This window comes from Carcharodon carcharias, chromosome 2 (assembly GCF_017639515.1).
Source record: "Carcharodon carcharias isolate sCarCar2 chromosome 2, sCarCar2.pri, whole genome shotgun sequence".
Classification (NCBI taxonomy): Eukaryota; Metazoa; Chordata; class Chondrichthyes; order Lamniformes; family Lamnidae; genus Carcharodon; species Carcharodon carcharias.
The window spans coordinates 128,695,694-128,956,378 of record NC_054468.1 but is presented as its reverse complement, the minus strand read 5'-3'; the positions used below and the strand labels follow the sequence as shown (position 1 = coordinate 128,956,378).

The 260,685-nt window shown below is 42.2% G+C and overlaps 2 protein-coding genes across 2 annotated transcripts; both read left to right on the top strand.

Moving 5' to 3' along the window:
• Positions 1–36,101: 36,101 nt before the first annotated feature.
• Positions 36,102–243,145, top strand: LOC121291608 (pleckstrin homology domain-containing family G member 1). The gene is made up of 18 exons (XM_041213052.1): positions 36,102–36,170; positions 101,043–101,117; positions 173,795–174,345; positions 203,975–204,075; positions 207,505–207,574; positions 210,376–210,422; positions 211,569–211,719; positions 212,800–212,931; positions 214,468–214,650; positions 215,761–215,856; positions 216,834–216,920; positions 218,270–218,303; positions 220,525–220,623; positions 227,245–227,280; positions 228,652–228,668; positions 229,900–230,127; positions 234,173–235,796; positions 238,801–243,145. The coding sequence occupies exons 2-18, from the start codon at positions 101,069–101,071 to the stop codon at positions 239,832–239,834; spliced, it is 4,539 nt and encodes a 1,512-aa protein (XP_041068986.1). The 5' UTR covers positions 36,102–36,170; positions 101,043–101,068; the 3' UTR covers positions 239,835–243,145.
• An 11,845-nt stretch (positions 243,146–254,990) lies between these two features.
• Positions 254,991–258,414, top strand: LOC121275425. Its single transcript, XM_041183011.1, has 5 exons — positions 254,991–255,006; positions 256,058–256,441; positions 256,603–256,769; positions 257,045–257,273; positions 258,311–258,414. Exons 2-5 carry the CDS (start codon positions 256,219–256,221, stop codon positions 258,346–258,348), a joined length of 657 nt encoding a protein of 218 aa, XP_041038945.1. The 5' UTR covers positions 254,991–255,006; positions 256,058–256,218; the 3' UTR covers positions 258,349–258,414.
• Positions 258,415–260,685: the final 2,271 nt, after the last annotated feature.

Here is a 260,685-nt window from a genome sequence, read left to right as displayed (position 1 = left end):
TTTGTGAAGGAGTCCAAAATTAGGTCCCATAAATAGTAAGGTAGTTATGAATAAATTCAATCAAAAATTTAGCAGAGGGTGGTTAGATTGTCGAACGCACTATCCGATTGTGTAGTTGCAGCGAATAACATAGATGCTTTTAAGGAGAAGCTGTGCAAGTACATAAGGGAGAATGAAATAGAAGGATATGCTGATAGGGTTAGATAAAGTAGAGTGGGAAGAGGCTTGTGTGAAGCCTTAGCAACGACATAGGCTAGCAGGGCAGAATGACATGTTTCTGCACTATAATCAAGATCAAGAAATTCCCCCAAGTCCCAATGTTCTAATTTCTGAGAAAAAGGATAATATACCTGACGTTCCAGTGAAACTAATGAATCAAGGACTCATGGAGTTGGGGGTAATTTATTACCTTGGATTGAGGATTGGCTAGCGGACAGCAAACAGTTGGAATAAACAAGACATTTCGGGTTGATGGGCTGTAATTATCAGGCTATTGCAAGGACCAGTCCTTGGGCCTTAGCTATTTACAATTTATATTAATGACTTTGATGAGAAATGAATGTAATTTGTTCAAGTTTGATGCCAGTACAAAGTTAGGTGGGAAAATAAGTGATGAGGAACACACTAAGAGGTCGCAGGGGATATAGACAAGTTAAATAAGTGGGCAAGAATATGGTAGTTGGAATACAATGTGCCAAAGTTGTGAAGTTATCCATTTTGGTAGAGGGATTGTGATGTAAATCTTAGTACAATAACGCCTAAAGCACTGAGTGGGAAAAAAATAGTGCAGAAGCTTTATTCCAGTAGGTTGCAAGTGAAGCTCGCAGAAACAAAATGCCAATAATGGATTAAAATGGTCACAGTAAGGCAATCATGACTGGTGATTCAGCTTTTTCTTCTGTAGACAAGGACTAATTTTATATTCTTTCCTTTACACCCTGTATCTTGGGTGAAATGGGTGAGGAGGAAGAGGTTTGGTGTTGGAGGAAAAACCAGTGGGGATCCCCATTAATACTGCCCAACACTCCCCATGGATGCCCTGTGCTTACTGACACAACTCCCTGGGAACTGTTATATTTTGAAATTTGTGTTTGCGTGCTCCTTCTGTCGTCACCTGCATTGGCTGCGCAGAAGTCTGCGCATGCATGGAGTAATGCTGGCAGGCTGGGCGCTGAAGAGTGACGTCACTAGATTTCAGTGCATGTGCAGTCCGTCATCTTGCGTTGGCAGAAGACGGTGGTTGAATATGGTCGAGATCAGTTGATAGAATTTTGGGGGAAATTTAGAAATATGGGCATAGTGCAGGAAGATGGAGTTGAGTAGAAGATCAGCTGTGATCTTGTTGAATAGTGAAGTAGACTCAAAGGGCCAACTGGTCTGCTCCAGCTCCTATTTCTCATGTTTGTATGGAACTCACTAAAGTTAAAGAAAGAAAACAGTTTTTTAAAAAAAAAATGTAGTGACAAACCCCCCAGAGTTTTTAAGGACATAGATGTGGAAATAGCAGATTTTTTATTATTCACTCATGGGATGAGTGTGGCATGGGTGAGGTGGCATTTATTGTACATCTCTAACTGCCCTTGAGAAGGTGGTATTGAACCCCCTTCTCGAACTGCTGCAGTGCGTATGTGTACACCCACAGTGCTGTTAGGGAGTTCCAGGATTTTTGACCTAGGGACAGTGAAGGAGCGAGAATATGGTTCCAAGTTAGGATGGTGTGTGACATGGAGGTGAACTTGCAGGTGCCAACCCCATGTGTCTGCTGCACTTGTTCTTTTAGGTAGTAGAAGTCGCAGGTTTGAAAGGTGCTGTCGAAAGGAGCTTTGGTGACTTGCTACAGAGCATCTCTATCCATAATCTTTCAAAGTAGACACAATTCAGAAATTGGCACTTCAGATTGGAAACTAGCAAATGTAACTCCATTATTTAAGAAAGGTGAGAGGGAAACTAAAAAACTGCTTGTCTAACATCTGTTGTGGGGAATTATTAGAATTGATAATTAAGGACAGACTGACTCACATTTTTCTTAAATATTCAACTGATTAGAGAAAGCCAGCATGGATTTGTAAAGAGTATGTAATGTCTAATTAACTTAGTTACATCCCCAAAAAATTAAATTAAAGTAGTTGGGGATCTCTATGGATGAATTTATGCAGTCTTCCAGAAGACATTTAATAAGGTTTCACCTAAAAAGTTGTTAGCTTGCATTCAAGCTCATAGCATCAAAGGCAAATGATTGACCTGTTCAGGAGATTGGTTTAGTAGCAGAATACAGAGTAGGGGTATTCAAATAGAAATAAAGCTATTGGTGGTGTCCCCACAAGGGGCCATATATTTAATGTTGCCGATAACAAAGGTTGATGGCATAGTAGCGTAGACAGGAGCATAAAATTGCCAAGAGGCATAGACTGAGTTGGCGAAACAGTGGAAGAAGGAATTCAATACAGGTAAGTGAGGTCATCCATTTTATCTAAAAAAAAAATAGATCAACGCATTTTTTAAATGGTGTAAACTAGGAATAGTGGAGGTACAAAGAAATTTAAGCATCTACATACATTGCGAAGAAGTAGTGGTTAGATAAACCAATCAAAGATGCTAATGGAATCTTAGCCTTTATATCTAAAGGGCTAGAATTTGTGAAGGGAAATACATTTCGTACAGCTATACAAAGCCCATGTCAGAAGGTTAGATCAACCTTGAGTACTCTGCAAAGTTCTGGGCAGCACACCTTGGAAAGGATATATTAGCCTTAGAAGGAATGTCACGCAGCTTTACCAGAATGTGGCTAGAACTCCAAGGGTTAAATTATGAAGAGAGGTTACATGAACTAGGATTGTATCCCTTGGAATATAGAAGGAAAAGGGGTGATTTGATGTAAGTTTTTAGGATTTTGAAAGGAATTGTTAGGGAGAAACATTTTCTGCTCTTGGGCACTATAGGCTACGGGGACATATCCTTAAAGGCAGAACCAGGCCATTCAGGAGAGAATGGCTCTTCTTAAAGAGTAGTAGCAGTGGATGCTATATAAATTAAAAATTTTAACCCTGAGATCAGTAGATTTTTGTGGACAAGTGTGTTAAGAGTTATGTAGCCAAGGTGGTTAGATGGAGTTAAGATAAAGATCGGCTTTGAATCAGCATTGAATGGTGGAACAGGCTCGAGGGGGTCAATAGCCTACTTCTGTTCCTACCTCTAAAGAGAGATCCCTCTGTCTCCATGCTCTAGTATCCAAAAATATTGCAAATGGGAAAGAGAGTACATCAAAGAGCAGTGACACATGGAAATCTCTCCCACATATGCTATGCAATAATTACTAGAATATTGTTTAATAGGGGAATTTCATCAATGTGTATGGTATACAGCAAATACTAGAGTTTTGAGATCTAAGGAAATCTCTTCCACAAACGTCAACTGCTCGGGTATCAATAGCAACGGTTGTTACCATGGATTGCTTGTTCTTGATTAGTAAAGAAAATGAAGAAATTGACTATAGAAAACACCAAATTTCTATAAATAATCATTTGTTTTGGTTGTATATATCCAGTATTAAAAATACTCTCCTGATCCACTTTTTGGATGCTTAAGGAATGTTTATATGACAAAAATTGCATAAATCATGAACTTCTAAAACTTTTTGAGTTCAATTTAATTCAAGCATATTTATGTTCATTCAAGACCAAGACTACAAGAGGCCAGAAGGGGTGTTTCCATGGCTCAATTCAGTGTCCTGGAACCTGTCTGAAGTGTTGACAGGATCTCCCCAAGTAGTGATATCCTAATGATGGTGGTCTCATTTGAGTCAAAGTTGTGGGATTCAGATTTTCTGGAGACTTGAGCATATAATCCAGGCAATCTCAGTGCAGTACTGAGGGAGTGTTGCATTGCCATAGATGCTGTCTTTCAGGTGAGATATTAAACTGAAGGGCCTCAGGTGGACATAAAAGATCCCTTTGGAACTTTTTTCAAAGAAAAGCTGGGGAGCTCTCCTTCAACAAACACCACAGAAACAGTCTGGTAATTTACCTCATTGCTGTTTGTGGAACTTTGCACGCAAATTGGCTGCTACATTTTCGGACAACAGTACTTGAATTTTCTTGTCACTTCAAAGGATGAATGTTCAGCAAGAGAAAAGAAATGTTTTACAGTCTGGGTTGGATGTCATGATGCCGTCTCATGTGACGTTAGGCCAAGTCTCAATTTATATAACCAATTTGCAAATACTGCAGTCAGTGTTGAAGGAATGGGTTGAGGCATTGGCTTTGCCCGCGCATGCTTGTCCTGAAGGCACTCCTGACAACACTAATCACACTTTAAAAATATATTTCATAAAGCACTTTGGAAGTCATGAAAGGTGCAATATAAATGAGTTCTTTTATTAACTAGCAGCAGCACCCTTTGGCAAGTTACTGTAATGTTAATGCTAAAAGTTGCTTTGAAATTGCTTCAAAATTGTTGCAGTCACTATATAACTTGAATTAGTTCATGATAAAAATGATATTTTGTCTTCAAGTGGAGAATTAGATGCCACGTTCTCTTGGGAAAAGGTGTGGATAATTTAATAATTATTCGAGTGCTCAGTATGTTTTACCCTATTCCTCCCCTAGGTGGCAGTGTAGGCTTTGTGGACTGCTTCTTGATTTGCTCGTTTCTTTTCAGTGGCTACACTAAATGAGATCCATGACTGAGTCTCAGAGCCCCTTTTGGGATGCCCCTCTGTGTCCATGTTCTGGATTATTTGTTCTTAGGATGTGGGTATCGTTGGCAAGGCATTTATTGCCTTTCTATAGTTGTCTTTGGAGCTTGGAGCTCACTTTCCCCCTTACAGTTTGTTGGCTTTCTGTTATGGAAAGCCCCGTGGATCTTGGAACCTTCCCTGGAAAGGAGCAGCAGAAATCCCTCCATGGCTGCCTACTGCAGATGAAAATAAACATAAGATAAACATAAGAACAAAAGAAATAGGAGCTGGACTAAAATCCACATTTCCTTTCCTTGCCTGTTCCAGTTCTCTTCCAGAATTTCTCGGCCCCACCCCACTCCCTTCTCCTTTCATGTCAGCCTAGATTATGAGCTCAGGTTTCTGGGATCCTAAACAAAAGGATTAACATTGCAATCAGATGGTCACAGAATATGAATCTTGGTGCAATAATAGGCGCACAGCTGCAATAGACCATCTGCTCAGATCAGTGAGTAGAAAACAACAGGCTGTGCACAGTAATCTGTAAGGGTTGAACCTCCCTTTTTATTTTATTCGTTCATGGGATGCGGGCCATCCCTAATTGTCCTTGAGAAGGTGGTGGTGAGCTGCCTTCTTGAACTGCTGCAGTCCAGGTGGTGTAGTTGTTAGGGAGGGAATTTCAGGATTTTGACCCAGCAACTGTGAAGGAATTGCAAAATATTTCCAAGTCAGGATGGTGTGGTTTGGAGGGGAACTTCCAGGTGGTAGTGTTCCCATGTGTCGGCTGACCTTGTCCTTCTAGATGGTAGCTGTCATGGGTTTGGAAAGTGTTGGCTAAGGAGCCTTGGTGAATTCCTGCAGTGCATCTTGTAGATGGTGCACACTGCTGCCACTGTGCATCAGTGGTGGAGGGAGTGAATGGTTGTGCCAATCAAGCAGGATGCTTTGTCCTGGATGATGTCAAGCTTCTTGACTGTTGCACTCACCCAGGCAAGTGGAGAGTATTCCTTCATGCTCCTGACTTGTGCCTTGTAGATGGTGGACAGGCTTTGGGGAGTCAGAGGTGATACTTGCAGGGTCCCTAGCCCCTGACTTGCTCTTGTAGCCACAGTATTTATGTAGCTTGTCCAGTTCAGTTTCTGGCCATTGGTAACCACAGCATGTTGGTAGTGGGGGATTCAGTTACGGTAATGCCATTGAATGTCAACAGGCGATAGTTCAATTCTCTCTCATTGGAGATGGTCATTGCCTGGCACTTGTGTAGCGTGAATGTTACTTGCCACTTGTCAGCCCAAGCCTGTATATTGTCCAGGTCTTGCTGCATTTGGATATGGACTGCTTCAGTATCCAAGGAGTCACGAGTGTTGTTGAACATTGTGCAATCATCAGCGAACATCCTCACTTCTGACCTTGTGATAGAAGGAAGGTCATTGATGAAGCAGCTGAAAATGGTTGGGTCTTGTCCCTTGATGTAATTGTATGCTCTCCTTCATTCACCAATTTATCTTGAATGAGTCTGTGCACAAACACAGGAAAAGGAGGCGGTCATTCAGCACTCAAGGCCATTCTATGAGATCGTGGCAGAACTACTTCTAATTGCCTGTATTTGGTTCCATTTCCCTTAATATTCTTACGAACAAAACTATCAGCCCGTCATGAAAGCTCCAACTGACTGCCACAGTATCCAAAACATTTTGGGGGAGCGAATTGGAATTTTAGGCTCTACTTTTAGATTGTGCCCCTTTATTCTGAATCTTCACCCCCTGCCCCGCCCCCAACTAGAAGAAATAGTTTATCTGCTTTATGGAATCCTTTTATCATTTTGGTAACCTTGATCAAATCAGCCCTTAATGTCCTACACTTCAGGAAATACAAGTCAAGTTAACAAAACTGCTCCCTCAGCATCCTCTCTGCTGCCAATTTGCGGGAGAATTTTTCCATGCCCCAACAGGCCTACTTTATAGGAGATTTGACTCCATCCAAAAGAGGCTTATTTCTGCTTCAAGCACTTGCAATTGGCTGTACACCTGGACCAAGTTTGATCACCTTGGGGGTTGGTGGGGGAATCAGCTGGATCATCTGATCCTGATCAGTGACAGTTGACAAGTGCATGTGCATCAGGTGACATCAGGCCAGACAGTGTTGCCCCTATGGTTAACTAGTTGGACAACCATCACTGCCTAAGCTCATAGGTGAAAATTGAGAGAGCTATTGCTGTTGACTAAATACTTCTCAAGTAAAGTCTGCAGCTTCCAGGAGGTAAAATGCAGGAAATCAGACATGTACCACATTCAGCCTCCATGAAACACCAACTGTTAGGATATAGCTAGAACTCAAATTGAACAAATTGGTCAGAACATTCCCTCATCCACAGAGCAACAAGACAACAGAGATTGGAATCAAAAAGAGACTTTTCTAATTCCCTACTACTATCCCGCCCACCATGAACCCTGGCAGTGAAAGCCAATAATTAGATGCCTTGAATTAAGATTTCTAGTGGAACACAAATAATAACATTTCTATTTGTAAAACAGATTAACAATTCTTGGCAAATGCAACAGCAAGATCCCCCAAACTGAAGTGAGTTGAGTTGATCTACTTACAGTGAATCTTGAATCAATTCCACTAAGACAATTTTTATTTGCACATACAATCCCATTCAAATTGAGCAAGTTGTTGGGTATTAATGAATCTGGAGATGTTATTTTGATTGGCTTGGACTGTGAGCTGTGGTTTATATTTTCCCCACTCATATTTGTTTTAATTATATATTAGGTGTCAGCTGTGGCTCAGTGGGTAGCAATCTTGCTTCTGAGTCAGAAGGTTGTGGGTTGAAGTTCCACTTGAAGAAACATGATCATAATGCAGGCTGGCAGTTTCAGTACAGTACTGAGGGAATGTGGCACTGTTGGAGATGCTGTCTTTCAGATGAGCTTTAAGATGGGTGTAAGCGATCCCATGATTTTGAAGAATAGCAGGTGAGTTGTCCCGGGTGTCCTAGTCAATATTTATCCCTCAATCAACATCATCAGATCAGATTTTTTGGTGGTCATTTCATTACTGTTCGTGGGGCATCCTGTGCAAATTGTGTACAAATTGGCTGCTGCAATTCTGCATTAGAACAGTGCATACATTTCAGAAGTATTTTCTGTGAAGTGCTTTGGGACGTCCTGAGGTTGTGAAAGGCACTATATAAATGCAAGTCTTAAAGATTTGTGTGCCATTTTGCTGGAATGACCATTGCCACCTCACTCAGGAGCTGCTTCTGTTTCTGATCTTCAAAAGTCTCTCCAGCATTTGACTTGCATTTTAATGATCAGAGGCAAGCTTGAATCTCAATTAAGAAAAACACATAACTGGTATTAGCCATTTGGAGGCCCAGTAGTCAGTAGTGTATGTATATCAAGACGTGGCATGAGGATGGACCAAGTGAGGTGTGCTTTCTGGGTGGGAATATATGATGACTGCTGTGTGAATAACTGTATAATTGTATGTATGTGGTTATGTGTAACAGTGTGTATTAACCTCTTCACCTCAATGAAAGGCCTACCAGCTTCCTCTTTAACAGACATGACTGCTCTTGCAATCTTTCAGCTTCAAAAGGCATATAAAGTGTTTTTTTTGGTTACTGCAAACAGATAATAAATTGCTTTTCATTTAGTCTCTGGATAAATAGCTCCTAATAATAAAACACACTGGAATGTCCTGTTCAAACTTGTTAGAATCAAATTTGCTAAGAAAAAAAATTAACAACACTAAAATACTTTCCAAGGAAAAATTATCCACCAAAACCCTGAAATGTGCGGGTATGTATATTGGTGACTGGCAGTGTGAGGATATGTGGTTCGGTGATTATGTATTTTGCAGTGTTAGGGTGTGTGATTCTGTTTGGCAGTTTGAAGATCTGCCTACTAGTCTAGGGTAATGTGCAGGGTTGCAACATGGTATGCGTCATTTGTTTAACTGTATTGATACATAAACAGCTTTAATTAATTGTAGAGCCACTGTGTTGTGATGGGTTTATTCCATTCTTTCACAATGAAAATGTGCCATGTTTTTCTGACATTGAATGAATTAGTCCTACAACTTGATAGTACCTGGAGTTAGAGTGCTTTCCATTCGCATTGACCATGGGATTGTTGTGGTGTGCCCAGATGGTTGGATGAGTACTGTTTATGATGACCTATACACACTATTCCCTTCATAAACTACCCATACATTGTCACTCCAGTACTTGCTTGCTAGAAGAAAGATGATGAATATGTTGTCAAGTCCATTTAAAACCTCTTGATCATATTGCATAACGGACCAAATGATTTGGCATAGGATGCTGGACAGTGTCTTGGAAGGATCCAGTGGCATCAAAATTTTAATGTGGCTTTCACACCAAAAGGAGAGCTTGTCCCAATTAGCAGAGATTGTCTGTGGGTCAGCCTTGAGTAGGTGACTTAGCTCCTTGACAGCTTCCTTTGTGAAACAGACAAGTCTCCTCTGACACAGCCTAATAAGACTATTTGCCATGACTTAGTGGTAGCACTCTTACACTGAGTTATGCAGGCCAGGGGTTCAGGTCCTTCTCCAGAGGCTTGCGCACATAATCTAGGCTGGCACTCCAGTGCAGTACTGTTGGAGATGTTGGCTTTCATTAACCAAGGCCTCATCTGCCCACTCTTGGTGGATGTGAAAGATCCCATGGCACTGTTTCAACCAGGAGAAGGTGATATTTCACCACTCTCGTCCCCAATATTTGTCCTTACACCTGAAACAGATTATCTGGTCATTGCAGTTTATAGGAGCTTGACATACACAAATTGACTGCTGCATTTCCAATCTTACAACTGTAACTATGCTTCAAAAATACTTCTTTGGCTGTAAGCTCTTTGGAACGCCACAAAAAGTTCCACATAAATGCAAGCTCTTCTGTCTTTTATCTGGGCCAGTAAATGTGCATCTTGGGGCAGCCTTTGTCTGAGATGTGGTTGCACCTCCCTGTCTCATGCTTTCATAATTCAATAAAATCTAAGGTAACCAGCAGTAAAGAAGTCATGCATCAATCAAAATACAGCTGAGGAAACATTAACACCACAGAGAAATCTAACATGCCATTAAGAAATGCCAAGGCAGCCAAATAGCCATGTGCCTGTTTCATAAGGCATGGCGGGGAGTGAGCGGTAGGGGAAGATTAGACTAAAGACCAATCAGACTGCGATCAGCTGGCAGAGCATGCTCGAGGGGCTGGATGGCCTACTCTTGCTGCTTGTTTGTATGATCACGTGAGATCTGAAGGTGTAATGGGGTCATACTGGATGGCAGTGCAGTCTTGAAAAACATTCTAATGATTTTGCACCTTCCAATTTGAAGTGTTGCCCCTCCGACATATCAATCTGCATTGCCTGATTCTAAGTTTCCCACTGTTGTCCAGTCGGGATCAGGACTGGGAGCCAACACTTAGTCCAAACTTTCACCCTCCTTTATTATCCAATCTGCAGTTAAATAATCCAGTTATAATCAGTAAACTTTGTGCACCTCTAAGTATTACCAGATGGATTCAACCGTTCTACTACGGCTTAGTTGTAGCACTCTTGCCCCTAAATCTAGAAAGTTGTGGGTTTAAGTCCTGCTTCTGAGACTTGAATATAAAATTTTAGCTGATTTTCACAGTGGAGTCCTGGAGAGGTGATATCTTTTGGATGAAATGTTAAACTGAGGCCCTGCCTACCCTCTCAGGTAGGTGTAAAAATTCCCATGGCACTATTTTGAGGAAGTGCAGAGAATTTGTCCCTGGTCTCCTGGCCAAAAACTAACCTTCAATGAACACTTAAGACAGATTCTCATGAAAGGTTGTGGACCTGAAATGTTAATTCTATTTCTGTCTTTACACTGATGCAACCAACCTGCTGAGTGTTTCCAGCATTTTCTGTTTGTTTTTGTTTCAAACTTCCAGCATCTGCAGAATTTTGCTTTTGTACATTGATTTGTCACATTGCTCTTTGTGGGATCTTGCTATGTGCAAAATGGCTGTTTTCCCTATATTGCAACAGCGACTATGCTTCAAAACAATACTTCATTGGCTGTAAAGCACTTTGTGATGTCCCAAGGTTGCTGTATGAATGCAGATGTTTCTTTGTTTTTAAATGCTTGAATTTGTTTTCCATTTTCTCTCTTTTTTGAGTTCGCTCTTTTGACTGCAATTCCATGCTTCTTTATAGATGAGGAAGTTAGGATGTGTACTGTTTATCCTGCCAAGCTGTTTATCTTGCTGCATTCCTTTAGTGTACCAGTGTAGTCTTTCCTGCTATGTGACTCTATCTGCTCTCTTTGTATGAGTCAGATGGGAAACGTGAGTGGTGTCTTGTGATAACATATGGTGAGGAAAAGGAAGTAGCTGAGCATCTTACTATGACGGTCATTATGCTAAATACATCCATGGGGTCTGAATGGTTTGCCACTTCCCTTGATCCCTCTTACTTAACATGGAGCTCCCCATAAGTGTTTCTATCTTCATAATTTTTTTTGTCTGAGCCAATTCAGCTACTGTCATGTTCACTCAGGATGATTGATTAGGGGAGGTGTTTTTTTTGTTTTTTCTCGGTCATCGCTCTTCATTGTTACTCGCTCTCCAGACACAATTGCCGTGAATGGGAGGGAACTGAGACTTGCCCCTCACTTTGTGTTTGACTGAGGCAGCCATTCTCTGTGACATAAATCAGGGTTGGAATACGGAGCAGGAGTTTGGGAGGGGTAAAGGAAAGGAAGCATCTGGCTTTCAATCAGCACTAAATTGAGAAAAGCAAGCCATGCGTGAACTGAGAAAAGAATAGGCAATTGTTCTGGGATAGATGGATATTTGAAAGCTACAGCAGCCTTAAGCAAGGAACCTTTCACAAAACGAGCACCCTCGAGATAATATCAGTAAACTCGCTTCTGTGCTGTAAGCAAGGTTTCTTCTAATTCTCATATCCCAAGCTATCACAAATATCAATTGTTTCACTCTTGTTGATTCTTGTGGCTGAAGGCCGGGGCTGAGAACCTTTGTTCTGTATTGTTGGTTAAAGTTTTCTCCCTCTAGTAGATCAATAGTTCAAACACTGGAGTTGTTTCCAGATTTTCCCATTAGATTGGCAAAGCATAGCCCAGTCTAACCTGAAGAATCTTGATAAAGTAGGTGGGGAGAAGCTGTTTCTACTGGTAAGCGGGTTGGAAACCAGAGAACACAGAATTAAGATAATTGGTAAAAGAACCAGAAGGGAGGTGAGTTTTTTTTATGCAGCAAGTTATTATGGCCTGGAATGCACTGCCTGAAAGGGTGGTAGAAGCAGATTCAGGAGTACCTTTAAAAATGGAATGAGATAAATTTTTGAAAAGGAAAAATGTAATGCGATGGAAACGAACTGAGGGGGTGGGGCCAATAGCAACAGTTACAGGGGTGATCAGCTTGATACTGTAAAAAGTGCATTTTGTTAAAAAGGAAAGAAAATGTTAACGTCTGAACTGTCATAAAAGGATGGTGTTCAACAATGCATCACAAATTGGCATAAATAAACAAGATCATATAGCTGCATGGAGTACTATGAGAGCCATTGTCCCTTGTACCTGAACCGACTCAGCTGAACCTGAACCTTCAACCGGTGCTGGGTGCACATTAAAGATCGAGCGATGACCATTCTTGGTAGCCTCTGCTGCTCTTGTCCTGGTTTCCCCTGTTGCAGAGGAAGTTGAGCATCAAATTCAGGAGATGCCATTGGGGCAGTGGAGAAAATGCACATTTTGGTCCTCCCTGATAATCCTGGTAATTGAGCTGCTGTCTTAGGTCCTCCCTCACCCCCATTATTAACTATATTGGTCTCCTTTAGAAGCATTGAAGAAACGTAGGAAGATTTATGGCACAGGAGGAGGCCATTCAGCCCATCATGCCCATGCCAGCCTAAAAGGAGCAATCCATTTTCATCCCACTTTCCAGCTCTTGGTCCATAGCTCTGTAGGTTACAGCACCTCAAGTGCATATCCAAGTGTTTTTTAATGCGATGAGGGCTTCTTCCTACACCATCTTTTCATCCAGTAGTTCCAGAACCTCTCCATCCTCTGGATGAAAAAAACCACTCTTCAATTTCCCTCTAATCCTTGTACTAATTACTATAGCCCCTGGTTATTGACTTCCCTCCTAATGAAAATAGGTCTTTCCTATTCACTCTATCTAGGTCCCTCATAATTTTATACACCAACTAAATTCCCCTTGGCTTTTTTCGTTCCAAACGAAACAATCCAACCTATACGATCTTTCCCCATTCCTGGCAACACCCTCGTAAATCTCCTCTGTACCCTCCCTGTAGTGCAATCACATAGTTCCTGTAATGCAGAACTGTCCGCAGTACCTTAGCTGCAGACCAAGCAATCAGTGTTTTATACAGCTCTAACATAACTCCCTGCTCTATACTCCAGGCCTTAGCCAATAAAGGAAAGTATTGTGCATGCCTCCTTGATCACTTTATCTACCTGCCTTGCTACTTTTGGGGATCTATGGACATATGCTACAAGGTCTGTCTATTCCTCTATACTTCTCAGCATCCTACCATTTATTGTGTATTTCCTTGTTTGTCCTCCCCAAATGCATTACCTCACATTTCTCTGGATTGAATTCCATTTGTCACTTTGCTGTCCACCTGACCAGTCCGTTGATATCTTCCCACGTCTACAGTTTTCTTCCTCACTATCAACCATATGGTCAACTTTCATGTCATCTGCAAACTTCTTAATCATGTAAGTCTAATTCATGGATATATAACCACAAACAGCAAAGGCCCAGTCCAGAGCCCTATAGAACCCCACTAGAAACACCTTCGAATCACAAGAACACCATAACCCTTTGCTCCGTGCCACTGAAGCAATTTTGGATCTAACCTGCTGCTTTCTCTTGGATTCTATGAGCTTTTATGAGCTCTGATCTGTCTGCCAAATGCTTTGCTAAAATCCATGTAGACCACATGGATGAGCAACCCTCATCAAGCTTCCTGTTATCTCCCCAAAAACTTCAATTAAGTTAGTCAGACACTGCCTTCCCTTTACAAATCCATACTGACTGTCCTTGATTAATCAGTGCCTCTCCAAATAACAATTTATAGGGTGTCTCAGAAATTTTTCCAATAATTTTCCCATCTTCGAGCTTAGGCTGACTGGCCTGTAATTATTCAGTTTACCCGTCCTCCCTTTTCAAACAATGTTACGATGATGATAAATTTCTAGCCCTTTGGGAACATACTTGTGGCCAGAGAAGATTAGAAAATGATGGTCAGAGCCTCCAATATTTCTTCCCTTGCTTCCCTTAACATGCTGGAATACATTTCATCAAGGCCTGGTGATTTATCCACTGTCAAGGGTGCTAAACTCCTTTAATATTCCCTCCCTCTCTTTATCCCATCCAATATTAGCGGTAATGTCTGCTTCCTCCCTCTGTTGTGAAAACAGAGGCAAAGTATTCATTAAGAACCATGCCCATGTCTTCCACCTCAATATGCAAGTTACCTTTTCGATCTCTCATTTGCCTGACTCTTTCCATAATTATCCTGTTGTTCTTTATGTATTTACCAAACAATTTGGGTTTTCCTTAATTTTACTTGCCAATATTTTTTTCATGCTCTTTTTGCTTTTCTCATTTCCTTTTAAATCACACCCCTGCACTTTTCACACTTACCTATACTTTCTGCTGTATTGAGCTCTTGACATTTGAAATACATTTTTTTTGCCTTATCCCCTTCTCTATTCTCCTTGACATCCAGGAGGGGGGTGGGGGGGGGGGGGGCGGGGTGCGGCGGGGTCTAGATTTGTGAGACCCACTCTTTTTTGTGGGAATGTATTAGTTCTGAACCTTGTCTATATCCCCATTGAATGCCTCCTACTGCTCTGACACTACCTTCAAGTAGTGGTTCCCAGTCCACTTCTGCCAAATCATTCGGCTCAGTAAAATTGGCCTCTCCCAGAATTAAAACTTTTACTATTGGCCTGTCTTTATCTCTTTTAATAACTGCTCTGAATATAACTGAATTATGATTGTTTCCACCAAAATGTTAACCTGCTGACATTCCTTCCACCTGCCCAGATTCATTCCCTAAAACTCAGTCCAGAAAACTGCCCTTTCTTTCAATGGGTTTGCCACGTATGGTTAAAAAAAGCTTTTGGATGTATTTTAATAACTCTGTACTCTGTGCATTTTACACTGAATTCATCATAGTTAATATTCAAGTTGTTGAAATCTCCTGTGATTACTGCCCTTGTGTTTCTACACTTCTCAGCAATTTGCCCACATGTTTGCTCTTCTGTCTCCCTCTGGCTGTTTGGGGTCTATAATATGTTCCCAGCAGAATGATTTCCCTTTTTTCCCTTAGTCAAGCTCGTATGGCTTCAATTGATGCTTCTTCATATCATCCCTCCTCTCAGCTATGACTGTTTCTTTAACCAATTTTGTGATGGCCCCTTTTCTTTTTTGATTATCTCCCACTCAATCCTGTCTGAAACCATGTAGGTCGTAATGTTAAGCTGCCATTCTTGTCCTTCACATGTTAGTATTAGCTGCCTTGGTTCATTTGGTTTCATTCTTACTTCTGAGTCAGGAAATTGTGGGTTCAAGCCTCACTCCAGGACTTGAGCTTATGATTGAGGTTGACATTCCAGTGCAGAACTGAGGGAATGCTGCACTGTTAGAGATGTTGTCCTTTGGACTGGATGCAGCACCAAGGCCCCACCTATCTGTTGAGCTGAAGGTTAAAGATCTCATGACACAGATGAAGGGCAGTAAATTCTGGTGTCCGGGCCAACATTCCTGGGGATTCTGGATGTCAATTGAAATTTACAAGATTGAGAGGGATAGATTTTGTTAAGTGATAGTATCAAATGAAATGGAGCAAAAGTAGGTAAATGGGGCTAAGTTAAGATCCTGGTAAGCCAGGATCTAATAAGATTTGGGAACAGGATCAAACCTATTATTTGCTTAAGGAGGAGACAGTGGCATAGCGGTAATGTTACTGGACTAGTAATCTCGAGACCCAGGCTAATGCTCTGGGGACATGGATTTAAATCCCACCACGGCAGTTTGTGGAATTTGAATTCAGTTAATAAATCTGGAATACTTTTTTAAAAAGCTAGTATCAGTAATGGTGACCATGAAACGATCATCAATTGTGGTGAAAACCCATCTGGTTCACTAATTCCTTTAAGGAAAGGAAATCTGCCATCCTTGCCTGGCCTACGTGTGAGTCCACGCCCATAGCAATGTGGTTGACTCTGAAATGCCCTCTGAAATGACCTAGCAAGGTCAGACCTAGCAAGCTGTGTCAGCCTCTCTATGTTGATTTGGGAAGGTACCTAAAAAAAAAAAGACTTAAATTTCTATAGCACCATTTGCAACCTCAGGACATCCCAAAGCACTTTAGAGCTGCTGCTGTACTTTTCAAGTGTTGTAATGTATAAAACACAGCAGCCAATTTGCACATATCGAGTTCCAATAGCTTGTAATGTGATAATGATCAGATAATCTGTTTTAATTATGGTGCATTTGCTACCAACGGCGTGCATGCGCAATTGTTTGCTGATGACAGGCCTGGGTTAATAGGCATATTTATAGAGGGCAATTGCAACAGGGTGCATATGCAGTCATCATTGACAGCAGGAGGAGAGAATGTTGTGAATTTTTATCCTGGACCGACAGTTTATTTGGGAACCTCCTTTTAAAGGGGGGTTAGAAGGGAAGGACTTGCAGACCGGAAACTAAAATCTTTCCTTTGTGGGATATTTTACTGCAGTCGTGTTGGTCAGTGTTTCTAAACTCTGTCTCATTATCCCAGTAATGTAAGTAAATTGTAGGTTGTTGAGAGTGTTAGACTATATTGCCTTGTCCTGTGCAGACCAGTGCGCATGTACAGATGGATATCGGCAGCCACCTTGCATGGCCATATTGCATTGCCAGGGGACAGTGTTTAATTATGTTAATTCATGGATAAGTATTGGCCAGAACACTGGGAAGAGCTTCCCTGCTGTTCTTTGGAATAGATTGTTCAGGTCTGCCTGTGAGGGTAAGTAAACCCTCAGTGTAACATCTCATCCAAAAGAAAACAAAGCAGCGATCCCTCAATACTGCCTATCTAGATTATGTGCCTAGGCCTCTAGAGTAGGGCTTGAAACTATCGCCTCAATTCAGAGGTAACAGAACTACCGAATGAGCCATGGCTGACATCATAGTCTCTTGTAAGCGCAGTTTGGGGCTCAGCTTATAATGAAAGAAGCATGTTCTGTACTTGATCTAAGTGACTCCAGAGATCCATCAAAGTACAATGTGCACTATATTAACATCATGGTTAATACTTCTTCTGACCCTTGTGAGGAAATTCTCTCTCATTTATTGCAATGATCAGGTAGTTCTTAGCTTATGGATGCAGGCAATGGTTCAAATTGTTAGATGGGCTAGAATTTTTTTTTGCACATGGAGAAATGGAACACCTGGATTTGGAGAATGGAAAATTCTGACATTGTTTTGGAATGATAGTCTACCCCTTAACAGTTAAAAACACCCATGGAATGATACCTCTTAGCTGCAGTCAAGAGCTGGGAAGTCTGTTACGTGAACGCATTCCGGTACTGCTGCTGCTTTGTAGACCCAGGGGCATTAACAGGATGTAGCTTTTCCAGTTTCCTTAATACTTGTGGCCCTAGCATACATCCTTGAGTACTTTGTCATGGTTGAGTTGACAGCAACCTGGATTCTGGCACCAATAATGAGGCTGAATTTTTGATCAGTAATATTGATGGGCAATTGTACTAAAATAACTTTCATGCTTCTGCTGGTCTTTGACTGAGGCTCACGTGCAGTGTTACACAACATTGTGCGTGCCAGTTGGCAAGTAAGTGATGTTCCCACAAAGCAACATCCTTAAATCAATGCACCTGCGATCATTTGTGTACATAAGTGTTCTGTTGATTATTATAGTCTCTCCTTCAGGCAACGTATGCTCCTACCTTACCTTAATTCAGGGGAATGCACTTCTTCTTTATTTGTGATCCCAGGTGTTAAGAACAACACCATGGAACCTCTCTACATTCTATGAGCTGTTAGGGTCTGAAATACACTCGCTGAAATTGTGCTGGAAGCAAATTCAATTGTAACTTCCAAAGGGTATTGGATATATACTTGAAAAGGAAACATTTGTAGGGCTATGGCAAAAGATCATTGGAATGGGAGTTTTTTAAGTCATTCATGGATGTAGCAAGATCAGCATTTATTGCCCATCCATAATTGCACTTGAGAAGGGAGCGGTGAGCTACTTTATTAAACCAGTGTGGCCTATGTGGTGTAGGTACACTAACAATGCTGTTAAGTAGGGATTTCCAGGACTTTGACTCAGTGACGATAAATGAATGGTGATGTTTCCAAGTCAAGATGGCGTGTGACCTGTAGTGGAGTTTGCAGGTGGCCATGTTCCCATGCTCCTGCTGCTCTTGTCCTCCTAGGCAGTAGAGGATGTGGGTTTGGAAAGTGCTGTCAAAGAGGTCTTGGTGAGTTGCTGCAATGCACCTTGTAGACAGCATACTGTGCGCCAGTATGTTTAACATGGCGGATGAGGCACCAATGATGATACAAAAGAGTGCCACAGAAACTTCATCATCAATGTCTATGCCACATCCTCTAGATTCAATGGGATGACCATTGAACAAATGCTAGTGTCCTTCTTGAAGCCAGCTCCACAAATCTTCAGGCAAAACTTCTGCAAATTCAACTTTGTTGGACTGAGCCTGGGTGACCAAAAAGCATTTACCCCCACCAGGTACTATTTAATCAACACTCAAATGGCCAACATTCCAGGGAGGACAAAGAAAATGCTTCAAAGACATGCTGAAGTTCTTCTTGAAGCATGGCGACATTGACATTAATGACTTGGGGAAGAGCTTGTTGCTTATTGTTCAAAATGACAACTTGTCCATCAAGCTGCATCACACTTTAAGTCTCATAGTCTTAATGAAGAGGCAGGGCAGCAGTAGAGGAGGAAAGGAAAAGAAGCAAATCCTGCACTCTGGATCCCACTACCATGTGTACATGGTCCTACCCCATGTACCCAAAGATCTGTGGGTCAAGAATTGGCCTGTTCAGCCACATGAAGAAATGTGCAAACCTGGTTAGACATCATCCTCGAATCAAGGGACAGCTGATGACAAGGTGCCAATCAAGCAAATTGCTTTGTCCTGGATGACATCGAGCTTCTTGAGTGTTGTTGAAGCTGTACTCTTTCGGGCAAGTAGTGAGTATTCCATCACGCTCCTAACTTGTGTCTTGTAGATGGTGGACAGGTTTTGGGGAATTGAGAGATTAATTAGTTGCTGCAGAATACTTCAGCCTCTAACTTGCTCTTGTAGCCACAGTATTTGTGTGACTGGTCCAGTTACTTTTCTAGTCAATGGGACCTCCCCAGGATATTGATGATGGGGGATTCAGCAAATACTATTGGATGTCGAGGGGAGGTGTTTAGGAGCTCTCTTGTTGGAGATGGCCATTATCTGTCACTTGTGTGGCATTAATGCTACTTGCCAACCAGCAGCCCAAGCCTTGATGTCCAGGTCTTGCTGTATGCTTGCATGGCCTGCTTCGTTATTTGAGGAGTTGCCAATAGTACTGAACATTGTGCATCATCGATGAGCATCCCTACTTCTGACCTTAAGTTAATTGATGAATTGATGGTTGCCCTAGGACACTGTCCTGAGAAGCACCAGCAGGAATGGCGTGGGGCTGAGATAGAAACATAGAAACTAGGAGCAGGAGTAGGCCATTTGGCCCTTCGAGTCTGCTCCACCATTCATAATGATCATGACTGAACATCCAACTCAATAGTCAGCTCCTGCTTTCTCCCCATACCCTTTGATCCCTTTCGCCCCAAGAGCTATATCTAATTTCTTGAAAACATACAATGTTTTGGTCTCAACTACTTTCTGTGGGAACGAATTCCACGGGCTCACCACTCTCTGGGTAAAGAAATTTCTCCAAATGGTCTCAAACAACCATCTTCCATTTGTGTTAGATATCACCCCAGCCAGTGGAGAGCTTTTTCCTGATTCCCACTGTCTTCAATTTTAAGCGTTCTTTGATGTCACACTGTCATGCTGTCTTGGTGCCAATCACTTTCACCTCACTCGCCTCACCTCCTAGAATTCAACTCTCTTGTCCATGTTTAGACCAAGGCCATGGTGGAACCCAAACTGAGCTCTTGCACACAGGTTATTGGTGGATAAATGCTTCTAGATAGTACCATTGATGAATGCTTCCATCACTTTGCTGCTGATAGAGTGGACTGATATGTAATTGGTTGATTTGGATTTGTCCTACTTTTTGTGAACGGAACATACTGAGAAAGTTTCCACATTACTGCATAGATACCAATGTTGCAACCATACTGAAACAGCTTGGCAAGCCTTCACCAGCTGTGACGTTGTCAGGGTCCATAGCCTTTGCAGTGTCCTATGCGCTGATCCATTTCTTGATATCAGTGGAGTGAATTGAATTGGCTGAAGCCTGGCATCTGTAATAGTGGGGATTTCAGGAGCAGCCAGATGAATCATCCACTCAGCACTTCTGGTGAAGATGGTTGTAGACCCTTCCGATTTGGTTTTTGCATGGGCTGGGTTCCCCACGATTGAGGATGAGGATATTTGTTGAGCCTCCTCTTCTGGTTAGTTGTTTAATTGCCCACTACCATTCACAACTTGATATGATAAGACTGGAGACCATCGATCTGATTCGTTTGTTGTGGAATTACTTACCTCCGGCTAGCGCATGTTGCTTCCGCTGCTTGGCATGCACCTGGTCCGTGTTATAGCTTTACTAGGTTAACACCTCATTTTTTGGTACACATGGTGCTGCTTCTGGCATGCTCTTCTATACTCCTTATTGAGCCAGGGCCGATAAACTGGCTTTACAGTAATGGCAGAGTGATGGATATGCTGGGCCATGAGGTTACAGATTGTCGCGGAATACAATTCTGCTGCTGCTCATGACCCACGGTGCCTCATGGATGCCCCAGTCTTGAATTACTAGAACTATTATGAGTGTAAGATGCGACTTTATCTCCACAGGACTGTGCAATTGTCACTCCTACCTATACTTTCATGGACAGATGTATGTGAAGATTGATTGGTGAGGATGAAATCAAGGAGGTTTTTCACTTGCATTAGTCCTCTCACCACCTGCCACAGGCCCAGCTGGCAGATATGTCCTTCAGGACTCAGCCAGGTCAGCTAGTAGAGGTGCTACCCAGCCCCTCAATGATGTATATTGAAGTCCCCACCAAGGGTGCATTTTGTGCCCTTGCTACCCTCAGTGCTTCTTCCAAGTGATGTTCAAACTGGTTACTGATTCATCAGCTGAGGGATAGCAGTACGTGCTAATCAGCAGGATGTTTCCTTACCCATGTTTGACCTGATACCATGAGACTTCATGGGGTCCAGAGTCAATGTTGAGGATTCCCAGGGCCGCTTCCTCCTAGCTTGTTTTTCTTGGAGCAATGAAGGTTGAGGGGAACCTGATAGAGGTGTATAAGATTATGAGGGGCATAGAGTGGATAGGAAGGCACATTTTACATTAGTGGAGGGATCAATAACCAGGGGGCATAGATTTAAGGTAAGAGGTAGAAGGCTAAGAAGGGAGTTGAGGAGAAATTTTTTCACCCAGAGGATAGTGGGAGTTTGGAACTCATTGCCTGAAAGGGCGGTTGAGTCAGAAACTCTCTTAACATTTAAGAAGTATTTAGATAATCACTCGCGTTGCCATAACCTCCAAGGCTATGGGCCAAGCACTGGAAAATGGGATTAGTGTAGTCAAATCTTTGACTGGCGCAGACACGATGGACCGAATGGCCGCCTCATGTGTTGTAGACATCTGATGGGTCTGTCTGGTGGGATGGTGCTAGTGGTGTTTGGGACACTGGCTGTAAGGTATGACTTGGTGAGGACAACTATACCAGGCTGTTATTTGTTGTCTGTGGAACAGCTGTCCAAATTTTGATGCAAATCTCCAAATGTTATTGAGGAGGATTTTGCAGCAGGGAGTGCTTTTATCGTTAAAAACAAAAAAAAAACTGCTTTTATCGTACTTGGTGCCCAGGTTGATACCAGGTGGTTCATCCAGTTTTATTCGTATTTAACTTTTTCATGGTGGTTTAATACAACTGGGTAGCTGCAAAACCATTACAGAGTGCAATTAAGAGTCAACCGCGTTGCTGTGGGACCGGAATCACATATAGACCAAAAAAGCATTAGTGAAGCAGATCGCTAGCTCTTCCAAAGAGCATGCATAGGCACAATGGGCTGAATGGCCTTCTGCGCGATAAACATTTTTTTTCTTTCCTCTGTCCCAGTTTTGCAATAATAAAGCCAACTGCAGTATGTTTTTCATTCATGGGCTGCGGGTGTTGCTGGCAAAGCTGGCATTTATTGCCTGCCCCTTGAGAAAGAGACTGGTATAACTGGGTGGCTTGCTAGGCCACTTCAGAGGGCAGTTAATGTATCTGACTAGAGTCACATTTAGATCAGACCAGGTAAGGACGACAAGTTTCCTTTGGTATAGTATATTAGTGAGTCATTTGGGTTTTTACAACAATTTGACAGCTTCATTGTCACTTCAACTGATAGCAGCCTTTTATTTCCAGAATTTTTAAAACATGATTGTTTAACTAGGGAATTGTCATTGTTCTGTTGAAGGGTCATGAGGACACGAAACGTCAACTCTTTTCTTCTCCGCCGATGCTGCCAGACCTGCTGAGTTTTTCCAGGTAATTCTGTTTTTGTTTTGGATTTCCAGCATCCGCAGTTTTTTGTTTTTAACTGTCATTGTGTGTTGCCCAAGGAGCTATGGAGATCACCCTGATCATCCCTCTCAATTTTCAGATTAAGAAGAAGCAGGCATGCAACATAGTTATAATTGCATCTGAGGTGATCTAATAAGATCAGCTCTTAAGTCATGAAAACAGGTTAGGGCAAATGTACCTGAATTTGTCATTTTTATCTGGAGCGCTTTTCAAATGGGCCATGGACTTCACTATGTAGTTGGACATGGTGAGTGGGAGAAGATGACAAATGCCCTATTTTACTATATTTCTCAAAAGATCTCATCCAAAAGATGCTGCTTCTGATTGTGCAGCACCCTCTGCTACACTGGGAGTGCCAGCCTAAATTATGCACTTAAGTCTGTAGACTCTGAGGTGAGAATGCTACCACTGAGTCAAGGCTAGCAGTTAAAAGAGAAATAATCTTAATTTGTTCTGTAGGGAGGACATCTGAACTGCAATTTCTATTCGGTTTATTACAGGAGGAATTTATGATTTCCCTTATGGTGTAAATCACACCACTTTAATCCAATGCCAGAGTTTAATTGTTACAGTATGACATTGGTTCTGTTTATAAGGCTAGGCGCTAGTAGTAAATGTGCATGCTTTAAAATCTAAGACAAATATGGGGAGGTGGCAGTGATTGAGAAGTGTAAAGAAATATAAATGTGTTCTTGGTTCAAAGTTTTAAATGTGGAAGAGCATTAATGCCAAATTAATGCCCTGGCACTAATTCGATCCAAAGATCTATATTGGGCACAGGTTGTTGTGATATCCTGATCCAAAGGTTGCTGTGACTCCTTTAAGATTGAGATGAAAACAGCAAAAGAACTTTTAGTCTGGTTATAAGTCTCATTTGCTCTGTCTTCTAGCATTTGCCCTTTAATTTACAAACACGCAATATTTGGACATTTCCAGCTTTGCTGTTAAAGCACTAATGCAATGAAGCTTTCTTATCATTTTGTTGACAGGATACAAGGAGACCAACTCCTAACCAGGAGATTTGTTTTGACTGTATTATCTCAGCACCAACTGCTTCTGGTACAGCAGGAATTCTGTCCAGAGAAGTCTATGACTAGACTGTCTCATTTGTTTAGTTTCACATGCAGGAAAGTGCCTATTGCTTCTATATTTTGATTCTTCTCATTGCTGTATATAAGGAAAGAACTGGGCATTATGTAGCCCTTTTCACAACCTCGGGGCATCCCAAAGCACTTTACAGCCAATGAAGTACTATTATCGAAAATGTTGCAGCCAATTTGTGCACAGCAAGATACCACAAAATGACCACATAATCTGTTTGGGTGTTGTTTGAGGGATAAATATTAGTCAGGACACCAGGGCAAACTTCTCTGCTCTTCTTCGACATCGTGTCAAGAGAAACTTTGCATCTGCTTGAGGCAGACAGGTCCTCGGTTTAATGCCTCATCTGAAAGGTGGCACCTCCGACAATGCAACAAGAACAATTTCATTTTTATAGTGTCTTTAATGTAGTAAAATGTTGCAAAATGCTTCAAGGAGTGCTGGCAAACAAAATTGGACACAAAGCCATGTAAGGAGATATTAGGAAGGTGACCAAAATCTTGCTCAAAGAAGTAGGTTTTAATGAGTCTCTTAAAGCAGGAAAGAGATGGAGAGATTTTGGAAGGGTTTCCCAGAGCTTAGGACATAAGCAACTGAAGACAGAGCCACCAATGGTAGAGTAGTGAAAATTAGGAATGCTCAAGAGGTCAGAATTGGAGGAGTGCAGAAATCTGAGGGATGTTTAGGGATTAGTAAACAAGGATGAGAATTTTAAAGTAAATGTGTTACTGTTTTAGGAGCCAATGTAGGTCAGTAAGCACCACAGGGTGGAAAGACTTGGTGCACGTTAATGAATGAGCAATGTTCTGAGATGCTCCTTCTGTCTGTGGTCTCTAAGAGTGGTACTTGATTAGTAGACAGACTGTAGTCATACACTGGTATCTGTTTAACACTTATTTATTCGTACTACTTCTAAACAGGTTACAGAGTAGGCATGTTGCTCCTGGGTGTGATGTTCTACTCTCTGTCTCTCGGTCTCTCCAGAGAGAGCCCCTAGCCAAGCTGTTGCAGTACAGTTACAACGCTGGCATCTACCCAGCTATATGGAAAATTGCCCAGGTATGCCCTGTACACAAAAAGCAGGAAAAATCCAACCCAGCCAACTATTGCCCCATCAGTCTACTCTCAATCATCAGTGAAGTAATGGAAGGGATCATCAATAGTGCAACCAAGCAGCACTTGTTTAGCAATAACCTCACTGTTGCCCAGTTTGGGTTCCGCTAGGGCCACTCAGCTCCTGACCTCATTACAGCCTTGATTCAAACATGGACAAAAGAGCTGAACTCCCAAGATGAGGTGAGACTGACTGCCCTTGACATCAAGGCAGCAATCGACCAAGTGTGGCATCAAGGAGCCCTGGCAAAACTGGAGTCAATGGGAATCGGGGAGAAAACTATCCACTGGTTGGAATCAAACCTAGCACAAAGGAAGATGGTTGTGGCTGTTGGAAATCAGTCATCTCCGCTCCAGGAGATCACTGCGGGAGTTCCTCAGGGTAGTGTCCTCGGCCCAACCATCTTCAGCTGCTTCGTCAATGACCTTCCTTCCATCATAAGGTCAGAGGTGGGGTTGTTCGCTGATGATTGTGTAATATTCATCACCATTCATGACTCCTCAGATACTGAAGCAGTCCATGATCAAATGCAGCAAGACCTGGACAATATCCAGGTTTGGGCTGACAAGTGACAAGTAACATTCATGCTGCACAAGTGCCAGGCAATGACCACCTCCAACAAGAGAGAATCTAACCATCGCCCCTTGATATTCAGTGGCGTTGCCATTACTGAATCCCCCACTATCAACATCCTAGGGGTTACCATTGACCAGAAACTGAACTGGACTAGCCATATAAATACTGTGGCTACAAGAGCAGGTCAAAGGTTAGGAATCCTGCAATGGGTAACTCACCTCCTGTCTCCCCAAAGCCTGTCCACCATCTACAAGGCACAAGTCGGAAGTGAGATGGAATACTCCCACTTGCCTGGATGAGTGCAGCTTCCATAACACTCAAGAAGCTTGACACCGTACAGGACAAAGCAGTCCGCTTGATTGGCACCACATCCACAAACATTCACTCCCTCCAGCACTGATGCACTGCAGCAGCAGTGTGTGCTATCTACAAGATGCACTGCAGAAGTTCACCAAGGCTCCTTAGTTAGCACCTTAGAAACCTACGACCACTACCATCTAGAAGGACAAGGGCAGCAGATAGATGGGAACGCCACCACCTGGAAGTTCCCCTCCAAGTCCCTGGCCATCCTGACTTAGAAATATATCGCTGTTCCTTCACTGTCACTGGGTCAAAATCCTGGAACTCCCTTCCTAAGAGCACTGTTTTTACCTACACCACATGAACTGCAGCGGTTCAAGAAGGCAGCTCACCACCACCTTCTCAAGGGCAACTAGGGATGGGCAATAAATGCTGGCCCAGCCAGTGAAGCCCACATCTCATGAATGAATTTTTTAAAAGTTTTAATACATGACTGAGACAGTAAGAAGTGGATGTGAGGGTGGCAGCATTGATGCTTTTGTAAGGGTGAGGTGGATTATCTGGTTTAGTGTGCGCCCTGAGTTCCCTAGGTGTGTTGCTGTGTGAGTGATGGGTGTGTGGCGCATTGAGCAGTTTGAGAGGCTGGTGTTATGATGGGTAGGAGATATCATGCGAAGATGCATTTACTGACATTGACTATCCATGTAGATTTCTTGTGGCACTGGAACTTACCTTCCTGGCCAGCTGCCTTCACTGCCTTCTGAGGGCTGTGCTTGAGAACTTCTTGGCAGAATTATGCTGCCTCTCTTCCTGCCCACCTGCACCATTAATGTCTCCAGTGCCACATCCATCACAATAGAGTCCTCTGTCTGCCCTGGTGCTCACCTTGCAATAATTTATATTGCCACAATATTTTTGTGCAGCTTCCTTTTAAGGTAAGGTACAGCTTGCCTTTAAGAAGAGCAAGCTGGCTGTATCACATGGTGTGCTTCAGACCCAGAGATATTGCTACCACTGCCCACTATTGTAGCCTTTGTGTGGAGAGGTCACCAACTCCTCTGCACAGCCACCCCACCCCAAGATGCAACAACACTCTCTGGCAAATACAGGAACTCACCAAATCACCTCCAAGAACATTCCAGAACACTTACTGACACTTTACGGTAGAAAAGTTCCAAAAAATTACCTTCCTTGCAAATTGGGTGTCTTGTCTTTTAAGTAACAAAGTCCATCTTACAGCTTTACGTTTGTTGCTTGTTTTTATTCATTTATGGGTCATGAGTGTCGCTGATTAGGCCAGCATTTATTGCCCATGTGAAGCTGTTGCCTTCAACTGCTGCAGCCCAGGTGTTGTAGGAACACCCACAGTACTGTTAGGAAGGGAGTTCCAGGATTTTTACCCAGCGATAGTGAAGGAACGGCAATGTAGTTCCAAGACAGGATGGTGTGTGATTTGGAGGGGAGCTTGGAGGTGGTGGTGTTCCCATGCATTTGCTGCCCTTGTCCTTCTAGGTGGTAGAGATCGCGGGTTTGGAAGGTGCTGTCAAAGGAGTGAACTAAAAAAAGGCTGCCTGCACATTCATTGACCAAATTTGGAATCCTGGCATCATATTCAGCTGAACTATGTGATGTCAGGATAGCGCCCATTAAAGGTCTTCCAGTGTATACAGAGGATGCACCTGCATGTGCCTGCCTTATCCAGCAAACCAAGCACAGGCCATGCATGAAGCAGACAGGTCGAGAGGCGCATGATCTCTGTGGTGGTGCTATGCAAGGCAATTTTGCCCCCGTTGATTCTAAGAGGAGGAGGAGTCTACTGGTTAGAGAGCTCTCTATACCCTTCCTCTTGCACAACACTGGGACTCAACCCATACGAACATACATGGAGCCTACATTTAAAAAGAAGATGCATCCTAAGCAGCAATATTACTTGAACTAAAATGAGAAAATATGGGAAACACTCAGGTGAGGTTGCATCTGTGGAGAAACAAAGCAGAATTAATGTTTCAGGTTAATCGCCTTTCGTCAAAACTGAAGCATTTTAGAGCTAGGTGTCAAGCAAGTACAGAGCTGGGGAAAAAGTGGGGCAGGAAAATAACAGGAGAGGTCTGCAATAGGGTGAGGGGCAGTAGTGCCTAAATGACAAAAGTGATGGTAGTGCAAGGCAAAACAGGGTAATAATGATATGATTGCAGAAACAAAATATGGATCCAGAGGAAGTGTAAATGGTTACAATAGGATAGCAGGGCAGGAGAGAAGCCTTGGAAAATCTGGCAAAGGATGGAGAAAACTTCACTGCCCCAGGAATGTGGCAAAGATAGATGAACAGATGCTGGAAATGCAGACATCTAACCAGCTGCATACTGACAGGGGATTCCCAAGCACCAGCCCATACCTCCTCCTTTTCTTGCGTGAGGCACTATGCAAGGTCAGCTGGTGGTGTCATCCACAGTTTAACATGACTACAATCCAGCATGTTGAGGGCTCATTAGGCATCCAAGATAGCTGGGTTCAAGATGACTGGCAAAATATGGTGTAAGCCCATGAATGGCAGAACAAAGAAATTTGGGTATCCAGGTGCACAAATCACTAAAAGCTACTGCAGAAGTACAAAAGAAAAGCAAAAAGGCAAATGAAATGTTGGCCTTGTTACAACCACAGCTAATGTTATTGCTGAGCAAGCCAGATTCCAGAGTGAAGTCTGTCTCACTGACTTTTTTTAAAATTGTGAAAACATGGAAGAAAAGCTAATGATCTCAAATGTATAGAACTCCAGTAGTACCTTTAGAATTTCAAAAATTAAAACATCTATTTAAAAAAATCTTAGGCACACGAAATAAAAGTTGCATAGTTAAAATGGTTTTACAGAACAACCCCCAAAAAGCATGCTTGGTCAAAAGTACACAATTAAACCACCTTTTTGGCAACAACCCTTTTATAGATTTTTAACCATAAAAATCCAGTAAATATTACCCAAGTCAATGAATTGTTGTCACTTTAATAAAGGTGCACCTCACAATATCTTAAACACTTCCACTCTGATGTGGAATTCCAAAAGGACATTCAGAAACAAACTGTTTCCAAAAACAAAGACTCTCCTGGCTTAACACAGTGGCTTTTCCAATTCAAAACTTTCACAGCTTCTTAGCAGCACGCAAACAAAAAATTTGGCCTTCAGCAGGCTTCCCCACAGCAACACTGAACAGTTAAACATCCTTTTCCTTAAATATAATTTTCCCCTTTCATCACAGTTTCCATTGTTGCCAAACCTCTTTGAAACTCCAATTCTCCTAATATAAAAATCTTTAATGTTTTCTATTTTGCCTCTAATTTCTGGTCAATAAAATTTAACAATACCTCCTCCTATTTACTCATGGAACACCTGTAAGATGCAAATGTTCCTTGTTACCTCTGAACTCCATTTTGAAATTTAACAGCTGAAAAATCATTTTCAAACTTATCTCAAAATGCAAATTTCATATCCAACCTATTTACTTTTAACTCAAACCCACCATAACCTCTCATTACAAATGCACAAACCTAATACCTTTAAGCTTTCATTTCTTAAACCTCACAGCCAACCTATCTCTAGTAACCTGCCCCGTTTAATTAACCCTGGACACACACACACACCCCACAGCTTTCTACACAGAAAACATAACCACAAAAATATGAAAATTTACATCACTAATTACAGCCTTTATCAAGAGGGGGTTGGATGCAAAGGGAAGGAAGTTATGCTTCAGCTGCATAGATTCCTGGTCAAGCCCCATCTTGCATATTGTGTTCAGTTCTGGGCCTGTATGTTAGGAAGGATATATTGGTTTTGGAAGGGGTGCAGTGAGGGTTCACCAGACTGATACCAGGGCTTAAGAAGTCAGGGTGCATAAACATGGCTTGTATTCCCTTGAATTTAGAAGGTTTAGGGGTGATCTGAATGCAGTGTTTAGGGTATCACTGAGTTGATAGCACACTTACCTCTGAGTTAGAATGTTTCTCGGTTCAAGTACCACTCAAGGACTTGAGCACACAAATTTAGCCTGATGTTCCAGTGCTGCGCTGTTGGCAGTGCTGTCTTTCAGGTGAATGGATAAACTGAAGCCCTGTCTGCTCTGTCAAGTAGATTTAAACAATCACATGGTGCTATCTCAAATTAGAGCAGCGGAATTATCCCTGGTGTCCTGACTATATTTATCCCTAAACAAATACAATTGAAAGCAGATTTTCTGGTCATTATTACTTGGCTGTTTGTGGGAGCTTCTGTGTGCAAATTGACTGCTGTGTTTTCCACATTAAAACAGTTGTTAGACTTCAAAAGTACTTCATTGGCTGTAAAGTGCTTTGTAATGCCATGCAAGGTGCTATGAAAATGCAAATGTTGATTTTTCTTTTTAAAATTATAGATTCCAAAGCGTCGATATAAAAAAATGATCTAGATCTTGATGTGCAGGGGACAATTTCAAAGTTTGCGGACGACACAAAACTTGGGAGAATTGTAAACTGAGGACGCCAGTGTAGAACCTCTAAAGGACATTGAAACATTGGAGTGGGCAGATAGGCAGATGAAGTTCAATGTGGAGAAGTTTGAGGTGATACACTTTGGTGCAAAGAACATGGAGAGACAGTATAACTGTTCTAAAGGGTGTGCAGGAGCAGAGAGACTGGGTATATATGTACATAGATCACTAAAGGTGGCAGGTCAGGTAGAGAGAGCTGTTTCTAAAACATACAGTATTATAGGCTTCATTAATAGTGCCATAGAATACAAGAGCAGGGAGGATATGATGAACTTATATAAGACACTGGTTGGACCTCAGCTGCAGTATTGTGTACAGCTCTGGGCGCCACACTATAGGAAGGATGTGAACACATTGGAGAGAGTGCAGAAGAGGTTTACGAGAATGGTCCCGGGGTGAGACACTTCAGTTATGAGGAAAGATTGGTTAAGTTAGGACTGTTTTCTTTGGAAAGGAGAAGTCTGAGAGGAAACTTGATGTAAGTTTTCACAATCATGAGGGGGCTGGACAGAGTACATAGGGAGAAACTATTCCTGCTCATAAATGGATCGAGAACCAGAGGCACGGTTTTAAAGTGTTTTGCTAAAGAAGCAAATGCAAGGTGAGAAAAAACTTTTCACACAGCGAATAGTTAGGGTTTGGAATGCACGGTCTGGAAGTGTGGTGGAGGCAGATTCAATTGAGGCATTCAAGGGGACATTGTTTCTACTTAAATAACCATTCAATGTGCAGGGTTATGGGGAAAAGGCAGGAGATTGGCACTAAGTTAAAATGCTCAGCGAGACGGTGCAGACACGATGGGCCAAATGGCCTCCTACACCATAACAATTCTGTGATTCTGAGAGACTATTTCCTCTGGCCTGGGATTTCAGAACAAGGAGGCATAACCCTAAAATTATAGCTCAGTCGTACAGGAGTGAAATCAGGAAGAAGGGGAAATCTGGAATATTCTCATTACTAGAAGATTTTGGATGCTGGGAAGACTATTGGAGCTTTGAAGACTGAGATTAGTAGACTTTTGTTGGGTAAGGGTATCAAGTGATATAAAGACATTTCCTGTCCAGAAGACAGGGAGGAAAATATATATCTATGTCACCCTGCCTACTTTATAAAATTATTATTTTTATTTTTAAAAAGGGACAAAAGGCTGACTAGCCATGGCTCATACCAGTGGAATTTCTAACCTTTAGAAACCAGCAAGAACCTTGTTACATTTAGAGGTGCTAAAGCCCCTGTGACTGCAGAAAATCAAATTCCAAAGGAATGCACCAACACCCTTTACATTTCTAAAGCAGAGCTCCGGCCAACAGAGAAGATATGTCTGCAAGGGCAAAAGGGACCCTGACTCCTCTATTAAAACCCCTCAAGATCCCACACCTGGGAAAATACATCCTTTGTCCAACACTCAGGAAAAGTGGTGGGCAGTATGTCACGACCTCCCTCCAAGCTGCTGAAACTTGTAATATCGCCATATGGAATGGAACTCGGGTAGCCTACCGTCTTACAGTTAGCAACAAAAAGAGCTCTGCCCAGGTAAATTGCCTGGCCTTCATCAACGCTGTGTACTACTAGAATACTGGAATTCCTGTATCGGTGCCTTTAAGACTCATTCATCTCTACGTGCCTTCTTCTATCATGGAAGCCCTTACTTCTGGAGCGTCAGGTCACCCTGCAAAAGTTGCAGCCTGCTAACCTCTGAAGGAATACACCATTGGACTTTTTTGATTCTGGATTCTGGACTATAACTATAACTCATTTTTATCGTGGCCTTATCCTGTACCTCTTTCTTTCGCTTATCCCCCTTTCATTGTACGAGTGCAAAAGGAGCAGTCATTGCGCGTGTAAAATAAACCAACCCTCTTATTTTACCTTATCTCGAGTTTGCTCTGGGTTATTAATGGAGGATTGGATCACTCCAAACTGAAGGGTTGGGGAAAACATGCCATCACTTATAAAGGGGAAAATCAGAAATCCAAAGCACCTTCCTGTTTACGGATGGGTAGTGAGAGGCAAAATCAGGGCTGTTTAAAGTAATCCCCCTCTTGTCTGTAACAGACGGGTAAATTAAGATGCAGATCAGTCACAATCAAATCGAATGTTGGAATAGGCACAAGGGGCTGAATGGCCTATTCCTGTTTTTATGTTCCTGATTGTTTATTCCACGCCAGAATTTCTGGCACTACATGGCAAAAAAAAAAAATTGCCTTCACATAGCATTCTTCAGGACCACCATGCCTTAAGGCCAGTGAAGTACTTTTGAAGTATTGTCACTGTTATAGAATCATACAATGGTTACAGCAGGAAAGGAGACCATTTGGTCCGTCATGTCTGTGCTGGCCCTCTGAAGGAGAATTTACCCAGTGTCACACTGCTGCCTTTTTTCCATAGCCCTGCAATTCTTTCCTTTTCACATAGTGATCCAATTCAGTTTTGAAAGCCTCAATTGATCTTGCCTCCACCACACCATCAGGCAGTGCATTCCAGAACCTAACCACTCAATGCATAAAAAAGTTTTTCCTCATGTTGTCACTGCTTTTGTCAATCGCCTCAAATCTGTGCTCTCTGGTTCTCAGTTCTTCCACCAACTGGAACAGTTTCTCTCTATCTACTCTGTCCAGACTCCTCATGATTTTTAATATCTGTCAGATTTCCTCTCAACCTTCTCCAAGGAGAATAGCCCTAACCTCTCCAACCTTTCTAATTAACTGAAGCTCCTCATCCCTAGAACCATTCTTGTGAAACTTTTCTGCACTCTCTCAATTGCCTTCACATCAAGTGTGGTGCCCAGAACTGGATACTCCATTTGAGGCTGAACCAGGATTTTATATGGGTTTAACATAACTTCCTTGCCTTTGTACTCTATGTCCCTATTGATAAAGCCCAGGATGCCTATTACCTTATTAACTGCTCTCTCAACCTGTCCTACCATCTGCAATGATCTATGCACATGTGCACCCAGGTTGCTCTGCTCCTGCACCCTCTTTAGAATTGTACCCTTCATTTTATATTGTCTCTCTGTATTATTACAAAAAAGAATCATTTTACAGTCTGTATTTCATCTGACGCTTGTTCCATCAAACTGAGTATATCCTTTTGAAGTTCTAAGTTGTAATGCAGGAAACATGACAGCCAACTTGCATGCAGCAAGCTCCCACAGACAACAATGTGATAATGACCAGATAATCTGTTTTTGTGATGTTGATTGAGGGATAAAAATTGACCAGGACACCAGGGATAATTCCCCTCTTCTTCTTTGAAATAGTGCCATAGGATCTTTTGCACCCAACTAAGAGGATGGATGGGCCTCGGTTCAATGTATCATCCAAACAATGGCACTTCCGGCAGTGCAGCACTCCTTCAGTACTGCACTGAAATATCAGTCTTGATTTTTGTGCTCAAGTCCCGAAATGGAACTTGAACCCAGACTCTCATGACTTAGAAGTAAGAGAGTCACCAACTGAGCCACTTGTGCAAATAAGTTGTGACTGGATTTCAACATATGTTTCTTTTTGGGTAAGAAACATTTAATGAAGAGGTATTTCTATTACAAGGTAATGTATCGTATCTATCTGTGGGTCACTTTTAAGGTATATTTTCATTCCAGTTCAGTAGTATTTTAACATGCAATGTAAAATTCTATATTTAGTTACTGTGCTGCAAAGACACTATATTAATTTATCCTTCAAAATTGGAGTTATTCTCAGTAAGGTCAGCTAATTAAAAATCTAAATTGGGAACCTTTTCACTGTGGTAATCTATATTTTTTAATGATTAGGTTACTGAATCACTTTTAGCGTTATGTGCCCATAGCTTTTGAAACTGAGCTGATTAAGTGCCACCCCTGAGACAAAAGCTCATGGATTCAAGCTGTACTCCACTTGAGCACTTGACTTGAGAGTTGAACACACAATCTCAGCTAACACTTCAGTACAGTACTGTGTGTGTGTGTGCTGGACTGTCAGAGGCATGAGAAATATCCCAGGGTACTCTTTCAAAGAAGAGCGGCGGAGTTCTCCTGGGTGTTCCAGCCAATATTTATCATTCTGGTAAGTATTCTAATTACTGTTTTTGGGACTTTGCTGTATGTAAATTGACTGCTGCATTTCCTGCTTTACAACATTGACTACACTTCAAAAGTACTTCATCAGCTGTAGCGTGCTTTGGGATGTCATGAGGTCATGAACAGCGCTGTATAAATCCACTTCTTTCTTTAATGCTACCCCTTCCTCCATCCAAACAAGCGTTATCTGAATACCTTTTCAAGAGCACATTGTTCCTTTAAACAGCTCGCTCAGGTTTTGGTACTAGGTTAGTTTGCAGGTGCAATAACCTATGTCTGAAATGAAGTGTTGACAGAATCCACCATTACTGGAGATCTTTTGCTGCTTATTCACACGCCCCCTTCTTGTGGCAGTAGGGGAGTAGTCTGGGGCCTTGCTCAGCTAGCACAAGATGCACAGATGAACTGAAAAGGGATGCATATCTGAATGGAAGCAAAAAATTTGGAACTTTGGTGAATTTGACACAAGACTCCAAGATTTTTTAAATTTCAAATATAACATTTGAGATTAGGGATAATTCTAAAGCTGTTTGGAAAGACTGGGTCTTGTCTGCTGAAGATGGTATAATTTGAAAGCTTTGTGTTAAACATGAAGTAGAATCAGTTTGATGGAAATTCGGAATAGCAAGAGTCAGAAAACAGTGTGGGAGTAGTTTATTGTCCCCCTAACAATAGTTATGCTGTTGGGAAGAACATTAAACAAGAAATCATTGGATCTTGTAACAAAGGAAATGTAATAATTGTAGGGGACTTTAACCTTCATACAGACTGGTGGTAAATAGTGAGGAGGATAGCCTTTGATTCCAGGAGAATATAGACGGGCTGATCAATGGCAAATGGAATTTAATCCGGACAAGTGTGAGGTGATGCACTTGGACAGGACAACAAGGTAGGACCCTGGGAAATACCAATGATCAGAGGGACCTTGGTGTGCATTTCCACCGGTCCCTTAAGGTAGCGGGACAGGTAGATAAGGTGGTTAAGAAGCCATATGGGATACTTGCCTTTATTAGCCGAGGCATAGAATATAAGAGCAGGTTATGCTGGAACTGTATAAAACACTGGTTAGGCCACAGCTGGAGTGTTGAGCGCAGTTCTAGAATCCGCATTATAGGAAGGATGTGATTGCACTGGAGAGAGTGTAGAGGAGATTTACCAGGATGTTGCCTGGGCTGGAGAATTTTAGTTATGAAGGGAGATTGGATGTACTGGGGTTATTTTCCCTGGAGCAGAGGAGATTGAGGGGGAGCATGATTGAGGTGTATAAAATTATGAGGGGCATAGTTAGGGTAGACAGGAAGGAACTTTGCCTCTTGGTGGAGGGATCAATAACCAGGGGGCATAGATTTAAGGTAAAGGGCAGGAGGTTTAGAGGGGATGTGAGGAAGAGTGTGGTGGGAATCTGGAACTCAATGCCTTAAAGGGTGGTAGAGGCAGAAACCCTCATGACATTTAAGCAGTATTTGGATGTGCACTTGCGATGCCAATACAAAGCTATGTGCCTAGTGCTGGAAAATGGGATTAGAATAGGTACTTGTTTGACCGGCGCAGACTCGATGGGGCGAAGGGCCTTTTTCTGTGCTATAGGCCTCCATAACTATGACTCTGACAATAATCAGATTTACTTAACATGGGCAAACAAGCAAAGTCCCACTGAAGTTTTTAAAGAAAAACATTTCTGGATTCTAGAAGATAACTAAGAAAAAGTACCTAGATAGCACCCTGTATCCTTGTCGTTGCTTTCTGAATAATGCTGTGATGTTACTTGTAGCTCAGCTGTGCAGCTGGCTGACAGCCAGAGAGGCTGATTCAATCCCTTTCAGTAAGTGAAGAGTTCTAGCCAGAGGCTGTGCTGTAGTTAGGGAGTGGCGTCAGCAGATTGGAGGATATGCAGGCTGTATCAAAGCTCAGCTCTCTTACCATTCAGAAGCACCTCATTGTTCAACGGCTGTGGGAGCACCGCAAAAGCTGTGGATATACCTTAACGAGCTGGGTAAGTTGCATAACTTTTCCTGGTGGAAGTTTAACCACGATTGTAAAGGTAGAAAGAAAAACTTTGTGTGTGATGTGCTTGTAGGAGAACAGGGAAGTGCAGTTTCAGTCGTAATGGAGAAGTTGTGCAGACGATTCTTTACTATCTAGGGAGCTGGTGCAGAGGCAGTGGGGGAGCTTCACTTGATGTCTGTGCTTCCAAGCAGTGATTATCCTGAGAGAGAGAGTGAGAGAGACATGTTCCATAACAGTGGATATTTTGAATGCATGTCTTTATGTTTGAGATACTATATGTTGACAGCTTTGGCATGAATCACTTTTCTACTCTTGTGAAAGCAGACATAGTCTGACTTCTTACACTGCTATCTGTTTATTCACAAGCTGGTAGAATCAGCTGTAAAGCTTTTAAGTACTGCACTTAACGGTCAGGTTGGGCCACTGATGCAATTGCCCAAAATCAGTAGCAGGTTTCACTTTTTATAGAGATAGTCACCTAGAAACTATAGGATGGGCAACTCCTAAACATTTTTAAAGGGATGTTTGGAGATAAAATACTTCCAGTGACTCATGTGAATTTAAAGATTTGAATCACTTTTCTGACGTCCAGATCTTGCCTGACTATAAAAAAAACCAAAAAACTGCAGATGCTGGAAATCCAAAACAAAAACAGAATTACCTGGAAAAACTCAGCAGGTCTGGCAGCATCGGCAGAGAAGAAAAGAGTTGACGTTTTGAGTCCTCATGACCCTTCAACAGAATGCCTGACTATGTCTAATTAAAAGATTTCATTTGAGTGCCTGATGGGACTAGTTGTCAGCCATGGCACAGTGGTCACACACTCACATCTGAGTCAGTAGATTATGGGTTCAATTCACGCTTCGGAAATTTGAGCACAAAATTTAGACTGACATTTTATTGCCGTGCTCTCAGAGTTGTGACCTTTCAGGTTGAGAAGTTAAACCGAGGCCCCATAAGCTTTCTCCTGATGGACATACAAAAAATCCCATGGGACTATTTGAAAAAAAGGGTGTTCTGGCCAATATTTATCCCTCAATAGCCACCATCAAAATCACATTGTCCAGTCATTATTGGAATGTTATTTGCGGGAACTTGCTGTGTGCAATTTGGCTGCCACAGTTGCCCAAAAGACCTACAATGACTACATTTTAAAAGTGCTTCATTATGGTTGAAAGGACTTTGAAATTTCCTGTGGAGATGAATGATGCTACATAAGTGCAATCTCACAATTTAATAATTAGTGACTTCCACTTTTTAATGTGCCTTGGTCAATTCTACCAAAACATATTTTTGACTTCCCATCAGAGGAAATAATTTCTCTATATCTACCTTATTGAACCATTTAACGTTTTAAACACCCTGATCAGATTACATCTCAAGCTACTGAACTCAAGAGAATAGAAACCAAGTTTATGGCACACTGCCCTCATATTTTAACCCTTTTAAGTTCTAGTATTCAGAAATAATTGAACAGACATTCTCTATATCAGCAAGAATACTATCACCGAACAAAGGCTAGCAATATAACATGATTGCTGTTGCATATCGTTTGCGCAATGGAGGAATCATACTGCAGATTCTACAAATGCTATACTAATTATTTGTCAATGTTAAGACACATGCCAAGTTTTTGATCCTAACCTTGTTTTGAATTTCAATTATAACATTTGAGATTAGGGATAATTCTAAAGCTGTTTGGAAAGACTGGGTCTTGTCTGCTGAAGATGGTATAATTTGAAAGCTTTGTGTTAAACATGAAGTAGAATCAGTATGTTGGAAATTCGGAATAGCAAGAGTCAGAAAACGGTGTGGGAGTAGTTTATTGACCCCCTAACAGTAGTTATGCTGTTGGGAAGAACATTAAACAAGAAATCATTGAATCTTGTAACAAAGGAAATGTAATATTTATGGGGGGCTTTAATCTTCATATAGACTGGTGGTAAATAGTAAGGAGGATAGCCTTAGATTCCAGGAGGATATAGACGGGCTGGTCAGATGGGCTGATCAGTGACAAATGGAATTTAATCCAGTTAAGTATGAGGTGATGCATTTGGGCAGGACAAACAAGGCACGGGAATACACGATGAACGGTAGGACCTTGGGAAATACCAATGATCAGAGGGACCTTGGTGTGCATGTCCACCGGTCCCTTAAGGTAGCGGGACAGGTAGATAAGGTGGTTAAGAAGGCGTTAGGGATACTTGCCTTTATTAGCTGAGGCATAGAATATAAGAGCAGGGAGGGTATGTTGGAACTGTATAAAACACTGGTTAGGCCACAGCTAGAGTATTGTGTGCAGTTCTGGAATCCGCATTATAGGAAGGATGTGATTGCACTGGAGAGAGTGCAGAGGAGATTTACCAGGATGTTGCCTGGGCTGGAGAGTTTTAGTTCTGAAGAGAGATTGGATGTAGTGGGGATTATTTTCCCTGGAGCAGAAGAGATTGAGGGGGAGCATGATTGAGGTGTATAAAGTTATGATGGCATAGAAATGGTAGACAGGAAGGAACTTTGCCTCTTGGTGGAGGGATCAATAACCAGGGGGCATAGATTTAAGGTAAGAGGCAGGAAGTTTAGAGGGGATGTGAGGAAGAATTTTTTTCACCCAGAGTGTGGTGGGAATCTGGAACTCACTGCCTGAAAGGGTGGTAGAGGTACAAACCCTCATAACATTTAAGAAGTGTTTGGATGTGCACTTGTGATGCCAATGCATACAAGGCTATGGGCCTAGTACTGGAAAATGGGATTAGAATAGTTAGGTGCTTGTTTGACCGGTGCAGACTTGATGGGCCAAAGGGCCTTTTTCTGTGCTGTAGACCTCTATGACTATGACCCTATGACTGGGACAATCAAATTGGGAAGAATGGCCTGGAAGATGAGTTTGTAGAATGTTTTTCTGACTGTTTCTTGGAGCAGTACATAGAGGAACCGATGAGGAATAAAACTATCTTAGATCTAGTATATTGTAATGAAGCAGGGTTAATTAGCAATGTCATAGTAAAAGATTAACTAGGAAATAGTGACCATAATATCATTCAATTCCATGTTAAGTTTATAAGTGACATATTCCAAACGCAAACAAAAATCTTAAACTTAAACAAAGCCAATTACATAGGTATTGGGGGGACTGGCTAAGGTTGATTGGGTAAATAGACTAAAAGGTATGGAGGTAAATTTACAGTGGGAAACATTTAAAGAAACCATTCAAAATGTTCAACAAAAATACAGTCCATTAAAGAACAAAAGCTCATCAAGAAGAACCCATCCATGGCTCACTCAGGTAGTTAAGGATAATGTTAGATTAAAGGAAGAGGCTGACAATGTTGCAAAAAAACAGGAGGAAATCTGAGGATTGAGAGTGTTTTAGAAACCAGCAAAGGGTCACCAAAAAGTTGATGAAAAGGGAAAAAAGTAGAATATGAGAATAAACAGAAATATAAAAATAGGTTGTAAGAGCTTTTATAAGTATATAAAAAGGAAGAGTATAGCTAAAGTAAACATTGGTCCCTTAGAAGCAGAGACAGCGAAATTATCATGGGGAATGAGGAAATGACAGAGGCATTGAACAAATATTTTGTGCCAGCCTTCACGGTAGAAGACACAAGTTCCATACCAGAAATAGACGATAACCTAGGGATGAAGCTGAAAGACAACATTACACATTATTCAGTGAAGGTGAATATATTTTCAGATTATAAAGTAACAAAATGTCTTCACCTGTGCAATCACTTGTGATCAAAGTTTCTTGACTTTGTTAAGCCTACCACTTCTTCCAGGTGCAGCCCTGATATCCACAGCAGGGGTGGTGACAGCCTGTGCAATGGTTGGCCCTGTTGCCTTTGATAACTTGGGGGCCCCGGCTTGCTTTGGCTGTTCTCCTGTGGGCCACAGAGGGAGCACTCTGCGGTGACAGAGGATGAGTTTGAGGGGGTCACAGGCAAAGTGGACTCAGAGGGAGAGGACAGCCTCTCAGATTCCTGAGTGGATGACCCAGGGGTGTCCAGCTGCCGCTCTTTCTCCCTTTGGGCGCCCGAGGGCCCTGTCCTGACTCCTTGTGGGGAAGGAGCTCCTGGAGGGACATCGAGCTTCCCATTTCCCTCCTGCATTTGCACTGCAGGAACTCTCCCATGGCTACCGCGATGGCGTGTAGGTCTGCGCACATCTCTGTGTCCTGCTGAACCAGGGTCCCATGGCATCTGCCATCCTTGCCATAGAGACCTCCATATGTGTACATGTGGGTACCACTTCATCAGAGAGCAGGCAGTCGCACTCCCCTGATTCGTGTGCCACTCTGTTGAATGCTTCCAACAGCTCTGCGTGATGTTACCCTGCCTTTTGCTGACTCTCCACAATAAGTTGGAAGGCTGAATTCAGAGGATTGTTATCTGACTTAGACCTCAGGTCAGATGCCTCTTCCCCAGGAGTCCTTTGGGTGCCAGAGAGCTTGGCTAAACCTGCCTCCTCCTGCTGCAAACACGTGTCCGTGCAGTGACCACCAAATTGTGAACCTGAGCCTGCTCTAAATCTAGGTCCCACCGAGGTGTGTGTCTCTGCATTGGTGGAAGGTGTGGGCAAGCGCTGTGATGGGTCTTCCAGGCTGCTTATTTCTAGCTCTCCATTGGAGGGGGTGTCCTCTTGGCTGGAGCTGAGGGACTGGCTGGCTGAGGGTATCGGTCGCTTGGCAGAGCTCCCTGTGAACCAAAGTAGAGATAATTAGTGCATGGCAGCAGAGCCAAAAGCAGAAGAGGGAGAGGATTGTTTGACTCTGGTGGACCTGCAGCTAGAGCTGGGGTAGAGGACATCGCAGCAGACTTCCACTGCATCCAGCAGGCGCCCCAGAGAGGTGTCACTAAATTTGGGGGCTACATTTGCTTTCGGGGCCATCAGCCTGGACTGCCTGGAGCAGTCCTGGTCTGAAGACATGAAGTAGACATGCGCTCTGATGCAATTTAAATATGGCACCCGGAGTAAGGAAGCACAGAGATCACGGCATGGCAGACAAATCCGAGCCTGCCCATAGCGATCCGGCATGTTTCCCATTAATGCATTATTAATGAGGCAGGACGTGCTGGGAATGGGACAATGCAGCTCGACAACCCGCCATTATGGCTGGCGGGTAAAAGGTTTGCTACTGCATGCTGTGCAAATCTGGGATGATTCCGCCCATCATTGTTTCTTCCACAATAAAGAAGTGTTTCTAACCATCAATTCATGCCAAACATGAGATGTGGAAGCACATTTAGCTCTCTGACAAAGCTACCTTAGCAAATAACGATGATGCTCACATGATTAGTGAAACCAATGTGATGTGAAATATTAACAAGTGATATTTCAAATTGAAAAACACCTGTGCCACCTTGTGCTCTCAATTCTTATGACAATGGAGTTGGGCGGGAAAATTTTGACCATGTTGAAGAGCCTCCCTGTTTGTCCAGGAGGCTCTTTTATAGCTCAATCACACCTCCTGTATTGTCAACTGATGGCGGTTTTCACTACTGAAAAGCTTCCCCCATTGCAAGATCGCACGTGTCTCCCGTGCACCCCGGCACTTTAAATTTAATTAGAGTTATGTGGGAACCAGCAAAAGAGTGAGAGAGAGTGGAAGTGGCACCCGCTTCCTGTTTCGCCATCAAGAATGGCGAGCCATGGTTAAAATTCTGCCCTGTAGTTTTTCTACTGAGTAACATACATTGAAATAACAAATATTGAAATAGAACAAACAGCTTTCCTTGTGATGCTTTCTAACCTGGAGATTTGGATTGTGTCTTCTCCAATTCAATCTTCAACAGTCTTGTCCTGATCAGGGTTGCCAACCCTGGTCAGTCATATTCCTGGAGATGTCAGTACTTGAACTCCTGCCACTGGTCATTGCACATGTTCATACTCACAGTGCCCTGCCTTCTCAGGCCAATTGGAAAATGAATAGGCTTTTCGTTACCTAATGAAATGCTTCCTGGACCGTCAATCAAGCAGTTTTTTTTTTTCCCCCATCTGCAATGTTTTTATAACTAATAAACAAATGTGTTCAGAAATTTTTCCTTAAAATGCACAATTATTTTAAGGCCTGTATGGTTTTTCTCCTGGGGTTGCTCACAGCAGTGTCCTGGAGATTAATTTTTTTTTCATGGATAGACTCCAGGGCAAACCTGGTGGGTTGGCAACTCTAGTGCTGATAGAGTCAAGTGCTCTTGATCTCACCTAGGAAAGTCGCAAGGCCATTGCACTCCAGATGAACTTGCCTCTGTTGGAACTGGTTGTTGGTCAGCCCATCAGGCGGATAATCAATGAAGTATTGAAGCCTTTAGTCTTGAAAGTGACACCTGCCTGACCTTGCCCAAACTATCCCATTTGGAGGACAACTCCTCTGAGAGAAAATGGAGAACTACCCTAATTTCAGTTCAAAGGAAGCCTACCTTACTATCCACTCTTATTTATCACATTTCTTAGTTAGCTGGCAAATAACTACTGGGTCACAATCAGCATCAAAGTTTCAACACTGCATCCATGCTCATGAAAGAAAGAACTTGCATTTAGATGCAGCTTTTTGTGCCCTTGAGGCATCCCAGATTTTCAGGGAGAATTCCTCTACATATCTTCAAATAAAGCCATAGGATCTTTCACATCCACCTGAGAGGGCAGACTGGGTCTTGGTTCACTGTTCGGCGCAGCACTCGCTCAGTACTGTACTGGACTATTAGATTATGTGTCCAAGTCTCTTGAGTGGGGCTTGAACACACAGCCTTCTGATTCAGGCAGCGCTGTATCATTTCAATTTTGAAATCTATGGGTTCACAATCTTACAAGGCCTATAACCTGATCTTGAATCCACAATCTTCTGACTCAGAGATGAGTTGGAACCAACTGTGCCAAGATGACACCTGCATTAGTTAATTGGTAACAATAAATTCAATGTGACTGAAATTCCAGTGAAAGGAGGGAGGATGGAAAATGGTAACATTATCTTGTATAGTTAGTGGGAGATTGTTTTTTTTTTGGGGAGTGCAGACAGGAAATGGAGTTAAGAGCACAACCAACTCAGCTGTGATCTTATCGAATGGCAAATCAGGCTGAAAGGGCCGAAGGGCCTACTCCTGTTCCTGACCTATGGTCCTACAATTTGAAGTAGAACACAGAGGCATCAGGTTTCCACCCCATATAACTTATGCTCTTGTCAAATTCTAGTCTTGAAGGGATTGAGTGAGTATTCTTGGCCTACTCCCATTGTTTAGAAGGTGGAGAGGTCAGGGGGAAGTGTGCAGGAAAGGTCCTTATCTACCCCATGAATTTCTGTACTTGTGCTACCATTCAGTCCAGCAGAACTTTCACCAACTGAGAATTGACATGGGTGCCTCATGAAGGTCCTGAAAATAAGCAAGACGAAGGCAGTCTGTACCTGATAAAAACAAAAACTGCAGATGCTGGAAATCCAAAACAAAAACAGAATTACCTGGAAAAACTCAGCAGGTCTGACAGCATTGGCGGAGAAGAAAAGAGTTGATGTTTCGAGTCCTCATGACCCTTCAACAGCATTCTGCTGAGTTTTTCCAGGTAATTCTGCAATCTGTACCTGATTGCCTTTGTTAATAAGGATGTCGGCTCCCTTGGGAGCAGATCATTTACAAAAAAAAAAGCCATTTTAATCCTTGTCCCTTGCCTAACAGAGTGGCTGTGCTTTGCTCTGACAGATGCCAGTGGAATGGGGTAAGTATCCCTGAAGTGTTCTAATGGGAATGGAGCCTGACCCCGCCCCCCCCCCACCCCCCTACTGTGATTTGAGATGGAGCCTGCATCGATTGCCATCAGCGGCACCTGAGAATCTCACTCCGCCGCATGTCTGTTGTCAGACTCAGGAATCTGGAGGTTAAGGACCAGCCAATTTCTATGATCTACAATATTTAATTTTTCTACCTCATGCCAAGTCATATTAACCCATCACCCCTGTGCTCGCTGAGCTACATTGGTTCCCGGTTTAACAATGCCTTGCTGATAAAATCCTCACCCTCATGTTCAAATCCCTCTATCGCCTCACCCCACAATTGTTTTGTTGGTCTCTGCTAATTTTGACTTAGCACTCACTACTATAGTGAGGAGGATAATTATAATTTAGGTACAATGGAATGATGCTGTTGCCATGTTAAGCTTCTGTCTGCTGGTGGAAGAGGACTAGAGTCCTTTAAATAAAGATTTGCCTGCTGTAAGATCCCATGGTTGACATTGAAGAATAGAAACTGAACTTGTGTGATGCATCTAGAAGCACTGACATTTATTTTGATGTTTGACATCTGTTTTCAGAATGGGAAATCAGTCCAGCCAACACAGACACACAGGGGAGCCCATTCGAGAGCTGGCTTCTTTCTTAGTGCATTTTTGACAACCATCCAGATACAGTTTCTCTCTCCCCTCAGCTAATGAAAGTCACTGGGTATAGGGCTGACTGGGTTGAAAGCAGACCTGTGTAATCCAAGTATTACCAAATTCCAAATTTAAAAAAATCCTCAGATTATATCCTAATGTGAAGTAAAAGAATTGACAGGACTTCATGTAACCCAAAGCTGTACGAATTAAGTATGTTGTAGCTAATCACCAGAATCCCCTGTAGGGATCTGAGGCGAGGATCCTGAGCAAGTTCTTACATAGCTGTTTAGGAATTTACAGTTTGAGTCCGCAGACACAGAACAAAATACTCCTGACCTGGGAAACTCTTCGGTGCTGTTCAGACAGATTAAATTCAGAGTTCACCTATCATTTGCGATACCAAAAGAAAAAAATAAATCTTGAAATGTAATTTCTTACTAGAATCATGAAACAAAGAATAGAAAGACTTGCAATTATTTGAAGTACTTCTTGAAGTGTAGAACTTCTGTCGTGTCAGAAATGCAGCAGCCAATTTTCACACAGTAAGCTTCCACAAACACCAATAAGATATATATACTGACCATATAGTCTGTTTGAATGATTTTGGTTGAGAGAGAAATGTTGGCCAAAACACAGGAGATATCCTCTGCTTGTCTTGTACCATGGGATTTTTGTGGGCAGACAGAGCCTTGGTTTATCATCTCACCCAAAACAGGGTGCCTCTGGTAATACAGCACTCCTTTGGCACTTCACTGTAAGTACTAGCTCAGATTTTGTGTTCCAGTTTCTGGAACAGGACTTCAACCCACAACTTTCTGATTCAGAGGCAAGAGTTCGACCTCTTGAGTCATGGCTGGCAATGAAATAGAGTTGATTGTATCCTAATTTTGGGGGCTGACGCAAAGATTTTACTTGGACCAGCATAGAAATGCCTTGGGTGAGTAGCTGAGCTATAATTACATTATTTGTCATGTCTGCCCCCATGGCTGATAAGGCAGATGGAGATGAAAAGTTTCAAAAATGTGGGCAAGGATAAGCAGCCATTTGATTTACTGTGCTGATTGGAAGCTCTGAGATGCTTGTTTATTCTGGCACAGGAACAAGCATCAGGCACTGCTTCCTGGTCTCACAGATGCTATAGGCCTTCCTGGCCTGTTGAAACAGCCATGCAGGAAATCAATTGCAGCTGAATGGGCACGGTTTCCATTTGGAGCATAAAACGGATCCCCTGCTTTGGAACAAAGCTTATTTTGGTCTTCAACCCATTATCTTGCAAGCACACAGTCTTCAGCACACATAACTAATTAGATGCTCATCACTGGATGTCGACTTCCATCTTTTCAAGCAGGGAGAAATTTTACTCTGTTCTGCAATGTCACCAATTTATCTCTTACTTGCCTCTGGTGAGACAGAGTTGTGCTGATCTTAGACACAAATCCAAAATTTATCGATCTGTGGTGCTCATATCCAAGTCGGTGAGTAGCCTGACCCATCCTCTAGGAAGCGACAATCCCTAATCTCCTGGCTACCTGACTTGTGACTGACACCACGAGCTTGTAACACACATTCCCCAGTGCTACTTGGAATGGAGTTTATGTGGCAGCAGTAAGGATCTGGGAAATCAACAACAACAAATTGTATTTGTTTAGTATCTTTAACCTAGTAAAGTACCCCGAAGTGTATGACTGGAACTTAATCAGACAAAATAACTGGTATAAGCCAAGGAAAATACAAGCCTCCAAAAGCTCAGTTTTAAGGAGTATCTTGAAGGAGAGAGAGATGGAAAAGTTTAAGGAGCGAATTACAGAAATTAGATTCTTGACAACTGAAGACACGGCCACCGATGGTGTGTTGAAGGAAGTAGGAGATGCCCAAGAGGCCAGATTTGAAAGAACGCGAAGTTCTTGGAGGATTATAGGTTTCATAGATAAGGAGGGTGAAACTATGGAGGGGTTAATCGGCAGCATACTGTGAACACTTTCATTGATTCTTTTTAAAAATTCTATCATGGGATCTGGGCATTGCTGGCAAAGCCAGCATTTGTTGCCCATTCCTAATTGCCTTGAAAAGGTGGTGGTGAGTTGCCTTCTTGAACTGCTGAAGTCAGTCTGGTGCAGGTACACCCACAGTGCTGCTGGGGAGGGTGTTCCAGGATTTTGATCCCACAACAGGAAAGGGCTGGTGATACAATTCCAAGTCAGAATGGTGTGTGACTAGGAGAGGAACTTGCAGGTGGTAGTATTCTCATGCTTTGCTGCCCTTGTCTTTCTAGCTGGTAGAGATCAAGGGTTTGGAAGGTGCTGTCAAAGGAACCCTGGTGAGTTGATGCAGTGCATCTTCCATATATTACACACTGCTACCATTGTGCATCAGTAGTGGAGAGAGGGACTGTTTAAGTTGGTGGATAGGGTGCCGATCATATGAGTTGCTTTGTCCTAGATAGTGTCAAACTTCTTGAGTTTTGTTGGACCCGCATTCATCCAGTTAAGTGGCGAGTATTCCGTCACACGTCTACCTGACTTGTGCCTTGTAGATGGTGGTGGGCTTTGGGGAATCAGAGGTGAGTTGTTTGCCTAAGAATTCTCAGCCTCTGACCTGCACTTGTAGCCATAGTATTAAATGGCTGGTTGAATTAAGTTTCTGGTCAATGGTAACCCCCAGATTGTTGATATTGGGGGATTCAGTGATGGTAATGCTATTGACTATCAAAGGGAGCTGGTTAGATTCTCTCTTCTTGGAGATGGTCATTGCTTGGCAATTGTGGTGTGAATGTTGACACATATCGGCCCAAGACTGAACATTGTCCAGCTCTTGCTGTATATTGGAACGTACTGCTTCAGTATCTGATGGGCTGTGAATGGTACTGAACATTGTGCAATTCAGTCTCCACTTCTGACCTTATGATGGAAGGAAACTCACTGATGAAGCAGCTGAAGATGGTTGGTCCTAGGACACTACCCTGAGGAGCTCCTGCACCAATGCCCTGGGATTGAGATGATTGACTTCCAGTAATCAGAATCATCTTCCTATACCTAATCAGCAGAGTATTTTCTTCCTAATAGCCATTCACTTCAATCTTGTCAAGGCTCCTTGGTGCCACATTCTGTCAAATGCTACCTTGAAGTCAAGGGCAGTCACTCTCACCCCATCTCTTGAGTTCAGCTCTTTTGTCCATGCTTGGACCAAGGCTTTAATGAGGTCAGGAGCCAAGTGGCCCTAGCAGAACCCAACCTGAGCATCAGTGGGTGAGTTATTGCTGTGTAATTGCTGCTTGATAACATTGTCAATGACACTTTTCATAATTTTGTTTATGACCAAGAGGAGACTGATGGAGTGGTAATTGGCCAGATTGGATTTGTCCTGTATTTTATGGACCATGTACCTGGGCAAATTTCCACATTGTTGGTCAGGTGCCAGTGTTGTAGCTGTACTGGACCAGCTTGGCTAGGGGTGCAGCTTGTACTGGAGCACAAGTCTTCAGTACTATTGCTGGGATGTTGTCAGGGCCCATAGTTTTTGTAGTGCCTCAGACGTTTCTTGATATCATGTGGAGTGAATTTAATTGGCTGAAGACTGGCATCTGTGATGCTGGGGGCCTCAGAAGGAGGCCAAGGTGGATCATCCACTTGGCACTTCTGGCTAAAGATGTTTGTAAATTCTTCAGCCTTGTCTTTTGCACAGATGGGCTTGCCCATCATTGAGGATATTTGTGGAGTCTCCTCCCATTAGTTGTTTAATTGTTCCCCACCATTCGTGACTGGATGTGGCAAGACTGCAGAGCTTTGATGTGATTCATTGGATGCAGGATCACTTAACTCTATCACATGCTGCTTCTGCTGTTTATCCTACAAGTAGTCCTGTGTTGTAACTTCACCTCATTTTTAGGTATGCCTGGTGTTCTCCTGTTATACCCTCCTGCATTCTTCTTTGAACGAGGATTGACCCCCGGCTTAATGGTAATGGTAGAGTGGGGAATATGCTAGGCCATGAGGTTGTAGATTATGCTGCTGTTGATGGCCCATAACGCCTCATGGATTCTCACTTTAAAGTTGCTAGATCTGTTCTGAATCTACCCCATTTGGCAAAGTGGTAGCACTACATAACACGATGGAGGGTACATTCAGTTTGAAGGCAGGACTTCATCTTCACAAGGATCATATGGTATTCACTCCTACTATACTGTCATGGACATTTACAACTCCGACAGGTAAATTGGTGAGGACAAGGTTAGGATTTTTTTTCCCTCTTATTGGTTCCCTCACCACCTGCCACAGGCCCAGTCTGGCAGATATGTCCCACTTGGTCAGTAGTGGTGCTACAAAGCCAGTCTTGGTGATAGACATTGTAGTCCTCCACCTAGAGTTTATTCTGTGCCCTTGCCACCCTCAGTGCTTCCTCCAAGTGGTGATCAACATGGAGCAGTACTGATTCATCAGCTGAGGGTGGTACATGGTCATCAGCAGGAGGTTTCCTTGCATTTGTTTGGGTCCAGAGTCAATGTTGAGGACTCCCAGGGCAACACTCTCCTGACTGTATATTACTGTGCCAATGCTGCCTCTGCTGGTCTGCCCCATTGGTTGGGGCAGGACACACACAGGTGTCCTGGTAGTGGTAGTGTCTGAGACACTGGCTGGAAGGTATGATTCAGTGAGTATGACTATGTAAGACTGTTGCTTGACTAGTTTATAGGACAGCTCTTCCAATTTTGGCTCAAGCCCCAGGCATTAGTAAGGAGAACTTTGCAGTGTCAACAGGGTTGGATTTGCCCTTGTCATTTCCAGTGTTTACAGTAAATTGCTGATAATTTCATGGTACCATTACTGAGACTGCCTTTCAATTCCAGATTTTTAAAAATAATCAATTGAATTTAAATGCCACCAGCTGCCATGGTGGCAGGGCATTAGCCTGGGCCTCTGCATTACTACGCCTTAAGCCTAGTACTACATTACCACAAGCCACCATCTCTCCATGCAGGTTATTTCTGCTAAAATTGAATTCAGTCAGATAACCAATGAGAGATAAATATTGGTCTGGGGGCAGGGCAAATTTCTTCTGCTGTTTTTCAAAATTGTGCCATAACATCTTTTACAAACACCCCAGCAGGGCATTGGATTCAGATCTCTTCTGAAATACAGCACCTAATGACTAGAGTGTTAGCCTAGATTATGTGCTCACATTTTTGGAATGGGGCTTGAACCCATGACCTTCTGATTCAGAGGCAAGACTGATACCACTTAGTTAAAACCAACACATGATGTGACAATAATAGGAATATTGCAAGAAACAATCTCCATGAGCAAATATTCCACCTCTCCATCTCATTGCTGTGACGTTTCAAGGTGCATAATCAGAGGTGTAGAAAAGAATAGGTAATGATCACTGGGGTGGGGAGTGGTTGTGGTTAGTTCAGTTGGCCAGAGTGTGGTGCAGAATAACGGCAAGATCCCGGGTTCAGTCACCACACTGGCTGAAGTAGTTCTTGGGGCCGGCAACCTTGCTTTGCCTCATAGTGATATCATGGCGTAAGCCATGATTAGCAACCCTCAGACAATGAGGACGTTACATGAAGAGAAATAGAGAGAACGATCATCAGACCATAATTGTTGTATGAGAAGCCTATTGTCCAATTAGAAAGGAGGGTGAACTTGGAAGACTTAGGGTGTGTGCAGGCTAACACAGAACGTGCAATATATATAACCTGGACTGATAATCTAGAGAACATGAGTCCAGGGGAGGAGAATCAGGATATTGTGAAGGCAGGAGCATACTCCTGCTGCTTCTGACTCCAAAGCAATATTTTTTTAAAATGGTCTTCTCAAAAATAAGTCAGCTGTTGGTGGTCTTTGGTAGAAATTAATTACAACAAGGTAGACGTCGAGCCCTGGATGGAATTAAACAATAGCTTGCATTTATGTTGCGCCTTTAACATGGAAAAATGTCCCAAGGCTCTTCAGAGGAGTGATGTCAGACAAAAATGGACATGGGGACAAAGGAGATGTTAGAGGGGTGACCAAAAGTTTGATTACTGAGGATTGATAAGCCAAACCAGAAGGTTCTTTAAATAAAAGCCAAATAGAATATTTTTTAGCTTAAGTTCTTAAAGCAGATCTGTTCATAGCTGAAGGTTTCACATTCAAACAGTTTAATGAGCAACAGACATAAAAGCAATAGAGAAAGGTTTTAAAGGAAGAGAGAGAGGCAGAAAGGTCTAGGAAGGAAATTTGAGCGCTTAGGACCTAGGTGGCTGAAAGTCAATGATGGGACAAAGGGAGTCGAGGATATACAAGAGTTGGAATGCAGAGATCTCAGGGAGTTGTAAGGTGGAGCAGATTACATAGATAGAGGCCATGGAGTGATTTAAACACGAGGGTGATAATTTAAAATCTCAACTGCAATTAGATTTGAACCCTGGAGAAGAGCAAATACATTACCAAGTTCTGTCGAAGGGTCATGAGGACTCGAAACGTCAACTCTTTTCTTCTCCGTCGATGCTGCCAGACCTGCTGAGTTTTTCCAGGTAATTCTGTTTTTGCGTTGAGCAAATATATTAAATCTATCACTTTTATGTCTGTTGCTCATTAAACTGTTCGAATGTGAAACCTTCAACTGTGAACAGATCTGCTTTAAGAACTTCAGCTAAAAAACATTCTCTTTGGTTTTTATTTCAAGAGCCTTCTGGTTCAACTTAACTTTTTCCTGAAGTTTCAGTCCCAGCCCAGCTGACAGTGAGTCTATCATTCGGTAGCTTGTAGTGGGATTGTTCACCTATTAACTCGTGCATCATTTCCTCAGCTACATCAGTTAGCAAGCTGCCTACAAATTGGACTTTGTTTCAGTCAGGATGAATTCATCAAGCATTTGCTCGAACTTAATTGTTGCTTTTTATTTTGGAAACTATTGTACTCTCAGTTATTAACTTAGGAAGAACAATACATCCGTGTGAGCTGGGCATTGGAGACATGGTGCATGTCTAAACAATGATGGACAAGTGTAAGCTAAACACACTGTTGTTATCGAAGGCACAACCAAAGGGGGCCTCCTTGGACATTATTAAGTGAATTCTGAAAGGCTACTATGAGGTGCTGATTTCAGATCCTTGGCATTCTGTCAGTTGAGGCATATTCCCCTGCAGATGGTTCAGCTTGAGATTCTACATCTGATACAGGAGTCCTTTGAAAGCCATTAATTTTCAGTGCAATTGCGTTACAATTGGTAAGGTGCGCTGGCCGTGGACTTTGTGGAATGTTCTTGCAGTCTCCTGATTTGGCAGGAGGCTGGTAGAATCCCGTCAGAATTTCAGGGCCAGCGCTGGTTGTTTGTGGTATCGAGCTGCCCTATTCCAGGCAATTGGGATGTTGGTAAAATGACTTACTGATCCCATTCACCCAACCCTGCTTCCATTCCCTTCATTTAGCCTGTCAGCCAGAGCTAGTCAGAAACAAATCACACATCTCACACATGACCTACATTTGCTCTTAGACTGGAATGCCTTGATTTTAAAATTCTCATCCTTGTTTTCAAGTTCCTCCATGGCCTCACAGCTCCTATCTCCTGCCCTGTGACTCTTCAAGATCTCTGATTTTCATCACTCCACCATTGGTAGCTGTCTTGGCCCTAAGCACTTGAATTCCCTCCCTATACCTTTCTATCCTCCTTTAAGACACTTCTTAAAACCACCACTTAGCCACCAGTCCTAATATCTCTGTACATGGCTTGGTGCCCAATTTTGTTTGTCTGTGAAGTCTCTTGGGCCATCTTACTACATTAAAGGTGCTATATAAATGCAGGATGTTGTTTTTAGGTGCAATGGAGAAAGACAAAGGGACTGTGTGAAAAGAACAGGAAAGACAAAGAGTTGGTCCAAGAGAAAGGATTGGCGATCACATGGGGATCAAAGAACAGGGATCATGTCCCATGGCCATCTGGGCAACGGAGCCAAAGTTTGGAAACTATAGAATAGCTTGGTGTTAAAAAAGAACAAGATGAAACACATGGGAATAAAGGGAAATATTTTACTGCACATGGAGATTAGGGAACAATGCCAATAGCAACATTCCACTGACCGTTACCTACAGTGACTGAACCCTCAATATCTTCCAAATTTACTGTACATGTTAGTTAATCCAACAGGTGCAGGAACAAAGTCGTTTTAAAAAATTCAGAATGTTATTCGTCTCTCTGGGAATAAGCGAGGGTGGGGTTGTCAGCTAGGGAGTTTGTGTATTCAAGTTCCATTCTCGCAATTTGAACACAAAATCCACGCTGCAGCTCCAGTGGAGTGCCGCACTGCTGGAGGTGCTGACTTTCGGATGAGATTTAAACTGAGGCTGGGTCTACCCTGTCAGGTAAACATGAAAGATCCCATGGCATTACCGGAGAACAAGGAAGATCTCCTGTCCTCCCAATATTTATCCCACAATCATCATCATGTCAACAAATAATCAGGTTATTATCTCATTCCTGGGAGTTTGCTACTTTTATGAATTGGCTGCTATATTTTCTACATTACAACAGTGATTGCCCTTCAAGAGTACTTCATTGAAAGCACTTTGGGATGACTTGAATTCATGACAGGTGTTATATTAATGGAGATCTTTCTTTTTAACCTGATCACCCATCCAATATGGAATGATGGATTTTCATTTCCATCAATCTGCTCCATCAGTTTCAATGCCCAAAAAAATCAATGTTGTTATGATATGGCAGGTGGTAATTGTTGGCCTGACTAAATCCCAAAGGGAAACTTGGCCAAGCTATCACAACGATTTGCAATTTGTATTTTTATCATGAGAAGGTGTGTACACTGAAGTTAGAAGTAAAGAGTCCATGACCACCTTTAGAGATTTTAAAGATTAAATTAAAACATTTATTAACAAAAGAAAACTTAAACACATAAGATTACAGTTACATAGTTAAATTTGGTCTTGCAACATTTCACAAAAGATTTCTACCTAGCTAGACTTCCAAATAAACAGCCTTTTCCAGGCAACAGTCCAAATAGATTTTTAATCTATAAAACATCTAGTAATATTACCACTAGGCATCCACTGTTATTATAAGGGAGGTATTCCACAGCTTCACCCACCCTCCCTCCTATACTAATGACACTGTCCCTGCAATGTGGCGCAGGGTATATTTATATATTTTTTCTTGGGATTTGCCAAGGCTGCATTTATTACCCATCCCTAGTTGTCCTGTGGGCATTAAGAGTTGATCATATAGTGTTGAACTGGAGTCAGATGTAGGCCGGGCTAGGTAGAAATGGCAGGGCCCATTCATAGTTGGGTTTCTATGGCAGTCATATTATACCAAATGCCAACTCTTTGGGCTCAGAAAATCCTCCCTGAAGGCACCTTCTATGCTTTGTAACTCTTGCTGTAAGTTACCCTTGACCACCTCATGGATATAAAGGGCAAGAAACTGCAGTGCCACTGGTCCTCACTATAATATATGCAAATAAGCTTGCTAAGGACTCAGTGGCTGGATCTTGGTGTGAGGCAATATGCGCGGGAGAAGGGAATTCGGAGGCATCGATTTTGGCTTCTGCCCCCATTTTGTTGCTAGAATTGAAATTATCAATTGCAAACGCCCTGGAATTCCTAGGCCTTCATCTTCACACTCCACCTTCTGGCCAACAGTTTATATTTTCTGTCACAAGCGGTTGATTCACTAACCGAGTAAAATCCCCCCTTACGTGTCTTGGAAGTATGTGAAATACTTGAACATAATGCTGCATGTGTTTTTTCACAGTTGGTTTCCTGTTGGTAAGAGGAACACTACACTCGAGTGTCTTTTGGACAGAGAGTAATCAGTTCTTCTGCCTGTGAGCTGACATTTCCTGAAGCAATGTTTTTTTTTCCTCAGGGATAGAAGCTTGCTGGGGGAACAAAAGATTTTGTCAAGGCTGGCTGGGAAGCTTGTGTTGTTGAATAATTAACAATTGTTGACCAAACAGTTGACAAGCTTGTCATGAGTCAAGGTTGAGAGTCCTTAACTGGTCTAGTTGCTGGGTGTACGTGTAAATTTCCTTCCGATTGGTATCAAGTGCAGCTGGCCTTGTCAAAAGTTGGCTTTTCTTTTAACTCTTTCAGATTTTTTAACAATCAAAGAAAAAACAAAGTTTGTTACTTGGGTGGTGTTCTATGAATAAAGCAGCTCGTGCTCTCCCCTCCAATTTCTTCCTTCCCCTCCTCCCTGCCCTCCTCTGTCAAGGTGCTGAGTCTCGCAGTTCTTGCTGGTTGCCCTCCAACTGATAATTCTTCACCTGTGAATCGAGAAGGGGCTACGCCTATAGAACATTCAGGAGCAAAGACACTTCCTATCATCACTCACAATATAGTAAAATCATACAGCACAGAAGGAGGCCATTTGGACCATCTTGCTTTTGCTGGATCTTTGAAGGAGCATTTCAAATATCTCACTATCCTGGGTCTTTCCCCATAGCCCTGCACGTTTTTCAGATGTCCATCCAACTTTTGGAAGTTACTGTTGAAAAAGCTTCTGCCACCCTTTCAGGTGGAGCATTCCAGATCTCAAAACTCACTGCATAAAAATTAAATCTTCTCATCTTCCCCCTGGCTCTTTTGGCAATTATTTTACATCTGTGTCCTCTGGCTAACAACTCTCCTCCAGCCAGTGGAAACTGTATCTCCCTACTTACTCTATCAAAACCCCTATCCTAGAGATGCCAAGATGGGGATTAAGTTGGCTTACAATGTATAAGGCACAATATTTGTCTTGAAACAAGGCTGACCTCACATCCAACTATCTGCCACATATACCTTTAGTGATCAAATGTAGGAGTGCCCCCATTAAGCAGGTTTGCCCCAGGACCCTCTGCAGAGGGAAAACCAAGAATAACCCAAAGATGGAGACTGACTACAACTGGGACATTCTTCTTTTTTCCAGGCATTATCTTTCAGTCTCAAAGCCTTCTGATCTCCAGCAACAGCCAGAAGGCCCCACCGCTGGCAACCAGCAGTGTAGCTCCAGGTCCTGGCCTCAGTCCCAGTGCTTGGCCCTGTCTGACAGCATGCAGGAGAGCGCAGGGTTAGGGGAAAAGGACAGGCCCAAGCCATGCTCAAAGCCTGCGTCGGGGAGAGCACCTGAGCCCAGGACAATAGGTATACATCACTCTTTTGTCACCTGATCAGGTAAAGGAAAAGGAAAGCTGGCCTTCCACTGTTTACAGGCAATGATTTGGATGTGGGGCTGGAGGAATTGTCCAACTTTATGGATGTACTAAAATTGAAGAGTCAATTAAATAATTCTATGAACCATAAGAAACTATAAGGGGATAAGATTGATAAAATGGTGGAATGGGCCAAAAAGTGGCAGATGGAATTCAGTGTCATAAAGTGTGAGGCGATACATTTCGTTAAAGAAAAAGCAATAATTATTGTTTGAATAGGAGAAGACTGGGTAACATTGAAGAGCAGAGGAATTTGGGTTGAGGCTCACAAGGCATGAATAAGATTGGGACACAGAAATATTGGGTTTATGACAAGAGGGATATAATATAAAAATGTTGATGAAATGTTGAATCCACATAACACCCTAATAAGATGCTGTTCTTACTAAGTACTATGTAGTTTTGGGTTTCACAATATAAGAAGGATGTTGAAGCAAGAGAGAGGGTACAACGTTGATTCACTAGGATGTTTCCAAATATAAGAAAAACTGGAAAATTGGGGCAGTTTTCATTAGAACCAAGGAGATTATGAGGTGATTTGATAGAAGTGCTTGAAATTACAAAGGGATGGGACCCAGTAGATAGAAACTGGTCATTTCCAGTGTTTGCGGGGTCTAGAATGAGGGGGCATCGATCAAAGATTAAATGTAAGAGATTTAACACAGAGGGTAGGAGACATTGTTTTACAGAAGGTTGTGGGGCTATGGCACATTTCCAGACCCAGAGTTAGTGACTGAAGCAAAGATCATGTCAACTTTTAAGAATAGATTATTTAGGTGATTGCAGGAAAGGGGAAAAAAGGTACATGAGAACAGGATGGATGTATGGGATTAAGATATTGCTCCTGCGGGGGATAAACACCAACACCGAATGGCCTGTCTTCATGCTATAATTTTTATGGAATTCTGTGTATCTTTCAATGCACAGTTTACTGCATTCTAGTTGTTTGCCCCAGATCACGTGATCTTGCGAAAGGCACATGAAATAAGTGAACTGTTTCCTGATCAAAAGAGTAAAAGTTCATTACGACATTGCTGTGAGACCTTTAACAGGGATATGGAATTGTAACAGCATGTATAAAGTCATTTGCATAATTAATTTTCACTGCTTTTACTTTCTATGGGTTGACTAACATGTCTAGATAGTGGTTCTTTTGTATACACTTAAAATGTTGGGCCATTTTGCAGTAATATTTATTTTTGTGCTGTTCGTGTAAGTTGTGCAACCACTTCCTACTGTAGAATTACATAGAATCTACATCACAAAAACAGAACATTCAGTCGAACTGGTCAGCGCTGGTGTTTATACTCCACAGGAGTATAAACTTACTCTGGAGGTCCCCAGCATCACAGATGCCAGTCTTCAGCCAATTTGATTCACTCCATGTGATATCAAGAAATGGCTGAAGGCACTGAATACTGCAAAGGCTATGGGCCCTGACAATATTCCAGCAATAGTACTGAAGACTTGCGCTCCAGAACTTGCCCCGCCCCTAGCCCCAGTACAGCTATAACACAGGCATCTACCCGGCTGTGTGAAAATTGCCCAGGTATGTCTTGTACACAAAAAAACAGGACAAATTCACCCCTGCCAATAACCGCCCCATCAGTCTGTTCTCGATCAACACTAAAGTAATGGAAGGGGTCATCAACAGTACTATCAAGCGGCCTAGCAATAACCTGCTCACTGATGCCCAGTTTAGGCTCTGCCAGGGCCACTCAGCTCCTGACTTCAATACAGCCTTGGTTCAAACATGGACAAAAGAGCTGAACTGCTGAGGTGAGGTGAGAGTGACTACCCTTGATATCAAGGCCACATTTGACCAAATGTGGCATCAAGTTGCCCTAGCAAAACCGGTGTCAGTGGGAATCAGGAGGAAAACTCTCTGCTGGTTGGAGTCATACCTAGCACAAAGGAAGATGGTTGTGGTTGTTGGAGGTCAGTCATCTCAGTTCCAGGAAATCACTGCAGGAGTTCCTCAGGGTAGTGTCCTAGGCCTAGCCATCTTGAGTTGCTTCATCAATGATCTTCTGTCATAAGGTCAGAAGTGGGGATGTTCGCTGATGATTGCACAACGTTCAGCACCATTCGTGACTCCTCAGATGCTGAAGCAGTCCATGTCCAGTCCATGCAACAAGACCTGGACAATATCCAGGCTTGGGCTGACAAGTGGCAAGTAACATTTGTGCCACATATAAGTGTCAGGCAATGACCATCTCCAACAAGAAAGAATCCAACCATCGGCCCTTGATGTTCAATGGCATTACCATCACTGAATCTCCCACTATCAACATCCTAGGAGTTACCATTGACCAGAAACTGAACTGGACTAGCCATATAAACACTGTGGCTACAAGACCAGGTCAGAGGCTAGGAATCGTGCAACGAGTAACTCACCTCCTGATTCCCCAAAGCCTGTCCACCATCTACAAGGCATGAGTCAGGAGTGTGATGGAATACTCCCCACTTGCCTGGATGAGTGCACCTCCTGCAACACTCAAGAAGCTGGACACCATCCAGAACAAAGCAGCCCGCTTGATTGGCACCACATCCACAAACATTCACTCCCTCCACCACTGCCGCACAGTAGCAGCAGTGTGTACCATCTAAAAGATGCACTGCAGAAATTCACCAAGGAGCCTGAGACAGCACCTTCCAAACCTATGACCACTACCATATAGAAGGACAAGGACAGCAGAAGGGAACGCCACCAGCTGGTAGTTCCTCTCCAAGTCACTCACCATCTTGACTTGGAAATATATCACCGTTCCTTCACTGTTGCTGGGTCGAAATCCTGGAACTCTCTTCCTAACAGCACTGTGGGTGTACCTACATCACATGGACTGCAGCGGTTCAAGAAGGCAGCTCACCACCATCTTCTCAAAACCAACTAGGGATGAGCAATAAATGCTGGCCCAGCCAGCAAAGCCCACATCCTGTGCATGAATAAGATAAAAAGGAGCCTCCTCCCATATTAATTCTCTTCTCCCTCATATGTCCATCAAACTCCCTCAAATGCCTCAATATCCTGTGCTTCATTCATACCACCTGGCAGTGAAGTCCACATTTGCACCATTCTTAGTGTAATAAAATTCTCCCTAAATCCTCTATTTGGTGGCTAAGTAGAAAGAGTTTTGCCATACTTTTCTACTGAACTACTTCACAATTTTAAAGACTTCTGTCTCTCCTTCTTGTATTCTTTTTGCCAGACAAAACTTTCCTGATATAGTAATTCCTCACTTAACGTTGTAGTTGCATTCCAGAAAAGTGCGACTTTAAATGAAACAACGTTAAGCAAATCAGATTTTCCCATTATAACCAATGTAAAAGCTATAGTTAGGTTTTGTAGGACCTTTCTCATCAGAAAAAGACATTTAAACATTGTACCCAACAAGCAGTGGTAGCTGCTTGAGTTCAGTGTCAGGAAATTTGTTTTAACACCAATTTGCTCCTGTCCTGACGTATAGGATCACATGATCCAATTGGCGCTATTTTGGAGCAGCCTCTCCCACTCCCTGACCCTCCCGGTCACTGCTGACATCCCTTTGAAATACCTTGCTAAACTCCTACATGCATAAATGAAATAACTTATAAAATAAAATGCATATAAAAATATAAAAGAAATGTGCTGACCCTTTCTACTTATCTCTGGCTCACCACCTCTCCCTCTCCTCGACTCTCTATTGCGCTTCCTCTCCAGCTTGCCACTTCTCCCACTCCCTGACCCTCAGGCTCGCTGCCTCTCCAGGTCCCCACCCTCCAGCTTGCTGCCTCTCCCACTCCCTAACCATCCCGGTTGCCACCTATCATGGTCCCTGAACCTCCCTCTCGCCATTTCCCTCTCCCAAACCCCTGCTGTGAGCAAAGACTCACAGGATGAACAGGGAGAGGCAGGAAGAGCAGCTTCAAGTGACAGAGCTGCAGATGGAGAGTTGGTGGAGAGTTGGTGAAAGGGGAGGTCAGCAATGACTGGGAAGGTCAGGGAGCGGGAGAGGCTGCTCCAAAATGGCACCAATTGGGTCACATGATCCTATACGTCACGACTGGAGCAAAACGGTGTTAAAACAAATCTCCTGACGTTAAACTCAAATGTTGCCGCTGCTTGTAGCTACTCCTGTCAGGAGAACTTCTGTCAAGATATGTCACGCCCATCTGTTTTGTGCCACTCCTCTTTCTGCTGCTTTCCACTTTATCTCTGTAACTTTTCAGCTTTGATCGAATGGCCGAAATACTGACATCCTCTTTTCTTTATGACACTTTTTAGATTTCTTTTTTGTTCTTGCAATTTCAAGTACCTCTTTGTTTGTCTTATGGTCTTTATATGGAATTTTTAGCATGTTTTCCTTGGTACAAGCTTGAGTTTTCTTGTTAACACATCCTTCATCTTCACAAAATTACTTCTGACTATCTATATCCTCCTTATAATTGCATCACATCTACCATCTTCTGTTATCATTTGTCCTAAAAAGATAATCTTATCTACTTGGTTCAGTGTGACCATCCATTTCAATCTTCCCTCTTGTTTCTTCTAATGTATTCCCTTTAGCTATCATTGTTTATATCTTTTCGTGTTCATACTGAATACATATTCTAGACTTCTAGATTTTACTTGATCCACGATATTTTGCAGGACCTCTTCTGATTCTGTAAGTAGCACTGTATCATCAGCTTACTTCAAGTTTGTTATGTTCCTGGAATTACATCCAATTCTCTGAATATTTGTTCTGCATACATATTGAATAATTTTGTGCACATCCTTGTTGTACGCTTCACTTGAAACATATCTTATTGCCCCTCTTCCAGCCTGACACTTGCTATTTGGTCCCGAATATAGGCTCTGGATAAATCTCATAACTTTACTGCCAATGTCACGTATCAGCAACATGCCTATTAATTTCTGGTGATAAACACAATAGAATGCTTTTTCAGAGTCTATGAAGCATATTCTTGTTTACTTGTAGATATTTATCGAAGATTGTTCTTAGGTTAAATATTCCCCCTCTTGCCTAATGAGATGACTCATTAAGTATAGTTTTAAAATGATTGCATGCCATTGCTTTAGGATTCTTTGGTAACTTAATGAATAATGAACGTCTCATGTCATTTGGTATGTATCCTTTGGTATATATTTGATCACAAATTTCTGTCATCACTTCTGATTCTGTTTCCCCAAGGGCTTTTAGAAGTTCTGTTGTTACTTCATCTATTCTTATACTGGCCCTATTAACTAACTGATGTTAAAGTGCAACAACTTAAAATGGGGTAACTTAAAACAGGGACTTACTGTAGTTGCATCCTTTCAATTTTGGTAACATCCTTGTAATTCTTTTCTGCTCTTGCCCTCTTGCTCTTTGATTTATTATATATATGTATATATATATATATATATATATATATATACAGAAGTTGACATTTCACCAAGTCTTCAAATACATTGACAGCACAATTATTCCTTCAATCTGCACTGTCTTCCAGCAATAATTGTTCCAGCTCCTCAGTTACCACAGCCACAGCAGCCCTGTGTAGACCCTTCAGGTATCAGCATGATGGAAGGACACACTTGGGGCAGCTTATGTTGTACCAAACAATGCCTTGATCTTCAAGACATTCAAGGACAGTGTACTATACCAGGTTGACCTTTCAACAACTTCTCAATCCAAGTCTCCATGGAGGGATTTTAGCAAAGAGATGTGCTTTCCATGGTTTGACTCCCCTTGCAGGATTCTGCACTTTTCCCTTTTCCACAAATTCACCTCACAATTTGGACCAGGACTGAAAAGAACTGATATAAGTCAACAATTGGGATGGACACCCTCTATATTTCCCAGTGGATATCTTTTGAGATCCATTCTTGAGTCATGCAAAACCACAATAAAAAGCAACGTCAGGACATTCCAAAGCACTTTATGCAAGGAATAGTTTATTTTTGCAATGTAGTTGCTGGTGTAATGCAGGAAATGCCCATTAGTGCATAGCTAGGACCCACAAACAGCAATATGGCAGTGAAAAGATAATCAATTTTCGTGATGCTGGTTGAGGCATAAGTATTGCCCAGGACACCAAGGAGAGTTCCCCTGCTCTTCAAAATAGGGAAACTCTGGGAACCTGGAGGCCAACAGGAAAATAGCAGTCAGCCTCCTTTAGTGACCATTAACAAGCTGAACTGGCTACCAGTCGCATGGAGGCAGGTTGCCCTGCTGCATCCCCCTCCTCTGGGAAAATGGCTTGGGATGGGATGGAGCAGGACATAGCTGCTAGACCGGGTCTTCAACAGCTGGTAAGGGAACCAACAAGAAGGAAAAACCTTCTTTATCTCATCCTCGCCAATCTGCCTGTTGCATGTCCATGACAGTTTTGGTAGGAGTGACCATTGCACAGTAGTTGTGGAGACGAAGTCATATTGATGAGACCCTCCATCGTGTTGTGTGGCACTACCACCGTGCTAAATGGGTTATATTTTGAACAGATCTAGCAACTCGAAACTGGGCATCCATGAGGTACTTTGGGCCATCAGCAGCAGCAGAATTGTACTCAACCCCACAATCTGTAACCTCATAGCCCGGCATATCCCCCCCTCTATCATTACCATCAAGCTGGGGATCAACCCTGGTTCAATGAAGAGTGCAGGAGGCCATGCCAGGAGCAGCACCAGTCATACCTAAAAATGAGGTGTCAGTCCGGTGAAGCAGGATTCCTTGCATGCCAAACGGCAAAAGCAGGATGTGATAGACAGAACTAAGTGATCCCAATGGATCAGATCTAGGCTCTGCAGTCCTGCCACATTCAGCCGTGACTAGTGGTGGACTATTAAACAACTAACTGGAGCAAAGGCTCCACAAATATCCCGATCCTCAACAATAGGGAAGATCAGCACATCAGTGCAAAAGACAAAGCTAAGCAGTTGCAGCCAACTTCAGCCAAAAGTGCTGAGTGGAGGATCCATCTTGGCCTCCTCCAGCGATCCTTAGCAGATGTCAGTCTTCAGCCAATTCAATTCACTCCACATGATATAAAGAAATGGCTGAAGGCATTGGATATTGCAAAGACTATGGACCCTGACAACTTTCTGGCAATAGTACTGAAGACTTGTACTCCAGAACTAGCTGCGCCCCTAGTCAAACTGTTCCAGTACAGCTACAACACTGGCATCTACCTGACAATGTGTAAAATTACCCATTTTATATCTTGTTCACAAAAAGCAGGACAAATCCAACCCAGCCAATTACTGTCCCATCAGACTATTCTCAATCATCAGCAAAGTGATGGAAAGTGTTGTCAACAGTGTTATCAAGCAGCACTTACTCATCAATAACCTGCTCATTGATGCTCAGTCTGGGTTCTGCCAGGGCCACTCAACCCCTAACCTCATTATAGCCTTCGTCCAAACTTGGACAAAAGAGCTAAACTCCCGAAGTGAGGTGAGAGTGACTGCCCTTGACATCAAGGCAGCATTTCTAAGTGTGGCATCAAGGAGCCCTAGTAAAACTGGAGTCAATGGGAATCAGGGGGAAAACTCTCTACTGGCTGGAGTCATACCTAGCACAAAGGAAGATGGTTGTAGTCGTTAGAGGTCAATCATCTCACTCACAGGACAACCAGCTTCAGCTGTTTTATCAATGACCTTCCCTCTATCATAAGGTCAGAAGTGGGAATGTTTGTGGATGATACACAATGTTCAGCACCATTTGCGACTCCTCAGATGCTGAAAGCAGTCCATGTCCATATGCAGCAAGACCTAGACAGCATTTAAGCTTGGGCTGACAAGTGGCAAGTAACATTTGTGCCACACAAGTGCCAGGCAATGACCACCTCCAACAAAAGTGAGTCTAACCATCTCCCCTTGACAGTCAATGGCATTACCATTGTGGAATCCCCCACTTTCAATATCCAGGGGGTTGCCATTGACCAGAAGCTGAATTAGACAAGCCATATAAATACTGTGGCTACAAGAGCAGGTCAGAGCCTAAGAATCCTGCAGGGAGTAACTCATCTCCTGATTCATCTACAAGGCAGAAGTCAGGAGTCAGTGATGGAATACTCTCCACTTGCCTGGATGAGTACAGCTCCAACAACACTCAAGATGCTCGACAACATCCAGGACAAAGCAGCCCGCTTGATTGGCACTTCATCCACCATAATAAACATTCACTACCAACAGTCACAATAGCGTGAACAATCTACAAGATGCATTGCAGCAACTCACCAAGGCTTCTTTGACAGCACCTTCTAAACCTATGAACTCTACCATCTAGAAGGACAAGGGCAGCAGATGCATGGGAACACCATCGCCTGCAAGTTCCCCTCCAAATCACTCACCATCCTGACTTGGAAATATATCACTGTTCCTTCACTGTCGCTGGGTCAAGATCCTGGAACACGCTCCCTAACAAAACTGTGTGTGTACCTACACCACATGGACCGCAGCGGTTCAAGAAGGCAGCATACCACCACCTTCTCAAGGACAATTAGTGATGGGCAACAAATGGTAGTCTAGCCAGTGATGCCCACATCCCATGAATGAATGAAAAAAGGGGGGAACCGGCATGCTGGCCAACAGTGCTTTTTTGAGCGCCCACCAACCTCTATTCCTGGCCATGGATGGGGCTAAAAATTAATTTGTGGATGTGGGTGATTAGTGTTGGTGATAGCCAGGTGCAATGGTGATTTTGCGAGCTTTGCCCCTTCTCTATGTGAACTCTTTCACTAGGGTTGTGCCTACTAGGGTTATGGAAGTAGTGAGCTAGCACTAACAAATACTGACTTGTCATTTGATTTTTAAAAAATTATTTGTTGACATTCTATTACTTATTTAACACTGTAGCTCTTGGTGTTCACTTGGAAAGGGATGAAATACTTCTCAAAAATTCAAAACATTTGGAAGTTTACCCAGATAATTTGCATACTTGTTTGCAATGCATTCCATTAAATTTGACTGCTTTTCGAGTGATTTCCACAGTCTTCTCATCTTTCTTGGACCATGGAATTTTTTATAACTTCTTTCTTTTAAATAGAATTCTTCTTACAAATTTACCTCCCGGCAAGAGTTTCCTGCGCCTATTTACATCTGGCGCCTTGTAACCTTGGCAACACATCTGTACTCCAATCCTGAAGTTATATAAAATGCTTTCAGGTCCAACTGTGTTTGAGCAAAGGTATTTTCTTTTTCCAAACAGGTCCTGTTTTGCAAAAACAAAAAAGGACAAACAAGCTAAAAAAAATGTTGAATGCTAGTGTATGAACTGTCTGTGGTCAGTACAAGTTGACACACAATTTGTGTCGTAACATACAGCAATATCTTGAGATGCAGTTGCTGAGAGTCTATGATAGTGAATAGGTGTTTTGTTCAGAGTAGTACCCTAAAGTTGAAACATTTCACGCAATCTTTAGGTGCTCGTTCGCTCATTACTCAGCCAAGAACAGCAACTGGACTGTTCACAGTCTCATCCAAAGGGGCAGAAATCGACAAGAATTTTTGAGAAAGAGAAAAAAAATATCGGGACATCTGGTTTCCGTCTGCTGCCAAAGAAAGGAAGGAAGGGGGTGGGGAAGGGACAGGAGCTTGTTAAACTACACAAGTTGACTTATTAAAATGTTTAACACAAAAGGAGAAGCGAAGAGACCTTTTCGAAGTTTGTGAGGAGGCTTGTCGGATTGAACGATGCAGTTTAGCAGCAGAGTGATGAGGCACGAGAGTTCGGATGGAAGCTGAGCAAATGGTTCCCAGTTAAACGTCTGGGTCTGCTGGATTTTCTCAGCTAGATTCATACGCGAGACGCCGTCCTGTTACTGGTAGGTGCATTGTTGCAAGGATATGAGTGACAGTATGTTTATGTTTTTAGTTACTTTGGGAGTGCTGAACCGGTCCGACTTGACGACGAGTAAATCTATGGCTCTTGATCTGGCTGAAACACTTCGTTTCCTACTGAGACCGTTGAAACAGTGATGGAAATGCTCTAGTTGCAAAACTGAAACAAACTGCAACATGATGGATTAACAGGCAAATCTTGTTTGGCTTTGTCCCATTAGTGAAGAGAAGGCCATTAAGACAATAGGAAGTGGAATAGGCCATTCAGCCCTTCGAGCCTGTTCTGCCATTCAGTTAGATCATGGCTAAATTGTACCCCAATTCCATTTATCCAACTTAGCTTCATATCCCTTAATATGCTTAACGGCCAGCAAAAATCTATTGATCTCAAAATGTAAGTTTTCAATTGACTGAACCTTTTAGCATTACTGGGGAGTGAGTTCTAGATTTCCACTAACCTTTGTGTGAATATGTGCTTTCTGACATCACCCCAGAATGGCCTCACTCGAACAGGTTATGCTCCCTTATCCTGGATTCCTCCAATAGGGGGAAATAACCTATCAACTCCTATAATCATCTTGAACACCTCAATTACATTACCTCTTAATCCTCTATGCTCAAGAGAATACAGCCTACTCTATGTAACCTGTCCTCATAATTTAACCCTTGTAGCCCCATGTTATTCTGATAAATCTGTACTGGCCTCCTCCAAGGCAAATATCCTTTCTGAGGTGCAGTGCCCTGAACTGAATGGAGCATTCTAAATGGTTTCTAACTAGACCTTTATGCAACTGTAGTGTAACCTCTCCACTTTTTGTGTTCCAGCCCTTTTGGGATAAAGTCTAACATCCCATTAGCCTTTTTTAAATTATTCTGGTGTAGTTTTGATTCTAGTAAACTGATTTTCTAGGTTCTGTCACTTTGTGTGTGGCAATGGCACAAATTAGAATAAATAAAGCTTTCTCTGTATCTCCATCTTAAAATTAGCAAGTGGCTGCTATGGGTGTAAGGTCCAAATGTAAGCTGTGCCTTCCCTATGAGTTGTATCCAGATTGGTGACTCTGAACTGGATTTTAATAGAGGCGTCAGGGATTTTGACTGCAAGCTGGAGAGCAGGTGAGAGCCCTGTATCGCCTCTTTTTGGAAAGGCCCGCCACATCAAGTGACACTCAGGCAACTGACAAGATAGTGGCAGGCCTTCCCTGGGCTCAAAGACCCAGGGGGTGGAAGTCCTGCCAGCCAAAAGCTGCTGACCAATCAGGATCACACTGCTTACCTAGTAAGAGGGAGGGGCTAGAAAAGTTGCCTTAAACATTCTCTCCTTCACTTCCCTGATCAGGAGGCCGCAGCTGGCAAGGAACCTATCAATGCAGTCATAGGTCAATCTCAAAAAGGAAAGTAAAGGTGATACCTTGGCGCCTGGAATGTGTGCGCCTTCATGAATAACATCATTGCTGACAGACCTGAGACAAGAAATGTTCTAGTCGATAGAGAACTATAGGTACAATGTCCAGATTGCTGCCCTCAGCAAGACGCATCTACCTGAGCAGTTTACACGTTCTTTTTAAGTGGCCGTGGAAAAGAAGAATGACATGAGTCAAATGTAGGCTTTGCTGTATGAACAATCTCATCAGTAAGTTGACTTGTCTTCCCAAGGGTGTTAACCCTCGTCAGTTGGTGTTTAAACTCCCCCTGTACTGAAACAGGCAAGCGATACTCATCAGTATGTATATCCCTACTATGACCAACCCTGATGGAGTCAAGGATAAATTCTATAATGACCCCCATTCCTTGATTGCTACTATTGCTAAAGTCAGACAAACTAATTATTCTTGGTGACTTCGACACAAGAGTTGGTGCAGATCACCAGACATGGGAAGGGATGATCGGGGAAAACTGAGTGGCAGTTGTAACTGCAATGCTGTCCTCTTGCTGAAGATGTGTGCTGAGCATGAACTCTTAATCACCAATGCAGTTTTCTGCCTTCCTAATCACAACAAGATGTCTTGGATGCACCCCCCATTCTATGCATTTGCATTTAAACAGCTATGTCATCATCAGGCAGAGGGACTGGAAGAATGTTTGTGTAACAAAAGCCATATGTGGCACTGACTGTTGGACTGACTATCATCTTATTATTTCAAAGTAAAACATCAAGATTCAAGATCTATCCCCTTTTATGCCCTCAGAGCATGAAAGTCCCCGAAGTGCCTCAATGTCTCGAGGCTCAAAAAGACAATCAAAAGACATCGGAGAAACTCTAGAGTCACCAGTGTACAGCAAAAATGGAAACTCACTACATTGAGGATGATGGGGTGACCTTCAGGGATATCGTGGACTCCACTGCTCTAGAGGCCCTTGGACCTATCTCTTGTAAGCATTAAGATTCAATGGTTCGATGAAAAGCAATGAGGTGACCCAGAAACAACTGGAGGAGAAACATCTGCAGGGTTTATATCAATGACAATTCATCATTATCCAAGCTCGATGCCTACTGAATCACCCGCAGGACTGCCAAACGCAAGCTCAGAGAGATGCACGATACTTGGCTGAATCAGAAAGCAAACCAACTTCAGTCATTTCGACTGGAAGATATTCTAGGTTGCTCTGAAATCTGTCTATTAAACTGTGTCATTAAACTATCATCAATTGTCATAAAAACCCATCTAGTTCACTAATGTCCTTTGGAAAAGGACATCTGCTCCCTTGCCTGGTTTGATCTGCGTATGATTCTAGACCCACAGCAATGTGGTCGACTCTTAAATGGCCTCTGAAATGGCCGAGCAAGCCACTCGGCTATATCAAACCACTGCAAACTTGACAAAAAGGAATTATAGCTCCCTCCCTAACAGCACTGGGGGTGTATCTACACCACATGCACTGCAGCGGTTCAGGAAGGCAGCTCACCACCACCATCTCAAGGGTAATTAGGGGATGGGCAATAAAAATGCTGACCTAACCAGCAACAACCACATCCTGTGAAAGAATTTTTAAAAAGTCTACTGTTTCATCACCAATCCTCAATCACCAACAAATCAACACTGCTCCCAAAAAAAGCCCAAATTCTAGAAAAAAGCAAAACACTGCTGATGCTGGAAACCTGAAACAAAAACAGAAAATGCTGGAAAAATTCGGCAGGCCTGACAACATCCATAGAGAGAGAAACAGAGTTGATGTTTCAAGTCCGTATGACTCTTCTTCAGAGCTACAGAGAAGTAGAAATGTGATGAAATTTATACGTTTAAGTATTCACCTGCTCCATCCCCCCTTAAACAGTATAAATTTAATCACATTTCTACTTCCCTGTTGCTCCGAAGAATGGTCATTCAGACTCGAAACATCAACTCTGTTTCTCTCTCTATAGATGCTGCCAGACCAGCTGAGTTTTTCGAGCATTTTCTGTTTTTGTTCCAAATTCTAGAAAGGTGGGCAGAGCACTTTAACCACTTCCTCAGTTGGCTTTCATCCATCAATGAAGAATCAATCAAAAGGCTGCAACAAGTTGCCATCAACTGCTCTTTTAATGGCCCTCCATGCCGATAGAAACAACGAAGGCAACCAAATTCCTGTCTAGAGGCAAAGCTCCCAGCTATCCTAGCTGAGGTCTACAAGACTGGAGGTCAATGCCTGGTAAAGAAGCTAACTGAATTTGTTCAGTCTATGTGGGAGCAAGGAGCCATCCAGCAAAAATACAAAGATGCCTCCATTGTCTACCTGTGCAAGCAGAAAGGAATTTGTCAATCTTGTGACAATCATAGAGGAATCTTACTCCTTTTTATTGCCGGCATAATCTTCACCAGGATGCTTTTGAACTTCTTAGTGCAACAGCTCAACCAGGATCTACTGCCAGAGAGTCAGTGTGGTTTCAGAAAAGATCGAGGAACCACTGAAACAGTGTTTGCAGTTAGATAGCTCCAGGAGCAATGCCAAGATCAGAACATGGACCTCTGCACTATGTTTGTTGACCTGACTGAGGCCTTTGACACAAATAGCTGTGAGGGCCTTTGGAAGGTAATGGAGAAATTTGGCTGTCCTGAGAAATTGATCACAATGGCTTGACAGTTCCATGAAAGCATGCTCACATGCTTTTGGATGATGGTGAGTCTTTTAACCCATTATTAGTCATTAATGGAGTTAAGCAAAGCTATGTGTTAGCACCAACTCTCCTCGGCTTTTTTCTCTGTCATGCTTTCTGATGCCATATATTTTGGTGATCCTGGCATGGAAATCAATTATCAAATAGATGCGAAGCTGCTCAATCTGCGACAACTCCAGGCAACAACCAAGGTCTCCAAAGATACACTTCACAATTTCCTGTTTGCAGCCAACTGTACACTAGCTGCTGGTTCAGAGCTGGACATGCAGTGTATCATGGACCTGTTCTCCAATGCATGTGACAACTTTGTCCTTATGATCAATATGAAAAAAACTGAAGTAATGTATCAGCCTGCTTCAGGAAAGATCTGTCTTGAGGCCAAGGTTTCAGTCCATGACCAGAACCTGTCAGCAGTGGATAAGTTCGCTTATCTTGCCAGCACACTCTCTCGAGCTGTCTATATTGACGATGAGACACATGCAAGAATTGCCAAAGCAAGTGTAGCCTTCAGCAGGCTTCAAACATCAGTCTGGGAACAAAGAGGAGTAAGTTTGACTTTCAAATTGAAAGTCTATAGAGCAATAGTCCTGCCCACTCTACCCTACGGACATGAGACTTGGACTGTGTACCAGTGTCATGCCAAGATGCTCAACCATTTTCACTTGTGCTGCCTTGCTTCTGAAGATCAGATGGCAGGCCAAAATAACAGACACTGAGGTGTTCACCTGTGCTGGCATGCCAAGCATTCACACCATATTGACTCAGGCACAACTGAGTTGAGCTGGTCCTGTAGCTAGAACCTCTGACACTTGTTTACCAAAGCAAATCTTCTATGGAGATCCTGAGTCTGGGGTTCGGTCTCATGGCGGTCAAAGGAAGTGCTACAAAGACACTCTGAAGACTTCACTTAGGAGTTTTGATATTGACTTCAAGTCCTGAAAGAAGCTAGTTGCAGCTGGCGCAACAAACTAAAAAATGGTTTGAAAGCAAGTGCATATTAGAGGGAGAGAGAGAATGCAAGGAGAGGAAATCCCCAGCCACCAACTTGTTCAAACGCAATTTTCTGCAGTATCCTGACCTATTTGTGGCAGAACATTCCAGGTACAGGTCAGCGTTAGCAGTCACCTATGCACCCACCGGAACCTGACCAAATACCAAAGATGATGAATATGGTCTCCTTCACCTCAAAGGACAAACAAGGAAGTATGGTGCCCAGAATTGGACACAACACTCCATCTGAGGTCTAACCAGTGATTTATAAAGGTTTACCATAACTTTGTCAGGCCTCAGTCAGATCAGCCACTCTTATTGAGTGGTGCAGCAGGCTCAAGAATCCAGATAGACTACTCTTTCTCTTAATTCTTATGTTTTACTTTGTTGCTTTTGTAGACCTTGCCTTTTATACAGCATGTGATTGCGCACTAAACCCCTTGTGACTATTTCAAAGATTTCTCCTACAACAGATGTTAAATTTACTGCTCTCTACATATGATCTTGTCCCTGTTCCACATATTGCCTTACAAGTAAAGGATTTGAAAGGTTTATACATTAAAAAATGCTCAAATTGGTTAGTAAAAATATTATGGCTGTAGAAAGAACACTGGAGCGTTATATAATTAAAATGATTGAGCAGAGGAATTGAAGTTACGGGTATTAACTCTCAAAACCAGCTGTCTAAAAACCAGTGTTGTCCAAACGCCAGACATTTTCAGAATGTGCCATGCATCTTTTTTTTATATGTTTAACCCAATTAAAATTAACTTACTTGGACAATTTGGTTTGGCACTGCATGGCACCAGACTTGTTATCCCCATGCTGCTTGCATGCCAGTCTATTCCCAATCTCCAAGCAACCCTTAACCGCACCTGATCCAGATTGGTCCAAAGCACCCGCTGTCCAAACCACCTGCTGTCTAAAGCACCCGACCCAAAACCTGACAAAATCCAAAATCCAGCATAGCCTCGATCCCAAGGCTGCTGGTTTCAAGACAGTGTAACTCTTTCGAGTACAAACACGTTTCCATCTGTTCCTATTCAGATGAAGTTACACTGTTTCATAGTTTGCCATTGTGAGATTTGAACTCTTGATCTTGGGGGTTACAAGCCCAGTACCATAACCACTTGGCTATTTAGGCCAAGCTTCAAGAGAGTGTACCTGTATTTTCAATTTTAATTTATTAATATACATGCTAACAGCAGGTATGAAGGACTTCAGTTATATGGTGAGACTGGAGAAGCTGGGATTGCTTTTCTTAGACCAGAAAAGGATAAGGGGAGATTTGATAGAGGTGTTCAAAATTATGGGATGTTCTATTTGGCAAATAAGAAGAAACTGTTTTAACTGGTTGGAGAATCAGTAACCAGAGACACCAACTTTAGATAAGTGGCAAAAAATTCCAGGGTGGAAATTAGGAGAATTTCTTTTACACATCACATTGTTATGATCTGGAATGCTTTACATGAAAGGGTGGTGAAACCAGATTTAACATGACTTTCAGAAGGAATTGGATGCTTGAATAGGAAAAAAATGCAAGGCTGGGAGGAAAGTGCAGAGCATGGGACTAATTTAATAGCTCTTTCAAAGAACTGACATAGGCCCAACAGGCTGAGTGGCCACCAGCTGTGCTGTATGATTCTATGATTCAAGGAGAATGGTTTGTGAGGAAGTTAAAGTCTTAATAGATAAAACTGATGCAATTATTGAAGATGAATTGACAGTGGTTGAATTAATTTAGTGAATAGTAATATTTTGCTGTCCAAATAGCATACAACAAACATCATAGAATATTTTGAAATTAGTGAGGAGTTAATACTTGGTCAAATAAAAGGACTGAAGATTAATAAATCCCCTGGGTTATACCCAGAGCACTGAAGGAAGCAAGGGAGAAGCACAAATCCATAGAACAGAAATTGCAATTTTTTTTTAAACTGGGGACCATTCTAATCCAGATAACTACAGGCCCTTGCATTAATAATGGAAAAAATGATGGAAACTATAAGTGTTAGGGATGGCCCAATGGTAGCACTCTCACCTCTCAGTTAGAAGGTTGTGAGTTCAAGCCCCACTCTAGAGACTTGAGTACTAAATGTAGTCTTACACTCCAGTGTAGTACTAACGAGGGCTGCACTGTCAGAGCTGGTGCCTTTTGGATGAGTTGCTAAACTGTCTACCCTCTTAACGTGGATGCGAAAGATTCTGTGGCACTATTTCAGAAAGGAATAGGGGAGTACTTCCCAGTGGCCTGTGTCATAACAGCGGATTACAGTCCAAATTACTTATGGACATATTGAACTTTTTGAGGAAGATGTGTTTTTTAAAAAGGGCATACAAGCTGGCTAAGTATATAAAGTAACCACTTTCTGGAAAATTCCTATGTGGATTATATTTGACCGACAAGTCCAGAGAGGCCCTAGAATGTCGCACCTAAAAAAGTATCAAGGCCAACTTGAGACAGAGGCTCTTGAAAGGAAGAAATACAATCCAAAAGACTGAACTTTAATCTCCTGTGGTGGCGGAGACAATGGAGACTGATTACCACATCTCAGCAGAATCCACCTCCTGTTGAATTATACCTCAGAATGTGGAAATGGCCTGAGTTGAAAGAAAGCAGATTCTGGGCGAAAGACATGTTTGTATTTTTCCCTTCCAGGAATACTCAATTGGGTTAAAAAGCCAGCTGAAAACCTGATCTGTGTGTTCCAGTTCTGTTGTGATAATGTGCGCTGTGAAGGTCACAGCAGAAGAACAGTAACTAGGCATCCCTGCAACCTGGAGGCAAAAGTCTCTCTCTCTCTTCTCTGTTGCTGGAGGTAAGTCAGAAGTCAGCAAAGCCACAGTCACAAAGGAAACAGGACAACTCCTTCAGTTAACCTGCAGAACCAAGTGTCTCCAAAACAACTGCTCAACTGCCAAAGTCAGCTCCACTGGAATAAACCGCCTTAACGGCTGCAACAATTTGCCATCTACTCCTTACAGACAAGCCAAAGACTGATTCGTATATCTTTTTAACTTTTATTATTGGACTCAACTTCTCATTTCTGATCTGTATGTATGTGTATTGCGTTTTTATTATTTTTTTCTTGAGTTTTAGTAACTAATAAGCTTATTCTTTCTTTTACTCAAGAAACCTTGGTTAAATTGGCTCCTTCTAAAACATAAATACATGGGAAAAGGGATCCATGAGGGAAGAGATCCCTTTTAAATTAACCTTCTGACCAACCCTGGGAGTTTGAATAAAGAAGGGAAGCCAGCTCATTCCTTCTCATCTGGGAGCATAACAAAATTGGGGTCCCATTTGGGAAGTTAACAATTTGGGGTACCCTCTCCGGGATCATAATAATTTGGGGGATCTTGCCTGAGGACCGGTTGTAACACCTGGTCAATACTTATACCTCAACTAACATCTCTAAATAAAGATTATCTGGTCATTTATCTCATTGCTGTTTGTTGGACCTTGCTGTGTGCAAATTGGCTGTCGTATTTCCTACATTATGACAGTGAATACTTCATTGAATGTGAGGCGTTTTGGGATCTCCTGAGGTGGTGAAAGGTGCTATATAAATGTTTGAGTAAGAGCTCATTGTGCTAGGTAGCATGGATCAGAGAGGACATGTCAGCTTGGCAAAGCTCCTCAATTTATTTAAGAATGTTAGTGGAAAGTGGAAGTCCCTGTTGTAGAGTTCATCTACAGTCTCAGACAAAGTCTCATGTCAAAGACTACTAATTAAACTAAATCCACAGGAATCGAGTCTATAGAGATTGTGGTGAGACACTCATAGTGCACGGGCTAGACCACAAACACAGTGTGAAATCCTGGTTGCCACACTTGCTCGTAGAACAAGAGGAGAAAAAATTAAACTTAATACGAATTTTAGAAAAATAAATCTTTACTGAAAGGGTGATAATCTTCTAATGACAGGAGATTATGTGGCTGCAGGGATGATGGGGAACCTCTGATTCTCCAGCTATTATGGGGATCTTTTCCTTTATGTTTGCAAAGATTTGTCAAAATTACCAGATTATTAGTGTAGGCAAGATGTTTGGGAGCTCATGATGCAGTTTGATGAGTTCAACCTCTTTGAGCTGAATGTGTTTTTTTAATTCATTTCTGGCATGTGGCCATAACCGACAAGAACTGGCATTTATTTCCCTTCCCTGGATGCTCTGAGAAGTGGACAGTGGACAGCTACCTTGAGAAACAGAAATAGCTCGAAAAATTGAGAAGTTTGATACAACTCAGTGACTTTCTGGGACATTCCAGAGGGGAGTGAAGAGTCAACCACACTGGTGGGACTGGAGTCACATAAAAACCAGACTGGCTCAGGATGGTAGATTTCCCTAAAGGACATTAGTGAACCAGTTGGGTTTTTACAACAATCAGACACCTTCATGGTCACTTTTACTGACTGCGCTTAATTCAAACTCTTAACCTGCCATGGTGGGATTTGAACTCACATTCTCTGAATTATTAGTCCAGGCTTCTGGATTACTACTCCGGTAACATAAGCACTGCACTTCTACATCTGGGGAGTTGAGCAACCTTTGATCTTCGCTGAGTTTTCCTTGTGTCGTACATGGACTGCATCAGTTTATTGTTTAAAGTGTAATCTCTTAAGCAGAGAGTAAGGTCACTGCATTGTGGAACGTAAGGGGGGTGGGGGTGGGGTTCAATGCTTCAGTGGAGACCCTTGCACAAAGCAAACAGGGGTCAGAGTTAGGGCTGTCTGTAGTCCCAATTCTTCATCCAACATTTTGATGGAGTGAGGTTTCCTGCCAGGAGCAAAGGGTCAATAAGTTAAATCGTAGGATGATGTGGCACTGAAGGAAGCCTTTCGGGCCATCATGCCTGTACAAACTCTTTAAAAGAGCTATCTAATTAGTTCTAATTAGTTCCAATTCGCTGCCCTTTTCTTAAAGCCCTGAAAACTCTTTCCTTCAAATATATATCCAATCCCCTCTTGAAGGTTACTGTTGAATCTGCTTCCACTGCTCTTTTGGGCAGTGCATTCAGGTTACAATTTGCTGTGTGAAAAATGACTTGCTCTCACCTTGTCTCTGCCAGTTACCTTAAATCTGATTTTGAATACCTCTATTAAATCCTTTCCATAACCTTCTCTGCTCGAAGGAGAACAACGCAGCTTCTCTAGTCTTTTTATATAACAGCAGCCCCTCATCTATGGTATCATTCTGGTAAATCTCCTCTGTGCCCTCTCTAAGGCCTAGACATCCTTCCTAAAGAGTGGTGCCTAGAATTGGACATACACTTGAATTGGTGTGTAACTAGTGTTTTATAAAGGTTTAGCATAATATCCTTACTTTAATACTCTATGCTTCCTTTTATAAAGCCAACAATTCCAAATGCATTTTAAACAGCCTCCTCAACTTATCCTACCACCTTCAAAGATATGTGTAAGTACTGCCCCAGTTCTCGCTGTTCCTGCACCCTCTTTGAGATTGAACCATTTAGTTTATATTGCCTCTCATCATGCTGCCAACAAAAATGCATTGCTACATTTTTTTCTATTCATTGGATGTGGGTGTCACTGGCTAGGCCAGCATTTATTGCCAACCCCTAATTGCCCTTGTTCAGGGGAGATTTAAGAGTCAACCACATTATATCTGGAGATAACCACATTGGGTCTGGACCAGATTTCCTTCTCTTAAGGACATTAGTGAACCAGATGGGTTTTTACAATAATCAACAACGGTTTAATGGTCATCATTTAATTCCAGGTTTTTACTGAATTCAAATTTTACCATCTGTCATGGTAGGATTTGAACCCAGGTCCCCAGAGCTTTACCCTGGGTCTCTGGATTACTAGTCCAGCAACAATACCACTGCGCCTTCACCTCCCCTTAAACATAAATCCTAAATTCTTTTTCTTGTAATATTTCCTGCACTCTTCTCCACCACCCCCCCCCCCCACCCCCACCCACCAACATTTAGAACACCACAGGAATGTTCCAAATCAGACAACATAATTATATCTCAGGGTGGCGGCAAATTGCTCAATGGAGCGAATGTCTGTGGGAAAATTGGTTGCAACCTCCTGAATCTTGCTACTAATTAAAAGGGAAACTTAAAAAAAAATTGAAACTACTGCTCCCCTCCCCTCCCCCATGTATTTTAAATCCAGTTCTACAGTGAGTCCCAAAATAGCATCAATATGAAAACAATTATGGAGTGTTTCTACGTAATTACTGTGGAGTCCGTTTAACTTAGTCACGTACTGTTGGTGCCATTTACATTACCGCACTGTTATTAGAGCCAGACTTGGATTAACAGAATACGGTCAGATATCAACCCACCACCCCCGCACCCCCCCGCCCCCCATTATAAAATAATCTTGGCACAAAGACAAGCAGCCTGTGAGTTTGCCCAATTTATTTGTGAAGGTTTACATGGACGATACCAGAACTGAGAGGCTATAACTGTCAGGAAGGACTGAACAGGCAGGGGCTCTTTTCTTTAGAAAAGAGAGGACTGAGAGGCATCCTGATAGAAGTCAATTACAATAGGGGCTTGACAGAGTAGATGCAGAGAAATGTTTCCACTGAGAGGGAGTCCAAAACTAGAAATAATACAGATAAGATAGTCATCAGTAAAATCAGTGGGGATATCAGGAGAAACTTCTTGATCCAGAAAGTGGTTAAAATGTGGAACTCACTATTACATTAGAGCAGTTGAGGTGAATAGCATAGATGCATTTAAGGGGAAGCTAAATAAACACATGAGGGAGAAAGGAATTTTAATAGTGTAACAATTGGCCATTAACAGTATTCAGGATATATATGCGGCAAGCTGAAAGAATGGCTGTTGGTGCATATGTAATACGTGATCCTGTAAGTAAAAGCTTGTACGTGCATTAGGTCTAGGCTCTAAAACAAAAACAGAATTACCTGGAAAAACTCAGCAGGTCTGGCAGCATCGCGGAGAAGATTCTGTTTTTGTTTTGGATTTCCAGCATCCGCAGTTTTTTTGTTTTTAGGTCTAGGCTCTAGTTCTACCCTTTACTGCCTGGATATCTGAATTGTAACAGGGATGGAAAGATATGCTGCTAGGGCTGGATGAAGAGTGGTGAAAGGAGGCTCCTCTGGAACATAAACACTGTCATGAACCTGTTGGACTGTAAAATTCCATGTCATCCTATGTCAAGTATGTGAACAAAGTGATAGCTTGCATTGACTCCCACTGCCGGAACAAACGTGGCTAGCAGGTAATTCAGGGTACGGGCTTTAATCGGACTAAGGTACACAAACCTGATTTAGTCACAGAGGGTAAAATTCAGCTTCATCGGGAGGGCACGTTTAACAGAATTGGTACCAGGAATGAAGAACTTCAGTTTTGTTGAGAGACCAGAGAAGCTGGGGTTGTTTGTCAGAGCAAAAGTTAAGGGGAAGATTAATGGAAGTTTTCAAATTTATGAGGGGTTTTGATAAGAGTAGATAGGGAGAAACTGTTTCCACTGGCGAGGGCCGGGGGGGGGGGGGGGGGGGGGGGGGGGGGGGGGTTTGCTGGTGGTGGTGGTGGTGGTTGCTGCAGTTACCAGAGGACACAGATTGGGAAGAAGTTGAGGAGAAATGTTTTACACAGCAAGTTTTTATGATCTGGAATTCACTGGCTGAATGGGCAGTGGAAGCAGATTCGACAGTAACTTTCAAATGAGAATTGAATAAATACTTGAAAAGGAAATAATGATGCAGCGTTCTTGGAAAAGACCTGGCTTTTTCATAGAGCCTGTATGGTCATTATTGGTTAAATAGCTTTCTGTGCTATATGATTCTAATAAAATTTATGGATTCGTTTTTTCCGCATTGTTACTATCGTACATTCGCCTATAAGCCCAGGATTCATCAGCCTTTCCTCTGAACTCTAACATGAGTGGTCTCCTATTGTCTTCCTCTGAGCCGCCACCAGTGCTTCATTGTGATACAATACTCAAGTGCACTCCTACAGAATTTGATTATAACTTTCTCTGAGCCTTAATCTATTATTCTAACTGCATAATTCAGAATTACTTTCACTTTTCTTGATTGTTACCCTGCATTGGTTGGGCAAACTGAGTCTTCTGATGTTTCCAGGTTTCTTTCGGCTTCATTCTCAACTATTTCAACACCATTCATGAAAAGCACAAGCTGTTAATTTCTCCTTCTATGTGCAATGAATTACATAAGATTTTATCCACCATTATCCAGCCCATTCTGTATAAGCTGACTGCACTGATTCCCTTCCCCTTTCGAGTTCAGTATCATCTGCGAACTTTATCGTTTCGTATTAAGCATCAGCTGGAAATGGAAATTAGAAACAGCAGTGGACCTAACACTGGGCCTTGGGACATCCCACTGAGTGCTTCCCCTTATGCTGCATAACTTCTGGAATAAGCGTTTATTGCTTTCTGCCTTGCAATCAATTTCTTCATCCATTCCACACATTTACTCTGATTCTCCAGAACACTGATTTTTAACTGATGACTCTCTCATGCGGCACTGTGTCATATGTCCTTTGGAAGTCTAGGTGCTACTCAGTGTAGAGATTTCTAGTCTACTTAGATTGTTGCTTATTCAAAGAAATGCAGAAGTTGAGTAATATTGAATCTTCGTCTCCTGAATCAATTTTCATTGCTGTTTCCTTGTTTATTGGCATCAGCCTTGACTCAATGGCAACAGTCTTGTCTCAGTCTGAAAGTCTGGGTTCAGTCATCACTACGGAGACTTGAGCACATAATTTAGACTGCACTTTATTGCAGTACTGAGGGAGTATTTTTAAAAGATTATATATATAATATGGTAAATTATCCTACATCCACATTTAATTCCTGACTACAAAATCTTACTTTCTGCTGTCATGTTTTAATCGTACTTTTGTCTCAACTTTTCCCATTAAAAATTCCAATTTACAGTGGAAGCTACCTATGTCACGTAGGTAGTCACATAAACCTATGTCACATAAACTTGTCACACTGTAATTACACCATCAATTACACCAGTAATGGTGCTTTAGCTCATAGTTTGCCATCTGCTAACTCAGTCTGTAATGCAAGGAAATACCTTTGTTCCTTCATATTCTACGACTCTACCTTACAAACTGCTGTATGTTTTACTATTTAGCAAATATAAACATAACGCTTTTTGTATAAAATAAAGGCAGATACCAGAAATTACCCAGGGTTCTGCCAATCAAGAGTCACAACTTTGATGGAAGTTCGGTGGAAGAATATGTTGTGTATTTCGAAAGGAAACATTCTATCACCACTGCCTGCTTCATTTTTAAAGGACATCATTGAGGTTCTGCTTTTTCTGGTCTGTGTTCCAACCCACTAAATAGAAAGGGAAGGACAAAGCCTTTGACTTGTTCTGCCACCCATTCGCCTACTTTTGAAACTCAATATAAACCAACACTTGTTCTAATGATCATAATAGAATTCACGCCAGGTGTTCTGTGCCCTAAGGTTATGGAAAATGCTTCTTGTGCTAAAAGTTCGACAAAGCTGTTGAAATATGTAGGTGATACATTAGTTGTGGGCATTAGCGTAATCAGGCAATAGCGATCGTCAGTCTGATTTACATCCCACCCTATTTCCTTTTCCTTGATTTCAAGGAAAGGGTATGTGTAAAATGGGTTGTTGATTTGCTATCACACATTACCCTATTGCCCAAGACCAATCTCAACTCCAGTGTCTTTATTTTTCAGGATACTTTTCCCTCTGAATGACACACAAATCTGACCCCGTTGGACAATGATGATGAGGAGTTTGAATATTGGATTGATTTAGGATCCAATGTAAACTGAGGTTACAGAATGGGCTGAATTATATGGGCACTGGATTCCCTGCTCCCCACATAGCTAAAAAGTCAGGGGGGGAATCCCGCTGAGGGCCTCACAGCCATTTAACGGCCGATTGGAAAGAGACGTGCACTGGATCCAGGATGTGTAAGTGCTTGGGGAACACGGGGTGCCAAGCTGGCAGGCCTCGGTGAGGGGGTAAAGGGGGAATGATAGTCTGGGGTTTGGGAGGCTATGGGGGCAGGGCAACCTGGGAGACATAAAACCTTGGAGGAGGCCTTCCAATTGGGCTGCACACTTGGCTTAAGCCTGTCCCACTGCTGGTTAAATCCTGGCAGCGGTGGGATGAGGCCCTTAGGTGGGCATTAATTGCCTACTAAGGGTCCTTAATTGACCCACTGGTGGGTGGGCCGCCCAGCAGCACCCCTGCAGCTGGGGCAGGAGTGGCCAGGTAGGTGGCGGGAAGGCTGCCAACTGAATTTGACGAGCATGCCAAGATCAAAACTGTTGGCGGGGAGTATTAAATTCAGCCCAATGTTACCATAAAGTGTATGGAGATAGTAACATAGCATTGAATTCTTGTTCCCAGCATGATGGTGATATAATTAAGTTCCAGTTTGAAGAGTAATTATATGTATGAAATTGAATAAAAGGAAAATAAAGAAAATGCTTGCATTAATATTGCACCATTCACCACCTGAATATGTCCCAAAGTGCTTTACAGCCAATAAAATACTTTTTTGAAATGCAGTCATTGTTGTAATGTAGGAAACGTGGCAGTAAGTTCTCACATAGCAAGATCCCACAAACAGAAATGAGAGAATGACCAGATAATCTGTTTTGGTTGAGGGATAAATATTTGTGAAGATACCAGGGAAAACTTTCCAGTCTTCTTCAAAATAATGCCATGGGATCTTTTACACACACCTGAGAAGCACATGGGACCTCGCTTTAACATCTCATCCAAAAGACAGCAACTCCATCAGTGCTCTATTCTCTCAGTACCTCACTGAAGTGGCAGCATGGATTATTTACTCAAATCTCTGGAATGGGATTTAAGCAGCAAATCTTCTGGTTTCGGAGGCAGAAGCGTTACCACTGAGCCACAGATGACACCTTGGCTTGGAGGATAATAGAGGAGCTGACCATGTTGCAAAGGCAGTCTTCATGACAGATATTTACAATGTAATATTTATTTACTTGGGAAAGTGTATAACATTTTTCAGTGTTGGTGATAATTAAAAAGGCACAAGGTCAAACTGAAATGTGAATGGAGTCTGCAGAAAATGACAGACACAACAGCTGATAATGTCAAATGTAGCTCCAGCTTGCAGCCAAACAGCTGTGCATTGAGACATTTCACCAGAGAATGGAATTTTACAATTTAGATATGTGGCTTTGTGCCACAGGAATGTGTCTTGGAATATGTCGCACAGGTCAGCCCACACAGTAAGAATAAAGCAGCAGGAGCTATCTGCCCCAGCAGACATCAGAAAGTTGCTGTGGGCCAGCATCACATGACCAGACATCACATGATCAAAATTGCACATAAGGTCTGGCCAGAGTTGCCAATCTTTTTATCGTTTAATAGTAGGATTCACCGACTGTTTTACAGTTTAACAGGGTGGTATTAGTGTTGCCGTTATTTTCATATCTTCCCTCTCTTCCCTTAGAAGATGGTGGGCAGAATCGTCCCAGATTTGCACTAAGTGTGGTATCGGGCAAGAAAGACATCGCTTTACCCGCCAGCCGCAATGGCGCCTTTTTATGCTGTATCGTCCAAAACCCACCGCATTAATTATGCATTCTCGGGATACACGCCGTTTCCATGGCAGAAAGGCTCTGATTTGTCTGCCATGCTGTTGCCTCGCTGCTTCATCATGCCAGACACCACATTTAAAGTACAAAACAAAAACAGAATTACCTGGAAAAACTCAGCAGGTCTGGCAGCATCGGCGGAGAAGGAAAGAGTTGATGTTTCGAGTCCTCATGACCCTTCGACAGAACTTGAGTTCAAGTCCAAGAAAGAGTTGAAATATAAGCTGGTTTAAGGTGTGTGGGGGGGGGGGCGGAGAGAGAGAGAGAGAGAAGTGGAGGGGAGGGTGTGGTTGTAGGGACAAACAAGCAGTGATAAAAGCAGATCATCAAAAGATGTCAACAACAATAGAACAAAAGAACACATAGGTGTTAAAGTTGGTGATATTATCTAAACGAATGTGCTAATTAAGAATGGATAGTAGGGCACTCAAGGTATAGCTCTAGTGGGGGTGGGGAGAGCATAAAAGATTTTAAGATATTTAAAAATAATGGAAATAGGTGGGAAAAGAAAAATCTATATAATTTATTGGAAAAAAATGGAAGGGGGAAACAGAAAGGGGGTGGGGATGGGGGAGGGAGCTCACGACCTAAAGTTGTTGAATTCAATATTCAGTCCGGAAGGCTGTAAAGTGCCTAGTCGGAAGATGAGGTGTTGTTCCTCCAGTTTGCGTGGGGCTTCACTGGAACAATGCAGCAAACCAAGGACAGACATGTGGGCAAGAGAGCAGGGTGGAGTGTTAAAATGGCAAGCGACAGGGAGGTTTGGGTTATTCTTGCGGATAGACCGCAGGTGTTCTGCAAAGCGGTCGCCCAGTTTACGTTTGGTCTCTCCAATGTAGAGGAGACTACATTGGGAGCAACGAATGCAGTAGACTAAGTTGGGGGAAATGCAAGTGAAATGCTGCTTCACTTGAAAGGAGTGTTTGGGCCCTTGGATGTTGAGGAGAGAGGAAGTGAAGGGGCAGGTGTTGCATCTTTTGCGTGGGCATGGGGTGGTGCCATAGGAGGGGGTTGAGGAGTAGGGGGTGATGGAGGAGTGGACCAGGGTGTCCCGGTGGGAGTGATCCCTACGGAATGCCGATAAGGGGGGTGAAGGGAAGATGTGTTTGGTGGTGGCATCATGCTGGAGTTGGCGGAAATGGCGGAGGATGATCCTTTGAATGCGGAGGCTGGTGGGGTGATAAGTGAGGACAAGGGGGACCCTATCATGTTTCTGGGAGGGAGGAGAAGGCGTAAGGATGCGCGGGAGATGGGCCGGACACAGTTGAGGGCCCTATCAACGACCATCAACATTTAAAGTACAGCCGCACTCAGTGCTCCCAGCCCAGGACTACAGCAAAGAAGACATGGCCCCGAAAGACTGCAGACCTTGAGTGCCTTTGGGTGCGATGGAGGCCCACTGTGATGTCCTCTACCACCACTCTGGCTGCAGGACGGGCAACAACATTACCACTCTGGCTTGGTAGGCAATGGCACTGACCCCCACTGCCATTGCTGCACAGCAGAGTTTGGCCATCCAATGCAGATAGAGGATGAATGATCTCATCCATGCCGCCAGGGTGTGACAAACATTTCATCACTCTAAACACACACTCAAGCCCATCGCACATTCACTGGCATCTCACTCACTGCCTGCTGCCAAGGGACATCACCACCTATTCTCATACACATACCCTCACATGTCCATCTGGCCTCATCTCCTCTGGAGACTGCCTCCTCAGGCATCACCATCTTGAGGCCACTTGCACAGGTCAACATGTGCCCCCACATACACCCTGGGATACCCACCTTCCGCAGTACAGCCCTCATCCTGCAGCCTCCTCCCTTGTTTGAGGTCACCTTTCTGCCTTCCTCGAGCAAGCCCTAGCCGTGCAGCCATTGAAAAGCCACCCACATATGGCTGATCTGTTAGCTAGAGACCTGCCTGTGAGCCCCCCCTAAAAGTGATGTGGTGCTGTCTGTGAAGCCTGGCATTGATGACTGGGAGTGCTGACCGAAGCAACGTACGCAAACCAACCTTGAAGTCCTGATTGAAGTGCAGCCCTTCAAGTGCACACCTTATATATGCTGTTGTGAACCATGGGCGGACGATCCACTAGGGTTGGATAAGTCTGCTGGGCTGGCCTTGTAACAATATGCTGATGTATTACAATGAGATTCCTGATGTCTGGTGGTGGGGAACACGGCCTGCCATTGACAGGCTGAGCGGACGATTGCAAACTGGTTTCACGTAGGCATGGACACTGATTTTTGGCCTTCCTGCCATATTGTCCGCTCACGCCACCAAATACACCCAACGCCAGCAGGCACGGAAAATCCTGGCCGGTGTGTCTTACCAAAAGGATTGAATGATTCATTCATTCATTCACTCATTCTTTCTTTCTCTTTTTCTCTCTCTTCTTTCTGTCTTTCTTTGCCCTTCTTTTCTAATAGTTTTCCTGACAAGGTGGGGAAGGGAGTTCTTGAGTTAATGGAAAAGTGTTTTGTGACTCCATTTGTAAAAGATTTAACCCTGAGGTAAAAAATCCTGGAGTTCATGATGAGTAATAGGGATGACCATATCTCCAGTACAAAGGTGGGTGAAGCTTTATTACCAGTGAGCATAATCTGACCATATTTGATATTCCAAGAATTGAAGAGGTAACAAAACAAAATAGCCAAATTTTATGAGGACCAACTTTACGTTTACAAGAAGACTACAGTAGTTAGGGTAAGCCTGGATGTTTTGAGTATGGCTAAGAGAATGAAGGAAATATAGAGTTTCCTCAAGGAGGTGATTTTGAATGCTACGGAGCAACGTGCAAAATGAAGTACCAAGTTTCAGGGTACTCTTGCCTGATTTAACAGGGCTCCCAAGCAATTAGTAAAGCAGAAAAAAACATTTTAGGCCATGATGAGAAATAACACAGGGTTAAGATGGATTCAGTACCAAAAAAAATGTCAGAAACATAAGAAGACCATGGTTTGGCAAAGAAAAGTAATTGAATTGAATATGGCAAAAGTGAAGGATAACAAAACTTTTTGTAGTTATATTAAGAGAAAAATAAGAACGAGGGAAGGAGTTGAGCCACTGAAAGTGGAATTGGGTGCCAGCATGACAGCTGAAGCTGCAAAGGTTGCAAAAGGGCTAAATAATATTTTTATCTTGGCACTCACCGAGAAGGAGAAAGGTAACTTAATTTACCTGGAGAGGAAACATGAGGCAGTTATAACTCTTTTGGAGTTAAACAATTAAACTAAATTAACAAAATAAGGGATAAAACAAGCACAGCCCCTAAGTCAGGTCAGCTGTAAAACTAAGGACAAAGTTTAAAAGAAACTTACAAATATTAAACCAAAATGTGATTAAAGGGGTCGATAAAACACCCCAGTTCCTGTAGTGCCCACCAGGCACGGAAGGCCTTGAGGGTGCCGGCAAACACCGCGTGCTCCCTCTCCAGGGACACCTGGCCGTGAACGTAGCCGCGGTTGAGGGACAAACAATCGGGCGGGACTCCCCCCTCAATTGCCCGCTGCCTGGACCTGTTAATGGCCAACTTGACCAGGCCCAGGAGCAGGTTCACGAGGAGGTCCTCCTCCTTCCCCACCCCCCCTCCGCACCGGGTGTCTGTAGATCAGGAGCGTGGGACTGAAGTGCAAACAAAACAGTAATAAAAGGTTTCTCAAGTAACTGAAAAGGGAGTGAAGCCTACCACACCCTATATAAGCATGGTCCACGGACTCTACAAGACCACAAAAAGGGCAGGTGTCCTGGGAGTCTGTGAACCTACACATTCTCCGGTTGTAGGGGATTGTTGCGTGCAACACCCTCCACCCAATGGAAAGTGGGAGGAATGAGGCAGTTGTAACTCTCGTAGAGTCAAAACAATTAAACCAAATTAAGAAAATTGGGATAAATTAGGCACAGCCCCTAATTCATGTCAGCTGTAAAACCAAGAACAAAGTTTAAAGGAAGCTTACAAACTTTAAACCAAAATGTGATTAAAGGGGTCGATAAAACACCCCAGTCCCCGCGGTGCCCACCGGGCACGGAAGGCCTCGAGAGTGCCAGCAGACACCACGTGCTCCCTCTCCAAAGACACCCGGCCGCGAACATAGCCGCGGAGGAGGGATATGAGGCAGTTGTAGTGGTACATTGTGACACATTACTACAAGCCTAGTTGCCGAACAGCTGTGTAAACTTTAGATGAACAAATCTGAGGGGCCGGATAAGGATCATCTGATGATTCTTGAGGAAATGAGGGAGGAAATTGCAGGAACTCTGGCCCAAATCTTCCGGAAATCACTGAACATTGGAGAGCTGCCTGGGAACTGGAGAAAAGCAATGCTACTCCTATGTTCAAAAAAGGTAGCAAATTACTCAGGAAACCATAATCCTGTGAATTTGATTTCTATTGTGGGCAAAGTAATGGGAAACCTTTATTAAAGGTAAGAGTATCTGGATAGAAATGAAATTGTAAAAGAGAGTGGATTCATGAAGGGAAGATATTGCCAAGCTAACAAAGGTTTTCTTTGCGGGTGTTACAGAGGAGCTTGATATTGTTAAGGCAGGGGAAGGGCTTTACTTGGATTTATCTATGGTACAGTTCTTTTAGAAAGGCTGGTACTGAAAGTAACAAAAGTGGGAATCAGTGGAAATACTTTTGGATACATAAATGGTTAACTAATAGAACTCGGAGGTTAATAGTACAGGGATTATCAACAGCTTGAGATAATATTATTATTGGAGTCCCACAGAGGTTAGTTTTGGGACCTCTTTTGTTTCATATCTTCATGAATGATCTGGAACTGACATTCACAGTCACAATGGTTAAGTTTGCAGATGGCACAAAGCTAATAGATTCCAAAACTAAACAGGATTAAGCTACAGAGGATTTGAACATACTTGAAAGTTGGGCAGGCAGATGGCAGATGAAATTTAGCGGAGAGAACTATAAAGTACTTCATAGGGAGATTTTTTTAAAATCCAGGAGGAGTTCATTATTTAAATTGAGATAAAATAGCATGCATGGAAAATGAAAGAGAGTTGACAATATATTGAAGCTATCACAACAATGCTTGGTGGCAGGGAGTAAGGCAAATTAGATGTAGCAATGTATTAAAAGGTTAATATTGATCCAAAATAGTGGGGAAATCATGCCCACCAATGCGGTTTTTATCCTTTCCACCAATGCGGTTTTTATCCTTTCCACCAATGCGGTTTTAATCCTTTTCACCAATGGGGTTTTTATCCTGTTTGTCTGGGTCAATTGCTTAGTCAACAGCTCCATTACTATTGTATCATGTGACTACCAGAATGGTTAAATCAAATTTTGTCCACCAACACCTGAGTTTTTAAACATTTTTTCTGCATGTTCAAATCCCTCCATAGCCTCAGTGTTCACTATCTCTGTAATCTCCTCCAATCCTATTACCATTCTCCATTCCTCTAATTTTAGCCCTTTGTGCTTGCTTCTTTGCCAAGATTTTTGGCTATCTGCCACATATATATATATCCTTTTTTGGCTCAATGTCAACCTTTGTCTAACTACACTCCCGTGAAGCATCTTGGGATTTTTCACTACATTAAAGGCATTATATAAATACAAGCCGTGATTATAACTCTTTTGAGCACAAACACATCTCCATCTGTTCCTATTCAGATGAAGTTACATTGTTTACCATTGTGAAATTTGAACTCTTGATACTCTTTTGAGTAAACCTGTTTCCATCTGTTTCAGATGAAGTTACATTGTTTCATAGTTTGCCATTGTGAGATTTGAACTCTTGATACTCTTTTGAGTAAACCTGTTTCCATCTGTTTCAGATGAAGTTACATCGTTTCATAGTTTGCCATTGTGAGAGTTGAACTCTTGATCTTGGGGTTACAAACCCAGTACCATGACCACTTGGCTATTTAGGCCAAGCGAACTCTTGATCTCAGGGTTACAAACCCAGTACCATAACCACTTGGCTATTTAGGCCAAGCCCTAGAAGATGTAACTCTTTCGAGTACAAACCTGTTTCCATCTGTTTTCAATTAAGTTACATTGTTTTATAGTTTGCCATGGTGAGATTTGAACTCTTGATCTTGGGGTTACAAACCCAGTACCATAGCCACTTGGCTATTTAGGCCAAGCAAGCCGTGATTATAGATGGACTTGGCCTTTTACAACTCATAATTCCTATGTGCTGTTTCATGGATTGCCACGATTTCAGTTCCTAGTTTATGAATTGGAACAAAAGATGAGTTTAACTAACTTGAGCAATAGAAGGCCAGTCAGAAGGAGTTGTAACTCTTCTGTAATTGGTAGTGTTGATTTCCTACAGCTGCACATGATTAAAAATAATTATCAGATAATTATTGCCCCTCCCCCACTCCATCTGACACCCAAAAATCAGGGCAAGCAAAATGCCATGGACTCAGACAAATTTGGATTAAAGTAGATTTTGGAAGTTTGAGATTTGTTTTCAGTTGGAGGCAACAGAACAGTCCTGGATTATCCTCAATGAGAACTGTTTGGGAAAGTAAAGAGTTTTCAAGACTTAAGTGTCATTAGGGGTATGTGTGAGGTGATTTATTTTTCTCTCCCTTTCCTTTCCAAATTTGTAATTAGATCGGGTGGGGGGAGAACATGTTTGAAGGTGCTCTTGCAAGTTAATTAGTGCTTGTAATTTTAATGGGCCTTTGATTTCCTAGAGTTGGGTTACTTCAGTGCTGTTACGTGGGTATGGGTGAGTCTTACTTTAATATGCAGAGAAGGCTGGTGTGCTGCATTAGAATGATCTAAATTATGTTTGGGGCTTTAGTTTATATTAATGGATGACCAATCTATTGTTTGGCTCTGTTTATTTCTAAATAATGCAGCTGTATTTTTTTAAATAACTGATCTGTGGTCAGACTGTAAAAGTGATCTGTATTGTGAATGTATAGCTCAAAGCTATTTGATTTGCTTAATTTGGGTACTTGCCCCTCCAGGGGTAAACTTGATCAATTATATTTAGGGATGCAGTAAAGGAACAGTGACTCTCAATTAAATGAAACTGTTTGAAGTTTGCTTGCCATTATACTAGAACTGTTAAAGTGGCACTTAAAATGTTGGAAAACTTTTTTTTTATTCTTGTGCCAACAGATGGTGTTTAATTTGTCCAGCAAGTGAAGCTAGTCCTAACGTAGCCAAATGATCCCAGCAGCAGCCAAAGTAACTAAACAATCTGTTTAAAAATGTGAGACCAGTCAAGCATCCTCTGTAATTCTAGGTGAATGTTATTGAGCCATCAGTAAATGGAAATCCCCTTGAATATCTCCTGTTATATCTCCTGTTGTCAGTGTTCCTGGAAGGAGCTGTTGCTGAGAGAACAGAGTCTTGTTAATATCCAAACTTTCCCAAAAGCAACCTGCCTTTTTTTTTAAACTGTTGAGTATTTCAGAGAAGTTTTTTGCTTTTATTTCAGATCCAGTTATGGTTGCCAACCCTCCAGGATTGTCCTTTTAGTCTCCAGGAATTGAAAGTTAATCTGGAGACTGCTGCAAACAATTCAGGAGAAAAATCACAGTGGCATTTAAAATCATTTTAAACTTTGGATTTTCTTGTTGTAGGAGAAGGAGGTGGGGTTTGCGGTGCAAGATTCATCCAGCTCGGTAACAGTTGAATATTGGTGTGGAAGGTCTGTGCACTGTGAGGATGGCCACCGGTGGAAGTGTTGTGGGAGGTTGGGCATGCAGTTGGAGATAGGTCATGTGATAAAACCTCCTGGAATACATTCATCCAGAGTTAACACTAGATCCAATATGTGCTCGAGTTAAACTTCCATTTTTGTGCATCCTTTGCAGTTCATAAGTGCATGACTTGGCTAAGGTTGATGGCTATGTGTGCTTAGGATGGAGAAATTCCCAACCGTTTGTTTCATTAGGTTTTGTCACAGGGCTTCTGTCAAATTCTGTCCACTTCAAGAAAGTGTATCCTGTCCTGAATTTTTTTCTTTGCTCCCTCTTCATTTCTTTTCCTGTGTGACATTTTCCCTTGTTATATAGTTGGTTGCTAGGGATGTATTATACCTTCTTACCACTTTAAAAATTAAATTGTTCTTGGAGAATGGGTTTTGTTGGCAAGGCTGATATTTATTGCCTGTTCCTAGTTGCACTGAGAAGGTGATGATATTTTGCCTTTGTCCTGTCCAGAGGACAGGAAGGAAAATATATATCTGTCAACCTGGATAGTCTTTTTAAAAGAAAAATTACGAAGGACGAAAACTTTTCCTTGATTAACCATGATTCATACCAGAGGAATTTCTAACCTTCAGAAACCAGCAGGGACCTCGTTTTCTTTAAAGAGGTTCTAATGCCCGTGTGATTGCAGAAAATCTAATTCCAAAAAATGCACCCTTTACATTTCTAAGGGAGAGCTCTGGCCAACTGAGACAATATGTCTTCAAGGATAAAAGGGACCCTGACTCCTCTAAATACTTCCAGATTTTAGACCTGGGAAAGTGCATCCTTTGTCCAACACCTAGGAGAAGTGGGAGGAATATCACATAATCTCCCCAAGCTGCTAGAACCTGAAATATTGCCGTGTGGAACTGAACCCAGGCAGTCTACTACTTTTCTACCTAACAGCTAGCAGCAGAAGGAGCACAATCCAGGTAAATTGCCTGGCTCTCATCTACATTGTGAACTACTGGAATATTGGAACTCCTGTATTAGTTCCCATAAGACTTATTCATTCTTCCATCATGGAAAGTCACATCGCCCTGCAACAGTTTCAGCCTGCTAACCTCTGAAGGAATACACCATTGGACATTTGGTTCTGAACTCTGATCTCACATTAAACCATAATTTATTTTTATCGTGGTCTTGCTCTGTACCCCGTACTTTCCCTTCTCCCTCTTACTGTATGAGAGCAAGAAGGGGCAGACATTGCAAAACCTGTCTCCAGCATTTTTGTGTGTGTAAAACAAATCAGCCCTATTATTTTACCTTATCTCAAGTCTGCTGGGGGTTATTAATAGAGGATTGGATCACTCTAACCTGAAGGGTTGGGGCAAACACGCCATTACTTATAAAGGGGGAAATCAGAACTCAAGGACACCTTTCTGCTTACAACCGAGTAGTGAGAGGAGAAATCAGGGCTGTTTGATACAACTGTCAGACTTGCTACTAAAGGGCAGTCAAGGGTCAACCTTATTGATTTTGGGACTGAAGTCATACACTGGCCAGACTAGGTGAAGGTGAAAGGCTTGTGATAAACCAAAGGCTTCATGATCACTTGCTGTTATTAATTTCCAGGTTCTTTTTTTAAAAATGAATTGAAATTTTGCAAATGTCAAGGTGGGTTTTAAGCTTTTCTGCAATATTGGTCCAGGCCTCGAGCAATCCACTTGACTTTTCTGATCCTAGCCTCCACTCATTAATGCCTCATCCTGACATTGGGCAGAATTTTGCCATCAGTGAGCAGGGGGTGGGGCCCACTCACCGACATATTAATATGACACGGGATGACGTCGGGGAGAACCCCCGACGTCATCCCGCCCCATTTAAATTTTCAGGAAGGCGAGGGCACAGTCAAATCAGCTGTGCACCCGCCAACCTGTCAATGACCAATTGAGGCCATTGACAGGATCGTTAAAACAATTAAAGGACATGCCCGTCCAACCTTAAGGTTGGCGGGCAGGCTAGGAGCCCCGGCGAGCAATAGAACAAAACATGAAACTTCATCCACTGGTGGGATGAGGTTTCATGCAGGGTTTTAAACATTTTAATAAAGTTAGTATGTATGTTATGAACATGTCCCATCTCATGTGACGTTGTCACATGAAGGGGACATGTTAGGGATAGTCGAGTTTTCAGGAAGGATTGCTTCTCTGTAATGTTGACCAGTCTCATTTATTCCCCTTTGTTAAGTCTTCCTCGGTGTGTGTGTTTCAATGCTGCAGGGCACAGATTTAAATAGTTTCCAGATATAGAGCTGATTGTCTGTAATTCTTAAACTTGGAATATTGAAAAGTAAAAGCCTCATTGTGTGTGTGTGTGTGTGTTGGGGGGGAAAGACTTCCTGAAAGAATAACTGCCTGTTATGAAATACTTAATTGTTTTTTGTCATTAATTATACAGATTATGGGGTGATATAATAGTGTCTAATATTATGGAGGGTTGGGACAAGGTACCTGGAAGCAGACTGTCTCCAGCAGAGGGATGAAGAACAAAGTGTCATGGATGCAAGATGTAAAACAGGGGACAGAAGAAACTTCAGTGCAATGTGAGATGCTTGGTGGTTAAGGGAGAAAATGGATCTATATTCAAGATTAAATTGGATAGTTGGATGAAGGAAAATCGGAGCGGCACAGGTAAATGTGTCGAACTATTTGTTCATGGGTGGAAAGCACTGACATAGATTAGTTGGGTCAAGTGTCCTGTATCTCGCACATAACTTCTGTGCATTTGTAGTTTGTTTCAAACTGTAAATGAATGATATAGTTGGTGGATAAGAGATAATAGCCAATGTGCCAGGAGAACTCGCCTTTCTTTTGAATGGATCTCTTGGTTTCACTGAACAGGCAGAAGGGGGCAATTAAGAGCCAATCGTGTTCGTCTGGGGCTGGAGTCACAAAGGCCAGACCCCAGTAAGGACAGCATTTTTGCTTTTAAAAGATATTTGAGTTTTTATACAACATTTGGAGTATCATGGTCTTTCTTACTGATACCAGTTTTTCCTTCATAAAGTGAATTGTTGGAATTTGAATGCCTAGTCTGCAGAATGTTATTTCAAACTCTTGGTTTACTAGACCAGTAGCACAACTAAAGTTATTATAACTCTCTCTTGAATTACCAATAATTTTGGTTGATGCAGAGGATGGGAGGGCATCACTGGCCAAAGACTGACTTGAGACCATGTAGCTGTCTTTTTTAATTTGCTCATGGGATGTGAGTGTTGCTGGCAAGGCTAGTATTTGTTCCCTCTCCATAATTGCCTTATAAGAAGGTGGTGATCCCCACCACTTTGAACTGCTGCGGTCTGTATAACCCAGGTACATCCACAGGGCTGTGAGGTAGGAATTCCAAGATTTTGATTCAGTAGTGATGTATTTCAAATCCGGATGGTATGTCCCTTGGAGTGGAGTCTGTAGGTGGTGGTGGTTTCCCTGGCCTTGTTCTCCTATGTGGTGGTAGAGGTAGCAGGTTTAGAAGGCACCGTTGAAGCCTTGGTAAATTGCTGTTGTCCATCTTGCAGATGGTGAGTTGGTAGTGAATGGGATGCTAATCAAGTGGGCTGCTTTGTTCTGGACCTTCTAGTGTTGTTGGAGCTGTAGTCATCCAGGCAAATGGAGATTATTCTACCACACTCCTGACTTGTGCCTTATGGATGGTGGAAAGTCTTTGGGACTAACAGTTCATTTCTTTAGTCCCACAATACACAACCTCTGATCTGCTCTTGTAGCCAGTATTAATGTGGCTGGTCTATTTACATTTTTGGTTAATTGTGACCCCGCCCCACATGCCCCCCCTCCCCCCCCAAGAAAATGTTGAAGGTGGGGATTTGGTGATAATGCCAAAAATATAAAGGGGGGGGTGGAAATGGTCATTGCTGCTTGTGTGGTGTAAATGTTACTTGCCTCACTTGCTACTTATTAGCCTAAGCCTGAATGTTGTACACGTTTTGCTGAATATGGTCACAGACTGCTTCAGCATATGAGGAGTTGCAAATGATACTGGCCATTGGTGATTACACAATGAATCCCCTTTTCTGACCTTATGTTGGAAAGAAGGCCTTTAAAGCAGCTGAAGATGCTTGGGCCTAGGACACTACCTTGAAGAACTCCTGCAGCAATGCCTTGGGCTGAAATAATTGGCCTCCTACAGCCACAACCATCTTCCTTTTAAGCTATGTGTATGGCTTCAGTCAGTGAAGAGATTTTTCCTGATTCTCAGTGACTTCAGTTATGCTAAGGCTTCTTGATGCCATACTCAATCAAGAGCAGTCACATTTGCCTGGAATTTAGCTCTCTTGTCTGTACGTGAACCAAGACTCTGATGTAGTGAAAAGCATGGGAGGTTATCGCTGGCTGGAATAATTCAATCGGAGAGATGGATGGAACACTGTACTCTAGGGAGAACACTGTCACCAAGCGAGCTGCAGACACCATTACCTGCCCGTCATGGCAGAGCTGTATATTGAACCCACAGTGGAGGAGCTTAGCAAAGCTAATATTCACTTACCATGGTCAAAGCTCCAGATGCTGGTGCTATACCTCATGAACTCAAGCACAGGAAATCAGCACTCCCAGTATTTGCACAAACTTCTGTCTTTGCTGAACAGTATCCCAGGATGTGTGAGATGCAAAGATTGTGAACCTGATCAAGGATGACTGCAGTGATTTGCAACAACTATTGAGGTATCTCGCTGCTGAGCATTGTGAGAAAAGTATTTGTCCTTGTCAGACTGCAGATCTTGCCTGAGCCCACTATCCCAAATCCTAGTGTGGTTTCAGAACTGGAAGATCTACAATTGAGACAATCTTCTTCTCAATCTAGCAGCTGCAAGAGAAACTCCCAAAACAAAGGAGACCACTATATAAATATTTCCTTCATCAGTTATACAAAAAGGCATTTGACCATGTGAGCAGAGATGGTCTATTTGATGCTGGAGAAAATTGGCTGCTTGCCATAGTTGTTCCATGTGATCTCCCATTTCCATGTCAACATGATAGATCAGCTATGGTTGGGCAATGTTGGAATCTTTGGAGATCCTCAGTGGTGTCAAATGAGGTTGTGTTCTGGCATATTTTATTCCTACTTTGCATTTGCTAAATTTTTTTCTTGCTGTCATATGCCCTCCATAAATGTCTTGAAGGCATCTACTTGCATGCCAGAACTGACAAAAGATCTTCAGCCTTGTGCCTTAAGATCAAAGACACCAAGTCCTCAGTTGCTGTACCCTGACGATGCCACACTAACATTCCATACTGACAAATGTCAGCAGCAACTACATATGTCTTGGTCTCTTTTCCCCGCCCCCTCCCCTGGTAGTTTGACCATCAGCATCAGGACGACAATTGCTATGGTCCAGGGAGTTGCCAATTGGACACTTCACATCTAGGTTCACAATTGCCAGCAATCTGTCACTTGATGCTGAAATCAACACACAAGTAGCAAAAACTACAGCCATTGTGTCCAAGCTGAATAAGAGTGTATGGGGAACAACAGCAAACTGAGTCCATCAAGCCTGTGTCCTCAGCATGTGTATCCGACCTGGACAACCATATATGTTAGGCAGGAGAAAAGACTGAACAGTTTCCACTTTTTGCTGTCTCAGGTATGTCCTCGGCGTCTCTTAGCAAAGTCATCAATCGGAGGCCCTGGTGCATGCTAAACCCATCAAGCTTATGCTAAGCCAACAATGTCTGCACTGGCTCAGCCATATTCGTCAGATGGATGACAGTTGTAAAGACCTTCTGAATGGTGAAATAGCCACTGGGTGATGCTTGCAGCTTCCTTGTAGCAAAGGTATGGACACCCAAGAGGTTATGAAGATGGTGGATATTGACACTGACACCTTGGAGATGGTCATTGGCAGCTATGACCTCCTGGAAGCTGACTGTTTGGAAGGGCATTGGAAGAGCTGAGAAGAGGCCCCAGAGAAACCAAAGGCCAGCAACTTGTTCCTCTGACTTCCTCTGCAGCAAATGCGGCAAGAAACTGCTATGGTAGAGTGGGGCTTCTAAGCTGATGACCACCATGGTGCAAACCATCAATTTAAAGAAACTGAACAGAGTGGGGGAGGAAAGTGCTGTCAACAACTTTCTGCCAATGGCTGGGGCAGTAATTTGGCTGGATTGGATTTGTCCTTTTTTGTGGGCAGGATGTACCTGTGCAATTTTCTACATTGGTTAGATGTGTTGTAGCTATACTGGAACAGTTTGGTTAGAGGTGCATCTAGTTTAGAGCACAGGTCTTCAATGCTACAGCTGAGATGTCAGGGCCCATAGCCAATCACATTGGACACTGCAAAGGCTACTTTATTTTGTGGAGTGAATCTAATTGTCTGAAGTGCAGCATCTGTTTGCTTTATGTTTAATCTCTTTTTTAATGAAAGCAAGATTACTTGGGACAATGAAATGTTTGTGGTTGGACCCTACACTCAAAGTTAGTGGCTTGATGATCTTGGAAGCATCCTTGTGATAAGACCATAATACAGGAAAAGTGAAGGGGTATCTAATATTTTTAGGATTCTAAAGGGACTGGATAATGTAGACTGTGACAAACTGTTACCTGATCAAGAATTGATTAAACCAGAAATTAAAGCCTGTGCTTGAAGAGGGGTAAATTCCCACAAATCTGGAAACTTTCAGTGAGCATGTAATCGATGGACCAGGCTACCTAGCAACGGTGAAAGCAAAATTAGATTAATTTCAAATAATACTTTTGGATATATATTTCAAATAATATTTACATGTAAGTTGTGTAGCAGGCTTGAAGAGCTGGATACTTGGGGGTCCACTGGGATTCACCTTGTCTAGATTTATAGACTACAGCAACTGAAGACATTGCTATTAGGCAACAACTTATTGCCATGTGACTTGCAGGTTTGTAGAAGGTAATCTGGATAGACTATTACTCATAGCGATTAATGTGAACAGCCTTGCTTTATTTAAATGAAATAGTCAGTGAAGCCTGATTTACTGTGGAGAGGAGGTATGGAGGGAAAATACTAGTTTTTTTTTCAATGAATCATTTTGTTTTTCTTCACCTTGTATATGGATTCCTATTGTGACTGACTGACTGAAAGCACAAGCAAGAAAATGAAGAGCATGACTGGACAGGAGCTACAATGTCCTGCTGATTCAGCGTTCTGATATGATTGTAGATGCCTAACACCTTGCACGCACTGCAGCCAGACTAAAGCTTTCAGATGGATGGCACTCACCTCGATTGTGAAACTCTGGCTGAATCACAGCCTCTGTTTTGGCAACCCCAGGGTGGTGCATTGAGTCAGTGTGAACTATGTTCACCACTATAGGTTGCTGAGCTCACCAGTTTGGTGGTTAATATAGTCTGGTGTTTATTTGCATGGAAACCCCTTCTAGCCCTGCTCTCCCAAATCTCTCAAACCTTCACTCTCTCTCTTTTTGATCTTTGCACTTTCCCTGCTGTTGTCCCAGCCTTGAGTCCCTCTTGAACCTAAAGCTTCCCTCTGTGCCTCTCTAGGCATCCTCTGAAGGGCCCATCAAGACACTCATTGCTACCTCCTTTATGAACAGTAATTCCAACTGCTTCCTTCAACCTTCCAAACCAGTGCATCACCTGATGGGCTAAATTTGTCAATCTTCTTCCCTCCCATTGCTGACCCTGTGACCTCCATCTGCAATTCAGCTCCTCACCCTTCACCAATTCTCCCTTCAGAATGCTTGTTCACTTGTGAACAAGGCCTTTGCAATTCATGAATTTATTGTGGATGGTTGCTTTTCTCTTCCCATGCAGCTCTCACCACCTCTCCCTTACATCCAAGGAGCATGGTCTTGAATGGATAACTGATTTAGCCATTCACTGCCAAATCTGGTTGGACCATAAAACCCCTACTGGCCCATGCTCTAGTCTGCCAAAACTACTTCCTGATTATTCTGGAATGCAAAGATAAGGCCTAGTTTCTTTATCTCTACTATAAACTGTCGATTTTAGGGTAATTTTCTCCTCCACCCACACCTTCAACAGCAAATGCAAGGAGCCCAGGGACTTCATTGTTAAGATTTTAAGGCCATCAAATCGTATGTCTCGACTGCTTCCCTCCCTTCCTTGAGCATGCCAAGGCAAAGCAATAAAAGTTCCTCCCCTGCCCTAAACTTACCTCTTTCTTTCTCTAGTTTTTCTCCCTAGCTCATGCCATCTGAGCTCATCTGGAGTGTGTTACCTCCATTCCAGTCCCACTAAATTGACCAACCAACTTCTTCCCTCCCAGACTCCCATATTGACCATTATTGTCAATTGACCTTTTTTCTCAGGTATTGTTTCCTTCTTACAAACTACCACCCCATCTCCAGCCACCTCTACTTTTAAGTACTTGCTGTCTCCTCATAAATCCATGCCCATCTTTCACAGAGCTTCCTGTTTGAATTCCTCCAATCAATTCCTGGTCTTCCCATAATATTGAAACTGCTCTTATTAAAGTTGCAAATGACACACCCCCTGTTAACCACCTCTCAACTCCTTCACCATCTCTAAATTGTCATACTGCTTGTCTGATATCAAATGCTGGATGTGCAGAGGTTTCCTCCAACCAGATACTGGAAGGGCCGAAGCTGCTGTCTTCAGTCCTTGCCACAGGCTGTGTGTCCAGGCCACGGACTCCATAGCAACTGTTTGAGGCTGAGCCCAGATTGTTTTCAACCTTGGTGTCATTTTTGGCCCCAGGGTGAGCTTCCAATCACATTTTAACACCACACCGTCACGAGACCACACTCTTGCCTGATTTGCCGTGTCCCAGCCCATTGACTATCGAGGTTCTTGTTACTGTTTTTTCTTTTTTGTTACCTCCAGACTTGAGCATTTCAATATACTCCTGGTCAGCCTCCCATTTTCTACCCTCCGTAAACTGTGAGCCACAACTCTGCTTATATCCTAATTTGCATTGAATCCCATTCGGCCATTGTTCATTAAGCAATGCCTCCATTTGTACAATTCTATTCCTTGTTTTCAAATTCCTCCTTAGACTTTCCTGCTCCCTATCTCCATAGTCTTCTCCAGCCCTATAGCTCTCCCAGACATCTGCACTCCTCCTCCAGTTCTGGCCTTGTTTGCGATGCTCCTTGGCTGCCTCTTTTAGGCCAACCTTGTCACCTGCGCTAATATCTCCTTATGTGGCTTGGTGTCAAATCTTGTGTTAATGCTCCTGTAAAGTGCCTTGGGATGTTTTTAATAAATGCAAGTTATTGGTGTTTTTAATTGGGTGGGTGTGGTGGTGAATTTCCTCCAATATTCTGAATGTTCTCAATGTTTGTGAAGTATCTCTAAACTTGGGTATGGGGCTGGGTGATGTATTAAGGTCTGGATGTTGTTAGGCCACTGATCCTTTTTAGCACAGAGATCTTTTCAACTATCAAAGATTTTTAAATTTATGCAGCTCCTTTCACGATCTCTGGGGTTGGGATGGGGGTAGTGGGGTTACAGAAAATGCTGCAAATACTCCAGTCTGGCAGCACCTGTGGAGCGAATATTTTAGGTCGTTGATAAGGTCACAGAACTGAAATGTTAGCCCTTGCAGAGAGAAGAACAGTTATCGGGCCTGAGTATTTCCAGCATTTCCTGCTTTAATTTCAGATTTTCAGCATCTGCAGTGTTTTGCTTTTGCACCAAGTGGAACACCTCACTCTTGATATAGTGCGATGGGATCTTTTACCTCCACCTGAAAGGGCAGAAGGGACCTCGAGTGTTAATAACTTGACACATTTCTGAACAGTAGCATTACTGTAGAATTGAAGAAATACATTCAACCAAGAGTGCTTTTCAATTAGTGATTTCAGAGTAAAGTTTTCACTACTGATTTGCACATAACTAATCCCAAGAGTTATTAACAAACCATTACTGGGTCTTGTTCTGCTCTTTGTAATACTTGTGATTAATTAGCTCAGCTATGCCATTTGAGAGTGTTTAACCTATTTCAGTTGCGTTGCACAAAAAATGTGAAGTCAGTGGGAAATGAGTGCAAATATGAAAATACTTCGTATTGTTAATCAAATTAGCACCTTGTATTTTTGAGATCATGAATGAGTTGTCAGTTATTAATAACTTGTGCAAAGTTGTTTTAAACTGTATGCCTATAGTGGATGAGACTTGGTCCAAAGCAGTTTAGCTGACAGTACATAACAGAATTGAGTAGAATAAGTAGCATAGGAATGGATTATTTGGCCCAACTATCCCATGCCATTTATTCTCTCTCTTGAGCCTCATCCCTCCCTCAAACTCTAATAGAACTCTCCATTCTCTTCAACCTCCTGTATATGCTTGTCTAGATGCTCCTTGAACTCATCTATATCGTTCACCTCAACCACAGCCTATGGTAGCAAGTTCTGCATTAATGTGTTTCTTTAATCTTTCATTTTGCTCTCCCCCACTCCCCAACAAAGAGTAAACACGTGTTTCCTATCAAAATCTTTATAATTTCAAAGACCTCCATAAAGGTCACCCTCTGCCTTTTCAAGAGAAAAGAAAGTCTGACTGCTCATTCTTTTCAGTTCTGGTATAATTCTTGTAAATCATCTTTTGCACACCAATGTGTCTCTGTTTTTGTTTAATGATATATGACTAGATAAACTGAGTCAAATAGCCATCTCCTGTGCTGTAACCATTCTGTGATCGCATTCTTGCCAAATACCTCTCACTAATCTGTTAAAGAATGACCACAATGAATTAAGTTTATTAATGTTATCTTGAAAGTTGTGTCACAACAGCCAATTTATATGCAATATGTTTTCACAAACAGCAATGTAATGATGATCAGATACTTGGTTGTGGGGTAAATATTGGCCAGGACATCACCAGCATGGACTCTTTGTTGTTCAAAATGGGTCCGTGGAATCTTTAACGCCCATCTGTGAGGGCAGACAGGGCCCCTGTTTAATGGTTTGTTCAAAATGACAGTGCTCTATCAGTATTAATACATTGGAGCATCAGCCTAGATTGAGTGGGATTTGAATTTGCAACTTGCTGAATGAAGCAAGAGTGCAGTGCTATTGTTGAGACAGGGTTGACATGACTGTATCCAGGTCTAGTATAGGAGTATTTATTTTCACAAAGATATTTTGGCCATGTTTAAGACCCACTCCTTTCTTTCTCTTCAGGTTCTGTGAGCTTACTCTGTGCTGAGATGCCTGGTAAGGCATTAGAAATGATAGAGGCCATTTCCAAAAACGAAGGTTGGTATTTTTGTTTCCTGTTTTTGTAAGGAGCAGGGTCTCTCAATGATTTCAATGGAGGCCATGGTCTTTGTCCCATGGTCAGTGTTCCTCAGAGGTGTCATGTGCAACTCCAGTGTTTGTAGTTATTTATGGTTGAGCTACACTGACTCAGTTAATCACTACCCTCAGTCTGAATTAAATGAAGTACCAGTAAAACAGCTATGTTTAAAATGGAGGGTTTTTAAATTCACTCATAGAATGTTGCTTTCAAAGCCACCATTTTATTGTCCATCCCTAACTGCCTTCTTGAATCGTTGCAGCCTGTGTGGTATAGGCACAGTGCTGGTAGGGAGTTTCAGGACTTTGATCCAGTCAAGGAACGCCAGTATTGTTCCAAGTCAGGATGGTGTGAGACTTAGAGAGGAACTTGCAGATGGTGGTGTGCCCATGCATCTGCTGCCCTTGTTCTTTTAACTGGTAGAGGTTGCAGGTTTACTGAAGGAGACTTGGCAAGGTGTTGGTGTTGCAGTGCATATATCTTGTATGTGGTACACACTGCCACTGTGCTGGTGGTGGGGAGTGGATATTTAAGATGGTGGATGGTATGCCAATCAAATGGGCTACTCAGCAGTGGATGGTATCCAGTGCTGCCCCCTTACTGAAATTCAAAATGGAAGACTGCAGATGGTTGGTGTGTGGGAAAGTATAAATGCCTTGTATCATTAGATCCAAAAAGTTACTTTTGAAAATTGGTACGGTTATTCGAAATATTATCATGTAAGTTTGAGCTGAATTGTGCTTCTGTTCATAATCTTTGTTTTTAAAATTCTCTTGTCAATTTTAAATGTCAAAATTGGTCCATGTTTTGATTTTGCCTGACTATCAAAAGTTTTGTTTGAAAAGATGTTTTTAACCTCCCAACTAATCTTTTTGGTTCCCTATGGAATTCTCTGCCAATTCCGGTAGTGACTTCCAAGAGGAATCAGTCCAGGCAACTTTCCATCAGAGGTTGAAGAATTCCTGGCTCTTGAAATATTGGGCCCTAGTTCATACATTGTCCAATACAGTATCTTTCCACAAAGTAATTTTAGTCAATATTAACTTGATCTGGTATTTTTCATCAATGAGATATGGAAGTATGTGGTGAGCACCAAAGTATATTTGGAGCAAGGGGTATTTGCTGCAGTGGTTGAGAAATTTGGAGCAAAAGATATGGGGCAATGGTGAGTGGCATTTGTTTTGGATTGCTCAAGTAAGGCTATGGCATAGACATTATGGACCAAATGGTCTTCTGTGCTGCAAATCTCTAGTTCTATACATGCTACGCTGCCTCCATCTCTGAACCCCTTACTCTGTCCCATTTATCTCTTATTTTTTCTCTCTCTCTTCCCAGTAGGTTGCATTTTCTCATTGTGTGTGGGCCTATTGATGAAACAATAGGAGGTAAAGAGGAGAGAATCCATTGCCGGGCACAGGTCTGAGGACTGTTTGGATCTAACTTTAAAAAACCTGCATGGATTCAAGAGAGCCATTTCGGCTGACGCAATCCTTGTTTTGAAGCTGCTCTGGATGGCATTGTCAATACGTTTTCAACTTTCAAAGCTTTTGGCAAAGTTCTACATGAATTTGCAATTAAACTAAAAGCCACAGGAGTTGGTAGCAGAGCATGGCATGGAATAAGAAGTTGCTTTTTGAAATTGTCAGCATTATGGTGTGTTGTCTCAGTGCTTGGGTTGCTACCAAACTATGTAAATGACTTCCCCTATACAGTTATATTGCACAGACCACGTAATTCCACCTCCCTAATTTTTCATTACTTCTGCACCTTGCCTCAGCCATCTGTCACTGAAACTGAGCCACACATTAGGCCAGACTAGGTAAGGACATTCAGTAATGCCATTTTAAGTAAGGAACTAGTTGGCTTTTTAAAAAATAATCAAACAGCTTTTGTTATCACTTTGTTTGTAAGGCTAACTTTTTTATTTCCAGTTATTTTGTGCATCTGTGGTTTGGAGAGTGTGTGTTTGGAGGCAGAGGTATTAAAAGAAGATGGAATTCTAATTCTGAAACTGTCATGGTGGAATTTGAACACCACTTGAGGATCTACCAGTGCAGGCCACTGGATGACTATCATGTAGTGCTTATCCCTACCAATACCACCTATTCCTGACTCTGATAATATTGTTAAGGATCAATTGTCTAGCAAGCCACTCGTTTGTATCAAACTACTGCCAGGAATTGAAGAATAGTCACCACCTTTGGGTAACTAGGGATAGGTATTTAAATGATGTCGATGCCTGCATCCCAAGAAAGGAATGAATTTAAAAAAAATAAGTACATGGTATGGAAAATTAAATGGCGTCACCTTTTTTATAGTGACTGGCTGAAACTGACATATCCAGAGCCAAGTAAATGTAGTCACTGCATTTAATGCAGGCAAAACATAGCCAATTTGTGTATGACCAGATCCATTAAACAGCAAGCAAATAAATCAAATATTCAATTTTTGGCAGTATGAGGAATAATCAATTTCAAATCTGATCATGGGATCATCCAAGCCGGATTGTAGAAAAAACTGACCACAAAAGTTTTAATCCAATCAGTCGGTAAGGTATTGGTAAACAAATATATAATAATAATGGTCAAATATTTTCCTTGTAGTGGCACCCTTGAAATCTGACTTGGTATCTCTGGGATTTGTTCTTTGGCTCAGAACTATTTCGTTTTTTGTTGGACTAATTCTGCAAAGGCTTGCTTTGTTTGCTGTGTTTCTTGTTTCCATGGATGAAGGTATAGTATCTGAACAGCTAAAATGTTCAGTCCTAACACACACCAAAGTTGGTTTTGGATTACACTTGGGAAGGAGCTGTGGATTGTCAAAGTAACTAAAGTTATTGTTTGGATCATGGCATCAGGTTACCGTGCCTCAAAAGCTTTGAGCTACCATGTTAAACCTGATTCTGAGCCTCCAGTATCCTTGACTGTAGAGATGTCAACACTGATTGTCCTGAAGTCTACACTGATTGTCCTGAAGTCTCCTGGAATTACTGAAAAAAAAAAAAATTTAGGTCAAGCTTTTGAAGACTTCCCACAGCCTTTTACAGCCAATGAAGTGTAATCACTCAAACTCAGTAGCCAATTTGCACACAGCAAAGTCCCACAAACAGCAATGTAATAATGATCAGATTATATGTTCCAATGATGCTGGTTGAGAGATACGTATTGGCTGGGACACCAGGGAGAGAACTCCCTTGCTGCACTTCCAGTTCGTGCTATTGTGCCCACCTGAGAGGGTGGGGGGGGGGGGGGGTGTGGTCCACATGAAGCAATGGGGCCTTGTTGCACATCAGTAAAACAATGCAATGGATCTAGCCTTTTTTTTTGGGGGGGTGGGTTGGTGCCGAAGGGTATTGTGGCTGCTGTTGACTTTTTTTAACATATTGAGTGACCAGTGGCACAGAGGGTGAGTGTTGGAGACTGGAGGTGATGTGATAAAACTTCCCAGAACACTGTCTAACACTTCTGGGTTGTTGAGGGCAAAGTAAAATGGCTGGTGCTTAGACTGAATTTAACCTAGAATATGGCTAATGCATCCAACAATTCATATTTCAAAATTAAAATAGTCTGGTGCTGGAAATCTGAAATAAAACAATGCCAGGAATACTTAGCAGATTTAGCATCTGGAGAGAGAGACCCTTAACCAGAGGTTCTTATTTTTAAACACCTTGATTGATTGATTAATTATCCTTCAATCTTCTACACTTGAAGGAATAGGCAAGCCATATTTATGCAACTAGCCCTCAAATTTAACCCTTTTTTAGCTGCAGTATCATTCTGATGAATCTTGTGTGCTGTACTCCCTTAAGGCCAATATCAACTTGCTGAGGTGTGCTGCCAAAAACTGAACACAGTGCTTCAGTTGGGTGCGGTCTGACCCAAGGCTCTATAGTGAGACAAAAGATCCCTTTTTTGTATTCCAGCCACCACCCCCACCACACTCCCATTAGTTAAAGGCCAATATTACATTAGCCTTTGATTATTTTCTTACCTCTTTGTTTGATTTGTGCACAGAAACATCCAAATCTCTTTGCCTCTGCATAGTTTCCTACACTCTCACTATTTAGACCATAAGATATAGGAGCAGAAATTAGGCCAATCGGCCCATTGAGTCTGCTCTGCCATTCAACCATGGCGATAAGTTTCTCAATCCCATTCTCCCACTTTCTCCCCGTAACCTTTGATCCCCTTACCAATCAAGAACCTATCTATCTCGATCTTAAATACACTCAATGACCTGGCCTCCACAGCTTTCTGTGGCAATGAATTCCATAGATTCACCACTCTCTGGCTAAAGAAGTTTCTCCTCATCTTTGTTCTAAAAGGTCTTCCCTTTACTCTGAGGCTGTGCCCTCGAGTCCTAGTCTCTCCTACTATTGGAAACATCTTCCCCACGTCCACTCTATCCAGGCCTTTCAGTATTCTGTAAGTTTCAATCAGCTCCCCCCTCATCCTTCTAAACTTCATCGAGTATAGACCCAGAGTCCTCAAACATTCCTTATATGTTAAGCCTTTCATTCCTGGGATCATTCTCATGAACCTCCTCTGGACCCTCTCCAGGGCCAGCACATCCTCCCTGAGATACAGGGCCCAAAATTGCTCACAATATTCTAAAGCCTCAGCAGTACATCCCTGCTTTTATATTCTAGTCCTCGAAATAAATGCCAATATTGCATTTTCCTTCCTAACTACCAACTCAACCTGCAAGTTAACCTTAAGAGAATCCTGGACTAGGACTCCCAAGTCCCTGTGCACTCCAGATTTCTGAATTCTCTCCCCATTTAGAAAATAGTCTATGCCTCTATTCCTACCAAAGTGCATGACCTCATACTTCCCCACGTTGTATTCCATCTGCCACTTCTTTGTCCATTCTCCTAACCTGTCCAAATCCTTCTGCAGCCTCCCCGCCTCCTCAATACTACCTGTCCCTCTACCTATCTTTGTATCATCTGCAAACTTAGCCAGGATTCCCTCAGTTCTTTCATGTAGATCATTAATATATGAAGTGAAAAGTTGTGGTCCCAACACTGACCCCTGCGGAACTCCATTAGACACCAGCTGCCATCCTGAGAAGGACCCCCTTATCCCCACTGTCTGCCTCCTGCCAGACAGCCAATCTTCTATCCATGCTATTTCATAGGATCGTTGGTTTCCTTCTCTACAGTAATTATTCATTCGGCTCTGTTCTGGTGTTTGTGCTTTGGAGTTTTCCAATTGACCCAACTCCCTTTGCTTTTCCCCACAACCCTTCAATTTCATTTTCCCCTTTCAAGTATTTATCCAATTCTCTCGAATCTTGACATTGATTCTGCAATACCATTTTTTCACACCTGGTTCTTTGGCCAGTCACTTTATATACCAAAGAGCATATTTAGTGACAGCTGTGGCTTCGTTGGTAAGACTCTTGCCTGAGTCACAATGTTCCAGGTTCAAGTCCCACACCAGGGCTAGCGCACACAAATAAGGGCTGATGTTGTCTTTCGGATAAGATGTTAAACTGAGGCCCTATCTGCCTGCTTGGGTGTATATAAAAGATTCCATGGCATTGTTTTGAAGATGTGCAGGGCACATCCTGGTCAATATTTATCCCTACATGAGAATCCCAGATTATTTGGTCTTAATCAAATTGTGATTAATGGCTTTCAAAAGAGACTTGGATTATTACCTGAAGAGTTTGCAGGGCTATGGAGAAAAAGCAGGAGAGTGACACTAGTTGAGTTGCTCTTGCAGAGAAGTGGCACAGACACGACAGACTGAATATCCTCCTCCTCTGCTGTAACTATTGTATGATTCTATGTGGGTTGTGGAAGCTTTCTGTGTGCAAATTGACTGCTGTGTTTCCTACATTATTACAGTGACAGCACTCCCAAAAAGTACTTCAATTGCTGTAAAGTGCTTTGAGATGTCCAGAGGGGTGTGAAAAGTGCTATGTGTGCAAGTCATTTTTCTTTCTGTTGGACCCTTCTGCCACTAGAAACAGTTCCTCCCTTATTTACTTCACCAAACACACATGATTTAGAACATCTCAATTAAATCTCCCCTTACCAACCAACATTGCTCTAAGGGAACACCAGTTTCTTTTAAAGATCAGGCTTGGTGAGGTAGGAGGTGCAACAAGTTGTGTGGATGGGAGCCAGAAGTTACAAAGTGATAGAGAAAACAGACCGCATACATGTGTCCTGCGGATACAGCTCAATCCAATGCTTCCACTGCAACAGACAGGAACACTTTGGCAAACTGTGCAAGTCAAAAAACCTCAGCAATGCACAGGTAACTCAAAGATAATCCACGAGTTCAAGACCAAAAACCCAGAAGACAGTGAGATCAGCACAGCTTTTTGAATTGGTTAGCCCCGTTCCTTTTGATAGGATACTCGTACCTATGTTGAAATTCTGTCTGTGTCAGAATCCTGGAATTTCCACATAACTTCATTGTGGTAGCCTCATCACTATAAAGACTGCAGCAGTTCAAGATGGCTACAGCTTCATCTCCACTAGGAATGGGCAATAAATTCAGCCTTGCCAGTGCTACCTATGATTTCGATGGCAATCTTTTTTAAAAAGGATTTTTTGTTTAAGGTTAGCATTAAGAAAAGAGTAGGAGTAGACCATACTACTCCTTAAGCATGCTTTGGCATTTTTCGGCCTCCTTCCACATTCCCACTTGCTCTCCCTATCCCTTGATTCCCTGAGCCTAAAAATTGATCTTGAGCTTGAATATACTCGATGAGGGAACATCAATAACTCTCTAGGGCAGAGAATTCCAAAGTTTCTCAACTGAGTGAAGAAATATTTCCTCATCTTGGTCATAAATGATCATCCCCCCCTTTTTTTTCATCCTGAGACTGCTCCATGTTCTAGATTCCCAGCCAAGGGAAATGACCCCTGTTTATCCTGTCGAGCCCCTTCAGAATCTCTCCTGTTTCAATGAGATCACTTCCTCATTCATTTTAATGCCAAAGATTACATACCCAATTTACTCAGCTGCTCATTATGGTAAACCCTCTCATCCCAGGAACCCTTCGTGCGCGCTCCTCTCTGTTGAAGCTACCTAACCTTCCTTTATCCTTGCGTCTTTTTAAGGAACTGAGTTGTGGTTTTTGTCCCTTCCCTCTGTTCCCTTTTTTTATCCACCCCTGGGATGAGAAATTTAGTTTGGTGATTTAATATATACATTTGAAGAAAGAGGTGTTAAAATGGCACATAATGTTCCACTTGTGGCCTTCCCAAAGAATTATTCTAGGTCAAATAACAGTCTGATTGTATAATCAATGCCCTTGAGATGCATCCCAGTACTGATTGGGCTTGTTTTAGTAATGACTTGACATTGACTGCTTACTTGCAGATAAAATAAGCTATTTCGCTTTCCCAGTGAATGCTTCATATTTCCTCCTTTTTAGTGCTTGTTCTTGGTAACTTGTTCCACCCACAGCTGAACTCCATATCCTATTTATTGCTAAAAATGCCTTTTTTTCACCTACACATTATCCTCCCTCTTTGTTTGCTACCTCCAGACTCAGCTTTTCAATATCCTATCTTTTGTGCTCCTATCTTAACCTCTACAAACTGATATTGCCCAAAAGGCAAACACTCCTATCCTGTCCTGCCACTGAACCCTTGTCATACAAACATGAACTCCATTCATATTGTCAACTCTTCCCTCCCTTTCCCTTTATTTCCAGTTTTATATAACCTTCCCTATAACTTTATGGTCCTCCAATCTGGTCTGTTGTGCATCCCTACTTCTTTTGTACCACCATTGGTAGTCATCTAGGCCCTAGCTTCTGGAATTCTCTGTCTCTTTCTCCTCTTCCTTTAAAACCCTGTATAAAGTCTACCTCTTTGACCAAGCTTTTGGTTACTTGCCCTAATATCTCCCTTATGTGCCCAGGTGTCAAATTTTCTGAATGCTCATGGTAAACACTCTTAATATTGTTGTTCTTTGCTTTTGTTTTTTCAGGTTATAGCTATATTGAATACTTATTCTTTTTGCAAATCCCCAGTGAATTGCACACACCTGAATAAAGGCAGCTTCAGGTTCACATTAACTTGTACCACTGATCTGTGGCTTTCTCTTTAAAAATAAGACTTGCATCCATATTAGGGCCTTTCATGACCACTTGTAGGATGTCTCAAGGTCAATATTTTTGAAAGTGTAGTCACGTTGTAATGTAAGTGTAAGAATTGTGACAGCCAATATGTGCACAGCAAAGTCCCATAAACAATGAAATATTGGCAGCATCATGATAACTAGAAAACCTCTCTTGGCAATGTTGGTTGAGAAATTAAAATTGGTCAGTGTACCAGAGAAGCCTCCCCTGCTGTTCAAATAGCGCTGTGGGATCTTTTATGCCCACCTGAGAGGAGTCAGAAACTTGGTTTAATACATTCTCCAAGTGATGCCATTTGCAACAGTGCAGCGCTCCCTCAATACATTAGCCTAAATTATGTGCTCCAATCTATGGAGTGAGATTTGAACCCACAGCCTTCTGACTGCAAGGCTAGAGTGATGCCATCAATTTAGGTGTCTGTCATATCAAATGGTAACCTACTTGATTGGGTTAATTTAACAGACTTTTTTTAAACTGGGTATTCCTTTTTTTTAAAACTGCTTTCGAAACATTTTGAACCGGTTCAACATCTTGGCTTGTCCATGTCATAAGACAAATCTAATGATCCACAGGGGCCAACTTGGCATCTGGTAATTTTAAACTTGCCACCACAAAATTATTTGTGCTCAAAAGCTGATTGTGCCCATTGATAGTACCTGCGCAAGGACAAACTAGAGGCTTGCTCTCAATCTAGAAAGTCAATGTGGCTAATGATGAAGTGTTGCTGTGATGTGCTTCTACTTTTTACACATTGAAAAGACCCCAGACCAAATGTTCAGGTAAAAAATACTGCGATGTTGATCTAACATTAATAATTCTAGCTGATTCATTAGGCATGACCAGTTGCTCCTAAAGTAATCCCAACTCAGTTATCTTGTTCTCTAGATTAACCTAGATCATGTCCAATAAAATATCTGTAGTTTAACAACTATAGATAATGGACCAACTAGCTATTATTTCCTATGTCCTGCTTTTCACCTTTCTCTTTTGAAAAATCAAATTACATTGCTTGGTTTCTGGTATGACTCTGAAACTTCTGAAATGTTGACCTAGAACTTCATCTTCTTCCCTATGAATTCTATGGGCATCTGCTCCAACTACTTCAGCTTATATTGGCACCTGCTGTTTTTCAAATAAAAAGGAGTGGAGAGAGATAGTAAACCTAGCAATGACAGGCCTGTCGGTCTAATGCCGGTGGTCCAAAATAATTTAGAGATGGCAATTGGACAAGACAATTAATTGTTACTTGGAAAAATATGGGTTAATAAATGATAGCAAGCTTGGATTTCTTAAAGGGGCAGTGCAGCAGTGATACAAAATTGGTTGAGGAACTGGAAGCGGAGAATAGTGGTGAATGGTTGCATTTCAAAGGGGGGAAAGTGGTATTCCAAGGGATCACTATTCCAATGAACTGAGTTTTGATATCGAGGAAGTAATTTCCAAGTTTGACAACTGAACTGTAGCAAACAGTGAAGAGGATAATCGGGAAATAGACAAACTGCAGGATGGGCAGGTGCATGACAGATACAATTTAATGTAGGGAATGTAAAGTGATGCATTTTGGTAGGAAGAATGAGGAGGTGCAATGTGAACGAAATGGTGCAATTTTAATAGGGCTGCAAGAACAGAAACACCTGGGATTCAACATACGTGGAAGGGCAAGTTAAGGCTGTTATTTGGACCAAAAAAAAGCATATGGGGGACCCTTGGCATACACCTACCTGAGGACAGACTGAAACACAGCACATCCAACAGTGCAGCATTCCCTCGCTGCTCTGTTTGAGCGTTACTATTTAAAAGTCTTTTCTTTATGTGCTAATTTAATGGAAATAGAAAAACCGTTTCAGTGCACAAATTGAAATCTCATAAGGATTTCTGTTTCCAAATGGCAGTGACCTCAGCCTTGCTACAGTACTTCCTGTCACTGTGGAAGGGACCAGCGTTGCAGCAGGACTGATGTCACCATCATTTGTGAAGTCCGACTGAAAAAGCACGCGAGATGGAACAAGCTGAGAAAATTTCAGACGACCTTGAAAATATGATTGCTGTTTTCAGTAAGTAACACATTCTCATCTGGAAAATTCTGAAATTTCTCCTTCGTTTATGGCACCATAGTTTTCAAAGAGCAGAGTTATGTTCAGCTTGGGAAGAAACAGTCCATTTGTTGGCATTGGAAGGTATAGAATTATGATAAACCTAAATCTTGGATGGGGAGGAGGAAGGACAGTGCTTGAGGAGAGAGAGTCATTTACACTATCATTTAGTGAAATCGGGGAAATTGGATGGTCAGCAGTTTACTTGGACGGAGTGAGTGGGAGATGGATCTCTCAAAAAAGATGATCTTAGGGGGGGAATTGGCGGAGAAACTAAGGGCTAGGGTAGAGGGGGAAACCATGGAGGGTGGTATGTTGGCCACTTGTCTTGGGGTAAGGACGAATGTGGCAAAGGAAACTGTATAAACACCTGAACAGAAATGATTTACAGCGGTTTGGGGAAAGGGTGGGGGAGTGGGACTAGCCGAGTTGGTTTTGCAGAGTGTTGGCAAGGACATGGTGAGCTGAATGGTTATAGCACAGGAATGGGCCAGTATATGAATCTGAGATTCAGTCTTGGTGACAAAGTCCATAAGTTCCTCACACTTGCAGGTGAGGATGAGGGGTTAAAGGAGACATTTGGTAGCAGAAAAAAGAAGCTGGGTGCTAGCTTGTATGCTAGGATAATCCTGTAGTGAATAGTTTTGGCTAATGCTTGGTGTGATCTAGCCAGACCTGGCACTGAATGGCTAAACCAGTTGCATGTTATGTATGTTTTAAGTCTGCATCTCTTGGAATTAAGGAATTGAAGGTGAACAACTGGGCTGTGTGAGAATAAAGATTTTTCTGGGGGCATTCTTAACAGTATTCACCATCTCTACTACAGAGTTTCCATGTGTGTAAAATTCCAAACAGGCTCAATGAAGACTTACACTTGTGTTCCTTTCACACCTCCAAGGATGTCCCAAGCACTTCACAGCCAATGCACTACTTATGTGTAGTCTGTGTTGTAATCTAGGAAACACAGCAGCCAAATAGTGAGAGATAGTGACCAGATAATCTGTTTTTGATATTGGTTGAGGGTAAATATCTTGGACACAAAGGAGAACACCACCTATCTTTAGTGCACAAATTTTTTTCCATTCATCTGTGAGCAGACAGGGCCTTGATTTTTGTGTCACCTGAAAGATGGCACATTTTAACTCAGCACTGCAATATGGCCAAATGAGGTTCCGTGCTCAAGAATATGGAGTGGGATTTAAAGCCACAATCTTTTGAATTAGAGATAAGAGTGCTACCCATTTGAGTCGCAGTTGACACAAACTAAGTGCCCTGAATTCAGTCCAGCAGATTCAAAACTGCTTCCAGTCTAACAGTCATAAAGAACAATTTTGGTTTAAATTTATCAATCTCACTCTTTTATCCTCGGGGGAAAAATGAACTGGATGTGAAAGCATGCCCTGAGAAACTTGGCCATGGTGTTTTCAATGCCGGTTTTCTTTTGTACTGTGGTAGTGCTAGCTCCAGAATGTAATATGTTCAACAATGTACTGTTGACTACTTCTAAGGTGTTTGCTTATGGAAAGCCTTCCCCTCTCTCTTTTTTTATAATGAAGTGACAGTGTGCCACACCTTTCCATTTGAATTGCTATTGTCAGACCAGGAAATTTAGGGTCCAGAAGTAAACTCAAAAGAATTCTTTACAAAGTTAGCAAGGAGTGCCACTGATTAAAGTGCTGTTGTTCTAGTTTGTGTTTCAATGCTTTTTTTAAAAAATAAATGTGTTAAACAAATTAAGTAGTGGGGTTCTGCCTCATGTACATAAGGAGAGAGTAGCATTTATCCAAGAGAGAAAGCACTCATTCAGCAAGCAATCCCTCTCTGGAAATTGAAGCATTTCCTGGGCAGTGCTAAGCCTTATTTCAGTGTTAGGATTGTGGACTTGCTCTATAAATTCTATTTTGGAACTATTCGGGAGTGCTGTCATGAATCAACGGCTATACTCTGCCAGTCTTGTACATTGTAGCATCCATACAGAGATTAATTGCTGTAAGATTTTAACTTTGGACTTTGTTCAGCTTATCAAATAAAACTGTACAAAATGAGCTATGACCTGAGATGATTGAAAACTCTCTATCATTGGAACGTTACACAAACTCTTCCTGTAGGTAATAGCTTATTTACAACTGAAGTACCTGGACATAGTTGCTAAATTAATATCTCAAACAATATGCTACATATCACAGACCTTTTTTTTGCATCCTTGGGGTGTCTCTGTTTTCATGGCCAAAGAATTACTTTTTGGTAAATAATTGCAGACAGCCAATTTGCTTGCAGCATTGTCCCTTCAACATCAGTGTAACAATGGCCAGATTATCTATTTTTAGTGGTAGTTAAGGGATAAATTTTGGCGAGGACACAGTTGAGGGCACTCCTGCTGCTCATTGAAATAGTGTCATGGGATTTTTTAAAAGATTAATCTCCTGGACACACTCTGGGAGAAAAATCATAGGGAGTATTAAAGAAACTTTTCATTTTTCTTTGAACATTTGGTGGGGAAGCGAGGGAGAAGGTTGTTAGTCAAAAGTCAATGATTTGGATAGCACAATCTGCAAGCTGCCCCATTGGTGGGGGAAAGTGGTACGTGTGGATGGGCATATTGGATGCCTAATGGTGGGAATGAGAGGATGGACTGTTGGAGGCAGGAGATCATTTATTGAAACTTCCAGGAATGTATCCAGAAATGACAACCTTCTGTTGTGGAAGAAATGCAAGAATTAAAAATCTATCTTGATACCTGTGGAACACTGAAAGGCATCAAAAGCCTAGTCTGGCTTATCAGTAGATACATTGTAAGATGAATGCTTTACATCTGACTTGGCCAAGGTATTGATTCTTGTCATCACGATATATACATTATCAAAAATCCATGTGCAGATGTGTTCAGCAATTCAGCTCTTGCTTGAATTATGTAATTGAAATGGAGATAATTCTAAAAACACTGAGCAGGTCTGTCAGCATCTGTAAAGAGAATAAATGAGTTCCAACAAAGGTTCCATAACTGAATTGTTAACTCGTCTCTGCTCTCCAGGTGCTGACAGTGTTTCCAGAACTTTGCTCTTTCGGGATTATTAGCATCTGCGTTTACTTTGTTTGAGATCTCTGGGTTTGCGTGTTCGTCAAATTGAACTTTTCTGCTGAATTTGGTTTGGAAGAAAGGCAAAGTTATGTTCAAAAGTTTTTGTACAAATATCCCCTCCTTTTCAAGATAAGCTCCTAACTATTTGCTGCTAACCCCATCATTGCGTACCCAGTCACTAAACTTTGCCTGACTCATCCCTGTCAGTCAGCATTATTCCAGAGGTCCAGCAGCACTTCCTTTTTTTTTACATTCTCATCCTTGTATTCAAATCCTTCCATGGACTTTCCCCTCTATCTCTGTGGCTTCATTCAGGTTTAAGACCATCCGAGCAGCTGCCTCAGTTGCATCCCCCCCGCCACCCCCACTTCCACAACTTCCTTTTAAAGCTTCCCCCTTTCCCAAGCCCTGAATTTGTATCCTTTTTTTTTCTCATCCTCTCCAAGCTTCCTTTTGTACATGAGCCCCACGTCCTGCTCCCTTGACCCTATTCCTATTAACTGCTGACCACCCAACTTTCCTGCCTGGTCTCCATGTTAGCTGCTGTTGTTAATGAATCTCTCAATCCCTGTCTTCAGGTGCTGTCCCCCTCTCTTTTTTAAGTCTACCATCATCACCCACTCTTCAAAAATTAACAACTGACCCGAACATGCTTGCAAATTTACTGTCCCATCTCCAAACTCGCTTTCCCCTCAAGTCTTTGAACATGCTGTTACCTCCCAAATCTTTCCTGAAACTCTTTGAATCCCTCCATTCAAGTTTCTGCCCCTGCCACAGTACCAAAATGGCTCTTATCAAAGTCACAAATGACATCTCATGTGACAAAAGTAAACTTTCACTTCTCATCTCTCGCAACTTATCTGCAGCCTTTGAAATAGTTAATCAGACTATCCTCCTCTAACACCCCCATTCTCATCAAATTGGGACTTCTCTCACCTATCATAGCCAGAGTATCACTTGCAATGGCATCTCTTCCTACTCCAGCACAGTTACCTGTGCCTTCCAAGGCTCTATCCTTCGCCCTCTCCTATTTCTCATCTACAGGCTGTCCATCGGTGACATTATCCAAAACACAAGTGTTAGTTTTCACATATATGTGGATAACACCCAGCTCAACCTCACCAGCACATCTCTTGACTCCTCCACAGTTGCTTCAGTTAGACTGCTTATCTGATACAAAAACAGAATTACCTGGAAAAACTCAGCAGGTCTGGCAGCATCGGCGGAGAAGAAAAGAGTTGCTTATCTGATATCCAGTAACAGATGAGCAGAAATTTCAACTAATTAAATATTGGGAAGACTGATGCTATTGTCTTTGAGCTCCACTCCAAACTCTGTTCCCTAGATACCACCTACCACCTGACAATTGCCTGAGATTAAACCAGACTGTTTTCAACCTTGTTGTCATATTTGACCCTGAGATGAGCAGCTGACCACGTGTCATCACTAAGATTGCCTATTTGCCACTGCCTTAGTTCATCTGTCGCTGAAACGCTCATTTATGCCTTTTGTTACCTCTAGATTTGGCTATTCCAATGTGCTCCTGTTGGGTCTCCCCCAGACCGTAAACTTGGTCATCCAAAACTCTGCTGACAGTGTCCTTACTCAGCAAGTTTCATTCACCCATTGCTTCTTTGCTCAGTGACTTACAGTGCCTGCTGGTTAAGCAACACCTCTAATTTAATTCTCATCATTCTGTTTTCAAATCCTTTGATGGCCTCATCCTTCCTTTATCTCTGAATCTCCTCCAGACCTACAACCCTCTGAGATATCTGTGCTCTTCTAATTTAGGTCTCTTGACCCATCCTGATTTTAATCATCCCACATTTGGTGGCAGTGCATTCAGCTGCCTAGGCCCTAATCTCTGGAATCTCTTCCATAAACCTCTTTGACTTTTATCCTTTTAAGATGCTTCTTAAAACCTACCTCTGGCCAAGCCCTTCATAAATCATAGGAAATATAATTTTCATCCATCTTCCAGAGTGAGACTCATGTGCCAATATTTTAAGAGCAGCAAGGAGTCAGACCCAGAAAACCATCTGCCTGTTGATTTGACGTTAAGTTTTATAAGCAAGTTTCTAGAAGGCCTGATTAAAGATGCACTGTACAACCATCTAGAAAAGGGGCTAGTGCGGACTCTCGGCATGGCTTCTGGAAAAGAATTTGGTTGAAGTTTTTTGAAGATTACAGCACTGTTATGTCAATGTTATGTATCTTGACTCTTGATCTTTGCCAAACTGCCACCACTACGGAGCAAGGTCAGTCTTGTGACTAATGGAAGATTTTGGCATGAATCAGCAACTAATTGCATTCATGGAAACATTGGTAGTTACTAAAGGTTCTACCTAGGAGCGCTCATTAGTGGAGTACCATAGAGTTTGATTTTTGGGGTCATTGCTCTTGGCTTTATCCAGATTGTTGAGGTTGTATCGGGGGAGCTGGTTATAGATTAACTGTTTTATGTAATGTAAGGAGGACTGTCGATGAATAAGTTAGATTTAAGTGTGCTTATGATACAACAAAAACAAAGTGCTGGAAATATTCAGGTCTGACAGCATCTGTGCGGAGGGAAACAAAGTTAACATTTCAAGTCCAGTATGACTCTTAGAACGCCAGCATTCAATGCTTTGCTTTTATTGTAGTATGATGTGTTTGGTTATGGGCCACCTCCACAACATGCAGGTTTGCATGATGAGCCCAAAGGCTTTGATTGTTTGACCTTCAAGGAACCATTGAGTCTATTGAGTGAATATGAATATTGCTGAAAATGTTGCTGAAGCTTTTCGTCTTACAATCTTGTGCTTGAGAGCCAAATTTGAAATGATTTCAACAATTTACTGTACAGGAGAAAAGGGTGCTGACTCATTGACAAGTTGACTCTGGCTGCGGTATTGCCACGGAGAAAGCAACAAGCTCCTGGGTAATTTTTTAAAAAGGTGCAAGGCTTGAACATATTTCCTTTGTTTGCAGAGAACTGGTCCCTAGATATGAATGTCACTTCTAGCAAGCATAAATGAGCCACATTGAGTTTGACTGATTATCTTATATTGTTAGTGTAGCTATTGGCACACCCCAGGATTGTTCAGTAAGTACTGCCCAATTGCAGAATCACATCTTAAAGATGTTTTTTAAGTTACCATATTGTTTGTTTCGATCAGCCAATCTTTGGGACGTAAGGCCTGCCATCACACTGGCACTGATATTCGTACACAGCTAAATTGTGTGGTAGGCAGAATGTCTTTTTGGACTGACGGCAGCATCCTAATAATGGAAAATATCAAGGAATACCAGAAACATGTTCAAGCCTTGTGCCTTTTTGGAATTTTGGCAATGCCTTGGCCAATTGGAGTCTATTTTTGCCCATCAATCAGCATCCTCTTCTCCTGTGGTGTAAATTGTTGAATTGCTTGAAATTTGACATTCTTGCATTTTTCCTGATGAATGCAAGACAAAGCCTTGACAAAATATGTCTCTCTTCAGCAATATTCGACTTCTATACTACCAAGAGACAGTGAAATATGCTGTTGGAATAATATGACATGACAATTAAATATAAAATGAGAAGTACTGTTTTTGTATTGGCCTTGTGACAAATCCATTCAAATACGGTGTCTGGTTTTGGTCCCCTCATGGTGGGAATATAGAGACCCAGGGAAATTTTCAGATGAGGGGCTGTTAGATTGATGACTGATAACTTAACCCAAGGGCAGACTAAAAGCAGAGGCCTGGTACTTGAGGGGGTTGGGAGGAGGGTGTGGCAAGAAAGTGTAGACTTTCAAGGAGATGAGATGGAGGTCATGAAAATATTATCCCTAGTTCAAATAGATGAGTAATTTGAGCACAAATGTTTAGGAGGACCAATGGACATAAAATTTACAAAAGCTTGGAATTAGGTTAAATGTTGGGTATGGTCTCCACAGTCATCTACCTCTGGAATAGATTATTGGTTCGTGCAGTGAATATGAATTTCCGCAGACTGGTTGATCTTGATGTGGATTTGCACTATACAGCAGGAGACACCAGTCTGGCCTCATGACACATGAACAGGATTAGTAACAGCATGTGGTGTGGCATTTGATATTAAGTTCAAATGGTACCAAGCTAGGAAATACTGTAGAGCTACAAACATAGTTCAAATTCATGAGCCATTTTTAGTACAAAACATTCAGCTGTCAATTATACAAATGTTTCCAGGTCAGGGTGAAATGTGAAACTTCCTCTATTAAATTTAAGTATAAACTTCTGTTCCAAAGCACATGGAAGCACTGTGATGCAGCACTTCTGTTTTAATCGCATTGAATAAGTACATATATTCCACCTCCCTGGTGAAGTTATTCGGTATCTAAACTGGGCAAATGACTTGGTCTGCAGTATACAGACTTGAAGGAATTAGTTGTTTTACAATTGGATTAAATGCTAATTTGGCCAGGAGTTCTGTAAGGAAAGATCAGCATGGACAACATCCATTAGTTACTTGGAGTAAAAGATTACGTTTTTTTAAAAAAAACGACTGTGCCAAGATTGAGGAGAGGAATTCAGGCAAATTCAGTTGCAGTGAGATGAGGTAATGTTTTAAATCTAGAGAAAAGGATGTAGAGATACTCTTTGAGATGTGTGGAAAGAGGGAATTATTGCAAGGATGATGTCTTGATGAATCTCTTTCAGTCAAGTAAGAAGGATAAGTAGGATGAAGTTGAGTAGAACTGGAAGAGAGCTCGGAGGACAATGACTGTTGTTGCTCTATCTTCATGCCCTTCACTCAAAGGATGAAGTTGTGGAAGAATTCACAGGCTGGTTAACAAGCTGGCAGCCCATAATGTGAACGTTCTCTTTCCTTGGCCGTAGCTGTATTTATAGTAGCTGAAGGCAACTTGTCCTGTATGGTGGAAAGTCTTTTGAGCTCCCACAGCTCTATGTGACTGTTTGGTATGGCGTTCAAATCCTGAGCTTACTGGGTGTAATATTATCACTGAGTTAGTCTTGCTCCTCCACAGTAGCAATTTCAATAATCAATGCTTACTTTATCAGATCATATATATCAGCTGCATCTTTAAGACTTGTTTTTATACTTTTTTAATCCTGAATTTTTTTTAACATGACCCCAGCCTGTAACTTGAACCTTCCAAATAATTTACTATTTAGTCATGCACAGAGATCCTCGAGATGGATGACCTTAGGTCTACCTAGGGTTGCCAAACTCCAGACATCCTTCTGAAGGGAGGCATCACATGACCACCTTCCTCTAAGTACCTCACCCCCACACTCCTACCATTGGATTGGCCACATGTCCTGGTGCATCACCTTCCCAAACCAATTGGAAAGCAAACATATCTGTTTGGATGATTCTTTCCTGTCCACAAACAGCCCTTTTTCCCTATATCCAATACTTTTGTAACCAGTGACCAGCTTGCTCCTAGATATTAACTCCTGGAGACTTGAGGGCAATTGTGGAGGGTTGGTAACCCTAAACCTACTATTGAGTGCATGGTCCAGTGCTTCATTATCCACGGGCACCCTTGAAGGTAATGGGGGCTCAGTCCATTATCAAGATGTTAGTGTTCTCCTGAACAACAATCTGCAGTTATAATGTTTTGAATGAGCATTAATCCTGGGGCATTGAACTAGAAGCCAGTTGATCCCTGAGTTATCCTGGATTAGGAACCCTCCACTATTGAGCTCTTCTCTGGTTCTTTAGCTGTTTTAACTGTTTAATGATTCTTTAACAGCCTTTAACTGTTTAATTGATCATATTATGATGTAAGACACTCAGGTTTAAAAGTGCCTGCTTTGCTAACCACATTGATTCTTTTCCTTGGAAATATTACTATAAATTAAAGGCTTATCTCATTCTCTAAGCCCTGAACAGGACTACTCTCCTTAACGCATTTATTTGCATTCCTCCAATTTCTGTCTCCACACAATGCAAGGTGTTGCATTATCAGATTGCATCTGCTGTAATGGGGTTGCCAAATAAATTTATGACAGCATTACCTTTTTAAAGTTGATCCCCTATGCGTCTTGCTACTCCCATGCAAGGAAAGGCATTTTTGTATGAAGCCAAAACACTGCACAAGTTAGTTTTCTTCAAATAAATGATAAAACTATATCCCTCCCTATATTAGGGGGAAAAATACAGTAAGATCGGTTGTTTTTGCTTAGTGCTGATGGGTTTTTGGTCCAATTTAGTTGCTATGTTTTATACTGTTTGCCAAATAAAATCATAAATCTGTGTAAAGCAAGGTACATTTAAATACATAAGATAAAAGCAAAATAATAAGGATGCTGGAAATCTGAAACAAAAACAGAAAATGCTGGCAAAACTCAGCAGGTCTAACAGCTGTGAAGCAGAGTCTTACGGACTCAAAACATTAATCCTGTTTTTTTTCTCCGCAGATGCTGTTAAACTGGCTGAGTTTTTCCAGCATTTTCTGTTTTTGTTGCTTTTAAATACAAGCTGTCTCCAATGCTCAGTAGTCAGGGTATATGAAAGGATGGATATTAAATTTGGTTCAGTTGTACTGGTTTTAAAACGGTCTCTAGATTTTGGTCCAGAAATTGCTGAAAAAATGGATTAATGACACTCTCCATTATTCATTCATTAAATAAATATACCAATTTTTGGCAAAGAAGTCAGGAGATACAATTGTCTGCAAATTGCTTGATGACTTGCTCTGTTAGCCTTGGCTTTAAATCACAATCACACATTTGATGTGAGCCTTGCCCTTCAATTTAATGCAATTTAATCTCGCCATTGCCATTTTAAAGTTGGTCATTCACGTCGTAAGGATCCTGTTAATTATGTAGTTAATGGTTCTGACATGCCACTCAACCTCTCAGGCCCAAAAGGGGAACAATGAAGCTGTAGTTCTCACGCCTCCAGATAGTAACTTGTTCCTAGAGGTTTTAAAATTAGCTTTATCTATCATGGCAGTTACCCCAGCCTTGTCATCTATATTCCTGTTAGTGCCAGAAGGCGATATGTTTCATGGTCCAGATCTGTTTTGATACGCAAATTGGATCTTTCAGAAAATAATATTTTGGGATACAATTTGAGTAATTTGAGACATGACGTGGTAAGTTTATTGTGCTTGGGGGAAAAACAGTTAACTTTGGGAATATGGCAAAGTGTCCAACACTGGGGATTTTCCGTTGTAGGCTGATGGAGATTGGTTGCTCTCAGTCAACAGCCCCATTATCCTTGTACCATGTATCATGTGACTCGGGGTGCTAGAAAGCAAACCAGATTAGCTCGCTCTTCATCCAGCTGTTCCCATGAAAGGACTCCCACTCAACCTGATCATGTTGATCCAGTGCCACACAGCTCAAACATGTACATTTGGCACACTTACCCTGCCATTCACTTAAGTTCTTGAGCACCAGTACAATACACAAACTCAACTGTTCTAACATCCTCTTATTGCTTTTATTTTTTCTTTGGTCCCTTTTTTTTCCTCTCTTGCTCCCTCGCTTAATTCGCTTTCTTTCCCCCTTTTTCTGTCTCTGATTTAACTCTCATTCTGCCTTTCTGCAATTCACCGTGTCTTTGCTCTATCGCCTTAACCAATGAAACTGAAGGATAGAGAATGGGTACGATGTGTCCCAGATTTCTTACACTATTTGTCCTGCAAATTGATGATATCTGAAGGGGGGGGTGGTGTGGGAAATCCAGTTCATGTCCCTTTAATGCGAGTGATGTTGCTTCAGCAATTCTTTGACCCATTAGAAACTGAATGCTAATTCTTAAACTGCCATGGTGGAATTTGAACTAGTTCTCTATATTATTAGATCAGTAACACAACTACACTAACAGGTATGCTTACATCAGTAAATGGATATGGAGGACAGTTCCCTTGTTGAGTGGTATCCTGCTCAGTGGATTGTTGAAAGCATTCATGAGAAACATGAAAATGTGTTCAAAACCTGACTAGCTCTGCCCTCACGGTAATGGATGCTGAAGAGCCTTTTCCTTTGTGCTGAGATGCTCAAACATTTAACATTGAAGTTCATCTCCACCCAGAATCGGGGCTTCCTGTGATAAGAATTCGAGTGTGAGCTCAAGCTTTCCTGCCTGCTATTTTGGAGTTTCTTGGTTTACAAAACTATTGAGAACTGGAACAATATTCCTGGGTTGCTAGGTGGAGGAGGGTTTTGAAACAAAAACGAAGGTCCAGATTCTATAAAAAGGTTGTACCTTCTGTGAATTCGCATGTGAAGTTGAAATTTGATTCAAACTGAGCTTCCCTATTCTTACAAGTGGAACCTAATAGGGATTTTGATTGACCTGACTGTACAAATCTTGGGATGACTTTTTAAAATTGCCAACAAAAGGCAAGTTACTGGCTATAGTTAAGTCAGCCTTGTCTCAGCCTGGTAGCACTCTTGCATAGTTGAGTCAGAAGGTTGTGGGTTCAAGTCCCACTCCAGGGATAAGAGTCTGTATTCTAGATTGACTCTTCTGAACGGTACGGAGGTACACTGTTGGAAGTGTTGTCTTTCCAATTAAATGTTAAACTGGGGGCCCATTTGCACCCTTGGTGAATGTAAAAATTCCCATGGCACTATTTGGCACAAGAGTAGGGAAGTTTTTTACCCCCATGTCCCAGCCAACATTAATCCCTCGCCTTATATCATTGAGTTATGGTCATTATCTCACTGCTGGTTGTGGGAGCTTGCTATACTTAAATTGACTGCTTCATTAAAACAGTGACCACAAGTATTTAATTGACTGACTGTGAAGCATGTTAGTGTGTCCTGAGGTTGTGAAAAGTGCTTGCTCTTTTTAAAGTTACTTCAATCCCATTACATCTGTTTTGACCCATTTCTCAATCATCATCTCCCTTCCTAATGTTGTTCCTTAAAGCACATGTGTTTCTTATCTTCATTGATTTGCTTCTAATTTCATGGCTGCTTTTTCTTCTCATTAACTTTTACAATCACTGCTTGGTGCTGGTTGATTTAATGTAAACATGTTCTCCAGTCACAATGGGAGCCTGTCATGCTTTCTCCTTTCTGGATGTCATTAATGTAATAAAACGCTAAATATTTCTAAAAACCCTGGTATTGTGAAGCAGAGATCGCATTGTATAGAAGGAAACTGGATTATCCAAAATTCTGCTGCCCATATCCTAATTTGCACCAAGTCACCCCTGTGCTGTTTGACCCACATTGGTTCCTGGTCCAGCAGTAGCTCAAATTTGAAATTCTCATTCTCTCAAACTCCTTAATGGGCACAGTTTAGGCTACACTCAGCAGCTACATCCATCTTGTTTAAAAACTCTGTGGCATTGTCACCCCACTGGGTCTCTGCAGCCTCATCCCAGCCCCACAGCCCTCCTAGATCTCTGCATTCCTGCAATTCTGGTCTCTTACACTTCCTCCTAATTTTACCAATCTGTCAATGCTAGCTTGCCTGAATGGTCTAGGCTCTAAGCTTCAGAATTCCATAGGTTCATTTTCCCCTCTTATTGGCCCTGGTTCCTTTCTCCTATTTTCTTCTCTCCAGAGTGTGAGGGGGGCATGAAAAATCTAATCCTGATTCTCCATCCCTTGTGAATGTGAGGTAGGCTTCATGGGAACTAGTCTCTCCCTGTCCATTTTCATGTTTGACTGAGAAAACATGACAGGTAAATGAGTCAGCAACGTGTGCTATTAACTTAATTGTCTCCTCTTACAGCTACACACTGCAGGTTGATTTTTGTGTTGTGTGAGCCACACATTAGACATTTTTTTCCACTTGGATTCAGTCTGTATAATAAAGCAGAATACTGCAGATGCTGAAAATCTGAAATAAAAACAAAATGCTGGAAAAACTCGGGTCTGACAGCATCGGTGGAGAGAGAAACAGTTAATGTTTCGAGTCCATATGACTCTTCCTCGGAGCTGAAGAGAAATAGATGTGATGGAATTTATACTGTTTAGGGGGGTTGGAACATGTAAATAGTATAAACCCCCTTAAATAATATAAATTCCATCACATCTACTTCTCTTTAGCTCTGAAGAAGAGTCAGACAGACTCGAAATGTTAACTCTGTTTCTCTCTCCGCAGATGCTGTCAGACCCGCTGAGATTTTCCAGCATTTTCAGCCTGTATAATGTTGGCTATTGATTTGTTTGAAGCGTACCCAAAAATCATCTGATGACCATTCCCAAAATATGGGAATCGTTTTGGGTTGCCAACTCTCTGGGGTTGTTCTGGAATCTCTGAAACCTAAGGATTAATTGCTTGGTCACTGCTGTGAGCAACCAAGAAGAAAACCACTGACATTTTGAATAAAGATAATATTTTCTACTCTGGCAATGGTGAAAATAAGCTACCTTATTGGGATAATTTGGAGGTGGGAGTTTATGTGATGAAACTTCCAGGAATATGAGGGGTGGTGCCAGGGGACTGGTGAATTGCATATGTTAGACCCCAAAGGTGTAAAGATAAGCCCAGCAGCTACAGGCTAGCTTCAGTGGTGGGGAAACTTTTAAAATCAATAATTTGGGGCAAAATTAATCGCCATATGGAGATGAGAGAAGTTGAGGGTAATGCAGTTGATGTGGCATACATGGACTTCCAAAAAGCTTTTGAGCAAAGTTTTATACTAATGGAATAAAAGGGCAGTAGCAACATGGACATGAAATTGACTGAGTGACAGGAAACAATCGTGGTTAATAGATATTTTTCAGGTTGGAGCAAGGTTTGTAGTGGAGCTCCCAAGGGCCAGTGGTGGAACCCTTGCTTATGACCTACACCTTGGTGTACTGAGCAGAATTTCAAAGTTTGTGGATGATCTGATACTTGGAAGCATTGTGAATCGTGAGGTGGATAGTGTCGAACTCCAAAGGATATGAATAAGTTGGCGGAATGGGCAGGCAGGTGGCCGATTAAGTTCAATGCAGAGAAATGTGAACTGATTCATTTTGGGAGGAAGAACATGGAGAGACAATATAAACGAAAGGGTATGATTGTAAAGGGGGTGCAGGAGCAGAGGGACCTGGGCGTATATGTACAAGTCATTGAAGGTGGCAGGACAGGTTGAGAGAGCGGTTAATAAAGCCTATAGTATCCTCGGCTGCTTTAAGAGTGATATAGAGTACAAAAGCAAGGAAGTTATGTTAAACCTGTATAAAATACTAGTTCATCTCAATTGGAGTGTTAGGTCCAGTTCTGGGAACCACACTTTAGGAAGGATGTGAAGGCATTAGAGAGGGTGTGGAACAGATCCATGACAGTAATTCCAGGGCTGAAGAATTTCAGCTATGTGGATAGACTGGAGAATCTAGAGCTGTTCTCCTTAGAGGTTGAGAGGAGATTTGATAGAGGTATTCAGATTCATGAGTGGCCTGGACCAAGTAGATAGGGTGAAACTGTTCCCTTCGGTAGAAGGATCAAGAATGAGAGGGCACAAATTTGAAGTAATGAGCAAAAGAAACAAAAATGACATGAGAAACTTTCATGCAGCGAGTGGAATGCACTGTCAGAGTGTGGTGGAGGCTAGTTCAATCGAAGTATTCAAAAGGGAATTTGACAGTTTTCTTAAAAAAAAAATGTACATGGAGACAGCAAGGAAATGGCACTGAGGGAAATGCTCTTTCAGAGAGCCCAGTGCAGACATGATGGGTCGAATGGCCACCTCCTGTGCTGTAATATTTCCAATTCTGAGGGTTTAAGAAACAACCAGATTCTCTCTCTCTCTCTCTCTCTGTCAAAGGGTTGAGGCATTTCTTCAAGGCTAATTACATACAAGGAATCATCTCTTGCTTTAGGGAGCAAGAGGAGTGAGGTTGAGAGCAATCAGCACCAGTTTGTTAAGCTGGGTTCGGTAGATTTTGGGAAAATTTTGCTTTACTTCAGTTTACTCCAGTATACTTTTGAATTAAATACAAAACACTTTGTTCTATGTGCATGTTGCACACCTGAGAGCTTTTGGTTCCAGTTGATTGGACTCCATTCCCCTGGGTAAGTGACAAAACAATTCTTTGTCCATAATGACTTGAGTCGCAGTTCACATGTATTCATGATTTCAATCAGTGGGTAGTGAATTGCTCCTTAATGACTTAGCTCCATTTATTGTCATTCACCCAGGTACCTGAACCTGTTTTTCTGGATATGAATGATTTTTGGTTTGACTTTTTTTGTTTTTAAAAAATCCACATAGGAATAGGATTAGGCCATTCAGCCACTTAAGCCTGTTCACCCATTCAATCATGGCTGATCTGTATCTTAACTCCATTTATCTTCCTTTGTTCCATATCCCTTGACAGCATTACACAACAAAAATCTGTTGATCTGTCTTGAAAGCTTCAGTTGAGCCACCAGCATCCACAGCCTTTTGTCAACTGTTTGTTGGGGGGGCGGGGGGGGCGGTGCGGTGCGGAGGCAGAGGGCAGCCGTAGGAGAGTGTGCCAGATGTGCACTACTCCCCTTTAGGAAGGAAATTGGAAAGCGCTTTTCCCATTAAGTCTGACCATAATTCTAAGATAGTGTCTGAATTCCCCCACTGAAGAATATAGGGTAGAGATTGACTATCTAAGAATTCTTTATCACCTTAAATGCTTCAATTAAATTAGCCTCTATTAAATTAACCTTCAATTTCTTTCCTCAAGAGAATACAAACCTAGTCTATGCAATGTCCTCAATTTAACCCGTTTTAGCCCTGGTATCATTCTGGTGAAATTGGCTAATAAATCCTTCCTGAGGTGCAGTGCCTGGACCCAAATACAGTACTCTACCCCAACTGAGGCCTGACCAAAGCACTGTATAACTTAAGCATAATTTCCTCCCATTTGTATTTTAATCCATTTGATTTGTTTTCTGCCATATTGGCTACTTTGACCACATTGAGAGGTGGAAGGGAGTGTTGTAGCTGAACTAGATCCAACCTACCCCACCCTTGCAGCTACTCATCTAGACCTCCAGTACATTCAACAAGAATCTAGACCAGTTCTTGCTAAACAAGCATTTTTGATCCTTTTTTCTATTTAAATGGAGTGCACATACAAAGGAAAGTCACTTTGGACTGCCTGAGGAAGTGTCTCAAAAGCTGAGCGCTTTTTGACGTCCAAACCTGGGTGTGAAGGATCATCTCCTGTTCCTGTAACACACTGTTCAAGTCGCACAACATAGTTGGATCGATAACATACATATCTTTAGGACATAATGCATTTAAACCATCCAGCTCTGTCTTCTCCCAGTACAGTAGTTGAATCATGTCACTAGCGTTTTTTGGATTCAGAAAATGTTTTCTCTTTTCCTTCACAGTTGTCACTATTTGAGGGCTTGTAAAGGATCAGAAGAATGCAATAATTCCTGTAATTGAGCGAGATTCTGTGCAGGATGTTGTAGCTCCACCAGATTGTGGTGTGGGTATTGAGACATCTTAGTGGTGCAAGTCTTCTTGAAAGAGGTGCAGAGCGAAAAGCCGCAGTTTGTTTTTGTCATGCAGGGTGCTTTAGGCCAGAATTTTCTGACGATCTAATGGTGAGTTAAAAGCATGTACTGTTGGTTAAGTTGCCAACAATTTGTAGCGAGGAAGCAATGTGCATGAGTTACAAATTACCACATGTTCCTGATGATTTGCAGAATTGGGAGCTTGCTGTCAACCTGCCCCTAAGTTTCAAGAAATTGCTGCATTTGTGATGTAAATATGTATTGAATTTGCCACCAATGGTTAGGGCTAGTATTTTATAACACAACATTTTTGAGGAAGAATTTTGTGTTCTGCAATGCCATTCAACCACTTCAGCCTAGAAAGGGAGTAACGGAAATTGGGACATTTTGGGTAATAAATTGTCCTTGGAGATTTTACACTTCTATCTTGCTTTTACTTTACATTCTCCATTAGCCCCTCACTCCCTATTCATCTCATTTCTTTCTGACATATGTGCTGATCCTTTGCATATCCTTAAATCCAATCCTTAACCCCTTTAAAAGTGTCAACCGTGGTTCCGTTGGTAGTACTTGAGTTACAAGGTTTTGTATTCAAGTCCCACTTCGCAAAAATTCCAGTTCAGCACTGAAGGAATGCTGACCTGTTGGAGGTGCTGTCTTTCAGATGAGATGTTAAATCGAGATCCCATCTGTCTACTTGGATGGATGTAAAAGATCCCACGGCACTATTTTGAAGAGCAGAGGTGTTTCTTGGCCAATATTTATCCCTCAATCAACATCTCAAACAGATGATCTAGTCATTATCACATTGCTGTTTGTGGGAGTTTGCTGTGTGCAAATTGGCTGCTGTATTTCCTACTTTATTGTTGTAATTGAGATGTCCCATGGTCGTGACTGGATGCTGTACAAATGTAGTGCATGAATGCAAGTTTTTTTTTAAACTTGTTGGTGAAACATGAGACCAAGATTATCTCCTCAACCAAGTCCCAGATGCCCTGTAGACTTCTTGCAGTGTGAAGTTAATTGGGCTGAATGATGGTTTAAAAAAAACTTACCCCACTTCAACCCTTTTATAATTTTTATTGCAACATTGTGTGCTTATGGTAAGCCTCGTTTGTTAGTTTTCTTTGCTAAACCAACTTGCATATTCCGATCACATTTTTAAAATATTTTGTAACGTTTTGACTGTCAATGTTTAGGGAGAGTTTCTGACATCACTCCCCTCCTTCCATTCTGAGACCTTGTGGATGGTGAAATGAAGTTCAGAGATGTTCAGGCCTGTTATTTTCCTTCAAGATTTTTAAAGTAATCCCATTTATTGCCGTAGTCTGGGGTTACTTAAGTGGGTTGATTATTTTAATAAATTGCTAGGGTCAAAAATTGCATCAGACCACCTGGTGGGTTTGAAGCATATATGTTCTTCAATGGTGTGACATCCCATGTCCCGCATTCCAAACTCTCCTTCCAGGAGGAAGCAGCTAAGTTAAGAACTGAAGTATTCAAATTGTGTGAATTCATAATGTACTAAAAATATGTCTCTCGTAACTTTTACCATTTATAGCTTACTAAAGTGGGACCTATCTATGTAGACTTCTCCCCACCACTAGAGTTGCTATAGTGCCACCACTGGTGGAAGGATTCATACTCGAGTATGACTATTGCTTATTTTTCATTGTTGAATCCTAGGTGGAAGAACCTTAGTTGGAAATTCCACTTGGTATTGAATTTATGTCACAGAAGTTCAATGAATGCATATTTGCAAATAAAATATTAAAAGCTTAAAGAAGAGAGCTTATTTAGCTATCATGCCCCAGTCCATTAAATTCGATGCTGTTTATTCTTGTTAGAGGTAATGTAACATTTCCCATCCTGTTATAACTGTAACGACCATATAGTTCATGTTAATATTTTAGAGGTAATTTTTACTTCTGGGAAGATTATTGTTGTAAAAGATACAGTAACTAAATTCTGGGCTTTAGAGATTGCCAGAACACCTAAAAGAAAATAATGGTTCATAAGGTTACCCATGTTTGTTTACTAGAGGTAGAATAGAAGAGATGGAGCCATAAAACAGCAGGTGAGCTTACTTAGGTGGAGAACTGAAGATGTGATGTCTACACTGCTTGCAAAGAAGTGCAGTCCAGAGAGATGTTTTGGGAGTTAAGAGCTAAATTAGGTTAAAAGCACATCATGGAGATGGTTGGAACTTGAAGATCTTTGGTTTCAATGTATCTGTTTGCTGGGAGAAGGGTGTGGTTGCAGTTTGGACCTCGTGGCGTTTGTAGCTCTGGGAGCTGTTGCAGGCTCCAGGCAGTTAGAGCCCAGAAGTCCGAGGGAGCTAAAGGTGATAGAAGGTCACTGGTCCTGTGCCTGGCAGTTAGGGCTCAGAAGCCCTGGGGGCCATTTATAGCTCAGTGCATCTGAGACTCGAGTTCGGGGAAACCCAGGGGCAGTGCCAGCTTAGTAAAGCTGGCGGTCAGTGAACGAGTTGTAAGTGTGCTGGTGATTGGAAGTGGGAGTGTAGCTTTGAATCCTGTGGGGAAGAGATTGAACCATTGGGAGGTGAGCAGTCCTTGAGGCAGTTAGAATCTGAGCTGTTTTTGAGGGAATTCAGAGGCTAGATCTTCTAAAGTGAAGAGTTGAAATCCATCGTGAAGGTAACAGTTTTAATGAGATTTTGAGACTCCCAGTGGTCACTGCCTGGGTAGGTTGCTGAGAAATCTATAGGGTCTGCTTGGTCACATCTGTCAATTAATGTGCTGTGTGCGACCACATTTTGCCTGCTAATTCATATTTACTTCATCTCAAGATAGATATTGTAAAGTTTTTCACTTTGCTGACTTTGTATAATAAAGTTTATTCAGTTTGTTTAAAACTGGAATCTCGTGGCTTTATTCTCCTTTTGTAAAAATCTGGGATTTCAAATTTGGTCTACTTTAAAACAAAAAGTTACTGCTCCCTAACTGGCTCATAACAGAACAAACGAATGAAAGACCATCCGTACTTAGTGAAGTATTTTTCTTGTGAGCTTCCATTTGTTGCATGCTTGGAACAAATGGTGACCTTTGATCCCCAAAGCCCTTCTTCCACTGAGGTTTTTCTCACCTCATGTCGGGGTTTGTCGTAGATTAATAGAAATTAGCTGCCATGATTAAGTAGTAGGATCACAATTGTATTATGCACCTATCAGGATGGAAGAAAGTGTAGAAGACTTTCTTACAAAACGTCTTGCAGAAAGGTTATCAATACCTTTTTTTGTAATAAAACAAGGCACTGCAGACACCACTGATCATCTCCTAATTTATCTGCCTAAATGCGTATCACTGCGGCAAGGTGTTGGTATAAATGATATTGTCCCACTTTTTAATGTGTGGGGAATGCTGATCTAAGTTTGGGTCATTTCTCTTCCGCTGTACCACCTTCAGATCATATTAGAGGCTTCTGAACTATGCCAAGAAGCCGTTTATGATTTCCAGTTCAATCACTGCCCCCTCAAACACAGAGAAGAAATAACCATAATTATAAATAGACTGAAAATCATATTGAAGATAGATTTGGGGGAATAGTTTGGAAAGGTAGGCAGTTTCATGTAGTGAATTACTTATGCAAGTCACAAATTGGTAACTTGATAGATATGTCACCTTCAGTTGGGGATTAGCAAAGCATGCAATAGGATTAAATGGGAGAAATTTAATTTAACATGTCTTTTTCAATAATTTCTTGCCTTGAAAAGATACAGATTTTATAAGCTTTTCCCTATCCCAATATAAATAATGGGAATTAAATTCTTAGCTAGGAGTACTTTAGTTTGTATTGCACTGAGAAGAGTGTGTAAGAGAGAATGTGCGCTCCTGTCAGCTGTTTATCGAGGTGGGGTTTTAATGAGGTTTTTCAAGTTGACTGTCCCATGTATTTCAAGTTCTAAAACTCATTGGGTTTGTTTCCTGTTCTGGTTTGAGAGGGGGGCTGGTGGCGTTGTGGTGGTGGTAGCTGTTGGAAAGAAGAGAAACTGTTTGAAATGGGTGTCTTCCTGCTTATGATCTTGGGCCTCTGAATTTCAACATTCCAATTTGGAGATAAATTTGGAAAATTCGAAAGAATTGACAGTATAGGGAAAAAAAGCTAGTCCGATATAATACAAGTGTCATGGAGCTGGATGTAAATCTGAGTATTTGAGTTCTGTGGTGAAACTTTTATTTTTATGGCCCCTCTCATCTAAAATTGCATGAATTTCTGGGCTGAAGCGGCAAAAAACTTTAATTTTGTTTTATTTACAAATGGTTCGCTTTGAAGAGATTCAGTTGCTTCTCCCCAAAGTTTGCTGCTGGATTGTATTTTTTTTAAAGAAGAGGAAAACTAAGAAAGATCTTTGTATTTAATCAGGGCTTCTTATATCCTTGGGCCTGGGATTTATACAGAGCCTCTCACATCCTGGAGACTATACACAGGCCGCCTTGTGTCCTTGGGGCTGGCATTTGTACAAAACTGAGTCTGTCGAAGCTTTTGAGTTCTGCTATCCTATTGAGGAAGGCTTTTCTAAGTCCCCTCTCTCTCTCTCTCCACCTCCTGGACAGGTACAAAAAAATGCTCAGCACCTGATAGGTGATCACTCACTCCACAACCCCTTGGTGTCTGGCCCATTGTAAAGCTTTCTCCTCTTCATTTTACCTTTCTCTGTTTGCTGCAGTTATGATCAGTGTTCCAAACCAAACCTTCAACAACCTCATTCTGCGTGCTGTGTGTCCATTGTGTTTAGAGTTTGAGACAGTGAGGACTCTTCTTTGCGGTACTCTTCCTACCCTCCATTGTCTTTTGCTTCTTTAATCTTTAGTCTTGTCAAGAAAATAAGAAATTGTAACACTTTTCTTCTGTTAATAACTATCATATTTCTTATGTACTAGAAGGCTGTTGGGGGTGTAAATATGATAATTGGAGTAAGAACCAGAGTGACTGCAAAAGTCTAAAGCCAACAGTAAGAAGTGGTTTTGATATGTTAATTAACCAACAGGAACTTCAATCACAGTTTTACGTAAAACAATAACGGGAGTAGTTTTGAATTAAGTTTTAGTTCAAAGGGAAATATATGCAGATTTTAAAAAGGTGTAAGTAAATAATGTAAAGATAGGGTAAGTATTTTTTTTAAAAGAAAACCTAAGGGCTAAACTAAAGACTAGTCTAATCAAGCTTGGGAAGAAAGAGACTGGTTGAGACAATAGAGAGATCAAAGGGAACGAATGCATTTAAGAAAATCCTGAAGCCTATGTGAGGGGGCAGCTGTTTAAAACTCTCAGAAGACAGTGTGAACAAGGCCAGATCTGAAGACCCAGTTGCTTTCCACCTCAGAGGATACCCCAAGGAAAAAAGGAACTGTGGTTAAAAATTACTGGAATTCTATAGGTTTTGAAAATCTGTAAGGATAGTTGCTGAATAGAAAAGGGGAAGGTTAGCTCTGAGGTTAGTTAAGATAAGATCTTGTAGAACTGTTTTAAAGTAATGTTTACTGTGTGAAGCCATTATTGTACTTAAGTGTAGTTTTTTCCCCCCCATATTCTTTTAATAAATATTTGCCCTACTATAAAATCACCGCAAGCAGTAGGGGACATCCATTTCCTGATTTTAGAACCTTTCCTCATACTATTCAAATCGCAAAAACCATTTTGGCAGCTGTTTCAAGTTTCCCTCTGGAATTTGGGCAGCTCGGCATTTACTATCAGCCATGTCATAATAGCCTTTAAACAAGAAGTTTGGTGTAATCTTTAACTAATTTACCTCTTATTAATTTACTTAAATGTTTGACCACTGTCTTGCACAATGGATCTCAGCCCTACATCTAGCGTCTCAAAAAATGATAGTTAATTGGGTCACATGTCCCATTGGGTTGCCAGTCTTTTAACTTCTGTGCTACTGTAACCTTGTAACTAGGTTGTAACAGCCCATTTTGATGATAGACATGTTTTGTAATTGTAAAGTCTTTGAGGGTTGATTGTGATGTTTGAATCTTTCCTGGATCTGGAAAGAAATATTTGCACTTATATTGTACCTTATGGCCTCTGGACATCCCAAAGCACTTTACAATCCATTAAGTACCTTTTTCACTGTTGTAATGTAGGAACTGCAGCAGTCAGTTTGCAGGCGTCAATTTCCCACACAAAAAAATGTTGTGACAAGATAATCTATATTTTTGGGCTTTAGTTGAGGGCTGGTCAGAGCAATAAGAGAAGCTCTGCTCTGTGCCAGAAAAACAGGGCATCTGACACTCCCTCAGTCCTACACTTGAGTGTTGGCTTGGATTAGGTCCTCAGTGGGAACACCTGACTGGGATAAGATCATTACCAACAGAGCCACAGCTGATCTCTGATCATCTCTCTATCTCTCTTTTCTTGTGTATTCTCCCTGATGACCCCCATTATCAGTTGTGCTTTCAGCCACAATGCTCCATGCTTTTGGAATTTTCTCGCTCTCTCACTCGCTCTCCTTTCCTTCCTTTTAAAAGCTTTCATAAAATCCATCTCTCTGACCAAAACTTTTGGTCATCTCTCCTTGATTCACAGTTGGTAATTTTTTTGTCTCTCTAAAATGCAAGTACTTATTTATCTATCTGCCTCACCTCTCTTGGTTGCTCTGTCTTCTGTCTAAATGGCACATAGTTCAAGCTTGCAACAGAATACATCAACGCTATGCAGTACTCTAAATATAATCTAATATCCCCAAAGGTCCATTCACCAAATTATTGTGCTTATGCTGACCCATAAGGCTGGCTGTGATCAAGGATTCAATCTGTGGAATTCCAACGGTTCATGGGAACAAAGCAAATGGCTGTTTATTTTTAGATGATGGGATGATTGAGCAATTGCCCTGAGCACATTGGGTGGCTGTTTAGTTGCAATATAAATCATTGTTATTCTTAAGTGCCTGTTGAGTTTTAGTGGGGAGCACTCTCGTCTTGAGTCTGTTCTAGAGTACAGAGTGCAGTAATCCCTCAGTACTACACTGGACTGTCGGAGGTGTCCCTGGGTGGGTGTACAAGATCCCATTGCACTATTTTGAAGAGGAAAAAGGGAGGTCTCCCTGGAGTTCTGAGAACCCAGATGGAAAGGCTGATGTATTGTTTCATGCCCATTGTCCACAGTCATGCACCCTGTTGATAGGTTCACATGTGGGCCATTTTACATTGTGAACTGGAGGGATATTGGCACCATGGAGCCCTATACAACAAAATCCTGTAAGTTCAGGGGAGTACAGGAAGGTTAAGCAAAAAGAAACTTGCGTTTAAATACTGCCTATCACAACCTTGGAGTCCAAAAGCACTTTATGACAAATGATGTACTTTTGACATGTAGTCATTGTTGTAATAATATGGGGAAAATCAGCAACCAACTGGCAGGAAGCAAGATCTCTTAAAAAGTAATGTGATCATGGCTAGATTGCCCATTAGCGATATTTATCCCTCAATCAACATTGTCCAGCCATTGGGGAGAATTCCCCTGTGGATTTTGCAAAATAATTCCATGGGATCTTTGAGGCCCACATGAAAGGGCAGACATCTTGTCCCGAGAGACAGCACCTCCAGCAAAGTAGCACTCCCTCTGTAGTAATGAGCCATTAGATATACTCTAACATAGTTTTAAGAAACTGGACAGAACAAGAACTCCATACTATTTTAAACGTGCTTCTGCGTGTTTATCGACATTATACAATATAAAGGCCAGTCTGAAAATGCAGAGTAGTAAATGTAACAATCAAGATTAAACTTTTTCATTAGGTAGGTTAATGTTCTCATTAAAATGTGTCCATTTTTAGCTTTATGTTTTGCATATCTTTTTAAAATGGATAAAGAATGTTTCATGTGCTTTGGATGCTCTGTCTGCCCCTCGGATGGACGGGAAAGATCCTATGGCACCATTTCAAAGAAGAGCAGGGGAGTTCTCCCTAGTGAACTCACCTTATGTTTATTCTGCAACCAACATAATTGAAAGACACTATCTGGTCATTCTTGGCAAGGGTGTGGGAACCAAGAGAAAATATATTAGAGGAATACCAAGGTGCACAAAATACTGGGAGGGACAGATAGCACTACTATAGAGAATAGTAAGTTAATAGGTAAAGTCGGGGCAAGGGAGAAAGGAACAAAATCTAAATCAGGGTTACTGTGCATGTAGATTTTTCTTCTCCCACCTATTTCCATTATTTTTAAATCTATATCTTTTATGCCCTGTTAGTCTTTCCACCCCACTAGAGCTGTACCTTGAATGTCCTGCCATCCATTCTTAATTAGCACATTCGTTTAGATAATATCACCACCTTCAACACCTCTTTGTTCTTCTGTCTGTGACATCTTTTGATTATCTGCTCCTATCACTGCTTGCTTGTCCCTACAACCACACCCACACCCCCCACCTTAAACCAACTTATATTTCACCCCTCTCCTAATATTCACTCAGTTCTGTTGAAGGGTCATGAGGATTCGAAACGTTAACTCTTTTCTTCTCCGCCGATGCTGCCAGATCTACTGAGTTTTTCCAGGTAATTCTGTTTTTGTTTTGGATTTCCAGCATCCGCAGTTTTTTGTTTTTATTACTGTGCATGTATGGGAATGCATGGAGTATAGTAAATAAGATTGGGGAGTTAACAGGTGCAGATTGCCATGTGGAAATATGATGTTGTGGTGATAGCAGAGACCTGGCTCAAGGAAGGGCAGAACTGGGCATTAAATATTCCCGGGTACAAGGTGTTCAGAAGAGATAGGAGGAGGGGTGGTGGTATTTATTAAGGAGAGCATTGCAGTGCTGGAGAAAGAGGATGTCCCAGAGGGTTCAAGGTTAGAATCAACTCAGCTAGAGCTAAGGAACAAAAAGGGTGCAATTACATTGCTCAGTGTCGTCTATGGACTGCCAAATAATGAGAAGGATGTAGAAGAACAAATCTGCAGGGAAATTACAGAGATGCAAGCATTATAGAGTAGTTATAATGGAGGACCTTAATTCCCCGAATGTAGACTGGGACATTGGTAATGTGAAGGGCAGAGAGGGGCAAAAGTACCTAGATTGCATTCAGGAGAATTTTCTACAGCAGTATGTGTCCAATCCAACAAGGAAAGAGACACTGTCCTGGTTCTTGGAAATGAGGTGGGCCAAGTAGATCAAGTGCCAGTGGGGGAACATTTAGGAGACATGATCATTGTATTGTACGTTTTAGGATGATAGAAAAGGATGATAGGCAACCCAGAGTAAGGATAAATATCTGGACAAAAGCTGACTTCGATGGGGCAAGAACAGAGCTGAGCCAGATAGACTGTAAGGAAAGATTGGCAGGAAACCTGTAGCTGAACAATGGGCTACCTTCAAAAAAGAATTGTTTCGGGCACAGTCAAGGTATATTCCATCGAAAGGGAAAGGTAGGGCAAACAAAGCCTGAGCTCCCTGGATGAAAAAGGAGATTGAAATTAAGATAAAGAAAAAAAAGTGTGCTTATGACAGGTGTCAGGTAGAAAATACGATTGAGAGCCAAGAGGGATACAGTATTTTCAGACGGAAGGTGAAAAAGCATATTAGAGAAGTGAAGGAGGATTATGAGAAAAGACTGGCAGCCAACATAAAAGGGAAACCCAAAGTCTTCTATAGACATATAATAATGGTAGAAGGGTAGTAAAAGGAGTAGAGTCGAATGGTGACCTGAAAAGGGAATCTACACGTGGACAAAGGGGCCATGGCTGAGGAATTAAATGAATACTTTGCACCTGTCTATACTAAGGAGGTGGATGCTACCCAAGCCATGGTGACCGACAAGGAAACTGTTAGTAGAAGTATTCAAAATTAACAAAGAGGAAGTATTGAATAGACTGTCAGTACTTATAAGTGACAAGGCACCAGGAGCTACATCCAAGGATATTTAAGGAAGTGGCTGTGGAAATTGCAGGGGCACTGGTCATAATCTGTTATTGCTCATAGAATAAAAGGGACAGTAGAAACATGGATACAAAATTGGCAGAAAAGTAGGAAGCAGAGAGTAATGATCAATGGCTATTTTTCAGGCTGGAGGAAGGGTTGTAGTGGAGTTCCCCAGTGGTTGTTATTGGGACCCTTGCTCTTCCTGATATATATTAATGATCTAGATCTTGGTGTGCAGAGGACAATTTCAAAATTTGCGGATGATATGAAACTTGGGAGTGTTGTGACCTGCGAGGAGGGCAGTGTAGAACTTGAAGAGGACATAGATAAGTTGATGGAGTGGGCAGATAGATGGCAGATGAAGTTCAATGTGGAGAAGTGTGAGGCGATGCATTTTTGTAGGAAGTACATGGACAGACAATATAAAATAAGGGGTGAAATTTTGAAGCGGGTGCAGGAGCAAAAAGACTTGGGTGCATAGATGTGCACTATATGTGCATAGATCATTAAAGGTGATAGGAAAGGTGGAGAGAGTAGTTAATAAAGCATACAGTATCCTGGGCATTATTAATAAGGGCATAGAGTACAAGAGCAGGAGGGGTTATGTTGAATTTATATAAGGCACTGGTTAGACCTCAGCTGGAATATTGTGTACAGTTCTAGGAGCCACATTATAGGAAGGATGTAAACACATTGGAAAGTGCAGAAGAGGTTCACAAGAATGGTTCCAGGGATGAGAAACATTAGCTATGAGGATAGATTGGAGAGGTTGGGACTCTTTTCTCCTTGGAGAGAAGAAGGCTAAGAGGAGATTTGATGGAGATGCTCAAAATCTTGAGGTGACTAAACAGAGTAGATAGAGAGAAGCTGTTCCAACTCAAGAGGATCGAAAGCGAGCAGGCACAGGTTTAAAGTGATTTGCAAAAGAAGCATATGTGGCGTGAGAAACTTTTTTACACAACAAGTGGTTCGGGTCTGGAATGCACTTCCTGGAAGTGTGATATAGGCAGATTCAGTTGAGGTATTCGAGGGCATTAGATGATTGTTTCTATTCAAATAATGTGTAAGGGTACAGGGAAAAGGCAGGTCAATGGCACTAGGTCATAATGCTCGTTTGGAGAGCTGGTGCAGACATGATGGGCCGAATGGCCTCCTTCTGTGCCATTAAAATTCTGTGATTTATCATATTGCTATGGGACCTTGCTGTATCTAAATTAGATGCCCATTTCCAACATTGCAGTTGTAAATATATACTTCTTTCAAAAGCATGTCATTGGCTATAAATTATGTTGAAACGTCAAGGTTGTGAAAGATGTTATATACAATATAAATCGTTTTTTATTGGCAAAGACATGGTGGATGTTGCTGTTGGATGCAGTCTAAACTTGTTCAACATCTGTAATCTCACTTCAAAGGATGTACACATCAAATCATGTTGGCACTACTCCAGAGTAGTTGGTGCTTCCCTAAACTTGTATGCACAAATCCAAACTTTTGTCACTTCCATTCAGTAATTGGCTCCGATTACTACTTGTTTAATTAAGTAGCTTCTTTTAGTCCATACTCTCTTGAATGACTCTGACTCTGCATTATTAATTCATATGTTCCTTCATTTGTTTGGGTACATAATGGTGTTTAAAAAATGATTTTGTGTTCTTCTCAAATGCAATCCTCCATTTTCATAATCACAGATCAGTTTTTTCATGATGCAACTCAGTTTTCAAAAAGCTTGCAATTCTATAGTCCTTTTTCAGGTCATCCCAAAGCATTTTGCAGTCAATTAAGTACTTTTGAAGTCTAGCCACAGTTTTAAACATAGGAAATGCAGAAGACAAATTTGTGCATAGCAAGGTCCTGCAAACAGTTGTGATTTGTTTTCATAATGTTGTTTGAGGGATGAATATCAATGGGAAGCTCCCTCAGAATAGTGCCATTATTTTGCTCTTGAAAATAGTTCAGGGAACAGCCAATTGCATATCTGACTCAATAATACTGTGTACTTTGCCTAATGAGGCACTTGTTTACCCCATTTTTCTAACCCATAACCCCACATAGAAAGGTGTCTCTGTAGATTTGGATGGCCAAATCTTGGTCACTGTGTTTCTATCTTATTATAGACATGCACAGTTACCACAATGGAAAAAATCACCTTGCTAGTAATAAATAACCACATGCATTAGCTTTAGCCTGCTCTACAAAAGTTAGTGAAATATAGGGGTGCATTGAGACTTTTTTTAACACTAAAGGTGCTGTTGAGGCCATTCACTCCCTCATGCCTGTTCTATTAATCATGGTTGATCTATACCTAGAGTCCATTACCCACCTTTAACCCATAATCCTTGATGCAGTTATCCAACAAAAATATATCAATCTCAGTCTTAACTTTGCATGTACAGCCTTTTGTGGGATGAAGATCCAGATCTTTGCTCTGTGGAAATGTGCTCAATAACTGCTCTAGTTTTAATATCGAAATAATTGTTCAAATATTTACTTTTGCAGCTATCAAGGATAAATGGTAGCTGAAATTCAATCTAGTAAAATGGAAGTGAATCACCTTACCTTTCAATCATGAGATTTATGAAGATTGGGGCGCTACAATAAAGCCTCTAAGTTTCCCTCCCATGCTTTTTTATTTTTCTCTCGCTGTCTAGCAGAGATCAACCAACCTCTAACTATGGTGTTATCCAAAATGCCTGCTAAATGTCTCATTCTCTCTCCCTACAGTGAAGTAATTGTTCTTGATTGCTTCAAGACCAAGAACTTTGTTTACAGTCACAAATTAAACCACAAAGCTCCTGGGGCAGTTTGTGGTTCCTGCTGATTTTTAGCTGATGTACATTTAGGACTGTATGGTTGGGCATGATTTTATGATCATGGTCCAAGATGTGGAAATATGAGTTCCTTCTCCTAACTGGTTGTCTCTGTTTGGTAGAATCCAGAACGAGGTGGGGGTTGGGGTGGGGGGATCATAACATTAAAATTTAGAATTGGTCCATGGGTGACATTATGGAGCACTTCACACTCAGGCTGTAGAAAACTGGAACTCTTTCCCTCAACAAGTTGATGCTGGAGGTCAGTTTGAAACTTTCAAAATGACTTTATTGGTGAGAATATTAAAGGATATAGAATTATAAAACACATCAGCCATGATCATCTTGAATGGTGGAGCAGGTTGAATGAGTGCTCCGTGTTCCCATGCCACCTTTGTAAAATAGCCTACCATTGCTTGTTGGCTGGGCTGGCACAGGGAGGTGCAGGAAGTTGCCCACTTGAAGCACTACCCTATTAGGAGAAAGGAAGCAAATGGTTGGATTTATTTAGAGCTTGAAATGGTCCCTTTTTGTTTTTTCAGTAAAACAGTGTGAGACTGATCTGCTTTGTTTTAAAACCACTTAGAGGTGAATTCATGTTCCTGTCTTAGCTTCCCCACCCAACTTCTAGCCCAGGTCAATGCAAACTTTGTTATTAAGATGGTTATATTTGAGTATTGCTGAAAAAGAGACATTTTGTCACAGCTTTTCATCTTGCACTCATCAGGATAACTCAATAATATAATGCAAGGGAAAACAACAAATTTATGCCGTATGAGAAGAGTGCTGATTGGTTGGCAACTGGGTTCTGGTCGCGGCATTGTCATGGAGAATGCACCCAGTTAATAGTGACTGACAGTTAACTGCCAAGCATTGTTTGAAGTTTATACCAGGCCGTTTGACTCTGGCCAAGGCCATAATGAACCAGCGAATGGCTCGCTTATTTTGTTTAGCTGAAACAGGTGCAATGTGTGTATGTGTTCTTTGTCTGCCCTGTGTAATATGTTATGATTGCAGCTGTTATTACTGGACAAGTCAGATCCCAGGGTCAGATACCTGGCTCGATAGATCCTAACTTTTATTTTTGTTTAGAAATGTGGATTGTGGCTACTGAACAGAGTCACAGGAGTCAGCTGATGAACTTCTAGCAAAGAATAAACATTAAACAAGAAAAGATGAACTATATTACAATATTCCTTCACCCACATGTATACTTTTGAACATTTGGAATATACAGTCCATGTAAACCAATAGGCAGCCTGTGGTCACTGAAATCAAGTGACAGATGCCACCCCAAACAGGTGCTATGGATACCTCAACTCCCCCAAACACTTGTCACACAGCCAACCAGTCTCACTGAACTCGGTCTTTCACATGAAGGTTTCCAAAATCCACTCTCTAAGAGCTCTTATGAATATTCCCCTAAATGGCACTCTCTCAGGTGCCTTCCACAAGGGTCCACCTCCAGAGTTTAAAAGTCTCCTTCTGATGTTCCTCTCCCCTGGATTGCCGCATATACCCGAGCTTTCTTCCACGCACTCTATCTCAACTGCTCAGCCATGCCAACAGAGCACCACTGCTTCACATGCCCGTGGTAAAGGGTTAAGGCCATCAGCTGCCTCCTTGGATCTTCTGGCTTCCCGCAAGCTTACTTAACTTTTAAGTCTGCGTCCTGCAGACTTTATCTTTAAACTTGGAGCTTTTCTCTGTTCCTCACTCTTAACTTCACTTAATAGGACCTTTTCCAGATTCCTGTCTTTGTCCTTTTGACTTAAATGTCCTCTTGGGACCATTTTCTTGTTCCATTTGCTGGTTTTGAGGACTTTCTTCTTTAGTTTTTGGAACCTGCTTCCTGCAGTTCCCTCTCCCTGTATTCAGCTTCTCCTGGCAGCTACTTCCAACTTTAGTTTGGGACTGCTATCTGTCCCCCTCCTATGCTGCTTCTACTGGCAACTCCTTTCAACTAAACTCAAAACTGCTTTTATGTTGTGTCCCTTTTGTGGGTCTCCTGTTGCTAGGCAACAACAGTTTTTTTTCTAACTTGTGTTTGTTTTAACCCTAAGAGTCATAAAACCCTCATCAAAATGCAGGCATCTTTTAAAGTGAAACCAAAACTCCAAGATTTCCTTCCCCCCACCTTAACACAAATATAGAAACACAATTTAACTTGGGAATAAGATATACCTTTAAGTTTAACACCCAGAAATACAAATATAACTAACTTAAACTATCTCTAGTTCCTAACAACTAATATATGTAACTTGCAGTACACACACATGTGCCATGCTGCGAACCTCACTGACCATCTCAAATTGATTGTTAGCGAATTCTTAGCACACTGAGGATTATTTAGCAAATGTTGTCCAATTGCTGAATCACATCTAATTTGGGCACTCTGTTTTGAGTTTTGCAAGCACGGGGTGGTTGGGTACGTACCTTGCCCATTGCGAACAATAGAAGGGACATGCCGTTTGATATGATCTTGCCAGTCTTTGGGACATATGGCCTACATACATAGCAACATGCTGGCACTGAAATTTTTATACCACATTACTCATTTGTGTGATAGGCAGAATGTCTTTTTGGCTTGACAGCATGGGAAATACTCCTCTTGTTGCTGATGCATAGTAGCAGCGTGAAACAGCTAGCTTGACCTCAAATTGTTGAAATACCTTGCCCTTCCAGGGTAAGCTGATGTGGACTGGGCACTCTTTTCAGGACTGACAGTGCTCGATCGTGAGTTAGCGCGTTATAGGTTGAAACACAGTCCCACAATCGAGCAAGCGTTTTGTAAGATGAGATTGAGCAGGCAAATAATAGGGTTACTAAGTTAGGCCATGCCCAATTTTCAGTTTGGTCTGTTTTATGCCATTATATTGCTTCAGTAGATGACCATACCATACAGTACCCGTTTTGAAACAGATCTGCACCATGACCTCATTTAAGTGGAAGCGGTTTGGCAACGCAATTAACAATGCCACTAAACATAACAAATTTCTCTGACCATGTACTGTCAAAGTGAGGACTTTGTTCTTGCACATGGTCTCAATTTTGGTGTGCCCAAATCAAATGGGTATTTGCTCAGTTTGAACTCCTCTGCTCCCAACTATCCTGCCACAAACCAGCATCCACTGAAGATGCTGAACCCTTCAAAGCGCGCCTAGCTGATCGAGTGCATGCACATTGCAGGATTCCAAGTGACTAGTCTGATTTTTCACATGCAACACGAATGTCTTAAGCATTGCAAGGTCTTAAGACCAATCCAGACATGCCCATCAGTAAATCTGACAAATGGACAGGAATAGTCATCCTTGACGAGCATGACGATACCAACAAAACATATGCCATTCCTAATGATGGTTCCAAATTTGAATTCATTGGTCATGTTGAGTGGTAGGTCCAGACAGCCTTGCTCAAATGTATGCTTAAAAAAAAACATTTGCTGGACTTGTGTAAGTGCAACGAGCTGCCTCGTGATATGTATGACAGGGCTCATCCTCACGGCTCGCTGTGTCTGCGTATGTATGGGATGCCTAAGACACAAAAGTGATGTCCCTTCACATCCTATCTTATCTATGGCTGGTTCTGCAGAACATGAAGCAGTCCATGTCCAAATGCAACAAGACCTGGACAATATCCAGGCTTGGGCTGATGAGCGGCAAGTAACATCTGCACCACACAAGTGCCAGGCTAAGACCATCTCCAACGAGAGAGAATCTAACCATTATCCCTTGACATTCAATGAAATTACCATCACTGAGTCCCCACTATCAACATCCTGGGGGTTACCATTGACCAGAAACTGAACAGGACTAGCCATATAAACACTGGCTACAAGAACAGGTCAGAGGCTAGGAATCCCGTGGCAAGTAACACACTGCCTGACTCTCCAAAGCCTGTCCACCATTTACAAGGCTCAAATCAAGAGTGTGATGGAATACTCCCCACTTGACTGGATGAGTGCAGCTCCAACAACACTCAAGAAGTTTGACACTATCCAGAACAAAAGCAGCCCGCTTGATTGGCATCCAACGTTCACTTTCTCCTCCACTGACTCAGTGGCAGCAGTGTGCACTATCTACAAGACGCACTGCATGAACTCATCAAGCCTCCCTTAGGCAGCACCTTCCAATCCCACAACCACTACCATCTAGAAGGACAAGGGCAACAGACACATGGGGACACCACCACTTGGAAGTTTCCTTCCAAGCCACTCACCACCCTGACTTGAAAATATATTGCTGTTCCTTCACTCACTGGGTCAAATTCCTGGAACCCCCTCCCTAACTGTACTGTGGGTGTACCTACTCCACATGGACTGCAGTGGCTCAAGAAGGCAGCTCACCACCTTCTCGAGGGCAGTTAAGGATGGGCAGTAAATGCTGGCCTAGCCAGTGATGCCTACATCCATTGAATGAATAAAACATTCAGCAATGGCAATGCTGTTGAATGTAAAGGGGAATTGGTTGGATTTGTCATTGTCTTGCACCTATGGTGTAAATGTTTCTTGCTACTTAGCCTAGCCTGAATGTTGTCCAGGTTTTGCTGCATATGGGCACAGACTGCTTCAGTATCTGAGGAGTCACAAATAGTGCTGAACATTGTGTAATCATCAGTGACCATCCCCACCTCTGACCTTTATGATGGAAGGAAGGTCATTGATGAAGCAGCTGAACATGGTTGAACCTAGGACACTACCCTGAGGAAGCCCTGCAGGATTTCCTGGGTCTGAGATGATTGACCTAAGACAACCACAATAACCTTCCTTTGTGCTAGGTATGACTCCAACCAGTGGAAAGTTTCCCTCCAATTCTCATTGACTCCAGTTTTCTTGGGGCTCCTTGAAGCCACTCTTGGTCAGATGCTGCCTTGATGTCAAGGGCAGTCACTCTTGCCTCACCTCTAGAGTTCAGCTCTTGTTCATATTTGAACCAAGAATGTAATGAGTTCAGAAGCTGGCTCTGGCAGAACCCAAACAACATGGAATGTCAGCTACCTGCAGTAAAGATGGCACAGATCAAACAGAGCTTCCACAGCTTCCTTCGCTGTGTTTCCCCTGCTCCCTTCACTGCTGATGTTGTGCCTGATGACATCATGCACATGGCATGAGTTGGACACTGGCAAACATGGAAGCAGTTGCGTTCCATCTCCCTTCTGCTTCCTTTGACCACCAGATGATTTGCCGATTCTGGTAATCTCCCATCCATTCTAGGAGGGTTGGCAACCATGTAATGGACTGTATTCTGGGAGATTGCCATGCTCCTACCATTGGGCAATAATGGTACCTATAATATCCCCAATCGGTACACCAGAAATCACACTACCTAGCGTGAGCATGTGTGCGTGTGTTTAACAAGTGTGCACATGCCAAGGCCCCATCACATCTGGGCCAAAACAAAATAAGGCTGGAAAATATTGTCCTTTTTTTTTCTCCCGCATTCCCTACTGAACTTATCCATGAATATCTTGTATTTATGGCTCCTAGTTGAAACACATTCACTGCGTCCACCCTATTGAACCCCTCAGATTTTGAAGACTTCTATCAGGTCACCTTTCAAACTTCTCTTTTTTTCCTAAAGAAAAGACCCCCAGCTTGTTCAGTCTTTTCACTATTATATGGACCCTCTCAGTTCTGTTATCGTCTTTGTTAAATTTTATTTATGTAGAGACAGTACATTCTAATCATGTCCTGGTGATTCCCTATTGATAATCAGTGTTCCATAATTATAAATATTTTCATAAGTGAAAAGTCATTGACTTATCCTTAAGTGTATTTTGAGAACTGATTTATGTGAAAAGTTGGGCAGATAGAAATGGGGTCTGGTGAGGTGGGAGATTTGACAGGGTTTTATTTTTAGTAGATCTCATTTAATAATCACTCCCTATCTAGGTCAGTAAAAGAAATGAAAATGTTCTACCAAACCAGTTCATTCCTAGCTCCTTTTGATAAATGGCCAAGTGTGGACTGTACAAGACCCTGGAGAGAGGGGGCTGACAAACTGGAGTGCCTGAAAGTCAGTGGAAGATATTTCAGGTGGTCGCAAATATGATGGGAACTTTTTAAAAAAAAGGAAGCCATTTTGGGACAATATTATACTTTCTCTGCACCCTGACCCCCCCCCCCCCCCCCCCCCCCCCCCCCCCCCCCCCCCCCCACACACACACACACACACACACACACACACCCCATTGGTACTGTGCCCTTGTTCGGACCCCCACCGTTGTAAGACGTTCCAGCCTGGAATGTAAGATACAAAGCCAACACAGCACACAAAACCCAAACGGAATTGATTCAGGGTCACACGCATGAGAAACTTGCTGCATCTCCAATTTTAATCCATTTGGTCCCTAATTCTCAATCCTAAGGATTAATTTCCTTTCACCTTTTTAGATTTCATGTGTAGTTAGTCAGTGCAGGTTAGCAGTTGAACATGCTAATACTCTTTCCTTGCCCTCTCCTGTATACTCCTCTCCCTCCTGTGTACCTCCCAGATTCACTTGGCTCCCCTTACAGGTAACCCATCTCTCCCCTCCTGAGTACTTCCCCTTCCTGAATATTCCTCCTTGCTCCCCTCCCTACCTGAACACCACCTTTTTGTTCTCTGTGCTTGTTTTCTGACCATCTTTTGCCCTCCCAGTACCTCTCACCACCAGTCAAGCTTCATTTCAGTTTCATTTATTCCACAGTTTGAGAAGGGTTAGTAGTTTAATTTGTGAAGCATATGGAGTGCATAATGAGTAACAGCTGTTGTGAAGCTAAATTATTTAATTGAAACTGAGGGGACCATGTGCATTGTGATATTTGCATTCTATAAATTAGTGTTCAAGTCTTGTGGTCAGAAGGTAATTATAACAGTTTATAATGGTGAAACCTCCTGCTAAGTGTTTCCATGACTGGGAGCTAAGAATCACACCTTTTCCCATTCCCCTTCAACTGTGTTTTGTTCTCTTTCCCTTCTCCTTGGAGTGAGTGTCACTGGGAGCCCTTCCCTCTTCTGAGTCAAGTCAGAAGTGTAGAGTTCAAAAGCCTCTCCAGATGGCCTCAGCAATTGGAGGCTAGAGCTCAGCTCTGAATTCTGGGTTGATATCCACTAGATTACTCTGGTCTGGTGGATGGATGCTGGTGCAGGTACCCCCTAACTGTTGTGTGTCTTGTGGGATCCCATAAATCTTTCCTACAGGGCTAAAAGCTATCAACCGGGATAAAGATGGAAGGAGTGTTCATGTTGTGGACTGTTATCAGCCTGTGAATCCTTCCACTACTTCACACTCTTCAAGGGAGCATTAAGGATACAAAAACAACAACCTGTATCTATTCCCCCATTCTACACTCCCAGCCCCTCTGCTACAGCTGCAGAACTGGCAAGCTTATGTACTCCAAACTAGACATGCCCAGCTGGAAAAGTCAAAAGCACGGTCCTGGCTAACCTTTGAATGTTTTCATAATCTATGAATCACCCTTGCACAACCTCCTCCCACCTTCAGTTTTTGAAAATCATGGGCATAGTATTGGCGAGTTGGCCCAGATTGAAGTAACTGGGAAGTTGTCACCTTTTTTGTACAACTTTGCAATTTCATACTATTGGCTGAAAAGAGAGAAATAAGACTTGCCTTTCATAGTGCCAGAAAAGTGTTTCACTACACTGATAGTGTAGTCACTGTTGTAATGTTGGAAATGGGCAGACTATTTCTACGCAGAAGGCACCCACGTACACCAAGATTATATGATCAAACTGAGTGTGATGTTGGTTGAGGCATAAATGTTGGCCAAGACACAGAAGAAGTCCCCTGCTCTTCCAAGTACTGCCACAGGATCTTTTATGGCCATCTTTGTGTACAGAAGGGGTCTTGTTTTATTGTCTCACCCCAAAGATAGTACCTCCAACAGTGCAAAGCTCCCTCAGTACTGCACTGGAACGTTTATCTCTGAAGTGGGATTTAGTCTTGCTACCTTTTGACTTTGGCAAGAGTGATATCAACGGAGCCACAGCTAATGTTTGAGCGTCCAAGTATGGTATGTCAAATAATAAAATTTCTGGGCACATCAGCTTTATCTTTTAAATTAGTGCCTGTGTAAAGTGGTGCAGATGGTGATGAGAGAGAGAGAGAGATCTTTTAGGTGTTAGGGGCTCTTTAAATGCTCTTGTGGTGAATGTGTCCTGAATAGAAATGCTGCCTGCAGTGCTGGCAAACTGCCACCTTGTGTTATCAGCAAAAACTGGAGCCTCCTGCCTAAATTTAAAATGTGGCTGATGGCTCTCAGCTGATCGTTAATCTTCTGACCGGTGGCAATAGTTAGCTGCGGGTCGGCTGGGGCTGAGGACTGCGTTGAGCACTGCCGCACATTGTGACGTATGCCTTTTTCGCACAGACCCAGCTGAAGAAAACTCTCTCTGGCTTCAGCTGCTGAGAGTTACTGCACTGGATAAGGGGACTCCATGAAGGGTTTTTGCTTTTCTTTTTGAGTGAAAACTGAAGATGTGCTATTAGACTTCAAGATTGCTTTGTGATTCCAGTTCAAGGAATACCTTCTTAAAACATTGCAGGGAGGCCAGCCCATAGGGTAAGCAGTCATCATGTGTGTTTGTATTGTGCTTTTTAAATTATTCTGTTTTGAGTGAATGAATGTGATCTCTAATCTGATTCCTTTAAAGGTTTGCAGTGAGCTGGCAAGGACCAGCAGCTGCCCTAGGCTTGTACCCACCCTGAATAATTGCCCCTTATTTTAGGTTTATTATCCAGCAGATGAATGGCTTGTTGCATGACTGAACGATTAAGAGGTATGATGCAAAGGGGCTGGATTTTAGGAGGCTTATTTTTGTTTGTGTGTGACATCTGTGGTTCGAAGGAGAAATTTTTATCTGCTGTTAAATAGACAAACTGCACAAGCAATCAGTCGGACATAAAGCCAGACAATCAGGATTTGTGTTGTAAGCTGTTTGCCTTTTAATGTGAATAAAAATAACTGTCGAGATGGTCTTTTTGGTGAGGACTCCAATCCTTGGTTTCTGTGTTTCTAGGAGCCAATTTTCCCATTATAGATGGTTTCTAAGTTGGGTTGCAACCTTTCCGTTAATCCAATTTTATCTTTCCTCTCCTCCTTTTGGGGGTCCCTTCCTCACTACATTCCCCCACAAATGTCTTCCTACAATGGGGGTAAAAGCCTTGACTTGCTGTCCCAATTTTCATTCTATTGGAGAGATTTATTTATTTATTTTTGATTATTGTCTGCTGATAAGTTTGATTCACATTGTCCAAGGAAGTGCCCAGATAACATGAGATTGACTCACTGCAGAAGTCATAACCTTGTGAGTGGGAGGAAAAGGAGGCTGGGCAAGTGATTCACCCAGATACCCCAACCTGCAGACTGGAGGGCTACCAGGGCTGATAGAAGTAGGAAGTTGCCGATTGTTTAAGTAAGCACACTGTTTCTCCCTACCACCCCCCTCACCTTGCCCACATCCATCGCCTCAATCATTTTGTATCAGATGACACTACGTGCCTGCAGTAGACTCAACATCCCAAGCCAAGTCTGGAAACCTATTGCTCACAAGATGTCAATACCATTTAAGTCGGACACTTGGAACTTATTGCCAGTGATTGGTTTGGGATCTGCAATCATCTGTTGGTTCTCTATTGATGTACTAATATTTCAAATTATGTGATGTTTTCTTGAAAAGAAACTTCATTGCATCCTGTATCATGATCAGACCAAGTGACTGTGTCCTCTTGTGGCACCTGAGTGGCTTATCTTGGCTCCAGAACAGGTTTTGAGCAGTGGTGTACACTGGTTGTGAGATGTTGTAAACACATTTTAAGAAGTGGGAGGGGAAGCTAAATTTGCATGACCTTAATGAACATTTAAAGGTAACTTTGGGAGGATTGGTTGGGTGAGGGTCATTTTTGTATCACATTTTTACGATGATTTGATGTGATTTATGTCATCTATTTGGCCATGCTTTTTGGTGGCCTGCAAACACTTTGGAAGCTGTCCCACTAGATGTTAGCTCTGGCTCAGTTGGTACTACTTTGGTTTTCAGTATAAATGTGAGTGATGGGCTGATTTCTTTCCAGGGATGTGTTTTTAAGTTGCAGATGGTGTAACTGCAGCCACTGGAAGAAGGCACCCATGAATTATTAAATATAGGTGTTGCAACTTTCATAAACACAGGGACCATGTGAACAGGATTGAATTGGCCTGTGGGAAGCATCTAGAAGCGAATAAACTCCATCACTACCTCTGCAGCTACATTTATTTTGGAACTCTTAAGGTATAGTTCATCAAGTCCTGGTTTTGGCATTGTTTTTTAGTTTCTTGAGTTTCTCCTTTACTTTCTCTCTCCTATTATTTACCTTGATTTCCTCACTCTTATTAGCCCCTAGGTTACCCTCTATTTCTGGAATGCAACTTGTGTCCTCTACTGTGAAGACATACACACATGCTTCTGCAATTTCCTCATTCCCCATGATTTCTCATGTGGCTGCTTTTAAGGGACCAATGTTTGCTTTAACTACTCTCTTCCTTTTTTTAAATGTACTTCTAAAAGCTCTTACAACTTGTTTTTATATTCCTGGCTAGTTCACTCTCGTTCCCTTTTGATCAACTTTTTGATTACTCTTTGGTTCCTAAAGCAATCCAAATCCTCAGACTTGCCACTGTTCTTTGCAACATTATAAGCCTCTTCTTTTAACTTAATATTATTCTTAACTCCCTGAGTAAGCCATGGGTGGACCTTTCTTGCTCAATTTTTTCAATGGAATGTATTTTTTGAACATTTTGAATTGTTTCTTTAAATGTTTCTCACTGTTCATTCATCTCCATGCCTTTTGGTCTAATTACCTAAAGAAACCTTGGCCAGTTCTCCCCTCATACTTATGTAACTGGCTTTGTTTAAGGTTCTTGTTTGCAGTTGGAGTATGTCACTTTCAAACTTCACATGGAATTCAACTGTATTATGATCACTCTTAGCAGATGTTTTACCATGGCATTACTGATTAACCGTACTTCATTACACAATAGTAGATCCAAAATAGCTTTTCCCCCAGTTTGTTCCACAATTTCACTCCAGGAACTGTCACAAAAACGTCCTATTACTGTATCTTCTAGACCACCCTTGCCAATTTGATTGTTCCAGTCTATATGAAGATTAAAGTCCTTCGCAATTATTATATTGCCTTTGTTACAAGCTCCAATAATTCCTTGCTTAATGCTTTTCCCAACTGTTAAGGGGCCATTAAACCACTCCCACCAGTGTTTTCTGATTTTTGATATTCCTAAACTCCACCCATACTGATTCTACTTCATGATCTTCTGAGTCCAGATCCTTCCTCATTAAGGTCTTTGTTAACCTTTACTATTAGAGCTACCCCTCCTCCTTTGGCTGTCTTTACAAAATATTTTGTATCCTGGAATATTTATTTCCCAACTTGGTCACCTTGTAACCATGAGTCTGATGGTGATTCTAAATCATTTACTTCTATTTGTGCCACTTTCATCTGGTTATGCTCTGTCAAGTGCCTTGGGACATTTTACAATTTGTTCTCTGCTTTTTAGTCTTTGAGAAAGAGATCCCAACATTCATAGTGGTAACAAAAGCCCTACTAAAACTATAGGACCTATTGTGTTGATGGAGAGATTTCACATCTACACTGAATGCTGGGATAACTCTACTTCCATAACAGTAAGGTAATACTTTAAATTTTTATTTCCCTTTTTGCTTCCTAGCTCTGGGAGTGGTAGATTGTTGCTGTTTGCCCGTGTGATTTGGCATTGGAAAGTTGGTCAGGTATTAATTTCCTGACTGATAAGTGTACAGTATTTATTTGCTGTTAACTGCTGTGCTCAGCTGAGAAAGTGTTGGGCACTGGCACCTTGGCATTTACAATTTCCCCTTTGTGTCTGTAGATTTAAAATATTTGGGGGAAGAAAAATATCCTGATCCTATATCATATGAATTGTAAAAAAATATATAAAAATATTCTGAATTGTACCAAATGAGGGATGTAGGCAACAAAACACTTGCAGTTTTTGCAAGTTGGGTCAATATGGTTGCAGTGGGTGTGAAGTATTTATTATATACATATGCTCTTTCGAGGGAGCTCTCCTTCAGGTGACTTCCAAATGTTATGAATTGAGATTACATAAAGCAGTACAGGTGCAGTGAAGCAATATAGGGAAGAATTAAAACACGCATTTCCAAATACTCCACTAGCTCGCCCTCCCCAAAACTAAAGGGGAACATTGAAGGAGGGGCAAATTTCTTGACGGACTGCTCCCCTCCATGTTGCCCACCCACGTGATTCACAAAGACTGACCCCCCACCCCTGCTCTCCAGCCTAGTATTGGGCTTGAAATCTGCTCTTCCTAGCAACCCCCCCCCCACTCAAAATGAATGTCTTGTAAATAACGTAGCTAATGGTTTTTAAAAAAAACATTAACACAGCGTCATCCTTTTCTGACTGAATTTCAGGGGAGGGGAGCCTCCTGATTTTAATTCACTGTCCCTCGGTAATTACAGAGCTGAAAGCGTTTGCTCTTCCCTATTACGCGCAGAGGGCTGCAGCGGATCCAAGCAACTCTGCACTGTGACCCTCCGTCCCATCTCAAGCAGCATCTGACCGCTACAGCCGTGTCGACCCGTTCCTGTCACCATGGGAACGGCTGCATTACAACTTAAAGCCAGCCTGATGTCCTGCAGACTGCTGAACAAAGCCCCTAGATCCAATGATGGGTTTTTTGTTTAGGAGCAGATCCGAGCAGGCTGCTTATTGGCTCAGATGGCTGATTGAAAGCACCATGAGGAATGAGCGAGAGGGGAACTCTCCAGCCAACTGAGAGCCATTGTTGACTAAGATTGTATTTGTTCTTAAACAATGTATTTTTGAGGAGCAGTGAGAACGAGATTTCTGCAGCGACTCGAGTCTGAGGAGTGAGTATGCCAGCTTAATGACAGCGGTGACGAGCTATACTCACTGAAGTGATACCAAACATAGAGGCCTCCCAGCGGTTGATAGACTAGGCTGAGCAGCTCAATAGTGAATGTACCTTATTGTTTTGCCCTTGCAGCAGTACTCTGGTTGAGTATATCTCAACAGACTGAATCATACATCACAGGCCATTCAGCCCATTGTGCTGATAACAGCTCTTAGAGCTATCCAATTAGTCCCACTTCCTACTGACCTTTCTTCAGCCCTTTAAAGTATTTCTCCAATCCCCTTTTTTATTCTTTGTAGCTTGCTGTTGAAGCAACTTTGACCACCCTTTTCTAGGAATGCACTCCCAGAAATCATTATAACTGCACCTTTTTTCCCCATCTCCCCTGATTCTTTGCTAATTCTCAATCTTCTTTGGTTACCGACCCTCCTGCCAGTGGATTCCGTTTCTCTTCACTTAACCAGAATATATTTGTTCATTCTTCCAGACTTCTAACTTTCTAAAAACATTTTAATTTATTACAGCAAGGTGAAGGGAGGAAAACAGTCTCTTGATCTCCCAAACCAGTTAACAATGTTTCTGCAAACCTTGATGTTTTTTAAAAAAACAAACCCAGGGAGGCTTTCCAGCTGAGTGCAGTGTGGGATAGGACAAGAGAGTTGAAGGGTTTCTCTGATCAAAAATAAAAATAGCTGGAAGGAAAACTCAGCAGGTCTGACAGCATCCGCGGAGAGGAAGACAGTTAACGTTTCGAGTCCGAATGACTCTTCATCAGAACTAAGGAAAAATAAAAATGAGGTGAAATATAAGATGGTTGAGGGGGGTGGGACAGGTAAAGCTGGATAGAGGGCTGGTGATAGGTGGAGACAAAGAGACTGCCAAAGATGTCATAGACAAAAGGACAAAGGGGTGTTGACGATGGTGATATTAGCTAAAGGATGTGCTAATGGTGACATTAAGGGTAGAAAGCAGGATGAGCAAATGACAGATGGCCCCCTTGGGGTAGGGGGAAGGGATCTCTGATCAGCTAAGTCCACTACTGGATGAGAATTGAGGGGTCCTTGGATCAGCTTGTACAGGTTGAAAAGCTGAGCACTGGCCTCTCCTTTGATGGGAGGGAAAACATAGAAGTGAGGGAACAGGAGCTCGTTTTGGGGCATGTGATCCAGCCTCTGGTGCTTCTCCAGGGCTGCACCTAGCATCCTGAGAAAATCACCAAGTTTTGGAATGAAGGGACTCCAACAGTCTATTGAATTCTCTGCTTCTGGTCCTCGCTCTTCAACTTTATTAATTGAAGGCAACCTTTGCTGAAAATTGCACAGCTGAAAAACCTAGTTACCATTGAGCAAGTCTCTTGCACACTAACAGATCTGTAACAATTACCTTACTTTTTAAAAATGCTTTTTACTAAAGATATTTGTGATGTTTTTGTTTAATGTTTATGCTTTTTTGGTAAAAGGACATTTTAGTTAGGATGGTTTTTATATAACACTTCTAACAGTAGGAGATGCCAAGTCCCAGATGTATTGCCCTCTGCTGTGAAATAAAGGAACCTACTGTTTTTTCACACAGGAAGCTGGGGTTCAGAAGCAGATAGCTGTGTGTTGTCTTAAGTGTTTTGTCACTTCTTAACAATTAAAATGGCGATGAGGATGGGAACAACATCATTAGGGGCTTTAGAGACTTTTGATCCAGCTACTATGGACTTTGTAGTTTATGTCGAGCAAATGGAACAGTTTTTCATTGCGAATGAGATTGAAGAGGTTAAGTGGGCCTCAGTGTTTTTTACAGTCATCGGAATGAAAATTTTCACTTTACTGAGAAATCTCATGGTTCCTGACAAGCCAGCAGATAAAAGCTTTAAAGAGCTTGTGGACGTTTTGAAAAAGCACTTCGATCCCAGACTAGCAATTATTGCCAAGATTCAAGTTTCACTGAAGCGAACAGCATCGAGTGAATCAGGTTCCCAGCTGAGTTTAGAAAATTAACAGAACATTGTGACTTTAAAAGTAACCTGGAAGAAGCATTGCATAATTGCTTGGTCTTGGACTAAACTGAAAGAATTCAGCGTAGACTGTTAGCAGAGCAAGACTTGACACTGAAGAAAGCGTTTGAGATTGCGCAAAGCATAAAAATGGCAGAGAAACAAGCTGGAGAATTGAAAGCATATTCTAACAATACTGAAGTTTAAAAAAAGTATATTCATTCAGGGTATATTCATTTTCAAACACATTACTACTGTAATGGCATAGGGCATAATGCAGAAGCCTGTAAGTGGAAAACTGCTGATTGTCCCTACTGTGGGGGAAAAAATGACAGCATGCATGTAGATCAAAGGCTAATCATGGTAAAGCAGTACCGCCGAGAAAAGGGCATAATGAGGAGGACACAGACGAGTCGCACTTGAAAATAAACAGGCAGTTTAAAAAGATGCATTACTTGGAAAGAAAATATAAAATTAATGCGAGTCCAGACAAATCAAAGTGAAACTAACAGTGACAGTGCAGAAGAGCAATTGTATTGCATTCAGTCTGATCTGAAACTAGATGAAGGACTAAAAGTTGGCATTGCCTTAAGTGGTAAAATGATTAAAATGGAGGTTGACGCATCTGTTTCTATTGCTTCAGAGAAGATATGGGAGAAAATTTTCAAGAAATGCCCATTGGAGAAAACCCACCTCCAGCTTCGCACCTACACTGCTGAACCTGTGAAAATACTTGGAAAAATATCCATTCAAGCTAAATATGGAGATCAAATAGCAAGGTGGCCACTTATCATTGTGAAAGGGGATTGTCTATCGCTTATTGGCGGGAACTGGCTAGAAGAAATTTGGCTGAACTGGAATAAAATAAATAAAGTGCATTGCAACCTCATGTTGCAGTCCTTGTTATACAAGCATGCTGGTGTCTTGAAAGAAAGTCTTGGAGTTATTAAAGACATTGAAGCCAAACTTACTGTGTAGGCCGAAGCTTCTCCAAGACTCTTCGAACCACATTCTGTTCCCTACTCAATGCAACAAAAAATCGAGCAGGAACTAGAATGACTTGAAAACTTTCAGATAATTGAGAAAGTTGATTTATGCAGAGTAGACAGCTCCAAGAGTCGCAGTATTGAAGGATGATGGGTCTATCAATATGTGGTGACTATAAAATCATCATTAATCCTTTCCTGGAAGTACCTGCTACTGAAAATTGAGGACCTGTTCACTGCTCTGAATAGAAGTAAATTATTTACAAAGCTTGACCTATCACAGGCATTTTTGTAAATGCACCTGAGTGAAGATTCCAAGAATCATACAGCTATCAGCACAGAGGTCTATATCAATACAAACAGCTACCATTTGGAGTTGCATCATCACCAGCCTTCTTCCAGCAGGCCATGGTCAAAGGACTGCAGGGCCTCCCTGGTGTAATCTGCTTCAAAGATGACATTCTCATCACTGAGAAAAACCTCTCAACTCATTTAGAGAACCTAGGCAGGATCCCGCGTAGACTGGAAAAATACAGCATCTGCTGTAAGAAATCCAAGTGCTCATTCCTGAAGCCCTGGTCACGAAACTGGCCTCTCAACCTCACCTAGTAAGGTGGAGACAGTGGTGAATGCACCAACAGCCCAAAAATGTTAAGGAGCTTTGTTCATTTTTGGGACTTGTGAATTACTACAGCAAGTTCATTTCCAGTTTGGCTACCAAGGCAGCACCATTGAATAATCTGCTGAAGCAGAATGCAAAATGGGATTGGTCACAAGTCTGTCAGAAAAGTTTCAAGGAACTCGAGCAAGAGCTCACTTTGGCTAAAGTTCTGGCACATTTTGATGAAAAGTTACTTGTCAGCCTGGCTTGTGATGCATCTGGATATGGTGTTGGAGCTGTCATCTCCCATACATCTCCTGGTGGCAGTGAAAGGCCCATTGCATATGCCTCACGCACATTGTCCAAGGCAGAACAAAATTATGCCCAAATTGAGAAGGAAGCTCTTGGACTAACCTATGGAATCAAGAAGTTCCACCTATATTTGTACGGGTGTAAATTCATGTTAATTACAGACCACAAGCCTTTGACCTGGTTGCTTAGTTCAAAGTCACAACCCCAACACTTGCCACTGCACGCCTACAAAGGTGGGCACTGATCTTATCTGCTTACCAGTACAAAACTACATTTGGCTCTACTGAGAATCATGGAAATGTGGACGCACTTTCCAGGCTTCTGTTACACCACAGCTCCACAACCCGAAGTGAAGTCACAGCTTTCAATGTGAACCAAATAGACATGTTACCTGTTAAAGTGGATCAAATTCAACTTGAAACGCAGAGGGATGCTGTGCTCTCAAGTTTACCTGTACACAAGAGGGTTGGTGTGTACCTCCAAGAAGTGACTACTGAGCTTAAACCTTGTTATGTGTAGATTTGAGCTGACTCTGCAAGATGGTTGGTTGTTATGGAGAATCAGTTGTTATGGAGAATCAGTTGTTCCTCAAATTCCAAACACACATTAGAAGAACTTCTCCTCAGTCATGTGGGATTTGTCAAAATGAAAGCGTAAGCTCGTCTACATATATGGTGGCCACACCTAGATAAAGACATTGAAGGCATGGTCAGTGATTGCCTTCCATGCCAAGAAATGGAGTTGTCTTCTGCACCTGCTCCATTACATCTGTGGGCTTGACCTGACAACCCATGGCAGAGATTTCATGTGGACTTTGCCAGACCACTACTTGGACATACATTCCTGATTGTGGTGGATGCCTGCACAAAGTGGACTCATTATTCCCATGAAGTCGACTTCAACAAAGGCCATTGATGCTCTCCAGAATGTGTTCACTACTTTTGGATTGCCTTGGATGATTGTGTCTGGCAATGGCACATGGTTCACATCATGTGAATTTCAAACATTCCTGAAAAACAATGGGATCAAGCAGATTCTCAGCTCGCCTTATCACCCATCCTCAAATGGTGGAGCGGAGGCACTTTGTCTAGACATTCAAAATATTGAAGGGGAGGACACAAACAGATTGGAAGTTGAAGCTGAAGAACTTTTTGATGTATCATAATACTCCACATTCAACAACAGGCATATCTCCTGCTGAGCTGATGTTTGGAAGATGATTGTGTACCAGAATGGATTTGCTGCGTCTGGATTTGAAGGAAAGATTGGTTCAAGGCAACTTAATCAGAAAAGTCACATGACACAAGTAAACCTGCTCGTGAGTTTAGTCTGAATCTGTCTATTTGGGTCCAAAATTACTGTGGAACACCAAAGTGGCTCCTAGGGAGAATCATCAAGCCTTGAGGACCACTGACCTATGATGTTGAATCGTCCTGTGGAATCTGGAAGAGACATACTGACCAGACTAGAGAAGCCAAATCCAAGGATCAAATTTCCAGGGATCTGTAGTCACAGTGGAAGTGGAAATATCTGCTTCAGTTGGTGAAACCTGACTTGATTCAAAAGACAAACCTGTAGCTGCAACTGTTGAATCTGAACAGAAACAAGTGGAACAGCAGAACTTTGCATTTCTAAGCAAACAAACTGAGATACCTAAGCCAACACTTCTCTCTAGACCAAAGCAAATCTGCAAACTGCCTGACCAATTTGTTCCTGGTTAAAGTGGGAGGAGATGTGATGTTTGTTTAACATTATGCCTTTTTTTTTGGTAAAAGGACATTTTAGTTAAAAAGTGTTATTTAAAAAAAAACCTGACCGGATGTACCAAGTCCTGGATGTATTGCCATAAAAACAAAAATCTGCAGATGCTGGAAATCCAAAACAAAAACAGAATTACCTGGAAAAACTCAGCAGGTCTGGCAGCATCGGCGGAGAAGAAAAGAGTTGACGTTTCGAGTCCTCATGACCCTTCAATAGAACTAGGTGAATCCAAGGAGAATTTTAACCCCTCTCCTTGGTTTCACCTATTTCTGTTGAAGGGTCATGAGGACTCGAAACGTCAACTCTTTTTTTCTTCTCCGCCGATGCTGCCAGACCTGCTGAGCTTTTCCAGGTAATTCTGTTTTTGTTCTGGATGTATTGCCCTTTGGTGTAGAATAAGGAATAAAGGAACCTTCTGTTTTTTTTCACAGGAAGCTGGGGTTCAGAATCATGTATGCATGCGATTGTTGAGAAGTAACAAAACACTTCAATATTGTAGACCATTTCTTGATGCCCTCTGAAATATAGGAGCACACGTTTTATAGAAAATTGGCAAATACAGTGACAGCTTTGGCTCAGCAGTAGTGCTCTTGTCTCTGGGTCAGTTGGTTATGGGTACAAATGCCACTCCATGTTTAGTATAAAATCTAGGCTGACATCCCAATGCAGCACTGAGGGAGTGCTGCTTCTCAGGACATTAAACCAGGGTCCCATCTACCCTCTTTGGGTTGAAGATTTTTTTTTTGAAGAGCAGGGGAACCCCACTAGTCTCTTGGCCAGAATTTATCCCTCTGTCAACATCGCAAAAACACATTATCTTGGACATTATCACTTTTTAAAAATCATTCATGGGTTGTGGGTGCTGTTGGCTGTCCAGCATTTATTGCCAATTCCTAATTGCTCTTGAGAAGGTGGTGGTGAGCTGTCTTTTTGAACCACTGCAGTCCATGTGGTACACCCGCTGTGCTGTTAAGGAGTGAGTTCCAGGATTTTGACCCAGTGACAGTGAAGGAACGGCGATATGTTTCCAAGTCAGGATGGTGAGTGGCTTGGAGGGAACTTGCAGGTGATGGTGTTCCCATCTATCTGCTGTCCTTGTCCTTCTAGATGGTAGTGGTCATAGATTTGGAAGGTGCTGTCTAAGGAGCCTTGGTGAGTTTCTGCAGTGCATCTTGTAGATGGTACACTGCTGCTACTGTACATTGGTGGTGGAGGGAGCAAAGGTTTGTGGATGGGTCATCAATCAAGTGGGCTGCATTGTCCCAGATGGTGTTAAGCTTTGAGTGGTGTTGCAGCTGCACTTATCCAGGCAAGTGGAGAGTATTCCATCACACTCCTGATTTGTGCCTTGTCAATGAACAGGCTTTGGAGTTGGGAAGCTGCAGGATTCCTCGTATCTCACCACCTCCTCTCGTAGCCACAGTATTTATGTGCCTTGTTCAGTTCCTGGGCAATGGTAACTCCCAGGATGTTGCTAGTTGCCCCTCCATCTCAATGGTAACCTCCTGAGGTCATGAAAGGTGTTAAATAAGAGCAGATTTTTAAAGATTTGAATGCAAGTAGAACCTAGGAGGGGTGGGAGAACCTTGGCTTGAGTTCTGAAAGTTAGCAATTGGTACTGCCTGTCATTTTGAGCATAAAACTGCAAAATGTTGAATTTTGTAGATCATTTGAGGGCATGATGAGAAGCACTTCTCTGCAATTCATGTAAATGAGCAACAAATTCTTCCATCAGAAAATAGGTCAGCTTTTGATGACCTTCCACCTGCTGTACCTTGTATTCAGCTGGGACTGCACTGCAGTGTTGTGTTGGCCTTTGCATTGCAGGGTTATTCAGAGCTCCCCCACAGATACTGACCTGAGGAGTGACACTGCTCACACAGCCATTTATCTGCTTTTAAGAATAAGTCTTTGTAGTGATTGAAGGTATAACCTTTCCTACTGCCCATGAGGGATCACGTGATTGCTCTGACTTAATGAGCTGGGGGATTTCTAGTCATGGACCTGGTGCAAGCGTATAGCTTCTAAAAGAGCTCTGTAATAAAATTATCTGTTTCAAGTAAGAAACCTGTCCAGTCCATCAAGTCAAGTTTGGCAATGAGGGTAAAATAGTTCCGATGCTGCACCTGGCCTTGTGAATGTGAGTACAGTTCTTAAAGAAAGAAAAGTATACTCACCAGTCAGGCCGCTCTTGGCAGAATCAACCCTTATGACACACCCTGGAAGATAGAAGCTAGTACGTAGAGTGCCTAGGTTTTTATTCCGTGGCGAATGAAATAACCATGACAGAGAAGCAGAAAGCAATCCTTGAGTGTCTGGGGTGGCAAGACCTCATCTGCAGTCTTACGGCCCCAAATGCACCAAATTCTAAAACAAAAATAAAAATACCTGGAAAAACTCAGCAGGTCTGGCAGCATCTGCAGAGAGGAACACAGTTAACATTTCGAGTCCGTATGACTCTTCAACAGAACTAAGGAAAAATAGAAAAGAGGTGAAATATAAGCTGGTTTGGTGGGGGGGGGGGGGGGGGGGGGGGGGGGGGGGGGGGGGGGGGTGCGGTGGGGGGGGGGGGGGGGGGGTTGGTGGGACAGGTAGAGCTGGATAGAGGGCCAGTGATTGGTGGAGATTGCCAAAAGATGTCATAGACAAAAGGACAAAGAGGTGTTGAAGGTGGTGATATTATCTAGGGAATGTGCTAATTAAGGTTAGAAAGCAAGACAAGCAAGGTACAGATAGCCCTAGTGGGGAGTGGTGAAGGAATCGAAATAGGCTAAAAGGTAGAGATAAAACAATGGATGGAAATACATTTAAAAAATAATGGAGATAGGTGAGAAAAGAAAAATCTATATAAGTTATTGGGGGGAAAAAAAGTGGGGGATCAGAAAGGGGGTGGGGATGGAGGAAAGCGTTCATGATCTAAAATTGTTGAATTCAATATTCAGTCCGGAAGGCTGTAAAGTGCCTAGTCGGAAGATGAGGTGCTGTTCCTCCAGTTTGCTTTGAGCTTCACTGGAACAATGCAGCAGGCCAAGGACGGACATGTGGGCATGAGAGCAGGGTGGAGTGTTGAAATGGCAAGCAACAGGGAGGTCTGGGTCATGTTTGTGGACAGACCGAAGATGTTCTGCAAAGCGGTCACCCAGTCTGCATTTGGCCTCTCCAATATAGAGGAAACCGCATTGTTTTTGAACAGATAAATACAATTATTTTTCTTTTCCCACCTATTTCCATTATTTTTAAATGTATTTCCATCCATTGTTTTATTTCTACCTTTTTAGCCTATTTCGATTTCTTCACCCCACTCCACCCCACTAGGGCTATCTGTACCTTGCTTGTCCTGCTTTCTACCCTTAATTAGCACATTCCTTTGATAATATCACAACCTTCAACACCTCTTTGTCCTTTTGCATATGACATCTTTTGGTTATCTCCACCTATCATTGGCCCTCTATCCAGGTCTACCTGTCCCACCGCGCACACCACACACACACACACACACACACACCGCGCCCCCCCCCCACCAAACCAGCTTATACTTCACCCCTTTTCTATTTTTCCTTAGTTCTGTTGAAGAGTCATACAGACTTGAAATGTTAACTGTATTCCTCTCTGCAGATGCTGCCAGACCTGCTGAGTTTTTCCAGGTATTTTTATTTTTATTTTGGATTTCCAGCATCTGCAGTATTTTTGCTTTATTCTAGCTTGCACCAAATTCTAAACCTTTTAATGAATTGGTAGGCATCGTGAAGACATGTTTTCAGCAGAAGCCATCGGTAATGCAGAGTTTTAAGTTTCATTCCAGAGTAAGGGCCCTGGGAGAGTCCATCGCAACTTCTATAATGAAGTTGAAGCAGCTGACTGAGCACTGTGACTTCAGGCACACATGTTGGGGGACCGGTTGGTTTGTGGCATTCACAACTACGCCATTCAGTGCTGTTTACTTGCAGAAATTAACATCAATTTGAAGCATGCCATGGAAAGTGCTGTGAGGGACTTGCAGGCTTTACAGAGTGTGCAACATGGTGCCGTTCTTCCGTTGGGGTGGGAACCTACTGCTGGGTGTGACACGGAAACCAAAGAAACAGCAGCGAAGTGGGAGATGGTCTTTGTGGTTCAAAAAACAAAGACCCAGTGGAAGCATTTCAGCAACAACTCCGAAGTTAATCTGATACAGATGTGGGGGTAACCATCTACCAGAAATGTGCAGATTTAAGGAGGCAGAATGCCACAGCAAAGGGCATGTAATAAAACAATGGCCCATCAGTCAGCAGACCAAAATGATTGAAGTGCACAATATAACAGAACCTGAAGCTGCTGATGCTGATATCTATTCCCTGTACAATGTCAAAGCAGTAAAAACTGAACCAATAACTGTCCCCATTCAAGTGAATGGAAAGTCATTAGTCATGGAGGTAGATAAGGGACCCTCAACCACAGTGGTGAGAGAACAAATTTAAATACCTAAATGAAGGTACCCAGCCACTGAATCTGGAGCAAACCATGGCTCAATTGAAGGCATACACACTGGAGAGTCAGTACAAGTAAAGGGCATTGCCACAGTGTCTCTGTCCTATAAGCAACAGACAGCCCAGTTTCCTGTGATCATAGTGACAGGTGAAGGACCTAGTCTTCTGGGCCGTGACTGGTTACAAAAAATTAAACTCAACTGGTCTGAAGTGTTTCATGCGAGAACAAGAGGAATTCCTGAACTGTTAAGGAAACATGAAAATGTATTTTGTGATGAATTGGGAAAGATAAAAGGCAAACAAGTAAAAATAAATGTAGATTCAGGGGCAGTACCCAGGTTCTTTAAGGCCAGACCTGTGCCTTATGCCCTAAAGGAGAAGGTGGATGCAGAATTGTCTTGCTTAGAGAAGCTAGGCATCATCCAGCCAGTTCAATTTCTGGGAATGGGCAGCGTCCATATCCCTGTGGTGAAACCTGATCAAACTATTTACGTTTGTGAGGACTACAAATTAACCGTGAACGAGGCAACTAAACTAGATAAATATCCTATTTCAAGGATAGAATACTTGTACGCAAAGCTAGCTAGAGGCAAATCCTATACCAAACTGGACATGAGCCCTGCATACCAACAGTTAAAGCTGGACAGCACATCAAGAGGGTATGTAACCAACACCCATACAAGGGCCTGTATCAATATAAGTGCTCACCCTTTGGTGTATCATCTGCATGTGCAGTCTTCCAAAGGACCATGGAAAGTCTATTGCAAGGACTTCCCCAAGTGGTATACCTAGATGTCCTGATCACAAGTTCAATGGAAGCCAAACATTTGGCCAACCGAGAAGAAGGTTTAAGATGATTTTTGGAAGCTGGTGTATGATTGAAGAGGGAGAAATGTACGTTCCAAGCAACTGAAGCCATTCACTTGGGTCACTGAGTGGATGCCATGGGGTTGCATCCAGTAGAGGAGGAAGTCAGACCAATTAAAGAGGCTCCTATCAGTATCACTGAACTGAAGTCTTTTTTGGGCATGATTAATTATTACAATCACTTCTTGCCAGGCTTGTCAACAGTACCAGCACTGTTACACTTGCTATTGAAAAAGTTAAGCTATAGAATTCATCATGTTACTGGTACATTATGACCCATCAAAATAATTTAATATTAACCTGTGATGTGTCTCCTTGCGGTTTGGGAGCTATTATCTCACAGGATGCAAGATTGGTCTTTCCGAACTATCGACTATGTCTCCAGAACCCCCTCTTTAGCTGAGAAGGGTTATTCACAACTTGAAAGGGAATGTTTAGCAATAATGTTTGGAGTGAAGAAATTCCACCAATATCTGCATGGACGACATTTCACCATTGTGTCGGACCACTGATGGGTTTATTCAGTGAAGATAAAGCCATTCCACCAATAGCCTCGGCAAGAATTCAACAATCGACTTTATTACCTGCATATTGAGTATACTTTTATGCACTGCCCTGGTGTGCGTATTGCAAATGCAGATGCACTGAATCGTCTCCTGTTACCAGATAGCATTGTACATGACCAGATAGCATTGTACATGCTCCAGTGCCACAAGAAGTTGTGCTTGTGCTAAATTTCCTGAGCTCTCGCTGGCCTGTGTGAAGCAAATAAGGAATTGGACAAATAAAGATCCCATTTTGTCAAAAGCCCAAGACTTATCGTAAGGGTGGTCAAATTCACCAGCGTCTGAAGAGATGAGCCCATTCCATGCCAGTAAAACAAAGATGGATTATTGTTGTGGGGATCATAAGCAAGAGAAAAGGCTTCACGGTGTGCATCCAGGCAGATTGAAGATGAAGATGCTTGCGTGAAGCTATGTCTGGTGACCAGGTATAGACAGTGACATTGAAAGCATCATCAAGCACAGTCTCCAGTGTCAGCAACAACAGAAGTTGCCCATTTCAGCTCCACTGCATCTGTGGGAATGGCCTGGTCAACCCTAGGTTAGACTACATATAGATTGTGTCGGTCCATTTTTAGGTACCATGTTTTTATTGATCATCGCGCATTCTAAGTGGATGGATGTGTGTGAAGTTAGATCACTGACATCGAGTGCAGCCATTGAAAAGCTGCGCCAATGTTTTAGTATTCATACCAACCAGAATTAATTGTTTCGGATAACAGTACTATCTTCACTAGTGCAGAATTTGAGATTCATGAGTTTAAATGGAATCGAGCATATTAAAATGGCATCATATCATCTCTCATCAAATGGGTTAGCTGAAAAAGCAGTGCAAACTTTCAAATCAGGAATGAAGAGGTTATCTGAAGGTATTCTAGAAACTCAACTTTCATATTTTCTTCTAAACTATTATACAACAACTCCTGCAACTGCAGGTTCAATGCCCTCTGAGTTATTGATTAAATGCTGTCTACTTACATGTAGTCTAGTGTTTCCAAACTTAAGCGTTGTTCCTGATACTGGAGACAGTGCTTGACAATGCTTTCAATGTCATTATCTATGCCTGGTCACCAGACGTAGCTTCACGCAAGCATCTTCATCTTCGATCTGCCTGGATGCACACTGCGAAGCTCTGTCAGGAGTGGTTCTCTTCCTTGCGAAGAGACGACAACTCTTGATCCCCACAACAAGATTCCATCTTGTGTTTTACTGGCATGGAATGGGCTCATCTCTTCAGACACTGGTGAATTTGACCACCCTTACGATAAGTCTTGGACTTCTGACAATGGATCTTTATTTGTCCAATTCCTTCATTTGCTTTACACAGGCCAGCGAGAGTTCATGAAATTCAGCACAAGCACAATTTCTTGTGGCACCGGAGCATGTACAATGCTATCTGGGAGAGGGGATGGCAGAGTAGAATCAGAGTGATCAAATTGAATCACGATATTCATATCAAAGTTCCGATTTACTGTAAGAGATACAGTTTTCGTATGGAATTTTAGAAATAGACCTAATTGGTTCCTTGGTATAATTTGGTCTCAGAAACTGGATCATTGTCATTCCAAGTGGAAGTGGAAAACAAGTTCAAAAACAAGTGGATCACCTAAGGAGTAGAGACACATTCCGGCAACCTGCTATTCTGCCTGTAATTGATGTCGAACCTTTTAATCCCTGAGATGACAGGTCGACCTAGAATAGACATACCTGATGTCTCTGAATTGCCTAATCCTGAACTGCCACTTTCTAAGAATGTACCCAATGTTGCAGTCCCTGATCATGTTGATCCAGTGGGAAAATCTCAAGTGGTAGAGCTACGCTGCTCTAACCTAATTAGAAAACCACTTCAGAGACTTGATCTTTAATCACCCACCTGTGAATGAAAATATTCTTTGTAAATAGGAAATGTAAAAGAATTAAAGGGGGAGGAAATGTAGTGATTGAAGGTATAACCTTTCCTACTGCCTATTAGGAGTCACATGATTGTCCTGACAAAAATGCCCCAAGCATTGGTAATCTGAGGGTGGGGTGGAGCTTTCCAGTTTGGCTCAAGCATGTGTCTTCTAAAAGAGCTCTGTAATAAAGTTATCTGTTTCAAATAAGAAACCTGTCTGGTACATCAAGTTCATCAGTTTTGTGATTTTTTAATAACTTCCTGTTGTGTAATTGATTCATAGGATAGTGATTCATAGCATTTAGCAAACATTTTGCTCTCAATTGAGCAGGGCACCATAGGATGTCGTGCATATTGTCATGAAAATATAACTTTCAAATTATTGTGATTTGTTGTAAAAGTGGGTTAATAGTGGGGTTTGGATGGTTTCTCTGCGTGGGATTTAATTGAATTGGAGACAGCGGGTCTGGAAATGCGAAATTCGTAAACATGGCTGAAATTTTAGAATGTGAGGTGTGAGGAAAATTTGCATTTATAGATAAATTAGGGTATTTTGAATTTCAGATATAGTAGGATGTTACACCTAGCCAGAAGAAGCTAAACCAAACAGTGAGTTTATTTTTCCAAAGGTTACCTTTCTCAATACAAATCGGTCAGTGCTCACGTTGTCAGTAAAGTTCCAAAGACGTATCAGAATAATGGAATTTACATTAAAAGGGGAAAACATGTATAAAGGAGTATGAAGCTATGTGTAAGAGGAGAAGGTATTCTAAGCCTCCAGCCCCTGTGCATCAAGTTGCTGTCTACAGGAACTGAAGCGGAGAAAACTCACATAGAGTTCGACTGTCCATGGAATTGTGTTGCTTTGCCTAGGTCTGTTTAAATCTATTTGTTTTTACTGATGCCTTAACGGAGATATAACTGGGAGCCAGATTAATTAGTGGTTTTAGGAGTTATTACAGTAGTAATCTGTAGACCAACGTAGACCTATGTATGTGCTTAATCTTTTCTTTTATTAATAAATGTTTAATTTAGTTTTTTAAAACCACAAGTCATGGTAGTCTTAATACTTCTGAATTCAAGCCACGCATCTCAAAACAAAATATAAATCGTAAAACAGGAGTGATCACGTGATCAAGTTTCCCTCGTGGATTTGATCCGCCCCATCACTTGCCACATCATAATATATTTAGTGCTGCATGGGTGTCAATAATGAGGATTTCAAGGCATTTGGTGTCCAATTGTTTTTGTTATTTGTGTTTGTCTGCCTGTCTTCATCTCTGACATGGAGGTTGTCTGGATCGTGTTGATTTATGGCCCATGATGTCTACTTATGACCCAGCTGAATTCAAGAATATTGCAGTTAATCTGCTCCCATAAGAGGCTGGAGCATTAGTAACACCATTCAGCTGCAGGACTTGGGAATGTAACTGTGAATCTGCTGATGTATTCCTTCAATGGCAACAAAGGTGGGCTGTGTTAACACTGGATGAAGCAAAATTGGTTCTGATTATATGCTACTTTATTTCACTGTAGGTGAGACAGGTAGAGGAATTAGATTAAGATGTTTAATAGTAATCAATACAATTTCTGTTGACAAACCGATACAAGAATCAGGAATGCAATTGAGTCCACTAACGTGATTTGCAAGCATGCTCTTTTCCCTGTCCTGCCTCCCAGGAAAAGTTCAGTCCAGTGGCTGACTCATGGGGAGCAGCTTTAACCTAACATACTGTTGGGAAGTTATGTAGGAAAAGGCAACACTGTTTAAGACCATGTTTGCAGCTTCAGAGAAACGAGAGTTATGAGTGCCCAATCTAACATTATTGGTTAAAATAGAGAGACAAGAGATTGCAACAGAGATTTGCAAGAAGAATGATTTGCATTTATATAGCTTCTTTCAGGAGTCTGAAACATCTCAAAGCACTTTATAGTCAATGAAGTACTTTTGAAGTGTAGTCACTATTGTTATGTAGGATACACAGCAGTCAATTTGCACACATGACCAGATAATCTCTGTTGGGTTTATTTTCTCTCTTTAGATGCTGCTTGATCTGTTTTAAGTGTTGGCTGAGGGATAAAATTGACTCTGGGGAGAACTCCCTTCTCCTCTTCACATAGTACATCCACTTGCGAGAGCAAATGAGGCCTAGATTTAAAACCTCTGCTGAAAGATGCACCTCTGATAGTGTAGCATTCCCATAGCAATGCATTGGCATGTCTGTTGAGATTATATCCGAAAGTCTCTGAAATGGGACTTGATTGACTAAAGCCTTTTAAGACGGGAAAGTTAACAAAACACCAGAAGAAGCAAAAGTGGATTGGAGTCAAGATTGAGACAAGTACACAAGGCACAGATGAATTGGGAGATGGGTTTTTTTGAATGATCAATGGGATAGTGTCAAAACTGGAAGTGAGGGCATGGTCAAATTGGTCTTCAGAGGTAATATAACATGAGCAAGTGTTATGCTTTTGGTAGAGACCAGTAACGCACACATGCTTTAATAATCTGAAAATGCAGGTATTTTCTAAAAGAATGAAATGACAAGGTTCTCTGTTTAAATTAAAAGAATTTTACTGCACAAAAATCAAAACCTGAATGCCAATAGCTACATTCTATCTTAAATAGTCAGTTGCATTAAATCTATTAAAAGTGCAATGAATACAGATGCTTATACTTCAAATCAAACTTCTTAACTCAACTTACACCCATCAGATTTACTGCTACCCTCTGTTTCTCTCCACCCCCTCCAACTAAAACCTATGTCCAATATTTACCAGAAATTGGAAGATTAACCACTTTGTCTGAGCACTGTTCAAAGATTCATAATAAAGGCTGATATTTCTACTTTAGTTCCTGTAAGATTGTCCCTTTAAATCTCCAACTGTCCCATGGTTGCAGAGTCCAGGTTCAGTACTGGTGTCGCTAGCATCTTATGCACAGCCACCTCTGGTCAGAACACTCCTAGTTCTAATACTACTTAATTCTGGAGTTCTGCATTTAAAACACATTCTCTCTTGTCCCCCTCTCTGGCTCTCTTCTCAGCTTGACTATCCCAGAAGTCCAGTACACTGGGAGTCCTTCAGTTATCAAGATTTTTAGCCAGCACATGGAATTTCAACTGAATCCTGTTTGGAAAGAGAGGTTTCCTGCTCAGTAGTAAGCTTGTTCTCAACTTAAAAACCAAAACCCTGTTTGAGACTTGAGCGACACTCACAATCTACTCCCTCCTGTAATTAACTTCTTGTTGACCCTTCTATTGTTCATCTCCCAGGCAACTTCGTCCCCTGATCAGGTACTGGAAACAAGATGCTTTACCAGAAATCATCATCTAGAGAAACCTATTTCTTAAAGGGACCAATATAAAAAATAGGTTTTCCCCAAAAGCACATAAGCCGTCACAAGTGATTTCAGCAGCCAGTTTTCTGTGTCAATGGGCTGCTATTTTCCTTTGTGAAGGTCAAAGACCAATTTCCCCCACAATCCGCCTAGCCCAACAGCAGAAGACACAGATCAAACGAGATTAAAACTGTTGATGTCAGTTTTGGAACAAAATGAAGCAATGCAGGGAGGTTCTTTGTCACAAATTGTTGTGATAAGTGTTGGAGGATAAATAACCCATGAAGGAAAGGAAACAGCCACACAATGGAAACAATAGGTATAGCAAGGAGGCCTCAGAAATTGTTCCGAGGCTTTGGCAAGGAACCAGGATGGGCAGCCATCAATGGGCAGCTGATGTTTTTTTCCATAAATGTTGCGTTGGGCAACAGTAATAGTGGACTTAAACTAGGAGCAGAGGAACAGTCGACTTGGGATGTTTCATGCCACCCAAGGATGATGTGTGGATTTCTTGGTGAGGTTACTGACACAGTGCAAAAGTTCAGATGGGTAATGAGATAAAGGCTTAGATTAACTGAACGTTTGAGTAGGATGAGAAGCTACTTTTTCATATGAACAAGGAGCAGGAGTAGGCTATTCAGCCCCTCGAGCTTTTTAAAAGATCATGGCTGATTTTCAGGAAGACTAAACATTACATTAGTATCTAACTGATCAGAACCTTTGCTTATGGTGAATGTTGAAACCACCAAGAATAGTGAGTTCACTGGAGGGAACAATGGATTTTTAATGAAAAATTATTTCTCGAAGAGGGCAAGGCTGGTGTTTATTACCATCTCTTGTTCCTCTTGAGAAGCTGATGGCGAGTCACCTCCTGGGAGTGCTGCAGCCTGTGTGGTGAAGTTGTTCCCACAGTGCTGTTGGATAGGGAGTTCCACAGTTTTGACCCAGCAGTGATGAAGTGGCGGCAATATATGTCCAGATTGGGATGGTGTGTGACTTGGAGAGGAACTTGCAGGTAATGTGTTCCCATGTGCAGTTACTGCCCTTTTTCTTTCAGGTGAAGGTTGTAGTTTTGCGAAGTGGTGTGGAAGAAGTCTTGATCAATTACTGTAGTGCATTATGTAGATTATGTACACTAAAGTTGTGGGCAGTATGCTGGCGGTGAAGGGAGTGGATATTTATTTTCAGTGTTGGGTTGACTGATTTCCCCAGTTAACTTCAGAAATGACCTTAGTTAGAGTACAATTGCAATTCTAGTTTCCATTCTACAAGTAGGATAAAGAAGCACTAGAAAATGAGAGGTTCTAACTGTGTGGAAAGACTGAAGCTAGGGCTGTTTTCTGTAGAAAGGAGAAGGCTGAGGGATGACCTAGAATTATTGAAATTTAGAGCACAAAGAGACCAGTCAGCTTATCATGCCTGTGCTGGATCTTTGAAAGAACAGTCGTGCCTAGGCCTGCATCCTGCCTTTTGTCTGTGATCTTAAGTTCCGCATCCTCCAGCATCTTGACAACTCTTTTTGTAAAAAAAAAAATTGTTTATGGAACCTGCTTCCACCCCTTTTCAGGTAGTGTGTTCCAGATCCTGACAACTCCTCAGCTCCTCTTTAGATCTTTTGCCAATGATTTTTAAATCTATGACCTCTAGTTATTAACCCACTCATCAGATGGGATATTTTTCTTTTATCTACCCTTGTCAAAACCCCTAGTATTTAACTTCTGTTTGGTTGCTTCTTAACAGCATCCTCCATTCCAAGGAAAACAGTTCTAATGTTTCCAACTTCCTTATAACTGAAGCCCTCCCATCCTTAGTAACATACTGGTAAACCTCCTCTGTACCCTTAAGATAGTTGAACAATGGTCTGTACTTAGTGACAAAGTCTGCATGCTCCCACACTTATTGGAGGTGAGGTTGGATGGGTCAAAGAAGAATGATTTAAGGGGATGTTTGGAAGTGGATGAAAATCATGAAGGAGTTTGATGAGGTAGATGTGGAGCTGAAGTTTCCACCTTTTTGGAGAGACCAAAACTAGAGGTCATACATAGTCACTAATAAATCCAATGAAGAATTCTGGAGAAACTACTTTACTCAGTTTGATGAGAATGTGTATATGGAGCAACTGAGGTAAATAATTTTGATGCATTTAGAGGGAAACTTGATAAAGCAGATGAGGGAGAATGGAATAGAAGGATATGATGATGGGGTGAGTTGGAATAGGATATGATTGGGTGAGTTGAAGCTAGGTGAGAAGGGACACATGTGGAGCATAAACTATCAGTTTGAATCTGTTGGGCTGAATGGTCTGTTCCTGTGTTGTAACATTCTGTTGCTTGTCTGAACAATGCATCACTGTAAATGACTTCCGGCTAATCTCGAGTTGCTGGGAGAGTACAGCCTCCCTTGTACAATACAGTTTTACAATCTCTCTGAACCCTACAAATGATGGATCTAAGTTTATCCAGTGAGTAAGCTGAGCTATGCAGATCAGTTCATTCTATGGTGTGTGTTGTTAGTTGATCTTGGGTGATTTAATGGTTGGAAAGCTGAACTGGGCTCCACGCTGGACTAGTGAAGAGGGGTGGGATGGGGGCTGGTGGTAGGGAAATTGCCCAGGTTTCTTGATCTCATCCAATGACTACTGCTGCAAATTGGCAGGATTAAGGATTGGTTTGTGAGGACCTTGACAGTTGAATAAGCTGCTGGCACTTGTTATCTGGGCGCTCACCATGAAGAAAGTCACGGATATGAGGTATCTGTTATCCCTTGATCAAAATGTACAAAATTTGGTATGGACATGAGGCCTGCTGCAGTTCAATAGACTGCCAGTGTTAACCATCAAGGTGAATGATAGAAATGGAGCTAAGGTACTGAGGGGCAAATGTACTTTTATCAGGGAGTCAAAACCTTTGAGAATGGAAGAAAGGCTCTTTTTTTTTAAAAAAAAAACTCATTGAATGTCGCAACATATGAGGAAATAGATGTCCCCCGATTATTTGCTGAGATTTTCTCACCCTGGCCAGCCCACTGTCCCCATACCACAGAGAAACTCAACTGTACTTGAACAGGAATAGAGAGAGAGCTGCAGGGGCTGATCCCAAGTTAAGAATTGTAGAAACTTGCAGCACGGGTGGTGCCCATTTGGCCTACCATACCTGTGCTGTCTCTTTGGAAGTTATCCATTTAGTCCTACTCCCTGCTCTTTTCCCCTAACCTTTACTTTACAATTACATAACCAATTCTCTTTTATGATTGAATCTGCTTCCATCAACCTTTCAGGGAATGGGTTACAGATCACAACGGCTGTTTCTTTTTAAGATAACCTCCTCTTCCCTCTGGTTCTTTTGCCAGCAATCTGAAGAATCTTTTCTGGTCACATACCACAAAAATCTTTAGAATGGTATATAGGCTAGCATCAAGTACTGGAAATCTATTTGTGACTCTTAACTATTTGTTTCGAACTTTAGGAACAAATGACCAAAATTTGCCTTTAAAATTGTCCGAACAATTAGAATTGACTTGATTTATCTAATTACTCCCCAAACTGCAATCTTTCATTTTCTTGCTTTCCTTTTACAGATGAGTACCAGGTGTTTCCAGATGTCCCACCACCTGTTCGAGAGACTCTTTCCCATAGAGCAACCATGACTGCTCCTGTTGGCTTCCTGCACAGAGATAATAGACGGTATGGTGGAATGAGGAGCATGGATTCATCCGACCGTGATCGCCCAGTCAGCTACAGTTCTACGTCGTCCTCTGCCTCCTCTAGGGACAGTCACTGCTCCTTAACCAGCGGCATGACCCTGGTCTCCAACAGCCACTTGGGCCTTGCTGGCCAGGAGAAGGAGGCTGGGGCCATCCGGCTGGAGTTGATTCCAACTGGGCACTTGTCCAGTGCGGAGGAATGTACAAGGAGTAAGCCGGCATGTACAAATTCTGGAGAGGTTGGTGAGAAGAGGCCTGGCGCCAGTGGAATCAAAAGAGTCGACTCCAGGGGTTCCCACAAGCATCGTGCAACATCACCAGGAGCAGCATCTGCAAACCCTAAGCTGCTTTATGTGGATCGAGTCGTGCAGGAAATTCTAGAGACTGAGCGGACCTATGTCCAAGATCTGATGAGCATTGTGAAGGTATGCTTGTTCATTGGATCAAAGTAGCGACTTTGTCTTGTCTGCCATTTCTGGTTTAGGCTTGTCTCCAGCTGAATGCAGTCAGCAATTGTCACTAGCTTGTTATGAAACCTTCACTTGCATTAACAACATTGTCATCTTCCAATACTGTATTGCTACAGTGAGCCCAATTCAGGTTTTAAAAAAAAAAAATCATCTAAAAAGGTTAAATGGAATGTTGGCATTTATTATTAAAGGGAACTAGAATACAAGCAAATGGAGGTTAGTTATGTTAGTTGTATAAAGATCCAGTTAAACCAATGTACAAACTCTAGTTAGGCCACACCTGAAGTACTGTATTCGGTTCTGGGCACCACACAATGGGAAGGATATATAAGCTGGGGGTGGTTGGTGGGGGTTGGTGCAAATTGACTCAATACTTTGGCTTAGAGGGTTAAAGTTTGAAGACACTGTATTCACATTGGCCTGTATTCCCTTGAGTATTGACAATTATGGAGTTACCTAATTTGGGTGTTATAGGGTAATTAGAACAGAGGAAATGGCTTCTCTCTTGGAGTCCAGAAAAAGGGACATGACCTTTAAAATCAGAGCTAGTCTATTTAGAAGGAAGTCATTTGTTCACACAAGTGTGCAAATTCGGGGCACTCTTTCTCAAAGAACTGCTTAGGCTGGGTTAATGAAATTTTGAAATTGAGATTGATGGATTTCTGTTGGGTAAATAAATTGATAACTGTAATTGGAGCCAAGATGGGAAAAAATGGAGTTGATGTCATGAGTTAATTGAATGATGGAACTGGTTCAAGGGGCTGAATGGCTGCCTCCTGTTCCCGTTCTCCTGGAAATCATGTGCACTTATTGAAAACATGTGAAAATCCATATTCATATCTGCACAGGAGCGTCAGATTTTATATAAATGACACTGTGCTTAAATTATATGAAAAGTTCTGACTGGTTGACCAAATGTTGCATCAGATCAGCTGCTCCATTGTTGCCTAACCTTCATTTAAACTTTTCCAATTGGCCAGGGTTGACTCAGCAGTGTTTGGCTTCCACAATGTGAATGATTTGAAGCAGTTACGTGACCTACAGCATGTGTGAGCTGAAATGTTGCTGACAAATTTTGGGAGATCCATCAGCTCCTCGTGTTGAAGGACATTGAGCTGTGCTCTTTCACAGAAAGTGCTACTTTTTCTCCCCCTCTCCCTCATTTCCTTTTTTGTCCTTGCAGTTTGCAATGCTGCGCCTGAAATGGGCCTCATTCACTGTCTGAAAGAGGACTGGAATTATTTTTGGACCATTAGCTTACATCAGTCACACTGAAAGACGGCATTTGCTGAGTTTACCTTGAGTGGGGCCTTTAAAGTGTTTACTGATCATTCTCCATATTGAACAAAGAATTCAGTGGGTGCGTGGTGGGGGGATTGCCACATTGTGCCTTTCTTTATGGTTTGTCTTTGAAGATTAGTGATCATGGAATCATACAGTGCAAGATGTGTCCAATCAGCCCATTGTGCTTGCGCCAACTCTTTAAAAGAAATTTATAATTAGTCCCACTCCTCCCATCAACAACACTTCATCTCCCACCCTCACATCATCCTCCTCCTCCTCTCCTGTCTTCCCCAATTTTTTCCTTTTCAATTATGTATCCAGTTCCCCTTTTGAAAGTAACTGTTGATTCTGTTTCCATCACCCTTCTCAAGCAAGACATTCCAGATAACTGATTCCAGTTTGTTTTTTTTAAACATTCACATCGCCCTCCCTGGTTCATTTTGCTAATTATTTTAAATTGCTGTCCTCTGGTTACCTGCCAGAGCAAAATTTCTCATCTGTTCGATCAAAACCCTTAATAATTTTGAATACCTATTAAATCTGTCCTTAATGTTCTCTGCTCTGCTCTGAGAACAGCCATGTCTTCTCTAGTGCCATCGCTTATGATGATCTTGGAAGTAAAGTTATGCTTCACAGCATGCTCAATTTCGTTGTTATATAGGAAGATCAACACCATTGCAAGTTTGTTGCACATGTCTCCCTCTTTCTGTGCATTTGCGATTGCTGTGCATGTAAATTGATTAAAAAAATCTTGCTGTTACAAATCTAATCTTCAAAGCATCCCTGAATGCTCCTCGACTAATTTGTAGAGGCAAGGTCCCACAGACAGAAAATTAGATGAATGACCAGTTAATCTCTCTTTTGGGTTATCCTACTTGAGGGGGGGTTCAGCATAATAAAAGTTCTTGGATGCCAGCATAATAAAAGCAAAATATTGCAGATGCTGGAAATCTCAAATAAAAACAGAAAATGCTAGAAAACCCAGCAGGTCTGGCAGTATCTGTGGAGAGAGAAACAGAGTTCACAATTCAAGACCAATATGATTCCTCTTCAGAACTGGAGAGAGGCAGAAATGTGATGGGTTTCATGCTGTTGAAAAAGGGGAAAAGGGGCAGGTAAAGTAAAATAGAAGGTCTGGGATTGGTTAGCAGGCAGGAGAGACTAAATGATAGATGTCATGGAACACAAGACAAAGGGGGTAATGATAGTACCAAAACTTTGGCCCAGGGTAGGTGTCAATACCTTTCATGACCTCAGAACACCTCAATAGCAGAATAAAGACGAGTGCTGTCTGAAAGCAAAAACATAGGAACTAAATACAGACTGGTACTTGGAGGGGAATAAAAATTCATTGGAGGACAGAGTTCATGGTCTGAACTTGTTGAACTCTTGGATACCAACATCCTTCCGAAACCTGTCTTAATTTCTAAGACCAGTCACTGACCCCGCTTCCTCTGAAGATCTTCCTCCAAACTTGTAATTCCCCAATTCTGCCTGTTTCTACCTCCTTCCCAAGATTGACAAACAGGACTGTCTGGTTGGCACAACTGATTTCTTCCAATCTCAGTTCTTTCTCCCCTTCTCCCATCTCTTCTCACCTACATCCACAACTCTTCAGACGTCTCTAATAGTTTCCAGTTTCATGGGCCTAACCATATCCTCCTATGGATGTCTAAATCCTCTACATTTCCATCCTCCATCAGGATGGCCTAAGAGCTCGCCACTCCTCTCCAACAGAGGTACCAACCAATCCCTGTCCACCTCAGCCTCCTCTCCCTGACTGAGCTTGTTTTCACATTGGTTAAAATAGAAAAACTTGCATTTGGATCTCACCTCTCATGACCTCAGAACACCCCAAAGCACTTTACAGCCAATGAAGTACTTTTGAAGTGTAGCCACTATTGTAATGGAGCAGACACAGCAGCTAATTTGACAATGCCTCACAATAACAATGTGATACTGGCCAGACCTGTGTTTGTGATGTTGATTGAGGGATAAATATTGGCCAGGATACCCAGGATAACTCCCCTGCCCTTTTTCAAAATAGCGCCTTAGCATCTTTTGCATTCACCTGGGAGGACAGACAGGAATCTTGGCTTGATGTTTCATCTGAAAGATGGCACCTTCAACTGTGCAGCACCCCCCCAGTACTGCCCTGAAGTGTTGACTTAGATTGTTGTGCTTCAATCTTGAAGTGCAACTTGAACCTAGAACCTTCCAACTCTGGATGGGGTGCTAACAACTGAGCCACGGCTGCCACTTCTAGGCATTGAAAAATACTTTAAAATCCATTCTCGCTTATGGATCCTAGCTATGTCTGTCTTTTTGTGAGATATGCGGAACATTCTTTGTTTCTGTCCTACTATGGCCCTTTCCTGTCTCCCATATGTTAACGTCCTTTCCTGCTCTTGCCCTGAAGCGAAACATTTTAGTAACTTGGATATAAATTTCCCCCCTTTTTTCACCTTCACGATCTGTTTCTGACTCTTCCCTTCTCTTCCTCAAGTGCAGGAGGTGCAACACTTGTCCTTTCATCTCCTCCTTTCCCAGTGCCCAGGGCCCCAAACAGTCCTTCCAGGTGAAAGTGATTTACGTGTACTACTTTCAGTTTAATGTATGGTGTTCATTGCTCACGGTGCATTCTCTTCAATGGGGAGACCAGTTTTCAGAATCCCTCCATTTAGTCTGCAAGCATGACCCTGAGCTTCTGGTCACTTGTTTAAATTCTGCGTCTTACACTGTTAACTCTGTCTCTGGCGACCTGCTCTGTTCCAGTGAAAGTCAATACAAGCTCAAGGAACAGCAACTCCTCTTTTTGATTGGGCACTTTATATTCTGGACTTGGTACGGAGTTTGACAATTTCAGATCGTTACTCTTGCCTCCTTAGTTGATGTCATTTCCATCTATACCTTTCTTGGATCCATCCTTTGCTTTTCTACTTGTTCCATTGTCATCGCATTTTGCACCAATATCGCTTCTTTCCTTTTAATATCTTTTACCATATAGTAGACCTTCCCTCTAGTTCTCTCTCACCCACCAACCTCTCCTTGCCGAAGTCCTTGCATCTCTAACTTTTTTCAGTCCTGGGTGAAAGTTACTGACGTAAGATGGTAACTTTCTACCTTCGCATGCAGCCTGACTTGCAGAGCATTTCTGGCATTTTCTCTTTACAGATTGTAAACGTCTGCAGTTTTTGCTTTAGTCTCAGTTTCCTCATGTACATCCAGATTTACCTCACCTCTCTCGTCTTTCACTCTTTGTTGTGGGACTGCTTATCTGACTTAGAGCACTGGATGAGCAAAAACTTACTTCAACTAAATATTGGGACTCCAGAGCCATTGTCTTCCGTCCTTGCCACAAACTCTTCCCCAGTCACCAACTCCATCCTTCTCTCTGGCAAATGTCTGAGGTTGAACCAGGCTGTTGGCAACTTAATTTTGTATATGAGCTTTTGACAATATATTGATGCTAGCACTAAGACTGCCTACTTCCACCTCTTTCCCTGCCTCAGTTCATCTGCTGAAATCCTCATCCATGCCTTCATTACTGTAAACTTGACCAGTCCAATGCACTCTTGGTTGAACTCCGATCTTCCACTCTCTGTAAATATAAGGTTATGCAAAACTTTGCTGCCATGCCCTAACTGGCTCCTCTGCCTCTTGCGTATCCCTGATTTCATCACTCCACCATTGGTGGCTGTACCTTGAGCTATCAAGGCCTTAAAATCTGGAATCCTTAAACCTCCCCATCTTTCTAATTCTTTATGATATTCCTTTAAAAACTACCTCTCTGACCAAGCTTTTGGTCATCTGGGCTAATATCTCCTTTATGTGGCTTGGTGTCAAATTTTGTTTGGACTCCTGTAAATGCCTTGACGTTTTTACTATGTTAATGGCATCATATAAATATAAGCAGTTCTGAATGAAGGCCCTTGGCACAATATAAATATAAGCAGTTCTGACTGAAGGCCCTTGGCCTGAAATGGTATCTCAGTATCTGTGGAGGGAAAAACAGCCAGATTTTGAGTTATTTCCAGCCTTATCTATTTTTTATTTCAGATTTCTAGCAGCCACAGTATTTTTGCTTTCATTTCGTAAACAGAGCTGTTGATAATCATGAACAAGCAAACTGGATTTTGGTTTAATGTCTCATCCAAAATACAGCACCTCTGTCAGTGTAGCACTCCCTCAGTACTGCATTGAAGTGTCAACCTTCATTATGTGCTCAGGTCTCTAGATGGAGTAGGTCTTGAGCTTGTGACCTTTTGATTCAAGATGCATGCTACTAACTTGAGGCAGGCTGACACTTTAGATCAACTAATTTGGCAAAGGCATGAAATGATGCTATTTCTTTCATGTATGAAATGCGGGGGGGCTTCCTAAATTAAGCAATACACAATTAGAAAAAAGCTATTCTGTTGCAGTTCTATTGGTAACTGTGTCATGATGTGGCACAATTAACTCTGTCTTACTGGCCACAGATTACCCTGTTCTAAAGTAACATCATTAGTTTGATTCGCTTGGTGCAATTGATTTTTTTAAAATTAAGAATCTGAAGTGTCTAATTCAATGCACAAGTTTTATTTTAGCTTTGAATAGATCACAGATCAAAATCATGAGTACTTTTGAGCTGAAGCAACATGTGTTCACAATATGCTGAAATGTTCTTTTGTGCATTGACAAAATAAATGAGGACTCTATGCTATACAAACCATAGTGTTCTTCTAATTCAGAGATTCTTAATTCCTAATGTCCTGTCCCAAACTCTTGCTCTCTTCTCTTCATCCAGTGAAATAAAAATCCATACAGAATTTCAAGGCTGTAGTATGTACTAAATGTCTTGTAGGTTTGTAACGGTACAAGTCTTAAGTTGGAGATTTACTGGAGCAAGTTTTTTATATATGGGAGAAAAACCTACTTTGTAATAATGCTCCCTTTCTTTTATTTTGGGTTTTATCTTTCTTCTCTTGTCTGCTCTCTCCCTCTCTCGGGGTGGATTTGAAGGCAGTGAGGTGTTGCTTGTAAAATCCAATGCGTATCTTCCTGCTGTCTACCCTTGCCTGCCTTTGGGCCTATTGAGGCCTTTAAGTGGCCAATTAATGGCCACTTGAGGGCCTCATCCCACTCTATTGTTATTTTACCCACAGCAGGGGGAGGCCCACGCCAAGCAGGTAGCCTGGCAGCTTTAGCTGTAAAGACTGACATCTGGTAAGATGGTGGTGTTTGGGGGGGGGGGGTGCCTTTTTTATGGGTCCATTGATCCCATTAGAGGGACCCTGATCCCCTCCCCTCACACACCCCTGGGGCCTTTCAGCCTGACCTTGGTGAAATTGCCCTCACTTGCTTTGGTGTTTGGAGGCAGTGGTTGCTAGTGAGGCTGTGGGAACAGGTGGGGGGAGTGTGCTGTCCAGACTTTGAATGTCCCATAAAATCCAGCCCTCCATCCCTCCCCCGTGTCTTTCTTCAAGTACCCCTGTCCACCCCATTGCTCAGGAGCGACCCCCGACCCCACCACACCACCCCACCACCACCACAAGATATAGTGATGATCACTGCTATTACCACACAGTGGGAGGTAGTTGAAACAATGGAAATGTCATCTGTTCTCTTCGATGATTGGTTTTACAGTCTACAAATCTTCTGTATAGTTTGAGAATGTTGCCATTGTTTTTCTCAGATTCCCTGCAGTACCTCCAATTAGCAGAAGTACAACACTCAAGAAGCTTGTCACCATCCAGGACAAAGTAGCGCTTTTGATTAGCACTGCATCCACAAACATTCATTCCCTCCACCAACGCACAGTGGCAACAGTGTGTACATACCATCTACAAAATGCACTGCAGGAACTTGCCAAGGCTCCTTAGACAGCACCTTCCAATGCCACATCCACTACCATCTAAAAAGACGAGGGCGGCAGACACATGGGAACACCACCACCTGGAGGTTGCTCTCCAAGTGACTCTCAATCCTGATTAGGAAATATATTGCTTCACTGTTACTGGGTCAAAATCCTGGAATTTCCTCCCTAACAGCACTGTGTGGATGTATCTACACCACATGGGCCAAGGCTCCTTAGACAGCACCTTCCAATGCCACATCCACTACCATCTAAAAAGACGAGGGCAGCAGACACATGGGAACACCACCACCTGGAGGTTGCTCTCCAAGTTCTCAAATCTGATTTGGAAATATATTGCTGTTCCTTCACTGTTACTGGGTCAAAATCCTGGAATTTCCTCCCTAACAGCACTGTGTGGATGTATCTACGCCACATGGACTCCAGTGGTTCAAGAATACAGCTCACCACCACCACCTCGAGGGCAGTTAGAGATTGGCAATAAATGCTAGCCTAGCAGTGGTGCCCAAATCCCATAAATGAATTTTTTAAAGTAGCATAGGCAACTGTTTGTTTGGATAAAGTTTTCTGCATGGGGTCAGTGTAACAGGTGGTGGGTGACCTTTCAAAGAGTCCTTTCAGTAGAGTGAAGTCTCCTTGCTTCTGTCTCTTTGATAGCTGGGATAGAGAGCAGCAAGCTGCACAGAACAATGGGTTGCTGACCTTCCTTTTTCCTCAAGCTGTTAACCTTTATAGACAATGGAAGAGCACTTACTTTTGGTTGGTTCTCTGAATTCTTAATGATCCGGTTACTTGCTTTAATGGTGCTGACCAGTGCACAACGTTATAATTGAGGAATCTACTTATGGATTAACTTGGATTGAATTGCAGACTTGTCAAATTTACACAAACAGAACAATAGCATTTTACTGCACCAAAGGAAATTATCGTGTATACCAGCTCTCTGAAAGAGCTGTCCACATAGTCCAATGTCTTGCAATTGTTGTCTTTTCAAGTTCTGATTCATTTTTCTTCAGCCATGTTAGCACTCTTGCCTCTGAGGCAGAAGGTCTTAAGTTTGAGTCCCACATCAGAGACTTGAGCACACAATCTAGGCTGACAATCCAGTATGGAGGGATTGCTGTACCATTGGAGGTGCTATCTTTTGAATTAGACATTAAACAGAGGCCCTGTCTGCTCTCTGATCCCATGACACTGTCAAAGACCAGAAAACTTTCCCCGGTACTGTGCCAATATTTATCTTTCAACCATATTAGTGAATAAAGCACATCACCTGGCCATTTTATCACTGCTTTTTGTGGGACCTTGCTGTGTGCAAATTGGCTGCTATTTTTCCTACATTACGATGGTCACTATACATCAAATTGGGTGTAAAGTGCTTTGGGATGTCCTGATGTTGTGGAAGGTGCTATATAAATGCAAGTCTTTTTTTCTTCTTTCTAAAACTGTAAATGGATTCTGTTTGCCCACTTATCCTGGTAGGGATTTCCAAGTCTTAATAGCCTTCTCCATTTTGGTGCATTTTCCTAACCTGCACCCCCTCTCCCTTCTTTGTGTGCTGATCTTAAATTTCTACCCTCTGGTTACAAACTAGTGCCTGGTCCAAAACACTCCCTGACAGAAGGTTTGAAAAAGGCTCCAACAGTTGAAAGTGATGGTTTTGTACCTCCTTTTCTATCCCTTCATAGCACAGTTGCCCATAATACAGTGTGGCACACTGGCCTGCTCTTAAAGTTGTCCAGAGTGCTTTCAACCAGGGTCGTGGCAGTTGTTGAAACACTCCTTTGCAACAGACAATTCAGAGTCCACCTTGGGCAAGGGAGAAGTGCATGAAGCTCAGGGCCCTTCACGCCATATTCCCCTGTTCTTAACCTGCCTTGCCACCTTCAATTAATGCACAAGTTTATCCCTGGTCTCTTCCTGCACCCATTTTAGAATTGTACACTTTAGTTTAGTTTAATAAGAACATAAAAGGAGCAGATTCTTTAAGCCTGCTTTGTTTGGCTGATCATCTGTCTCAAATCCTTTCCTGCCTGCTCTGCGTATCCCTCAATTTCCTGAATTCAAAAATTTACCTAGTCATGAATATAAATGCTGGGGCATCCACCATGCTGGCATATAGAATTCCAGAGTCACAACACTCTTGAAGAAATTTCTCCTCATTTCAGTCTTAAATGATCAACTTATTTTGAAGCACTGTCCCTCCTCAGTGCCTACCCTATCAAGTCCCTTCAAAATTGTCTTATGTTTCAATTAAATCACCTCCTCCTTTTCTTCTAAATTCAAGATAATATTGACCCAATTTACTCTGTGTCTCAAAGAACAAGCCCCTCATACCAGGAGTAGAGTGCACCTTTGCTGTTCCGCCTCCACCCAAGTATATCATTCCTCAGATATGGAGACCAAAACTGCATATAGTACTCCAGGTGTGCTCTTGGCAAAGCCCTAGAAAGAGCTCATTGTACTTCAATTCCCTTGCAATAAAGGCCAACAAGGTATTTACCTTCCAAATTGTTTGCTGTACCACATTGACTCTGTCTGATCATACCATGACTTTCAAACTGTATTGTTAGGACTTCTGTAATAGTTGTTGTGAAAATGCTGGAATCTGATGCCAGGTTAACAGGCCTGCCAATCTGGTCTGACCCCTGAGAAAACCCACTGCGTACCTATCGTCAGTCCAAGACACAGCCTTTCACCAGAACTCTTTCCCTGTCACTCGATCAACTTACGATCCATGCTTCCACTGTCACTTGCATTCCGTGGGCTTCATCTTTGCTGGCAAACCTAATATGTGGCACCTTTATCTAACACCTTTTGGAAGTCCATGTATACTATATCAACTGCATTACCACCTTCAACACTGTTACCTCATCAAAAGTTAATTAGACACAGATTGCCCTTAACCAATTGATGCTGGCTTTCCTTAACTAATTCACATTTGTCCAAGTGACTGTTCTCCAAGAAGGTCATGTGAATCGAGTCTCCATTTAGTTTGGTGTCTCATCACAAGAGGCATGAAGGAACACAAGTAGGAGGAGCAGGAGTAGACCATTTGGCCCATCAAGCTTGCTCCACCATTCAGTATGAGCTTGGCTGATTTTGGGCTTCAACTTTATTTTCCCGTCCACTCCCCATATCCCTTAATTCCCTGGGAGAAGCAAAAACTGTCCATCCCAGCCTTAAATATATGCAGCAATGAAGCATCCACAACCATCTGGGGTAGAGAATTCCAAAGATTCACAACCCTTTGAGTGAAATAATCTCTCTTCTGCTCAAGTCCCTTATCCTGAGACTCTGCCCCTGTGTTTTAGATTCTCTGACCAGCAGAAACAATCTCTGTGTCTACCCTATCAAGTGCCTTCAGAATTTTGTAGGTTGCAATGAGATCGTCTCTCCTTCTTAACTCCAGAGAATGAGTCCAATTTATCCAGCCTCTTGTCATAGGACAGCCCCCTCATCTAGGGACCGGTTTAGTGAACTTTCGCCTACTGGCTCCTATGCAAGTATAACCTTTCCTAAATCTGGAAACCAAAACTGCACACAGTATTGCAGATGTGGTCTCCCCAAAACCCTGTACAATTATAGCAAGATTTCTTTATTCTTGTACTCTAATCCCCTTGCAATAAAGGCAGACATGTCATTTGCCTTCCTAATTGCTTGCTGTACCTGCATGATAACTTTCTGCATTCCTTGTATGAGCATATCCAAGTCTCTTTGAACATCAACACTTCTAAGTTTCACACCATTTTTAAAAAAAAATCTGCTTTTCTATTATGACTAAAGTGAATAACTTCACACCTACCTACATTTTACTCCATCTGACATCTTGTTGTCCACTCACTTAACCTGTTTATATCTCCTTGCAGCCTCTCGCTCCTCCCTACCTCTTACCTTTCCACCTTTAAAATTCTTTTCATGGGATGTGGGCATCGCTAGCTAGGCCATCATTTGTTGCCCTTAAAAAGATAGTGGTGAGCTATCACCTTGAACCGCTGCAGTCGTGTGGTGTAGTTACACCCACAGTGCTGTTAAGGAGGGAGTTCCAGGATTTTGACCCAATGACGGCGAAGGAACAGTGATATATTTCCTTGGAGGGGAACTTGCAGGTGATGGTGTTCTCATGCATCTGCTGCCCTTGTCCTTCTAGATGATAGAATTTGCGGATTTGGAAGGTGCTGTTGAAGGATCCTTCGTGGGTTGCTGCAGTGCATTGTGTAGATGGTGCACACTGCTGCCACTGTGCATCAGTGGGGGGAGTGGATGTTGAAGGTGGTGGATGGGGTGCCAGTTAAGTGGGCTGCTTTGTCCTGGATGGCGTCAAGCTTGAGTGCTGTTGGAGCTGCACTCATCCAGGCAAGTGGAGAGTATTCCATCACACTCCTGACTTGTGCATTGTAGATAGTGGACAGGCTTTGGGGAGTCAGGAGGTGAGTTCCTCATCACAGAATTCCCAGCCTCTGACCTGCTCTTGTAGCCACAGTATTTATATGGCCAGTCCAGATCAGTTTCTGGACAATGGTAATCCCCAGGATGTTAATAGTTGGGGTTTCAGCAATGGTAATGCCATTGAATGTTGAGGGGTGATGATTAGATTGTCTCTTGTTGGAGATGGTCATTGCTTGGCACTTGTGTGGCATGAATGTTACTTGCTGCTTGTCAGGCCAAGCCTGAAAGTTGTCCAGATCTTGCTGCATATGGGCACAGACTGCTTCAGTATCTGAGGAGTTGGGAATGGTGCTGAACATTGTGCAATCATCAGTGAACATCCACCTATCTGACCTTAAGGAGGGAAGATCATTGATGAAGCAGCTGAAGATGGTTGGGCCTAGAACACTACCCTGAGGATGTCCTGGGAGTGTGCTGATTGACCTCCGACACCAAAACCATCTTCCTTTGTGTTAGGTATGACTCCAACCAGTGGAGAGTTTCTTTCCGACTCTCATTGATTCCAGTTTTGCTGGGGCTCCTTGATGCCACACTCGGTCAAACACTGCCTTGATGCCAAGGGCAGTAGCTCTCACCTTAGCTCTGGAGTTCAGCTCCTTTGTCCATGTTTAGCCCAAGGCTGTTATAGGGTCAGGAGCTGAGTGGCAGAACCCAGAGTGAATGTCAGTGAGCAGGTTATTGGTGAGTCAGTGCCACTTTATAGCACTGTCGATGCCCCCTTCCATCACTTTGCTGATGATCGAGAGTGGACTAGGGCGGTAATTGACCGGGTTGGATTTGTTCTGCTTTTGTCCTAACTTGCTATTGTTAGTGAACTTAGATGATGAGACAGTGAGGTATCTAAGTCATTAATATGGAATGTAAAAAGTCGAGACCCTAGCACTGCTCTTTGCAGCACTCTACTATTCACTGCCTGCTAACTTGGAAAAAGCCCCATTTATGACTACTGTCTGCTTTATCCATGCTAATATTACGCCCAACTCCATGAGCCCTTATCTTGCCTAGTAACCTTTTATGTGGCACCTTATCGAATGCCTTTTAGAAATTTGGAGAAAGAATGAGGTGTGACGTTGCTTAAGCAAAAGATAAATGGGGAGGAAGGAGCGCCTCGAAACTGAAGAGATAACTGACAAAAGATCAGACTTGCAGAACAACATCAGCAATGGAGAGAATATAAAGAAATAAGAAGGAAAACTCCAGTAGGGAGCTTGTTGGATTCTTCTAATCTGATAGGAATCCAAATTGATTCAACATTTGGTAAGTGGTGAACTTGAAGCCATCTGTTAGTTTGTTTTGTTTCTGAAGTCGTGCAAACACCATTTTATATTTTGATTACTCAGTGTACGAGGGTTTATGCTGGTATTCAATTTGGATCAAAATAAGGGCATTGCTTTCATAATCTGATTCTTTCCATTGTAGCCAACCCAACAAGATATCAATTGGTTCTGTAGGAGCAAGAAATTGCAGCTTATGTGGGTCTTCACTCTGATTTTTGCATAAAGTTGCAAATGAATTTGAATGGCACTGAAGTGCTATTTGTACACCCTTTGCCTTTCTTGTTACGAAGCAGGTGAAAGAATTCCTAATGTTCTAAATCTAATTTTCAACTGGGCCTGGACAGCAGTATTTTGACATTGAAGGGGAGGTGTGTGCCTGCGTGAAGGAGTTCTAAGGCCTCTTGGGGCACAATACATGCAAAACAGATGACCTTCCAATTCAGGTAATAAGATTGCACCCTTTGGGTTCAAGACTGTACAGTTAAATATTGGGCAGTTGTCATAATCCTTAATGTGAAGGAAGTGACCAGCACTGCAGTAACCTTCGATACCCACGGCAAGACCTAATCTTGTAATGGGCCCAACATGCATGTACCAGTGCATGCTCTTCAGCTAGAGCTGCCCACTCTATTTCCATTCTCCTGCCCTTGTGTCTTCCTTGTATCCCTTTACAAATACTTGGCTAATTCCTTTTTGAATAATCCCTCTTCAACCTTGTGTTAAAACATGTCTTCTCAAAGAGAAGTCTTCTAACTTTCCTCATTCTCCTGGTGATAATCCTTGGTCTGTCCTTTTGTTACCAATGGAAACAGTTTTTTCTTCCTTATTTTCAAAGTTGTTCATCACTTTGAAACTTCTGTTAACTCCTTTGAGCTGTTTCTACTCCAATTCCTGCTCTAATCTACGTTGATCTCTTCCATTTGCTCTAATACCCTCCCTATAATTCGGTGCCTAGAACTACATGTGATATTACAATTGAGGCCTCACCAACATCTTGTATAAATTCAATAACCTTCCTTCCTTTTTATATTTAGTGCCTCAATGTATAAAGCCGAAGTGTCTGCTGTGGCTCAGTAGTAGCACTCTTGCCTCTGAGTCAATCATAGATTTGAGCCCCATTTCAGAAACTTGAGTAGGTAATCAACCTGTTTGAGGTGCTGTCTCCCCTCTGTGATTGGGTAGAGTACAAGATCTGACCACGCTATTCAAAGAAGAGCATGGGCATCCTCCCCAATTATCTAGCCAGTATTTATTGTTCAAACAGCCACACTAAATTACCTGGCCTTTCACATTGCTGTTTGTGGGATCTTGCCATGTGAAAATTGACTGCTATGCTTTCTATATTACATCAGTAACTACACTTCAAAAAGTACTTAATTGACTGTGAAGTGCTTTGAGGCATTCTGAGCTTGTGAATGACCCTATGTAAATGCAATTTTTTTTCATGCAGCTCTTATACATGTCAGGAAGCAAATCCCCTATTTGTCTGAGACACCTCAGAGTGTAGATAGATCTCTTGAATGAGTGGGCCATACAATAACAGTTGTTGCTGATATCACAGCATGAATACTGGTTTTTACCCAATGTAAGGAGATAGTATAATATTGTCTGCAGGTTCACATCAGTGAAAAAACTATTGCCCCTCTGGTTGCAAACTGACCTCCAAGCATGCACTTGTGCCATTAACCTGCTTTGGGCAATAGGTGATGTGGTTGTTCCTTTATCAATCAGTTGTTGAAGCGTGTTTGATATTTGTAGAAAGCACAGTGCATAAAATTGGATAAAATGCATGGTTTACCTACCACAATTGCTCTCTCCAACCCTTAGTGTGAGAGGAATTTCCTGGAGTATTTTTTTTTCCTCTTATGCCTCTCCCAGGAGGGAAGAATTATTCAGTCATGATGATCCAGCCATTGTGATGTGGGGCAGGCTGGATGGACCCAGAGTTTTTTTCTCTGCCCATTAATTTCATGATGTGTTGTTTTTGTTGTATCCGTTGTGTTGACCTCCCGTATTGAATTGTATGAGCATACAAGTAGGCCACTCAGTCCTTCAAGCCTGCTCTGCCATTCAATAAGATCATGGCTGATTGGATTGTAATGCCCTGCCTACCTCTGATAATCTTTCACCCTCTTGTTAATCAAGATTCTACCTAGCTCGGCCTTTAAAATACTCAAAGACCCTACTTCCACTGCCTTTTGAGGAAGAGTTCCAAAGACTCCTGACCCTCCTGAGAGAGAACATTTCTCTTCATCTGTTTTAAATGAGCGACCTTTATTTTTAAACCATGACCCCTTAGTTCTAGATTCTCCCACAAGAGGAAACATCCTCTCCATACCGACCCTGTCAAGACCCCTCAGGATCTTAAAGGTTTTTATCAAGTCACATCTTAATCTTCTAAACTCCAGTGGATACAAGCCTAACCTGTGCAACCTTTCCTCATAAGACAACCTGACCATTCCTGGTAGTAGCTTAGTAACCCTTCTTGGAACTGCTAACGCATTTACATCTTTCCTTAAATAAGGAGACCAATACTGTACACAGTACTTCATTTGTGGTCTCACCAGTGCCCTTTACAACTGAAATCTCCCTACATTTGTATTAAATTCCCCTCACAATAAATAACATTCTATTATCTTTCCTAATTACTTGCTGTACCTGCATACTAGCCTCTCGTGATTCATGCACCACGACACCCAGATCCCTCTGAATCTTGAGCTCTGCAATCTCTCTCACCATTTAGATAATATGCTGATTTTTTTATTCTTCCTACCAAAATAGAAAATTTCACATTTAACATTGAACCAATTTAATACCAAACACTCTGCTATTGTAGTGACTGCTTTGATACTTTGGTTACTTCAATACATGGATTTGCCATGTATCAAAGCTGTCACACAGTTGACTGGTGCTCTAAACATGAGATGTATTTTTATGTATGTCACTCTTGTTCACCCGGTGCTATGGTGTCATTCGTGGCTCTGTTGCGAGCACTCTTTGCTTTGCATAATTAGTTGTGGGATTAAGTCCCACTTCAGAGATTTAAACATAATCCAGACTGACACTCCAGTGCAGTACTGAGGGACTGCTGCAATGTTGGAGTTACTGTCCTTTTGATGAGACATTAATGCAGACAGGGTCTTGCTTTTTCAAATGAATGTTGAAAGATCCCACATTAGTATTTTGAAGAGCAGTTCTCCCTGGTGTCCTGCCAGTATTTATTCCTCAACCAATATCATAGGAATAGATTATCTGGTCATTATCAAGCTGTTGTTTGTGGAGCCTTGTCACAGGTAAATTTGCTGCTACTCCCTACATTGCAACAGTGACTCAAAATTAAAAAGAGATTTCTTCAGAGGGGAAGAGGGGCAGAAGAGTCATATTGGACTGTTTCTTCCTCCACAGATGCTGCCAGACCTCCTGACTTTTTCAGCACTTTCTGTTTTTATTAATAGTACTTTATTTGGTGTAAAACATTTTAGGATGTCCTGAGATTGCAAATGGTGCACACATTTGTTCTTTCAATTCTTGAAGCTCCAATGCATACCAGAAAATAACTTGCTATTTGTCGATATCAGCAAGTGATGCAGGTGTGCTCCCAAGAGAGTGGGCCATACAGCAGCAACTGTTGTTGGTATCGCAAAGCATAGGGCATACAGAATAGATCCTACTTTTCATTCAATGTAGGGAGATGGTAAAATAGCTTCTTATTGATACAATTACTATAGAAAGCATCTCCATATCCAGTTACAAATTGACCTCTAGTCTGCACTTGGCCTTTAATCGTTCCTTTATTAATCCACAGTAGCTTAATTTCCAGAGCTTGGTTGATATTTGTATAACATGTTGTATAAAAAGTTAAATAGAATGGGCTATGCATAATTTACCTGTGGCAATTGTGTTCTCTCAAGGATATCCATCACGTTAATCTCTCATATTGGATCAATGTAACATCATCCTACCTGTTCCATGTATTGAAGAGTCTGAGCTGTCACACAGTAGACTGGCATTTGACTCTCTCCTGAGTCTGAAGATTGAATTCAAGAATCCAGGCCGACCACCTCTGCAGTATTGTGTGTGTTGCTCTTTTGAAGGTGCCATCTTTAATATGAGACGTGAAGCCAAAGGCTCTTCTCTTTTGGGTGCACATTAAAAGATCCCATGGCATTCTTGGGCGCTCACCCTGGTGTGCTGCTTGAGGTTGCTTCTCTTTTCATCGCACCAATGTTGGGTGGCAAAGCAAAGAAAAATCTATCTTTTTGCAACCCGACACTGAAATGAAGTAAGCATTGTGTAGATTGGACAAAGGATGCGTCACTTGGATTATGCTTTTTTTTAGATACACTGCCAACAAATAAAGACGACTCATTCTATTTGGAGGACAGAACGCTGCTGGCCAGTGGGGATCTGGTTTGCATTTCAACTTCACTTGTGTTGCAAGGAATGCTGCCAGGCTTTTATAGAGCACTGAAATAGTTTCCTCAATGTTTGTGCTTTGAGAAAGAAACAGTCCCATTGCACACAGGGAGAATAGTTTGCTGGAAAACAAATAATTTGCATTTGCATAATGCCCTTAAGAGTAAAATGTTCCAAAGTACTTTGCAGGAAGGCCATCAGAGAGCATTTGATGCCAAATCACAAGAAAATATTAGGACAGGTGACTAAAAGCTTGGTCAAAGGGAGAAGTCTTGTGGAATGTCTTAAAGCAGTAAAAAAAAAGGTGGTGAGGCAGAGAGTTTTAAAGGAGTAAATGCCAAAGCTTGGGGTATAGGCAGCTGAAGGCACGGCTGCCAGTGGAGGGACGCAGAAGCCAGAGTTGGAGGAGGGAGGCAATCTGAGGGTTGCAGGACTGGAGGAGATTAGAGATACGGAGAGGCAAATTCATGGAGGGATTTGAAAACGAGCCTGAGAATTTTAAAATAGAATTGCTCCTGGACTGGGTGCCATTGTAGGTCAGAGAGCACAGGTGATGGGAGAATGAGACTTGGTGAGAGTTAGGATGCAGGCAGCAGAGAACATTCTAATTTTACAAGATAATTGTCTTTACAGACTGCTGTTCTGATTTCCAGGCAAGAAGCCAAGTGTATGGATGTCAGTTGGAAGGTTTGACTGGTGCATGCTTTTGTTTTGGCAGCATCAAAAATTTGAATCCAGTGTTTTCATTACACAGTCACTGGCATCTTAACCCCTTAATCATGTGCAATTTACAGGAGACTATGGACCATTAATGAGAGGGTATCCAGATGTTACTACTTTGGCATGAAGCTCTGAGATGCAGTAAAGCCTTACCAAGTGCCAGCTGCTTCTTGTTACTGCTGCTCAGATCTGTGTCTGGTTTGCTTTGCCAAAATTGATCAGCCTGGGCAATGTGGCTATGGTAATGGATGGCTTTCAGATAGACTTGACATGGCTGTGTTATGTTGTTTGTGTTATTAGAAGTGGTTCGGCAGGTTGCACACTTGCCTTAGTCAGAATTGTATGGATTCAAGCGCCACTATAGGAACTTGAATACAAAAGTTAAGCTGAAATTCCAGTCCAGTACTGAGGGAGTGCTGTACTGGTGGAGGTATTGTCTTTTGGATAAGATGCTAACCTGAGGCCGTGTCTGTCCCCTCAGGTGGACGCAAAGGAATGCCACAGCACTATTTTGAAGTTCTCCCCAATATTTATCCTTGAACCATGCCACTAAAACAGATTATCTGTTTATTTATCACAACAATATTTGTGGGATCTTACTGAGTGTAAATTGCCTGCTGCATTTCCTATATTAAAATAGTGACTATTCCAGAATTGGTTGCGAAGTGTTTTGGGATGCCCAAAGGTTAAAAAAGGTACTATATAAATGTAAGACTTCCCTTGTTTTCTTGACGTGATAGTGCATTAGGTAATCACACTGCCCTGCATGGTACTAATTCACTCGACGAATTTAGCTGTTGTGGAGTGTTGGATACCATTCTGTAGGAGTTGATGAAATCTTCATAGTCATAAATAGGTTAACTATGTATTTAACAACTACAAGAACTACGTAAATATATACAGCAAGGGTTCAAGCTAGGAGCTATCTCCATGCTTGCTTGTGCACATAGCTTTAACACTAGACTGACCCCTAGGTGCGGGTGGTTTGTTCTGTATGGATGGCACTGTACTCAGTCCCATGCTAACCCTATATGTGCTAGACCCTTATTCTGCACCTCCCCCTGCCTTTATGCAATGTATTTCAAGTTATTGTAGTTTATCCCTTGTATTTACATTGTTATTACTACTCCATCTACCCCCTTCAAGTCTCTGAGTCCATAAGTTCAGGTCTAGAGGCCTTATAACCCTTCCATATGTTCGCACCACTGTCAGAGGAATGGTATGCTCTGTCATTGCAGGTAAACTCAATTGATTTGGAGGTTGTTTTGGCATCTGGGTATCCTCTTCAATATCTCTCCATTGTACTGTGGGAACAGGCTGTTTAGGGATGAGGAGACGACTCCACCTGTTTCTCTTCACTGTACCCTCTGGGTGCCAATGAAGGTTGATCATCGTCCTTCCTGATGATAGTACCCTCTTTGTCTTTTCATCCAGACCTGTATTCCTTTCATGGTTGTGGCAAGTGCCTTTTGTTGTAGGCACTTCTGCATGTAGGACTGCTCTCTTACTTGGATGTCCTGGTAATCCTTGGTTGCTAGCTCTGGTATGAGTTTCTTCAGCTGGATTGAAAATTGTGTGCAGTTTCCTGCCCATCATGTATTTGGATCAGTTCAGGCCATATGGTAATGGGGTTGACCTGTAGGTTAGAAGAGCTGTAGGGAAAGTCCTCATTCCTTTTTCTTAAGGAGGGCTTTTACAGTGCAGACCCCTCTTTCAGTCTCCCTTGACTGTGGGTATCTTGGGTAGCTGGCAGAGTGGTGGAAACAGGATGTGGTGGCGAAGTGCATAAAGTCCTCATTAGAAAATTGTGGGCCGTTATTGGACAGTCTCTTGTCCAGAATGCCATTGCTTGCAATCCTCTCTTTTTAGTATCTTAACTACTGTTGGTAGCCATGTATAGTTGCTTCCCCTCAACCCATCTGGAAAAATAATCCTATAAGGAATGATTTGCTAGGTCAATGCTGAGCCTCTTCCATGGTTTGATAGGGAACTGTGTGGGGATGAGGGGCTGTCTTTGGTCCTGCCTGTGCAGCACGCACACCTGACAGTTTGCTATGGTGTCCTCAATTGTCCTGGAAATGCCTGGCCACCAGAGAGTGGGTTGGGCTCATGCCCTACACTTGATGTCCAGGTGGCCCTGGTGTATTTTATTTGAGGATCGCCAGCTGAAGAGAAATTGGGTTGACTCATTGTAGATAAGGAGATCGTCAATGCCCATAGTATAGTGTTTTTGTTGTTCAAACCAAGCTTTTATGGAACCAATGCTTGGTCTCTGTTGTGGCCTCCCTTGTTGGTGGTAATGGCAGATGTGGGCATACTCCTCATCACATATTTGTTCCTGGCGAACCTGTTGGAGTTTACTTGTGGTCGCTGGCAGGTGTCTACTTGTCAATTGGGAGAATGCTTTCAGCTCTTCGATGAGATTGATGTCCTGTCTTGTAAGGTGTCCACTGTGGCCCTGGAAAGTGTGTCTGCCTTTATTTGATTTTTTACCTTGGGACGTATACCATCTTGTAGGCAAACCTCATGAGATGTAGGTGGAACCTTTGGATCCTGGGAGGCATCTTTGCTAGCTCCTCCTCATCCAGTAATGAGGCTAGTGGCTTATGGTCTGTTTCAATTGTGACCTTGAGGCTGATATAGTCTAAGAACTTGTCGCATGCCCACGTAACTGGGCATGCGAGGACTTCCTTTTCTATGACGGCGTATCTCATCTCCATATCTGACAGCCCTCTGGAACGTAGTATATTGATTGGCAACTTTCATCCAGTTGTTCCTGGAATAGGACCGCTCCGAGGCCTGTGGGCAAGACAGCTGCTGCTATGGTGGTGGGCAGAGATGGGTCATAGTGGGACAGAATGTCAGTGGAGATCAATATTGCCTTAATGCAAATGAATGCTTACTCTTGCTCTGAGTCACAGCACCATGCCTGATTTGACTTAAGCAGATGCCCCAAAGGTTCTGTGACCTGTGCCAAATTTGGTTTAAAAAAAAATTGCCAGCTGGTTCAGCACCCCCAAGAATCGCTGGAGGTCTGGAATTGAGGATGAGGTTGATTACTCTAATAGCTTTAGTTTTTTGTGGGTTCGCCATGATGTCCTCCTGTGACAAAAGATGGCAGAAGATCCTTGTTATTAGGATGTGTTTTTTGTAATCTAGGTAATCTCACCTTTGCGTTTGGTTGTGTGGTGTGCTGTCAACAATGGATGGCTACTACTTGGTCCCAGCATCGACTGTGGCACTGTCATGCTGGCTGGGAGTTGCAGCATTTGCTCTGTGGATGCAGTGTTGACTTCATCAACAGTCATCGAAGCCAGAGGTTGAGGCTCTTCTGGTTGTTGATTGTTCTTTTCTCTATCCTCCACTAGCGGTGTCGTGGTACCATTTCAGTGGTTGGCTGGTCTGACCAATGAGGGTTTTCCGGCACCTAGAATAAAAATGGGCAACTTGCTTTGCCAAGAGAGAAGACAGTTCAGAGTCAGGATACACTCTCTTTTTCTTGTTTGAGCTCTCAGGAACTCAGTTCTGTATAATTTAGACAGTGGCTGTCTTGACATCTTCTGTTTTGAGGAGATTCAGGGTTACATAGGCAGCTCTGTTCAAGAGAAAAAGGTTACAGATGATATATCAGCTTGATGATTTGTTTGCTGCCACACCTTAATGGTTCCAGAATCATGCCTATGACTAGATCTTCCCAAGGGGCGCTTTGCTTCACAGTGTTGGCATGATTGATTGCTCTACTGGTCAGTTAGGGTATTGTTTCCTTTGGCCGGTCCTAGTTTCTGTGCCTTATTAACTATCTGGGCTATGAGGTTTCCTTTTACCACTATTTACTTTCTTCACTTAAAATATACCTGTGCTGCACGGATAGCTTTCTCAAAGGTTAGGTCTTTCTTTGCATGCAGCATGTCTAAGAATGCATTGTCTGCTACTCCTACAACTATTCTATCCCTGATGAGTTCAGATTTTAGCTCTGTATTCACAGCCTTCAGATATCCTGTACAGGTCCTTAGTGAATGAGTTGACAGGCTCTCCTGGCTGCTGGACATGCTTAGGCAGCCCTTTTGAGGATTTTGTTACTTCTCAGGTTAAAATAAACATCAGATGATTTGTTGATTCCTTGTCTAACAATAATGTAATCTGCTATCAGAGCTACCGAATAAAGCAGTATGTTATCCACACAGATAAAAACAAAAAACTGCAGATGCTGGAAATCCAAAACAAAAACAGAATTACCTGGAAAAACTCAGCAGGTCTGGCAGCATTGGTGGAGAAGAAAAGAGTTGACGTTTCGAGTCCACATGACTCTTCAACAGAACTGATTTTTCTTTACAATGAGAGGGGTGAAATATAAGCTGGTTTAAGGTGGGGGAGGGGCGGAGAAGTGGAGGGGGTGTTGTAGGGACAAGCAAGCAGTGATAGGAGCAGATCATCAAAAGATGTCACAGACAAAGGAACAAAAGAACACAGGTGTTGAAGTTGGTGATATTATCTAAACGAATGTGCTAATTAAGAATAGATGGTAGGGCACTCAAGGTATAGCTCTAGTGGGGGTGGGGGGGGCATAAAAGATTTAAAAATAATGGAAATAGGTGGGAAAAGAAAAATCTATATAAATTATTGGATAAAAAACAAAAGGAAGGGGGAAGAAACAGAAAGGGGGTGGGGATGGAGGAGGGAGCTCAAGACCTAAAGTTGTTGAATTCAATATTCAGTCCGGAAGGCTGTAAAGTCCCTAGTCGGAAGATGAGGTGCTGTTCCTCCAGTTTGCATTGGGCTTCACTGGAACAATGCAGCAAGCCAAGGACAGACATGTGGGCAAGAAAGCAAGGTGGAGTGTTAAAGTGGCAAGTGACAGGGAGGTTTGGGTCATTCTTGCGGACAGACCGCAGGTGTTCTACAAAGCGGTCACCCAGTTTACGTTTGGTCTCTTCAATGTAGAGGAGACCGCATTGGGAGCAACGAATACAATAGACTAAGTTGGGGGAAATGCAAGTTGAAATGCTGCTTCACTTGAAAGGAGTGTTTGGGCCCTTGGACGGTGAGGAGAGAGGAAGTGAAGGGGCAGGTGTTACATCTTTTGCGTAGGCATGGGGAGGTGCCATAGGTGGGGGTTGAGACGTAGGGGGTGATGGAGGAATGGACCAGGGTGTCCCGGAGGGAACGATCCCTACGGAATGCCGACGGGGGGTGAAGGGAAGATGTGTTTGGTGGTGGCATCATGCTGGAGTTGGCGGAAATGGCGGAGGATGATCCTTTGAATGCGGAGGCTGGTGGTGTGATAAGTGAGGACAAGGGGAACCCTATCATGTTTCTGGGAGGGAGGAGAAGGCGTGAGGGCGGATGCGCGGGAGATGGGCCGGACACGGTTGAGGGCCCTCTCAACGACCGTGGGTGGAAAACCTTGGTTAAGGAGGACATGTCAGAGGAACCGTTTTTGAAGGTAGCATCATCAGAACAGATGCGACGGAGGTGAAGGAACTGAGAGAATGGGATGGAGTCCTTACAGGAAGCGGGGTGTGAGGAGCTGTAGTCGAGGTAGCTGTGGGAGTCGGTAGGCTTGTAATGGATATTGGTGGACAGTCGATCACCAGAGATTGAAACAGAGAGGTCAAGGAAGGGAAGGGAAGTGTCTGAGATGGACCACTTGAAAATTATGGAGGGGTGGAGATTGGAAGCAAAATTAATAAATTTTTCCAAGTCCTGACGAGAGCATGAAGCAGCACCGAAGTAATCATCGATGTACCGGAGAAAGAGTTATGGAAGGGGGCCGGAGTAGGACTGGGACAAGGAATGTTCCACACCCCATAAAGAGACAGGCATAGCTGGGGTCCATGCGGGTACCCATAGCCACATCTTTTATTCTGTCTATCTTTTTATTCAGACCTGAAGCAATCATGTATCTAAGAAATCTTTTTTTCCAAAGTCCCCAATTATGTGATTAACCTGGGCCTTGGAAGAGTGGACTTCCAATCCATGGTTAAGAAATTTTAGTCTATGTTCAACTTTAAGAAGTTGCTGAAATTGAAAATGGCGCCACTGTTCATTTGAAGATAAAGGGTTTACCCATGCGTGCAGGCTTTGGTGGGCTCCTGCTGCATTAGCACTTGTGAGTGTTGAAAAAATTTTAAACAATGGCTGCTTGTCAATTAACTGCAGACTTCTCCATTTTAGCACTGTACTTTAGGGTTGCGAAAGTGTCAGATCCTGGCCTTTGGTCTTTAAAGCTGATTCTTTTTTCGCAATTCTTCCAAATTAATTCTTGGAGTGAGCTCGGATGCTACATGTTCAGGCGCAGACTCGGGAGTCTGACCCAGTGGCGATTTTAAACAACAATTTCTTAGCACTGAACTATTTAAAAGTTCTTCAGGACTTACTGTATCCTGAAATTTAAAAGTTTTAGCTCACCCCTGCTAGGTCTGCTGACTCTGTGCTCTGGGAATTGAAGTTGGACTTCCAAGAGGTCCTATGGAGTCTTCTGCTGCAGTGAGGAATTTTAAATTTCTGCCTTAGCTTCCAAGCCTCTCTTTGGAGCCTTACCTGGCAATTTTCCTGTGTCTGCTTCTTGAGCTTTTCTTCAGGTCTGACTGCTTCAAATTTTCCTTTACTCTTGCAGGATTTTAGTTTCTCTCTGCATTTTTGCGAGGTTTTGAGTTTTTCCATTCGCTGCCACCATGTTGTAGGATGTTAGATACCATTTGGTAGGTCTTAATGAAATATTTGTAGCCTTAAGTAGATTAACTGTTTGTATTTATTAACTATAAGACTCTCCATTGTCCTTTGGAAGATTGCACATGCAGACAATACTCCAAAGGGTAGGTGAGTATATTGATACAGACCCTTGTGCATGCTAATGGTTACATATCCTCTAGACATGCTATCCAGCTCTAACTGTTGGGATGCATGGCTCATGTCGTCTTATATGGGATTTGCCTCCAGCTTGCTTTGCAAATAAGTCATCTATCCTCAGGATAGGATATTTATCTAGTTTGGTTGCCTTGTTCACAGTCAATTTATAGTGCCCATAAATGCATACAGTTTGGTCAGGCTGCACCACTGGGACTATGGGAGCTGCCCATTCTGAAAGTTGGACTGGCTGGATGATGCCTAGCTTTTCTAACTGGCACAGGTCTGTGTCCATTTTCTCCTTTTAAGGCATAAGGCACAGGTCTGGTCTTAAAGAAATGGGATGTTGCCTGAGCATCCACATACTTTTCCTTAACAGTTCAGGAACTTCTCCTATTCTCAAGTGAAATATTTCAAACCAGTTGAGTCTAGTTTTTCATAAACTGTCTCGGCCCAGAAGACTAAGTCCTTAACCTGTCACTATGATCACTGGAAGTTGGGCTGTCTGTTGGTTATAGGACACAGGTACTATGGCAATGATCTTTACCTGTATGGATTCTCCAGTGTGTGTCTTCAATTGAGCTGTTGTTCACTCCAGATTCAATGGCTGGGTATCTTCATTCAGGTATTTAAATGTATGCTCTCCCACCACTGTGGTTGAGGCTCCTGTATCTACCTCCATTATTAGTGGCTTCCCATTCACTTGGATTGTGACAGTGATAGTTTCGATTTTTACCGCTCTGACGTTGTACAGGGAGTAGATGTCAGTATTGGCAGCTTCAGGTTCTGTGGTATTATTCAATTCAGTCATATTGGTTTACTGCCTTATGGGCTGTTTCGATTTTGCCCTGCCTTGCTTTATTACGTGAGCTCTCTTATGGCAGTAATGGTATTCTGCCTCCTTAAATCTGCGGGTGTCCAATACATGGTCACCCACACATTTATAACGGATTAATCTTGGAGTCATTGCTGAAATGTTTCTACTAGGCCTATTTGTTTTTCTTACAGCGGACATTGCCTCTCGCTTTGCTGTGTCTCTGGTTTTTGCACCTGGTGGTAGGCTCTGCCCCACATGAACAGTGCCATGTTGGATATGTTGTAAAGCCTGCAAGAGTCTCGCAGCACTTTTCATGGCTAGTGCTATTCCCATGGCACGCTTCAAATCGATGTTGACTTCTGCGACCAAATGGCACTGAATGGCATAGTTGTGAGCTCCACAAACTAATCAGTCTTGCAGCATATTATTGAATGTTTCCGAAGTCGTCATGCTCAGTCAACTGCTTCAACTTTTTAAATATCTGATGCGATGGACTGTCCTGGGGCCCTTACTCTGGAACTAAACTTAAACCTCTGCATTATTATAGATGGGTTCGGCTGATGATGCACTTTCACGAAGTCTACTGATTCATTAAAAGACTTAGAATTGGGTGTGATCAGAGTTAGTGTTAAGGATGAGATTGTATGTCTTGCTACCACATACACAAGGATTGCTTTCTGCTTCTCCATGGTAATTTTGTTTGCTACAAAATAAAAACCAAGGCGTTCTACATACTGGCTCCAGTCTTCCATAGTCACATTGTAAGGATTGATTCTGCTGAAGAATGGCATGACTGGTGAGAATTTCTTTAAAGATTTCACGTTATCAAGGCAAGGTGCAGTGTCAGAACTATTTCACCCTTGTCACCAAATGTCACTTGACGCACTGGACAGGTTTCAACTAGAAACAGGTAACTTTATTACAGAGGTTTTCAGATCCTAGTTGCTTGAACTAGGTCCTCAACAAGAAGCCTTGCCCACCCCCCTCCCCCACCAGATTACCCGCACTTAGGGCTCATTGGTTGGAGCATCCAAGAACAATTGCGTGACCTCTGACAGGCAGTGGGAGAGGCTTTACCTTCAGTTACTACAGCTACATAGGATTGAGTCAAACTCCTTGTAATCTGCCCCTCCCTGCAACTGGCTGCATCAGGTCAGCATCTTGTAACATTAGGAATGCATATTTCACAAGATATGCCTTGCAAGGTAGCTCTAAGTTGAAAAGTCACCAGAAATTTTGATCATAAAACGATGGTGCCTCTTTCTAGATTGATTTTTCCTGAACTCAAATTTTATTTTGCATTTTCCCTTGTCTGCATTAATGTAACTGTACAATCTGTTTCTTGTATATAATTAATGCTGTTCTAGCCCACTTGGATTTTTCTCTAGAAGGCTCAACATCTCACAAACCCAGATTTCCAGAGATCCTTTCATAAAGATCTTTCGTAAAAGCAGTTAGACAAGTGTAAAGCAGAGTGCCATGGACAAAACATGACTATGAATATGAAATAAAAATGCTGGAAACACTTGGTAAATTTGGCAGCATTTATGGATGGAGAAAGTTAACATTTTGGGTCGATGATCTCTCATCAGAACTAGAAAAATTAGAGATGTCCAACAAGTTTTTAAGCAAGTACGGGGGGATTGGTGGTGGAGAAAAGGAAAGTCTGGGATAGGATGGAAGGCAGCAGAAATTAAATATCAGAAAGGATAGTAGTACAAAAGGGTGTGGTGATGGGATAAGTAAAAAATGGGGGTAAAAGTAGGATCATCACTGATGGCTGACTTTCAAAACTGGATGGAACCAGATAGATGCGAAACTAGCTGAATGTTGGGGTTAGTGGAGTACTCGTTTAGGGTATGATGAGCAATGTTAATTTTAAGAGCCCTAGGGTTTGGCTGTGAGTCCCTTTATGAAGATGAGGCCCAGAAACCACTGAAAGATCTAGGCTTGCAAAACATTTGAAAGTTTTCAGATCTATGGTGAACAAAGCTCAATACTAATAAATGCAACACCTTCTACATGGAAGTAGAACTGAGACCCCATTTGCATGATGTAGTGGAAAGCTGTAAGAAGTGCAGCGATAATTGTAAAATTCAAGTTTGTAGTTGTGAGGGAACAATCTGGAATGTGAACAGACCATTGAACCAAAATTACCAAATCAGTAGAAAGAACTTTTATTTCTGAGTCTTTCATGACATCAAGATGTCCCAAAGCATGTTACAGCCCACAGCTTTGACTCTTGAAGCACAAGTACTGCCATTGAGTCATGGCTGATACCTGGGGTGGAATTTACCCCTTTTTTGTATTTGGGAAACTGGTCAAAGGGAAAAGTAAAAAGGGCAGAGACTGGCTTCATTTCATCTCCATCCTCTTTGCAACGGGGTTTTCCCATTAGGAGTAGCTGGGCCTGCATTTGCCTTGGGCTATTACAATGAGGTGGGAGGGGTCATTCAAAGCCTCCTGCTGCATTCCTTTTCTGTGAACACTTCCACGAACACTCGACTGCCCCAAATGGAGGGGTACCTGAAGAATCTTGGTGTGTAGCCTGTCCCAGGATCCTCATGGGCCTGAAATTCTTCCCTCCACACATACCCTGGCCCCAGCCCAGCTCACAGTTGGACTCCTGTTTTGTCACTGTATTTGGGTGCAGAGCCTGGTCATGGCTGGGAAACCACAGGCAATTGTATCTTTTCCTAGGGACTTCTCATTTGAGACGCACTATTCCTATGGATCTCAAAAAGGAAAATCTCCCTCTGTACATCTGTCCAAAACCAGTTAGTGTTCTCATTCAACTGCACCTAGATCATTGCATTGTGAATTTACTTTAGGTTTGTACACAGCTGCTTCCAGTTTATTAGTGGGCCTTCATCACTGATCAACCTTTATCAATTATGTACAGAAGCCACAAAGTTGATCCGTGACTTCAGAGAATTGAGTATTGAGGTAAAGCTGTTAAAGCTCTGATGCTTTAACTTTGATAGGAGGTGAACAAGTGGGAGCCTTTTTAGAGATCTGTAATTTTTTTCAGATAGATGGAATAAGAAAATTTGTGCTGGATACTGTTTTGCTAAGACCGTGGTTCAGAACAAGAAGACATGAGTAGAAACTAGGAAAAGTTTTTGGTTAGACCATACAGAGGAGTCCTGTGCACAGTTCTGGTCTCCATATTACAGAAGAAAGATATAGAAGCATTGGAGAAAGTGGAGAAAAATCACAAGGGTTTGCCAGAGCTGAGAGATTATAAGTATCCAGAAAAACTGAACAGGCTGGGGCTCTTTTCTTTAGAAAAGAGAAGACTGAGGGATGACTGGATAGGTCTTTAAAATTATGAAATGGTTTGTTAGAGCAGATATTGAGAAGCTATTTCTATTTGGGGTGGAATCCAAAACTAGGGTCATAAATATGATGGTCACCAAACAGTACATCTAATAAGGATTTCAGAGAAACTTCTTTTACCTAGAGAGTGGTAAGAATGTGGAGCTTGCTATCACACATACTCGTTGAGGTGAATAACAAAGATGTATTTCAGGGAAAGCTAGGTAGTTATGAGGGACAAAGGAATGGAAGGATATAGTAATAGGGTTAGATGGAATAGAGCTTATGTGGAACATAAATACTGACATGGACCAGTTGTGCTGATTGGCCTCATTCTATGCTTTAAATTCTATGTAATGCTATAAGTTCAGGACTGATGTTAGGAAGGGTTTCATCTCACAGCAATTCTAAACATTGGCTCCAATAGGATTCCAGAGTAAACACTCTGGAATAATTAAAGGAGTTTGTTGATGTTGAGTTTCGGGGAAAAGAGATAATGGAATGTGGGTGAACAGAATTCACTGGAAGGATGGGGCTTGACATTGGCCCCATGTGTATCTTGCAGCCTGTATTCTAATTTGATTCTGTTTGTGTTCTTAGGACTATCTTGACTGCATCAATGACCAATCAAGACTCCTACTGGGGACTGAAGAACGCTTGGCTCTGTTTGGGAACATTAGAGACATCTATCATTTCAACAGGCAAGCAGATCCTAATCTAGTAAACCCAGAAAGGCTCCTGTAGGTGAATGCAAACCTAGTTTAAACACACAAGTATCGCATTGGCTGTAACTCAACTTTCCCCGAGGTTGATTTGAGGTATTGGATCGCCAATAAGTCATGTTTAATGCAGTAATGACTTCGGGAGTATCTCTTGTGCATCTTTGATTTTAATTGCTGTGCCATTGGTAACCATGCCTTAAGCTGCCAATGTCTGAAGCTCTCAGATTTCCTTCTAGACCCCCTCTGCCTCTCTCTTTTTCCTCCTATAAAGTGCTGCTTAAAACCTATCTCTGACCAAGTTTTTGACCATCTGTCCTAATATTACCTTGCGGAGCTCATGTCAAATTTTGCTTAATAACACCCCTATGAAGAACTGTGGGTTGCTTTTTTTTGTTAAGGATGCTATATAAATGAAAGTTGTACTCCACTTCACTGAGCGGCAGGAAGAGAAGAGGAGTTGAGCAGCAAAACCATGATCAATGCAAAGGCTCATGAAGGCTAAGAGGGAGGCATTAAGACAGTGATAATTATAGAAGTTAATAGTATAGGAGGGGGCTGTTTGCCCAGGCTCTCTAAGTAAACACTTTTCTTTCTCCCACACCTATTTTAATTTTTCATTTTCACACACTTATCTAAGATTCTTTTAAGAAACTACTGTAGATTTTGCTTCCACCACTGCTAGTATTCCCTCTCATAAAATCATATACAAAGACGGCATTCAGCCCATCATGATCATGCTTCGAGGGAGCTATTTAATTAGTCACACTCCCTGCTATTTACCTAATATATCAAAATTTTTTTGCAAGTTTCTATTGAATCACCTTCCTGTAGATAGATTTTTGATTTATTGAAAAGTCATCATTTCAGCTGGTGCCAAATTGCAATGATACAAATAAAACAATCATAATTTCTCAATTATAGACAATGGTTAAATTAACAATGAAGTGTAAAATAATAGCATGCTGAGAACTTGGATTTATAGCGCTCTCCACAACCTCAAGACTTCCTATGTGCTTTTCAACCAGCGAAGTACTTTTGAAGTGTAGTCACTTTTTTGTAATAGAGGACATATAGAAGCCAATTTGGCCACAGCAAGGTCCCACAAACAGCAGTGTGATGATGACCACATGGTCTCTTTGTGTTGTTGGTTGATGGTAAATATTGGCTAGGACAATAGTCATGAAATCTTTTATGTCCACCTGAGGGGGAAAATGGGGGCCTTGGTTTAACGTCTCATCCAAAGGACGCGGCCTCTGTCGTTGCAGCCTGAGTGTCAGCCTGTATGATGTGCTCAAGTATAGGAGGCAAGAGTGATACCACTGAAACAAAGCTGATTGATTAAAGTATTTTGTGTACTTGAACATGTTATGTCATGTGGGAGAAGGAATAACACGCAAGCATTAAGTAACATACTGAGTGGCACCTGATACTGCCTATATAAAAAAACTGTGTTATAATCAACAGGATTCGGAACACTAATTGGAAAACAAGCACACTTGCAGCTTTGTTATTACAATGACTGCACGCTGTTTGGTCTCTTTCATTGTCTGTTTACTGTTGCACTCCCAACAATTTTCACAGAAGCTTTATTAAAAGGTATATGTAACAGTGATGAGACCTCAGCCAGAAATCCTGGCTCCCAGACTAATGGGGCGTTGGGGGTGGGGGAAGTGGTTGGAAGAGAAAACAACTTTCAGAAAGACATAGAGGAGGGTATTTGGGTATATACTGTACTCGGTAGGATGTGATTCGTGCTTTTCCCCAGGGATCTGCACTGGGACCATAGATTCTCAATTTATTTTTATTTATGAATAACTTATGAGGGAACAGAGAACCATATATCCAAGTTTACACACAACACATGTTAAGTGGCATAGTAAATATCATAGGTGGAGGCAGGAAGCTGCAAAGGGACTTTAATAAATTGAGCGAATAGGTAACACTGGCAGATGACTGGAAGCATGAGGTCATGTTCTTTGGGGATAAAAAGGGACCTAAGAAAGATAGGTCAGGGTACTCTATGCACTGAGAAGTTAGGAACTGTGGAGGATCGGAGAAATTTAAGGGTCTTTATGCAGAAATCGCTTAAAACTAGTGGACAGTTACTAAAATAATTGGCCTTTATCTCAAGGGAGTAAGAATACAAAGGATAGAAATTATTTTAGCTATATAAAGCTCTGGGGAGATAACAACTGGAGTACTGCATTCAAGTCTGGGCATTGCACCTCAAGATATATTGGCCTTTAGAAGCGTGTGCAGTGCATATTCATGAGAATTGAGGTTAAGTTATTCTCTTGAGTAAAGAAGATTAAAGTGTGATCTAATTGCGGTGTTTAAGATGATTAAGGGATTTGATAGGTTACAGGGAAACTATTTCTCAACTGGGAGGCTTTCGAGAACATGACAAACATTAATACTAGAGCTTCAAAGAGTCTTCAGGGACGGTCAGGAAGCACTTCTTCATACAAGGTAGTTAAAATATGGAACTCTCTCTTCCCCAAAAAGCTGTGGATTTTGGGTTAATTGAAAATTTCAAAACTGATACATTTTAAAGTAAGTTTATTAAGGAACATGGAACCAGGATGGATGGGCTGAATGGCCTCCTTGTGTGCCATAAATGACTCTGACTCTATATTGTACAGCAAAATCATCATGTGTACTCTGCCCAAAAGTAGGTCCTTGGCTCTTTGTTGATGCTTCATCCTGAGCTTTTTTCTAGGCAGTCTTTGTCAGTGGCTTGCCATTATCTTCCACTGTCAGGGACAGGGCACAGAGGCAGATCCCAAGTCTACCTTGGCTGAAATGGAAATTTAATTTGTGCTGTCAACATTTTTCTGAACCACGTGCTAGCTATCTAGCAGGTTCAAGGGGCTGAGTGGCCTAATGTTCCTAATTTGTATGTTTGTATTTAGCTAACTGGCCCCCAATAGCAAAATAAAACATTATAAATAACTGAGAATAAGTGAAGAACAAATGTGATTAAACATCACTTAAGCAAGCAGAGTTAAATATTCGTTATATCTGGGTGACCCTGCATCTTTCAGCATTGCTAATGGATGTAATATTTAACAGGAGTGTTCTCTGACATCCTGTCCAATATTTATTGCTCAGTCAATGACAATAAAACAAATGATCTTGTTATTACCACATTTCTGTTTGTGGAAGCTTGCTGTGTGCAAATTAGTAGCCACGTTTTCTAAATTACAACAGTAACTGCACTTCCAAATCACTTCATTGACCATGATGTACTGTGGGAAGTCCTGAGATTGTGAAAGACACTTTTTTTTCTTTCTTTAAACTGGACTGCTACAAGCATTTGACTCAACATTCCAAGTACCTGACTACCAGTCAGGTATTTGTGTGATCTAGTTTCTGTGTAAATTGTAACTTTGTTCTCTTTGCTTACAGTGAACTGCTGCAAGATCTGGAGAGCTGTGACAGCGATCCTGTTGCAATTGCAGAATGTTTTGTAGCAAAGGTAAGCAGTCTCTCCCTTTTGCTGCAAGAAAGAGGAGCAAGTGCCAGTTTCAAATATCTGATGCATAGATATAAGATTGATGTTCAGGTGATTTCCTTTATTTCCTCTGTATATTTTATTAGGTGCGTTCTGCTGCATAGGTGTAAGAAACATTCTGCTGGTTATCCTGGGGTCTCAATCCTGAATTTAATTCCAAATCACAATCTGCATTATAATGTTAAAATGCTTGTCAGTGAAGCTCTGGTTCTTCTATTGTCCTCCAAAACAGCTGGGTTAGGGTCAGAGTGAGATATAAAAGTTTTGAACATCTCGAACATTGCTCCAACCTGTCCACTTCCAGGATTAATGGGACAAGTGCTGGGCAGCCAATTCGCTCCTGGGAGTCAGGTTGGTGATCTAAAAATTTTACTGAGGCTGGCAGCCTTGGGTTTAACCTATTTTATGTTTAACTGTGGCTGGTTGTCTTTTTTTTAGGCCTCAGGGGAAATTCAGCAGCCCTGGAGGCAAGGAGAGCTTTATGGGGAAAAGCCAACCGCCTTTTATGGTGTGGCTTGTGAGCCAGGAAAAGCAAGGTTGTTTCCTCAAATGTGCCCCCCCGCCCCCCCCCCCCCCGTGTATTCTTCTGCCATATAAAGACCCACTGCATGGGGGTCAGCTTCCTTCACCCCCCCCCCTCCACCACTAGCATCAGTGACCTATTCCCTGCCTCATTGGACGCTAAGCATGTCAATCAGACTGACATCTGGGTGGGGATCCTGCTGCTTTTAAGAAGTACAGATATGCTTGCTACGGAGTTAAAATGCCACAGCATATATGAAAACACTGACTTCCCAACTGAAACTCTGACTCCAACTCCCCTTTTCCACCTCCCACCTCCCCTCTTCCCCCTTCCCAACTCGACCGCACCCTCACCCCCAACACCACTTGGCAAACCTGGCCTGTCAATGTTGGGGTCATTGCATTTAATTCTGGGCACTACACTTTAAGAAGGATGCCAAGACAATGTCGAGCAAATTTACCAGACTGGTTCCAGACTTGTTTCTCATCCTTAAATTCAGCATGTCCAAACTTCGGCAGAACAAAGCCCAATTTGTCTGAGCGTCCATCTGTAAAACTTGCGACTGTTATCTGTCACTCCCACCTGATGGAACCCAGATATATTACTTGTGGCTGCCATCTGGCAGAAGCCTGTCGTTGTCTCTGAGGATCTGACTCATTTTGTGGAGGCAGGTCAAACAAGTTGATAAAGGTGCCTGCAAGTTCTAAGTTTCTTTGAGTAATTTCTTTGGGGAGTAGGGCCAACCAAAGTAATATTTTATTAAGAAAAGGAGTTATTGAAATGGTTTTGTTTAACGTTTGGTGTTGTGTCTTAGATGGGGTAAACCATTCAGTCCCTCAAACCTGCCACACATTCAATCGGATTAAGACTGATGTGTATCACAACTTTATTTACCTGCTGTTGCTCCATGTGCTTTAATACCCTTGGGGATCAAGATACATTTGTTAAATGTTTTGAATTAATTGGATTGTTTGATTGAGTGGGTGGAAAAGTGGCAAATGGAATTCAATCCAAAGAATTGTGAGGTAATGCATTTTGGGAGGACAAATAAAGCTAGGGTTTACACAATAAACGGGAGGATATTGAGAGGGGTGGAGGAAGTGAGACACCTTGCAGTGCATGTTCATAGGTCCCTGAAGGTGGCAGGACAAGTGGATATGGTGGTAATGAAGGGAAATGGAATGGTTTCCTTTACTGGATGAGGTGTAGAATACAAAAGCTGGATGTAATGCTGGAACTGCATAAAATGCTGGTTAGGCCACAGTTGTAATTTTTGTGTACAGTACTGGTTGCCACATTACAGGATGGACATAATTACTGTGTAGAGAGTATAGGGGAGACTTAACAAGAATGCTGCCAGGGCTTAAAAATTGCAGCTATGAGGAAAGATCAGGTAGGCTGGGTTTGTTTTCCTTTGAACAGAAGATGCTGAGGGGTGACTTTAATTGTCATGTTCAAAATTGAGGGGCCTAGATAGAGCAGACAGGAAAGACCTGCTTCCCCTAGTGGAGAGGTCAATTTTCAGGGAGCACAGATTTGAGGTAATTGGTAGAAGGATTAGAGGGGACATGAGGAAAATCATCTTCACCCAGAGGCGGTGAATGCCTCGAATTTGCTGCCTGGTTTGGTGGTGGAGGCAGAAACCCTCAACTCATTTAAAAGGTACCTGGATCTGCACCTGATGTTCTGTAACTTGCAAGGCTATGGACCAGGTGCTGGAAGGTGGTATTAGAATTGGCAGCTAGTTCTTAAATTTTTTTTTTGGCTGGTGCAGACCCGATGGGCTGTAACTTAGGTTCTAACTATGCCCAACAGCTTTTTGGGGGAAAAGTGTACCAGATTTCCACTACCCATTGTGTGAAGATCTTCCTGACAGCCTAGTTCTAATTTTAATATCATGCCCCCTTGTTTGGGACTTCCCCCATCAGAGGAAATAGTTTATCTTTCTCTCCTCCATCAACTCTTCAATCATCTTAAGCATCTCACATTAGATCACCCTTTTAATTAGAGCCCCTTCCAAATTTTCTAAGGGGAATACAAGTTTCCTCCATGCATCCTGTCCTCATATAGGTTTAGCATTTCTGAACCCATTGAAGATTGAGTGATTATCCTGGTGTGCTATAGTCCTCACCACCATATTGCTGTGTCTTAAACCTGTAGCCACAGGTCTGCTGACACTGATTTTCTTCAACATGATGAATGAGTCTGAAACTGTTGTCTGATTGTTTTCTTCTTTGTGCAGAGTGAAGAGTTTCACATCTACACGCAGTACTGCACGAACTATCCCAGGTAAGCGAGCGACACAACATGGGGCCCAGTTCTGTGATGTGCTGAAGCTAGTATGATAACTATGTAGATCTTGCTCCTTTTCTGTAATCTAAAGCGACAGGGCCAATTTTCACCTAATCCACATGTCAGGGAGCTGACTAGATCAGGTGAAATGCTGGCATTATACTCAGTTTTCTTTTAAAGTAAATGGCAAGTAATGGTGGGCGAACTGCAAAAGCAGATTTCCTGCTCCAATCTCCTGGGTTTCCACTAAATAACTGGCATGTTGGGTTAAAACTCACCCCAAAAGTGTCAGACATTTAGTAAAGAAAGTCCATATTTGGACCCAGTTCAAATTCAGGTATCCCTGTTGTTCCAAGGAAATAGTGAAATATGATCTCTCATCCACCTGTTTATTCTGCAGGTACCATCTTGGCAGTGGTACCTTTTCCTTTCCTCCCAACCCCCTCAATAGAATTACTGGAGCTAAACCCAGTAGTCAGCTGACTGGAAGATTACAGTCTGCAAAAAGTTTGCCCATTAACTTGTTAAACAATTCTGTCTGCAATTAATTCTTAAAAAATGTTCCTTCAGCATGGAGTTTGCTGAATGACTGACGTACAAAATGTGTTGTTTTATATTATATTAAGGTATTTAAATGTGCTGTCAGGTGCCAAAGATGAGATGAGCTATACTTTATTTTTCAGCCAGGTGTTCTTGTGCCATCTGTGGAATTCTGTACTCTGTGGAACACATTGCAGCTCTGTGAGATCCAGTCATGTTACAATGGATCTACAGCTGCTGAGTGGATCCAGTAACAGTACAAGGAAATCTATCAAGTTCATTTCAGCTCTTGAGGGGACTAAGTACCAATGATGCAAGGGATTTGGTACTGCTAATACTTTTATCAATCAAGTATTCTATGCTGAGGCAAAAAGAACCCTAAAGGAGTACAGCCAAGTTAAAATGAGGCAAGAAACAGTCTCCTGAGAGCATAGGTCAGGAAGAAGCAAATACCTAGGATTTGCTGAACAGGAAATGGTCTTGACCATTCATTAAACACATAAAAGACAAGACTGAAGTAACAGTAAAGATACATTCCAGGTATGGTTTTGTACAGGAACCAGTTATTTAACAGGGCTACTAATCTTTTTGGGTCACTTGCAGATCTGTGGCCATGTTAACAGAATGTATGAGAAACAAAGTGCTTGCCAAATTCTTCAGAGAGCGACAGGAGACCTTGAAGCATTCCCTACCTCTGGGATCCTACCTTCTCAAACCAGTGCAACGCATCCTAAAATACCATCTCCTCTTGCATGTAAGTGGTTATTAATGATTTTCAGTCCACACCAATTTTGATGATTTTACTGCCAATTGATGTCATTTCCCGCATCCAAGAAAGTATCTTGTCTTAAATAACCAAAATCATTCATTATGAGGCTTTCCCGAGTTATACTGGATTGTTGAATGGATCCAACAATGTCAGTGGTACTAAAGATCTACTGAGCTTACTGCAGCTGTTGAGGATCCAGTGATAGAAGGGAACCACCTAACTCACTGTTGCTTCTTAATTTTACATTTTACCTTCTGAATCCTTAGTTCTGCAGGATAAGCTCTCTTACTGGCTCTCATCTGCTGTAGATTTCAAAATGGTGGCCTGTGTATGAACCCTTTGAGCCCTACTGAGCTTTTACATGCCCGATACATCATTAACTGAGGTCAGGCAATTGATGACATTTTGGAGTTTGCACTCTTGTGATCAAGATGATTATCAATGTCTGCTATTTGACACCATAATGAGCACATTATGTTTAACTGTTTAACTAGTCAGGATGAGCTGCTTTTGATGTGCACGGGACTTTCTAAAGCTCTCCTACTGTGTTCAAATAGTTGGTGGAAATGTTCTTGTGTCTACACCTTTTGAAGTAGAACAGCTGTCGGCCAAAGAAGAGTCTGTTGCTGTGCAAGGGAGAAATTTGGCAACCACAGTTTGTAAATTTTCTCCATTTCTCTGTGATTTGATAAATTTGCAGCCAATTGGAAGTTGATTTGGGATAGATATTGGCCATTGTTGAGCACCTTACCCCGACTAAACTTGATTCCACTGTGTTGCCAGCCTCCTGCCCCCCTGCAACCCCGTCACCATCCTACCTGAAGACCATGGCTGATGAGGCAAGTAGCACAAAATTTCTCTTTGGGTAATGGAGGCTCAAGAAGCACTGAGTAAATTGATGAAATTGCTGACAGGAAGCCTGAGGCCTAGGGAGTGGGCCTCTGTGTTGGAGTTGAGTACCCAATGGGAAATTGCTGGAAAATGGGCCAGCGTCTATTTTCTATCCATCCCAGATAGTTATTTTCTTATCACTCTCTTTACTCTTCCCTTGGTTATTTTGTACAGGAAATAGTTAACCACCTGGAGAAGGACACAGAGTGTTATGATGTAGTGCAGGATGCCATTGACACCATGCAGAGGGTGGCTTGGCACATTAATGATATGAAGAGGAAACATGAGCATGCAGTAAGACTGCAGGTAATAATGCTTTTTCTAAAATTTCTTCTCGGGATATGGGTGCCACTGAGGTTGGCATTTTATTGCCTATTCCTGGTTGCCCTTAGAAGATGGTGATGAACCACCTTTAAGCCGCTAATGGTTTAATTCAATCTAATGCTTTGCTAAGCCATTTCAGTTAAGTTGGAACTACTGATTTGTTTTTTTCTGATTGTGCGCATATATATTATGTTCCTTAGTTAAGGTGTCTGTTAAACCATCTTACAACTCTTACCACAGCATCAGTGTGACTTGCAAAGATACAACAGGATTTCATGAACCATTCAAAAATTGTGATGCATTTAACCCGCAAAAATATTATGTTCCCAATTAATAACCGATTAAGCAAGGGCATCATGATCTTCAAAATCCCCAAAATACAACAAGAAGATGTCTCTCATCTGCCCTTTATATAAATAAGATCGCGTTAATGTTTGTTCTACTTTGCCCTGCTTTGGCCCCATTTAAAGTCTTGCATTCAGTTCTTGACTTTTTAAAATTCGTTCATGGGATTTGGGCGTTGCCGAATAGGCCAGCATTTATTGCCCATCTCTAACTAACCTGTTCAGAGTCAACCACATTGCTGTGGTTCTGTAGTCACATGTAGGCCAGACCAGGTAAGGATGGCAGATTTCCTTCCCTAAAGAACATTAGTGAACCAGATGGGCTTTTATGACAATCGGCAATGGTTTCATGGTAATCATCAGACTTTTAATTCCAGATTTTTATCAGTGGGATTTGAAACCGGGTCCCCAGAGCATTACCCTGGGTCTCTGGACTACCAGTCCAGTGACAATACCACTCTGCCACCACTTCTCCCTCCTTAGTAAGGATATATTATTGGCCTTGGAGGGGCTGCTGCACAAATCCCTTAGAATGACACTGGAATACACTGCCTGAGAGTAGTGGAAGCAGGGTCAATTGAGGTGCTTATAAGGAAATTGGATCATTATCCGAAAAGGAAAAAATTGCAGGTCTATGTGAAAGAGGCAGAGGAATGTCCCTGGGTGAATTGCTCTTTCGGAGGGCCAGTATAAACATGACAAGCTGAATGGCTGCCTTCTGTGCTGTAACTGTTCTTTGATTCTATTATGAAGACAGGCTGAGTAGACTAGGCTTGTATTCCAAGATGTGATCTAATTGAGGTATTTTAGGTTGATTAAAGGAATTGATAAGGTAAATAAAAACTGTTTCCCCTGGGAGATTTCAGAACAATTTAGCAAAACCTTAAAATTAGGGCTAGGCCCTTCAGAGGTGATGTCATGAAGCACTTTTTCACAAAGGGTAGTGAAAATCTGGAACGTTTTCCCTTAAATATATTGAAGCTTTCAAAACAGTAATAGATTTTTTAGGGTGAGGGCATTGATGGATGGGGAACGAAGGGGTGTAAATGGAATTTGAGCTACAGATCAACTGACTGGTGGAGCAGGGTCAAAGGTTCCTATGCTTTGATACTAGTATTAATTGATCTTTCTCTTTACTTCTGATGTTTGACCATTTATCTGTGTTCTTATTAAGGAAATACAGAGCCTGCTGACAAACTGGAAGGGTCCGGACCTGACTAGCTATGGAGAGCTGGTCTTGGAAGGAACTTTCCGCATACAGCGAGCCAAAAATGAACGCACTTTGTTCCTTTTAGATAAACTACTTCTCATCACTAAAAAAAGAGAAGAAACTTACACCTATAAAGCTCATATTTTGGTAAGAGGCTGTGTTTTCAGTCTTCATTTACCTGAAAGTATTGTGGTTTACTTTTGGAAATACTCTGCTAAATCAAAAATGTTATCCTGGAGGCATGCTTATTAGCATTGCCTACAGTGTAAGTCAGAAAAGACTAGTAGTTTTTAATTCTCTCTTGGTTAGCTTCCCATCTTCCGTTAAGTGCAGCTCATCCAAAGTTCTCACCAAGTCTTGCTGCAGTATCACCCTGTGCTTCTTGACCTGCATTGACTCCTGATCCTCTGACACCTCAATTTAAGATTCTCATCCTCATTCAAATCTCTCTTATGGCCTCATCATGCCCTGTATCTGCAACCTCCTCCAACCTTAAAACCCCCTGAGATCTCTATATTCCTCACAATTTTGGCCTTTTATGCATCTGATTTCCTTTGCCCCACTACTGGTGGCCATAGTTTCAGCTTTCTCGACCCTAAGCTCTGGAATTACCTCCCTAAACCTCTTCACCTCTCTCTTTTAAGTCGCTCCTTGAAACCTACCAATTTGATTAAGTTTTTGGTCACCTGTCCTTAAAACATCTATGTGGTTCAGTGTCTACTTTGGTCTGATAATGACCTTTGGACATTAGGCTGTGTTTTAGAGATGATATATAAATGCAAATTGTTGTAGCTTTATCCCTATTGTTCTGAATACCCCACAGTTTTATTGTGGATGAATGTAGCTTGTAACAATTCTATTTCTGACCTTGAGCCTATAATTTGGGCTGATGCTCCAGTGCAGTCCTGAGGGAGTGCTGCACTGTCAGAAGTGCCTTCTTTTGGATGAGCCATTAAACCAAGGCCCTATTTGCCTTATCAAGTGACATTAAAGCTTCCATTGCATTATTCAGAGAATAGCAGGAGAATTCTCTTGGTGTCTCTCAACCAGTATCACTGAAGTAGATTAGCTCACCGTTATCACGCTGCTGTTTATTGAATTCTGCAGTGTGAAATTCAACTTTGGGATGTTTTAAGGGCATGAAAGATGCTATATTAATACAATTTATTTTCCTTCTAAGCATGTGAAAATAGCTGATTTAAAAATGAGAGATTTAGTACTCTGAATTATAACTCTAACATTTCCCTCATTCTCTAGTGTTGTAACCTGATGCTTGTAGAGGTAATACCAAAGGAGCCCCTGAGTTTCAGTGTCTTCCACTACAAGAATTCTAAAGTGCAGCACACAGTGCAGGTAGGATTAGTGTTTTAAAGTTTGTGTTTCAGATCTGTTTCTACAACTGGTACTGAATGGCTGGGTTTCCCAAACAAAATAGCAGGCTGAAATTGCAGCCTTTTGCTAGGCTTTATGAAAATTATATCAATGGAAATGAAAATTGGAAGTGATGTATCATGGAAGCTGATTCTTAGTTCATATGCCGTTGCTCAAAGTTAAAATTTACCTGCCCAGCTACGTGAGCTTGTTGGCTGGGCTTGGCCCAGAGCACTCCCAGTGCTCCAATCTTTGCAGTTAAAATCTAATGCTCACTGTCAACCTTTTATAATGTGTGCTCCTAATTACACAGGGTAAGGTGCACAGATTTACCTAACCAAATGAGTCATGCAACATCTGGAATGGGTTCCAGGCAGGGACGGTGGAACAGGGAGCCCACAGGAAGTTTAAAAAGGGCCCAGGCAAGTTTCTGGCAGCAAATTGGATTCATACTTGCATAGGGATGGGAATAGACAATTTGTTTGGGTTTTGGGAAATGCAATCTTTACTAACATGGCTTGCCATAGCCATGTGACTCTGCCATGAGGTAAGTTGACTGGAGGCTGCCACTTCTCATGAGTCCAATAAAGCCTCTCACTGAGAACGCACTGAAGAAATACAGCTGTCCTGATGCATGAAATACAATTCAACCTCTCAAATTTGTTTCACCATTCAATTAGAACATGGCTAAACTGTACCTAAAGTCTATTACCTGTCTTTTATCCAGATCCCTTAATACTTTTATCTCGCAAAAATATGTTGTTTTCTTAGATTTCAATTGACTTTTGGGGGAAGAGTTCTCAGATTTTCACCCCTGTTTGTGAGAAATGTGGTGGAATTTTGAGTTAAGTTAGATGGATGGGTCAAAATAGATAGACAATCTGCACTTGCTTGCAAGTGTTTTTATTCAACATTGGGTTATCCCAGGTTCCCTTCATTCTTGTCTTACTCTCTAACAGGCCAAGTCAATGCAGGATAAGAGGCTTTGGATTCTTCATCTGAAGAGGCTTATTCTTGAAAATCACCCGGCCAAGATCCCAGCTAAGGTGTGAAGCAGGGTCACCAAGTTGGATTTTCAGATTCTTCTTATGCTAGTTTACTATTGGTACTGTGTAATTACTCTAAGCTTGAGTGTTGAGCTAGGGATGCAATTGGCAAAATGCACCCAGAACACACTAGGCACTCTGTTTTTCTGAGGTGAAGGTAAACTCACATTTCCATGCAAACACACTAGCATGAGCTCAAGTTTAAAACAAAAATCAGTGTTGTACCCTTGGTATATGAGACCTGTGACCAATAGTCAATTGAGATGCCACAATGTGTCCTCTGTTGGAACTGACAGAACTTCAACTCAATCTGAATCTGAAGTAATTGCAGCAACAGGAGAAACAGACCTGGGTCAGGCTTCACTTGACAGCTGGTCATTGGGGGTATAGCTCATTCATGCTGGATTAATGACAGCCTGTGTTCTTGAGAATCTGCATTTGATGTGGTGAACATCCCTGAACAAGCACAATTGATGGAAACTTGCCATTTTGTCCAAGGGGTGGGTATGTGGCTAGTTTTATGAGCAGGGAAAGCTTCAGCTAATGAACCAGCATAAAATATTGTGGAAACTCTAGTTTAAAGTAGTTATAAATGAAGCTCGCTTAAAATTCCACAATCTTTGGAACAATTTTGTTCGATTGCTGGGCATAAGTCATGTAGAAACTCCACACCGTGGCAAGCAGAGTGAAATTCCCTCAAATCTTAGCCCATCTCACCCAATGCCTGATGTGACCAGAACATCAGATGCGAGTTGTATTTGCACTATTAACTACAGCATGGGAGTAAAGCAAATCCACTTCATCCCAACATTACAAGCTCTAGTGTTAACACAGCCTGAGATGGTACATGGAAATGAAGCTTGTTATTCCAATTTATGGGGAAAGAAATAGCTGTCAATTGCGCAGCTAAAGGCACATTATTCAGATTTGTTTCATGTATAACTATGGATTTGCCACATCCACCCAGCTTATACTCTGGTTACAGTTTTGCTAGTAATTATCTTTATCAACAAACTGATTTTTTTTTTAACTCCACATTGCAAGCTTAATGTCTTGGTGGAAAACAGAATCATTGTTAATGCTGATGCTTCTTAATAGTTTGTTTTAAAGTTGTTCATATTTTAAACAGTCTACTGTAAAGCTTTGTTGCAATTCAAGCCTGTTCTTGTTTGCAAGTCCTGTTTCCCAACTTGAACAACACTTGCGCCCCTTGTTTCTGAAGGGAGGGATCTGTGTAAATATAATTACAATACTGCTTTCAGCTGCCCTCCTTTTTGAAGTCAGCATGTTACAACTGAGAATTGGTTGAGCAGAGGTTGAAGAATAAACTGAACTGTTTTTATTTATAGGCAAAACAAGCAATTCTGGAGATGGATGCCATTCGTAAGTAGAGTTCAATTTGGTCTGCTTGAGTATGCTGCCAAGTTATTCCGTTCAATATTATATAGCGTGTTCTGCAACTGCAGAACAGTGCCTGGGGTGTATCCACTAAACAGCCACGGGGAAAATGTTCACGTTTACATTGTGCTAGAACCCTGCCCAGGCTGCTGACCTCACACAGCCCCCTGCCCCACTGCAAACTGAATACCAAACTCCTGGAACACATTAGTCTCAGGTGATCTGTTTCTTGTGAGTCTTCCAGGCAGTGACTCCTGGTTGTTCTGTTTTTTGCTGAGCTACAGATAGAGAATACAAAATTAGACATTGTTATTACCAGATGTGCTGAGGGCCCTCTTTGTATACATTCAATACCCTCTCTGTACCCTCTGGGGCCCTATCTCATTGTAGACTCTGACCACTGTACCACCCCCCCGCCTTCACTGTCCATTTAGTTTTTTATTCTTCTAAAGGATCCAAAGATTTTCCACTCTGTCTTCCAACATTGGTAATAACCTATTTAAATGAAGAAGGATGTGACAATCAGAGAAATTAAGATCAAGCCATTGAAGGGAATATTGGAGAGTTGTGTTTAAAATTCAGTTAGAGAAATGTTTTTCTTACAAGGCTTTAAAAGAGGAGGAAATGAAGAGGCGCAGGAGTTTGGGTTGTGTACTGGGATTGTAAGGCTTTGGTAGCTGAAGGCACCAGTGGTGGGACAAAGGGAAGGAGGGCTGCTTAAACAGCAGAAACTGAAGGAAGGCAGGGTTCATGAAGTGGGGCAGGTGGAGGTCACAAAGATAGTGTGAGGCAAGGTCATGAACTGCTTTGAAGGTGAAAGAATTAGAATTTGAACTATAGACATTGGAGGAACCAATGCCAATGTAGGTCCTCGAGGACAGGGATAGTGAGTGGCAGTTAGCGCACGATAAGAACACAGACCTAGGGATGTAAATACATAATAGCTTGAAAATATGAATGTAGGTTAATAAAACTATAGTCAGGAATATTTTGAGTTTTACAAACAGTAGTGAAATAATGAGAAGTTTATACAAAACACTGGTTAGGCCACAGTTAAGAGCACTGGGTGTCCCTTTATGGAAAGAATATTAAAACCATAGAGAGCACAATCACCAAGATAATGCCAGGGATGGGAAATTAGTTATGAGGAGAGACCTGCAATAACTGGGCTGATTTCTTCTGCAGCAGAGAAGGCTAAGAAAAGATTTAATATAGTGAAAATTATGACCGGTTTTGAAAAGAGTAAATGGGGAAAGTTAGTTTCCTCTGGGGATTATGTAACCAATATTTTAAATCGATGCCCCTAAATGAGGAGAGCAGTTTGGAGAGATTTCTTTATACTATTAGAGCATAGAATGCTTTGCTACAAAGGGTTGAGGTGGGAGACCACTGCATTTTTGAAGGGTAAAGTGGATAAACTTTTGCAGCAGAGAGCAGGATTAATTTTGGACTGATCTAGCATAGACTCAGTTGGCTGAAGAATTTTCTGTGCTCTACTCTTCTAAATGATGATGATTGAAAAATCTAATCCTGTTGAATCAGAGAGTCTTAGGCTGCTGGAAGTTATTCATTGTGTTGGACAGTTTTTATTGGGATTTGGGATGCTTTGTCCTCTTGACATATTACTGAATCTTTTAATTTCAGTATGAAAACCTGTATGCAGATGCTTACACCTATGGATTTCATAGAAATTTGCAGCACAAAAATATGTAATGCACAAAATTAGTAATCCCTTGTATCTATTTCCCCTTGTAAACCAGACAATAAACAAATTGATACTACAGATGGGTAAATTTTGTTAGGTAATGGCATCAAAAGATGTGGTGCAAAAGTGGGTTAATGGAATTGAAGTGTACAACATTTATGACCTAATAGCATCGCTCCTCTATGTTAATAGTTCCTCAGTCACTGAAGTTCCAGTTTCCAGTATTCTGTCTGAGGTTTCTTGCTGTCACCTACCTAGCATGCGACTAGGAAGGGAAGGAAGAAGCCGTCCTAGAGGATGGTTATAGGCACCATTTCCATACAGATAGAAGCACAGCTGTGCCTGTGCAATCTGCCATTAACTCTCTATAAACCTGTGCCTGCCCCTCGTTCTAGGCTAAAGTTAGAAGACTCCATTAGAACCTAGTTGGGTGTATGTGTGGAAATGGAAAGTAACTTGTCCAGAAAAGATTTATTGATTGTGATGTTATTTTCCCTGCAGATCACCCTGGCTTCCACTACAGCCCTGAGGGTGAGAGGAAGGCAGAAGCACATTTGAAGGAAGACAGAATCACACCTCGCAGAGTCCGAAGGAAGTCTGGTACACTGACCTTATCGATTCCTAACACTGAATGTTCAGGACAGCACACTAACTATAAAGGAGTGTTTGAGATTAGATGTTCTCCAAATTGCTGTGTTAAAGAACAGAGTGAGGTGGACCTGTGGTACTTTATTGCTCCCAGATGGCAGTGGTGCGCTTTCTAGTGATTGGTTTTACAACTGAATAGCTAGTTGAGGGGGTTTTAAGAGTCAGCCATGTAGTGTAGTGTAGAATTGCGGTGACATGTGGGTCATGTCATTGGGGTGGGGTAGCAGGTTCCTTGCCCTGAAGGGCATTGATGATTTGGGTTTTTACAGCAATCTAGCAACTTATTATGGTCAGTCTACAACTGACCAACTTTATTAAATTCAATTTGACAATTGGCCATGGTGGGATTTGAACTCATGGAGCTGGATTTTCCCTTCAGAAGTGGGAATTGAGAGGTTGACTGATCCCGCGTTGTGTTCCCGTCTCCCGTAATGGGGTTGGGGTCTTAATGACCCTAGAGATGGGTCTGCTGTCCAATTAGTGTGCAGGGAGGCAGGACACCAGGGAAGCAGGCAACATCCTGGCCTGAATCAGTAGCCATTGCTTTGGCTGCTGTCTGCACGTGGAAAGAAAGAGAGAGGATCTTCATCTTCAAAGTGGCCAAGGCAAATGGAGAGCTGGGACCCAAGATAGGAAAGGAAAAGATTGGTTATTAAAATGTTATTGCTGCTCAGTAGTCTTTCTGTCCAATCTTTCACTTTTTTCATCATAGAATTCTTCTAGCCTGGTTCCCACCAGGTTGCAGCTGGTCAGCTTTAGAGAGCTGCATGCCCCTGTGAAAATCTAGGGAGGTCAGAAGGCAAGCTTCCTAATGACCTCAACATATCCAATTAACAAGGTGGGCAACTTCCCTTTCCCACCCAACCAACACCCCCTGCTCCCATGTCCTTGAGAAAGTCAAAGGGAGAGTTGAGAATGGAGGTATCAGACTGGCCACAGGCACCATTATTTGCTGTCCTGCCTCCATTTTGGGACAGGAAAATCCTGCCTATATCCTTTTAGAGTTGCTAGATAGTACTATAACAATTATACTACAATAGCCTGTAATTCCTGGCTTACATGAGCAGAAGGCTAGTACTTTACACACATCATAATGGGAGGGGCTACCACAGCAGTCCACCCTTGCATATCCTTCTGTGGGTTAGTTTTGAGTAATAAGGCCTAAGACCTGCAAGAATGCTCCCAGCTCATTTTTCAGACTGCTTTAGGGTCATAGATTTCTAATGTCTTTGAGCACAAAGGGAGATATAAATGCTTCCCAACACCTCCAAGGGGAGGTGGTAGCATAGAGGTACCGTCACTGGACTAGCAGTTCAGAGGCCCAGACTAATTCTCTGGGGACAAGGGTTCAAATCCCACCAAAGCACTGGTGGAATTTAAATTTGGTGAATAAATCTGGAATTAAAAAGTTAGACTCTGTAATAGTGACATGAAACCATTGTCGATTGTCATAAAAATCTATCTGGTTCACTAAGAGAAGGAAATCTGCCGCTCTTACCTGGTCTGGCCTACATGTAATTCCAGACCCACAACAATGTAGCTGACTCTGTAGTGGCCTAGCAAGCCACTCAATGTATCAAACCACTATGAAGTCTAAAAAAAATGAATGGAATGGACGGACTACTCGACATCGACCTAGGCACTGGAAACGACAACTGCACACCCAACCTTGCAAAGTCCTCCTTGCAAACATCTAGGGGCCTGTGCTAAAATTTGGAGAGCTGCCCCACAGACTAGACAAGCAACAACCTGACATAGTCATACTCAAAGAATCATATCTTACAGACCATGTCCAGATACCACCATCACCTACTCTGGATCTGTCCTGTCGGCACCTCCAGAGGTGGCAGCACAGTGGTATACAGTCAGGAGGAAGTTGCTTTGGGAGTCCTCAACATTGGTGTGATGCCATAAGACTTCATGGGGTCCGACAAGGGCATAAAAAGTACTCTGGGCGGGTAACTTCAATGTCCATCACCAGGAGTGGCTCGGTAGCACCACTGTTGACCAACATGGTCGAATAGAGAAATGCTACATGGGGTCTGTGGCAAGTGGTGAGGAAACTAACGAGAGGGAAAAACTTTGTCCTCATCAACTGACCTTGTCCTCACCAGTCTACCTGTCACGGATGCATCTGTCCACGACAGTATTGGTAGGATTGACAGCCGCACAGTCCTTGTGGAGACAAAGTCCAGTCTTCACATTGAGAATCGCCCTCCATTTGTGTCGTGTGGCACTACCACAGTGCTAAATTGGATAGATTTTGAACATTTCTAGCAACTCAAAACTGGGCATCCATGAGGTGCTATGGTCCAGAAGCATAATTATGTACAGCTACAATCTGTAACCTCATGGCCAGGCATATCCCCCACTCTACCATTACCATCAATCTAGGGGATCAACCCTGGTTCAATGAAGAGTGCAGGAAGGCATGCCAGGAACAGCACCAGGCATACCTAAAAATGAGGTGTCAATCTGGTGAAGCTACAACACAGGACTACTTGCATGCCAAACAGCGGATAGACAGAACTAAGTGATCCCACAAACTCTGCAGTCCTGCCACATCCAGTCATGAATGGCGGTGGACAATTTAAACAACTCTGGAGAAGGAGGCTTCACAAATATCCCCATCCTCAAGGATGGGGGAATCCAGGATATCAGTGCTAAAGACGAGGCTGCAGCATTTGCAACCATTTTCAGCCATCTCTGCCTCTTCCTGAGGTCCCCAGTGTCACAGATGATAGTCTTCAGCCAATTTGATACACTTCACAGCATATCAACAAACAGCTGTAGGCACTGAATACTGCAGTAGCTATGGGCCCTGACAACATTCTGGCAATGGTACTGAAGTTTTGTGCTCCAGAGCTAGCTGTGCCCTAGCCAAGCTATTCTAGTATAGTTACAGCACTGGTGTCTTCCTGGCAATATGGAAAATTGCCCGGCTATGTCCTATCCACAGAAAGCAGGATAAATCCAACTTGGCCAATCATTGCCCCATCAGTCTACTCTCAATCATCAGCAAAGTGATGGAAGGGGTCACCAACAGTGCGATCAAGTGGCACTTTACTCACTGTTTGGATTCTGCCAGGGCCATTCGGCTCCTGACCTCGTTACAGCCTTGGTCCAAACATAGGCAAAAGAGGTGAGGTGAGAGTGACTGTCCTTGACATCAAGGCAGCATTTGACAGAGTATGGCATCAAGGAGCCCTAGAGAAAAACTGGAGTCAACGGGAATAAGGGGGAAACCTCTCCACTGGTCCACCTAGCACAAAGGAAGATGGTTGTGGTTATTGGAGGTCAATCATCTGAGTTCCAAGACGTACCTTTAGGAGTTCCTCAGGGTAGTGTCCTAGGCCCAACCATCTTCAGCTGCTTCATCAATGACCTTCCTTTCATAAGGTCAGAAGTGGGGATGTTCGCTGATGATTGCACAATATTCAGCATCATTTTCGACGACTCAGATACTGCAGCAATCCATGTCCAAATGCAGCAAGATGTGGACAATATCCAGGCTTGGGCTGACAAGTGGCAAGTAACATGGATGCCCCACAACTGTCAGGCAATGACCTTCTCCAACCAGAGAGAATCTAACCATTGTCCCTTGACATTCAATGGCATTACCATCATTGAGTTCCCCACTATCAATATCCTGGGGATATTGACCAAAAACTGAACTGGACTAGCCATATAAATACTGTGGCTACAAGAGCAGGTCAGAGGCTAGGAATCTTGTGGCAAGTAACTCACCTCCTGACTCCCCAAACCTGTCCATCATCTACAAGGCACAAATCAGGAACATGATGGAATACTCTCCACTTGCCTGGATAAGTGCAGCTCCAACAACATTCAGCTTCACACCATCCAGGACAAAGCCACCTGCTTAATTGGCACCCCTTCCACAAACATTCACTCCCTCCGCCACAGCGAACAATGGCAGCAGTGTGCACCATCTAAAAGATGCACTGCAGAAACTCACCAGGGCTCCTTAGGCAGCACCTTCCAACCCCACGACCACTACCATCTAGAAGAACAAGGACAGCAGATACATGGAAACACCACCACCTGGAAGTTCCCCTCCAAGCCATTCACCATCCTGGCTTGGAAATATATTACCATTCCTTCGTTGTCACTGGGTCAAAATCCTGGAACTCCCTCCCTAACAGCACTGTGGATGTACCTACACCACATGGACTACAGCAGTTCAAGAAGGCAGCTCACCACTACCTTCCCAAGGGCAACTAGGGATCGGCAATAAATGCTGGTCTAGCCAGTGGTGCCAACATCCTGTAAATAAATTTTAAAATTATGCCACACAAATGCCAGGCAATGACCATCTCTAACAAGAGAGAACCTAACCATCTCTACTTGACATTCAATGGCATTACCATCACTGAATCCCCCATGATTGACATTAAAGGTGTTATTATTGACCCACAAACTGAACTGGACCAGCCATATAAATACTGCGGTTACAGGTCAGAGGTTGTGAATTCTGCAGAGAGTAACTCACCCCCTGACTCCCCAAAGCCTGTCCACCAGGGCACAAGTAAGAGTGTGATGGAATTCTCTCCACTTGCCTGAATGCATGTAGCTCCAACAACACTCAACTCAACATCATCCAGGACACAGCAGCCTGCTTGATTGGCACCCCATCCACCACCTTAAACATTCACTCCCTCCACCACCGATGCACAGTGGCAGCAGTGTGTATAATCTCCAAGATGCCTGAGCAACTCACTCAGGATCCTTCAACAGTACCTTCCAAACCCACAACCTCTGCCACCTAGGACAAAGACAACACCGCTACCTGCAACAAAAACAGAATTACCTGGAAAAACTCAGCAGGTGGCAGCATCGGCGGATGCTGCCAGACCTGCTGAGTTTTTCCAGGTAATTCTGTTTTTGTTTTGGATTTCCAGCACTTGCAGTTTCTTTGTTTTTACCACTACCTGCAAGTTCCCCTCCAAGCCACATGCTATCCTGACTTGGAACTGATATTGCCATTCCTTCACTCTCGCTTGGTCAAAATCCTGGAGCTCCCTTCCTAAGATCACTTGGGTGTACCTATACCACATGGACTGCAGCGGTTCAAGAAGACACCTCACCACCTTCTTAGCAATAAATGCTGGACTAGCCAGCAACACCCACATCCCGTGAATGAATAAAAAAAATTTGTTTAGCATTCTAACTAATTTGCCACTTCCTGTGATAAATGAGTGTGCAGTGGAGGTGATAATATCCTATGTATAGGGAAGTCGGGGTAGTGGAGTGTCCAAGGGGAGTTGACCTTTCTAGATCATTCCCTTTCTCCTGAGATAAGGAACTGAAGCAAATTGCAAGTTTCTTGGAAACATTGTTATTTACAAACCTGGGATGGATTAAAATTAATTGCTCAGGTCAAAAAGTTGAACAAGTTATAACCAAAGTAGGAATGAACAAGTTATAACCAAAGTAGGAATGTATTGTTGCTAATCTTGGGTTCCACATGTCATTTGTAAACCCTCAATTTCTCTTTTAGGATTTGAGCATTCAAATGAACACCTTAGTTAAATGCCAAACATTACCTCACTCCTACATCATTTGAGATTATTTTGAACTGTCAAATAAGATGCAAAATGCTGAACGATGGCTAGTGTTCGTTACAAGTTAGGTTAATAGATATTGAATAGGCAGCAGCTAATTTGAAAACAGGTCCCATAAACCATTTACAGATTTACTAGATAATTGGTTTGTGATGTTGGTCAAGGGATAAATGTTGGACAGGAAAGACACTGAGGACTAGCTCCTCTTGGATTAGTGCCATGGGATCTTTTATGCTCACGTGAGAGGGAAGACAGGGCCTCTGTTTCATGTCTAATCTGAAAAATGGCATCTCCAACAGTGCAGCACCCATTAAGTACTGCACTGAGTGTCAATGTGGATTGTGAAGTCTCTGGAATGAGTCTTGGACCCACAATCTTCTGGTTCAGAGTTGAGTGCTACCACTGAGCTCAGTGGACTTCAGAGCTTAAAAACACATGGAACCCAGTGTATGTGGCTCCTCACTGTCCAAGCACTTGACAGCTGAAGTGTGCTGTGCCTGCCTCATCCTCTATAGATGAGCAGTCAAAAGCAGTTGTGAAGCCATGGTAGGGCAGGTTGGTGAATATACCGCAACATCGTCCCAAATTCTCAGCTTCTACCACCTAAGACAAGAAACTTAGCAAGTGCATGGGAACACCAAAACCTCCAAGTTGCACGCCTTACCGACTTGATATATATGACCATTCCTTCATCATTGCTAGATCAAAGTTGTGTGCTCTACCTAACAGTGTTGTGATAGCAATTTCACCACAGAGGTTCAGGAAGGCTCAACACCACCTTCTCGAGCACAACTAGGGGTGGAGAATAATTGCTGGCCCATATCTGCAGAATGATTTTTAAATTCTCCTCATTGATGGAAACATACATCCATAGCAAACACCTGGGTTATAAGGAGCTTTCTGTGCTTAGCAGCAGATATGCATTTGCATCAATAGCATTCTACCTTGTACAAAAATGCCATCCTTGATTCTATTTTTCTGTATTTTGCAGAACCATCAGGAAGGTTGAAGTCTGCTAAACAAATGGGTAACAAACCACCTTCACTTCAAGTACTAAACAGAATTTGATCCATAGTTTATTCAATTACGTTTCTTGCTACGATTATTAATTTGTGCCATCTTCAGCCATGCATGTTTACAGCCATAGACTGAGTTAACACATTTTATATTGTTTTCCAACTTACACATGTGCATATAGAGTCAGAGTTATACATCACAGGAACAGGCCCTTTGGCCCATTGTGTCCATGCCATCAAGCACCTATCTATTCTAATCCCATTTTCCAGCACTTGGCCCATAGCCCTGTATGCTATGGTGTTTCAAGTGCTCATCTAAATACTAAAATGTTGTGAGGGTTCCTACCTCTAGCACCCCTTCAGGCAGTGTGTTCCAGATTCCAACCACCCTCTGTGTGAAAAATTGTTTCCTCAAATCCCCTCTAAACCTCCTGCCCCTTACCTTTTAAATCTATGCCCCCTGGTTATTGATACCTCCACAAAGGGGAAAAGTTTCTTCCTATCGATGCTCCTCATAATTCTGTACACATCTACCAGGTCCCTCCCCCCGCCATCCCAAGCCTTCTCTGCTCCAAGGAAAATAACTGTAGCCTATCCAGGCTCTCTCTTCATAGCTGAAACGCTCCACTCGGGCAACATCCTGGTGAATCTCCTTTGTACCCTCTCCAGTGCAATCACATCCTTCCTATAGTGTGGCGACCAGAACTGCACACATTACTCGAGCTGTGGCCTAACTCGTGTTTTATACAGCTCCACCATAACCTCCCTGCTATTATATTCTATGCCTCAGCTAATAAAAACAAGTATTCCATTTGCCTTTTTAACCATCTTATCTACCAGTGTTGCAGCCTTCAGGGATCTATGGACATGCACGCCAAGATCCCTCTGATTCTGTGTACTTCCAAGGGTCCTACCATTCATTGTGTATTCCCTTGCTGTGTGCATCACCTCACTTCTCAGGAATAAATTCTATTTGCCACTGCTCTGCCCATCTATACCGTCCTGTAATCTAAAGCTTGCCTCCTTGCTATTTACGACACCACCAATTTTTGTGTCATCTGTGAACTTGCTGATCATACCTCCTATATTCATGTCTAAATCATGTTTGTGGGATGAATTGAACTGGATGCCATATTGATGCAGGTGTTAGTACACAAGCAGTGAGCATGAGCTGGGAATATGCAGAGCAGGCAGATCATGACATCAGAGCGCAATGCTGATTTGATCCAAGCAGTGCCATTTTGGAGTTCAATGCTTCAACTAACACCCATCTATGACTAGTATCAGCTGGAGATTGCGTGATTGATTGCCTTTGGAGTTTGAAGAGTATTTTTTAAATATTTTGTTTTTTTTCTCCACCTACCCTCCCATCTCCTATTCAGAGACAAGACAGGACAAGGTAAGTGTCTAGTGTTTTTTTAACAGTGCACTAGGAAGATTTGGGTGTATTTGTCCAGTAATGTGAAGTGTTGGCACAAGGTACAAAAAAATTGGATTTGAACTTCCTGTTAAAATTGCCAGAGAGCTGTACCTTTTAAATAACATTGAAGATTAGAAGGAAATGACTTGCACTATTATAGCGCCTTTCATGACCCATTTGGGCCACTTGGAGAGTTGGCAACATCAGAAAGAGTGCCAGGACCTGGGATCACCTAATCGTTTCTGGTGCAAAGTCCATCTGGAGATTCTCTTGAATCTGAGGACCTGGATGAGGGTACTGGTCTAAAATTTAGGCAGCTATTTCCCTAGATAAGGTTTTTCCAAAGTTTTCTTAAATGTCTAAGTTAATTTAAGACAATATAATACAGATTTAAGGTAACTGGCAAAACAGCCAGAAGGACATGAGAATTTTTTAAATCCAGAGTTATGATCTGGAACGCACTGCCTGAAAGGCTGGTAGAAGTACATTAAATAATACCTTCCAAAAGGAAATTGGATAATGCTTGAAAAGAAGAGGTTTGTAGGGCTGAGAGGAAAAAGCAGGAGTGTGGCCTTTAGAAGTTTCACTAGATTGATCTCTGGGATGAAAGATAGAGGCTGAGTAAATTGGGAGTTTTGAAGGTGATCTCACTGAAACATACAAGATATTGATGGGCTCAACAGTGTAGACACCAAGAGGTGGTTGGGGAATTTAGAACACAGGCACGGTCTTAGGATAAGGGGCTGATCATTTAGGATTGAAATGGTGAGAATTTCCTTCCTTCTGAGGGCTGTGAATCTTTGGAATTCTCTACCTCAAATGTTTGTGGATTTTCCACTGTTGAATAAAGTCAAGGCTGAGAAAGGATTTTTGGGGTTTCAGGGAATTGAGGGACATAGAGCAGGTGGGTAGGTGGAGTTGAGGCAGATGATCACCCATGATTGTATTGAATGCCAGAGCAAACTTAAGGGGCTGTATAGTTGTCCACTGCTCTCATTTCTTATGTTGTGTTCTTTTGCTCTTAAATATGATAAATTTGGGTGTCCTTTGTTAATATCAATTAAACTTCTTTCATTTTTTTTTTGTTTTCTACAATCCCATTTTTGTAGTTTGTGCAGTAACTTCCTGTTTTTAATTCCAGTTCAATATATATGTATGATGTAATGGAAATTTGTGAGCAGTGTGTGATGGATATTTCCTCCCCTAACAGCGTGCCAGTGTTGAAGGATCTCTCCTTTCTCCGTCTATGGAAGAATTATCCAGTAAAGTATTGCCCAACACCAAGTCTGAAATTAGTGCACTCCGTCATGGTGAGACAGTGAACCGATCGCAAGAGTCACTGGAGCCTGCCTATCCAAGTGACCAAGAGGAAAGTCTCCAGCTACGGACTTTGGAGCAGACTGATGCTGATGATGAAGAGGAAGTCGACGTTGAACAGGTTGATTGTTATAATGTTGCTGATATCAAGATGCATCTCTTTTAATGTATGCGCATTATCCGGAACCTGTCCTGAAATTTGCCCTGTTTATGCTGTTACTGTCTGTGGACACTGACTCAGTTATCCTGAGTAATTTCTAACTCTGTCCAAAGCTGAAAATCATTGAGCGGCAAACAAGAGAAGGTTGGTTGGTTAGTTAAACCTACATTCCACGGGCACACATACAATCTAGGTTGCAAAGCACTGTTGAAACTATTGAAATTGTAAAGAAGATGAGATGTTACTTTAAATACTGTAACGTCAATTCAGTTAGATATAAAATATCCCAATTTGAAGAGCAGTGTAAGTGTTCCTGGTATTCTGATCAATATTGTTTCCTGAACCAACATCACTTTTTAAAAAAAAAATCCCCTTTCTAATGAGGTTTTGCTCAAATGAGCTACCGTGTTTTACCTTACTTTAAAATCATTCATTGGTTGCAAAGCACTGTTGATCATCCTGAAGATGTGATCAGTTGGCTATAAATGCCAGCTTTTTTCTGATTTATTGTGTTGGTACCACAATTTGTAGTAACATTCCAAGGTGCTTCACAGGAGCTATATCAAACAAAATTTGATACCGAGACATAAGATATCAAGACAGGTGACCAAAGGTTTGGTCACAGGAGTAAGTTTTTAAGGAGTGACTTAGAGAGAGGTTTAAGAGGGAATTCCAGACTTGGTGCTTAAACAGGTGAAGGCACCACTGCCAATAGTGGGGAAATCAATGCACGTAAGTAGCCAGAATTGGAATGTAAAGGCTTTTAGCACTGGAGAGGGTCATGGAGATGAGAAAGGCAAAGCTATGGAGGAATTTGAAAACACGGATGGCAAATTTAAAATCAAGACATTGCCCTTTCTTATTTATTCTCTAGTTTGAAACATCAAATGCTACTTAAAACATGTTTCTCTTTCATTAATAGCATTAAGGCCTATCTGTAATGTACCTCTTGCACCCAGAGAGTGAGTGTTACAAAGTGTACTATAATGCAGTGCATGGGTGACACCTAGTGACTGATCGATCCCTAGCACTCATGGTAGTGGTGGTATCACCACCTTATCAGAATAGCAACTAAACTTAGTGTTTTACTAACTCAATGTACTTGGTCTTTTCCAAACTTGAAGATTTGCAGGTGTAGAAGGGAAGAAATGCAGTAAAATTTACTCAAGTTAAGTAGACCACTTCAATCATTTTCTGTTTCCGTCTGTTAAAAAGAAAGGACTTGCATTTTTATAACACCTTTCATGACCTCGGGTCAGCCCAAAGTAATCCAGAACCAATTGTAAACTCTTTGGAAGTGCAGTTGTTGCTGTAACATAGGGAAGTGTGGCAACCAAATTGTGCACAGCAAGCTCCCACAATAAAAACAATTTGATCAGATTAGCTGCTCTTATGTAATTGGTTGAGAGATAAATATCGGCCAAGACAGACTTCACGTTCCTGTGTCATAAGCTAAGTGAACAGATAACCTGCTTTGGATGGTGTTGGTCGAAGGAGGAATGTTGATTAGGACACTGGGAGAACTCTGTTACTCTTCAAATAATTCCTTGGGATATTTTAATATCCACTTGATCCATCTGAGTGGTAAGATGATTCCTCTGATTTAAGGCATTAACTGAAGAATAACACTGCTAACAGTACAGCACTGCATTTGAGTAGCAATCTACATTTCATGCACATTTTTGTGGGACAATAGCTCACTCTTCTGACCTGAGGTGAAAGGCCATCATCTGAGCCACATTCAGCCTTCAGGGCTGATCTGGTAAGGTTCTCCCTGCTGCCTTGGTGCTTCACCAGATGCAAGCGAGGATTGGAAATACTGATAGCACCCAACCCAACCTCACTGTGTTACCAGGCTCTGTGGAGATAGAGGAGCCTTGTGGAAAAAAAAAATCCCCTTGTTGGGGTTTTCCCAGCCCTTACTGAGTTCCACAGATGCTGTTGGAATCTTGCTCAAGTTGCCCAATTATGATGCAGGAACCAAGCCAGGAGGCTTTTTGACCAGGAAAGGCATCACTGCCTAGCTGAATCCAGTCCTGTTCTGGCTCGTTCTGTTGAGGGAAGCCTGCCTGAATGTTTACATTCTGATATTCTTGCTTAAGTTATCAATGTTGTGACTATTTCAACACCATGTGATGATTTGTACCTTGCTTGCTATCATTTGAATTCACTACCTTCCTGTACTTCTCAAATCTCCCCTTCCCTCCATATCAACTCTTCTACCTATATTCATGGTCTCAGCCTTGCCATCTCATGCTCTTTCTTCCAGTTGCCTCAATGCCCAATAAGGCTATCGCTGGTCACCCGTCTCCCTCTCCACTCGCATCCCCCCTACTTCCTCCCAGCTACACTTTGTTTTGCAACTGGGGGAAGGGGAAAGCTTCTTTCAAGGCACATAAACTTCCAAACTCTCAACTGTCCAGCCTTTGGTCCTCCATTCACCACAACATTTCTGCAGTTACTGATTAGCTCAGTCACACCCTCACTGCACCTTTGCTGCATTTTATCCTTACTGTTTCCCATCCAACTCATTCCCCTGGTACGACACCCATCTCTGGTTCCTCAAGTCTAAGGGGCACAGACTTAATAATGAACAACTGGTTTAGCCAATCATCCCCAGACCTAGCTGGACCACAAAGCCTCTGCTAAAACTGCTCACTAATCAAATAATCCTGGAATACAAAGTTAATTCCCAGTTTATCTTTGTCACTGTCAACTGTATCCTTAAACCCCTTACTCTTGCCATCTTTGCCTGCAAGAGTAAGGGACTTGCTAAGGTTGAAACCATCCATTCAGTAATCTGTTAGTTCTCCCTTTCCTCTCTCTGGCCTTGATCCCACATCCTTTTGAGTTTCTCTCCTAACTCCCCTTGTGCCCCCTCTAAGCTCATCCTGTCCACAAGACACATCTCCTGTTCCTTTTGTTCCCATTGCCACCAAACTGCTGATGACCCAAATTTACTTGCCTGGTTAATTGATGCTGTAAATGGTTCTTTCAACTAAAGGTCCTTTTCAAAAAGCCTGACATCACACTCCTCTTTCAAGAAAAGGCTTTGACCTTTTCTGTTCTTGCCAACTGCTATCCCATCTCCAATCTCGCTTTCCCCTCAAGTTCTTGAATGTGTTACATCCCAAATCTGTGCCTATCTTTCCCATAACTCCATGTTTGAATCCCTCCACTCAGGATTTTGCCCCTGCTACTGTACTGAAATGGCCTTAATCAAAGTCACAAGCGGTATCCTGCTTGACTGGAACCATGTACTATCCCTCCTCACTCTTCACAACCTGTCTGCAGTCTTTGACACAGTTGAACAGACTGGCTCCCTCCAAAGTCCCTCTTTCATTGTCCAATTCAAGATTGTTCCATTCTGAAGAAGTCCTATTGGACTTGAATAGTTAAATGATTTTTTTTTTTCTCTCCACAAATGCTGCCAGACCTTTCCAGCACTTTGTTTTTATTTCAAGATTGTCCTTGTTTGGCTCCATTCCATATATTCCATCACAAATGCTGCCTACTGCTATCTGTAATACTAGCTGCCTCCACCCTTCCCTCATTCCATCTGTTGTTGAAACCCTAAAGTGCTTTTGTTACCTCCAGACAAGACAATGTTCTGGCCAGTCTTCCATTTTGCACCCTTGATAAAATTGAGCTCACCCAAAATTCTGTCTGTATCCTTATTCACACATGGCCTGTTGACCCATTGTCCCTGTGCTTGCTGACCTAGATTGACTCTTGGACCCTGACACGTCAGATTTAAAATGTACATTTTTGTTTAAATCCTATATTGGTTCTCCCCATCTCTCTAACAACCTACAACCCCTCCTAGCTCTGCCTTCCTGCAATTCTGGCCTCTTATCTACACGCACCCCACCGCCCCCCCCGACAAACCATCCCCATCCCCACTTACTTTAACCCACCATAGTGACTGTGCCTTCAGCTGTCGTTGCCCCAGGCAGTTTCAAACAATTTCCTCTCTAACTCTTGTAAAATAAATTTTGTTTTTCAGTTCTCTTCCAAATCCTCAACACAGGAGTCTCGGCAACTCAATGTTCAACTAGAATGTTGGAGTTCTAAGCTAGTTGCCCAAGCTGCAGGAGAGATTGAAACCACAGACCGTGTGGGTGGACTGCTGGGCACAGAAGGGGTGAGAGATGTGTGGCCTGAGCTTCCCATTGGGCATGTCTCATTCTCCAGTCAAGTGGTGCCCCATGGGGCCATACGGGACGACGATTACCAAACGTTTGTGACAACAGCCTCCACGCCAGACCTCCACTCCACCCCGGTCCGTCCATTATACCGTGGTTCAGATATGCCATGCGGCCGTCTCGCTGCGACCTCTGCTCGGGAGCGCCATTGCGGGGGTAGGATTGTGAGGAGGGCCAGCAGCGCCGGAGAGAGCCATTCTGCTTTCCGGCACCAATCAGCTGCTGAGAGTAAGCATCACTCCCCAATGACACAGAGAGCTTCCAGCTCGCAAAACTCCACTTGCCGACATGCCATCTCCGCAGGATCTGAAGGGCCAGATGGGGAAACGCAGAGAGTCAGCACCGACGATGGTGTATATGAGCTTATTGGGCTTGCCAGCGAGACGAGATTGGCTGCCGAGGAGCAGGGCTTTGTCTGCAGGGCAGGAGAAGTGACCGGTGCCAGTTTCCAGTCAAATGATCCAGCTGAAGAGGAAGACCAAGGTGGCAGCCAAAGCCACGTGAATGCCGGGAGCCAGGGAAAGTGGGGAAAGAAAGCCAGCTGCACTCAAGTCACTGAAATCTGCCCCGTGTCTAGCCAGAGTGCGATGGCGTCACCCAAGCGGGAATTGAAGGCTGTTGAGTGCCTGGATGAGAGGCTTGCATTGTCCGAGAAAGCGTATAAGAAGCTGAAGAATGATTGGGAAGAATGCGGTGAGAGGGTTAGCTTCCTGGGTCCTGACAGTGATTTGGGCTCTTGTGGGCTCGGCGGCTTTGTTTCTGAGGAGAGTCTTCGGTTCAGTGGCGATGATGCTTCCGATCACAACCGCTCGACGGAGAAGAGTCGCCTAGGCTGGAACAGCTCCTCCAATTCCCACTCTGTGTCACACGAATCAGTCCCTGACAAACTGTCTGAGGAGGTGGACGAGATCTGGAATGACCTGGAGGACTACATCAGGAAGAGTGAGGAGACCAGGCGGGACCGGCTGCCCGCTGCCTTCCCGGTCAGTGAGGATGACCTGAGTGGACCGGCCAGCTCCCGGGGCCGCCAGAGGGAGAGGCTGACCCAAGCAAGCCCCAGTTTTGTCGAAGCGGTAAAGAGCAAACCCGGCAGACTAAGCACTGGCAATGTCAAGGCGGACGACAGTGAGCCAAGGGGGGAGGTAACCACAAGTGCTGCCTTCTTGGATGATGAGACACATGAGGCAGAGAGCCCCATGGGCAGCACCAACACCGAGACCGTTGCCCAGGATCTGGATATCATGGATCGAACCAAACGCAGGGTCTATTATATGGCCCGACAGTATAGTCAGAAAATCAAGAAAGCCAATCAGCTCCTCAAGATGAAGAACACCACAGAGCAATTGCCATCTGATCAGCCCAAGAGGAAATGCAAGGACTTGGTGGCTATTCTAGAGGAAAAGAAACAGGGTGGCACTGCCATTGGTATGTAGAATCTCCTCCCAACCTTCTATTTGACTCTGAGATAAGCTTCCAGTGCCATATCTCCTGTATCACAGCAACCTACTTTCACCTTCTCTGCCCCTGCCACAGCTTATCTGCTGAATTGTTTGACCATGTCTTTAAGCCTTTAACTCCAACTTAACAATTCAGACACAGTGCTAGCTAGCCTTCCATCTTGCATCGTCCGTCTGTCTGTGTGTCTCTCTCTCTCTGATCTTGTCCTTCTATTTGTGTTGGTTCTGTTTACTGTAGCCTTTTCCCTTCTGTTCATGCAATGCACTTTTTACAAGTACAGAAGCTATTCAGCAGTTGTGTGGAGGCTATAGCAAAGTGGCTTGTCACCTGAGGATGACCAGCTTAGAGTTTGCCCTGAGCAATTTATCAGCTACTTTAAAAAAAAAAAAAATTATTTCATGGGATAGGAGTGTCACTGGTAAGGCCAGCATTTATTGCCCATCCCTAATTACTGTTAAGGAGGTGGTGAACTGCCTTCCGAATCACTGTAGTCTGTGTGGTATAGGTATAGCCCCACAGTGCTTTAAGGGATTTTGACCTGGTGACAGTGAAACAAAGGTGATTATAGTTGCTAGTCAGGAGTGTGTGCGACTTGGAGAGGAACTTGCAGGTGGTGGTCCATGTATCTTCTGCACTTGTTTTTCTAGATGCAAGATGTTGCCTAAGGAGCCATGGCAACTTCTGCCAATATCCAGTAGATTGGACATTCTTGAGAATTCGGGGCCCCAGTCTATTTTTTGTCCAGTAATGTTATGAGCTGCTGGAATATCCCCTTTAGAGAGAAAGAAAGAAAGACTGTTGAAATTATACAGTACCATTCATAACTTCAAGTCCCAAGGTGCTTTATCGCTAATTAAACCTTTTTGAAGTGTTGTAATGCAGGAAGAGCAGCAGCTAATTGGTGCACAACATCCCTCAAAAAGCAATGAGTGTATTTCTTGATGTTGGATGAGGGTTAAATACTAACCAGGACATAGGGGAGAATCCCCCAGCTTAATTTTGAAATAGTACTGTGGGATCTTTTATATCCCTCGAATGGTTTCATCTGAAAGCACCTCCTGTCATACAGCACTCCCTCAATACTGTACTGGAGTGTCAGTCTGGATTATGTGCACAAGTCGGAGCCTCAGGCTCAAGGCTCAAGTCCCACTCCAGAGGAAAGAGCGATACTACTGTGCCACTACTGGCAATTAATAGCGGTGATAAAACTGGACTGCTTTATTTCTAAGATTGATGGTGAATTCATAGGCGATTTGGTAGTTGCTTTTGATGCCATTGTGCAGAACATATGGGGATTTCCAATTTATGCATAATAGAAACTTACAAAAGGAAGGGTGAGCGCAAACCACACCAGGACAAGTTTCAGTCTTTCAAACCATCAATCCATCCAGTCTCTAGAGGGGGTAAAAATAAAGTGGGGAGAAAAACTGCAGCTGTTCTTAAAGTTCCTCTCCAACTCAAAGCATTTAAACGAGGCTTGATCCCAGTTAACTAGCAATTAGCTCTTTCTCACTGGCAATGTTCCTTCGCCCAAGAACTTGTCCAGTTCCCTTATTGAAGACAGTGGTGATCAATACCCCATTACATCACTGAGCAGCAGTAAACTAATCTGTAGTACCAGCACTTGGTGAGATGAATGTCTAGCATTATTAAATATTTCTTGGATCCTGCTTCACCTGCCTTGCTACAGGACTGCATAATCCTGTGCAGATCTGAAGACGTCCTTGTGTGATGAAACAACCAAATGTATACTCTAAGGACATGAGGAAGTGATACGTGTAGTATAAACCAAACTGGTCTAGAATCACCGTGATGAATATCTCATTAAACCAAGAGGTGATTTAATTCAGTGCTACAATTAACTGACTCCAGCAATATTAGAGAATTTGATCACTGTCTTACTAAGGTCCCACTTTTCTAAACTGTAAATATACCTAAATGATCCTGTTAGTACAATGTTTCTCTAAATCCAAATTAGCACTGTAAATAGATGGGAGCAGAAAATTATAAATGGACATTGATTAGGTGATGAGTGGGCAAAACTGGCAGATGGCATTTAATGTGGGGGGAGTGTGAGCTCACCCACTTTTGACACAAGAAAGATGGTGGATCAGAGTATTTTCTAAATGGTGAGAAGCTAAGAATTGTGGAAGAGCTGGGAGATTTCAGGCTCCATGTACTGAAATCGCAAACTAGTGGGCAGGCATATATAAAAATTAAAATAGCTAAAGGAATTTAGAACTTTAGGCTGAAAAATAGATAGAAGCTTTGTTAATGTTTAAAGCTCTGATTAGACCCCATTTAGAGTATTGTGTTTGTTTCTGGGCATTGAACCTTGGGAAAGTCTTGGTTGGGGTGCACAGCAGATTCACCAGAATACCTGGCTTATAAAGGGTTAACGTATGAGGACAGCTTGTGTAAAAGAGGCTTGCATTCTCTTTTGTATAGCAGATTAAGTAATCGAATTGAGGTGGTTAAGATGATTAAAGGGATTTGGTAGGGTAGATCGAAATTATTTTGTCTGTTGAGGGAGCCCAGAACAAGGGGGCATAACCTTAAAATTTGAACTAGGCCATACTGTGGTGATATCAGGATGCTCAAAAGAGTGGAAAACTGGAATGCTGTCTTCCAGAAAAGCTATTGTGGTTTGATCAATTGAGAATTTCAAATATGAGATTGATAGGTTTTTGTTAAGGGTTGTTAAGGAAACCAAGGTGAGTAAATGGAGGTCTGATTGAATGGTGGAACATTCTCGGGGCTAAATGGCCTACTCTTGTTCCTGTATTCCTGAGTTTACTGACTGTTACAACAGGATCGTCCAAGATATACTGAAGATTTGAATGGACTTTGTAAACTTCAGAGTGAGTGCAAGAAACAACATGTCTTGTTATTTCATCTTCATTATACAGTTATGTCAGGATTATCTCTGTTTACATTTATTTAATGATTAACGCTTGTTTTTTTAACTAAGGTGCTCGAATTGCTGAATACTCCCAGCTGTACGACCAGCTCCTGTTCAGAGAGACTCCTAAATCATTACAAAGTGTGCCAGCAGATGACGCTGGTGAGCTGTGGGCCCAAAACTCAACGCGGGACCTGCTTGCCACTTGCCCCCCCCATGGGCAGTCTCTGGGCACTGAGGACTGGCTGCTACACTCCACCTACAGTAACGGTGAGCTGGCAGACTTTGTTGCCTGGCCGGATATTCAGGAACTTGCGGCCAAATATTCCGCCCAGAAGAGCAAGGCTGTTGGGCGACTTCAGAGCAGAGGGGTGTTGGCTGGTTCGGTGCCCTCTGTTGCGGCTTGCCCACCAGCACCAACACAGCAGCGGTGGAGCACCATCATCGTCCCACCCAGTGGGGCGGACTGTTCAACGGCGCATGGCTACAGCTCCTTGGATCGCAGGGTAACTGAGGGCAAGCCATGGGGGGCTTCACTGTCCTCACCCTCCATGGCAAAGAGCCACTCCTCTGACTCCATCGATCATGTCTCTGACAGGGATGCACCATTCCCCAGCCAGGACTCTCCCTCAGACAGGCTGCATTATGGGAGCCAGGAGGTCGAGCAGCCAGTGTTGACATTGCAAGACTCGGAAAAGGTCCTTGTGATCAACAGGGTTCCACCACTTGACGCACAATTGGCAACACGGAACTACTTTGCCAACTTCAATGACACAGGGGAAGATGATGAAGACTATGTGGAGATCAAGTCTGAAGATGAGGATTATGAAGACCTGGACGAGGGAACCCTGACTCCTGACCTGAGCTTCCAGCCCAATGGCAAAGGGGAATCTACTCCTGAACCTGGCAACTCTCGTTCAGCTCGTGTCTCCTGCATCCCACTGTCGAACAGCAACGCCAGTGCAGTGGGCTCCTTAACTGTGTTGGCCGAGCCTGACCAGCTGAGCCACTATCTCTGGCGGGAACCCTCTCCCAGCCAGCAGAATATTGTACAGACTCTGAGAGATAAGTTTCAGTGTCTCAGCTCCAGCAGTTTCGCTTGAACATTTGATCCCAGTCACGAGACTGAAGGGAAAGAGGAGGAAAACCATAATGTATTAACTGAACTGCTTGCGAGCACTTCACATAGATCTCCAGCTATCCTCCCACTACTCTGCAAATGCTGCCTGAGTAGGTACCTTATGTTAAGTAGTATCTAGGTTGGGAGAATGAACAAGATTTGCAAAAAAAAAAATGCAAATAGTCGTTTACTTTTGTATAATATGGGTAATCAGTGGCAAAAGCATGATGAGGAAATATATATTTCACACATGCTGCCAGGAGTGAGACTGGTGATGTGTTATTAGGGGGTTTCAAGACTGGTTCTGGGTTAAAATTAGTTGCCCTACCTTTGTTCTGGGTCACATATTGACTCATTCTCACACGGGATGCTGGTGTGTTTTGGGAAATGAGCCACGTGGAAGAGGATCCAGTCCTCAAAAGTCCTAGCCTCTGAGACTGAGGGCATTATGGATTTACACATGTCACATAAACTAGGGGTAGAGCAGTTTGGACAAGATGAGTTTTTTTCCCCCTATTGAGACGGCTTATTGGACCATTATTGAAGTTTTGAGCAATATACTCAGTAACAGAAATAGAGGGAAAGAGTGATGGCAAGTGCAGGAGATACACGGGCTCCTTAGAATCTGTCAAATGGAAAGCCAGGTTAAGGAGGGGGAAGATCCACTCCTCACGCCCAACAGGCATTTGCGTATTTCCAACAATTTTTTTGTTTTTATGATAACACCTGGGTTTAGAATTAAGAGAGCTTCATGTGACTGATCAGTGACCAGCTGGAAAAGATGACCTTACTAAATAACTGGACACTCACCATCTGCCTGCTGGTCATCTAAACCCTATATTTCCCTTTGTCCTCCTCATGCACTCCCATTGCCCTCACCCATTGCCTCTGATGGTATTGCATCAAATAAATTGATTTCTCACATTGAAGCACTAATTCTAAATGCCTTCTAGCTTCTCTTACTCGAGCTGGATAGCCATCTTTCTTTAAATCTCCATCTCATCTTGACAACTTAAACCATTGAGCTTCCTGGTTTCCCCATTAACTTTTTTGCATCTCACTGGAAACAGGCAGAAATTTGCATGAGCAATCTGTATTCTGCATGAGGTGGGGACTACCAATGAGTGTGGAGCAAGGGGATGGGGTGTTGCAGTGGTGGCTGGTGGAGAAGCTATTCTTAATTAGCATTGCTGGAAGAGATGCTGATATTCTGTCATGAACCATTTACCAACGAGATGTCTGCCACATGGCTGGGAGTGCCATTTTGCTGAGTCTTTTTTTTTCATTACTGGAGCTAGAGACAGCTAGTTAAGAGGTAGTGCCTACTACAGATCATTTGTATATTTGACGGGTTGAGGGGATGCACTGCTTAAAAGCCAAGTGCCGATTACATTGATGCATCGGTCTCTGGAGACTAGAAGTTCTAGTCTTGTACATTTTTGAATCTGCATTCCACATGGTTATTCCTAGATTTCCAGTTAAAATATTGGTTATGGATAGCTGGAAGCTGTTCCAATTTATCTCTTCTCTAATTTGCTTTTCCTGCACAGACTATTCATTAATCTGAGAACAGGTATAGAACTTGTTCATGGGCCTCCTCTCTGACTCTATCCACCTCTTCTAGTTCCATGGATGATGACCATTACTGATGGTGTATTCCCTATCCAGTTGACAACTGTAATTGGAAGTCCATCTCCATGTTCGGTGGAAGATCCTATTTAGAATCCATGATCTAGTGGAAACTCCCATCTGTTTGATGTTCCTTGGGGAAAATATTGGAAAAAAAACCAGTAACTTGTGCATGTTCACAACTAATAGTCAAATCTAGATCTAACACTGACCCGAATCAAACATGCCATTCAAATATTGCGAACTGTTTCCCAATCACTTGTATAGCATCGATTTACAATGCTCAGAACACAGTACCCAATATCACAGAGCCCACTGTTTGGTTTAGAAGTCCAGTCCCTAAGGGTTAGTGTTTCTGTTTGTACCACAACCATTTAATTGTTGATTCAATAAATTCCACCAAAAGAAATTCTTCAAATTCTCCTTGCCTCTGCTGTTAGTAGAACTACTCACTTTTAGCATTTTAGTTGGCGGTGGCCAGGAAATAGGGGTAGGAATGATACCCCACATTCATCATGAATTGTCCACAATTGGTTTATTAGTGAGTTGTGCTGTGAAATCTTATGGATAAGCCATATCACAAAGGTGCCCAAGAGAATTGCACGGACCTGCCTGACCCTTGCAGCACAGTGTTCCCACTTCATCTGCACAACCCCAGGATATGATCGGGAAATTGACACTCTTGTTTATCTCTGTGCCTCCTTTCAAAATATATAAGCAATAGCTGTACATTGAACCAAATTTCAGGTGACAGTACAGTGTATGACTGTGCAATATGAATCCCAGTGTTTGGTTTCCATTGCAAATCTGCCATTTTCTCACTTAGCTATGTAGAAAACCAGACAAACATTTTTTTTTAAAAGACACATTGCTTCTGTTTTAAGCAATAATGAATGCACTTGATATAGTAACTGAAGTGTGAGCGTTCAATGACTCCTAATGATGAAAACCAGTAGAGAGGAACAGTCTTCACCAATGTAAATTTTGTATCAAGTATTTTTTTAATAACAGGTCAATATTTTATTGCACCTCTCCTTCATTGGACATTTGCTGTAATTTGTTTAAAATGAGAATCATTGAACTGGAGAGGAGAGATCCTGATGTTTATATTCTGGAAAATTATTTCAGGATCTCTTGAGTTAACTGTTTAATTTTCTAATGTCATTCCTTTAGAAGCTATACTGTACAAAGCGTGTTGCCAGGAGCTAATCTGCAATGATAAGGGATCATTGATGAAAATCACTTACAGTTCTGACATTTGGTACTTGAAGGTAATTTTTTTCAGTGTTAAAACTGAAGTGACTGTTGAGATGACCAACTTGTTAATTAAAAAAAGAACTATCTCAGAAACTGGGGTTTTAATGCCTTGTCCTATGGATGAGATATTGAGCTGAATAATGACTTCCATGAAAAAATTGCACTTTTTATGGTTAATTTTGTAAACATTTCTGAATGTTGACCATGTAGCAAAATGTTTAAAATGCTCGCTGTATTAATTTTACTTTGCTCAAAGAAAAGCTGAGCCTAATGCATGCCAAATTACCAGGAATAGTTCGAAAATTTCATGTTAACTTTAAAAAAATATATATTGTTTTTCTGCCAGGAGGGACATCATTGTACACTCTACAGAAATGTATCATTTGAAATAAATAACTCGTTCAGGTATTTGTCTGAATTGCTTTTTTTAGTACATTTATGCAGCATGTGCAAGTAAGAATCAATGACAGCAAATGTTAAGGTTCGGAGGCAACATTTTATACAATATAATTGCCTGTGTCATTTCCCATAGTTGGTTGAAGTAAAAGTGAGTTGATGTTCAGGGCTTAGCCAAGACAAGCGAAATTCACTCCAGGGTGGCCAGAGCAACCGAGAACCAGCAGGAGGAAGCCAATGGGGGAAGAACGTAGGCACCTGCGTTGAAATTAGTCATTGACGATAAACAGCCACCCTCCGACCCTGAAGCCTATGGCGGGGACAGTGGCAGAGATCACAAATGGACACGATCCAGGCGACATTGGCTGCATCAAGGGACTTCAGTGTCAAGTAAAATAAAAGCAGTTGAGAAGGTTCCTAGCACTGTGGTTTAATTAAAGTCAGACTGCAAACCAATTAACTAGGAAGTTGAAGCTTTCCTTTTTTATAATGTTGGCTCTGTGGAGGATGACTATTGGCAAAAACCATACCACTGCTGCTCATCAAGCAAGAAATGACCCCGCCGCTACAAATAAGCATCGCTCCCTGCGTAACTCACATGTCTCCTCCGGCCCTGCACCCACCCCTTTCCCAACTTGCTCCCACGCGTATGCGCTCCCTCTTCCCGCTTGTCGTTCACGCTTGCCCCCTCCCACCGCACGTATTCTCTCTCTCTCTATCGTCCCCCCACCTCGCGCGCTCTTTCTGCTCTTATCTTTCTGCCCCCACGCATCCTCTCCGCTTTCCCCTCTAAAAATTGTTCTCAATGCTTTGTCAGAATAGGCAATCAGGCCGACCAAAAAAGGCCGGAAAAGAAACCGCAGTTTCCTGTGCATGAACTAGCTACATAGGACAGTTTAATAACCAGGAACAAGGTTATCGGCTGGAGAGAGCATCATGGGGAGATAAGTCTCTTGTCCAAGGTGCGCATCACTTTCCCTCGTCCTCTGCTCAACTATTCCTGTCTTTTATTTCATTTTCTTCTTTTGTTTTGCACTATTTTCTGTTCCCTGCCAACCACCACCCCAATTTTATTTATCACAGTGGACCCTGCCACTGAGGTTTTTCTAGACTAACAGCTTGAATTTATGGAAGTAGGTGAGGTTAGAAATCCCACTTCAGCTGTACAGTCTTTTCTTCATTGTTATTTATTTATTGTTGTTCATTGCAAGGGGAATAGAATATAAAAGTAGGTATGTTTTGCTAAATTTGTACAAGACATGAGTGAGACTGCACCTGTGTACACTTTAGGTCTCCTTATTTAAGAAACGATATAATTGTGTTACAAGCAGTTCAGAGAAGCTTCATTTGACTGATTCCAGGGTTGAAGGGCTTACCTTATAAGGTTGAATTGCCTTGAAATGTGGAAGAATGAGGTGACCTTATTGAAACATATAAGATCCTAAGGGGACTTGACAGGGTGGATGCTGAAAGGATGTTTCCCCATGCGGAAGACCCCAGAACAAAGGGACATAGTTTAAAAATAAGAGTCTCCCATTTAAGGCAAAGATGAGAATTTTTTTCCCCTGAGGGTTGAGTCCATGGAATTCTGTTCCCCAGAGGGGTAGAGGCAGGGTCATTGAATATTTTTAAAACAGAAATAGATAGATTCTTGACTAACAAGGGAATCAAAGGATAATGGGGAGGTATGTAGGCAAAATGTGTTGCGGCCATATTCAGATCAGCCATGATCTTATTGAATGGCAGAGGAGGCTTGAGGGGCCGAATGGCCTACTCCTAATTTGTATGTTTGGATCACACTTTGAAGTGTGAGCAGCTCTAGGCACCACAGCTTAGGGAGGATAAATTGAGCTTGAAAGGAGAGCAATATAAATTCACCAGAATGATATCTGGATTCCAAAGTATCGAGGACAGAGAACAGAACCTAGGGTTATACGAGGTTAATGGGTAAATAAATAAAAGCTTTTGAGCTATTAAATGGGATAGATGGTTGGTTGGGGAGTACAGGACCTGGGGTCATAGTTTAAAAGTTAGAGCCAGACCTTTCAAGGCTAAAATTAACACTTCTTTATACACAAAAGTTGGTTTAAGTTTGGAACTTTCTGTAAACAATAATGGATCTAGCATCAATCGTTAATTTTAACCAAAAGGTATCATAAGGTAAAGGTGGGTATATGGAATTAGGTCACAGATTAGCCATGATCTTGCCAAAAGGTGGGCAGGTCTGAGGGCCTACTCCTGTTCCCCTACATCGTTAAATGTCCCGTGTGTTTCACAGAAGTGTTATTGAATGAAATTTGACACTTGAGCTACAAGGACATATTAGTACTGAAGACCAAAAGCTTGGTCAAAAGGCAAGTTTTATAGAGCTTCTTACAATGAGGAAAGAGAGGTTTAGTGAGGGAATGCCAGAGCTTCAGGCCTAGACAGCCGAAGGCAGAGCCACCAGTAGTGAATACAATCAGGGATGCTCACAAATTGGAGGGTTGCAGGATTTGAAGACGATGAGCATTTTAAAAATGAGGCTTTGCTTAACTGGGTGATGTTTGAACAAGATTTGGGATAAGTTAGGACATGGGCAGCAGAGTTTGAATGACCAATTTTAGGAAGGCTAGAATAGGGTGATTTGGCCAGGAGTTGGGTGGAGTCCAGAGGTAACAAAAGCCATAAAGGAGGGTTTCAATAACAGATGAGCTGTAGTAGGAATGCAGTTGGGTAGAGGTGGAAATAGGAGGGTCTTTGCTGATGCAGATCTGTGGTTGGAACTCATCTTGGAGGTTGAAAACAGTCTGGTTCAGCCTTAGATAGTTGGGAGGGATGGAGCTTGTGGTAGGGACCTGAAAATAATGGTTTCAATCTGTTATAACAGCTGGCAGCCAAACTGTTCTCCCAAGGAATTAAAATTGCTTGCTGCAATCTTCCATCGTCGTCAACCACACTCAGGCCTCTCACACCCACAATTTCTCCCTTATTTATTTGAAGGCTAAGCACAAAGGTGTGAGCTGGATGAGAAATCAGAAAGCTCATTAGAATAGAGATTAACAAGTGGCTTCAAATGGCCAGGATCCAAACCCAGTTTTACCTTGCCGCATTTATTTTGATTTTTATTCTCTTCCTCAATGACCCCTCCCATGTTGGAGGATACACGACGATGAATTGCTGCCTTTAATGCCTGTGTGCTAAGCACTACCTGAGTAGAACATGAAGAGGATTCAGCAGCCTCCAGCTGCACGAGAAACCAAGTCGAATTCTGAAGCCATTTAGAATGTTATTCACTGCATGAGTCTGACTTCACACCCCCCCCAGCACCCCAGTCCAGCAACCGCACTGAGAGCTGTCCAATCTTCTCACCTCTTGTCTAAAATCCTGCAGGTAAGGTCAGAAGGGGAAGGGAAATACATTAAAATTAAAATGCAGGAACTTACCTGAGAGCCCACTCCTACAGGCACAGACTCTGAAGCAGAAGACACAGGACACCACTGACGACTTAGACTCCAACTCCAGTCACAACGTGCAAAAAAATGAGTTCCACTGGGCCAATGATTACTGTTGTTCCGAACAACAGCAATCATTGGCCAAATAGCCTGTCAATCAGGATGGTCTACATAACTGATTGGCTGTTTTGGACAGTGACCATCCTGAATGACAGGCTACTATTCGAACTGACAGCTGTCATTAATTTTGACATGCAGACACTTCTTCCAACATTATGGGATTTTTCCCACGAATCCCCTGAAACATGTTGTGAACCTCAACTACAGTTTGGGAACCACTGCAGTAGAAAAAATAAACCAGGGATTATCTTTGCATCCCAGAAAGATCCTGGAATATTGAGCAGTTTTGGCAGATGAGGGCAGTGTTTTGTGGTATGGCCAAATCTGGAGCAGAATGGCTATGCCAGTTGTCCATCATATATGATCAAGTCTGTGTCACTTGGAATTAAAGGAGGAGGAGGGTAGCCTCAGAGCAAGTGATAAGGGTGAGTGAAATGATTTTAATGGGTATAAGGATGTTGAAGGTGAAGGCGCAGTGGAGCAGATCAGTAGCTGCAGAAATGCTGTGGTGAATTGAGGATAGTTCCCCCATCCCCCCAGGGGTGGGCACAGAAGGAAGTAAGGTTGGGAGAGGGATGTGGGTGGCGAATGATAAAAGGAACAGATCAGAGATAGAAACAAAAAACTGCGGATGCTGGAAATCCAAAACAAAAATAGAAACAAATACCTGGAAAAACTCAGCAGATCTGGCAGCATTGGCGGAGAAGAGCGCAGTTGACGTTTCGAGTCCTCATGACCCTTCTGTTGAAGGGTCATGAGGACTCAAAACGATCAGAGATAGCTTTATTCTTATCTGTGACCGGCATGGTGGGAGTAGCAAGGTCACATGAGATGACAAAACCAAGGAGGTGGTTATCAATATGGATTGGGCAGGTTATATGAAGGGAGAAATTAAGGGAGATCAGGATGGAGTGAACTCAGGAGGGAGGGTCTTAGGAATCAAGTTGGGGATTGAAATCATTAAGGACGAGAAGTTGCTCAGTGCAGAGGGTAAGGAAGGAAAGCTATCACCATAGCTGTGAGAATTTTTTTTCATGGTACTTAGGAGGGTGGTACAGAATGAGAATTTTAAATGAGACAAGGGGTGGAACAAGGTAAGATGCTCAAAGAAGCAACTGCTGGAGGAGGGGGCAAACCAAGCTGTGATGTGATGAAGAGGCACACTTTTAGCAACCACAAGATATCAATTTTATTTTTTATTGCATCATTTTGGAATAGACCTTTTAAAACCATATTCCAGTGAGAACATGAGACATTAAGTAAAAGCTTGCATTTATATAGCACCTTTAACAAGCGCAAGTGGTATATATAAATGAATTAGACTTGAATGTAGGCGGGTTGATCAGTAAGTTCACGGCTGACACGAAAATTGGTGGGGCGGTAAACAGTGAGGAGGATAGCCTTAGATTACAGGAGGATATAGACGGGCTGGTCAGATGGGCTGATCAGTGGCAAATGGAATTTAATCCGGATAAGTGTGAGGTGATACACTTGGGCAGGACAAACAAGACCCGGAAATAACATGAGGAATGGTAGGACTCTGAGAAGTACCGAGGATCAGAGGGACCATGGTGTGCATGTCCACCGGTCCCTTAAGGTAGTGGGACAGATAGATAATGTGGTTAAGAAGGCATATGGGATACTTGCCTTTATTAGCCGAGGCACAGAATATAAGAGCAGGGAGGTTATGCTGGAACTGTATAAAACGCTGGTTAGGCCACAGCTAGACTATTACGTGCAGTTCTGGAATCCTCATTACTGGATGTGATTGCACTAAAGAGTGCTGAGGAGATTTGCCAGGATGTTGCCTGGGTTGGAGAGTTATGAGGAGAGATTGGATAGACGGGAGTTATTTTCCCTGGAGCAGGGGAGATTGAGGGGATGCATGATTGAGGTGTTTAAAATTATGAGGGGCATAGATAGGGTAGACAGGAAGGAACTTTTCCTCTTGGTGGAGGGATCAATAACCAGGGGGCATAGATTTAGGGGACAGGAGGTTTAGAGGGGATTGGGGAAGAATTTTTTCACCCAGAGGGTGGTGGGAATCTGGAACTCACTGCCTGAAAGGGTGGTAGAGGCAGAAACCCTCATAACATTTAAGAAGTATTTGGATGTGCATGTGGGATGCCATGGCATACAAGGCTATGGGCCTAGTGCTGGAAAATGGGATTAGAATAGTTAGGTACTTGTTTGACTGGCGCAGACTCAATGAGCTGAAGGGTCTTTTTCTGTGCTTTAGACCTCTATGATTTCTCAAAGTACTTCATGGTTAATGAGGCGCTTTTGAAGTGTGGCTACTGTAGTGGTGTAGGAAACATGACAGCCAATTTGAGCACAGTAAGGTCTTGCAAACAGCAATATGATGACCAGAAAATCTCTTTGTTTGGTGTTGACTGACAGATAAAGATTGGCCCAGGACACTGGGGATAATTACCCTGCTCTTCTCCCAATAAGCCATGGGATCTTTTACATCCACCTGAGTGAAGATGGGGCCTCAGTTTAAAGTCTATTTGAAAGATGGCACCTCAGACAGTGTGGCACACCCTTGGTATTGCACTGACATTACCCAAAATTTTCTGATTCAGGTGAGGGTGCTACATCTGAAACACACTAAATCCTAAATAGAGCAGAAGCCACCTATAACTGTGAATGACTGGGTAATCTATAAGCAGCAAAAAGGAAAGAAAATCCTACACCACTGGTTTCTTTTGAGATCAGAGGAAAGTCTAAAATCCACTATCCAGTTCTGGGGACAAAAAAAGTCACACCTGAAAACAAATATTCAATCTTTTATTCAAACAATAAATTGTGTTTGTATGGCATCTTCAATTTATAAAATGTTCTGAAGCTCTTTAAAGACAGGAATCAATTGAGGAATGGAGTGTGTTGTGGTGCCCTCTCAGAATCCATCGCTGGAGACTAAGATACAGATTAACGATTGTTTTATTCAAGCGACTACAGGGAGAGTCCGCCTTAGACTAGCTAAAACAGAACTCTACCGATTACAGGAAAACCATCTTTTTTGTACAAAGTTGCATATACATTGCGTTATTCAAATTCCAATCTTGTCAGTACATAAGCAGATGTCCCCAGTCCCAGGTATGTATCTTTTTTTTTACCCAAACAGGGCCTCTATTTCGTTCTAGCATGGTACTGTTTGTCTTTAACTTATCTGTTTATCCTCCCCCTCCCATCTCCTATCTAGTTAATCTCTTGTGATCTCCAAGTCTTTCTGGAGAGTTCTGCTAATATTGGCCCTATAGTGTACAAGGTTCACCTGGGAGAATTCTGCTAACCTTTGTTTTTTACTAATAGAAGTTTCCTGTTTAACTCTTACAGAGTGTGAGGCAGAGATTAGGAGAGGTGACTGGAATCTTGGAGTTAGATTTGTTTTGTGCAAATTGAAAAAGAATGGGAGAATCTCAAGGGTTCAGAGAGGGATCGAGCCTGGGGCCTAACAGACCAAACACACTACTACTGGCAATGAAGTGAAGGGATGTGGCAGGATTCTTGTACAAGACCAGTGGGACAACCAGAGTATGAAAGTGGAAATGGGGCTGAAGGAAATTACAGATATCAAGCAGGGCAAAATTAGGGGAACTGTCAAAAAAGCCTGGGTTTTAACTCTCAGTTGGAGTGGAGGCTGAAGGGAAACTATCCACCGTCTATTTTGAGAGGCTTGGTCATTATATCAGATGTATTTGTTGGATTGTGCTGTGCACATTGACTGCTGTTTCCCCTGTTACAATGACTACTCTTCAAAAGCACTTCATTGCCTGTGTAACTGTGGGATTTCATTCGGTAGTGATGAGGGCTATATGAATGCAAATCCTTTCTTTCCTTAGCAACTTCAGAAAATAATACTGGTGGTTGGCAGCGCATTAGGAACGCACCATTATGTACTCCACCATAATCTTAACTGCCTGCCTGCCCCATTCCTGTCAATTGGATTTGTAGTCCAGGCAAAAAAAAATTAAACTTTAATGTATTGTGGTAGACAGCCAAGGACAAGGGGTGACAAAGTTGTAAGATTTACTGCAGGACAAGATGTGGGGAGCTGATGTTTGAGATTGGAGTTTGAGGTTTGAGAGGCCAGAGAGGGGGGCACTGGACAGTGATGAGAGTTTTGATGGAGAGGATGTGTTGTGGAGTTGGAAATAAAGGGGGTTAGGAGTGGATTAGTGGTTGGAGTGTATAGGTGGATTGGGTGCATTCCATAAACTTCAGCTCATCCAAAATCTCCATGGCCTGTTTCCAAACTCACACCAAGTCATGTCCACCCATCAACCCTGTGCTGTTGACTTACATTGGCTCCAATCCCACAATGCTTCGATTTTTAAAGCCTTCGTCCTTGTTTTCAAATTCCACTGTGGCCATGCCCCTCCCTATCTCTGCAATTTCCTCCAGTTCTGTGAGATCTCTACATTCCTCCAATTCTGGTCTCTTTTGGATTCCCAATTCACAATGATGCTGTCTTTAACTACCAAGGCCCTAAGCTCTAGCATTCCTTCCCTAAGCATCGCTGGTTCTCTACCACTCTCTCCTCCTTTAAGTTAAAGGCTATCTATTTGAGCAAGCTTTTAATCACTGCCCTGGAATCTCCTTCTGTGCTCAATGTCAAATGTGCATGTGATTATGCTTCTGTGTTATTACAGATGCTATATAAATTCAAGTTGGTGCTTTGAAAAGGAGATGATTGACCATGGTTGCGAGAGGCGGGCAGGATGGTGCCCAAGGATAGAACTTAATAGGGAGGGCTTCAAACAAGGAGGCCTTATGGAGGGAGTGAACTTGGAAAAATGACAAAACGATGGAGAATTAGAGCTGCAGTATGTAGGACACTATGGAGGGAAGGAGCAAAAGTTGTTGCTTGGATGATCCTGATGTATGCAAGAGATACATAAATCAATGAGCTTTTCATAGTTGGAATTGAGGTAAGTAGAGGATGGACAATGAAGAGTTTGAAGAGAATGCTAGTGATGGAGAAATGAAAGATCAGGTATGCCCTCACCCGTTAGATGTCTTGGGAGGAGTGGGCAGTTTTGGCTGCTGGAGAGTGAGGCGCAATTATTACAGAGATGGTTGACTAGGCCAGCTGTGCATCACCTTAACTGTTCTGATTTGTAGGAGTGAATATGGAGGTTGTTTGAGGAGGCCTTGTTTTGTGCGACCTCCAGAGAGTATAGGAGAGTTATGGGAGTAAAATGCACAGTTCTGGTCTCTATTATAAAATTGAGATAGACGCACTCAAGTAGGTGCAAAAATGATTCACAAGGATGATAAAAAGTACACATCTGGAAAGTTTGTACAATGGTGATCTTTCCTCTAGAAAAGGCAGCTTTCAAGTAATCTGATAGGAGTAGCTGAGGGGACGGGTGGTTGCAGGGGAAGAGGTCAGAACTTGAGGTCATTAATATAAAATAGTCAAAAATAAATCCAATAATGTATACAAGAGACATTTATTTACACAGAGAGTGGCAAGTGTGGAATGCACTACCAGAATGGTTGAGGTGAATGGCACAGTTGCATTAAGGGGGAAAGTAGATTAGCACATGAGGAATAGAAGAATATGCTGCTAGTGTGAGATGGAAAGGGATTGGAGTAGGCTCGTCTGAAGCATAGATCAGTTAGGCCGAATGGCCTGTTTTGAGCTGTAGATTCAAAGTAATTTGTATTAAAATCATAGCAGATAAACCCACCTCAGGAACTGCAGCAAGATCTTTTTCCCCAGGGACCCTGAAATCCACTTGGATTTAGCTTGCCAGTTCAGATCTGGCTCTCATGGTCGGCTCCGTTTACTTCAGATCCTGTTTCTATCACATGGTTGCAATGCAGATGAAACACCCGCATGGCATATGTCCATTTTGCACAGCTGGCTGTGAGGGACCCAGCTCCACTATTTCATCCTTCCTCTCAGTGCCTTTTAAGAGAATCCCAAGAGAGTTGTAAAATCATACTTTTTGCCTCTATTTACCCTTTCTACCTTTTCCTTTCCCCCACCCCACTCCAAGTGATTTTGATGGTGTTCCCCTCAAGGTAACTGCCAGCAGGTTGACAGAGGGGGCAGGTGCCACCAGTGGCTCTCAGTACATCAAGCATCCTCTTCCTCACCGCCTACCCCCATACCCTCTGGCTCCTGATTCACCTCCTCCTCTTCTGATCCCCCCCCACTCCTTTCTCTCCATTCCCTCAATCTTCCTCCTTTGCCCAGTCTCTAGCAATCAATGATCGTCTTTTTCTCTTTCTCCCACCTGGGTTTGTGGCATCTGTCTCTGCATCCTGCACCCGGGCCTGGAGCCTCAGCCTCTTCCTCAGGCTGCAGGTGCTGAGCCCCTGTCCTGGGACACCAATGGAGCTGGGAGGGGGATGGGATCTGAGCCGCCAATGGCGCTGGGTGTCCGGCTCCCTTCTTCCCCTGCCCTGGGTTACTCACGCTTCACCACCCCATTGGCAGCCGGCAGCTTCCTGGCTATGATCTGTGTTCTTGTTCCTGGAACTCACGTCTCTCTCTCTCTCCCTCCACTGCCTAGGCCTGTGGTGAATGCAACTGAGGCTCAGGCGTCAGAACATGGTGGCAGCTGGCCCAGAATGCAGGGCGTGCATCTCACCGTGGGCTGGATGAAAAAGTGCAATGGGCCAGATCCGGCCCCCAAGCCAAGAGTTTCGCACCCCTAGACTAACACCTCAAACTGTCTAACAGAAAAGTCTTGAAATCAAACCATGAAGGAATTAGAGACCTGAAAAATATCAACACTGCAGAGGCTGTGCTGAAGCTTGACTGCATGGTCAGTATTTCAACAGCTGAATACACAAAGATAAATGAGCATCTATTGCTGCAGCTGATGCACTTGAGTCAGAATTAATGAGTCCGCTACCACCTTTAGAGATTTTAAAGATTAAATCAAAACATTAACAAAAGAAGAAAAAACCTTAAACACACACAAGATTACAGTTACACAGTTATAACAATTCCCAAAATTCCTACTTAACCAGACTCCTATCTACACAGTCTCTTGAAGGCATCAGTCCAAATAGATTCCAAATATATAAAGTAATCCAGCAGTTTTACCACAAGCACCCACTGGACAATAGACTTCCAAAGGCTTTTAACTTTGGTTACTGGAACAGCAAACTTCTGCAGGGAAACTAGAGGTATTTTCTCCTAGTCTGTTTCACACTGCCACCTTTCAAGATCTCACATGGCCACCCCTCACACAGCCTTCCATCCTTCTTTAAATATATTTTATCCCTTTTGATTTGTAAATCCCATTGTTTCCACTTGCCGTTAGATGTTACTTTTCCCAGAACATAATTTTTTTATCATAATGGCCAGTACTTTTTGGAAAAATCAATATAATAAACTTGCCTTTTTTATCTTGCCAGTTGTAAAAATCTTATCATGTCCTTTAGAAAATCAAACACCTTTCCCATTTATCTAAAAATGCAAATTTCATTCACACCTTATCTGTTGACCTCACCCTATAGCTTTACTCATCTTCATTTCAAATGCCGGTTTTACAACTCACTTCTTGATAATTTAAACCTTGCAGTCTACCTGTCTCTAGTTAATTAAATTAACCCATACACACACATAAGCCTGCTTTAAAATATCCCACAATAATATTAGGAAAAATATGATAGCATAATTTTCTTTCTTTTGTCAAGAAGCTATCACAGAGACTTCAATTAAATATGTATTAAAAACTATTCCAATGCATTAAAATAATCAGTAAGTCCCACCCTGAGTGCAGTAATGATGAAATGAATGTATATTTAATGTGTGTAACGTTATGAGTTCTGTTCAACAAGTAGATTTAATTACAGGCTCATTCACATATCCAAAAAAATGTCATTTATTTTACAATGATTTTAATTTCAGGACTTCCAACAGTTATTCGTACAATTCCAGTAGTCATAGTAATTTAGCTATACGTCTTATTTATATGAATTGATTTCTCATAGGAGGCCACCAAGCAATGAGTTTAAGTGCCAGTCAGTTTGCTTAGCTCCTTTTAAAATAGCTCACATTTGCTGATCAGATTGAGCCAAATTTATAAACAATAATTGCAGTAAAGTTGTAATGAAATTAAGGCTCCTGACCTTACCTGCACGCTCACCCATACCTATTCCAAGATGGCGCTGCCTATGATTGTTTATTTCCTATTTGGCACGGGATTTGGAGCTCTCTCCCCCTCCTTTGGCCGTATGCAAAACCGCCCCACTCGCATTCTGATTGGCCGGAAGCTTCCGCAATTGCGCTCGCTGACTGGCTACTGCACAGGTCAATCAGCAGCTGTTAAAAGGGCGCGCTCAGAGCAGGTAATCTGGAGCAGGTAAAAGTTTAAAGGGACAGTCTAAAGATGGAAGCGCGACTTAATTCCATGGACTGTTTGTAACGGGCGAACGGACGGGCGGGGAGGAGAGAGAGAGCGCGCGATTGATTGATTTTAAAAGCCGTTCATGGACGTTTTACAACCGGGGGACATGGAAGAGAGAGAGAGTGTTTCACCTGGGCTTCATTCACCTGGGCTTCATGGGTGTTTGCAACTGGGGGAGAGTAAGACTTTAAAAGCTGGACTTGATGGAATCTGCTTCTGGGGAGAGAGAGAAATAGTGGGGACGTGGCTCTAGTTTTTGCAGCTGGGGGAAGAGAAAGATTTTTTAAACATGATTTTATTTAACACCACTAATTTAAATCAGATATTTTAGTCTATTTCTCTGTGCTAGATCTAATTCCATCATGTCTGGTGTTGGAGAAAGCAAGAAACATTTTGGTCCTGAGTCCCACTATGAGTCCAAGGTCTACATTGAGCAATGGATCCAAGCGAGTGTTGGTGGCTCTCTGGATCATGACTCAGGGAAGGAGGACAGAGAAAAGGATGACAGGTTCAGTAAAGCTCAGATATTCATGCTTGCAGGTAAATCTCAACGAGACAAAGAAAATTTGATTTCTCAACCATTGCCGAGAGAAGCCGCAAGCCTTGGCAAGATCAGTGTGTGATTTTCTGAGGCATGTGAAGTTATTTTTGCTCTCTGCCTGCAGAATCCTGCAAAGATATCCAACTTAAAATGGAATGCAGCTTGAGACTAAGGGTCCCAAAGGTTGAAATGGACAGCAGTGATAATGATGTTCCCCTCTCAACTCTCAGAGCAAAAAAGGAAGTGAAAGATGCAGATACAGGCAGGGTATATATTCTCCAGCAGCTATCTACACATTGTTTTTCATCGCCATAGTTTAAAATTTTATTATCACATGGACAATTAAATGTCTAGCTATAAAGAGTGTATGGAACTTACAAATCTGGTCACATCACCATTGTCAATTACTGTAAAAAAAATTTTTAAATATTTTATTTTCATTTTCTGATAGAAGGCGAAGTCAGCCCGAGCAGAGGACACCCGAATCAAGCAACTGGAGTCCATCATGGGCAGGTGGCTGATGAGAAAGGGGATGGTGAAGTTGCCCTTAAGAGTTGATGCTTCCTGACCCTAGACACAACTGGAGGCCATTGCAGAGCACCCTGTGCCTCAATGAAAGTCTCTCCCTTGCTTTCCCAAAGGCAGGTGATGAAACCGGCCCAGTGCTGCAAAGAACTGCTTGTTAGGATTGGGAGGTTGGAAGTGGAGCAGGAAGAGCTGCTTGTTAAGCTTGGGAGGTTGGAAGCGGAGAAGGAAGTCCTCCAGGAGAAGTTGGAGGAGATTTCTACGCTTAACTTTTGCCTTCAAGAAGAAATTCTTGTTGCCTTCAGGCAGGGTAATATATTTATATAAACTGCAATTTTTATGTTACATTGCACATTTCTTTCAGTGCTGAAAGAGATGCTTTCCTCTGGTTGGAAAAAGATGATAAGATCTATTGTCACCCCAAACTCTTATATAAGAATAATGAACTTTTTGTTTTGCTTCCCGTTGCAGCAAGAGGACTGCGCCAGCCTCTCAATGTGGCAACACAGCTCAGGACCACACTTCTTGGTGCAACAAAACTGCCCATGTACGTGAAGAGTGAAGTGTCCGCAACAATTTTGATGGCTTGGCAGGCAAGCATGCATGAGGATCAACTATACACTCCAATTGATGGGAAGGTATTGATTCTATCAATTCTCCAAGTATACAAAAATCATTGCCAGTTCATGCAAAAGCACCTTTAAAAGTGATGGCTATGATAGGTGCTGAATGGAATATTAAACTTGCCTTTTGTCAAATCAATCAGTGAGTCTTAATTATGTATAATTAAAATATATTTATAATTATGTTTAAAGATATCTGTATACATGTCAAGTACTTACAGTGATTTAATCTGTATTATTTTCAAATCTTGCATGCACGATACTGATATGTCTCTGATTTTTTCCCACAGGTGCAATTGCAGGGGGGTATTGAGATCCCTGAGTCCCAGTGGTGGTCCATTTGCAATCAGAGAACCAATTCCTTATTTGTCAAGTCCCTGGCTGTTGCCATCTGGGGATCCACTGTGCTCAGGGATAGTTCCATCTATGGGGGAGAGTGTCTCCACTTCATTAACGCTGGTGATACTCCTCCCAGGGCAAAACCCCCACTCTCGCCAAGGAAGCTGAGTGCACTCAAAGGTAACCTCACAAACACTTGATTTTAAATTGCATTCATGTTCCATGTTTCTGATGTAGGTTTTTTTAAATTCTCACATTCTCACTGTCATGGATGTCCCCTTTTTATTAGTTGTGACTTTAAAGGTTTCAATAAGTAATTTTTTTTCCTCCCTTCTATACTCATTTATATTTGCAGCATGTTTCGCCCACCACCTCCGCACAAACGGGATGAGTGAGGAGGTTGTCTGGAAAGAGATTGCAAGGGTCAATAGTTACATCACAGAGAAGATCCAAGATCTAAATAGAAAAATGAAAGCACAACTTCAATTATATGTGTAAAATTGTGGTGTCTTTTTTGAGTTAGTGTTTTTGTGATATTTCTGTTTTCATGATAAAAAAAAATTCAGTGTTTTGTCTGGACAAATGGAGAATAGTAACTTCAAAGTCTGCTTCAAAATCACAATTATTAATTCAGAGCACATCCATTCACACACATTGTTTTGTTCCAGAAAGAGACTGATTTCTTTCAGTTGATTTTTATTTGAGCCTGGAATAAGTGGACCGGCTCCCAGATGGGACTTCAGTTGAACTGGTCCTAGGAGGTGTCAATTGTTATCAGCCTTGCGTTCAAATTCTTTTATTGTCTTGTCCCTCTCTATCTCTAGCCTTTGAAATATTTGTAAATCCTCCTTTGCCCCCTTATTTTTATTGTGCCACCATTGGCTGCCGTTCCCTCAACTGCCTCGGTCTTAAGGTCTGGCGTTCTCTCCCTAAACCTCTCCTCCTTTGAGATTCTCCAGAAAATCTTATTTGGACAAGCTTGTGGCCATTTATCTAATGTCTATGTGGCTCCGTGTCAAATATTGTTTGGTAACACTCCAATGGAACACATTAGAATGTTGTACTATATTAATGGCTCCACATAGATGCAGGTTGTTATAATTGTTCATCGGTTATTCATTTTAAATTGGCTTGATAGTAATATAATATAAAAATGACAGATTAATAGCCCTAGAAATGTTGTTGCTCCTTTTTACTACTTTCATATTGTTTTTCAGACATGATAACCACATCACCTTGCAGAGATTTAAAATAGATTCTTTGTAAGTAGGACATTAGAGGTAGGATTCCTGAATCTATGCATTATTATCTGAAAAAGGTCTGCAAAACGTTTAATCACATGTTTCTGCATCAAATGTTTGTGGAATGAAGACAGAAATGGAAAATAAAGTGTTTGCACGTGTCTCATTTTGTGGCTGGAATGCATAATATTAAATTAGTTTGCATGTGACTAATAACTTTAAACAGTGGAACTCATGATGTGTAATACAGAAAATTTCAAGAAGAATGTTATACAAGATTAGTGCTGAAATGCTTAATGTGCCTTAACCAGCAACTCCCTCTGAGAAAAGGGTGGGACATCTCTGCTCTGGTTTACAAGCATCTGGGAGGGTGCATTAGGCTTCCTTGTGGTGCCTGGTAATAAATGGCAACTATTTCCCTCAGTTATCCTTTCGTCTTATATAATAAAACCTTGCAGGATAGGAGGAGGCTGTTTGGCCATAATGCATGTGCTGGTCATCTGAAAGCGCTGGACAAGTAGTCCCATTCCCCTGCTTTCCTCATAACTGCAAATTTACCCTTTTCAAGTGTACTCTACCCAATTCCCTTTTGAACGTTACTATTGAATCTGCTTCTACCATTGTTTTCAAGCAATGCACTCTGGCACATAAGGCACGCATAAAAAAAAATTCATCTCCCCTCTGGTTCTTTAATCTATTTTATCTGGGTACTGAGCCTTCTGCTGGCGAGAACAGTTTCTTCCCATCTAGTCTATTAGAATCCCTCATTGAAAACGCCTTGATAAAATCTGCCCTTAATCTTCTCTGACCTAAGGAAAATAACCCCAGCTTCTCAGTCTCTCCACATATCTGATGTCTTTCGTTACTGTTAGCCTTAGAGTAGAAATAGGAGGAGACCATTTAGACCCTCGAGCCTGTTCCATGATTCAATTAGCTCAGTTGACCTATTTATGGTACTCATCTTTGCTCCATATCACTTCGTATCATTATCCAACAAAAATATATCAGTCTCAGACTTGGAAAAAGTGCGATTTCACTCTTGAATGATGCAGCTCTGGCCCTTGTTCTTTAATACACCAGAACAAATAGTTTCCTATTTTTTTTTGCCGAAAAAGAGGCATGTCGAAGCTTTTTGCCTTGCAATCATCAGAACACTTCGTAAGAATACCAAAACTTGAGCAACAGGTGAAGCTAGCTGCTTTACGTTGCTACTAAGCAGTAGCAACACAAGTGGTATTTGCTACTAACAGAATGGCAAGCCAACAACTTATACTGTATATGAAGAGAGTGCTGACTGGTAGAGATATTGCCATGGAGAATGTACCAGTTATGGTGACTGACAGTTAATTGCCAAGCATTGTTTGAAATTTAAACCAGGTAGCTTGACCCTGATTAATCAAGGCATTGCCCTGAGGAATGAGTTAGTGAATGACTGTCACTTATTTGTTTGTTCTTTCTGTCTGCAAAGAGCAGGGCCCTGTATATTAATATATGTAGCGTCCAGTACAAGTCAATGCACCACATTGTGAACCCGACTGACAATCTTAAATTGGTTGGCAGTGTAATTCTTAGCATGCTGAGGATTATTTAGCAAATGTTGTCCAACCACAGGATCACATTTAATGTTGGACACTGTGTTTTGAGCTTTGCTATCATGAGCTGGTTGGGTACGGTCTGTACCTTGCCCATTGCGAACAGTAGAAGGGACATGCAGTTTGATATAATCCCCCAATCATAATAACTAGTATCACACTGGCATTGAAATTCATTTACCACATTATTCATTTGTGTGATAGGCAGAACCTCTTTTTGGCTTGGTGGCAGCATCCTATTAGTGGAGAATACCACTTGTATTGCTACAGCATAGTAGCAGCACAAAACAGCCAGCTTCACCTGTTGCTCAAACTTTCAAGATACATTGCCCTTTCAGGGTATTCTGAGGTGCTTTTCAGGGCCGAAAGTGACTGATTTAGGCCCGTTCATGAGTTTGCTTGATACCTATATTAACATAGAGGGCCCTGCTCTTTGCAGACAGAAAGAACAAAACAAAATAAGTGACAGCTATTCGCTGATTCATTCCTCAGGGCAATGCCTTGACTAATCAGGGTCAGGTTGCCTGGTTTAAATTTCAAACAATGCTTGGCAGTTAACTGTCAGCTACCATCACTGGTGCATTCTCCATGTCAACGCCTCTACCAATCAGAGTACACTTGCCAACCAATCAGCACTCTCTTCACATACAGTATAAATTGTTTTCCCCTTATATTATTCTTGCAAAGTGTCCTGGTGAAAGCAAGATGAAAAGCTTCAACATTTGTCTTTTTTCAACAATACTCAAGTTCTGTACTAGC

What these genes read in the sequence shown, in the direction of transcription:
- LOC121291608 (XM_041213052.1), top strand. Translation starts at nt 101,069, where the DNA reads ATGCCTGGTAAGGCATTAGAAATGATAGAGGCCATTTCCAAAAACGAA. An exon ending in GGCCATTTCCAAAAACGAAG is followed by an intron (nt 101,118 to 173,794) that starts GTTGGTATTTTT and finishes TTCCTTTTACAG; the next exon opens with ATGAGTACCAGGTGTTTCCA. An exon ending in TCTGGAGATGGATGCCATTC is followed by an intron (nt 218,304 to 220,524) that starts GTAAGTAGAGTT and finishes TTTTCCCTGCAG; the next exon opens with ATCACCCTGGCTTCCACTAC.
- LOC121275425 (XM_041183011.1), top strand. Translation starts at nt 256,219, where the DNA reads ATGAAAGTCTCTCCCTTGCTTTCCCAAAGGCAGGTGATGAAACCGGCC. An exon ending in TCTTGTTGCCTTCAGGCAGG is followed by an intron (nt 256,442 to 256,602) that starts GTAATATATTTA and finishes TTCCCGTTGCAG; the next exon opens with CAAGAGGACTGCGCCAGCCT. An exon ending in GAAGCTGAGTGCACTCAAAG is followed by an intron (nt 257,274 to 258,310) that starts GTAACCTCACAA and finishes ATTGTTTTTCAG; the next exon opens with ACATGATAACCACATCACCT.